The sequence below is a fragment of the Aythya ferina genome, assembly GCF_964211825.1.
Source record: "Aythya ferina genome assembly, chromosome: 16".
In the NCBI taxonomy this organism is placed as follows: Eukaryota; Metazoa; Chordata; class Aves; order Anseriformes; family Anatidae; genus Aythya; species Aythya ferina.
The window spans coordinates 2,137,448-2,418,680 of NC_140315.1; the positions used below are offsets into that span (position 1 = coordinate 2,137,448).

Genomic DNA, 281,233 nt, shown 5'->3' on the forward strand with positions numbered 1-281,233 from the left:
GACTCCGTGCCACCCTCTCTCGAACAATCCTTGAAGAGCAGGGAAGTCTTCGAGCCGGCACACGCTGTGCTTCAACAAGCCCTGCTGGCAGATGGCCCCCTCGGGGCGCTAGCCAGCTGGCGTAACTTGGAGCAGCCCATGGCCGTCTCTGAGTGATGCTGGGACTGGCATGGAACCAGCTCCGGGATTGATGAGCTGTTACTGGCTCCTCTTTGGTCGCCGTTTCCCTCCTCCCTTCCCAGTCCCAGCTGGGTGCAGCCGAGGATCTGGCCCAGCGTCTGGTTTTAGCAATAGCCTATTTGTCTTTGGTAACAAAGTCTGCTCGTTTTGTCCCGAGCAGAGAAGAGGATGGCAGGCATGGCTACGTGTGTACAGATAAGTAAGCTATAAAAATTTGTGGTGTTTAACTGCAAACGTATTTTGGCTGCTGTCTGTTCAACTGGAACGCGATTATCCAGATGTGATCTGCTGGTTACCGCTGGGATTCGAGCAGTTTCTTTAGCCAGCAGCCCAAAGAAGGGAACAGCTGCGAAACATACACTCCGAAAATTTCAATAGGTCTTTAACCTTCGAAGTCATTTGTTCTACAGAGTGACATTTGAAACAATAAACTTTGAAACGTGTGGGCACGAGGGGAAGAAATCCATGGAAAGAAGTCCCCCTCTGGCTGGCAGCTAATGGATGGCAATCCAATTATCCGTGGGCTAGTCTCCTTTCTGCATTATGCGTAGCACGTAATGAATGGGGACTTCGAGGGAAACGTAGCTGAGGGCACCAGCAAAGACAGTGCGGTAGCTGGGACGCGAACACGCTGCTGGCATGAACGGGAGGTGACCCAGTTGTTCACAGACCTGGCTGCTAATTGGGCAGCGTGGGCACGGCCGCTTTGACGAGCTTTGTTTCCCATCGTGGCTGTGCAGGGTGCTGCGTGGTGGCTGCCTGCTCGGTTCCCCTCTTCCTGCAGTAGGATGCTACACAGCAGGAATGAAGGCTGTGCTGGGACAGGCTGCAGCACTCTCCGTGTGTCTTAAGAAGCATATTTGCAGGAAAAGCATCTACATTTGCAGGGGGAAGGCTTGCTGAGCAAATGAGTTCTTGGAAATGCTGCTCCCATTGTGGTCTCTGTCGTGCACTCTCGGTCTTTCAGATGAAGAATGGATTAGTCATTTCCTCTGCCTGTGATAGTCCTATGTGCAGTCATTGAATGTACACCCACACATTCTGCATCTTCCAGGTGTGATCTCCTTCCGACTTCTTCTTTGCTGCAGTATTTAATCATCATTAAACATTTTGGAGGTGACCGAAGTCTTCTTTATGTTCTATTTATAAGTCACTTCGTCAGAAGGAAGATGGGGAGGGGAGGTATTTAAAGGTTTTGTGTTTTTTCTTTCCTTCCTAGAGGCATTCCAGTATCTTTCAGTGAAATCACCCAAACTCTTGGGTTTGTGGTTACCTCAAGTGTTTAGAAATCCTAGCTTCACTGACCTGTAGTGCCTCTTCATCTGGTTCTCACTTGAATATCTGCACTTTCCCTGACTGCTCTGCTCTCACCACGTCCCTTTCCCCATACCTGTACCAAGACCATCACTGTGCTCTTTAAGGCCACTTTCTCAGAGTGGGCTACAGCAGTAGGTTGGAGAAATCAGTATATTTTGGTGCAAGAATGCATTTATATTCTGGTTAAAGACTGAAACGGTCATGCTCTTAAGAAAGAAAAAAGCCAACATCTTTGCTGCAAGGGACTTGGTATTTAAAAATGCCATTAACAGTTCATTTAAGCTGACATGGTGCTACTGCTTTTTGGGTTTTCTGAAAATATAAATATATCTTTGCACTCTGAAACTTTCTTTTACCACTTCTGGATCAGGGTCAGGATACAGTTCAGGAGGAGGGAACGTTGTCTTTATTTGATGTGGGCAATATCTTGAATAGGTGGTGCAAAGGAAATATGTATTAGGCTAAGAGACTCCTCCTTGCTGACATGAATATCCGAGAATAGATTTAGCTCATTTGATTAGGATCAGACCCTAATCTCCATACCAGCTGCTAATAGATAATGGCTCAAATTATCTAAGATTGATGAGGTCAACAGTTTGCTGTGTAATCTTCCTACTTTAAGATGTGTTCAGGGCCAAAAGTGTGTTTTGGAGGTATTTGGTGCACCTGCCTTCTACTGCTGAAAGCTATGGGGTGCTTGGTGGCACATGGCAAAATGGTTCCAGCAAGGAAGAAACATCAGCAGACACCTTGTGCAACTCTTCCAGGCACATTGTACAGCCCAGTTTCTTCCAGACCCTGACCAGAACCGCATCTTTGGTAACTGGGCTTCCAGGGGGGCTGTGGGGAGTGCCTGTGGTGGTCCAAACCACCCAGAACTGCCTCTAACCACTTATTTTTGTATGAATGAGTCTTGCACAGTTGAACGTGTGCCTGTGAGTGCATGCTGGCTTGTGTGCATGGAAAAAGGGGGATCAACACAGCAGCAGTCAACACACCAAGCTGAATTACTGTCGAGTTCGTGCTCCAGCTGACGAAGAGGGAGCCCTTTTAAAAATCCTGACCTGTTTGTGGGTGCTGAAATTTTAAAACGTTTTTCTTCAGGAATGCCTGTGGTGATTTCTTAATTAAAACCTAGCGTGCCCATCCCTCTACTTTCAATCTGTAAGAAGTGTACAAAAGGGAACAGCAGCTTGTTCTGCAGCATGAGGCTCTCTGCGTATGCTTGCTCTTCCCTGTTTCATCCGTGATCTTACTGACTTCTTTATCAGTATTTCCATGCTGAATGTATTTTCCTTCCTCTTCACTCCTCGAAGAGTCAAATCTTGATGTCTTAAACAGTTACACCCCAAAATAGCAGAACCTTGGAGCCCCCCCAGCCCTGAGCCCCCCTGTGGTCTCCTCTCCCTAGCAGAGATGACAACGCTCAGCTGTCCTTGTAGGGATTCACAGATGAAAGCTGTCATTTATTAAAGCCATTTGGGGACTTGTGTGCAAGAGGGACATTCCTGAGCCGGGGAGCTGATGACAATGAGCCTGGAAGACTTCATTCCCATCTCAGCAAGGCTGTTTTCCCTTCCTGCCAGCACTGTAGCTGCTTGGCAGCGTGGAGGAACCTGCAGAGCTGACTCTGATGTTCTGTGGATGAGTTAGACAAACGAGCATCTTCCTGACAAGTGCTCTGGCTCTTATTAGAAGTGAGAAACTTGACTTAAAAATCATGTGTAGAATGTCCTACACACCCCAGGAAAAACTGGAAGGAACCTCAATGTCTTATCTCCCTTTGTAAAACAACCATTACTCTCGGTGTCTTTGGTGATAATGGTTGGTTGGCTGCCACTTACCCAACCGCTTCTGGGTTAAATGGCCCCAAACTGGCAGCATCATTGCTGTGCACGGTGTTTTGAACACAGAAGATACTTTAGTGAAGCAAACCCAGTAATTTCCACAGAACTGCAGTAAAATACCTCGTGTAGCTAATTATCTGGTTAGGTAACGTGGTAATATATATCTCATTCTTTAAAAGCCGAAATAGGTTAAACAGAAATGGAAGCTGCTTGTAAAAGCTGTAGATTGCTTTATATGCTAATCATTGTTAATTATTTAACACAGTGATTTCAGGAACGATTGCTCTGATCACAGCTGGGAGGATCGGAAAGATTTGAGTGTAAATACCTGTGTCCCCAGTCCCTTTGCAAATTCTCTCAGTCTTGGTAAGCCTCGGGGACGGGGCTGGGAGTTCCCACAGTCAGGAAAGGTGAGTGATTTCACTAGCAGATCCGAGATTATCCATGCATTCCACCCAGTTTCCTGCCAGAGCCGTGGTGCTTTGGCACGAGGATTTGGTGAGGTTTTCTGCAGAGGCAGGCAAGCTGCTGCTGGCTGGAGGGATCCGTGCTGAGTGGTGCGGCACAGCCGCTGTCCCAGGGCACTGGGTGCGCCCTGGTTGTGCGAAGGTAGGAAAAGGTCTGGGATCCTCTCTTATAATCCCAGACTGTCTGCTTTGAAAGCATGGGGGAGAGTTAAATCACAAGGGATTCCCCCCTGGCCCCCAGTTTTGCAGATCCCAAGGTGAAGGAAGCAGGCGGGAGGGAGGGAGCCCAGCTGCTCACGTCCACAGCAGCTGGGACAGGCTGGCACCCAAGCAGCTGCGTGGTGGGTCCCGGTGAAAAGCACACTGCTTTGTTAGGAGAAATGTCGAGTTTCCAACGCGAGTACCCTGGGAATTGGGAGAAACAAGAGTTTCTGTGTAAAAAGGGGCAAACTCTGCAGGGAGTGGGAACGCTCTCAATCACTGCACGCAAGCCAGGAATTTCCCAGTGCAGCCCTACATGGTGTTCTTTCACCAGCTAAGCTTAGGGCTAAAGCAAAGTCTGGAGGAAGATGCTGTGGATGAGCCAAAGTTGGATTTTTTTTTCTTTTTTTTTTCTTGTTTAAAATGCATTGGTAAGGATGAAGATATGGGTTGCTCTCAGACTATTGCCATTGTGTGATGGAAGGCAAACCAGAGTGACCTTTCCAAAGGAGTGCAAACCAGATGAGTTCAGAACTTGGGGTCCAGGGATTCATTTGAAGATCTTACCTGGAATTGAAAAGGGGTGAAAAATCAAGACGTTTCATTAAAACAACATGCTAAGCTTTACTATTTGCTCCTCGAGGGTGGTGGAGGGGAAAAGTTCCTGCAAGTTTGAAGTGCGTGAAACCGGACCCATTGCTCACCCAGCAATGGGAATATCAGGAGGCATCTCCATCCCTGTACTTCTCGCCAGCAGGGGAACTGCTGATGGAGGAAGTGCTGCCAAGCAGCAGTGCTGGGACCTTTGTTAGTGATGCATGATTGCTCTTGCCAGGCTCTGCAGCCCAGGCTCACTTTATTTGCTCTCACAGGTGAAAAATCCCACTCTCTAGGAGGTGAGACTTGCTTAGTGAGCTGCAGACTTCTCCAGCACCTTTCCATAGAGTAGTTTTCGGCAAGTGACCCAAAGTGAAAGCAGTCCTGGGAGTGGGGGAGCTTGTGTTTTATTTTTGCTGGCTTTTCAGAGGTGTTTTCAGTCACCCATGGTTCTGGGTTTTGCTTCTAGTTTCAGCTGGGGAAGCTGTGCTCTTATGCGTGAATGCTGGGGTGTGACAGATTGTAATTGTCTGTGTTTGTTAAAATAGTTGGATGTTTTTTCCACCAGCAGTCTGTGACCCAAGGTGGTATTTTGCACCTCACTATCCACTTCCCACTGCCTTTCACGAGCATCAGCAGCCTCAGCCTTGACTCCTGTGTGTTTCTTCCATTTGTTTGTTCCCTCCCCTATTACCTGTAGCCAGCTGCCAGGACTAATTACACTGTCCTCACAGCCCCCCAGGGAGGCAGAGTTGGTGTCTGCATGTTACAGTGCATAAATCAAGTTTGCATTTCTTCACCTTTTCTCATGGTCTAGTTTTTCCCTCATTTCCTTTTAATGAGACCATGGAGAATAGTGCGTTGTGCTATTGCCTTTGCCAATACTTAATTGTATTTGGCTTTACGGTGTCAGCCATGGCCTCGAAAGCTCTGTACAGATACCATCAAATTCACATCATCAGTGAAGAGGGATCTGTAACACCTTCCAACAAGGCGAGCAAGAAATGTTTGAAACACTTTTCAAAATGCTGAAGCTGCGTGCCTTCCTGCCCTCTAGCTCTTCAGCGTGCAAGATTTACCACTAAGAAAGAGATGAAAGTTTTCTTATTTGGTCTTCTCATGTCTTTGTTCAAAGCTGAAAAGCTACAAAAATGGGAAAAAAATAACAGGAGAGACAACTTCCACTGTCATTCTATTGCATTCAGTGATTAATGGGGTAACAAGGCAGAGATTTAATATTTCAGCTTGAGTTCAATAAAAATACTGTATATTTTCTGCCTAAAAGTAAGAATGCTTAGTGGGATTCTTTTTAACATAAAATAACCTTCTTTGCAAGCTGTTATGCTGAAGAAACATTATATCTTAAACTAAAATCAGCTCTACTTACTGGGTACCCTCCTCTCAAATACTTGCTCCAAGATCTTTCAGCCCCCTTGGATGCTCACTCTGTTTGCTTACAGCTATCTGCAGCGAATGCACTTCGTTATAGTCTTACATAGGCCACAATTCTTGTCGAAGCTCATTCTAAAAATAAGTGTTGAACACTTAGCAGTGTGTAGAATTCTTGTTTTAAGCTGTGACTCCAAATGCTCCTTGGTTTACCACCAGAATGACAGGCATTTCGGCACATTCATGTGTTTTTCCCCTCGAAGCAAGTGCCCTTAAAAGGCTGTCTTAAACAGAAATAGCTGTGTGTTCACTAAAGGTAGTATTGCAGAAAAAAAAATAATTAATTGTTGTGCTTTGGATGGAAACTAACAGCAAAAACCAGTTGTCAGTCTTCTGCAATTTGTTATAATATGCTGGACCATGCAAGGTGCCAAATCGATGCGCATTCCCTATAGAAGTGTTTCTACTTGGTTAACCAGGTTAAACCACTTAGCTCTTATTTTATTATCTCATTAGCCATCAAAACAACATGTTTTAGGGTTCCAAATCAATGTAGATACATGGACAGCCCTTGAAAATTGCCAGAATCCCCTGGACTCCACTAATTCTAATTGAAGTTGGCACAAATTTGAAATGCAGGCAGCGATAAGCTGTTCTGAGTCTTGGAGCACTGTGGAGCAGAATGTGAAATGCTTATTATATGAGGTTATTTGATCAGATTTAACCATTTTGGGACAAAGATAATTTTGCTGGGGACCTAAAAAGTGGGTCAACATGATTATGTGCATTCCTCTACAAACCAGCATGAGGTGCAAGAGCAATTGTACATGAACTTGGGGTGCCAAGAAGCAGACCTTGTGCACGGCTCATGGAATTGATCACTCGAGTCCTTTCAGCCTTTAGTTTTCTATGAAATGTAAATAAATTTTGTACATTTTGTAAATGTAGGGTTGGTTGTGCAGGCTTTTGGCAGACTTTGCAGGCAATTGTAGCCCCCCAGTCATCATCCCCACTCCTCCTCCTCTTCTTCCCCCTCTCCATCCCTGATCGTTGTCTCCATTTCTTCAGTCCTGTAGAAGTGATACAATAAACTCTTCCAGAATTCCTCCTCCCTTTGTTGCTGTTTGCTACTGCCTCATTTATATTATGAGTGTACTGATTGTGTTTTCTGCTTTCAGAGATTTACGTTTCAACCACATCAAGGAGATACGACCTGGAGCCTTCAGGAGACTGAAGAACCTCAATACTCTGTAAGTCCCACTCAGTGATCCTGCAGTGAGCTTATTTATTTATTACATTAGTGCTATCATAGTTTAAGGATGGCCTTGGTCTTAGTTATTTCAGCCGATTTGCCCATACCCAGTTAAAGCTTTAAAATTCTCTCTGTTCTACCCTGGATCACGTGTCTTACAATTTTTAATTAAATGAGCAGTTTAATAACTAATTTTGGTAGTTAACCTGTCTTTAAAAAAAGAAGAATTTTGTGCATGCTCTTACTGCCTGAGGATGTTTCAGCAGGTATGGCTGGAGCAGCCCATAATGGCCTGGATGGCAGAGGGATGCATTAAAAGTGTCTTTCTTTCCATGGCTGCCTCAAATGATTCCTGAAGTGAGCGTGTCCTTACAAATGCCAGTCTGTCACTGTGTTTTGCCATAGAATAAATACCTACCCCTACCCTACTGCAGATAGGGATGGGATTAGAAGGCAGTTCCTTGAGCCTTGCATCCCAATCAGGGCAGGCATGCTCACGTCAGTCTGCTACAATACTTTACTAATGAATTTCTTGCTCTGCTCAAAGGAAATAATGGGAGCCTTTGCTGCTTCTTGCTGCCTTAAGGCTGAGGGTTTGAAGATAGATATGAGTACATCTGCACTGTGTAGCCAAGACATTGAAAACAAACCAGCCCCCAAATCAGAAACAGAAGCTGTGTCAGCACAGCACTGTGCTGGATGTAATTGGCCTGGTGAGGCTCAGATCTGATTATTCAAGCTGTTACATGGCGCTAACAGCTATAGGATTTCTAGGTTCAAGCTCTTTGTGAGGCAAACCAGCTAGTCTGAGAGTCTGCACTGCATGACAGACGCATTCATATTTCCTGGATTCAGACATTTGTGGCCCCAAAAAGCAAGAGAAAGTCCAGATTATTTTTTCTCTGTCTGACCTTGAAAGATCTGAAGTCCCTGATCCAGTAAAGATGTCAGTGCTGAAAGAAGGCAAACCCAGAAAATAAGAAGTTCAGTCAGTTGTAAGAAGTTGTAGAAAGAGTAGCAATGCAGGAGTAATTTGTCATAGAGAGCTGTTTAAAAGCTGTATTTTAAAAATCAGCGTTTGCTAAAGTTTGTTCCACTGTGCATAGGGGACTGATTGGCCAAACCAGCAGCACAACAGCTAGTTTGAGCTGAACCTTGGGGAAACCAAGGAGCCTGGCAGGCTTGCACAGGAGAAATGCTTCACGTAATGAGTTTTGTAAGAGATGCCAGGTGCTGTCCTCACAGTGCTTAAATGTAGACAGGTCCCTGGCACGTGCAAGACTTCTGCTTCTTTCTTCCTGACTCTTGCTACTTTGCTAGATGGGGATATGCAGCCTAGCTGAGAAAGAAAGACCCATCTCTCGATAACATCTGTATGCTCCATGACTTAGTCCAGTGTTTTTGGTTACTGCTTACACGTGTTCCTGGGAAGGGACCTCCAGGGCAGGAATTCCATAAACTGATACTGAAGGAAATAGGCGTGAACATACACCTACCATCCCTAATCTCAGCATTATGGATGCCAGGGCAGTAAGAGGGACGTGTTTTGCACAGATAGTGGACAGGCTGTCATGCTTTCACTAAACAGCATCCTACAGCTGTTCTCAGAGCCAGAATACTGGGTTGGCTAAAAAACACTGCCTAAGAAAATACGGCATTTTTATATTTCAGTTCTGAAAATCAACTGTTTTTACAAATTAAACCTTTCCATTTAGATAGCTCATTTACTTTGTTTTATTTCCTGCTTTGGCCAGCAAGCTGGAAGAATCGGTTATTCTCACGCTCGCAGGAGTTACCGGGTTCCCCACAGGTGGGAGTTAACGGAATGGAAGTCAGACCTCACGTTCCTCGGGCAAGGTTCTCTCCAGGAACTTTGGTTTCTCCAATTCCCATATCAGAACCGACAAGAGCCAAAGAATTTGCTGATGTTTCCTAGACAGTAACCTTTTGGCTCAGGACTTGCATAGGTTTTCAAGTGATAAAGAGAATAAATCCTTAAAAATCCCAGAGAGAAGTGCTGGGGAAGTTTGGCCAGAGTATTTGAAGCACGTGGTTTAGAGGACAGAGCAGCTCAGGTTCCATATGCAGGAACTCTGAGATTGCCTCTATCTGCCGTAGGATTTACAGAATAAAGTTCCTTAACCAAGTAAAAGCTTTTAAATGAGCCTTTTCCTGAAATCCTTTGGCCTGGCAGAGGAAGGGCAACAGAGCCTGGTGCAGTTTCCGTTTTGCATCTCCTTTTGGGCAGGATGGCTGTAGAATATCCAAGTTTGACAGTTTATAAACCACCCTGATAAGGAAGCCTTTGTACTCTGCATTTGGAGGGAGAGGTGCAGAGAGGTGGGCTGAGAGAAGAGGAGCCTTTCCTGAACATCCCGTGGAGCTTTTAAACATCCTGGGTAAAGTTCAAACCTTCCCCTGGCTCTTCTCTCTTCTTTCCTCTCCCCGGTGCAGGAGATTTGATAAATTACAGAGCACTACTAAAATTAAAAACAGGAGCTCTGTTTGTCTGTGGAGGAGCAACAGTCATTACATGCTCCTGCCTTTGGGCTCCTGGTGCACCACAAGAGGTAATAAGCATTTATTACAAGCAAGCACTGAGAGCTTGCTTGTTGGCTGTCCACAACGTCGTGTGCACCAATTTTTTCGGGCAAAAAGTCTTAAATCTGTGAGGTTTTCTCATCCAGTCCTATCCCTTCGCATGTAGCTGCTGGTCCCAGAATCTCCTTTGTGTATTTTTAAGCCGTTACTATGTCACCGTAGTAAAAAATGTAGAGCAGCAGGGAGCAGGAAGGAAAAAAAAAAAAAAACCTCTTGTATGCCATCCACAGAGTGCCAGCAGCTTTGCAGCAGCTGTTTTGCTCGAGTTGGCCGACGCCGGCCTCATTGCTTAACCCAGCATTAGCTCACAGCAGGTGCCGGGCCCTGGCAGAGAGCAAACACGTTGCAAGCCCGTGGTGAGAGGCAGTGTCTCATTGCTTCCCGGTCTTTGCTCCTTTAGCTCATCTCTGGGTGGGGATGGATCACAACACCGCTGTGTTACGGCCCTCCTGTGTGCTCCCCAGGAGGCCAGCACCCTGCCGCGTTGACCCAACTGGGCGATTGCTGTTTTCACACCAGTGCCATCACAGCCCAGTAGTTGCTGCCATTTGTCCCTCCAGCTTATAGAAACCTTGAGTCCTGAGACCAAAGCGGTACTTATTAACTTCCCCAGTAGGTTTTTTTGTCTTCCTGTACATGTCATGGACACCCAAGGGAACAGGGGCTGAGAGGAGACCACATACTTCTGCCCGTGTCCTTGTTCTGTCCATGTCCTCGCTCACATTGTGCTTCTCTTTCCGCCTTAAGTTACCTGTTTTCACACTTGTCTGTCTCTGTGAGTGCTTTGAAAACTATTTAGGAAGCATTATGTGGAACAAAAAGCACTTCTGGTGAGCTCTGCAGCTCTCCTTTAGGTGCTGCTTTCAGGGACAGTGTGCAGGCCGCCTCGGATCCTCTGGTGGCTCCTCAGAGAACGTGTCCCTGTGAGCAGGAGGGGATGTTAGAGCCTGATGGATCCTGAAATAAAGGTTTCTCTCTCACATATGGGAAATGGCTATTCCAAATCATCCTGTCAGCAAGGGAGAACGCATGGCTGAACATTAAACTAACTTTTTCTCCCCCTTTAAATGCGCTACGTGATGACTTCTGGTAACGGCGTGAGGGGAAAAAAAGGAGCTGCTATGTCATGCCGACTGCAGCATGTCGTTTGTCAAAGGAAAGGAGGAAAGGGAACATGTTTTGGGTATGAACACCGGCCTGTCACATCATCTAATACATTCTTCAAAATAGAAAAACGACTCGGTGAATGCAACTTAAGCCTGCGCTTGGCAACCTGGAGGCAGGGTGGGGATGGAAGAGGGAGGGACAGTCAGAGAATAAATGAAACTCGGTGGGAAATGCTCTCTTAGAGGATATGGGCCAGCCTGTGTGGGGCTGGTGTTGTATCCCAAGCCTCCCAGAAGAATTTTCAGGAATAAAACCTGTACGGTTGAGTCCGCCTGTTCGTTCTGAGCCAAATTCGCCAGCTGTCCTGGAGGGGAGCACCACACCAGTTTGCTATCTGTGGGTAAGCTCCAGGAAACATACTGCTGATATTTTTAATCGAGCTCATTTTGCAACGGGGTGTGCTTGAGACATACATCAATAATGATCTTTCCAGCTTCTGTCTGCCAAAGCGTTTATTCCCAGCAGATCTGGTTAGCGGTAGGACTTAGCTTTCAATTCTCTGCAACTTAAACGGGTAATTGGGCATTTTGCTATTGATTGCAGCTGGGATCCGTATCCAGGTCATGCAAATCGTGGCCAGGATTTTGCACACTTCTTCGCTTGGGTGAACTGCACAGGAGTCAAGGAACAGACAGCTGTCCACAAGCCATCTGAAGTCTTTCTAGGATCCAGATGTGCTGTCTTGACTATGCATTTCCCTGAAAGTAGCTCTTTGGAATATGTACAGTATGAGGGACTTCATAAATTATCTCAGTTTTGAGTGTATTCCAGGACATATCCGTCTGTTACAATAGGGAATCCTGAGACAGGAAACAGAGATGGCTCCTTCCATACGCTTTTTAACCTTTAATCAGGCAATGAACAATTTAAGTATCAGGCCATGAGATGAGAGACCTGCACGGTGAGTGCTCTTTGAACTTCCAGAGTTTCTGTTGTTTGGCTTGGATCACTGATTCTGCCCCCTTTTAACTGCCCTAAACAGCAGAGACACTGAAATGGACTTGATGAATGTTTTTCAATAGCACCAAAATTCAGCCAGTCGACAAGCTGTGATTTAAAATCTCCCTGGGTTTCAGTCCAGGTCTAAACTCTCTGCATTAAAGGGTCTGTGTTAAAGGGTCAGCCAAGGATCCCAGCCCATGGTGGTGCAGGGGGGGCTCCTCAGCCCATCAGCATGCCCCTGCCCCAAGGATCTGCTTGCTGGTAGCCCTCTCTTGTCCTCTGTGAGTCGAGCAGTTGATGCCAGCCGCGTGGCAGGGGACAAGTGCCTGCATCCAGGGGAGTGATGTCCCAGCTGGCACCTGTTTATCAGCCTATCCAGCATCCTCAGAAGTGGGGCCAAGGATCAGATAGCAGAGAACAAGCCACTTCCTTTCACCCCTGGCTGAAGATGAAAGTGTGCTGATAGAGGGCAGGGAAGGAAGCGTGCGCCGCTGGTGCCTGTGTTGTCTTTGTCCTGTGGGTAAATAGACAAAAGTCCTCTCCTGCACCGCTCTCGAGCAGTCCTCGGGTGTTCGATCATCAAACAAACCTTGGGGTTGCTTTTCAGGGGCTGGATTTCCACTCAGCATATCTGGCTGTCAAAGCACGAGAGCGTGTTCCAAGGGCTTGACATCATTTTTGCATCCTTATGAGCGAAATCGGGTTTTTTAGCCTCAGTCGTGTGTGTTGAGCCATTGCTCGCAGCTGTGCAGGAACTTGCCAGCATCCTTCTGCCTTAACCTCTTCGGGCTGCTTGTCCACGCTGCTGCTATGTGCAGCTTGGAAGTGGCACCTGAATCCTTGGTGGCAGAACAGGTAATCAAAAGAGGATAGTGAGATTTTTCTCAAATCTTTATTGCTTTGGCTTCCAAAAATGTTTTTTTTGGTTTTTTTTTTTTTTTTTTTTTTTTTTTTCCTCTCCCCTTCACTCAAGTACCATCTGTGCTTTTTGCACCTTTAATGTAATTCCTCACCTGAGGACAAGCTGGTGGAGGGCTGGCGCAGCTCAGGTGCCTTGTGAAGCTGCCGTAACACATCTGTGTTTCTGAGATCTTTCATCCTTGCATCCCTGGGGCATTCGATTGTATCTTCATCTTCTTTTCCCACGTGTTTTTGCCATTTTTCCCCACCTCTTTGTCTTTTCTCTCTATCCTTTACCTGCACAGATGTTGCTCCCAGGAAGGGACCTTTGCCAGAGGCTCTCTGATGTGCTGTCTACCCGATTTTCTTCATCAAAGGGGGGGCAGAAAATTGGGCTTTCTGCTGGGAAACCACTGAACCGTCTTCCCATGTGCTGTCAGGTGGTGGATCATTTCTGAGGAACAGAGCTATCAGAAAAAAAGGAAAGAGAATGAACTTGTGAAATGAGCTCCATGGGCAGCCTGGCCTGGTTTTGTGTTGAATTTGACCTTATACTGTAGGGTCTGGCTGCTTACAAGGGGAAGAGCAGTTTTTCCTAGAAAAACAGATCTTTGACATGCAGTCACAGCTCTTCTCTGTCCACATCTCCATTTAAGAACTTAAAAATAAGCATAGCCAGCAAGATCCTTAATCCTAGCCAGCAGGCTACGAAATCCACCAGTGGCCACCGTGAGGTTTGTCGGATCCAATACCACGGGGAAAGACCCCAATAAGTGCGGTTCAACAGCCACAGAGAATAGCGAACCCTCATCCATTCAAGAGCTATTTGTAAGTGATTTATTTAGTTTTCTCAGCCTTGGGCTTGGCAGTGGTCGCAGAGCAGATTTCTGTAGGGTTCGGCCGTGTGGTCACTGCTGTTGCACCCAGCGTCGCTCTTACAAGGACGGGCTGCTCTCTGCTCCTTGGCACAGGCTCGCATTTGCATGCACAGTCATGGTAACGAAACACACAAGTCAGAGGCTGCCTGCCAATGCGATGTTGTCCATAGGTTTTGTATTAAAATCTGGCACGAGGCTCTCCAGATTGAAAGAGGCTGTTTCTGACTAGCTGTGGGACTCAGATCTATATCATTTATTTATTTTTCCTGTGTACATATTTGTATACAAAGAGATTAAAACAATGCCTTACCATTTAATGACTCTTATAACCGATGAAGTAGCGTTTTGAACTGCTTTTGTGCAGTTAAAACCTGGTTCTGCATGCCCCTGCTCACACATTAACACAACCATGCATCCCCAAAAACCTTCAGTAATTGTACAAAAATGGCAGCAATTATTTAATTTGTCTCTTCTCTCTGCTTTCGGCTGCCCGTCTCCCTTCTCCTCACTCTTTTCCTGGCCAAAATTGTAACTTTTGGGTGAAAGCCACCGTGACAAAAGGTAAGGAAATGTTTTTGAGCGTTCCTTACTGGAATGCACCTCTGGGCAAAAAATGTTCTTATTGACTTAACTGTTGTGAGCATCCTGACTTCAGGCTGATAGCCCCTTTAGATTTAAATTCTATGAAACCTGTGGATTAAGGATTTTTCAGTGGATTAAGGATTAAGGAAACCTGTGGATTAAGGATTTTCTAGTTTTCAGGAGTACAAATGCCGTGAGTCTCTCATGCTGAATTCACCAGCTCTGTTTTTTCTGTCTTGATTTGAACAGGCTGCTGAACAACAACCTGATAAAACACATTGTGAGAAGATCCTTTGAAGATCTGGAGAACCTGAAATACCTGTGAGTTGCTGTCTCAGTAGTTTCTTAACCTCTTGGAAATTGAACAGCCCACTCCCAACGTTGTCCAGTGAACTTTTTGTGCTCAGAATTTCTGGATGCTGATGTTGCAGATGTAAAACATTGCCCTTGAATCCAATCAGAAAGCTCTGCTTTGGCTTCCTGTGTCTCTTAAAATACGACTGCTGAACGGGTTGTCCTAATGCTTTTTTCTTTCTCTCCTCTTGAAAGCTACCTTTATAAAAACGAAATTCAGAGTATCCAGCAGCATGCCTTCAAAGGACTCCGCTCTCTGGAGCAGCTGTAAGTACAGACGAGTGCTCTTTGTCGCTTGAGTTTGTTGTGCAGAAGAGCCAAGCTGTTGGCTTGTCTAATCCCAAAGCTGAATTGCTGTGTACCAGCCACTTAGGAAGGAGTAGGATGAGGCTTCTGCTGTTTTGAGGTCCAACTTTGCAACACTGCACTGGCTTCACTTGGAAACAGCTGGTCCCAGTAGTGATTTGAGGTAGTTAATACCAAGGGCTCTTCCTACTGATGTCCCGTATGTTTTCTCCTGACCCTAAGCCTCTGGAGCATAAGAAGAGCCCAGCTGTGCTTTTAATTCCCTCTATGTCCAAAGAACTTCCAATGGGAGGAAACCAGGGATGTGTAGGATGGCTTGAAACAGGAGGCAGCTGGCCTGCTGTGTTTATGTCTGCTGGGACTTCTGGAGCAGTGTAGGGTCTGGCCGTTCTCCTGAACTGCCGGTGCTGGTTCAGTTTCTCTCTTATCCAAACCTTTGCTGAAAGCGAATGGATGAAGTGCAAGCTGAGAGCTGGGATGGGGTATTTATGCAAGCCACCAGGGTGGTGGTGTTTGCATGCGCTAAATCATCTGGACATTGCAATGGGGAGAAGAAAAGATGGAGGTAAACCAAGTAATGACCTTCCCTCCAGGCTGTGAGGCTCTCTGGGATGAAAGGAGCCTCATGAGTTTTCCTGGCAGCTGGAGCCTCTCACAGTGACATTCCTGCATCCTTAATTGCTCCCCTTCTGTGTATTGCAAATCCACGCTGTTTATTCTGTCAAAGAGGTTTTGTTTTTTGACCGTTCGGGCTCCATGCTAAAGGTGAGATGGCAAGACTGAGGTCTGACTCTTCTAACGGGGCTTGCTGAACTGGGGTTGGATTTTTCATGTCAGGTGTCATGATATATGACGTGCGTGTGGGTGAATTTGTGTGCACTGGAAAGAATGCGAGCATAGGTATTTGAAATACAGCAATTATTTACATCACTGGAGAACAGGGAGCAAAGGTGAAACCACTAATTCATGGATTGTCCCAAATGGCAGAGTTTATGGGGCTGGAATGCAGCTAACAATTTTGCTGTAAAAAGAATAGGATCCAGCTTGTTCTCTAGGCTGACAGCAGAAGTGGATGGGGGATAGCTGCAGGCTATAGGTACTGTAGGTATTATAGCTGTAGGGCATTACAGGCAAGCTTAACAACGGGTGTGCTGCCATCCTTGTGTATGGTATGCTTTTTCCATCAGCCAGCTCAGCAGTGATTCCTGGGAGAAAACGGGAAGCAGAGACGGGCTCAGCTGTGCTCAGGGAGATGATGCTGGCCTCGGTGATATTTTAACAATGAGCATTCCAGACTTGATGTCACAAATAAAAGAAAAAAAAAAACAAAAAACACAACAAAGCCACAAAAACAACAAACAACCCTTGGAAAGGCCCATCTGTTTCCAATCTCGGAGGCAGGCATGGTTCCAAAAGAATTAGCTTTGCTCAAATCCTACCCCGTGTTCCTGTACCCCACAAGCCAGCTTTTCAAGGAAAGTATAGCCCGATTGATGGACAATATCAGATGCTTTCCTCAAAGGCCAAAGCAGTGACAGCAGACATCTGAGACTTATTACAGCACATGCGTTTCCCTCTCCCTGCTCTTGCCCTCCACTGCAGGATCTGAGTCACCGCGCCTGTTTTGTGCTCTGATAGCGATCCATTTATTGTGAATCCTTCCATTACAAATCAAACAGCCATGCGGAGGCTTAGGCAATTATTTCTCATCCCAGGCAGCTACAATAGCAGCGAGTATTTGTAGACCCACAATTAATCAGTGTCTGCTGGAGAATGTATGCTTTTGTGTAAAAATTGGGGAAGAATTTGGGCAACTTGGAAACTGCCCTGAGATGCGTTTAAAGGTCAGGAACAGGTTGGTTATGTCAGTGCACACCACAGCTAACGGGAGCAGGGGATGTCAGGTTCCTTGCTGTGGTGCTGCAGACACCAGATTTGTTTTGCTGATGGCAAGGGGTAACTTAGGGCAGTGCAGGAGGTCTCCTGGAGCTCTGCTGATGGAGCAGCAGGTCGGTTGCATGAGCAATAGCAGGGCTGTTCACATTTATGTACCATTTAGATGATGGTGTTCCAGCTGACTGCATTATCTCTGTCTTTGGAGGCTGTTTTCCTTCCACAGAAACAGAATAGCCCGATGACAGCAGTACCTAAATGTTCCTGCTCTTGTTTCTTGTTTCTGGGAGCCCCTGCTAGCATCACAAACAAACAAAGGCTGGAAGAAGCCTCTGGATGCCTCTAGCCCAACCTCCAGCTCCAAGCAGGACCGACTTCAAAGTTTTATCAGAATGCTCAGGGCCTTTTTCTAAATATTAATTCTTGGAAAACTCATGATCCCTCTCAGAAATGTTTAAATTTCTAGGCTGGGGACAAGTGCTTCATAGTATGGCTATTTCTTCTCCGTGATCCAAGGCTGTGTAGGGGGATGTCGAGGCATTAGGAGCAAGGCAGGGAAAGTTCTTGGATAGTGGTTGGATGGGGAACAGCTGCTGCAGGCTCTTCATGAGTTTCATTCTTTCACAGTTTAAGGGAAGAGCAAATCTGATCTCCCCAGTGCGTGTTACAGTTTATTCAGAGAGAGTAAACAATTGACAGCACAGGGAGAAGCCAGTGTTGGCTACTATTTTAGCATGTGAAAATTGAAGATACTAAAGAGAATACTGAGATGTGTGGTGAGTGATTATCTTTTAAATTGTGATCCTTAACCCTGTCCCTTGTGCTTTTCTGTGTGACAGCTACCTGCACTTCAACAACCTGGAAACCCTGGAGTCAGAGACTTTTAGCGACCTGCCTAAACTTGAAAGGCTGTAAGTAAAGATGTGACTTTCCTTGTGAGTAAGTGGGGGAGAAGACAGGTAAAAAAAAAACAACCTTCATTTTGTTTAACAGTGATGTTTTTGTAGCATGAAGCAAAGTGCAGTGATCTCCAAAAAGGAAAGAAGTATGGAGAGAAGCATCCTTAAAGAATCAGATTTTGTCTACTTGAGAAACAGGATGGTTACTGAAATTATGTGGGAATTTCTCACCTTGTTTAATGTTCGCATTTCCATCTAAGTAGGAGTAAATCTAGAGAAAGTCAACCTTATTCCACTTGTAAGGTCAACTTAAGTCATTGTTGGGCAGTGTATACAAAAAAGGAGATGGAAAAGGAACAAAGTCATAAGAATGTCCGACAAGAAAAACATGCATCCTTCTTGAAAGCATTAGGAAACTAAGTCCCGTGTCCCCTGCTCCCCAGCATTGCTTGTAGTAAAAATATACCCACCAGGAAAAAGGCTCACGTGGTGGTTCCCACTCCATGGTGAAACCAACAGACCCTTCTGTGCTGCATGCAAACATGCATTACACCCGTACTTACTAGGCAAACAAAACCGAGGGATCCAAACAACACCCTTAGAAAAATTCAGACCTGGATCAGTACGCTGTGGCTGATCTCAGTCTCTGTATTTGATCCAACAAAAATTCCGAATTTAAGTTTCAGAGGAAGGTTTGTCAACATCCAGGCTGTGCAGCTAGGCTGAACCCCCCTGTACATGTGTGTCTGCAGACAGTTGCACTCAACTCACACTGCTTTTGTATTGCTTTCCTGTTCCACCATCTACTAAAATTACTTCTCTGTAGTCAGTGGTCTTTTGAGAGTATTAGACGTAACTGACATAACTAAATTTCCTCCATTAAGGGAATGGAGAGTTAATTATTCCATCCTGCTCCCCCCTGCTGTGTTTCAGTGCAGTTTTTTTTCCAAGAACTCTCTTATCTACATGCTAAGAACCTGGAAGTGAGAAGTTACTTTGGCTTCGTTCAGAGTAAACCCAGGTTTGGCTGCTGCTGTCTGAATTAGATTTACTCATGGATTTGGGTCTATAACTACACTGAGTTGTCTACTGGAGCCTTACTTCAACAGCTGCCCCTGTAAACTCCCATATCTTCTGCAGGGGGGAAAGGTCTCTTGTAAACTGGAGCTGCCCATGGCACAGAAAGCACAGGGTGGGTCCAGCCTGCAGGGATTTTGTGCCCTTTCTCCTCCCTTTGCACAGCAAAAAGCAGATTAACTTTGAGGTTCCAGTTTAAATCTGTTACATCACATCTTGAGTCACCATTTCCAGTACACACCCGCTCTCCGCTTCGGTGTATTGCATTGCGTTCTCACATGAATAAAATCCCCATAGCTCATGGAAACAAACACAGTCAATTTAGAACTCCGAGCTCCATTTTGGTGAGCAACCTTTGTACTTCAGCTGAGTTCTGACCTGGGTTGTTATCATCCGTGTAGTGCAAATACTGAATAATGTTTTGGCATGGGTTCTTCCATTGCAGATTCTTGCACAACAACAAAATTTCCAGGATTCATCCAGGGACATTCTCTCAACTGGAATCCCTCAAACGACTGTAAGTAAAAAACATTGCCTGCAAAGAGCAATTGTTTATCTTCGATCAGACGGCCAGGATCTGAGGAAAAATGTGCCTGGTTGGCAAAGCCTTTAGTTGTTGCACTTCTAAGGCCACTGTGAAGTTTATAAAACAGTTTTGGTTGGACGCAAGAGCTGATTTAACCAGTTAGGAGTTGCTTCACGCTGGTGTCTAATTAAAGTCTAACTGGAAGCTTACAGATCAATAACACTGCAGGAACGAATGTTCCTGGAAAGTCATCCCAACCCTCTGCTGTCCTACGTGCTTTAAACCATAAAAAAAATATGCAAAAATGTGGGAAGTCCATGCCATGGATAAGACCTCAATCATATCTTAGATCAGTATCCTAACACAGGAGGAAAAATTGTAGCTGTAAAAGAAAAAAAAAAAGGTCGTTTTGCTCAGTGCATGATTCTCACCCCACGAAGGAATGCCCTGCTGTGTTATTCCCATGTAACCTGTCTCTTATTCTTACTTTTTGCTTGCTTAAATCTCCTAGTGCTTAGCTTTGTTTGGTGTTTTTATGATCTTTGAAAATGATGCATTTCCAATGGGGGGGAAGGAGGAAAGCAAAACCTGAAGAATTTGGGGGTTCTGCCATGATTTTATACTGCAAGAAAATCATGCGCTTCTCCCCACAGCGCTCTGTGATTTCTGCAAGCGGGTAAAATGCTTCGTATATTTTTAACAGAGAACAACTTTTGTCTGTGTGGGTCAGAGAAAAAGGCACGGTGTCTATAAAGTGCTGTATCATGGCCTTGTGCGAAATCTCACCTTCTCAAATGTTTGTCCATTAAGCCATTAGGCCTTTCTCCCGTGTCTTTTTAGATGGCTAAGGCTCGTATACTGTAAAACTGTCAGTGGGGAAGGAGGCATAAGCTAATCTCCCTACAGCCTCCTTTATCTGTGCGCACAGCACTGTACGGCGTAATGAGGTCAGTGGAAGGAAAGGCACCAGGAGGTCACCATTGCCCCCATTCGACATGGTTCAGGCATGTCTCGCAGTAATAAAAGTCCTTACAGTTGTGCAGAAATGCTGCAACCTCTAACACCTGGTCACAGAAAAAGATCAGTCCCAAGCATGCTAAAATCAAGGGGCTCTTTGAGCTGATTTCAGTGCTCCAGCTAATGCTGAGGGAATTCCTGTGTGCTCATTTGAAAGCATCACACCTTGCACTCCATATAATCTATGTTGTGCTTTGTACTCCTGCAAATAATCTGTGGAATTAGATTTTAGCTACCCTAGGGCAGCTGTCCTGGCCAACTAGGGCAGTTAGGTGCACAGCGTCACGGTTGCAGGCCAGGAGGAATATCCGCATGTCACACAGTGATATTTGACCCAAGAGCACAGAAAGCTCTAGCAGAGGCAGTGCCACCTGACAGAGTTAACAAAGGTTGAAATCTCCATCCTCTGAGAAATTTCAATATTTCATTTTAGCTCGTTAAATAGAATAATTGTCATTTAAAACTAGGATGACTGATAGACGACTGTGTTTCAACAAAATCATTCTGACTTGGTTAAGAATTTAAGAGCTATGGGAATTCAACATTTCTGATTTTCATTTGGGATATAATCAAATGCAAGGAAGAACAGCCGAGTGGTCCTTCAGTCCAGGGCTATTCCATTCTCATGCCCAGGAGAGAGGCAGCAGGGACACAGGCGGGAGGCTGGGACTGAAATGTCTTCCCTTTGCTTTTGCAGGCGACTGGATTCCAACTCCTTGGTCTGTGACTGCGATTTGCTGTGGCTGGCCGAGCTGCTGAAGAAATACGCGGAGCAGGGCAGCATTCAGACAGCTGCAACCTGCGAGGCTCCTCGGGAGCTGCACGGCCGCTCCATCGTCACCTTGACAGCTCAGGAGTTCAACTGCGGTGAGCCCTACAGCCACAGGGCTGGGCTCTGGGCTAGGAAATGCTTCCCCCGTCTCTTTCCCTTCCTCTTTTCCATCTCGGGATCCTGCTTTCTCTCTCCTGTCGCTGCCAAACCAGAAATGTCTCGCTGGGGTCAGGCTGGTTATCAGCGTAACGCGGGGAAAGTCAACAGTCGCGTGCATGTTGAAAGCTGCTCTGTTTTGTCTGGCGGTTGTTGTCTTGGTTTTTAGAAAGCGTAGGGCCAGCACAGGATCTGCTGCAGTCAGAGGCTAAACCAGAAATTGGGAAATCTTGTCCCGCGTTAGGCTGAATGGAGTTGGGAGCGCTGCAAGAGGCTCAGTGGCTCCAAACAGCTGCAAGCCCAAGTAAACACATGGTGGATGAATGGCCGGATGCTTTGCCTGTGGCAGTGTGTTGCGTTTGTTAATCTGTTATTCTTTAAATTTAGATAATTTCTCCATGAACTAATCCATTTTGAAATGAAAGGCTTTGTTCTGAAAAATGACAAAATTAAACATTTCGTGGAGAGAGAACGACAGAACGCTGACTTTGGTGTGCAAGCATCAGCAGGGCTTTAGCTGTGGATCCCCGATACTTCCCTGCAGCAGGCTTGCTTTGAGGTGTTGCCCCTCACCAGACACCAGCAGCCCCCCAGTATGTGCCAGTCCAGCTGTTTGTGTGGCCCTGCTGGGAGCCAGATGTGTGACATCAGCTGGGGCTTGAAGAAATTGAATTCTCCCGAATTCCACATTTCTCCTACAATTTTATTTTATTTTTTTTTTCCTCTTTGACCATGTTGCAGCTCCATTTAGGGTGCAGCTGTGCAAAGGGCTGAATTGGCACAAACAGGGCCCATAACTTCGAGGGGGTGGAAGGAACAAAAAGGGTCCAAGGGCAGCAGCTGGAACACGGGCTGGGACTTGTTGCAACGTGTGTGCTGCACCACGAGCTGTCCCTGCCGTGCACCCGGTGCCGTGGTACAGCCACGATGGAAATTTGTCCCGGTTCAGGCATGGGCGCACAGCGGGATGCCTGTCAAATTAGCCAGGGCACCTGGTGGGAAGATTTTGCTGGCATTAGGCTTTTACGCTGATGTTGTGCCAGCTGGGGAAGACAAACGATGCATAATTCAGCATAAAGCCCTAATGATGCAGACAGCTGATATCTGAGTCAGTGTGGAGCCTGCTGGCATGGAGTTAACCCACCGCTTCGGAGCAGATGTGAGCCAGCAGTGCGGATTTGCACCGGGTCAGCATTTTGTATCATGGCTCGTGGTGGTTTTGGTCTCTCCCTGGAATCCTGGAGGCTGGCTACCCACTCGTGGACTTGCAGGCTAACGAATAAAGGCACCAGCCTTACACTGGAAAAGTTAGCAGGTTCTCACTTCATTTTTTTTTTGAATAATCCACCTGGTTTTGCTGGTGAGTGTAGAGATTGTTAGATGAGAAAGTATTCTGCTGAAACACGATCGAGTGCGTCAGACCATGGGCACGAATTCCTTCCTATTTTAGCACGTCCTTTCAGCCCGTTTGGCTCGCTGAGTGCTTGAGTGCATCTCAAAATGAAGCACGTAGTGAAAGGCTCAGCTGAATAGGGTTGGGACGATGAATTAGGGACATAATGAATGAAACCCTGTCAAAAGAGAAGCAGTGTGATTTGTGGAGAGCTGGCACCGTTCGGATGGAGCAGGCAGTTGCTGAGAGCAGCAGGATGCCAAGGGCAGAAAAACGACCCACGTGAGGGTGCTGCTGACTTACAGGGTCATTTGGGGGAGCCAGGAACCAAATTTTGGGGCAGCTGTAGTGATCCAGCGTGCAGGCAGGTCTGGTTTACTCCCAGTGCTGCTTTGGGCTTTGCAGGGAGCTGATCTTCCCTAGCAGCTGTTGATAATAAGAATGGCCACTGCGGTCCTCCAGGGCTTGAATAAATGATGCTCTTCTTTTCCCTGGCACCTTTAGTTTTGCTGCTCTTGATAAGAAGTCTTGGGCTGGTTTTGTGTTAAATGCCCATGTGCCTGGGGCTCTGCTGGTGCCTCGTGCCCAGGGGCTGCAGGATGGGGCTGCAGGATGGTGTTTTCCCCCATCCGTTTGGACTGGAGGTGCTTTTGTGCTGCTCTCGACCGGGTTGTGTTACAATGGTCTTTTGCAGAGAGGCCTCGCATAACCTCAGAGCCCCACGATGTTGACGTCCTCCTGGGAAACACGGTTTATTTCACGTGCAGGGCAGAAGGCAACCCGAAGCCTGCGATCATTTGGCTCCACAACAAGTAAGTCGCACGCAATGAGCCCCGGGGTAGCAAAGGTTTCTACCAGGCGCTGAGCTCCTCAGCCTGCAATTACAAAAGCTGTTTCATGCAACGTTAAAAACTAGAAATGAATATTCCATGGGTTGTATTTACCTTCCTTTTAACAGCGTTCTCTGATGACCGTGTAATCCAAGCTATCATCTGTATTTAAAACGTTTCATGTGGATTGTAGTGGATTCCAGGAGTTTATAACTTTCCCATAAACACACTCTGCAGACTGAAATTAAAAAAAAAAATAAAAAGGAGAAAGGTATTTTGTGTTGCTCTAAGCCACGATACTTGCTTTTTCTCATTGAAGGCCCAGTGTGCTGGGAGAACGCTTTTCCATCAGAGCGAAAATTACTGTGCTCCTCCGAAAGACAAGATTTTGCAAAGCAGCCTGCAGATTAATGCTATATGCAGCAACGCTGAAAAAAATATATGGCTCTGCTAGATGCCAAAGCATTTCTGGGAAATGCTACACAATAAAATATTCTGTGCTCAAGCAGTTACCCACTGAGGAAGCGAAGTTACTTAGCTGCTTTACGAGCTTCTTGTCTGTGGGAGTCTGAATAGGGCCTGGTTATTAATAAAAATGATCAATGTATGCTTCTTCAGCTAACTCCCCACCAGGCAAAGTTTCAGCACGGAGCAAAAGTTTATGGCTGAGTGAAGTCCCCTGGAAGGAAGGTCTTGTTAGGGAAATGCTGGCAGGCTCCCAAAGATAGCATTGTAAGAGGGGTAATGATAATAAATGTTCCTCAAACGAGATACGACTGCAGCGAGGAGACATCGGGGGAATTAAATAAATGCCCAGCAAGCATATTAGTTTGCATAGTGGATTCAGCTTTTGTCCTGGGGGGAGAGAGGTCCCCTCTCCCTTTTCAATCATCCGCAGCCATCCAAGATTCCTTCACGTTGGGACAAATGGGATGCCGTGGTGGGACCTTCTGCCGCGGGCTGGGCTCCAGGAGTCACAGGTCACTGCAGAAAAAGGGAAGATGCTTCATAGCTTGTAGGTCTCGGACTGGAATCCGAGCCAGGGTAGGGTCCCGTTGAGACTTACTTGGAGGTTTTTGCCCCCTCCTGAGGCCCTTGAGCCCGCTCGAATAGAAATGGCTGCACACAATAACAATATGCATTCATTAGTATATTTGCACTTGGTAAATAATGAGAACAAGCTTCGCAGGCCTCAAAGGCTGACAATAGCAGCGATGCTGTTGCTCAGGAACAGTGCGCTCTCCTGATGGGCCGTAAACGTCACACAGAATCCGTGGTGAGGGAGAAAGTCGCTCGCCCAGGGAGTGAATCAGAGCTGGAGCTGGAGTTCAGAGCTCTAAATCATAACTCTTGCTATAAACTTCATGAGGTCTCAGAGCAGTGCCAAGGAACGCCAATTTACTGCAGTGCGTGCAAAGCCCCCCTGCCCCGCTGGCAGCTCGTGGGAGGACCCCTTGGGCTTTTCCCCTTTCCAATTTTCCCTGTTTATGGCTGTTTTTCAGTAACGAGATCGACATGAAAGATGACAACCGCCTGAACCTGCTGCAGGACGGTACCTTGATGATCCAGAACACCAAGGAGTCGGACAAAGGTGTCTACCAGTGCATGGCCAAGAACATCGCCGGGGAGGTCAAGACGCAAGAAGTCGTTCTGCGCTATTTTGGCACCCCGTGTAATTGAGCCTTGTTTATTCCTTCCTGGCCCATCTCAGAGGCGTGGGGAGGGCTGGAAGGGGAGCTGAGCAGAGCTGGCACCCTCTTTTGTAGGTGCCAAGCTGGTCTTGGTGTGCTGGGGAGGAGAGTAATGGCACGGCACGGGCTGAGCTGTGGGGTGGCTCCTTCGTGGGTGTCAGAATTTGGGGGGTTAGAGACTGGGGGTGATTTGGGGTTAGGGAGGGACTTGGGAGGCTGGGAAGAACTCTGCAGCATGAGGGCATCAAGTGGGGAGGGGACATGGGAGTGGGGAAGAGGCAAAAGACAGGGCAGTAGCTGGGCTGCATGAAGGGTTCAAACAATTTCCGTCTGCAACTGAGCAGGCAGCAGGGCTCCTGGTTTCTGAAGCACTCCTTTCCTTCCAGCCAAGCCCACTTTTGTGATCCAGCCGCAGAACACTGAAGTGCTGGTTGGGGAAAGCGTCACCTTGGAGTGCGGGGTCTCTGGGCACCCCCACCCCCGCGTCAGCTGGACCCTTGGCACAGGCTCTCCTTTACCGCAGGATCCCCGTTTCGCCATCACCAGCTCTGGAGGACTCTTCATTCAGAACGTCACCTTCTCCGACCAGGGGCAGTACAACTGCAACGCCAGCAACACCGAGGGGTCCATCCAGGCGACAGCAAGAATCATAGTGCAAGGTGAGGAGCCCCAGGCTGATGCTGTTTTGGGGATGAAATGCTCAGTCCAGGTGTGTGCATTTAATCCCTGTGCGTTGTGACTCGTTAATTTTTACGCTCCTGTGAGCTGAGAATTATCCAGAGCTTGCTGGCTGAATTCTTGCCTGCTCCTCAGTCATTGCTTTCTCCTCCAGATTCTCCCAGGTTTCTCCTCGTCCCCACTGATCAGACGGTAACCGAGGGGCAAAGTGTGGATTTCCTCTGCTCAGCTGAGGGTCACCCTCCACCCGTGATTGCCTGGACAAGGGCAGGTACTGCCTCGCTTGGCTTGGGTTTTCTCTCTCTTCAATGCCACCACCCATGGGATGTGGGTGAGAAGAGCTAAGCTATAAGGTCACCCATGGGAACCCATGGAGAGCCTTGAGCTTCCTCCTCCTGGGACTTCCTACAGCCTTTGGAAAGGTGAGGTCTGGAAAATCCAGGCTGGTGGATATCACTGTGTGCCAGCTCTGTAAGTCTGCTCCTCCTGAGGAGCAGGAAGGCGCTGGCTCTCTGCTAACACACCTCTGAGGTTTCTTTTAGCTCAGGAAAAACCTCTTTGGGCCAACAGGTGGTGGGGAACTTTTAAAATCTCTACTGATTGTTAGCACTGGCTGTGCTGAACTGATCCCATCTAACACGCTCTGGGACAGAAGCCAATAACGCTTGGCCCAGAGGCCCTCCAACTTTTCCTTATGCTTCACAAGCCATAATTAATGGTTTAGTGCTGCGGAGGATTCATGGCTATTGTATTCCAGCTTCCACAGCAATAGCCCTGACTCAGAGTTAAGGACCAGCTGAAATTCCCCTCCACCTTGTTCCCCATCTCCTGTAACCTGATTTCACTGCTGTGATCTCTCGGAGAGATGTAAAAGGTCACGGTGACAAGATGTAAAGTTAAGGTGACTTTTGTAACCATTTTTGCTACGTCACTCAACAGGGCAAAAATTAACCAAGCTTTGAAGTGCTTTTACAGGAGACATGCTAAGTCCAGGACAATAGGAGGAGAAGTACTGGAGCACAGCTCCCACAGAGCTCTCATTTGGAAGAAAGCAGAATATTAAAGAAAAAGTAACTGGATAGAGAAGTTTGGGCGAGGGTTAATAAAACATTTTCATTTTGAACTTTCCACCTTAAGTAGAGAAAATATAAATGATATAGTTTCCAACCTGGAGAAAATCAAAATACTGAATTAAAGGCAGTGTTAAATATTTCCATGTATTTGACTGAACAGACAGCTTGGATAGCTGAACGCAGATTTGCTTTCCATCAGGTGTTGGTAAATCTGCAGTATTCACTAAGAAAAGGCTTGAGGAAGGAAAGCACCATCTCCTTTGTGTTGCTTAGAGAAGACAACTCAGTCATCTTCCTGGGTGTGGGAAGAGCAGCATCTGCCCACTCCTCACTCAGCATACTGAAGCTGATATTTCAGGGTGCCTGATGCCATGTCGGGAAGGAAATGAAATTTTTACTTCTCACACAGATACCTGCAGTGATGGGGAGAGAAACCTCGCAGCCAATTAACAAATTGCTCTGCTCGTTCCGTCAGGTGGGCCGCTGCCAAATGACCGGAGGCACAGCATCCTCTCCACGGGGACCCTGCGGGTGATGAGGGTCGCGCTGCACGACGAAGGCCAGTACGAGTGCCATGCCATCAGTGCCATCGGGGTGAGGACCCTCCCCGTGCAGCTCTCCGTGACCCCCCGAGGTAAGCTGCCGGGAGCTGGAGGTTTTGAGAATTAACCTGGCAAACCTTAACTTGTTAAGTTAATGTTTTGGTAGATAACAGTTTCTGACAAGGCAGGGATTTGCCCTGATGCCTGTGGGATGGGAGTTTGCTTTTGCCAGGGAGCAGACGTCTAGCCATGAGAGCTTGATCTGTTGGTGGGAAACTTTAAAGAGGTTTCCCTCGTGCCAAGATTTGCAAATTGGAAGAAGCTGCTTCGCTTTTCCTTACTTGAAAGTTTGTCTAGTTGTCTAGAAAGAGTATAATCGTGGGAATGCAATCATCTGGGGTGGCCAGTGAATGGGAGAAGGGATCGTATCAGTTGCATAAAAACTAAGGCAGGAGTCTGTGAGCAGAGGTGACCTTTAACACCCATCAGATGAGCTTTGTTATTGGACCAGTTTGGGTGAAAAATGGGGACCTTTAATGTGTTAGGGAGTTTTTATTAAGAAAGTGACTTTTGGTAAAGGAAACAAGACTTTTGTTGGAGAATTTTAAAAAATTATATTAATTAAATTCTTAGTAATTCTTTTTCTTTCTTTTTTTTTTTTAATGTTGGCTTTCCTACAGAATAAATTGTGACATTCTTTTTTTTTTTTTTTTTTAAATTAAGTATTCTGCAAAACAAAACAACAACAAAAAACTGATTACTTCTCAGTAAGATTTAACTCAGGCTCCAGATACATTTATCTTAAACATTAGCTACAAGGCCACAGGTTCAACCTAAATTTAGGTATTCTAAAATCAAACCGTTGTGAAAACAAAAGTCACACAGGAATGCTTTCGTGTTTTCATTTTCTTTTTTATTCCCATATAAATAATCTTTCAAAACAAGCAACTGCCCTTGCTCTTTCACAAGCATGACAGAATTTTGGTAATGATAAACTGCATGGAAGGAAACTAGAAGCATGAAATTAGTAATGCTGCAAAGAAAGGATTCACAGAATATTTTAAGACCACCAAGATCGATATAATTCCTTAATCTGACCTAACACTTCCCAGACAACCTCACCCAATAATCCCTGAATCAATCCACAATCAGCATTTCTAGAGCATCTCTCCTAGAAAGTCCTTTAATAAAAGACTTTAAATGACAGAGAGCCTAATGCATTCCAATATAATTGCACCAAACAAAGACACATGGGAGTAGAAAGTAAAGTAATAGATGTAAATGATGGAGGACCTGGTGTAGGGACAGAGATTGTGCATCTTCTGACACTTTTTGAAGAGCCCTTGCAACAGCAAAAGGAGCCCAGCAACTCTGTGCTCTCAACAGTGAGAAGTTCTGCACACAGACTTGTTTTTCTTTGTGTTTATTGTGCTTGTAACTTTTTTTCCCTGTGTCTCACAGTGATCCCCGTGTTCCTTCATCCGCCCCAAGACGTGGTGGCAGAGACCGGCCAGGATGTCGCGATCACCTGTGCTGCCCAGGGGGACCCACGGCCCACCATAACCTGGGTCAAAGTAAGAGGCGACACCACTCATCACTTCCTCATGGCTCAGGAAGGCTCAGCAGCTCCCTAGTTAAACTGTCCCAGCTGAACTACTTAAATTGGTTTCAGCAATGCACAGGGAAGAAGCCACATTCACTATAAGGACCAACACTTCCACTGATTTGTGCTGTTAAATGGTTTCTTGGGCTCAAAGCCTCGCAGTGCACATGCCTGCTTTCTCTTGCTCTTCCTTCCAAACGAGTAACTTGAAGCCAGTGACCTTCCAGGATGTTAGAAACGCTTGATTGACTATTCCTGGAAATAAATGAAAACTGAATTTTTCCTAAGCAGTTTGTCCTTATTTCCAGGATTCCCAGTGGTGGGACTGGATGATGCTGGTTGGCCTCAGCTTTGGTGGGGCAAAGCCATGATCCCTCAGTCATGCTGCAGTCTGGCTGTTTTTTTTGAAGAATTCATTAGATGGAGCTCTTCAGACTTTTTCCTTCTGTGCCATATCACACCTGTGACCTTCACTTGGGACCTGCCCTGGCTGTGAGCACAGCCAGGCATGGAACAAGTCACAGGGGAAAAAGCGTCAGCCTCATTTACCCCACAGAGGTCTGGTGGGAGGTGACCTGCAGCTTGCCTTGGGCTCCAGCCAGCAGTGGAGCAGAAGGAAAGAGTCTGGGAGGGCAGCACAGTGAGTTTTAGATTGGGCCAGGGCAGCAGAAAGATACTAAGAAATAAAAGAATAAAGAAATAAAGCTGGAGCCACCTGTGCCACCAGGCAGGTTGAGAGGTGGGGTTGAGCGTGCTGCCTTCTGCAGCACTGCAATCAGTGATGCCGCCCAGAGCCAGCAAAAATTGCCATCTGCAGTTCAAAGCCAACAAAAATCCCTCAGTTTCAGGCTGCCCTTAAACTGCAGACATTTAGACTTAGCTATGTAGCTCAGAACTTCTGTGCCAGGCTGTCTGTGCGCAGTGCAGGGAAACTGCTGCGTGTGTGCCCTGCAGCGAGCGCCTGGGGGCAGCTCGGGGTGAGGGAGCTGAGCAAGGAGGTCCTTGCTGTGGCTCCAGGCAGGAGCAGCTGCCCTCGGACAGCTCTCTGGTTCCTCTGGAAGAGCAATGCTAACATCTGGTGGCCGCCTTCGCTCATCGCATTCATCTGCGGGGTTGCCGAAGGTTGGGCTGATGGAAGCTTTCCACCCACTGACACCTTTTTATGTATTTTGATGGTTCAACAGGAAGGGATTCAGATCACCGAGAGCGGCAAGTTCCACATCAGCCACGACGGGACCCTTTCCATTCAAGACCTGGGGGTGGCCGACCAGGGTAGATACGAGTGCATAGCGAGAAACCCCTTCGGCTTCACCTCCAGCACCATGCAGCTCACCATCACCGGTAGCGTATCTCCTGGTGGTCCTTTGGAGCCTCCTCTTGCTCTTGTGCAAGCAGAGGCTGTAGCATGATGACGGCTGCAATTTGAAGGGAAAACACTCTTATTTCCTTAGCTTCTTTGCACACAGGTCACCCACAGGCGTGCTCGAAGCCGTGCACCTCCTCGCTGCTGCCTCAGCTGAGCTGCAGTTGCTCAACGCAGAGCACAAGGTGTTGTCCTAAACCACCGGCTTTGTCTCATGCTGCAGTGAGCTGTCAGCGTGCCTGGAGTTCCTGCCTCTGCTGAGGGGGAGAAACTTATTAAAATGTGCCAGCACGCTCACAAGTCAGCGTCTGACCGTAACCTCGCACACCAGGGGATGGGGAGTGAGAACAACACTGTCACTGCAAATACGGGGGTTGAAACATTCCCCGCGTCCCTTAGGGATGGGAAATAAGTCTCGGGTTTTCAAGCAAGTGCTCTGTGCATTAGGGAAACTGTAATGAATAAAGAAGAGCAGCACTCCTCCGCTAGTCAAAGCAGAGGTCAAGTGCGGCCATTGTGCTTCTTAGAGGGTGAGGAAGAACCGGTAAGGGAAAAAAAAATAAAAGGCCGGCAATAAGGTTAAGAATTTAAGTGGAGACCTTTTCTCAAGCACACAGGAGTGACCATCATGAATACTGAGGAGCTTATTAGGTGAACTTAATAGCATTTTCTATACAGGGTCAGTATGCACGGAACTGAGATAATCGGAAATTTCTTTTCTTGCTTGAAATTATTCGGAAGATAATTTCTGTGATTTATTCTTGACTCCTACCTCATTTTCCAGCTGCCCATTGCATACACCAGTAGTCAAATGAGAACTGGTTTGCTTTCCTGTGAAAAAGGTGCTGGCTCAAAAAAAAAAACATTCTATAGTCATCTTTCAAGGATTTTTGTTTACTTCTGAAGGTATTCAAACAACAGCTTTCATTTTTGTTTTAAAATGATGTGGTTGATGTGCTAACACTAAATTTGAACTGAATTAGAAGTGTTCCACAAACAGAAAGTGAATGTAGAAGCAATGCTTTCAAATGAATTTCATGAATTTTAGAAGTTTCCTTTGTAGGAAGTAAATGCATTTGGGGAGGGTTAGCCCACTGTGATTTGTAAATTTTCTTTTTCCACTTTAAGCACCAACCAGAACTGGCATTTATTTGCAAAGCTGTACAGGAACAGATTCTGAATGTGTGTTCCACAGCCGCCACCTGGAAAAATCACCTTTTTCAGTCAGTTAATTTCTTCTTCAGAATATCTGTTAAAAAAAAAAAAAAAAAAAAAAAAAAAAAAAGATTCATGGTATTTAAATTGCAAATGCAAATGGAATTTGACCTGCAGTGGAGTTACTGTGGTGCCTATTCTCATACGCAGATTTTTTTTGAGCTTGGACAACAAATTAATATCAAAATAAATTTAGAATTTTGTATTTTCTCTTTGTGCTTCGGAAAGCCACAGATGTCGGTCGGAGCGGCGACACGTTTGTAGCCACCTCCATACGGGAAGCTATCAGCAGCGTGGACTATGCCATCAATTCAACACGTACTGAGCTGTTCAGCAAGTAAGTGCATGAAGGGCCAAGAAGTGAGGCGTGAAGCAGAAACGAGATAAGAGGCACTGAATGAAGCTTTCTGAAATCTCATTTTATTGTTGACAATCCGCAAATGAAAGCTACAGTGCTGTTTCAGGTATTGGAGTTTGAAGCTATACCGTGTAGATGTGAGGATGTGCTAGAAGGGATTTGGGGTCCTGGAAAAATCCGATATACTAATACCACTTCTTATGTCACGTATATCTGCTACATGCATTTTGTCAGCTGGAGTTGGCTCCAGAGACAGAGGGAAAAAAAAAAAGGAACATAGTCATATTATAAATGCAATTGACTTTGTGTAGGGAGAAATACTAATATAATCCTTCTTAGAATTTCCTTAATGAAAAAAGACTTCTGAGAGAATGACAATTCCTTCCTCTTCCATCCCAACATATGTTTTGTTGAAAAAATAAACACTTTGTATTAAGCCCAAAACCTTGGGGTTTCAGCTGTTAAAAAATAAATTACTATATAGCAGGAAAAAAAACCACAGAGATACTGAGGAAATTAAATATGTGCATTTTCATGGGGGGAAATATCTTTTATTTAATAATCTGTAATACTCAGGCAAACCACATTCATATGCACTAGTTTTGGGGGTCACGCACCAGACCAGGCTTAGAGCCTGATTCCTGCAGTCTCATTGCTCCAAATACTTTGGAGCAAATACAAAAATATTTATTTTAATGTTCCTGCATCTCTTCTAATTCCTTGGAACAGACGCCCCAAGACACCCAACGACTTGCTGGCTCTTTTCCGCTACCCCCGGGACCCCTACACCATTGAAACAGCCAGGGCAGGTGAGATCTTTGAAAGGACCTTGCAGCTGATTCAGGAACACGTGCAGCAAGGCTTAATTGTGGACGTGAATGTCACAGGTAGGAGAGATTTCATTTCCCTTCTGAACCATGTGATTAATTAACATTAATTAAATTAAAAGAACAATGTGTAGGTATCTAGAAAGTTTTAAAAGTACAATGTTCTACCAAGAGTATAGATTAATTATCATTGTATCAAGAAATGTGCTGTCTGGGTCCCAATTCTTTCTAACATCTAAAGGTTTTCATAACAGCTGAGGGGTTTTCCTGTGGTTGTTGTACCAACCTGGTCCCCGTGAAAGTGGTTCAGTTCCACATTTTGCTAAAAATCTCCCAGTTGGCTATGAAGACCCTAATTTTTACAAATATTTACCCGTCTACCTTCCTCAGCCCTAGAAAAAGGGGGTCAGGCATCTGAGTGACCTTGTGGATCTGAGTTTCAGCTCCTCAGCAGCACAGGCAGAAGTGATTCCTGCCCTCCAAGTGGCAACAAGAAAAATACCGAAAACTGGAGTATTTGGGTGCTGTAACGGAGGATGGAGTTTGCTAACTGCGTCTTCCTTTGTACCCATCAGACATTCCCATCCGCCTCATGTTTCCACCTCTACGTGTTAGTCAGCAGGCAGCAGGCACGTATGTTTGGGCCCGTAAATACTTTTACTTGCCTGGATCTGCTCCAGGCTGCGAGGAGCTGCGGGGCTGGTCCGGGCTCGTCGGACCGCCAGCCTTCCTCCTCGCTCCCCGCCAGCATCCACACGGCTCAGCATTATTCAGCACTTTTGCTCTGTGCAGTCGCCCACAGCTTCCCTGCTGCTCGTCACGTAGAATTGGGCTCATCAGGGATGCTCAAGGTTGCGGCAATAACCCAGAGAGATGGGAAATAAACCCAGAAGATCGTCCCAGCAGTTTGGTCTGCCAGCCACAACGCTTCTGGTTTCCATCTCTGCACGGTTTATACTAAATTATTTTCCCTTCTTATCTGTGGGTCTGATCTAATCCTGTGCATCCAGACTTTCTGTAAATTACACGGTGACACCACGCTGAGACATGGCCTCCCCGTGCCCATCCTGAGGATCCCAGCAGCAGGTTTCAGGCCAGGAGCCTTACGTGGGACAGCAGGACCCGGCTGTGGTCTGACGTGGTGCTCTTTGCTTTCCTTCCCAGGGTATCGTTACAATGACTTGGTGTCTCCTCACTACCTGAACATGATCGCGAACCTGTCGGGCTGCTCTGCTCACCGCCGTACCCCAAACTGCTCCGACATCTGCTTCCACAAGAAGTACAGGACCCACGACGGCTCTTGCAACAACCTCCAGCACCCGATGTGGGGCGCGTCCCTCACGGCCTTCCAGCGGCTCCTCAAACCTGCCTACCAGAACGGATTTAACCTCCCCCGGGGCTTTTCCTTATCAGAAGACGCCAGGGACCTGCCCCTTCCTTTACCCCGCCTCGTCTCCACCGCCATGGTCGGCACCGAGACCATCACCCCCGACGAGCAGTTCACCCACATGCTGATGCAGTGGGGCCAATTCCTGGACCACGACATGGACCAGACGGTGGCAGCCATCAGCATGTCCCGCTTCTCGGACGGGGCTCCCTGCAGCCAGGTGTGCAGCAACGACCCGCCGTGCTTCTCCGTCCTCATCCCCGCCAACGACCCCCGCGTGAGGAACGGGCGCTGCATGTTCTTCGTCCGCTCCAGCCCCGTGTGCGGCAGCGGGATGACCTCCCTGCTGATGAACTCCGTCTACGCCAGGGAGCAGATCAACCACTTGACCTCCTACATCGATGCCTCCAACGTCTACGGCAGCACCGAGCAGGAATCGAGGGAGCTGCGGGATCTCAGCAGCCAGAAAGGGTTGCTGAAGCAAGGGCAGGTCGTGCCCGGCTCGGGGAAACCTCTCCTTCCCTTTGCTGTGGGGCCACCCACCGAGTGCATGAGGGATGAGAACGAGAGCCCCGTGCCGTGCTTCCTGGCAGGAGACCACCGTGCCAACGAGCAGCTGGGCCTCACGGCCATGCACACCCTGTGGTTCAGGGAGCACAACCGCATCGCCGCCGAGCTCTCGGCCCTCAATCCCCACTGGGATGGAGATCTCCTCTATCACGAGGCGCGGAAGATCGTGGGTGCCCAGATGCAGCATATCACCTACGCCCACTGGCTGCCGAAGATCCTCGGGGAAGCTGGGATGAAGATGCTGGGTGAGTACAAAGGCTACGACCCCAACGTCAACGCAGGGATTCTCAACGCCTTTGCCACCGCTGCCTTCCGCTTCGGGCACACTTTGATCAACCCCATCCTGTACCGGCTGAACGAAACCTTCCAGCCCATCCGCCAAGGCCACGTCCCCCTGCACAAGGCCTTCTTCTCCCCTTTCAGGATCACGCAGGAGGGTGGGATCGACCCCCTCCTCCGCGGGCTCTTTGGGGTTCCTGGGAAGATGCGGGTCCCCTCCGAACTCCTCAACATGGAGCTGACAGAGAAGCTCTTCTCCATGGCCCACTCCGTCTCACTGGACTTGGCCGCTATCAACATCCAGCGAGGACGAGACCACGGCATCCCACCGTACAACGACTTCAGGGTCTTCTGCAACCTCTCGTCTGCGCAGGAATTCGAGGACCTCAGAAATGAGATAAAGAACTTGGAGATCAGGGAAAAGCTCAGAAGGTACTGCAGCCGGGTCTCGGGAGCATCAGAATCGCTGCAAATCAGTCGGTGAAAAGAGTCTGCTCTTGCCAGAGCACCCCTTAAATAACCTCCCGGATATTACTGCCCACAGATATTAGGATAAGTTAATAGCTGTGGTTTAAGAACAGGGTAAGATAAATCAGGTCTCTCCGAGTGATCAGGCTGGTTCTGAGTGAGTTGTCATCAGGCACTGGTGTGGTATAGTTTGGGAGCAGATTGAGCCTTAGAGCTGTTTTCCAGTGAGACTAAACTGCCTCCTATCTGCACTGGCTACCATTAGCTTACTCTTTCCAGGACAGATCTTTATCCCATTTTATTTTAGATAAGACCATTAGAAATATTGTCCAGCTGAGTTCCTGGCATATGAATTCCTATGGTGGGATCAGATTTATTTTGTCTCCATTCTTTGATAGTCTTTAAATTATTTTTTTTAAATATATATCTTTTATCCCTCAGTTTATATGGAACTACCAAAAACATTGACCTGTTTCCAGCACTGATGGTGGAGGATCTTGTCCCTGGTACCAGAGTTGGACCAACGCTGATGTGCTTGTTAACAACACAGTTCAGCAGGCTGAGGCATGGAGACAGGTACAGTCATCAGAGTCAGCCTAAAGTCTTTGATGTTCTGTTTGAGGAGGTTTTTCCCCTTTGAGGAGCAAGGAGATAACAGAACGTGTCATTTTTGACTGTGGCTTGTCTTTGATACTAGGCAGGATTTCCTCTGCCCGGTATTTGAGGGAGGACTTGCCATAGTTACTGTCAATGTGTCCTTTCATGATTTAACAATTCCCTGTCCACTTCAGGACACCGGACACCACTGTGGATGTGTCCATTGTCTCCTCAAAATGCTGAAAATATCCATAGGAGCAAATTTCCCATTTGCTCCTTGTGCAAGTGAGAGCCTTCTTGGCCTGATGATGCACTTAGGGCAGGAGCATTGCAAACCCACCCATGCATCTCCCAGCCTGCTGCAGCAGAGCTCCTTGAAGCTTGGGATTCCCCTGCAAGGGGCCGTGAGGTGGTGGCACTCAGATCTGCCAGTAGCTCATGGTGTCCATGGCTTCACAGTTGTCTGACAATCAAATAAAAGCCCATTTCAGCAGTCTCAGTGCAGCCATGCAGATGTAGAGGAGCTCTTCTCCCTCTCCCAGCCTCACTCCCTGTCCTCCTCTTCTACTCCTGACTCACGCTGCGATTACCGCCCACTGCAGGTTTTGGTATGAGAATCCTGGAGTCTTCACGCCGGCACAGCTGACTCAGATCAGGCAGGCGTCCCTTGCTCGTGTCATCTGTGACAACAGTGATCACATTCAGCAGCTGCAGAGGGACGTTTTCCGGGTGGCATCGTACCCCCAGGGCATGGTCGGCTGCGAGGAGATCCCCGCGGTGGACCTGCGCTTCTGGCAGGACTGCTGCGAAGGTGGGAAGGAGGCTGATGGCCCTGGGGGGCATCACCCAGCGCCATCCCTTTGTATAAAATGCCAGGAGCTGGTTTCATGGTGCACCGTGAGAACCAAATGTCAGGCAAGGAGAATATCTGTGATGGATGTGGCCAAGGGTCCTCCGAGTTCAGTGCTTCTGTCTCTGGCAGCAGCCGATGGGTCGTGCTTAGGGGTTAGACTGAAACAGGATGTAGGCATGGTGATCTCCACCACGTATAACCAAACAAACACATTTGGGATGTGTAAAGCTCCTCCGTTAAAGCGCACATCCTGCCGTGGTCTCTCTGGACTATGTTCTGGCACAGATGTCCTCCCGAGACACGGGAATCCCCGCGCGGTTCACGCCCTGTTATGCACCTTTGCTGTCTCCTCCACTCTGCTGTAAGAGAGGCACCAAGGGTGGGTGGGGAAGGCGAGCAGCACTGACTTGTTCACACATCACTTCAGGATGAATGGTTCGTTAAAGACGGGTGCTCATCTGGGCTTTCCCTTCCTTCCCAAGACTGCCAGACACGTGGGCAATTCAGGGCGCTCTCCCAGCGCTTCCGAAGCAAGAGGTCTCCTGGATTCAGCTACCCAGAAGAAAACCCTGCCAAGCTCAAGCCTGCCTTCCCCAGGTGCAGTATTGCCACTTCTTTTGTTTCTGTTCTGAAGCATAAGAGAAGTTTTTAATAACTCATTCCATTCATGCCTTTAACATTGGCATTCTGCACTGAGGCCTGGAGAGTTTCAGTAAGTCACTGCTGAGCTTGATCAAAATCCTCCACCACTTTAGCACAGAGCATGACTCTGCTGTTTAAATATCTGGGCACATCAGGGACACTGTAAGTGGCTGTTTAACTGACCTCCCTTGGCAGGCAAAGCGGGTAGCTGGGCTCTTCTGCACCCCATTTGTGATTTGGAGGCTGGTGTTGGAGAAGGCAGAACGATTCTGCAATCCGGGAAGACAGCATTTCCGTGATCCCTTTTGTTTTTATCCCTCTCCCCAGAAATGAGGTGCCTTCTCTGAGCCCTTCTTCCAGAAAGAATCTCGAGTCCCTTGTGGGTGAACTGGAGAAGACAGTTGCTTCCCTACGGAAACAGGTAAAACTGTGCTTCAGTATTTGTCTTTTGTGGCATCTGGAGCAGGATTTAGCTATCTACAGCCTCTGTGCCCTCCAGAGCCATGAGCAAGCATCTGACCCAAGGGAGCTAACAGGTTCAGAGGAGGTAGAGCTTGGAGAGGAGAGGGAGTCGAGCTCTGTGAGCTCAGACCCCTACAACTGCAGGGTAAAATGCAGGTTTAAAGCTTGGTGAGATTGACTTGAGCTGCCACTTTTTTCTTTAATTGGAACAAGTTACAGATGGTCTGTGTAATAGTGCAGACTTCTCTTAGAGCTGCTGGTTTTTCATCCCCACCAGGTGAATGTCCTAGAGAGCCAGCTGAGGTGGCACCACAGGAACTCCAGTGCATACGGACAGGGGAAGAAGACTGGAGACAAATGGAGAAAAAGATGACAGTGCTGCCTCTTTGTACAAGGTAAGTGTGTTTGTTCTGGGCTGGGGTCCTCCAGGGGGATGTGGTGGGACACCCGAGCAGTCTTCACCTACAGAAGAGACTGCAGAAAGGGATGGAGCAATCCAGTGGTGAATGGGACAAGAGGTAATGTGCTTAAATGCAGCAGGTTAGACACCATTTCTAACAGCAATGATTAGTGACTCACTGCAATGGGTTGTCTGGGGACCTTGTGGCATATCCATTCCTGGAGGTCTTTTAAGAACTGGTTTGGCAAAGATGGGGAAAGACATAAGTATAGGATGGACGAGGTGGACTGGGTGAGGTGTCTGAGGTCTGTTCTCTGGGACTCCGGGTCGATTTCTTCTAGCAACACCACAACCCCAAATCCACCAGAGCCTCCCTTTGCGGGGAGAGCTATCAGAAAGCCTAGCGCTGGAGTAGGTGGACTGGTTCCTCCTCAGGGGAACGAGGACACCTGGGCAGATGGAGCAATCCACTATTTGCGTACATATTGACAGAGATTTCCTCCTGAGTCACTCTCAGCCCCAGCCAAGGGGGCAGGAGTGCTGGAAGCACCGCTCAGCGCGGGGACTGCTGCCGCTGCTCAGCTGTGGTCTGCAAGACCTCTGGTTCCCTGTGCCCAGGGTCACGGTGAGCACAGGCTGAGATCCTTTACCACTTCCCATAGAGATCCCTGCAGCTGTGGAAGAGAGGGTAAACAATTTGCTGGCACCTGCCAGTCTGGAGGAGGCATTTAATAGTTTTTTACATGTTGCAAATGATCACTCCAGGGACGAGAGCGGAGGAGTTATGCAGAAGCACTGCTTTGCCAGGCAGTCTGTGCGAGGAGGAGCATCCTCTGGAAGTCACATTACAGGAGAGGGCAAGCAAAGGCTGTTCTGTGCTGATAATCTCAGTGGAAAACAGAAGGAGAAGCCTGTAGGCTGGCCATGCCATTTCCAGCCTGGTTTGGTATGTGGATTCTTACAGATTTACTGGCCCAACGTTGATCCCCGTTAGAAATTTGACAGCCATGGGTTGCAGCGTTACCCATGTAAATTGGCTTTTCCTTGACATCGTTTGTAGATCCCTGAGGAGCACTGTAGGGTCTGCAGGGTCCCTGGAAAGTGCTTGTGTGGTTTTCAAGGATTATTGCTGGTTTTGTACTGCAATCATGCACAGCCCAGGCATGCCAGGCACTGTACCAATGGTGATCTCGGCCTTCAGCTTCCTCCCATGGAGTTTTTCTGTTTTTCTTTTCAATTTCAGGTGCCCAGTGACCTGCACTCCTGCTCTCCACCAGCCAGCCCACCCCACTCCCAGAGGGCTCCGAACGAGCACCCCACAAGCCCCCGCGATGCTCTGCCTCCCCTCCTGTCTCCTGCACCGCCTCCGTCCCAGCACGACCGTACTTCTGCCTGCATCGAGCCCCTGCACTCCCTGCTCCGAGCCCTCCATCTCCCGGACCTCCTCTGCTTGTCAGCCTCTGGGGACGGGCTCTGGCACTTCCCCCGTGTGATGGTGGCAGAGCAGCGGTCTGCCGAGATGCCACCTTCTGCCATGCGTCCCCAGGAAGTGGAGGATAACCGAAGCTGCTTTAGTGTCACTGTCGTGCCCTCCTCTTCCCACGCACCCCATCGTCTGCAACATCCCCTGGGCACCCGACCGAGGTTCATGATGAAGTACGACCTCTCTTAAATGCTCTGTTTCCAAGCCCTTGTGCTAGGAAGCATCTGGAGAAATCTGGGTGGGGTTTTAAAACAAACAAACAAACAACAAAACAACAACAACAAAAAGAGAAAAATTGAATAAACATGAAACCCCAAACAAATCTTCTCATGCCAGCAGAAGGAGCAAAAAGGAACCCGAGGGCTGGAAAGCACCCTTTTGGCTGGGCTTGGGTCTGCGCCACCAGCGATGAGGCAAATCCAGAGCCTGGGGAAGGCTCCTGGCAGGCTGAGCCCTTCAGGCCAGGATGGCAGAAGCAGCAGACCACCACGGCAGCCTGGGCTGCTGAGAGCAGCCACTGTCCTGTGCCATCTGTTTGGTAACAAGTGGCACATCCTGAGTTATATTACCCTGCGAGTGACCTCCCGTTACGTTCCCAGCGCTCAAAAACATTTTCCTCAACATGAACCGCATCCTCCAAGTTTCTGCCCTTCTGAGGGTTTTAATTAGATTGATGTTTCCCTCCCCTTTTTATTTTTATTTTTTTTTCCTCCCAAAAGGCTCTTCGCTGGAAGATGTGTTTTGAGTGTAAACGTAACAGGACCTGGAACAGAACCTCGGATAATTAGATGTAATGGGCGCCCTCATTAGTGGAGGGGAGCTGCTGGTTTCCGTCAATTAGTGCGGAAGAACATGATGTGCAGCGTTTGACACATGGATGAATGCAAAGTGCTGTTTGTGTTTATTGCTCCTCGGTGCTCTGCAACCAAACCAGGACTCTGTAACCAGCTCCACAGAACAGGTCTTCTGGTTTCCTTGCTCTTCGGAGGTGCTTTTTAGTGGTGCTAGAACTGAGGTCCCTGGGTGTTCGCCACAGCCACAAATCCGCGGGCAGGTTGGTTTTAATGCATCTGTGAAAGCCAACCACAGGGACCGAGAGAAAATACTTGACCCATTAGGGATCTGTGCCGTCCTTACCTTTTTCACTTTCCCTCTGTCCTCCCACCTTTCTTCCCCAGCGCAAGGATCCAAACTTTCTTACGGATGTGCTTTTTCTTTTCCTTTCTGTTTTTAGGTGTGTGATAGTACCAAAGGGATTCAAAGCAGCAGGGATGCTCCTGGAACTTAATAGAAAAATAAAAAAAAAAAAAGATACTGAAAAAGGTGGTGATTTATCAGCTGCTTCCTGGCGTGGGACTCGGAGCCGTGCGTGCGTGTGCTGTGTAGACAGAGGTTTGCAGTGATGAGTGTGTGCTATGCATGTCTGGTGAGCCCGGCTCGGAGGCAGTATTTAGTCCTCAGGGATGTTTGTCATTTTGAAGTACTCTTTCATTTAGGTGCAAATCAAGGTCCAAAGCCTTGTGTGTTATAAATCAGCTGCACTCGTCTATCGGTCGTACCACTAGAGAGTCTAATCCGGCAGAGGTCAATAAAGGTAAATCAGGCTCCAGTCTCCTTCTGCAAACCACAAGTTTACCAAGTCCCCATTCAAAACAGCGAGGCATAAACGTTTGGTGCTCGATCTGATCAGATAATCTCTCTAAATGCATAAGCAGGCAGCCCATTTCCTTCCCCGTGGAGCATGACGTGAGGAGCAGGCTTGTCAGAAGAGCTGCTGAAGGACAGCAGAAGGAGGACGGCCGCTGCTTTTTCCCCCACTGGGGTTGCAGACCCTTTTTGTGCTCCATCCTCTGTTTTTCTCAAGTGGGAAAAACACACAAATTAAATGTCTGTCTGTGCCACCGAGAAAGAAGCTGAAAAATCCCCAAAGTCATTCTGGTGGGGATTTCTAAGCTGGATGGCACAGCCCCATCTGGGCAGAGGCTGCTTCAGGGCCCGACTGAAGTCCTCAGCTCAGACCCACTACAATAAATCTTCCTTTGTTTTTTTTTTTTCCAAGTAGCTTTGAAAACCCAGCTGCATGCCCAAAACGAGCTATCTGCAGCAATTACAGCAGGGGAGGATCAAAATAACAGGCTCAGGGCCAGGAGCTGGGTCCCTGGGGGAGTAGCTTGCACCGAGCACAAACCTCCCCCTAATTAGATGAAGCAGGGAAGTGACAAAACCCACGCGGGGGCGACCTGGGGGGGGCCGCAGTTGGGATTTCTCAGCGGAGAGGAGCATTACAGACAGTTTAAAGCATGCAACCCTTACGTGAGGTGTAAATCTCCATCCTTCTGCAGCTGCTGGGGGTTGGCAGGGGCTTTGCTGTGTGGTTGTGAGCAGGGCTGTGGCACCACGGGGGTGCAAATCGGCCACGTGGGGCTGGGGGTGAGGGTTTGGCTGTGGGGCACATGCGGGGGCCTGGGGATGATGCTGGCACTGTGGCTGGTGATGTCCAGCGGGTGCTGAGGGGGACCCATCCCTGCCACAGGCTGGGCAAGATCCTGAGGGGTCTGGGAAGCGGATTCCTTGGAAATCCCCGGTAATGAGAAAGGGAAATCAATGGGAAGAGGAGAATGCTTCAGTGGGGTGATGCTCGGAGGCCACTGCAGACCCAATGGAGAAGGCTTCTGGTAAGATAAACCCCGTAATATTCCCCCACCAAACACCCAAACCACTTCAGGTCTCTTCTAGGTTATTTCCCTAATTCTTTTTTTTTAACCCTTGCGCATTTGCGGATGCAATTATTTTCCTCTAGAAAAAAATAAATTAAAAAAACACCCTCCCACAGCCCCAAACTATTAACCGGAGCCTGCCACTTCATCACAAGAGCTGCTTACAGAGCAGAGGGCTGCGCTCCGGCAACGAGCGTGAGAGCAGGCGTTAAAATAATAATTAAATAGAAAAAAAAAAAAAAAAAAAAAGAAAAAAGAAAAAGAAAGAGAGAGAGAAGCCTTTCTCCTTGCTGGTCGTACTGCAGCTCCAGCTGTGCCGGTCTGCCAGATGTGCCCGCAGGTGCGCGGCGGGGCTGCTGCCTGCAGCCGCGTCCCGCCCGCGCACCCACCCCAGCAGCCACCCCACCAGCCCGACCAGTTTCACTTTCAGAAATAGGAACTTGGCGGCGCCGGGCGCCCAGACGCACACGCGGCTCGGGACGAAGGCGGCGAGCTGCCGGCACGCGCGGGGACCCCGGGGCCGGCGGCATGAACCCCAGCGCGCCCCTTCCTCTGGCTTCCCGAAGGATATAGGATAAAGGAGAGCCGCAGCGGCGGCCAGGCACCGCGTGTCCCATCCCGTCCCGTTCCCCGGGGATGGAGCAATTTGTCCGCAAGCGTTTGACCTTCTTGACATCCTTCTGGAACAAGCTGTGGCCCCGCTCCGGCCCGGATAGCTGCTCGCTGGGGTACTTTGGTTCCGATTCTGTTTCGCTGCACTCGGAGCCCAGCTCGGTTTCCTTCATCCCCAAGTCCTCTCTCTTTATCGCTTTATACGCTTTCACAGCCCGCAGTGCGGACGAACTGAGCATAAGCGCAGGGGACAAACTGCGTGTCCTCAGAGAAGAAGGGGACTATGTCTTAGCCCGGAGGCTGCTTGGGGAACCGGCCATGGGTTACGTCCCCGCCGCCTACGTGGCCAACCTCAGCCAGGGCTCCTCTGCTCACCGGCCGTAAGTACCCGGGGCTCGGACCCCGATGCGTGTCCGTGCTGGGTGGTTCCGTGAGGAAAGGCAGCAGGAGCACAAAAATCCTCATCCCCAGCTTTTATGGGGCTGCCATGGGGAGGTTTTCCTGCTCCGGAGAGGGATATTAGTGGGGTGGGGGTGTTCAGCGCTTGGGGACAGAGATGCTGATTCCCTTTCCTGGTGCTAAACCCTGGGACCGGGTGGACCAGGAGATGTGCACGGGGTACCTGTGGTGCCCAAAGAGCGGGTCACCGCTTGCTCCAGCTCCTCTGCCTCTCTCCCTGCATTCCTGGGGAGGCAGCAGGGAGGGATGGAGCTGGGGAGGCTGCCAGGAGTTTTCTGAGCCCTGCTGGCTCCAAAAAGCCTGAGAACACGGGGAGAAGTGGTTCAGGTTGAGACCCACCGGGGAATCCTGGAGCTTTTTAGGACCAAGCCGTGCCTGGGGTGTTCTCGTGCACCCAAAACCGGGGGCTCCCTCCCTGCTGCTGCCTCTCCCACCCTCACGGAGCTGGGTTAGCCTCCCAGCCCTCTCCCAGCTGGGGAAAACCTGGGCTTGTCCTCACACGAGGCAGCCTGGTCCCGACACGCCAGGCAAAGCGCCCCGAGAGGCGGCTGCTCCCCTGCACAAGGTCCTGAGTGGCGCTGAGCAGTGGGGATGCAGGCGGAGGTCATCACCTTGCAGGTTCCTGCTGCCCCCAAAGCTTGGGGGTAAAGGAAAATAAGGCTGCAAAACTCGCAGCCAGCAGGATGGGAGAGACCCTCCCTCCCCACCCTGCCTGCGCTTTGGGGCAAATCGGTGAGATTTAGGACCACGCTGTTGAGAACTGGGGGGGAGTTCAGCTCCATGCTGCGCTCCCGTTGCACAGAGTGATTCGGCAGGCTGAGGCTGACCACGGGTCTGTGCCCACGGGTTTGGGGGTGTCTGCGGGACCCCATCCCGGGGACGGGGGCGAGGGCGATGCCGCGGGGCCGCTGAGCAGCCGCCGTGTGCGGCTTTGCAGCCGGAGCGAGCCCTGGGCACACAGACTGCCCGGAGCCGCCGGTTGCAGCTGGGTGGTAATTTGTTCAGCTGCAGTAAACCCATCAGGTATAATTTCCTGCACGGCTTCCCAGACGCCGGGGATCCCGGCTAATGACGAAACCTCGGGCTTTGCACGTCCCGGCCGCGTGAGGCTGAACGAAGCTGCCTCTTCCCCGGGCTCGCGTGCGTCACGAGGGCGTTGGGCCCCAGCTGCCAACCTGCCTTTTCTTGCCGGGGGATTTTGGGGCATGAAACGAGGGGGGAGGTCGGCTGGGTCCTCCCCTTCTTGGCTCCGTGCTGCTGCAGCCTGGAGAGGTCTGCGTGGGTTGAGACATGGGTTGGAGGGCTCTGAGAGCTCCTTGTGAGCTGCAGGTCAAGTGCTGAGGGGAGATCCTGCTCCCCTGGCAGCGCACATGGGTGCAGCCCCCAAAAAAGAGGCAGAAATGCCTAATTTTTGCTGTTTTCTGAGCTTGGAGGGAAGCTAACGCAGCCCACAGCCCTGCCTTGGTGCACGCAGAGGATAAGCTGGAAATTCATTTTACTTGGAGAGGGGTGAAAGATGCCTTCTGCCGAGCACTAAAGAAAACAAAACCAACAACAAGGAAATGGTTTGAAGTTAGGAATTTGAGGAAATTGTGCCAAAATGCAACAAGCACCCATGAAAGCAAGGAAATGAAGCAGCCCCAGGCGCAGGCTGGCCACGGTGCACGAGGGCAGAGGCGTTTACAGGCTCTGTGCCACTCGGGAGGTGGCTGCCAGGAGGATGAGCAAGCCGGGGGGGGGCTGCTCCTATCCCCTCAGCTCAGCTGGGGCTGGGTGAGGGTGCTGGAGCCCTGGGGACTGCTGCAGCCTTGGCTGTGTGAACCCTGTGCGTGCATAACCCCGCTGCATCCCACCCCAGCCCCTGGTCCTAGGGGTCAGGGACCAGATCCCTGGCCCTGGGGGGGTCCCTAGCCCTTGGGGGGGTCCCCCCAACCCGGCTCTGACCAGCCTCTGCTCTCCCCCCAGCTGGTATTTCAGCAAGATCAGCCGCAGCGAGGCCGAGCAGCTCCTCCTCTCGCCTCCCAACCAGCACGGCTCCTTCCTCGTCCGGGACAGCGAGAGCAACAAGGGCGAGTACTCTCTCTCAGGTAATTTTGGGGCAATTACCCAGAGAAAATGAGCACAGGGAAAGCAGCCAGGTCGTTCCCAGGAGCAGCTCCCGGCTCAGCCAGCACGGGGGCAGAAAAATGTGGAAATGCATTTAGGGTTTCTTGTTGAAAGGAGCTGGCTGCTTCCTAAAGGCAGGGGGAGAACTCATGGGTGCAGGCGTGGGTTGCTGGATGACCGTGGCGAAGGAAAGTGCCTCGCTCCTGCCCAGGGTATGAAAGCCACGAACAATTTACAGCGGTTTAATGACAGTTTTGCAGCCCTAACTCCCAGAATTTCATTCCAGTGGCTTTTGTCATCCGGGGATTGTCTAAAAGCACGCTGCCACTCCGGGTTGCCAGGGCCTGGGCAGGTTCAGCCCAGGCAGCGTCGTTCCCCTCCGCTCCTCTCCAAACCAAACATCTCCCCGAAATTCCTGGCAAGCCCCACGTCCCCACAGTCCCCACGCCGCGGCGTGCCTTCCGCAGGCACAGGCGCTTCTGATTCATCGACCTCGGTGAACTCAGGTGCTCTCCGAGCAGCTCGTTTGCATGGGGAATGAGTTCCTCTGCCAAAGCATCGCCTCCCCGGTCCAAAGCCACCCACTGCCAGGAGCCTGCTGAGCCGGGAGCTGGGGGAAGGACGAGGTGCAAACCCCCAGGGAGAGCTGGGTGGCTTTAGGGGGAATTCAAGAGGCTGGGATTGGGAGTGAAGGGGTTCAGTGGGATGTACAGGAGCTGAGATTTCCCCCTCCTGGGCTCCCTGCAGTGCGCAACCACGCCAAAGTCAGCCATTTCCGAATCTGCAAGAGCCCCGGGGGCAGCCTGTACATCCAGAAGGGGCACCCCTTCCCCGACATGGAGGAGCTCCTTGCCTTCTACACCGAGAACTGGAAGGTCATCCAGAGCCCCTTGCTGCAGCCCTGCAGCCCCACGGTGCGTACCGGCTCCTGCTGCTGCCATCCGCCCCCTTCCCTGGATTTTTTTTCTCATTTTGGCCGAGCTGGGTACATCTGCTGGATTTTTTTTGCTGGCAGGTGCCTGGCAGGTGTGACTTATTTAGTTACTTTTTGCCTAGAAAAGTTCCAGGATGGGAAGAGAAGAAAGGAAAAAGGAAAGGAAAAAGGAAAGGAAAAGAGAAAGGGAAAAGGGAAAGGAAAAGGAAAAGGAAAAAAAGGAAAAGGAGAAGAAAAAGGAAAAATTAAAAAGAAAAAGAAAAAGGAAAGGAAAAATGAAAAATAGAAATCCTATCCATTTGGGATTCAAGCTCTATTAAACTAAAACTTTAAGTACTCCATTAACATAGCTGTCAGCTTCACATTTATTGGCCGTGTCAAGGGTAGAGGTGTTGTTTCTGTGTATGTATAGCTGCTTTTTGGCTTTTTATCCAGCCAAAATACACAAGTTTTTCTGAAATGTTTGCTCCGTAGCAAAGATTGGAAACCATGTTGCTGCAAGCTCCTTCGATACTGAGTCAGGAAATAGCTGCGCTTCCAATTTTTTTGAGAATATAATAAAACCATAAATACACTCCTAAATCCAACTGTGATACCAATCCCAAATTACCAGTTTACATGAGATTTGAAATACGTTCACTGAGTACAGCTTAGAAATAACAATTAAACATGGGAATAATTCAAGAGTGAGATAGAAAGGCGTCCGATAAAATAAATGTTTAATGACCTGAAGTCTTGATCAGACATTGCACGCAACGATATTCATTTAGTCACTTTTATTTAGCGGTGGACAGAGAGAAAAGCCCCTTTGGGGGGTGATGAGGAGGATTCGAACACCTCAAATTCCTGATATTTACGCAGTCCCCATGCATGCCATGCCCCCTGCAGCGGCTGCCCCGCGCTTTGTGCCCCCAGGGAGCCCTTGGCCGCTATTGCACCATGCCCGGGGTGCTGCCACCGGCACCGAGAGCCGGTGCTGGCTGTGCCACAGGTCCCAGCGGGTCCGAGCGTGCCATGCCCCTTCCGCAGACCCCCCCCGAGAGGGACGGCTGGGAGCGCCCACGTTGGGAGTTCACCCTGCGGAGGAAGCTGGGCGAGGGCTACTTCGGAGAGGTGTGGGAAGGGCTGTGGAGGAACTCCGTGCCGGTGGCCATCAAGATCATCAAAGGTGCGTGGGGGAGAGGATGTCGGAGGTGGTCTACGGGGTCTTGGTCACTGACACAACGTTCAGCCCGTTGTGTTTCCGAGCTGGCAAGTAGCCACGGGTCTGTGGATCCAGCCAAGCGTGGGCTGCGCCTCTCCAAAATGGCTCAGTCCAGCGGGCTCGTGATAATTGATAAGCCAAATTAAGCTAAGTAAAGCTTGTGATATGTCCCAGTGGAAGAATGATGCTGAAAATGGGATGCAAAGCCCCGTGGGAAACATCTCACGGGTGTTTGGATCGGAGGTGCTGGGTCGGTGTCAGCCCTGAAAACAGGGGTGGGCTGCAGGGGGGGGAGGTCCTCATCCCAAATTAGAGGTGCTGAGCACCCAATGTCTGGGTGACAAAGGGGTTCATGACGGCCGTGCCGGCTTTCCCCCCCAGCTGACATGAAGGCAGAGGACTTCACCAAGGAGATCCAGAACCTGAAGCGCTTGAGGCACGAGAAGCTGATCCAGCTGCACGCTGTCTGCTCGCTGGATGAGCCCGTCTACATCATAACCGAGCTGATGAGGAAAGGCAACCTCCACAGCTACCTCAACAGTGAGTGCTGCTGTGGGGAGCAGGCCTCTGGGCCAGAAGGGCTCCAGGTGGCCCTACAAACCCAAGAGAGGACCCTAAGAGAGAACAAGCCCTGGTTTTGTCCTGTTGTCAGCCGTAACGCAGAGCAATCCGTAGGTACTTGGTGAAGGAGGGCCTGGGTGACCCCAAGACTGAAGGATGCAGTCTGGTGTCATCCCTTTGGTGTCCCACCAGCACGCAGGAACCCCTCGGTTGGGTTTGGGCAATGCCAACCTCACTGGGAGTGGTTGGGTTGGACGGTTACCTCTGGTTAGATGGGATCTCAGATTCGAGGTTCTTCACGTTCCCCTAGAACAACGGGTCCCATACTACAAGCACAGGGTCTCCTCCCAAACCAGAACACCTAAAACAGAAGATGCTAGATTGCCCCAAATGCCTGGGTCCTTTGGGTTAACAGGTCCTGAAGGGAAGTCCCTGGGCACCTCCCACCTGCTCAACATCGCCTGCCAGGTGGCGGATGGGATGAGGTACCTGGAGGAGAAGCACATTGTCCACCGGGACTTGGCGGCCAGAAACATCCTGGTGGGAGAGGAACTCACTTGCAAAATCGCCGATTTTGGGCTGGCCCGGCTCCTCAAGGTCAGTCAGTGGGATCTGCAGTGCCACCGAGCTGCCCCAGGCTGCAGCCAGCCCCTGCTGCTCCTTCCCAAACCCACGGCCCCAGCAAGACCCCAAAAGCAGCGGCTGCATTCCTCGTTCAGCCCCTCAAAACCCTTCTCCCTTTCCTTTCCAGGATGACATCTACTCCACCAGCAGCAGCACCAAAATCCCGGTGAAGTGGACGGCCCCGGAGGCAGCCAACTACCGCACCTACTCCCTCAAATCCGACGTCTGGTCCTACGGGATCCTCCTCTACGAAGTCTTCACCTACGGGCAGATCCCATACGAAGGTAGGGCTGGTGGGCCCCTCCAGCACCGCTCCATCTGCACCCTGAGAAGCTTTTCGGAGGTGGAAACACCTCCTGGGACATGAGATTGGTCACTTTGGGGATTGCTTAGGGGGATTTTCGGTGCACAACCCAGGGGGCTGGAGGGTGATGTGGGCTGGATGATCCATCCCATGCTAAACCTGTGGCTGCTGCCATTTCGTGGCAGTGCTCCTTGACATCTTGGCCCGTTGCGGGCCGGGACACACCATCGGAGTGTCCTCTGGCAACGATAGAGTGAGGGGAATCTTCTCCTTCCTTGCAGGAATGACGAACCAAGAAACTGTCCGGCAAATCACCAGGGGCTACCGCCTCCCCCGGCCCAGCTCCTGCCCCCCCGAGATCTACAGCATCATGCTGGAGTGCTGGAGCGGCAACACGGAGGAGCGGCCCACCTTCCTGGCGCTGCGGGAGAAGCTGGGCTTCATCTACAGGCGCCTGCTCAACTCCCTGTCCTGAAGCCCCTTCCCACCACCCTTCCTGCAAAGCCCCCTCCACGCCAGCTCTTGCCGAGTGGCTCCTTCCTCCTCTCTCGCCCTCCAACAGGGCTCCGAGGAAGGCACATCCCCCAAAAAAAACCCACTGCCCGTGGCCCCTCTCGGTGAGGAGGCAGGGAGGTGGCCAAGGGACGAGGCAACGAGGTGGGGAGGATTCGTTGCCGGAGCTTGGCCGTGTCTTGAGAAGCCCCGTGGCAGTGAAGGCATCACCCCAGGTTCACATCTCCGTTCAGCCAGTAGGGAGGGAGGTCCCTGACGCTCCCCAGGCCCACATGAAGGTTTGCAGTTTGTGTCCAGTCGTGGCTCTGCTTGATTTTCTTGTAGCGTGTGTCCGGTGTATTTATCAATAAATGCGTGCGCATCCATCCTTCCATTCATCCATCCATCCTTCCACCCACCCATCCACCCACCCATTCATCCACCCCTCCACCCACCCACCCTGTTTTGCTGCAGCACAGAGGCTTTAAACCCTTTGGCACGACTTCCTAGGGCTCCCCTGCAACACCAGGGCACGGCGCCCACCATGCTCTGGCTGCCTGGGGCGAGCGGAGCTGGATGGGGACATTTTTTTTGGGGGTGAGGGGACTCTTCTGGCCTTTTGTCCAAAAATCAGTGCCCGACTAAAAGTGGAGGTGCTGGAAAAGAGATGGATCTAGACTGGGATTTAAAGCCACAGTTGTTGCTGTGCTCTGGGGGTGCACGGACACCCCCTGAGGAAAGCTGGCCATGGGGACACTTATTTTTTCATCACGCCATCGGTACAAACCTCCCATCACCTCCATCACCAAACCCCTGCTCACTGTTGGGGTGTAGCACCCCAGGAGCATCCGAACCCTCCTCCCCACTGGAACTGGGGGCAGGGTTTTTCCTTTTTCCCACCCTGTGCATGCTCCCTGGGGCCGGGCTGTCCCTGGCAGCAGTGAAAGGACTCCTTGAAAGGCTGCCAAGGTGCCTTCTGCACGCAGCATCCCCCAGGACCGGGGTCAGGTGGTGGGTGAAAGGCAGCCCCGCACAGCTGGGGCTGTGTGGGTTGAGATTTCCCCCTCCTGAGCCCGTTTTGCCTGATTGCAGGAGGGGTGGTGGTCACTGGGACTGAGCTGCTGGTGGGGTTGGAGTGTATAAAGTTAATAAAGTGCAGGCAGTGCTCTCCTTGTCCAAGAAGCAGCTGTGCTGTGTGAAATAGCAGGAAAAGAGCTGGTGGGAAGCCCTGTGGATGAGGGGCCTGGGAAGGGGAGGTGGGAATGTGGTCTAGGTGTGCTGTGCGGGGGTCTGGCCACGTTTCCTTTGAAGCCCCTGGGAGCTGCGGTGCTCCTGAGATGAATCTGTGTCCTGGGAAAGCTGCAGCTCTGGGCTTGAGCGATCCCACCTGGATCAATCTGCTTGGATTTGCCACGGTGGAATGGTTTCAAGAAGCAACTTCCCTCTTGCAAAGCGTTTTGCAGCCTTATCCAACTCCTCCGTGCTGTCCCGGTCTGATGAGAAACCGAAGAGCGAAGCCGTGTCTGGCAGGTAGGGGTTCGCTGCGTGCCGGGAAGGGGCTGGGAGGTGCACGGCAGCAGGAGAAGCAAATGTGCAGGTCTCGCTGCCACGAGGTGGTGCTAAAAATGAAATAAATGAAATGAAATGAAATAAACGGGTGTGTATGGGGCTGTTGGATCTCCTGCATACACCCTCTGTGCTTCTTCCAGGCTCTCAGCCTGGGCAGGGTGCCGCAGCTCCCTCCAGGACTGGAGATGTGGTGGGGCACCAGGCTGTTCCCAAAATCTGGCCGGAGCTGCCCAGACCTTTCTGGAGCTCCCTGGGGTGGGCATTGCAAGCGGTGCTGTCGCAGGCACCCTCCTGCTCTGGTTTCAGCCTGGTGTGTGCCCTGGCGATGGATTCAGGTTGGCCGAGTGGCATTTGAAAGCAGTGCCAGGCTAAGGCAATGCATTTCAGCTGTGTCATTTGTTCCTATTTTTAACGTCCCACGTCGGCCTTTGTGGAGGGTGAGGGGGAAGCAAAGCTTCTGGAGAGGAAAAAAAAATTAAAAAATAAAAAATCCCAAAGCAGCAAAAGCAGGAAATGAAAGCGAGTATTTCTCATGCTGGGCTGCTGCAAGAGCTCTGACAACAGAGGGGTGGCACGAGGGCAGCTGCAAGGACCAAGGGCGAGCAGAAAGCACGAGCTATTTTTGCCCAAATATGTGGGTTAATCAACAGCCAAAACGCTGCAAGAGGCAGAGTAGAATAGGGGACGCCCGTCCCTGGTGGGGTGCTCGTGGCGTGTAGCAGAGAAACCCCTTTGCTTTTCTCTCTTGAGGCACCCAGGGACTCTCCTGCTGTCCTGGGTAGGTGCAAAAAGCATCAGAGGGAGTGTGGGGGGGCCAAGCTGCCATTCCCAATTCATGATATTGCTGGTGCTGGTACCTGTGCCCTCTGGCACGACCCTGCCTGGTCCTGGCAAAAACACTCAGCCTCTCCTTGGGTCACTCACAGCATCTCTAGGTGCGAAACCAGAAAGCTGCATGTGGACACGGGGCTGCTCCAAGCTCTTCTGAGAGGTTTGGCTTTATTAGTAGAGGTGAGAAGAGAATAGAAAGTTCAGTTGGAAGGGATTTTCACAAATCACCTAGTCCAACTGCCTATTTCAGGGCTGACCAAAAGTTAATGCATATTGGTTGAGGACATTATTATAATTATTATAAAACAGTGTGTGGTGCTGCCTCATTCAACCCAAGCTGAAATGGGTTTTTCAAAAGGAAACTGCAAAAACTTTGATTTCCCTGATACCTGGCCCCAGATGCAGCGTGAGGCTGGTGCTGTGGCTGCAGCTCCCAACCCGAGCAGCCTCACAGCAGGAGAGAGCTCAGCCTCGAGAGGGGCCCCTGGGTGATTTGGGGAGGGCTCGGAGGTGCTGGCTGGGCTCCAGCCTGCTCAGGCGAAATTTCCCTGTGAGGTTACGCAGGGACGGGGCTCGTGGCCTCGCTGTGCTGGGGCTGCTGCCAAGCGAAGCGAGAAGCCCTGCCCTAAAGCACTTGTCAGTAAAACGCAGCAAACATGGGCCAAAATCAGTGATTTGGTCCCCTTTGTGGATTTTTTTTTTTTTTTTTTTTGGGTCTCTTACATGGAGAAACTTTAAAATGGAGATGAGGTGGCCACACAGGGAGGGTCCAGGCAGCCAGGACCCACTGCAGCACCCGAAATAGGGATGGGAGAGCTTGAAGCCAGATGTTGGCATCACCTAGAGCTGGGTGAAGCCGGGCAGAGGTCCAGCTGCAGCCCAGGGACGGCAGGATTGGTGCCTTTGCTTTGCCACAGCCTCCCTTGGGGCACTTGGTCTGGGTTTTGGTGTCACGAGACAAACAAGCAAACACAGTGATATTGATTTGACCGGTGCATGTCCACCCTTTAATCTGCAGGTCATTAAAAGAAAAAATACTTTTTTTTTTTTTTTTTTTTTTTTTTTTCAAACTGTTAGGCTTCTCCAGGGAATTAATAGGAGATACAACCCAGTGTTCCCCATCCCAGGGGTGAGCAGCAGACACTGGGTTGCACCCCAGGGTGCTGCTTGTCCCCCTTGCCACCCCAGCAGCCACCAGCACACCTCGACTTGCCTTGCTCAAAAAGAACCCCCCCTCACCTCCTACCCCCTCTATTTTCCTGTGCTTTGAGATATTTAAAAGCTGTTGTGCTTCTCGTAGTGGGCAGCCACATGTCTTTAACAGAGCCCCCTGCCCAATCCTGACAGCCGTGGTTTGCTGTGGGCTGGCAGTGCCCCTGGTGCCCCTGCAGCACTGACACAGAGCAGGGCAGCTGCCTCTCCCTGGCCTAAAAAAAACTGCTCTGATAGCAGCAAATGGGGCACAAAACCTTGCACTTTGCCATCTGGGATGCTGGGGCACAAAGTCACCGTGGCCTCGCACAGACCTCGTGCTGGGACCAGCCTCAGCCCTGGCCACTTGCTCCCACCCCACGCACAGCAGGCACCAGCACAGAGAGAAAAAAGGCTGGGGGGAGGCTGCACGGAGCCAAATCCTGCTCACGTGCAGGGCACACACGCAGTGAGTCACGCTGGCACGGCCACAGCTGGCTCGGAGCTGCTCAACCCCTGCAAAAATCCCTCCCTGTGTTACCCGGCTGGAAACGCCGTGGTTGGAGGCTGCGCTGCTTCCTCCACCCCATCTCCATCCCCAGCCTGGCAGGACTCCCATCCCCGGCGAAAAACAACCCGTAGGGTTTTTTTTTTAAAAGGCTGCTCGAGTTTATTAGTTACCATCGAACGAGTACAAAGTACAGAATCGTGTCGCTGAGTCTGCGCAGAAAGGTGTAGTTGCGTTAAGAAATAGTAAAAAAAAGCTGGTGTAGAAAGTGCTGGGGGGCTGCTGCTTGATTTTTATCCCCCTGCAGTGCTTCCATCTCCGAGCAGCCTGCCTCCTCGAGGGGCTGTGCCCGCTGGCACGCTCAGGACGAGGGCCCGAGGCCGGGCTCGCTGGTGTGCCGCCTCCGCTCTGCTCCTGCTGCCGGCACCAGCGCGCACGCCAGCTGCCCCGATGGCACCTGCAGCGCTCCCAAGCTGTGGGACAAAGGAAAAAAAAATATTAAAAAAGGGGCCAGGCCGATGCCAGGGCGTTCTGTTGTCACCCTGTGTTTATTTCCATAGCCCAGGAGTGGTTGTGCTGGGTACAAAGACCCAAGGGATGTCGTCCATCGGGTCAGGATGCACTTTGGGGATGTCCCCAGCTGCCCCAGGTGGCTCTGTCCCCGGTCATCTCATCCCAGTGCCACGCTGGAGGAACATGCTCACCTCTCCGGGGACTCCGACACAGTTGTCATGGCCGGAGGATTCGTCTTCCCGAAGAAGAAGCTGGCCCACCACTGGCCGGGGTCAGATTTAGGAAGCCCTGGGGGAACAGCACAGGTCAGTGCACCCCAGGCAGCCCCACCACCACCCCGCTCTCACCCCCGAGAGGCTGGGTTTTGCCTCCCAGGAGATTTGCACAGCTCCATGCTTCCCCCAAACAGATTTCCAAGCGTGGGATGTTCTTGCTGAGACCTTTAGGGGATGCCCATGCAAACAGCCATGACCATGCACGTACCCGGGTGGTGCGGGATGACCTCCCCATAGTCCGAGCTGCTGCAGGAGCTGTTGCTGGATGTGGAGCTCAGGCGCCCTGCAGAAAACCCAGAGCCAGCCGTCAGCACTGACCCTTGGCACCACGAGACCCAGCGCCATGGCTCGGGATCGCCGCTGGCTCCGTCTCACTTCGGTGCTCACCCAGTTTTAGTGCCAAGCCAGTAAAAACCAGTAGGAAGGAGTTACTGCAGAGATTACATGCTGGCCAACAGCAGGTAGCAGAAAAGCATGTAAAACCCATGTAGGAAACCACTTCCATCCCCAAGGACATTTCTGAGTGGCTTTGCATTGTATGCAACACTTGGAAGCCTTTACGGATGTCTTAGGGCCAAGAGGATGCAGATTTCTGAACATAATCCGTGCAGTTTTAGCCCGACTGCTATAAACCTGTTACTACTTTCAGCTCCAGGGAAATATTTTAATCCCCTCTGGTTTAGGCAGTCCCTAAAACCAGAAAGCTGCCCCCCCAGGAGAGGCACCAGGAGCTGCCATTGCCCAGGTTGGGCAATTTCCACAGCAGTGGTGCACGGGGCGTTTAAATCCAGCCCCTTCCCCACGAGGTTAACAGCAAGGAAAGGGGGTGTCCAGCTGGAACGGGCTGCTGGGCACCCCCTTTCTTACCAAGGAGCTCTCGGGGGGCTCCCACCGAGACCCCGGCACCCCCCCTCCAGGCTCTTACTTCTGCGGTAGTTGTGGGTGGCCATGAGCGAGCCGCTGGATGGGATCGATGCCATGGTGCTTGGTCTTGGGTGCTGCACGGACCTGAAACCTGCAGGAAAAAGGGTGGCCGTCACCGCGGGGGGACCCGCTGCAGCCCCCACCCTGCCTGGGACAGCACCCAAAAAGCTGCAGGGGGTTAAATCGGGCAATTTGGTGACTGCCCTGGGGATCTGACAGCACGGTGACCCTATATGGGTTATGGGGGCTATTGCACACCCCTGTGTGTGCCCGATCCTGCATGCGAAGCCAAAATCCTTCAACCATGTGCATGCACAGCCCCTGTGCGGCCCCCCCCGGCCCCTGCTGGATGTTCTGCCTCTCTGCACAAAGTTTCTTTTGCGGTGTCAGCGTTTGGGAGTTACAAACCTCCGAGCTGAAAGCCCAGGAAGGCTTTGTGGGGGCATGGGTGGCCCCCCCAACACACAGGGCTGATCCCTGGGGGAAACTGAGGCACGGGGCTGGCAGGGCTGACCCCATGCGTGTCACCCCGAGGGGACTCGCAGCTGCTGCAGTCGGGGTGCTCAGCCCCGACCCCAAATCAGACCCCCCTCGAGCACTCCCCTCAAATTCCCCAAATCCCCACGGGCTGCCCCATTTCCCCACCAACCCCCCCCCACACTCCAACGAGCCACCCTTGAGGCCAGGTGCCCCCCCACACACCTGCAGACCCCCGAACCTCCCCGAAACACCTCTAAATCCCCTATTAGCACCCCTCATTGCCCACCGCCCCCTCCCGGATCGCCTGCAGCGCCGAGCACCCCCCCGGCCGCGGCGAACCTGGGCGGGCGGGCGCTAGGACCCTGCGGGGAGCCCGGCGGGCGGCGCTAGGACCCTGCGGGGCCGCTCGGCGGCGGCGGCGCCGCCCGAGGAGCGCTGCGAGCGCGTCCGCTCCGCACGGCCTCAGCCGCGGCGCTGCCGGCCCCGCCCCCCGGCCCGCCCTTATATCCCCTCTGGCCACGCCCCCGAGCCTCGCCGCCAATGAGACTGCGGGGAAAGCGGGAGGACACGCCCACTGGCCTCTGTAGCCCCGCCCCCCTCGAGCTGGCCACGCCCCCTGGCCGGGCCGTGCTAGGGGATCCCGGCAGCGGCCGCGTTCGGGGTTTGGGGGGAAAAGGTTTTAAAAAAATAAAGGTTTTAAATATTGCGGGCGGTGAGACCTTTGGGTAGTCAAAAGATGCAGGAAAAAAATCAGAAAATGCAGAAAAAAATTCAAAAAATGCAGAAAAAAATTCAGAAAATGCAGAAAAAAATAAAGAAAAAAATCAAAAAATGCAGAAAAAATAAAAAATGCAGAAAAAAACAACAAAAAATGCATAAAAAATGAAAAAATGCAGAAAAAAATCAAAAATGCAGAAAAAAATCAAAAAATGCAGAAAAAATGCAGAAAAAATGCAGAAAAAATCAAAAAATGCAGAAAAAAATCAAACAAAACACACTAAAAGTTACTAAATACATAAAATATGCAGGGAAAAGAGAATGTTACAGCAAATCTGTGGGATGGAAACGTGGTCGGGAACATGGCAAAGCCAAAGCAGCACCGAAGGGGTGCAAAAACCCTGCACGATGTCCACAGGGGCAGCTCCGGGTCATCTTTTAATCATTTCATCATCTTTTTTTTTCATCATTTTTGGGGAGTTTGGAGACAGAGGGAGCCCATTGCCCAGCCCCGAGTGGTTCCTGCACAAACTCTGCCGGCAGTGGGGGTTTCACCCCCACCAGCCCATCGTTTTGGTGATAAATCCAGGGTTATTTGGTTGTGCATTGTGCTGACTTGGTGCTTTCCGGGCAATGAGTTTGCCAAAGGCTGCTATGGACTTTGAATATACAAACACGAGCAGGCAGCACTCACAGCCCCGTGGCTGGTTTCGTGCCCAGCATTAGGATTTGTTTTTCTGCCTCGTGCTCTGGCAGAGGTTTGGTTTCAGGGACCCCTGGGCTGGGTGTTTTGCTCCAACCCCCCTGGCTGCAAAGCACAGAGAGCCCTGGGGAACGGTCTCAGGAGATTTATTCAGCCTAAGAGAGGAAAGATTTGGGTGCTTCAGAGTCTAGAAGTCACTTTAATTTTAGTGAAGCCTGGCATTTCTCAGGTTCCTCCCCAAATCCTTCCTGACAGACACATCTCTGCATCCTGTGCCCCTCTGACAACGTACAGAGCAATAAAAATCTGCCTAAAAATATACATAATATAAAAATATAATATAAAAATACACAGAATATATTCTGTAATGGACTATATTCTCCCCGGGGAGGACGGGATGGCTTCGTATCCCATTGAGCCCGAGTGGGCTAATTGCTTTAATTAATGACAGAGCAGAGAGAGCAGAGATGCACAAACACTTCCTATTCCCTTTGTGCTCCGACACCACTTCCACCCACGTTTGGGGCTGTTTTTTAGAGGATTTGCTCATAAAACAGCAGCGGGGCCACGACAGGCGCCTGGAGCAGTCGGGGCTGGGAGTGATGGAGCAGGGGACGAGGATCCAGGCGGGTTTCCCAGAACCAAGCCCGTGCTGGGTGTGCTGAGAGGAAGATAAATTTCATTTGTATCGATCGAGGATCAATCATTTTAAAAGCAAGCAGATGACAAGGTTTGGACAGATTTTTTTTCTTCTTTGATTTTCCACTAAAATCGAAGCCAAAACCAAAGCCTCTGACTGCGACTCTCCTTGCAGTTTGCTTTGGAGCGTGTTTTGTTTGTTCCCACCCATTTTTTATTATTTTATTTTGTAAAAAATCTGGTTCTTGGGGCTCTAGCTCCACGTTACGACTGGCAACTGGGTTTTGTTGTCTGCAGGTTTTGTGTGCCATCGGGGAGCAGCCTTTCATGTCACCCTGTTCTCGGCAGAAACATCTGGAAGGCAGCGAAGGCTTTCGGAGGCATCCAAAAGCTTTCAGAGCTGCTGGGATCCATCCACGCTTGCAGACGGGGACGGTGGATTTGGGAATTCACCCGGTGGCAACAAGCCCAGCAGCCCCTTTCCACCATCCCACCCTGCATCAGGCAGCGACCAGAGCCATCTGTAGGGCTCCAGATCCTGCCCACCAGGGATTTTTGCCCCATTTCTGCTCCGGCTACAACCCAGGGGGCAGGCACGACCCATGCACGGGTTGTGCCCATCTCTCTCATCCTGCCCTGCGTTTTTCCCAGCTGCTTTGCTCCAAGTGCAGGATTTGGGCAGCTGCTGCCACCTAGGGATAAAAACCACCCGCGATGTCCCCGGGACCCTGTCCCCCAGCTCCCTGTGCCCACCCACGAGTGTTGGAAGCTGGACGAGGGGGAGACGTGAGAAAGGATTTGCTCCAAGCTGGTGTTTGTTCAGCAAAAATCAGGCAAATGGGAAAAATCCTCTTGAAGAAACCAGCAGTGGTGCTGAGCAGGACCTGAATCTCTGCAGAAAACTCTCAGAGCAGCGTCTCCCTCTTGGGGCTGAGGGAAAATTTCACTGCCATTCAGTGAAAACCAAACAAACGGGAAAAAAAATCATTGCTAAATACACTACATTGGGCTTCGAGGGGGGTGGCCCAGCAATGAATTTGCTCGTTGAGTTTTCTGAGCCTTATTTCTCCCTCTGGATGCCCCCAAAGCCTCCGCAGTTAGCTGGCCACCCCTGTTAGCAGCCCTTCACCAGCAGATACGGGCAGCCCGGGCTGTTTTCATTCAGCGGCTGTGGTTTTAATAAGAAAAGCTGTCCCTGGGATTAACTCAGGCTTTTCCTAACTCGGAGATGTGCCCGGCTGCCAAAACAAATACATCAATCTGCTGCAGCTCGGTGTGGCCCCAGACTCTTGCTGTAAAACCCATAAAAAACCACAGGGCAGAGGCTCCTCATTGCACTGGGGTTTAACCTAAATCAGCACAAAGCTGGGTGCTGCACTAGGGTCTGTCCCCTCCTCAGCACCTGGGGATATTTATGGGATCAGGTGCTGCACCTGGGCATCAGAAGTGTCAGGGCATCCCTAAAGAGATGCCTTTTAGATGCTGCTCTTCTCCTTCCCCTGAGTTTAAAAAGATTTCAGAGCAGGGATGTGTGCAGCCTGCCTGCTTCCCGGGCTGGCAGTGGAGCAGATTGGGCTGTTTTATTCTCTTTTCTGTCAGCAGCATCCCAGAGAGCAGGAGGAAGCGGAGTAGCGATGCTAAAATGCCAATGGGGAAGGTGAGGAGGACTGAAGGAATGAAAATCTTTGGGAGAAATCCAATTTTAGGTGAGGAGCTGCTGCATTTGCCTGGGGGACATGGACCTGTAACCCATGGTGCTGCTGAGCTTAGTGGGGTGGGTCATGGGGCTGGCAGGGGTCAGCCCCTTTCTGGGCTGATTTTTGGGTGTTTTTTCCCTCCAGGACCACCATCTGTCTCTCAAGCTGGCTGAATTTTCACACCCTGAGCACATCATTGTGTTTCCTTCCTGGCTCAATGCACAGCCTTAGCAACGTCCTCCCCTCATCTGGGGTATTTTCATAAAGGATGGGAAGTTATTCAGGGTGATGGGTTACCCCCAGAGGGAGGGGTTCACCCCACAAATCTCTGCTTTCTGGCCATGATTTAAATAGATCCAAACCTGGGCACCCAGGGCCCCCAAGGCTCTCCGTGGCAGAGCTGAATTTTGGGCATGGATACACCCAAAGAATGGCTGGGGGGGAAGGAGGGGAGTCCTCCGGGGGGGATTTCCCTGTCTTGACCCCATAACCCAGCTGCTTGGTGCAGAAGGGGTTTGTGCACAGCACGCTGCTGTCCCTGCAGGGGTGTCACCAGACACCGTCCCCAGCTGGCTGGGTGGTGAGAGGGTTTGGGCATCTTGTTATCACGTCCAAAGCTTATTTTTAAACTGCTGGCTCCAATATAAAGCACTCAGCAGCATGTGCTGACTGCAGGACCTCAAAATACTCCCCCTCCCCTCCTCCTTCCCTTGTCTTTTTGCCCCATATTTCTGTCTTTTTTTGCCCCTCTCTGGGTCTGCAGCATGAGCAAGAGCTGAGAAACCTTCTTGTATGAATGATTTTATGAAATTTTGTCCTGTTTGGTGCCTGGAGTGCTCCTACACAAAGATATGGAGCCGGCCACAGTGTGTGCCATGGGGGGGGCCCAGAAGGGGGGACCCCAAAGCCAGCCCCGTGTAAAAGTGCTCCAGAAATTACTGGGAGATGCTATGGGGAATCCATCCCATTGCAGCGGGGGGTTTGGGGTGATAAATGGGAATTTTATTCTTCATGTGTGCTGTTCTGGGGGCACTCAGGACTGCTGTGGGATGCGTGTGGTGTAGAGGAGAGGATGGCCAGTGCCTCGGTGCTCTGAGCCTGGCCACATCCAGCATGTGGTAACCTGTAAATGCTGGAACACCTGGGTCCAAAGCCCAAAAAAACATTGGGGAAGGAGCTGAAACCCCAACCACAGGAGGAAGGAAACCTGAGGGCATCTACCTCATCTGTAAAACTTCCCTTTGGAGGACAACCGCTGCCCCTGCACGCTCTGAGCACCTTTTCCAGTGGCCATCACATGAGGCCCCGCAGCTCTCTCCAGATATCCCTAGTGCTCTGCAGGAGAAGAAAGAGAACAGGGTCCCCTCTGCTGCTCCTGTACCCAACAGGGCTCGGGGGGGCTGTTCCTGGGTGGGCAGCCCTGGTGGCACTGCCCCAGCCCCTGCCTCCCAAATTGCAGCAGCTCAGCTAGAAAGGAACACCCCCAGCGCCAACGCCAACCCCGGCAGGCAGCCCAGATCCATACCAATTACTGGCACTGCGGATTATTCACTCTCACACCATGCAGGGCCTCTTTGAAAAAAAAAATCTCAGTTTTTATGTCTGGGCAAAAGGGATTTTTTTTTTTTTTGCACGGTTTAATGCATCAGATCCTAACCCAGGGTTTGTGGGGTTGGAGGTAATTATAAAAGGGGTGCAGCACCTGCCAGTCCCCATAGCAATACCTAGACAGAATGGCCTTTTGGGGCTCTCAATTATCTTGAATGATCCCAAATTATTTGGAGGTGGATTTTCTGGGGGGTAGATCCAATCCTAAATAGGATCTGGGGAATAGTTTCAGCTGGGACTGAATCTGAAGCTGGAAGGATGGAGGCGAGGTGCTAAACTTCCAGCCACTGCAGGTTTTGCCTGCTCAGGTCTCTTTTATTTCAAATAGCTGAACATCTAAGGACAGATAAGCACTATTTTGTTTTTTTTTGGTCCAACCTTGCGGGGATGCACTTCCACTCAGGTGTAACGATGGGATGGCAGGCGTTGGGTGTAGCCCTGCTCCCCAGCAGGATCCATCCCGAGCTGTGGCTTTAAGTCCCTCGGCGGCTGGCTGTAAGGTGGCTGAACCTCGCCCCGATTATCCAGGTCTGGCAGCTCTCTCCTCTCCCCGTCCCCTACTATTTATAGTCCGACGGGCTGTCAGGCTCCGCTGCCACTACAGGCAGCCCCGTTTCTGTGCAGCCCACTTGCCAGCAAGGCTGCCCTTGCGTAAAAAGAGGAGATTATTTCTTGGCAAAGCCCTGAAAAGTGGGAGGGAAGAACAAGGGACTTGTACGCTCATCCCTGCAGTGCATTACCACCCGTGTCCATCCCCGGCACGTCCAGACCTGAGGCAGCACCACCGCTCCTGTCCCAAAAAAGGTCTGGATTAATTTATTTAAAATACTTAAAGCCTTCCTTTTGAAAGCTTCTTTTTACTTTTTCTGGCACTCGGTGGAACGCTGCGTAAAAGACATCTTCCCTATCACGTTTCTAAGAAAATGCCAGTGAACTCTAACATTCAGAAAAAGGGAAGTCTCCCTTTAAACATTAATGAGAGGTTAGTATCATTTTAATCTACACGATGGTTAAGTGTTTAACCCTGAGACTATGAACTAGCAGTACCTGACTTCGCTGTTAAATTCACTGAGAGATGGTCAAGGCCATGCAATTGGTCTAGACTATTACACAGCTTAATTCAAAATTAGCATTCTTTTGACCTATATTTGGCTTTGGGACACAGAAAATTTTGCATTACCTTGTAATTGCACAGCCGACACAGGTATAAATATTCTGACCACTACGTGATATTTTTTAACGCAAAGAAAACGTCCCGATAACGCTGAAAGAGGTTATTTATGGTTTCCTTGCCCTAGGACTGGAACCCCACCCCCTGTTAAATGAAACGACGTCCATAAACCGCAGATTCTTGAGCCAGAGCAATACATATCGCAAGTGCAGGGGCATATTTTGCTCTATTTGTTCCTTGCTTCTCTGTTTGCTCCTGGGCTAATGCGTTTGCACCGAGGCAGAAATGTGGGTCAGTGCCTGCAGGGCTGTGCCCAGGGATGTGTCTGCCCCACGTGTGCCCGTGCAGGGACCCCTGCCCACCCCGTGCTTGGGGTCAGCCCCCCGGCACAGCTGGCCCTAAGGGTACACAGCGAGGGCTCCTCTCCCCCACTAGTCCCATAAATTCGCCCCCAGGCTGCCACAGGGGGGTCCAAGCCCCACTCGGTTTCTATCTGCCCCACTCCTCCAGATCAGGAGCTCCCTCATTTCCCCTCTCTTCCCCAAAGCCCTTCCTTCCATCTCCCTCTATCCCTCCATCTCCCCCCCTTCCCTCCATCTCACTCACCCCTCCAGCTCTCCCATCTCTCATCCCTCCAGCTTCCTCCCATCCCATCCCATCCCTCTACCTGCCATCCCACCGGCTCCCTCCTACCCACCTTCAATCCTTCCATCTCCCCATCCTTCCATCTCCTTCTCCTCCATTTCCCCCATCCTTCTCTTCCTCCCATCCCTCCATCTCTCCTCCACCTCTCCTGCATTTCCCCATCAATTTCTCCCATCCCTCCATCTCTCCTGCATTTCCCCATCCCTCTTTCACCCATCCCTCCATCTCTCCTCCATCTCTCTTGCATTTCCCCATCCCTCCATCTCTCCTCCATCCTTTCCCCATCCCTCTCTTCCCCCCATCCCCTTCCCTTCCCAAACCCTTCTCCTCTCCCCCCTCTCCGCCTCGCCCCGCTCTCTCCTCCTCCTCCTTCTCTTCCTCCTCCTCTCCCCGGCGCGCCTCCTCCTCCTCCTCCTCCTCCTCCTCCCCCGCCCGGTACCGCATTGCCGTAGTGCGGGGGGGTCGCTGCATTGCGCTGCCGCCGTCAATAGGTGGGCCCCTCCCGGGGAGATAAAGCCGCCGGAGCCCAAGCTGGCAGCCTCTGCCGCCCCGACCGCCGCTCCGGTAAGAGCTCCTGATCCCCCCCCCGGTACCGGCATCGGGCTGCTAAGAACGGGAGGGACCGGGCTGCGGGGGGGGGGTCCGTGGCATCGGGGTGCGGGGTGCTGCGGGGAACCCCCCGGGGGAGACCCCCCGAGGGAAGGAGGGGATGGGGCCGGGCTGCTGCTGAGCCCCGCAGGTGCCTGATCCCGCAGGTGGGAGGTGACCCGCACCCCCCTCCCCTCCTGCTCCTAGGGGGGTAAAGAAAAGAATCTAGAAAAAAAAAATCTAGAAAAAAATCTAAAAAAAATTAATCAGTAAAGAATGAAAAAAAATTTATAAAAATTAAAATTATATAAGGAATAAAAAAACCTATCAGGAATAAAAAAAATATAAAGAATATATTCTATAAAGAATAAAAAAAATCTATAAAAATAATTCTATAAGGAATAAGAAACCTATAAAAAAAATCTATAAAGAATAAAAGTTCCATAAGGAATATGAAATCTATAAAGAATAATAATTCTATAAGGAATAAAGAATATATAAAATATTAAAAAAAATATTAAAATACACTATAAGAAAATAAAAATGAGGGGACCCAAGCCCTGGGTGCCGCAGGGCGCTCAGCGGGCGCTGGGGAGCTGCGCAATGGCCGCATCCAGCACTGGGGCTGCTCAAGGGCAGGGGACGGAGGGCTTGGGGGGGGGCTGGGGGGCCGTGGCCGCCCTCATGGCTGAATTTCCTGACCTGCTTCGCTTCCACGGGCGGATTCCTAAAATTGGATTTTATGAGACGTCAAAGGAAAGCTCCTAATTGTGCGGGGCTTGTGCAGCGCTGCGGCGCCATGGTAACCCCGGGAGATGCCAGAACAGCTCCCCGGCTCTATCGATTTTTCCTTTTGAGCCTCCTCCCTCCGTTTTATCTAAATTCAGGGCAGCAGAATTTAACCAAATCCCCCACTGGGGTCCAGCCCGTGCTGTCCCTTGCCCCGCTATGCCCTGCGGACGGGGGCTATTTTTGTCCGCCCCGCTTTGCGGGCACCATGCTGTCACCCGAACCACGCATGGCTTTTTTTTTTTTTTGGGGAGGGGGGGAGGTGAAGGCACCCAGCAGGGACGGGCGCCCACGGCTCCTCCCAGGACGCCCACGAAACGGAGGAGATGCCCTGGGGCTTGGAAAGACCTAGAAGGCAGCAGTGGAAGCGGGAGAGAGCCGTGCGGGAAGGATTTTCCCCGTGGGAAGGGCACCTTCGAGGCACCGGTGACGCAGCCCTGGGAACTGGGGGTCTCCGGGAGGGTGGTGGAGGGCAGACCTGAAACCGTGGTGTCTTGCTGAGGGTCGGAGGCTGGATGTGGTGGCCAGAAATAGCCCGGCCAGCCTCCTCCGGGGGTGGCTTGGATCTGTCCCAGCATGGGCAGAGCCGCCAGACGAAGCCCAGGCACCCCCCGGCCGGGTTGGAGCGCGTGGTCCAGAGGGGTGAGAGGAGGAGACCCTGCCCCCGGCGGGCTGGGGATGCTGCAGAGGGCAGGGGTCTCTGCTGACGCTTGCCTTTTTCCCCCTGCAGCCTCCCCAGAAACGCAGCTGCGCCCCCACAGCCCCCCCCGCCGCCTGCCCGCCACGCGTAGCCCGCCAGCATGGGGAAGGAGAAGACGCACATCAACATCGTCGTCATTGGGCATGTGGACTCTGGGAAATCCACCACCACCGGGCACCTCATCTACAAATGCGGGGGCATTGACAAAAGGACCATTGAGAAATTCGAGAAGGAGGCTGCCGAGGTGAGGAGCCTGTCCCCCCCCTGCGCCCCCTCCCCAGCTCTGCACCAATGCCCCAAAAATATCCCAGGGGTGATGCTCCCCTTCTCCTGGGGCTGCCCTTCTCGTACCTTCTCTTTCTCCCTTTGTTCCCATCATATTTTTCTGCATCCCCAACTCCCCTGGCTCCTCTGGCCTCGGTAAAATTGGGCCATTTGGGTGCTCGCACCCCTCCTCTCCGAGCTGAGCCCACGACCTGGGGGGCTCCCTGCTGCAAGCTGCTCCTGAAGGGGCTTGGCGAGATTTGGCAGGTGGATTAGGGATTGCAATTCCTAATTCCAGCAGCAATTGCGAGGTGTCTGGGATAGCCACAAACCCTTGTGCTTCTGGGCACGCAATTCCCTCTAAATTCTGTGCACGAGGAGGAAAACCAAAGGAAAATCTCCTTCCAGTGCCTGCTGGAGCATGCAGCACCAGCTGGACCCCTCATTTGATCCAGTTTGTTTAAAAAAACCATTCCCATTCTTCTCTAGCATGGTGTCTGGTGTGTTCCTTGATTGGTAGCCTTTAATACAGAAAAGCTTACGTGAATTAGAAGCCTTTTAGTTGAATTCTTTTGTTTAACCTCTCTAAAGGAGGCATTTATAGCAATGTAATAATTCCAGCATTTATCAGGCTGCTACACTGTAAAGCACCACCCAACACCTATAGCGTGGCAGATGCAGAGATTAAAGAGGAAAAAATAATCCTGGGGACAGAGGAAAACGTTGTGGATCGGAAACTCCGGGAAATTAATGATGGTAAATTCTAGAGAGGTGGGTGAGGCAGGGGAAACCAGGCTGTGCTAGTGATAGGGCAGGTCTGGTCTCTCACAAGATGTCTTGTCGTCATCGTTCCAGGAGCCTTTTAATGCAGACATCCCTTCATTCCCTTCATTTATTTTTATTTTGTATGGCCAAGATCCTATATTTAAAAAAAAAAAAAAAAAAAAAAGGAAAGAAAAGGGAAAAAAAAAAAAAAAGAAAGAAAAAGGAAAAAAAAAATCTCTTCAGCCCTGCCATTCCTGATCAAATGTTTTTCTGTCTCTTAACCCTTTGAATTTGCCAGTAGCAGCCGAGCTAAACCACCCATTTTCCTGCCTCATTGTCATCCTTTTTTTTTTTTTTTTTTTTTTTTTTTTCCCAGCCTCCCATAGAAGAGCTTCTTCCTTAGCATAAAATGATTTCTCTCCCCCCATTTCCAAAGGATTGCTGGTGTGCCTCGGTATATTTCCACCCCTTTACCTCCAGCTCAGGTGTGACGTGATGAGGTTGTTGTAGACACGATTGCGGCTATTTTAATTGAACAGACACTTCCCCTGACTTGCCAGAATATGCGGGGACTGGAAGCTGCTATTAATAGCCTATTGACTGAGCTTACAGACTCCATTTTCTGATGCAGGGCTGGGGAAGGGTTTTCTTCCATTAGGTGGCATTCGCAGGAAATGGAGGCCTGCGTGCACCCAAAAAGCTATCAAAAAAAAAACAAAAAAAAACAAAAAAACAGGGTCTGATATTTTTTCTTCCCCCTAAAATAAAAGCTTTTATTTTCCTTTTGACTTCAAGGGCAGGGGTAATAGTATCTCCAAAAGCGGAGTTGTTCTTTTAAAAAAAAAAAAAAAAGAAAAATCATTATTTGTGGTCTCCAAATAGAAAGCTGTCCCTCTGCTGGGGTTTGATCAAGGAAAATCAGGCAGTTTCTGGCCCTGAACAGTGAAGGTATTGTGCAAAGCTAGATAATACTGTGTTTTTTCAACAACAGCCCTGGGTAACTGAATATACCCCATGAAAGGAGGGAAGCTGTTTGCTAAATAAAGGATCTCATTTGTCTTCACGTTACGTCTCTTGGTGCATTTGCAGAATATAGACAGCTTTTTGTGGGTGTAGATGCCTCTGATTCCTGCATGGGAATCCTATTTTATAGGAGCTGGGGTGCAGGGCAGCTGGGTGCCCCCATGATCAGCTCCACCCTGGGGCATGCTCCGTGCCTCAGTTTCCCCATCCATAAGTGAAGGGAAAAGGCTGCTGATTGCTGTAAGGCTGTGGGGTCTATTGAGCTCCTGCTTGAGCACTCCACTTTATTAATGCATTGCACAAAATGAATTAATTTTCCTTAGCTCCCCCCTCAGCTCGGGCAAGAAGCGATCACTCTCGAATGACGCCCTTCATCTCCCCCAGCAAGGGAGGGAGTGGATGTGCATGCTGCAAAGGGTTAACCTCCCAGCTCCTGCTCTGCCCCCCCCCCCCCTCTTGCTATACTCGATGCTCAGGAGCAGAGATGTGATTCTGGATTGTTCCACCCCCTCCCCGACCCCCCCTCCTGCAGGCGTGAGAGCTCCTGGTTGGGTTTGTGGCATCGCCCTCTCACCCGCCGTTCCCCCCCGAGGAAGGGGAGGCTCTCCCTGGCTTTAGGATTTTGCCTGTAATCCTCCCCCGCGAGCTGCAAAGTCATCGCAGCACTCGGCTGTTACGTAAAGGGACCGGAACCATAAATTCCCCGTGCTGCCCAGCCACGGAGAGCAAAAAGGGGGGGGGACACAAGCAGGGATCAGGGCAGAGCGCTGCCCAGCACCCCGCTATGGGTGGGATGCATCCAGGTGGGATGCTGCGTTAGCCTTCCTGGTGAGGAACAGCACCTGAGCATTAGCTGCCTGCCAGCAGGAAGCTTTTCCCTCCGGAGAGGTGATTTATAATGGCCCATTAGGAATTTTATGCATTGATGCTCCAGAAGAAATCCCTGCTACAGGGAGCGCGGCTCTGGGTGAAGGGGGAGCGGGCTGTAACATCTCCGTCCTTGTGCAGCGGTTACAGCACATTACATCAGCAGCAGATGACCTATTTCTCTAGCTGAATTCTGTTTGCCATCTTAGCAAACTCCCCTCTCAGCCCCAGACCTGAAGATCGATGCCCGTTAATCCTTCGGTCCCTCTGGGCTGCCGCTGAGCACAGCGTGGCCAGGGGGGAGCTCATCCTCCCCCCATGCCCGCAGGATCCTGGCTCAGAGCTGGGGATGTCCAGCTCTCCCCCATGGCATGATGTCGAAGGACACTGAACGATAGGAGAAGCCAGTTCAGAAGTGACACCTTGGTTTTAGCAAGGCGTGTGCTTTATCACAGGACAGAGATTTATTTTATTTATTTATTTATTTATTTTTTATGGCTAATCTCGCCCAGCATGATTTGCTGCGCTACAGTGTTGGCTGTGATTTTGGCCATTTGGCAATGACAGTTGGTCTGACGGCAGCTCGCAGTAGCTTTCCGTGCGAATTCACACACTCTGTGGCAAAAATCAATCACATTTCCCTTCAGCTCCTAGCAACAGTCTTTGCATTTCATTTTCTTTTAACCCATTCCCCTGCTGCACCCCTGTCACTTAGGGGCTCCCTCGCTTTGTCGTGCCCTTTCCCTCTGAGCAGATGTCTCACAGGTTGGGATAATAGATTAAAATACAACAATAAGGAACCTTCCAGCACCGCTGGGTAATTCCACACCAGGATGATTTCACAGCAGCCTTGCAGGGCCCTGACATTTCATAGAGGAGACCTTGAGGAGGTTCCAGCTCCTCCTCATCTGGTCCCACCACAAACCCACATCACAGCTCCTCCAACTTCTCCATCCCCTTAAGGATCGTGTTGAGAACAATATCTGCCTTCACCTGTATTTATTAGTAAACAGATCACAGGAAATGCTGAATTTAGAGGGTTTTACCCTCAATGTTTGCAACGTGACCCTCTGCCTCCATGGCTCTGGGATATGGGATGGGTCCTGGTGCTTGCCACACCTTGGGCTCATGTTTTGTGTCTCACTGCTCTTGCCTTTGTGTTGGCCAGATGGGGAAAGGGTCCTTCAAATACGCCTGGGTGCTGGACAAGCTGAAGGCCGAGCGCGAGCGTGGCATCACCATCGACATCTCGCTGTGGAAGTTCGAGACCACCAAGTACTACATCACCATCATCGACGCGCCCGGCCACAGGGACTTCATCAAGAACATGATCACCGGGACCTCCCAGGTGAGGAACAGTGGCCACAAACTACTAGAGAGGAGGAGGCTGGGGCTCTCCAATGAGCCTGGGGTCATGTAGGTGCTGCTGGAGCCCTTTTGGAGGAGGTATTTGGGTGAGCAGTCAGCCAGTGGTGTTGAGCAGGGTCTATGCAAGAGGCCAGGTGGCACTTGGGGACCTTGCTGTGATCCTGCACCTCCTGGATGTCTGGGGGAAAGGGCCCCCTTTGGGGGGTTATCCACACCATTTACCCTATTTGGATAAGTTGGGGATGAATACAGCCTCCCTGAGCTACAGGCTGTTATGAGAGGGTGTCTCCCATGTTATTTTAGCCTCACACAACTCAGATGTACAAGAAACTTCATGCAGTCCCTTAGCTTCTATCGGTCCAACGAGACTCTGTGGGTCTTTTTTCTTTCCCTCAAAACATCTCTGTTCCATAAATCATGCTGCCATACTCCATAGTTGACCCTCCCAGGAGAGGACAGAGTCCCCTCACGGCACTGCAGGGCATTCCTGCCTCCCAGTGCTGCTTGTGGCCCTCCCCCAGGGATGCTACTGGAAAATCTTTGGTGAGTTTTTAGGCTCTACACTCCAGGGTGGACAAGATGAGGTCCTGGTTGGACTCACACAGCCTAAAGGACCCACCCTGATTTCCAACACAGCTTGCGAAACCACGTGTGGTTGGCAAGCATAAAATAACACAGGTCAGGTTTGAGGTAGATCAGTGGGGTTTTGGGTAGCAGCTGGCAGGGAGCCCGCCCTAGCCATGCTTTCATCCCACATCCATCTGGGGCGTACTCAAAGCTCCCCAGAGCAGCTCTCTGGGGACAGGAGCAGATCACGAGCTCTCTCCTCCCAGGCCGACTGCGCCGTGCTGATCGTTGCGGCTGGCGTCGGCGAGTTTGAAGCCGGCATCTCCAAGAACGGGCAGACCCGCGAGCACGCCCTGCTGGCTTACACCCTGGGGGTGAAGCAGCTCATCGTCGGCATCAACAAGATGGATTCCACGGAGCCCCCCTACAGCGAGAAGCGCTACGACGAGATCGTCAAGGAGGTCAGCGCCTACATCAAGAAGATCGGCTACAACCCGGCCACGGTTCCCTTCGTGCCCATCTCGGGCTGGCACGGGGACAACATGCTGGAGCCCTCCCCTAATGTAAGTGTGCGTGGTGTGTCGGATTTTTTTCCCCCCACCCTCAGCCAGGCTGAAGATGACTTTGGTGCTGTGGAAGCCACAGGCACGTTTTGTGTCCCCGTGGTGCGTAATGGCCCGTGGTGCCAACGTGGACGTGTTTGTCACGTAGCTGTGGTGGTGCTGAGCTGGGATGAATGGGTGCGCTGTGCGTGGCCACGCTTGTTGCTGTGCCGTGCCCAGATGTCCTAGTGGCTGCCCACGAGCATCTCCAGGAGGTGATCTGCACAGCCGTGCTCCTGGGATGTCAGCTGTGGGGTGTGCATCGTCAACCCCATGGTGACGTTAGAGCAGTCCACAGCGCTTGTCAGGCTCAGCAGGAACACCGGGTGTGTTTTTAGGGCATTGTTTTCCCAGGCAAACAGCATGATCCTGTCACTAGCTTGGAACAGCTCCTCCATGCCGAATATCGGGTGCCTTTTCCCACCAGTGTTATATGGCACTGTGGCAGCTGTGCCCCATGTTCCAGAGCTGGGACCCCACTCCTTAAGATGACTTTTGCCTGGGGAGGTACCAAATTTCCCACAAGAAAACTGTGATTTCCTTGAGCATCCATTTGGGGTTGCTCCTTGGCTGGTGGAATCTTAAATGGCCTCCTCCTGCATGCATCAGTGATGGGGATGGTGGAGACACGACAACAAGGTGCTTTGGGATGGGGGTTCCTTGGCAGACAAGCTGCCAATAGAAGTTGTTACTCGGCCATTTTTTTTTGGAGAAAAAAATACCCCAGCTGTATTTTTCTAAAGAAATTAGGGGCTAGGCAGTTCTGGCCCGAGGAATGTCCCTGCTCTCCCATTGGTTTCTGGTGACCTTGAGCAAGTCGCTCAGAGCAGAAACCCCCAGCAATCCCCTGGGGAACCAAAGGGAAATTCGATGCTTACGGGGGCATTAGGACTTGTGGACTAGGGGTCAGAGCTCCATGGAGAGGGAAGCAGCATGTCTGGATGAGAGGGAGGTTGGGCATTGTGGTCCTGAGCTAGAGGAGAGCTGCAATGCAAGCTCACGACCCGAAATGTTGCTCATGGGCTTGCGCAGGAAAGGCAGCTCACGGGAACTTAGGGCTGGCTAGGAACGAGCATTTTTGGGGGTGTTGGGGAGATTCCTGTCCCCTGAGGAACAGGGTTTGGATAAGGTCAGCCACGGCCGTGCCAAACGTGGCCGCATAGTTGCTGGGTGCCTCCAAATCGGGCTCCAAATGTCAGCAGCTGCTGGGCCGGGAAGATGATCCTGAGCAATTCTCCTATTAATAGGCTGCAGAGGGCGGGCATGGAGCAGGATGGGTCCTGCTGGCCCTGCTCCTCCAGACGGGTCTCAGGGCGTGATCTCAATGTGACGTGCTGCCCAGGAGGGCAGGGGCTGGGATAAGCAGCAGAGGAGGAGGCTGGGGGCATCGGGAGGGAAGGAGGGCTGGAGAGGGCGCAGGGGCTGCGTGCTCGGCAGAGCTTTGCTGGAAGGATGCGGGGACATCCCACACCGTGGTCCCCAGGGGTCCCCTTCCCCCTTCTGTGGGGACAGAGCTGGGGACAGAGCCCCCTCCCCAGCGCTTCTAGGGGAGTGTGGGTGGGAATCCGGCGTGGATCTCTCCCTTCCCATTTCTCGCTTGAAAAATCTCTGATTTTTCTCACTCACGTACTTCTGGCTGGGTTTCACTGAAGCACAAGGCGGTCGAGTGATGTGTCTGCCCACCAGGGGACTCAGCAGGGAGCCAGGATGAGAGCTGCATGGCTGCAGCAGCCCCAGCCCACCAGGGTGCAGGGATTTGGGGCCGGAGCCAGCCCCGCATGGGGGGCTGCATCCCATGGCCCCGAAGCGCAGCGCTCCAAGGCCAAACGACAGCTGGGCTGCACTCACATCCAAGTTTGACATTTACAAGCTTTTTTGGCAAGCGGGTTTTTTTGCATCCAGCCAGCTTTCTGCTGCTGCAGCTGACAGATCTGGGCCACTCGGGGTGGGTTTGGGAGGCTCTCTGGGGGATGCTGCAGCTGAGGGCACCCCGCCTGTGGTGCCAGGAGCGTGGTGGCCCCACAGCTGCAGTGGTGAGGTCGGGACATGTGGGGTGCACAGGGGTGCTCAGGAGATGCCAGGGGGGGTAAAATCAGAGAAACGTGACTGCTTTGTGAAACGAATTTGGGGCACAGTAGGAATAAGAGCTCAGCTCTGAATTAAGGCTGCTTGAGCTTGCAGCACCCAGGGCTGGCGGCACAGAGTTAACATTTACCCTTTCTGGCTGGGTTAGGGTGGACTCCCCAGCCAGGGAGTGGTGGAGTAGGGATGGCTCTTGGGAAGTATGGGGGATACATGAGCAAGGTTTTACTTGGGCAGCCCTAGGAGGCAGCACGATCCTGTTTTGGTAGATGCTCCTCATCCTCGGGCCGCACGGAGGTTTTGCAGATGGGTTTTCCCCTGGGGCGTGTCCAAGTGCTGCTTTAGCCGGCTCCGGACATCAGATATTCCCGGGAAGTCAGATGTTCTTGGGATGTCAGATATTCTCAGGATAATGCATGGAAAGGAGAAGGGACGGCCATGTGCCACGGGGCAGAGTCTGCTGGTCCTCCCTGTCCCCAGGGCGGGCAGGGGACGGGGCGCAGGGTGCACAGGGGTGGCTGTGCCCCCACCCTGGGTAGGGCTGTGGGCAGGTGGCCGCAGGGACAGCTGCTCTTATGGGCATCTGCTGGCATTTTGGGCCACGTGGCAGGGAAGCTCTGAGTCAGCGCAGGATGGATCCATCATTTCCCGTCACGCCATCTATGCACTGGTGCAGGCTGCAGGGTGGGAGAGCAAATTTGGGTGGCTGGGGCCTCTGGAGGTGGCTGTAAAACAGGGGGTGCTTCGGGGAACCCACTGCACCCCCAGTCCCATGCCACTTGTGATGGTGCCTAAGGGAAAAGCCCCATCCATAACACAGGCAGCATTTTAAATCCACGTGGAGAAATATTGTGTAAGCCCCTCTCGGTGCAGGAAGGGGAAATAGCCTTGCAGGACTCTGGTCCCTGATGTCTCAGGGTGGTTTCAGACCCAGCACCGAATTCTTCCTTGCTGCAAGCCCAGGCACGGCTGCACCTTTCAGGTGTGCAGCATCACTCCAGGAAAGTACCACGGTTCCCTGGATCAAACCATGCCCTCTGCTGAGCACATTTCCTTACATCTCTGTTCTTTTTTTTTTTTTTTTCCCCTCTTTTATTTTTTTTCCAGCCAGTTTCAGCTTCAAGGATCCAATGTAGGGCAGAACTATTTATAAAAAACAATCCTGCCCCTCAGCAGCCTTGAAGAAACTCAGTTCCCAGCCTGAAGGCCAGGCACTTTGCGCTGGGGGCGGGATGGTGTGGGGAGGCAGCACCCATGGGTTGGGAGTGGGGGCTGCAGGTTTGCTGGATTTAACCCTTTCCACCCTTTTTCTTGTGCTCAAGGACGTCTTGCTTGTTTCTCGGAGAGAGGGGAGAAGGTGGGTGGAGGTGGAGCAAGGTGTGCAGATGAACCTGCAGGGATGGGAAGATTGGAAAGAGCACCCCAGCCCCGAATAAAGCCAGGACACATCTGGGCCATGTCCTGGTGGGACACCTCAGTGGGATCATCCTGGGAAGCTGAGGATGGGCACACTCAGTGAATAATTTTTCTTCTGTTTCCAGATGCCTTGGTTCAAAGGCTGGAAGGTGGAGCGCAAGGAAGGCAACGCGAGCGGGGTGTCCCTCCTGGAGGCCCTGGACACCATCCTGCCCCCGACCCGCCCCACAGACAAGCCCCTGCGCCTGCCCCTGCAGGACGTCTACAAGATCGGAGGTGAGCAGCAGCCCCACCAGCATCCATCCCTCTTTAACCCCAGCCTTTCTTCCACAGGAATTTGGGAACGACTTTTCCAGGTATTGGGAAACTGGAGGGACTGGGCTCCTTGAACTTCAGATACGGGGGAGAAGGGCGGTGGCTGTGGGGCAAAGACCCCATTTGAGATTTGGGTTGGAGGTGCCCAAAGGTACCCGGGCAGCGGAGAGGGGCAGCAGCTTTGTGAGCTCACCCTGGAGAACACCCGGTGCCAAAATGGCTGCAAATTTGGGTGTCCCAGAGGTCACGGCTGGTGAGGCGAGGTGGAGACCTGCCAGGAATGAGGCCCAGCAGCAAAAAAGCCCTGGGGCCCGGCTGACGGATGAGGCCAGCGGGGAGGGCCACCGGTGAGGCCGCTGCGCGTGCCTCCCAAATGCCGGTGTCCGTCACCGGCACCTCCGCCTGCCCAGCTGCATCGCGACACCAGCCATGTAGGGAGACACTTCTCCGAGCTATAAATGTCCCCCGGGCTCGCTGACCTGCTGGCACCGCTGGGCAGTCCCCGTGATGGCTGCTGGGCTAGGCGAACATGGCCATTTCCAGCTCTTTTCCACAATTTTCCAAGGGCGGGTGTGCTGCAGGAACCAGGCGGGTTGAACTTTGTCCCCGTGGTCTTAAATTTTAAAGGGGGATTTTAAAGGTGAGGGTTAATGGGCAGCTCTGTGTCCTCCCCTAGCTCAGCTGGAGAAAGGCAGGTAGGGTTCTGCCATGGGATTAAAGAGGTCCTTAGGGAGCAGAGACACTGTGGGATTGGGGGAGGTGGAGGCAATAGGGCTAGTGTGGGAGACTGGATGGGTCCCAAAAGCCTCCCCTTCCTCACTTGACTCCAAAGGTGAGTTTTTCCAAATTCTGATGATGCAAGGTGCCAAAGGTCCCATTTATTTAATTAGCCACCCTCGTTCCTTACAGCTGGGACCGTGTGGCCAGCAGGGCTGTGCTGTGGCACACATGCTAGGATGTGCCTGGTCCTCTGCACAGGAGGGCCACGGCTGCTGCAAAGGAAATGTTTTCAGCATGCATGGGTTGCTCAGAGCCTTCTAGCTATGTGATACCCCTTTTTTACAAAATATTGGGTAGGAAGGGCTGGTTCTTGTTAGTTCTGAAGACCCTGTTGCTGATCTTGCAACTAACAACTGATTTTCGGTTTGGCGAGAGACAAACATAGTCTTTGGTGAAAATCACTGCAGATACCTTGCTTTTATGGCAGCCAGGCTCTGGCCATGCTGCTCGGGGATGCACCAAGCAGGTTACATTTTGTTCTACTCTGTCCTTGCTCCACAGGGATCGGCACGGTCCCCGTGGGCCGAGTGGAGACCGGCATCCTGCGGCCCGGCATGGTGGTCACCTTCGCTCCCGTGAACATCACCACCGAGGTGAAGTCGGTGGAGATGCACCACGAGGCACTGAGCGAGGCCCTGCCCGGGGACAACGTTGGCTTCAACGTGAAGAACGTCTCCGTCAAGGACATCCGCCGCGGGAACGTCTGCGGGGACAGCAAGTCGGACCCGCCGCAGGAGGCGGCACAGTTCACGTCTCAGGTCTGCCGCATAGGGTGGAATTCTATTCTATTCTATTCTATTCTATTCTATTCTATTCTATTCTATTCTATTCTATTCTATTCTATTCTATTCTATTCTATTCTATTCTATTCTATTCTATTCTACTCTACTCTACTCTACTCTACTCTACTCTACTCTACTCTACTCTACTCTACTCTACTCTACTCTACTCTACTCTACTCTACTCTACTCTACTCTACTCTACTCTACTCTACTCTACTCTACTCTATCCCATCCTACTCTATCCCAACCCTCTTCTCCTCTCCTCTCCTCTCCTCTCCTCTCCTCTCCTCTCCTCTCCTCTCCTCTCCTCTCCTCTCCTCTCCTCTCCTCTCCTCTCCTCTCCTCTCCTCTCCTCTCCTCTCCTCTCCTCTCCTCTCCTCTCCTCTCCTCTCCTCTCCTCTCCTCTCCTCTCCTCTCCTCTCCTCTCCTCTCCTCTCCTCTCCTCTCCTCTCCTCTCCTCTCCTCTCCTCTCCTCTCCTCTCCTCTCCTCTCCTCTCCTCTCCTCTCCTCTTCCGTACTCAATTCCATTCCCATGGGAGGACCCTGACCACCTCTCATAGCTGAGCTGGAGGAGATAATATGCTGGAGAGCAGTGTAACTTCCAGGGAAAGCTGAATGTTTTAGATGTGCGTGACAGCTTGCCCAGGGTTTAAGACTTGGGTTTGCAATCTGCATGCCACTGCACGTGAAAAGGGCTGCTCCCTTTCCAAAATTCACCTGGCTTTCTGGTAGAGCAGGACTTGATAACCTCCAACAACCGGGTACCTGCCCCCACATCCTTCTGCCCACTGAATAAATAAATGATAGCTTAAATGGCATTTTAAACAAAGAGAGGGTTCTGCCATTAAACCAGTTCGCTTTCCTCTGTGTGTGGCATGAGAGGGCATCAATTTCCCCACCCTGCTGGTCCCTGGCAGTGCAAGACCCTGTAAAAAAGTCCCCTTGGGCGGTGACCCTGACGCTGCTGTGTCCCCCAGGTGATCATCCTGAACCACCCCGGGCAGATCAGCGCCGGCTACTCGCCCGTCATCGACTGCCACACCGCACACATCGCCTGCAAGTTCGCCGAGCTGAAGGAGAAGATCGACCGGCGCTCTGGCAAGAAGCTGGAGGACAACCCCAAGTCCCTGAAATCGGGCGATGCGGCCATCGTGGAGATGATTCCTGGCAAGCCGATGTGTGTGGAGAGCTTCTCCCAGTACCCACCCCTCGGTAAGGGAACGGCTCCTTCGTGGTCTCCCGTGGAGGAGCGTGGAGGCTGCGTGGGTGCCGACCTCGCTCTGGCCACGCTGAGCCTCTCCCAGTATCCCCAGTGGTCAGACTGGGGAGGAAGGGGGAGCTGAGTGCATTTCATTGCTCCTCCACGTGCAAAATCTGATGCATTAATGGGGTTAGGGCAGCTGGGCTGGGACAGGCTCTCTGCTGAGATGTTTTCAAAGGCAAGGCTGGGTTTTCCCTCTGGGAATATTGGAGCTTTTCCTCCCAAATTACTGAACCCCAAAAGTGCAGGAACATTTCTCAGCTTCCTTGTCTCTGCCCTAAGAAAACTGGTCGGGAGAAGAAACAGGGAGAGGACACCTTTTAGTGCTTGCTTGGGTGACGGTGCACATCTGGCTTAGCAACGCAGAGGGCAGCTGGGATTTAAATCTAACAAATAGCCATTTAGTTATTTATTCAATAAATAGCCATTTAAACAGAGAGGGGCACCAGGGCGGTGCTCCTTGGTGGTCAGCACAGGCGCTGGAGGCTCAGGGCTGGTTCCTTCTCCCAGGACAGCGGTAACAAGGGCTACACGGGGTGGGCTCAGCTCCGAGGGGTGCACATCCCACCTGGGGGAGGGGGGTGGCGCGGCCGCGTGTCGCTCACGTCCCCCCCCTTTGCCCCCAGGCCGCTTCGCTGTCCGTGACATGCGGCAGACCGTGGCCGTGGGCGTCATCAAGAACGTGGAGAAGAAGAGCGGTGGGGCCGGCAAAGTCACCAAGTCGGCCCAGAAGGCCCAGAAGGCTGGCAAATGAATCGTGGGCTCCCAGTGCATAGCGCAGAAACCATCCCTGACACCAGGACGCTGCCACCGTCTCCCCCGGGCGCATGTGTGCACATCAGCTTGTAAGAGTTTATATGTCAACGACTGGATGCTCACCATTAAGGTCCAGTGGAAATTCTTTAAAAGGAAAAGCATGTTCCAGCGTTTGTGAGGCTTCATGTTAATTTTACCAATAAAACTGGTACAACATCCACAGTGGAAAACAAACAAGCAAACAAACAAACAAACAAACAAAAAAACAACAAACCAACCGACCCCAAAGGTGTGGAGCTCTGTGTGTGTGTGTGTGTCATTGAGAGGGGCTCGTGGGGTCCCGCTTAGGGCAGGTGATGGGCACAGACAGGGCTGGGATGGGTGGCTGGAGGATGGAGGACCCATGGGTACCCCGGTCAGGGTGGCACCCGGTGCCCAGACATTCCCCAGCTCTCACCCTTTGACCAGCGCAGGTGTACGGGCTGATCTCCCCTGCATAAAGCAGGGGCTGGTCTTGTAGCAGGGGTTTTACATTCTCCTTAACCCACTCAATCCTCTAATATCAATTATCAGGGTCTTTATTATCATTTTTTCCATGCAGATTAAGCTTGAGTAAACCCCCTAAAGTTACGTCATTTAAAGAGAGAAAATAGCACACCCCTATGTCCTTGAAGGGCTGTCAATTCTACGTTAAACAATAAAATAACCCCCAATTTTGGGAAAAGTGGCCAAAGCTGCCTCCCCTCTACACCTTTCCTTCCCTCACCCACAGCAGATCCCGCACTGTAACAAAAACCTTCCTGCCCAGAGGATGCTGTGATCCAGAGCCCAAAGATGCCCGGGGGCTGCCAAGAGCCCCAGACCTCAGGGAGCCCACTCAGGACCACATCTTGACCCCATGCAAACCCGAATGTGGGTGAGGATGCCCTGATCCATCCCCACCCAGAACAGGCTGCTCGAACGCAAAGGCTGCGGGTGCAGATGCTGAGGGGTGACCGAAGTGGCTCGGAGGGGAAAGGGTGGGATGCTGAGCATGCCACCATGCTCTGGGGACATTCCCAAGGGATAATTCCTCCTCAAAGTTGGGGTTAGCAGCTACCAAGGCACCCTGGGCTCATGGAGCACTTTTCAGAAGCAACAGCACCGGGAGCTGCAGGGCAGAGGATGCCACGTGCGGGCTCTGTGAAGGGCAGCACTGTGCCAGGTCCCTCCCAGGAGAGCTCCAGAGGCATAAGTATCATTACTGCTTGTGTTACAGGAGCTCTTAATGGTCCTAATTAACAACTGATGCTCTGCAGCACTGAGTGACCCAGGCAGAGCCCCATGCCACAGCTCACCAAGCTGCCTCCCCCAAAACTGCGCGCACAGACCACCGGGGTTCCCCCTCACACCCCCAGCACCCATCAGCTTCATCCACAGGGATTTCCAAGCTGGGCAGGAGAACATGTCCATGTGCATGTTTTCTTCTCCATCCCTCAAGCAGCAGGGACAGGAGCTCCTCTGGGGACGTCCCTGTGCGGGTACCTGCAGCTCGCCAGCCCCCAGCAGGAGCCAGTCCCTGGTGCCACAGGAATGGGGACAACTTTGGGATCAGATGGAATAGAAGAGCAGGCACAAGGCTGCACCTGGCCCTCTATCGCTATTTTAAAAGCAAAAACAAGCTCCACAAAACCCCAGCTACGTTTCCATAGAGATACGCCAGGGGAACCGTGAAGGATGCTTTGGGAGTGATGCGCAAGCGGTGTGGTAATTAATGGGGTAGCTGCAGAAAAGGAAAAACCGAAAACCCTGAGGATTTAACTCAGAATCACTTGTGGCTCACAGCAGGTTCAGGTTTTCAGACCAATTTCTGTGTGGTTGGTACCCCAAGCAATCTGCAGGGTTTGGAAGAAGAGAGGTGGCCTGAAGTGAGATGCCTGCAGTGGCAGCATCCCCTGCTCTGGGACGTTTGGGTTGGGCTCTGTAGAAAGCCAGGATAAACAGAAATGCTCCGATTTAGGCCCATTTCAAAGCACGAGGTTCAAATATATCAGGTATCCTCCATTTCTGGGAATCTCAAAATAAAATGAAGCCACGACCTGCCTCCACCCAGGCCTGGGGTTTGAAGACTCATCACCTGTTTGTGGTGACCCAGTCAGTCACCGATGTGCAGACCCCTGCCCGACCCCGCAGACGAGGGGGATGATGCCCCTTTTGGGGCTGGGGGCTAACCTGTTTGGGGCTTCTACCCACACTGAGAGCGACCCGACATCGCTCTGAACTGGGCCACAGATGGCTTTCGGCAAAACCTTGCAGCAAAGTGAAGCCGATTCAAGAGCCATCAACAAAAGCAGGCGGGTGTTGCATTGCCTGCGGCAGGTGACATGTAGGGCTGTGCTGCTGGGAGGCATCTTAAAACTCTTCTCCTCCTGTTCCTGCCACGCTCAGGGAGGCTGGGACCTCACCAAAAACTCAGGGATACTTTTTTTCTAGCAATTTTATTATTTTATTTTACTTTATTGTATTGTATTGTATTGTATTTATTTTATATTTTATTAATTTAATTTAATTTAATTTAATTTATTTATGTTATCTTATTTCAATGTTATCTTATTTTATATTTTATTTATTATTTTATAGTTTATTTTATTATTTTATTTTTTATTTTTATTTTATATTTTATTTTATCATGTTATCTTATTTTATATTTTATGTATTATTTTTTATTTTATTTTATTTATTTTATTTTATTTATTTCCTTTTATTTTATTATTTTTTCCTTTTATTTTATTATTTATTTCCAGGCGTCCTCCCTTTTCCCCCGGCAGCAGCCTCCGCGCTGCCCTCTGGTGGAAGCAGCCCCGCAGTCCTCCCGCAGCCGCTGCAGGGGCTGGGGGCGCACCCAAGGGTGCCACCTCTGCAAAACCCGGAGCAGGACACGGCCTGGGGAGCTGCAAAATGCTTGATAATTTTTTTTTTTTTTTTTTTGGGGGGGGGACTGGAATTTATAAATGTGATTATGTTACCTGAAATGGGTAAAAAAGAGGGAAAAAGCCACCCCTGTGCCACCCTATGTGCGCACCTGTGCACAGCAGGGCTTTGATGCCCCGATGGTGTTTGCAGATGGGGAAGGGGTGACCCCATGAACCCTGGCTGCTTGGCCCCATCCTTTTGGCACCCACTGGAGAAGGGGAATGAGTGACGGGCCTGGTGGCTGCCTGTGCACTGTTAATAATTTAAGGCAGGTTTTGTTAATCCACCGGAGCCGATTGGGCGGCTCAGCAGGCGTTTTGGGCTGAAAAATTCATGAGGCTGGTGCGAGGCTGCAAGTGGAACCCACGCTGCAGGTGCTGAGCGGGGTGAATTGGAGCCGCCCGCTGCCGGCACGGGCAGCGCCGCTCAGGGAGGCTCCAGCACACCCGTGTAGAGGGTTACACGGCAGCTTGGTCCCATTCCTGCTCCCTCAGAGGCCGAGGTATGTATGTACGCTTGCAGCATCCCCAGGGGACACCACCCAAACTGGCCCTGATGTTGCTCGCCGGTGGCAGAGGTGCTGAGCCACCTCCGGCAGCTGCTCTGCTCCCAGGCTCATCTCTCCACGATGCAGAAAATCCCCCCATTCCTGCTCGTGTCTCCTTTCTCCGTCCTTTTTCCACTATGCCCCACTCACGAAGTGCATCAGCCCCTCCTTGGCCGTGTCCCGTCCCAGGGAGTTACAACTCCAGGAGGAAGGAGGCAAGGGCCAGCCCTCCCAGCGTATTTTAACAAGCCCAGGAGGGCACCAGCAGGGACTTTCTGCTCATCTCCTTTAACCAACTCCCTGTGTATCCTCCCACTGTATTTAAGAACTGCATTTTCAGCATGAGCCCGGGATGCTTTGGCAGCTGGGGTAGCAGCAGCTCTCTGCCAGGGTGCTGCACCATGCCCAGTCCTCTTGGCCTGGCCTTTCAGCCCCACACAAAGATAATGCTGATCCAAAGGAGAAACCCGAGCTGTAACACAGCCCAGGGCCAAGCTCCTTCAGACACCTGCCCCCCACCTCTGGTGACCCCCCCTATGAGTGCCTTGAGACCAAAGCTCGGGTGTTTCACAGAGAGATGCTGCAGCATCTTTCAGATAAATTATTTCAGCTTCGTTCACAAACAGCCCTTCCATGTGCCAGCCCGCCTGCAAATTTCAGATGGCCTGGTTCTGCCTAGCCCAAATGATTCCTAATCTCCCCTTGTCTGGCACTGCCTTCATGCCTTCTATCTGCTAAATGCTTTTTGCAGTCCTGGCCAGCCGCAGCGAGCGCCTGCCCGCGGAGCACTTAGGAGTGATGAGCCTGGAAGCGGCCAGCCTTCAGGACAGGGCATGCCAAGGGGCTCCAGCAACAAGGGCAAAGAGGGGGGAATATAACCCCCAAATTTCACTGCTGCAGGTTTCTGAGCCCTTGTTTTGGAGCAGGGGGGTTTGCTGCCACCCCCAGCCCCTGCTCACACATCAGAGCGGTGAGCACGGTGGGGACATCCCCTCCACCGTGTGCCAGCTCCCAGGACATGCAGTTTTGGGGAGAGGCAAAGCCCCCTTCAAGGTGGCCTGGGCAGCTGAGCCCTTGCCAGCTGCCAGCTCGCTCAGGCTACAAACACAGCTCGTTTTTTACAGCCTCTCTGCCTGCTGTCTGCACACGGAGATGCTGAACGAGACATTTTGCAGGCGCAGCCAGAGCACGCAGCTGCCCAGAGGACAGGAACATCCTTCGGACCAGAGTGTGCAGGATGGAGCTGCAGGAACAAAACGGGGACTGCATGAAAATAAGGCTGGGAGGGAGGAAAAGTCATCCTGCAAACGCTGCACCAGGCTCACCTGGAGGAACCTGCCCCGTGGCACGTCCTGCCTGCCCTGCTGAGCACCCATTTGGCTCGGCACCTCTCCGGTGCTCCCCGTGTGGGATCCAAAACGAGCCCACAGATAAAAAGTTCGTGAGCAGTAGGACCAGGGGAGTCTGATTTCCTATGGCTTTGTTATGAAAAGATGTGGCTGGGTTCTCTGATGTCTAATAATGCCGCATGTCTGCATCGCCGTCTCCTTCACAGGAGAGATTTCAGGATTTCTGTCCCCTCTGATCGCATTTTTTCACTTGCAGCAACCTGAAATGTCTCCCCTACCTTTAATGAACTAAGATGAAAATTGCCCACAGGCTCCACAGTTATTAAAGGAGGGAAGAAATCGGCAGATCCAGAGCTGAGCCATGTACACCAGCTTTCCTTAGGACTCCAGGTTAAAAATAAATAAACCATAAGCCCTCGTCCCTTCATGTTCTCTTGATTTCCCAAGCGTCCCGGCTGAAAGACTGAAGCAGGCCTGCAGCAAGGCTCACAGAGCACAGAAACCACAAATTCAGTTCCTTCAGGAGTTTGTCTGTGCATCTGCCAGCTCCGTGTGCTGTGACAGGAAGACAGCCCTGGGGGCTTCCCGAGGGGATGTGTGGTTAAACCTCACTGCTGCAGGACAGGCCTCTCACCTGGCACTCGGATCAGAAATGACCCTCTTAATTAAAGCCACCAGCTAAACTTTGATTTTTAGTGTTTTTTTTTTTTTTTTTTTTTTGAAAAGGGAAAGATTAAATGGGAAATGGGAAAGCGAGTTTTTGCATTTGGAAGTTCTCTTATCTCTCAATAACGAAGAGATAAAGGATTTAGCTTTAAGTCTTTTCGCTGTTGTAGTGATGGGTTCTGGCTGTCTTACTTGTCGAACCTGGAGGTTTTGACATTTCAGCAAAAAAAAGGAGCCCCCTCTGAGATCCAGTACCTGGAGCCTCTCCCCTAAGCCCCTTACACACCCCAGCAAAACAGGAATTTTTCCTGCCCCCTCTACTAGCCTCTCTTCTCCTACCCCAAGCTCCCTTTCTTTTTTCCCTACAGCAGCTCAGCAAGGTTTGTCAGAGCCCAGCTCCGCAAGGTCACTCCCCTCTTAACCCAGGACACCTGGGATCATTTGGAGCCTATTTATTTTTGTTGTCTGGGCTGTTCTTATTCTTTCTTCACTGCAGAATGAGCGACAGAGGAGTCTGGTGTGCTCCTGCACTGCTTGTCTCAGCTAAGGCAGATATGTCAGCATTGTTAGCTATTTCAGTAGATTTTTTTTTTTTTAATATTTTTTTCTGATGACAACCTTCAGTCCCTAAATATACATGTGGGTTTCAATTCAGCTTTAAAGTCGGAGGGAGGCAGGTGTTTGAGTGGGATCAAAGCACTTTGTGGGCTCTGTGAGGCTGGGCCCTTGTGGAGGTACTGCTACAGCCCCAGGAGGTGCTTGGCTGGGAGCGGGGTTAGTCCTGAGCTGGACCCCAAACTAATGAGATTTGGTAGGACTGGAAGAGCTGTCGTGCAAGACCAAGCTCGTTTTATTGCTATGAAGTTGTAAAATGCAAAAAAGTAAGGCCCTGGTTTGGAGGAACCTGAAGGGGGCTGCCCGTGGGAAGCTTTCTAAGTGATGTCTCTATGGGGTTGTCCCACCAGGAGCTTTGTGGTGGCCTCGTGGTGGAGAGATGAGGTCCTGGAGCTGCCTTGTCTCAAGGGCTGAGCTCTCAGAGCCCAGGGGTGATGGCAGTTTGAGCCCCGTGGCCTGGTCCTATGGGTGTAGGAGGAGGCAGAAAGCCAAGGAGGCTGAGAGGAACAATGAGAGCAATGTGAGGAATGACTGAGAGCTAAATTTACAGAGTCTGGGAAAAGGAAGGCTCAGGGGCAACGTGGTCACAGGCTAAAAATACCTTCAAGGTAACGATGTAAATGAAGAAAGGGAATTGTGCGTGGTCTCAAAGGAGGCTAGGGCAAAAGCCAGAGCTGGAGGCTAATGAAGGAGACCTACGGAGGAGAAATGGGGAAGAAGACCTGGTTGGTATTGAATTTGTCAGGGGAAGGGGCTATGGGGGTCAAGCCAGGTGGCCATGAGGTGCTGGGGGAAATGAGGAGAACTTGGTCACCCTGTGTGACCAAGGGGCTTATTTTCAGCTTTGTGCATACCCTGAACCAAACCCCATTTGATTCATCAGAATTCCCCCCACCTTTCCTTTTCCCCGTTGTCTCCTCCCATGCACCTAGTCGAGCTGTCGTTCCTCCCAGCAACGGGTTTCCTTTCCAGTTAAGCCTCCACAGCACGAATGAATAGAATAGTGAAACCTCAGCAATTTTAATCACCCGTAGAAAAGAAAAACATACAAATTCTGGTTGAGAAGAGAGGGCATGTGTGTTCGGTGTGACTTAAAGATTTCTGCCCGTGCATTCAGATGCTCCCTGCTGCAGCTCAAACCCATCCCACAGAGCCTGATTTGTCCTGGCTTTGGCTGCAGCAGCCTCCGACAAGGTAGGTGCTGTCTAAGAAAAGGGCAAAGATGGATGATGGCAGAGAATTCTTGCATCCAGTAAATAGGGAACCTAAAATAAGTAGCTCTGTCGGCACCAGATGGAAGGAAACCTGGCTTTTTATCAATGCGTTGACAGCAAATTCGGACGGGAGCATTTTAGTGCCTGGGAGGGGTGGTGTCCTCATGGGCACCTTCTCTGGCATCTAGCAGAGATGAGATCACACTTCAGGATCCCCTTGGAATGGCAAGGGAGGCAGCATTAGGGAGCCTCTCCCTCTCTCCTGGCTTCTAATTGTCATGAAAACTGACGCAAACTTAATTAACCTCAAGGTTCATGACTGTCAAATTTGATTGAAACTGGACAGCCATGTGGTGCCTCTTCATTTTAGGCTGCAAAAAAAAAAAAAAAAAAAAAGTGGTGATGCTGTGGTTGAATACAAGTGCCAGGAAAGGTTTTTGCTCAGTGCCCAGTTTGGAGCTCTCTTGCTCTGGAGTTGGTCCCTCTGCACAGGTGTCCCCATCATAGCAGGAGGCTCAGGCCAAGCCACGGGGAGCTCCAGGAAAGATTTTCAGGTCAGTGAGACAAAACCACCACCCCTGAGGTTAACCTTGTGACCTTAGCAACTCCAGATTTATAACGTGCTTTTCATCCCTTCTTTGATCCCATAAGCAGGGCATGGATCTCCAAACTAATATGAGCCTATTCAGCCAAATTCTCTCACTGAAGGCCCATTTCTTTGTGGCTCAATTAACAGAAGTGATAAGCAGGCTCCCTCCAATTTACTTTAATTTGCCTCATCTAACCACTTTTTCATCATGCTACAAATTTTCTGCAGCTGTGCCCAAATCTCCCCATCCCAAGAGATGAAACCTTTACTGAGAGCCGGCTCTTATTCTAGCCAGAAGTATGCATCCCTCTTGACATGCTGATTTTTCTCCTTGGAAATCTGCAGATTTCTCCACTTAGGCATAAGAATTTATTTATTTTTTTTAAAGCATTTCCAAACCATAACAGCAGAGAAGCAGCACCTCCTAGGTTAGCGCACCTGCACCCAAGGAACCAACCTTTCCCTTAGGTTCCTGTTTGCAAAACCCAAAATAATTTGGCATGTGTTGGGAAGAATCCTCGTTAGCCAAACAGCAAAGACATCTAATCAATAACCACGGGCTCCAGAGGGCTGGCTGCTGCTTGGAGGAGTGGATGGGGTGGTGGGAGGTGACAGGGGAGGTGCTGCAGCGGAGGAGGGAGATGGGTGGATGCAAGGAGCAGAAAGGCTGCCCTGCTTGCAGCTTTGGGTTACTTCTGCTTGGGCAGTACAGCTGTCTGTAGCCCTGTACAGGGAGAGATGGAGCCATCTGCTTTAGGGTTTGGAAGCAGGCAGCAGGCTGAGGGTGACAAAGCCCAGGCCGCAGCAGCGCAGTTTGCACAAACCACCGGCGGTGGGGCGGGCGTGGAGAAAGGGCTCTGGCTCCGTGTTTCAAACAGCAGCACATCCCTGGAGTCATTCCATATATTTCACACCAGTCATTTGTTTTACTACAGCTCAAAAATTGCCAAAGGACAGAACACTGAACTTGCTGTATCTTCACAGAGCTTGATAGATTTCATCTTACCTTCAGGGTCTAAGCTATCTGCCATGGTATTCGCATTTTCGAGCCATCAGTCGTGTTGCAAGCAAAGAACTGACTCAGTAATTCTGTTTCTGTGTGGAGACATAATGTCCTTGGATCAGATAAAAGCAGTACTGGGAAGGTGCTTTTATGTACTTCATTAATTCCCATAGTGTTAGTGGCTTGTTAGTGGCTGGCTCTGTCCTTCTGCCTCCCCCCTTCATCTTTCGAAATTACCTGCTGCAGGCTCTGTGGCAGGACATTGCTGCTGATTAGTGGTTACATTCCAGTTGTTCCCAAGAGATGCTGCTCCCGTCTGTATGAGTGTGGGTTGTGGGAATGCCCTGGGAGCAGGGGAGGGTGGCGATGTGCTTGGTGGAGGGGCTGCAGCCCCGCTCACCTCCTGTCATGGGAAATGTCCCTTCCACTCGTGCTGCAACTACAACTTGATGTGTTGAGCCATGAGATCTTTGTTAAAACATCTCTAACTTTTTTTTTTTTTGAGGGCCCACAGTGAAGAGAAGGAAGAAGCAAGGCTATAGTGGGTTTTCATCCACAATTTTGGGTCTTTTCTACCTCCCAAAGACTGCTCCGTCTGTACAAGAGGAGCATCCTTGGTGCCCCTTGCTCGCAAGGCTCTGCTTGCCTTCATCTGAGGTTTCACTTCCCTTGCAAGTGGAGCAGCGAGCCCTGCCAGCTGCCACAAAAATTTCATGCCTTTTCTAGCATCTCACTCAGCCCCCCAGGGCTCGGGAAGGATGAAATCCCCCTCTCTGTTCCCCCACCCCCTGCTTTTTGGTAGTTTCAGGGGGAGACGCGTGGTACCCAAAGCTGTGCCGCAGTGTGATGCTGCGGATGACCAACTAATTAGGCAGAGAGGAGTGCGATGAATTTAGATTCTTCTTTAGGGCTCGCAGTCTATTAGTAATCTGGAATTTGTTAATTGAAAATTGCTTCCTCTGTTTGTTGCCGGCCTTTTCGTGGAGGGGGATATTTCCTGCTTTTGGACTGCGTCGCTGGATCTATAATAATGCACTTTGTACATTAGTGCCAGGCACATTTGTAATTGGCTACCCTATTAAAGAACACTAATGATCTTAGAAGTGTTCACAAATAATGAATAGAATGGCCCCTCACTGAATTGAGTAATTTATTCACTGACATACTTTCAGATCTGTTTTTCCTGTATTTAACCCAGCTTTAGTTTTCTGCCTGCCTTGTAGAGACATCTTCTCTTTTAGCCAGGTGTTGGAGAGAATATGGGTCAGAGGAAACACATCTAGGTGTAGGGCTGCTCTGTGCTGGCTCCTCTCAATGTACGTGGAGGGTTGTGGAGAGTAAACAGCAGCAATTGGAGTGCCTCTTGTGCATCACTTGTTGGGATTCTGCTAAGGTATAAGAAGAGGAAAAAAAAAAAAAGACAGGACTTGGGGAGTGGGCTCTGGAAGACTGCTAATTTTTCTTATTTAAATATGAAAGACATAAAAAGTCATAAAGACTCCCAAAAATGGAGTGGCAGCTGCTGACCCTCACAAGAGAGGGAACTGAAACGCAGCCCTGTGCAGTTCCTGCATGCCATGAAACTTTGAGCAACCATTTTGCTGCTTGCAGGAGAAGCACGGTGTGGCAAGGTGCTCTGTGCTGAAAGAAGCAGGTCACAGGAGCTTGCAATTCTATCCAAGTACAAAAATCCCTGTGCCAAAGCACTATAAGCTTACAAAAACCATGCATAACCATTTTCCATGGTGGATAATGGTGCAAGGCAGGTATACCTACCTCATCTCAGAGTTTTCCAGGCTGTCTTCTCCTGAGTCTTGTGGAGGTGCATCAGGAGGAAGCATCCCTTAGGGCAGGAGCAAACCGTGCTGTATGGGGGGAAAATATTAATGTTAGACCATAACTACTGGGGTGTCTCAGAGCTGATTTAGGTCAGCACACTTGGAGATAAATTTCCTACAATGGGAGCTTGGTCCTCTGTCTGGCTTGGTGGCTGCATCAAGGTGGAGCTGGTTCTCCCCTGTGAGCCTGGGACCAGGTCAGAGCTCTCCTTGTGGCGAGGGAACAAAACCTCCCAGGCTGTTGCCCAGCCCTTTTCGTGGGGCCTTCCAGAAGGACCACACCTGCGGTAATTTATTTTTTTTTTTATTATTTTTTGGAGGGGAGGGGGGGAAGAGACGGAGTTCGGCTTGGGGGAGTGATGCGGGGGCAGGGAAAGATGCCAGACCGCGTTTTTAGAGGAAGAAATCAGATCCTGATTTCTTGAGACGATGCCAGAGCTTTTGTGGGGGAGACCAGAACCTGCTTTTTTCTTTCTTTTTTTTTTTTTTTTTTTTTTTCCCCTTTTTTTTTTTTTTTTTTCCTTTGAGGGCGGGGACCTCCAGATCCCGATCCGGAGAAGGGGGTTGGGGATGCCGCCCCCCCCCCATGCGGACGAGGGATGCTGAGGGTTAAGGGGGCGGAGGAGCGGGCGGAGCCGCTCGCATCCCGTTGCCTTCCTGCGGCTTCTCCTGCGCCGGGCGCCGAGAGCATCGGAGGGGGAGCGCGGCCGGAGCCCCCCGGGGGAGCCCCCTGGGAGCTCCCCCCCACCCCGGGCGGCCGCCACCATGGTGCAGAAATCCCGTAACGGAGGCGTTTACCCGGGGCCCGCCGCCGAGAAGAAGCTGAAGGTGGGCTTCGTGGGTTTGGATCCCGGTGCTCCGGACTCCAGCCGGGACGGGGCGCTCCTCATCGCCGGTTCCGAGAGCACCAAACGGGGCAGCATCCTCAGCAAACCCCGCTCCGGGGTATCCGGGAGCGGCAAACCCCCCAAAAGGAATGCTTTTTACCGCAAGCTGCAGAATTTCCTCTACAACGTGTTGGAGAGACCGCGGGGCTGGGCTTTCATTTACCACGCATACGTGTGAGTAAGGAAAAAGGGTGGGGGGCGCAACCCCCGTGCGCCCCCCCCCCACCCCCGTCCCACCAATTCCCCGACCCCAAAGCTACCCTTGCATCCTATTAAATGCATGGGGAGCGGGGAGGATGCTGCGGATGCGGAGAGGGTGCAGGGAAAGGGGGGATGCTCTTTGGGGAGCCTGGGGGGGGTGCAAAAGGCTGAGACCCCCCCCGGGAGCTGCTGCTGCATCCCCGGCTGGTGCCCGAGCTCGGGTAGGGGCAAAGCCTGGGGAAGGGGTGTGTGGGGTGCTGGGGGGTGGTGGAGGCGATGCAAAAGGATGGGGAGAAGCCGTCCCTGCATTGCTGGGGGGTGGCTCCGCCGGGGAGATGCAATGCACCGGCCCCGGCCCCCCCCCCCTCCCCTCCTTCCCCGGCCGCTCCCGTTTGCGGGGGAAGGGGCTGCTCATGCGGTCGGTGCAGGGGGGGCTGGAGCAGCGGGAGTGATGGGTAGGGATTGCTCCTCCGTCTTGCTTGAAATCACCATAGCAATGCTGCGAGCAGAGGAACAAAAAGCTCTGCTCAGGCACTGTCTCTCCTTCCCTCCCCCCCCCCCCCTCAAATCTCCTTCTCCTCCAGCCCCATCTTTGCAGGGTGGTTGCAAAGGGGTTGGGGTTGGGTTTGCAGCCCCGCACCGGGTCCTGGGGGTGTTTCTTGTCCCCCCCCAACTGGGAGAAGGAGCAGGGTTGGAGATGTGTCTAGAAGGAAATGCTAATCAGTGTCTGGGGCTTCCTCAGCTCAGAGATGGAGCGGTAAACAAAGGAGCAGTCCTAGGGTGCCCGTTTTCCCCTCTGCCTCCCCGTTTTTTGGCCAGAAATGACCAGGTTTTGCCCCCATCGCTCGGCGGAGAAATGCCCAGCTCTGGAGGCACTGCTGCAGAAGGAAGGCAGATGACTTCCCATTGTTCAGAGGATTGCGAAGGGAGGGTCAAGATAAATCGCTGTGTTACTGCAACTCCCTTCCCTCTGGGACTTTCCACGGTCCCACCAGGCTCTTCTGTGGGCCTGGGCACGGGCACAGTGCAGGTTTGGGCGCTCGGCGTCCCCTTGGTGCTGATGGCTTTTTTGTCTGCGTGCTTTTCATCCTGGCTAGGGCCTCTGTCAGCCTCAGCAAAGAGGATTTTTGGGGCCTTTTGTTGTTTTTCTCTCCTTTAATTTGCTGTTAACGCTGTTCTTGGGTAAGGTGCTGGGATGCACTTCTTGGTCCTCAGCCATTTTGTGCATGGAGGCCTCCGAGGGAGGTGTTGGTTGGGACCACTCGGGGTGGGGAAATGCTGGCTGGGTGCAGGAGGGAGCTTGGTACTGCACTGCAGCGGGGCTGGGGTGCTGTCAGCGAGCTCGTCCTCCTGGGAAATGGAGAAGGAGGAGAGGGAGCCTCTGCGGAGCTCTGCTGGGGATGTGCTGGGCGCAAAGTCCAGCACCAAGAGTCCTGAGCATCCTCCATGCTCGGGGCCATGCTCTGGAGTTGTAGGTGCTTTGTGTCGCAAAATCCTCCCTAATCTGAGCTGAGCGTTCACCCGGTGAGCTGGGTGCCTGCCTGCCTGTGCCCTGAGGATGGGGGATGTTGTGTGTAACACGCACCATATGCTGTTAAATACAGGTGAAAGCCCAGCCTGGGGACACTGGGGTGACAAAAAACAGCAGTGGAAGGGGCTGGAAGCCAAATGGCAGGCAGCAGGGGTAGCCCCAGCTGCGAGGGCTCTGTGAGCATCTTTGGCTTCTTCAGCTGCTGCCTTAACTCCTGACCCACATTGCTCTCTGCAGTGCCTTTTTCTTGGGCAGTGAGCGGTCCTCATGGGGCAGGGGCATCCCAAAAAAAAAAAAAAAACTCTTTCTGCCAGGGCTTGCCTTCCCCTGGAGCCCCCATTTCCAGCACAACCACAGACTGCCAAGCTGGGGTGCCCCTTGGCTCTCCCCATGGATCCGCAGCCCTCCGCAGCCCCAGCAGCTGCATCTTCTCCTGGGCTCGTGACTCCACTGGTACCCGCTGTGCCACCACGTGGAGCCCTGCCCTCCGGTTAGAAACCGCTGGTCTGGGATGTGCTGGGAGCCGGGCTGCCTCCCTGGCTCACCTTGGGGCAGACGCTCCAGCAGCTGGGCAATATAACTGCTCCAAACCCATCCCCTGACCCCCAGCCACGCACCCGCTGGGAAATGGAGGCAGTGCCCGGGGCTGAGGTGGTAACAGCGCCGAGGTCTGTGAAGCATCGCTGATACGATTAATTTTTTAGTGTGTCGGGATGTTTTGTGGATTCCAGTCTTCTGAACTTTCCGTATGATGAGGTTAGCCTTGGCAGTTCACTAATATGTTATTTAAAGAGCTGGAGGATATGATAAACATCATCCAAAGTCACCGGGATAAAGCCCAGCTTTGCTTTATCCCCTTGTGCTGCCTGGATGAGCCTGGAACCACCCGTGCCAGCTTTGTGTGTGCTTGAATGGGGCTGGCAGGGGGGGGTTTGCACCTAAAAGTCTGTAACCCAGAGAGGACAGACAAAAAGCCAGTGGCTGCTTACTCACAGATGTGAGAGAGCGAAGGGACTGGCTCAAGGTCATGAAGTTTCTGTGGAGAGCTGGACTCCCCCTGGTGTCCCCATGGCCTGATGCTGTGCCCTACCCTCATGGGCTGTCCCATCCTGCCCCAGGCCCCATTTTGTGCCACAGCCTTGGCCACAGAAGCTCCTTTATCCTTTATTTTCCATGCTGCAGGCATGTGAGTGCTGATGGAGGCTGCGGGTGGAGAGCCCCATCCTGCTGCTGTCTCAGCCCCATCACAAGTGACCCCATCCGCCAGCACCCCCATTTCCCTGTTCATGGGGCTTCCTTGTACGAAGGCTTAGGAAATATCTCCAAGAGAAATGAGTTCATGCACTGCCTTGGGATCCAGTGCTGTATTCTAGCTCCAATCCGTCTGTTTTCTTTTCCTTCTCTCCTTTCTGTTGTTGTTCCTCCCCCTTTGCACCATTTCATGGGAAATTCAGAGCAGTTCCCACCCCTCCAGCCCCAAACTCATTAACTCTGTCTCATCTCAGATGCTGCCTCCGTAAAGGCGCTATTACCTGGGAGCAGAGGCACTGTCTTATATTTCTTACTGTGATTCATTTTTATACTTAGCTCTTCCCACACTGACACAACTGGGTGACCTGCCCATGGTACATGTATTTGTGCACAAATTATATATGTGAATAGGATGTTTTGCACAGCCCCATGAACCTTGGAGCCTGATGGGTCCCAATTTTGAGTGTGGCTGGAAATGGAGACTCCAGCTCTTGGAGGTCTGGGCCTTTCCTGTATTTCCCATCTTCTCTCAGTATTTTTTATTTTATTATTTATTTATTTTGGCAGAGCCTTAGCACTGCAGCACGTGGCCTCATTCTGTTCAAGGTTGAGCTGGAACTTGAAAAGTTGAGCCCTGTCGAAATGTCAGGCTGGGCTTTTTGAGGGATGCAGCAGCACTGAGGTCTTGTTCTCTGCACAGGGAGGCATTTGCTTGCAAAAATTGTTTGGTTTTGCTTCTCTAACTCAGATTTTTTTCTTGTTGTCCTCTTACTTTGGTCATTGCAGTCTGTCCCATGCTCAGTGGTGCTGAGTCTGAAGGGCTGTCACACTTTAGTGATTTTTGTCCCTGCCTTTTTTTGTCACTTTTAAAGCTGTATGCCCAGAGCAAATGTGGTTCTTGCATTTCCTACTTTAAATTTACAACCTTAATGTGTCTTTTAACTGTGTTTAAAAATAGTTGGGGTGCATTTTTTATCCGCATACTGTGCACCATACATTCAGTTAATTAATATTCACTAATTAAGCAAGACTTAAGTTATATTAGGGAAGAACGTTTCCTCCCTGTCTCATTCTATTAAAATTTCCTTGTGCCATCCCCATTCTGTTTCTTCTTTTCTTTTAACCCAGCCAGAAGCCACCTCTGTCTCCAGCAAGTCTTCTCTCTGCATCCTGGCACAGCTCGCGGTGGCAGCAGCTGTGGCAGTGCTGGGAGGATGGAGCCTTGGTGCAATTGTTTCCCTGAAGGTCTGGGGTTTCTTGGTGCAGAGGTGGCCTCTTTCGTGGCTCCTTCTAGGAGCTATCATGGTTATTTCATGCAGATTCTGTCTTAGATAATGCTGCTTGGCTTGGGTTTTCAGGCAGCTCACGTGTTTTGATTTGTTTTTCACACCGCTTATTTTTTTTTTTTACTTGTTTTCTGGCATTGACTAATTAGGAGTAAATTTAGTTTGGCTATCTCATTTATCCATCACTAATTTGAAGATTGTTTCCCACCAGCAAGCCCATGCTCAGGGTTTTTTCTGGCAGGTACAGAGCCCCCAGACCCAGCCCATCCACAAGTGTTGGGCAGGGACCTTCTGGGTCCCCCTCCCCACATCCCAATGTGTGTGGGATGAAGATGCCACTGTTAAATCTCCCATTTGTGTTGGGTTTAATGGACCTGCTGGGCTTTGGCCTCTGATGTTGATGCCCTCATCCATGCAGTTTGTCCTCTCTGGAGTTTTGTGATTCTGGGGGCCAGGAGACCTCTGCGCCGCGGTGCCTCACAAGCTCCTCTCCAGCTGCTTAGTCAGAGCTTGGTGGGAGCAACCTGATTTCACTCGCTTTAATGTGTCACGTTCCAGCCGTCACGTTCACCCCACACTGACATTATGGAAACGAAAAACAAGCCGATCCCCCAGATGACCTCCTTTCTGTGCTATATCGCGCCTCAACCAGATGAATCTGTTTGTCGTTAGAAGGAATAACCCCTAAAGAAGCCCCAAATCCTCAACTAAATGGAAGATGGGTGTTGCATAAACAAAAACACAGTTTGTAGAGATCAGATTTCTTTCTTTCTTTATTTATTATTATTTTTTTTGCATTTCAGCAGATGGTGGGGATATAGTGGGGTGAGAGCCTGCAATTTGTTTGGTGGGGCAGGGGGAGGAGGACATAGGGTTTGCCCATCAGTGAGGCATTAATGGGGCTTTCCAGGATAAAAAGCATAGAATTTTGGTATTTGGGATTTAAGCAGCAAATACTTAGCCCCAGTTAATCCTTGTTGAGGTAGCCCAAACTTTTAGCTGGGGACAGAAGGACAGGTTCCTCTTTAAATTTCTGGTGGCAGGGAGATGTGCCAGTTCCTTTTCCTGATATGTGACCTGTAAAGTAGACGCAGGAGAGCAGAGGAAGATGGAGAGTGATTCCTACAAAGGATTAAGCTTTGTCTATGGCATGCTTTTGTACAAACATCAGCTAGTCCCTGTTTGTGTGAAATGCCCCCCATGCATCAAAGAGATGAGTTCTTCAGCATTGAGCAGGATAAGCCCCTTCTTTCCATGAGGTTCATGTTGCAGGATAATGCAGTGGCTTTTGGGCCCCAAACGGTCAAAAAGGAATTAACTACACTTCAAAATGCAATAATTGTGGTGGTTTTAAATGAGTTTTATGAGTGCATTTAGAGGAAGGCTGTATTGCAAGGTGGTTTGAGTGGCAAGCAAAGCCAGGTTGTGCAGGAGGGCGCTGGGCACGGCTGCTCCTTCACACCATATGCTTAAACCGATGCCTGCTCTGACATCCTACAGCAAAGGATGGCCCTGCTGCCGTCGCAGGAGCAGGTATTTAAATCAGCTCCTTAGTGGATGTGCCCAGCCACCCAGGCTGAAAGAAAAATGTTGTTTTTCCCCCGCAAAGAACAGGCTGTGCAGCACCATCCGCTCACGGAGGCTCCGGGTGCCCTCAGCTTCCCACGCGCTTCTCCCAGCCGTGTTCTGGGCAGGCTGTGAGGGCAGTGGCCCATGGCACGCAGGCTGTGAAGGTGTTTGGGGAGGTCGGTGCATCTATTTTGAAGCACTGTGTTAATCACCGTGCTGTCTGTTGGAGTATCCTGAGCAGAATTCACCGTCTGGGATGCTGAGAGCTGCTTTATTGCAGCCTCCGGGCTTCTTGAGTGTCTAACCACTAATAAGTGAGGGAAATTGGAGCATTCCTCCATTTATCTGATCTGTCTTCATATCACTCTGGCCTCTGATGTGCGTTTTAAAAGTGTGTGACTCTCTGGCGTTGGTAAAAACCCCCATCTGGTGACTTCTTTTGGGTGGGTTGGCTGTCAGGCAAAGAGCGACCTTTTCTGATGTGTGGGGAATGGGAGATCTGTGACACCTTCTCACCTCTCCCTCCCTGCTGTAGGGGATGACTTAAAGCTACATCGGGGTCACTGGGGCTGCTGGGTGCAGATCCCCAGCTTTGCAAGCCCAGAGAGTGAGCAACCTCGTGATTTGTTTCATTGTACATTGCCCAGAGACTGTGGGTGGAGTGGGCTTTCAGCTCAAGTTTGGTGATGCTCGGGTGTCTCTGGGATGGAATATTTTGTTCTGGGTTCCTTGCAGGACATCCCATCCCACAGGAGCCTCAATGCAGATCAAAACTGGGCAAGTCAGCCTTCTGGAGACGCCTTTTTCTATTTCTTGAAGGGAGAGGGAATTTAAGTTCCTTTTCATAGGCTGGGTGGGGTGAGTCCAGACAACAAGACAAGAAGACAGAGCCCGACATCAGTTTGCAAACCAAAAACTGGAGTGAGCTGGGGGCAGTGCTAAGCATCTCCTACCTCCTTCCACAACCAGTGGGATATGTGATGTTCAGAGCCAGAACTATGCTGTGGACATCCCAACAGGGAAAGGTGAAGGTGAGAGATGGGTCTGACCTGCACCAAAACGGGATGACCAGCAACTATGGAGAAGTGGATTTGAGAAAGGAGCCTTTACAGCAAACCCCAGTCAACTTGTGGACCTGCAACCCAAGACCTGGGAGAAATCAGCTGATAATCCAGCCTTATTAATGCTGATTGTAGTTCTAAATATCTCTGGCTGTGTTTAGGCTCTCAGAGTGCCCAGTGGGATGGTCACTGTTCATTTGGACACTCTCCTTCCTGAGTGCCTCTCCAGCTGCAGATGCTATCCATCCATCGTGGCTGGCCTCTTTAGGGCAAGGCTGGAAGAGGTTTTGCCTTCAGACAGTCTTTCCCAGGGACTCACAGCTGCTGCATTTGTAACCAAACCCTGCCTGGAAGCCCTGCCTTCTTCTGCGTGGCTCCACCAGCCCAGGGAGGTGACAGCGACAAAATGAAATTCGGCTGAGGCGATCGTCGAGCTGCTGTCGCACGCCGCAATGGATGAGCGCAGCAGGACAGGCGATCCTAATGCAGCTGCCACAGATACAACTTCACGGAGAGTGACAGTGTTATGGTGCCCAGGGAAAAAGGGGAAAAAAAAAATCCTGACTCAAAGGTGACTCACGTACACCGCTCCTCTGTCTCCTGTGGGAACGCAGTGGCTCACGTCTGGGCACCTGCTGGGTGTGTTGGTTACAACTTCTGCTTGATACGCTCGGGGAACTAATAAGCAGTGCGAAAGAAAAAGGAAAACTTCAGTCAAATAATAGTTAAAATGAATACTGGTGGGGAAAACAATACTCTATTGATATTATAGCAGTGTGCGAGTGGCCCTAATAGAAATGAAGTCTACGAGGCTCTGTTCTGTGCATCAAGCCAGTCCCTGCCATAACAGCTTACAGTACTGAACAGGAGAGAGGTGAAAGTTGTGCAGCAGTTGCAGGGGGACCACTGGCAAGCGTTAGCTTTACTCCAGTCTTCTTTTTAATGCTGTTTACACAGTTTCTTATTTTTTTTTGGATTAATGGGTTGGTTTCTCTTTGCGCTCCTTGGGTTTGCGAAAGAAAGCAGGGGTTGGTTTGGCTGGGGCAGGCTGTCCAAGGCATGGCCAGCCTGTGGTAGGGGGAAATCTGATGAATTCAGGAGCTCAGCAGAGTTAACTTAGGCTGGGAGGAGGAAAGCATCTTCCTTGGGAGAGGCTCCCCTGTTGCGGGGCAGTTGGCTGCTCGCTGTGATCTTGCTGCTCATTACGAATGCAGCGTGCGGAGGGCTGCGAGCTGGGCTTATCGGCTTTCTCGCTGTCGGGTGTTATATGTGGCAGCGAAATGACAGCGCTGGGAGGCTTGCTGCTGCGTGTTTATGGGCTTCCACACAACTCGGAGTCTCAAAGTGGCCGTTAATTGAGTTTATGCTTGCTCGGAGGTTCGTTACCTGGCCTGAGGAACATAATAAGGGATGTAAGAGCCTTCTGTCTTTCACTCAAGAGGAGAGCAAAGGAGTTAAATATAAATACCTCTACATTATAGCTGGACAAACAGAGTGAGGCTGCATTGCCTGCTGCCACTCCAAGCCATATGGTGAAGCCTGAATGTCTCCAGAAGCAGCGGTGGAAACCAAAACCTCCCCCCAGTGCTGAGGACCACCCCTTGCCCTTGAAGCAGGCTCGCTGCGTGGAGACCTCAGGAAGGTGGTGTGGCCACTGCTTTGGTGTTGGCTTTGGTTTAATTCTGTGGCTGTTCATCCTTCCTCTTGTTACACATCTGGAAAGGCTGGAAATGCCATGTGTTGTCCAGTAACCCCCTTGCTGGGCCTTCCTCCAAGTTTCCTGAGGCTTATTAGCACTGATTTGCGCTTTAAGGACTAGTGAGATTCCTGAGTCATCTCCTTCGGCAGGGAGCTATTTATTTCAGTGTGTGTGTTACACTCCATGGGAGTGGGTGTCTCTCTTCCGCTTTTGGATCCTGCCCTGACTCTATATAAAGACTCCAGGCTTGAATGAGCAGCAAAACCAACCCTAAAACTGGCTCCATGGCTTGGAAGATGCGTGCTGCTGACCCCTTTTTCCCTGGCTGAAGGAGCATGGCTGCTTGGAGCATGGGTAGAAATTTTTTATGGGATGTTTGTCCATCTTGGGGTCTCTAGGACAGCTTGTAGGGACACAGAGCACTGTGTGCTGCTGCCCTGGAGCAGTTCTTGCTCTGCAGTGCCTCCTAACCAAGGGGGAGGCATGGTCTGTACATCCTTTTCTCCCCTGAGGTTGATTTGCTGATGCCTTTGGGTTTTTGATTGGTGTGTTTTTCTTCTTATTTAGCGGAGGTGAGACATTTCCCTGTGGCTGTAATTCTCGGTTGGTGTTACAGCAGAGACTGGAGGTGCCATGGGCAAACGCAGACGGGCTCCTCCGAGACACTGACAGAGCAGGAGCTGCCAGGCTTGGAGGAATTTCACTGTGTCATTTCTCCTGGGATGGAGAAACATCTCCCTGTTCAGACACATCCTATGCTTGCTCGGTTGGCCTCGCAGACAGCTGCCTTATGGATGAATTTGGGGTACAAACACAGCCCCTTGCCAGACAGCTCCCCAGGGAGCTGCAAATAAGCCAGCCTCTGTATGGAGGAAAGGCTAATGACAGCGCTCGTCCAAAGCTGACTTCACACCCAATTAACCATCACCCTGAGCCAGAGGGACAGCTCCTCATGTCGTCACGTCTTGAACTAAATTGCTGGCGCTTCATGAGGGCTCTGTCTCCGTCGCCGGAGGGACCAGAGCATTTAATCCGTATCGGCGCTGAAGCAGCTCTGTTAATGTGACCTCGTGGTCTGGTCCTCGTGGCTCCTGGGCGCACGTCGCTGTGGTCTGTTTCTTGCTTATGGCTATTTCTGTAAGGAAGGGAAGAGACCTTTAAAAAAAAAAAAAAAAAAAAAAGAGGTTGGGAAATTCTTTCTCTGATTTGTCAGACACAACGTGCAGCCATATCGAATTTTGCACTGAATTGTTCTTGCTTTTCACGTTTTCCCCTCCAACACATTTTTAACGCAATTCTTATTTATCTTCTCTCTTAAGATTACCAGATAACGAGGGGTAGGGAGAATACACACACTGACCTTTTGTTCCTACTGTTTTTTTTTCCTCTTCTGCAATAGAAATCTTGATATAATTTGAAACTTCTGAGCTGCCCCTCCAGGCCCTGAGCGATGAATGTTCGTGGGAGGTGGGAGCATCTCGAGTTGTGCCGGGTGGCCCAGGGCGAGCTGCTGGGGCTCAGTCTGTGAATCAGATCTCCCAGGAGGAAAAAACACAACTGTGAAAACACAAAAAACTAAATGCAGGTCTGAGACATGGTTTTAGGCCAGTGGTGGCTTAATCTGCCTCGGTATGGGAGGAATGATTTGAGTGACTATATGGTGAGGTAACGAACGTGCCTGAATAGGTCGGGTGAAAACAAGCTGCCTTCTTACCCGGCCTTGCTCTTTTGGCCCTTCTCCCCACCGGAGCAGCTGCTATTAAAAACACCCCAGGGAAATTCATTAAGCTAATGGATTGCCAGCCCCGGCTCGTGGCCGGGGATGCCCGTCCTCCCCGCAGCCACATCCCTGTGTGATGGGAGTCGGGAAGAGCGGCTGGAGCCGAGCCCAAGCCTGTGCCACGTTCCCAGCTCTGCCAGCACCCCGAGGCCCAGGGGAACAAAACCTGGGGCAGGCAGCGAGGTGGTGGCTCGGTTATTGTTCACTTGCTTGAAAGCGCAGCAGAAATTATACAAAAGTTAATTAAACCTATTTTTTTTTCCCTCCTGCTTCCTCTTGCCGTTTCTAGGGAAGACCGTAAAAATGTGCTAAAGAGGAAGCTCAGCTCTGAGCACCCTCTCACAAACGCAGAATACGGCCCCTGCGGGACTGCAGGGAAAGGCCCTGTAATTACGGGGAAGGTCCTGCGGGGCTGGGTTACACAACCAGGACGGAGAGAGCTGCTGCTCCTGCTCAGCAGCAGGCTGGTGGTGCTGTAACTCGAAATGCTACCTGGCTATTATCCATTCAGTGCTTTTCATCGCCGTTTGTGTCCTCAAAGCACGGCGCAGACCACTCGCGGGGCGCCGAGCCAAGGAGGCAAGAAGGAGTGTGTGGGGACTGTGGAAGGACCATTGGATATTTATGGTGACATAATTCCCAGGCAGCTCCAGCATGTCTCGGACGTGCTATGAAGCCACCGAGTGAAGGTGACTCCTTCCAGGCTTGGGCAGGAGCAGAGGATGCTCTGCTGGAGTGGTCGTGCTGCGGTGGCAGCTCATGGGTTAGCAGCCAAGTGAGGGGCTGGGAAAGGGCTGTAGCGTTGTAGTGAGTGCCCAGAGATGTCGTATGGGGGGGAACGTGCACCTCGGCGTGGTGTTGGGTATGCCCCGGTGTCACACGCTGCAGGACGCTGCTCCTGCCTTTGAGCAGCTGTGTGTGATGCTGTTGTTGGCTCTGCTCCGTGCAAGCCTCGGGTAGTGCTGTGTGCTGTGCAGTGTCTTTGTGCCAGGCTTTATTCCACTCCAGGAGGATTTATTAGTCACTGCTGGCCACGGTTGTGTCTCGAGTTGCATGTGGGCTTAAACACAGCAGTGCTGCTGTGTGCTGGGGGGAATCGTTATCCCCATTTTCCCCTCTGGGAGCTGAGGTGTGGAGGAATTCAGCAGCACAGGGTCCCTGCGGCATCATCCAGCATCCCCAGCCTCTCCCTCTTCCAGCAGCAATAAGCGTTTCCCACCCAGACAAGGAGACTTCAGTGTGTATCCTTGTCCCGTCAGGCCTTCCTTGGCTTTGAATTATTAAATAATGTCTCTGTTCTGCATCGCAAAGGTTGTTACAACACAGCTACTTATCAGAATAGAAAATAGTCATTTTCCCTACTTTAGGAGTTGACTTCATCTGCTTGTGGGATTTACAATAAATGCAAGTGTTATATTTTTTTTATTAAAAAACAAACATGCAGAGAGGCTGAGGTTGGAAGTAGATATGCAGAAGTACCATTTTCCAAAAGGATATCAAGTTTTCTGTCCCAGTAGTTATCCTTTATCTTCTGCCTAACCCAACATCACAGGAAAATGCATTAGCGTAAATGGGCTGGAGAGCGTTTGCCGCTGTGAATTCCGTGATGCTGGACCACGGGTTGCCCTCTGAGCTCTGGGGGTGCCCCTTCCTACCCCCCTATCCCGGACAGTGACTGTGGATGCTGCTTAAAGCCCCGAGGAGGTGCAGAGGCAGTTGCAGACCCAAGCTCAGTGATGGGTTCCTCGGGTTTCTGGCTGTTTCTCAGAGCCCTGCTTGCGGGTTGCTGCTTGTAAGAAGTTGGGTGGTACCCGGTGCTTTATCCGAGGCTGGATCTGGGCAGCAGTAGCCCAGGCTGTGGCCCTGCTGTTGGTTTTTCTCTTGCTTTAGCAGTGCCTTGCTCCATTGCAGGGCACGTCCTTGCCTGGCCAGGCACCGTATGTGCCATGCACCTGCAGCACTGCTTGATATGAACCAGGCAAGCAATCCCCTAAAATTCCCAGGGAATAAATGATGGGAACTCCCTTTTAGAGTGAACTGGATGTTGGAAATAGGGTCATGCTGCTGCCAGGCTGGGGCTGATTCCCTCTGGATGGGTGGGAGAGTCCCCGTGCCCTGCTCCAGAGCTGCTGCAGCTCTCCTGGGAGCAGCAGTCTGAGGCGGTGCCTGGGGGCTTGGAGCATGCCTGAGAAAAGCGGGTTAAAAGCAGGTTTTTCTCCAGCCTTTGCCTGCCATTTTAAATGGGAAAGATGTTTCCTTGGCAACGAGATGGATGCTTCCCAGCAGAGCATATGGCTTCCATCGACTTTGATTTACCGGCGCGTTGAAATGGCAGCGAGATAATCCCTCCTCAGCTTTCATGTGTCCCTGCGACTTGGGAGCTTTCAAAGACCATGGGTCTGGTCCCTGTGGTGCTGGACTTTCTTCCAGCCCATCCTGGAGTGGGAACTGGCAGGATCCCACATCAGGCTGGGTCTGGGGACCTTGGCAAGGAGAGACCAGAGCATCACCTGGAGCAGGGTGGGCAGGAAATCCTCCTGTCTCTGCTGCCTTTCACCAGCTGAGCATCTCCTCCTCCTCAGGGACCATAACCCACAGTCCTCTCTTCCCCTCCCTGTTTTAAATCATTTTTAGATTTTTCCACCTTTCACCACACAATCATCTGCCTCCTGCAGCTTGCTATTTATTGTTGTGTTTACTGGCACCGGGAAATAAGGAGAGGGAACAAAACCTCTCCTTTTCTGGGTGAGGAGCAGGGGGAGCCGGGCTCTGGGGCTTTGCCAAGCTCATGCATCCTTCTCCTCGTTGCTGCCCAGTGGAGAGGAAGGCTCTGCTTTGGCAAACACGATGAAATTTGGCCAACACCACCAAATGTTAGGTGGGAATGGAGGAAAGCAGCCAGACAGGGCAGTCACATGAGGCTCATTGCCTTAGGAACTAGGACGAAAATAGCGAGAGCGCTCGGTGCGCACGGCGGGGTGGTGCTGGGGCCCCTGCTGGCACGTGGCTGCTCCTGCCCAGCCCCTTCATGGCTGTGGGCCTGGGAAGGGTGGCCCTAAACAGTGCTGGTCTGTGAGCATCTGCACTGCAGGGAATGAGGGAAGATGCTCATGATCCCTCTTTTTCCCACTGATGCTACACAGGATTTTTGGGGAATCCCTTGTGCCGAACTTGAGTGCGCTGTGCACGCAGATCCTCCGGCCTTGGCCAACTTCCCTGGGTGTGTGGAGGCCTGAAGGTGCACAAAATATTGGAGTTGTTCAATTTTATGGGAGGCTTTGTGTTAAGGAAGAGGGGAATTAAGGCCTTTCTGCCTGCTGCCCTGCAAAAGCTTGGGAAATCTGGCTGCAACCCTGGGAAGCCACTCGCTGGTGTAGTGGGGAGATGGATGGAGAAGGGCTGTGAGGGGCTGCAGCTCCCGGGGGACCCAGAACAGTTTGATAGCAGAGAAGTTTCACGGAGCTTGACAGGCAGTTGCTGTGATGCTCTTCCCTCCCTTCATCCCTAAGGCGTAACTGTCTGTTTCAGCAATTTTTAGGGCTAAAGAGCACTGCCCTTGTAAGCCTGAGCCCTCTGGAGCTCTGGGTTTGTTTTATGGATGTGAAAGGCACCAGGGGCTGTATCCTGCCACCTCTGCCATGGAGGAGCACGCTGTCCTGATGATATGGGGAAGTGACATGGATCCAGAGCTCCCAAACTGGCTGCTGTCCTTTTACTTTTTCCTTTTAATGGACTATGAAGAGCTTTAATTCTGCTGGCTGTAAAAGTAGCGCAAAGTCAGAGATGGGAGAAGAAAGCTCAAGATGCTCAGAGACACAGCTTGTCCTTCGCAGGCAGGGAACCTCGGGCTCAGCTGAATAGCTGATTCTGGGACAGACCTTTGAAAAGCTGGCTACTATTCCTGTCTGCAGCAGGAACCAGCCCTGCACATTTTGAGACAATCTTCCTATCTGCAATTAGACCAGAGCCTATTTTTGTATACCCCATTCCCTCAAGGAATGTTTAGATGAGATGCAGCATTACATTTTGCAGGGACATCTTGCTTTTAACACAATTTGAGAGCACAGTTAAGTCAGGTCAAGTGACTTGCCCAGGTCAGCAAGGGGATTTTTTTTTTATGCCTGCATGCTGAAACCACGCAGTGTAGCCCTTGGCTTTTTTAATTTCCTTTTTTTTTTTTTTTTCTTTTTTTTTTTTTTTTCCTTGAGGTAGTACAGAATAGCAGGGCTTTGCTTTGTAAAAGCAGAGATAACTTAATCGTCATACACAGATAAAGGTCACGTTCGGAAGGCTCATGTTCCTGTACTCACTGCTAATAATTTCGCAGAGGTAGGGAGGAAGCAGAGACTTTTTGGGGAATACCCTGTGGAACGAAACATAGGCAGTGCTCAGATTTCAATCTGAATAATACCGGGATTGCATGAGACAGCAACTTTCCCTTGCATTAAAATCAATGAACATACTCTGAGTAAATGCCTGCGTGGACGTTTTCAGAATTACTAAAATCTTCAATACTTTATACCGTTAATTTACCTCCTAATGCACCGTAATTGTGCCGTGGTCTTTAGGATTCTGTCCCGCAAACCCTTCCTGGAGCTGCACAAATTTATTTCTCCCCACCGAGTTTTCACAGCAAGCCTCAGGCCAGCAGAGCTGCAGCAGGGACAGGCCCTGCTGGCAGGTGCATGGCCGTGATGAATATTTGGGGTTTTCCTCCAGACATCTGGCTCCTCCGAGGCTGCGTGCACAGCGCGGGGAGACGACGCAGCCCAGCATTTCCCCGTGATTTGTGTTAGAGGAGGACAAAGAGGAATGTTTGAGCTGGAAAATTGTGCGTGTTGATTGTTTTTAATGTGGCTTTTATTCTGAGCTGGGGTGCCCTGAGTCTGTTAAATAATCAGAGCCTATAAAGCAGGCTGCTGATTCCTGAAATTTTAACCCCTTTCCTGCTGCAAACCTGCAGATCTCGATCTCCATTACTCTCCTTCTCCAGCTGGCTTTGTTCTTTGAGGCTTCCATCCAGGAAAGCTCTTACAGTCAATCTTGCTTGTAGATGTGGAGATGCATAAGCCTTTGCTGGACGAGGGACAAGATGTGTCATGCAAAACCCCTTTCTGCTCAGATTCCTGCAGTGCATGGGTTCAGCTCGGGTCTCTCCCTGGCTTTGGGCTCTCGGGGCGGACGATGACGTTTCTGCTGTTTGCCTTACAAGCAGGAGGGAGAGGCTGGGGAAGCTTTTCGAGTGGCAGCTCTTCAAATGTGATGAATATTGGAGAAAAACACAAAACTCCTGCCCTTTTAGGAGTGTGAGCCCAAATCCTGCCCTTTTTCTAACTGAGAAACGTGGTGCCTTTGCAGAAGAAAAGCAGAGGAAGATAAAATTGTGTTGTGAGTTGGTCGTGCTGCGCATAGGATAAAGCTGTGGTGATGTGCAGGTGTCTTGGGGGCACCCCCCTGTCACGCAGCAAGGAGAACAGGATGCTGCATCCCTTCACGGTTGCCTGGGGACATGTCCTGGGGCTTGCAGGTGGCAGTGGTGGGACTGGGCTCACTGGGAGAGCAGTGTGAGCTGATCAGGAAGGCAACCCCTCTGCTTTTCCTTCCCAAAACATCATCTGGGGTCTCTAAGACCTGCTTCTCTGCAGCCTGATGGGTTCTGTTATCCTGCCCCACTGCCTGGGGCTCCCTTTAGGGATGCTGCTGTTCCTATTATGCTTTCTGACTTTGTACAGACAAGGTGCTGTTATCCGGGCTGTTCAGCCATCATCTCAGTGCGCCGAGAAGGCACTGGAGCTATTAACGCTGTCCCAGGGAGGCTTTTGCCTAAGATTTATTTAAAAGTGCATACACCACAAGAATGCCAGCCTTCGTGTCACCCATAAATGATGTTTTCTACCCACGTGGGTGCCCAGGGAGCAGCCAGCCTCATCCTGCGGAGAGCAAGATCTTGGCTGGGCTTGGCTGAGCCCCCACAGAGAGCTGCATTTGGAGTGGAGAGCGCTTCTGAAGGCACAGGACCGAAAGGCAGGATCCCTGCTTCTATTTTCAGCTCTGCTAGTGACAGAAGTCGCCTTGGGAGATGGTTTTGGCCGAGATTGAGGGATGTGGAAACCTGGAGCGAGGCATTTTAGCCTTGCAAATGAATAGCTGGGCTGCAAATCACGGCGGGATTGCTCATGTGAAGAATGATGATGGATGCTCCTGGTGAAGGGTGGGGGCAATGCGGCATCGGTGTTAGCCCTTGGAAAGTCACGGCACGGTCAGGGGTTTGCTTCTGGTTCACTGGAGATCCAAATTCAGCAGTACGCACTCCACGTCTGATTACAGGGCTTTCTGAGTCTTAAAAGTCGTTTTACAGACTCTGTTTATCCTCACTCTCTTCACCTTGGTTTATTGTCACTGCTGCCTTTCGTGGGCTCTGATTTACACCAGTTTTAGACGCTTGAAAGCCAGCGTTTTGCAGAGACCACAGCAAATGGATTGCTGGGATTACAGGCGGATTGCCCACGAGCATTTTGGTTTTATTTTAGCACAATTATCAATGCCTCGTTTACGTCCCCAAAGTCATTTTAGAGTATTTTAAACGTTTTAAATTATTTTCTATTGTGCGGCCTTCAGCTGCCTGTAGTAAAACACTCCCTCCCTTCCAGCTTCGCTCCTTCTAATTAACCAAATCATTAATTATTTTCCCACTTCCAGAAGAAGGCAGTGAAGCATGTAGCAAACACGGTGGCTTGTGCTGCTTCCTTGTGTCCCATCGTGTCCAGGCATCCAGCTGCTGCTGATTTATTCTGCTGGTGCTCCACCAGAGGCAGCTCAAAGTCCCTGCATGTCAGCAAATGCTACCTCAACACAAGTATTGCAGGAATAAATATATTTTTTAAATTGTTTTTAAATCTGATGTGAGTGTGTAGATTCCAAGAGGCTTTCTTTTGGAAGGCAAATTAGGTGGTTAATCTGAAAAGCCTTACAAGGATTTGGTCATACGCTTTTATGAGAGAGAGGGAAGAAAATTTCCTGTTTCAAGTCATTTTAAATGGTTGTTGTTGTGGTGGTGGTGGTTTTTTTTTTTTTGAGATCACTCATTTCTTTTTCTATTGACACGTAGTGGATATGAAACTGATATGCAGCTTTTGTGCCTGGATTTATAAGCTGTATAAGAAGCTTGCCACGGGTGTTTTAAGTCAAACCTTTGGATGCGAAGCCAGACTTTGGAGGACTTTGGGCTTATCACTATTAGTAGCAAGATTTTTCTCAGAGCCAGCCCCAGCCGTGCAGGGCCCTGCTCCTGTCTGCTCAGGAGGAGGACATCGTCTCCTCCAAAGCTCTAAGCAGAATTGGCATCTTTAACGTGGAAATCATTAGGCGGGACATAATTAACGTTCCTTATTGCACATTAACATTACCCAGAGTCAGGCTGCAGACATGATTTGCTTTGATTAGATATGTAGCTTTAAAAATTAGATTCATCCCAGCCTCTATGCTATTTATTGGCCTGTTTCCCTTTCCCTAGCTATCTATTATTATCTGGAGCCCTTTTCCTGTGCTGTCTGGGCAGATTAGGTGAAATTATAGCAGTCAGCCTTCCTGTGCCTCGCTGCTCCCCCTCCATAGGGGCTTGGAGGATGCACCCCACCTCTGGTGTGGACACAGCTCCATGCAGACCCAACCCCACAAATGCAGTTTCCTTGCAAAAATATTTCATTCTTAGGCCTCTTTTAAAGTCACCTAGAGGTGTGTGGACTGCAGGGTGGAGCAGAGCAGCTGTGCATCATCCCGGAGCTATTTTGGGATGCTTGTGCAGCTCACCCCGTGATGAACCAGTGCCTGCATCCTTTGGTGGCAGGACTGTTCCTTACCTGCTGGCTGAACATCCCTATCGGGCCTGAGGCAAAGTGCAGGGGATGGGAGAGCTGCTGGCCCACCTTAGCAAACCAGGGTGTGCAAGTCTGAAGTGCTGATATCAGCACTTTCAGCACCTCCCTGGGCATTTTATTGTGGTGTTCAGTCACAAAAATACATCCACAGTGTCCTACTTCTTCAAGCAGAATATGCAGGATTTTCCTTTTTCCTTCTATCTTTTTCCATGATGTATTTTTATTTTCCTCTTCTCTTTCTTCTTTCATTGATTATTCATTTGTTTCTCACCCCAGCATAGGAGTTTGCAACAAAATCTGGGCCAGCCCAAGAGCGGGGCTGCCTGACCCATTTGCAGCTCCCTCCCTCCGTACCAGCAGTCTACAAAAACCTCCCTGGGTGAGACAGGTGACATAGGGGCCATCAGGACTGGGATTGCAGGGGACATTTCCTTACACTCTGGGGGTTGTTTCAAGTCCTCAAGTACCAGACTGACGCAGAGAAAATCTGCAGGGAGAAATTGGGGAATTTCCTTACCTGGTATGTGCTGAATGGGGCTCGGTGCTGACAAAGCTCAGCCCTTGCGGAGATGGCTCTGAAGGTCCCTTCCCTCCCTGTTTTAGTCCTGCCTGTGGTTGGAATAAATACTGCAAATCCCCCTGCTTTCACTCATTACCGTGATGTTAATGGCCATTGCAAAGCCACAAGCATGACCTGGTGGCGTGAAACTCCTTTGCTTTACACAAAGGAGCTGCGCCCACCAGCTGAACCGTGCCTTATGAATATTTGAAATCCTGTTTGTAGGAATGCGAGACAAAGCCAGACAGATGAATTATTTAATGCTTTTAAAGAATGCAGCTCTTGGTTCCTCCCTGCGCTGGCCTACTTCATTGTATCAGCAAATCGATCGTCAGGAAATTAATTTCCCTTCTTTTGCTTTGAGTAAGCAGTGGGCAGCGTGGGCTGGTGGAAGCCTTCTCTGGCCGTGAGCAGATGCCAGGACACCTCCGGAGCTGCGGAGCTGGGCATCAAACGTCAGAAGAAGGTCGAGCTCCTGTCACTCATCCGCTGCCTTTCGTTTTTTGTGGCATGGGCAGCTCGATGGGGACAGAGCTGGGAATGGTGGCGGGGACTGGGGGTGGCACTGCTGGGGCTGCTGCTGGGACAGCCCGTGGTGGCACTGGGCTTGCAGCACATCAGTGGGAGGTTAAGTGCATTTTATTTGACATTTACGTCTGTTAAATCCTTGGTTTTGGGTAATCTATGGGCAAGAGATGCTAGGAAAGCCCCCAGCTGAATTAAATCTGAAAGGTTGCCAGCTGTTTGTGTCAGTAAAGAGTTTTTTTTTAAAAAAAAAAAAAAAAGAAAAAAGAAAAGGAGTTCTTCCCTGCTTGTCTTGTGCTTGCTGAAAGCAAGGTGCAGTAAGAGCTGACACAATGGGAAAATGATCTCAGAGGTTATCACAACCCAGTGCTGGAAGGGGAACTGGGTTGGCACTGGCGCAACTGGGACCAGTCCAGCACATCCTCCCACACAGCCCTTCTAGCTCACAGAATGAGGGACTTTATGTTGTCTTTGCACCTCGGTTCTCCCCTGCTGCCCAAGCACAAGTCCTGTGACCGATCTGCAGAGCTCGGTGCAGGCAGTGGGATCCCAGCCCTGGCTGTGGGAGGCCTGGGTGGCCTCGTTACTGCCACTTCTTGTCACCCAAAAGCCCGCGAGAAGCCTCCTTGCAAGGAGGGTCAGCGTTGTAGCAGCATGGTAAATGCTCCTGTAGGAAAACATCTAAAAGTGCAAAAAATTCCTGCTCAGAAGAGTGACATTCTCTCTCACCCTCTATTTTTATTTTTATTTTTGTAATTCTTATTATTTTTTATGTTTGTGTTCTGTAGTTTCCTACTAGTTTTCTCCTGCCTGGTGCTGTCTGTCTTTTCAACCATCGATGAGTACCAGAACAGCTCAGAAGGGGCCCTTTACATTCTGGTAAGTTGGGATTTGCGAATGAAGTGGTCCATAGCGCATTAAAACAAAGTCAAAAGCACAAAAAATGAGGTTGGGAATTTTTAACTTAGGCAAGAACTTACGCTGTCACTTGTGAGCCAGCATCTATTGGGACCCACAGCTAAAAAACATGAAAAGGAGAAATCTGCATCAGGAGACTGAGGAGTAAAATTAAATAATAAAATTAATAAAATTTCAGGATTTTTTTTAAATTTATTTTTCACTTTTTGAGGTGTTCAGCTTGTCTCACTCCCCTCCCAAGGAAATGGCAAGGGAAAACCTAGCAGAAAAAAAATGACCATCTTTCCAGGCTGGGCTCTCCATTTAATGGTCCTGGTGCAGGTAGCTCTGTGTTACCATTCCTGGGGTCTGCAGGGTTCAGGCTGTGGATTTGTCATTAATTCTGAAGCATGCTCCTCTTCACCACGCTTCATTCTAGGCTAACGGCATTGTCCTCCCCGCAGGAAATCGTCACCATCGTGGTGTTTGGGGTCGAGTACTTCGTGAGGATCTGGGCGGCTGGCTGCTGCTGCCGGTACCGGGGCTGGAGGGGGAGGTTAAAATTTGCCCGCAAGCCTTTCTGCGTCATCGGTAAGCCCTGCATGGGATTTCCTGAACTAAAAGGGTTTTTAAAAGAGCTTGTGTGTACGGTGTTCTTATTGTACGTGAGGCTGCCCTATTTTCTGTAGAGCTGGGAGCCATCCCATTGCCCTGGTACCCGAAAAAAACGCTGACAGCTGCCTGTAGCTGTTGGTGTGGGGTGGAGAGGGGATTTAGCCAGGAGAAGCTGAGTTTAGGAGCTGGAGTCCCATGGTCCAGGGTCCAATCCCAACATCAAGTCGTTCCTAAGTCATCACAACTCTCCCTGTCTCATTTTGCCTTCCCTTTTGCTGTTGAGCTGCCTCACAAGGGAATTACGAGATGTAATTAATAGAGGGAGGCTTTCGGGATCCTTGGGTTTGGGATATGTAGAGCAAGGCTTCTTTTCTTGGCCTCTTTCTTGGACTTTCTCTTTCTGGGAGCACCCTAGGATCACTACGGTGAACCTGGGGATTTTCACACCCTATTTAGACAGGGGGAGTTCGCGTCTCTGGACACCGCAGTGTAACAGGCAGCTGCATTAATATAAAATATATAAAATAAAAATATAAAAATAGAAAGGCATGTACCTTGCAGGGATTTAGCCCAATTTAGCACTGAATCATATCAAAATGCACAAACTTCTGCTGCCAGCAGCAGTAGATGTGTGCCACCCCGCTTGGTAGTGGCTCAGCAGCACTTCTTCAGCTTTCGATGCCCTCTTTTCCTGCAGACATCATGGTGCTGATTGCATCCATCGCCGTGCTGGCGGCAGGGTCCCAAGGGAACGTCTTTGCCACCTCGGCGCTCAGGAGCTTGAGGTTCCTGCAGATCCTGCGCATGATCCGCATGGACCGGCGCGGCGGCACCTGGAAGCTGCTGGGCTCCGTGGTCTACGCGCACAGCAAGGTGAGCAAGGACACTGCCACTCTTCACATTTCCCCCAGCAGGGACACTGCTTCCATTTGGTTCCCCACTCCAGATATCTCCCAGGCTTGGGAGGACACCTTACAGTGACATGGAGAGCAGTGTACAGAGACACGAGGTCTGATGCAGCCCTCTGACCAGCAGCAGAGAGATGGGAGGGGCGTTTGCAAGGAATATCTTGACCATGGTGGCCGCCTGCACATTTATCTCATTTCATAGAGTTAGTAATTAGCCAGCAGCCTCGTTAAGCACAGGTGTTGTTGCAGATGTTTAGTCTCAGATGCCCACTTCAAAGAGGATGTGCTTCTGAAAGTATGCCCTGCAAGCAGTAGCCTCTAGCAAACATAGTTATAATAGTGACAGGTTCCTCTTCCCAACATGAGGCCACGTACCAACCACAGAACCCATCCCTGGTGATGAGGATTCTTTTCTGTTTTCTCCTGATAGATTTATGACATTTCTCCTCTTTTCTGCACTTTTTTTCCTCTTAAAAAGCTTAGCCAAAATTCTGTAAAAGTCACAGGGAATCTGTGGGTCTCTTTTGTCTAGCCTTGTATTAACTTCGTCCAAAAATTACCAATCCTGTGAATTACAAATTAAAACTTCCCTGGAACTGGGGGATATTATACACAGATATTATTGGAGCAGAGCCTTGCAGCTCCTCCCCAGGTAGCAGAAGGGACATGCGCTACACAGAGTCCCCAGGAATTTGGGGCTTACATTTCAGTTTTATGCCCTCTTCTCGGTGTGGTCAGGGGAAATAATTTTTTTTGTATACTCATTTCGGTTCCAAATATTTAAATAATGGAGCAACGAATGTGCCCTTTCCCTCTCCTTTTGCTGGGTGTGTTTAGATGACGAGGCCTTCAGGGTGGGGGTCACCCTGTGTGCACTGCGGGGCCACCACCAGCACGTGGTCCCATCTCAGACCTCTCCGTTCTGCACTACATTAAAAATTGGCGCTTCAGATCTCCAGCCAAAGCCTAAACACACACAAATGCAGAGAAAGTTCAGCTCTGAGGCCAACCGCAAGCAAGTAACTCGGCTTTCGGAGATGCACACCAGGATTGCAATTATTCTATTCTGTCCCTTAATGATCTTGCAGGAGCTGATTACTGCCTGGTATATTGGCTTCCTGTGCCTCATTCTGGCCTCTTTCCTGGTATACTTGGCCGAGAAAGGAGAAAATGAGCACTTTGATACATACGCAGATGCACTCTGGTGGGGTCTGGTAAGTAATTTTCATAGAGCAGTTGCTGGTTATTAAAATAAAATGTCCATTAACCCTCCATCTTCTATCACTTATGTGAGGAATCGACTTACAGGCTGCTTAGTTAACATTTTTATTAAAAGGCTTCAGGCTACTGCGTTTAGCTAAATTCCTTAAATAACGCTGGTAGAAAATGCTATGGGATCGCGTTTCTTGAATTAGCTGCAAGGCAGGAGGCAACTCGCGCGCTTCTCAGCCACAGGCCTCAACTCCAGCACGACAATAGAGGCAGATCTAATAAAGACCCCACACTACCGGGGGCTTCAATCATCATTTTGAGAAATATCATATCGCCGCCTTTTCATTATTTATAATTGTGCTCGGGCAGCGTGCTGGTAAATGCGCCGGGCTATATTTTATGAAATTAATGCGGCCTAAGTACCAGAAAGGCTCGAGTGCCGAAAACGCTCCCTTTGCAAATCTTTGCTGACAAAAGAGGAAAGGGCAATACTTTTAGTTTGCTCTGTGTACGCGTGGGAATTATTGGATTACCCCATTAACAAAGAGAGAATTAATGACGTTCTAATCTTCTTGCATTATTGTTCCTCTGCTCCGACACTGCAGTGCTGGTTTGGCCTTGATTACAAAGCATGTAATGAAAATCCCAGATCTGATCAAATGCCAGTAACAGGCTTGGGGAGGAATCGGCTGATCAAGCAGCTCCTCTCTTTCGACAAAGGGGAAGAAACACTGTTAAGGCAGTAAATTGCTTTTCAAGCCCCTTGGTTGTGACAGAAAATAAACACAAAGCCCAATTTGACATAACTAGAAAATAAACAATGAGGGAAAATTGACAGCCCGGATCAGAGCTCAGCCTGGGGAAAGCCACGTGCAGATCTCTCCTTCCTGCTTCCCAGGCTGGGAGAGCCTCTTGGAGGGGAGTACCCCCTTCATTCCTTATTTTAGAACATGGAAGTGCACCAAACTGTGTCGATCCTGACCATCTTAGGGTGAAATTTCAGCTTCATTAAAATGAACAGGTTTTGTCATTGTCCAACTCACAGGTCCAGTATAGACAGATGCTAAGAGAAGGACAAAAAAAGTCAAATTTCACATTCAGAGGTTGTTTCCTGGTCTCACCTTGGTGGTTCCAAATCCTCGTCGTTGTTTACGTAAACTATAAAAAATTAAACCCCAACTTTGCAGCGATTAAGGAGAGAACATTGCTTCAACTCGGTGTTTCAGTGCGGAATAGCCACATAGATGCATTTTACTAAACGCTTTGTCAAAATGGCATCTAATTGATAGGGCTTTTAGTGGGTCCCATTAAACAGTGCTTTGGGATCGTACTTCCATTTGTTTGCAAGTGATTTTGCTCCAAGTTAAACGCACGAGGTTTGCAATGATACATTATCGAGGTGCAGGGGCTCTGCCATCCCTGGGGACACCTCTGTCTATGGGATGGGGACCCTCGGGGTCCTTTGGGCAGAAATCTCCAAAAAGATGGTCCCTCATCAGGCCATCCCTCCCTGCCTTGTCCTGCAGGTCTCAGGTTCTCCAAATCCTTTCTGCAGCATAAGGGGATGCCTGGAATTTTCCATTTGAGAAGCAGAAAAATCACCTTTTCCTGCAGTTTGAATCTCAGGGGATTCTTTGTCTCCATCTCGTCTCTCAGCTCCTTCCCCAAAACACACACACACCAGCTTGCCAGCCTCTCTTGGTGCATTACCAAGGAGAGGGAAAATATCCCTAAATTAGGTTGTAGGAAGCAGCCATACTTCATCCTGTTGGCTAATGTGCTGTTTTTAAATTGGAAGGGTAGGCTGGCTAATAAACACTGCTGGGAAGAAGAGGAATAAACAGCACCAGCTCTTTATGCATGCAAATATCCCTGCTGCTGTCTGCCGAGACGTGCTGGAGGCGAGCTGGCTCTGCTGCACCCCACGTTTGTCTGCACGGGGTGCACAGGGACCCCAGCCCTCACCATCCGCTCTGTTATCAGGGAATTTTGATGGCATTGTTTTATGTTCAATAAAGATCTGTGTGACTTGAGGGGTGCTCTCCTTCCCCAGATCACCCTCACCACCATCGGCTATGGGGACAAGTACCCTCAGACGTGGAATGGGCGGCTGCTGGCGGCGACCTTCACCCTCATCGGCGTCTCCTTCTTTGCCCTCCCGGCCGTGAGTAGAGGCTGCTCTTCCCCTGGGGCTGCTGGCAACCCAACTGCTCCATCCCATGGGTTAATGCACCCCCAAAACCTCCCAGCTGTTGTTTTTGAGTCAAACAGAGAAGGAGAAGTGGGGAAACCCCATCTGAAAAACCACAGCGCAGGCACCGTGCCTACGAGCAAATGAGATGGAAAATCTGGATGTGGTTCTGCACAAATGAGATGGAAAATGTTTACTGAAGTGAAACCGTATTTCTGCTGCTGTTCCTAGGGGTGGCTGTGCCATTTCAACAAATTACCCCTGTCCCTTTCGCAGTGTGTTTCAGTGGGTTGCATGGATCTGATTTTCCCCTATGAGGATAATTTGCCAGCATGGTGTGGCTGTTTCATATTCTATCAGCTGGCTGGAGGTGCTTTGGTAAAAGCAGCCATTTCAGCCAGCACCAGAAAAGTTCCCTTTTAGCGATGCTTCAGATTAGGGCTGCCCCTTCCTTCCCCCATGCATTTGAAGCAAAAAAGGGAACAAAATAAGCCTTTGGAGGGAAAGCTGGCTGCTACTTCTCAGTTAGAGCTTACCTAATGCTGCACTAACTGCACTTTTTCATTCTTTTCCCCAGGGCATTTTAGGCTCAGGGTTTGCTCTGAAGGTTCAAGAGCAGCATCGGCAAAAACACTTCGAGAAGAGGCGGAACCCAGCAGCGGGCCTGATTCAGGTTAGGACCACAGTCAGGTTGTATATTCCTGATTTTGGGGTCTTAATGGATGTTTAGAAGCAGGGGAGGAGAAAAATGGGGCTGTGTGTGTAAGGTGTGAGACAGCAGCTGGTGGCTGGTCTTGTCTGGGGATAAATGCCAGGAAGTCAGCCATGGGAAAATAGCATATGTGGTAGGCAATCTGGGGGAGAAAAGGAATGAAATCCAGCCCAGTGCAGTGAGACAAACACACTAGGACAGTCTGTTTTCACCAATTTTTTATTTTTTTTTAAAGAGAATATTTATACTGATATAAAGTTACAATTGGGAGCATTTTCTTCATGATAACAGATGTCTGCACAGAAGGCTGGCCTTGGTGTCTATCTCGGAGATTTGAAATGAGAGTCACTTTACATTCTCCTGCTCCTCTCTTCACATTTTTTTAACTTCCTAATGTGCAGCAGCACGTGTCTAGTACCCGACCTCCTCCTGACAGTGAGTGCCCGGTACCCACAGCCTTTTGAGATCAGCTGTGTCACGGTAGCACCCCAGATTTGTCACATATCAAATCAAGGAGAGAGCAAAATGTTGGACCTATCCCACAGACAAAGGGCAAAACTGGAGTTGGCTGATGTTTATCATACCAAGGGCACCTCCAGCTGTGCCAGCATCCTCCATCCCACCCATCTCCTCCACAGGCGGCTTGGAGGTTTTACGCCACCAACCTGTCCCGGACAGACCTGCACTCCACCTGGCAGTACTACGAGCGCACCGTCACCGTCCCCATGTACAGGTACCTCCTCCTCACACTGCCCACCTCCTCACGCTGCTGTCTCCATGTTTAGTTTTCGTTATCTGGATATACGGTTTGGTTTATTTATTTAAGTTTTTAAAAAAATTGATTTCAAGAGCTGGTATATGCTTTTTCTTTTGGATTTTTTTTTTTCTTTGTTTTATTTTGTGTTTCTTTTTGACTCGATTTTAATTTCCCTGTTATTTTTTTTTTCTTTCCGTCTCTGTGTGTGTGTACGTGCTCTTCTTTTCACCCTTATTTCTCCACGCCCGGGGGTAGTTGCGTTGGGTTGTGACAGTTGCCGTGCCCAGGTGTGAAGACTCCCAAGCTGCCCTGGACCTTAGGTAAACTTCTCCTTGCCCTGTGTGCAGCTCCTCGTGCCCACTCGGGCTCTCCCTGCTGTTCCAGCCAGTCTCTAATGGTCCTTCTGCCTTTCAGCACACTCTTGTCCCTTTGGGCTGGCCAGGTACATTTGGCCTTCGTCCCTCTTTCCTTTCCTTTTCCTTTTTTTTTTTCTCTCTAAGAGGAGAAAAACCAAATCAGGATTCAGTGAGTGTTTTCCTATTTCTTGCATTTCATTTATCCATCACCAAGTGTTGACGTGAGCAGGGAAGGGCGGCAGCGCCGTGATGGATGATGCTGATAAAGCACTGCAGTGTTTTACCAGCATCCATCCGGCTTGCTCCAAGGGGGGGAACTTGTTGTTGTACCCAGGCAGCTCCATCAGCTGAAAGGACCCAGGTTAGAGCATGGGCTTGGGAATTCAGAGCCTGATGGAGAGGGGCACGTTCTCGGTGTCAGCAGCATCCGGGGTTTTCCCTGGACGCTACAGTGCAAATCATGGCCCTTCATTTTCCACTTCACACCGTGCTGCAGCCCGGGCAGGGCTGTGCATCCCTTTGTGGCGTGTTTTGGGGGCTGCCCGGATCTCTCTGGGTTTGTACAGGAGTCAGCAATGTTGGTTAGATATTCCTGCAGCTTCATGGTTTTTTGGGGCTCCTTGTGGACCCCACTCCTTGCGGTGCGGAGCTGTTGTCCAGCACCAGGTTGTGCCAGTGCAGGTGTGAATCAAAATCCCTCTGTGTTTTATCTGTGCGGTGCCTTTTAGCCCTCCAGCAGACGATGTGCATACATTTCCCAGGGTAAGCATTAGCCCATATTTCAAATGCAGCGGCCAGTCTGTTAATCCATCTTAAAAGCCTGTTGGAAGTCACATTGTTGTGGTCAGTAAGTTTTCGTTGGATTCATTCCCACTGTGCGTCTGATCGGTTGTTTGTTTTTTTTCCCTAAAGAGATTTATGAACTGACTTCAAGATTTTGCTTTAAGAAAAAAACAAAAACTATCGCTACCACCCAACGAAATGGAACCAAATTGTTTCCCAATAGCATTAAGCCCACTCATCCAACTCTTCCTCTCAGTGTCTGATCTCCTTGCACTCTGTTCGGGGCACTGCTTGAGGTCAGCTTCTGGAGAGGACGAGAACCAGAGCCTGGCCCAAAGTCCACTGCAAAGCTCAGAGCACCAGGGTTGGCTTCGGTGGACTTTGTCAGGTGTTACTGCTCTCTGAAAGACTGAACTTATCACATGGCCAGACATACAGGAACACCCTTTTGCCCAAGAAAGATTGCATCCTGTGCTTCTTGAGCACAGGTTTCTCCTCTTTGAGCTTCACTCCAAAACCCCAGTTCCTGTCCGTGCACAGGCAGTAGGAATGACACCCAGGAGGGTGAGCCCCAGCTGCACTGATGCCTTCAGCTGTTAGCAGTTTTATTTTTTTTTAACCAAGAAAGGAGTGAATATCTTTTGAGTCCATTTTGGATGCATTCACATAAATGAATTGGAAATACTTTTCCTCTAATAAAAAAAAAAAAAGGGGGTAACTGTATGTTCTGGCTGCCGCTTCCATCTCTCTCACACTGTCCATCTACCCTTCCTACCCTCCTCCCTAAGCCAGCTGGCGTGTGCTGCCAGCCGTGCACATCGAGCCCCACGCCGCGTTAAGGTGATGGCTGCTGATGTGCAGCTGGGGCGCACGCCGTGCTTGGGATGTGGGTAGGGGGGACACGGTGCTCCCCTCTCCCTCCCAGCTGCTGGAGGTGAGCTGCAGTCACCGATGTCTCGGCACCTTTTCTGCTCAACATCGGGCTGCTTCTTCCTCCTGGAAGGAGCCCTGTGACTTGAACTCGTCTTCCCAAGGCACCTCTGAAAAAGCCTGGCTGCTTGGTAGCCCAAAATTGGTGCACGTGCCCTGGAGGAGTTCACGTCTCCACAGAACATCACTCGGATCACTGCGGTAGAGCTGGTCTTGCCCCTCTGGGGAAAATATGGTGGTCTCCGAGAGAAGCTCAGATTGGATCTTTCAACTCAAAATGTAGCAGAAGCAAACCTGCAACGTGTGTGTGGCTCCTGTGTATGCAGGTTCCCTTTGGGGTCATGATGCACGCACAGCTTGGTGTGCCTGCGCGTTTTAACCTGATACACATCAGCCACTGGATTTGCTCAGGAAAGAATCTGGTCTTTGTTATCACTCATGAGAACAAGGCCTTGATCTCAGCTCTGTTAATAGATTTGTTTTCACTGGAAAAAACCTACTGGAATATGACATTGGAGCCATCCATCTGGCCCAAGGAGTCCCTGCCTGATGGGACTGAGGGCCGTGGATGCTTCCCAAAAGCTCTCTGAGACCCCACATTTTCCCTGCCCTGTGGTGCCCATCTGCTTTCGGAGCAAGGTGCCAGCAGCCTGTGCCCAAGGGTGACAGTGGCGTGAGGGCTGCAGTGGGGAGCGAGCTCAGCCCACGCTCAGTGCTCACCTGCACGCCTGGTCCCAGTGCATCTGCACCAGGGGATACTCTTCGTTCATATGCTAATTTTCTTTATTCTGTTTCTTTTCTCCCCTCCACTCCCATCCCCCCCCCTTCCCCTCTGACCTGTATTTCTTTCTCTTGTCCCTTTGGTTTTCTTTGGTGAAAACACTTGAAAAGCACGCAAACGCAAACGTACGGTGCCTCCAGGTATGAAGTGCATGTGACTGAAGCTGTGTGTCATGTCACTCCTTGTTCTTCGTTTGGGACTGTAACATGCAAAGCCTTTTTTAATTAAAAAAGCGAAACCAGAAACCTCTGAAGATCAGTTTTTTTCAAAGGAATGAGTGAAAGTGCAAACCAGGCTCCTCATCCTGCTGCCTGTGAACTAACTCCATGCACCTCCATGCACATTTTAGCTATTGGTACACACAGGTGTTGGGAAACTGCCAAAATGTCGATTTAAGGAAGGAGAATGCGAGAGTGCTTGATAAGCTTGCTTTTTTTTAAGGATGATTTCTTGATGGTCTTACCAACCTCCTCCAAATCATAACAACGCTCAACAAGAAACCTTCCCTGTTCATACTTCTATTTCCCTTCTTCCATCACTCAAGTGTGTTCCTCTTCCCCCAACCCTTTTTTTCCCTATCCATCAGTGTACCATGTATCTCACTTCATGCTGTAGGAGCTGTGCCCACCAGGTTATACCACGTCTGCTGCCTTTGTTTTTGTGAGAGTTGGTGGTGGCACCGTGGGACACATCAGTGGTAGTGCAGAATTAAATCACAGCAGTGGCCGTGCCTGCTTTTGAGGAGGAGGGAGAGACTGAATGCAGGTCTGGTATGCTAACTGAAATGATCACTCAGGATTTCCCCCCAGTAATCCAGTTTGAGGTTTGATAAAGGGATATTCCATCTCAGCAGGGTTATTATGTTTTAGTTTTTCCTTCTGAGACCTGGAGCCAAGCAGTTATTTGTCCCAATTGTTCCTTCTGAGACTCAACTTTTTGGGATCTGTCCAACCAAAAAGACATGTAAATGGCTGGGTAAGATTTATTACAAATAACGTTATCTCAGGTTCTGCAGAAAAGGGTATATCAAATTATAGGCATATTTTATATGAGGTAGATATCTGAAGGTGTAGGAAAGTCAATATTTGAAGATGTGGAATAAATGCAAGCCATTAATTCCACATCTTCAAGACTGTGGGCCAAGCTCTGTTCCTAGAGCAGTTTAAATCTTCACTGGATGCATTAACACCATTAAGGCTGATGTGATTTAGTGCCCGATTTCCAAACCTGGTTCCAGTTTCCACAGATGCAAGTTTTACCGCCTTAGTGAATCGCACTTACCACTTTGTCTGTGTGCTTAATTTACAGCAAATTGCATCAGTGATTGCAAGTGTAAGATTATGAATGCACGCTACATTGTGCAGAACAGCAGCCTGCTTTGAGAATTGGGCACTTTTCTACCGCTGAAAGTAAAATAAAACCACAACTCTTCCCTTCCAGTTCTTATATTAAAATATTTTATAAGCTTCATAAATGTTCCCAGTTATGAAGAACAGCTTAGGCTGGAGACATAAAGTCATGGTGAGGGTAATAACTGGCTCCTCGTAGGAACTCCAGCACAGCATGGAGACTCATTTTAGTCCCCATCCCAGTATCCATCTCCTTGTCACCCTCTGCTTAATTGCTCATACTGGGGCTGTTCAAAAAAATCATCATTGTCTCTGTGTGCGTGTTGTGTGTGTGTCTGTGTTTGCTCCTGTGTACTGTTGTGTGCTGCTGCCCTCTTTGTGTTGTGGGGTTTTGATGATGTCCTGGCCGGAGGCATGATATCCCCCACTGTCCCCAAATGCTTGAACGTTATCTGTGCTACCAGGAATAGCAAATTCACTTTCCTTTTGGCTGGGCAAGCCTGTAACTGGAGTTAGTGTGGTGTTTCTCTGTGCAGTTCTGGGGTGGGTGACGGGAAGCAGCTATAGGTACCGCTGGGTCCCCTGCAGCAGCCGGCGATGCAGATGTGTGCTCTGGTGGGTAGCATGAACTGTGTGTGCTCCTGTGGTGTGCAGATCTTCTCACCTAACTCCCCTTTAACCAAAACTTGCTTCCCTTGCTAACAACTGACACACGGACTGGGAGGAGAGAGAGAAAACGTGAGCCACCCCAACCAGAGGTCCTTTCTCCATGCCTTTTGAGGACACGATGGTACCAGCTCCACCTGTCCCTGAGCGCACACACACCAGTGCAGGGTGCCCTCTGTTCAGTGTGTCATAGCAAGGCTCAGCTAAAATGCCTTGCAGAGCTCTTAGTTAACAGACACTGTTTTTTCTTTGAGGTTCTGGTGAATTCATGCAATGCAGTAGCAGTTTTCCAAGCTGCTCTTGTAATGGCAGGTTAGACTGAGTGCTCAGTTCAGATTAAATTTTAGGTCAAGTATGTGGCTGATTAACACACTTTTTTAATAACTGTATTTTCAGTAAAGCATTTTTTTTTTCCATCATGCATCTCCCATGCCCACCACCCTACAGCAGAAATAGCAGAAACAGGGAACTCCATGTTTGCTTGTGTGTCCCCACCTTTGCATGGAAGCATCTATGGTGGCTCAAGAGCTTGTCACCTTCATCACAGTGTGGACCTCATGTTATGGGCTAGTGCAAAGAAAGGACCCTTCTGGGGTCCTGAATCCTCCAATATAGCTAAAGGGGTCTTGAGCTCTGAGTTGCATCGAAGCCTTGCATTTGTGATCCCAGCTGGAGAAAGTAGGGCTCGTGTCCTGTGTTCTGCTGCCCATGGACTTCTCTAGGAAACTGACTGCCTGAAGAAAAATAGTTGTGCCCTCTTCATGCACATTGTGCATGATATTTTGTACCTGTACCACTTTCTCCCATCTCAGAATGAAGCTCCAAACCCTGCAGTGGGTTTGAATGGAGGTGGCAGCCCAACGCTTGCACTGCGCCAGTGCACCAAGGTCAGCTTCTTCCTGGCGTCTTGAGTGAAGAGGATCATTAATTCATCAGATCAGGATGTGCTCTTCTCTGGGTGGAAGTGAACAGAGCCGGACTGGGGAGCTGAGCCAAAATTTTCAGGCCTATTTTTATTCTTTTCTCCATACTTAGGATTGGAAATTTTTCTGATTGCCTCAATTTTGTGAACACCGAAGCTGTTCTGCTGAACAACTGCATTTTGAGTATGTGCCTTGCGCATGCAGAGGAAAGGCTTTTCCAGTTGCTTTTTTCAGTTAGAAGAAAACTGTAAAACTGTGTCTTAATGGCTGGAAAAATGTGGGTATAAATATCCTTGCCTTTATTTTATGGTTAGCAACAGCCCCATTTCTTACAGCACCACAGCCAAGACCAGTCTGCGAGGAGAGTGCAAGCACTTGCAATGCTTTCCTTCCAGTCCTCAGCTGCAGTTTTGGGGCAGTTTGAGTAGATCCTCCTTGCTTTCATTAAAACCAGCATGGTTTATTTTCCAGCAGACACAAACAGACCTTTCACGGGGGATGTGGCCCTTTGGGCTATCACCCCAGCCGCACAGCACCCCATCCAGCCTACATCCCATCCTCCTGCTCGCCTGTCGCAAGCACAACCCGAGGCAACAGCTCTGCTGACTTCACACCCCCTAGGCCAAGTCATGATGTGTAGCATATCAGCAGTTTGACATTGGCATGCTGGTGGCCCAGAAAGGATCTTGCAGCAAGCCACAGGCTGGGCCCTATAGGCCTCAACCCCAAATGCAAAGTCCCTGAGCAAGCTCTGAAGTCGATGCTGCTCTTCCCCATTGTGTGCAGTGTTCTCCACCCTTCCTCAACACCTCCAGCTCACATCAGTCCCACCTGGGGCCTGACTGAGGATACTTCAATGCAAAATGTTTATGGAGCGAGCCCCAGGCCTGAAGGCCGCAGCACGCCCTCTGCTCTGCGCAGTCAGGCTTCCTCTTCTGAACCAAAGAGAGCGAAGGTGGAAAAGGGAGTTAATTTAGTGGCTTTCAACACAAGATAAGGAAAAGAAAAACAGTGTAGTAACTTGTTTTTATTTTTTATTTTTTTAATTGTTCACCAGGATTTCCATTGTCAGTCTCTTTTTAATGAGAAAGAAAAGAAACCCTGCCTTCATCTCAGATCCAGATGGCAATAATATGTGATTATGCCTCTTTTTGGGGGCAAAACCTGACACAGACAGCAGGGAACCAGCTAATCTTCACCCAGAGCACACTTCCTTTTCTCCTGGGATGCTCCTGGCCTCAGGTCCCTGTCCCCACTGCCTCCCAGGCTGCTCCCTCTCACCCATCTCCCTGCCCTGAGAGCAGCAGGGTTGAGTTTTCTCATCTGCCCCCAGCACTGGAGCCTCTCTCCACTTGATACACAGCCAAAGCACTGACCTCCAAACAAACCACTGCCCACAGGCAGTAAAACAGCTCCTGCTAAAACACCGCTGTGCTGCTCAGAGACCCTGGCAGCCTCTTTGGGAGGTTAAAAGCCTGGTGCAGCAGACAAGTTTCTCTCTCTCTCTTGCTGTCCCTCTTTCTCTTCCCCACCTCTCTGCTGCAGGGTACTGCTGGAAGCAGCAGGCAAACCCCCTCCAGCCTTCCCCACCTGTCCCCTGTTGCAGTCGGTGGCACAAAGCTGGTTCTAATTGAAAGGATGGGGCAGCGGGTAAAGCTTCCAAGGTGGGAGGCTCTGAAATCAGCTGTGCCTGAATATTAACCACCTTTCTTCTCTCCCTCTAGACTCATCCCGCCTCTGAACCAGCTGGAGCTCCTGAGGAACCTGAAGAGCAAATCGGGACTAACATTCAGGTTAGCAGCAGAGTTAGGAGAGCTTGGAAAGCTCACACTTCACTACCTTTTTTTTTTTTTAATCTCTCTTTTTTTTTTTTTTTTTTTTTTTTTTCCTCCCCTTTCCTGCCTTTTGCATATTGACAACCTTGAAGATGTGAGAGGTTTTGGCAGCTGATCCCCATGGGTTGTTCAGCGACCTCCTCCCTATCCCTCTTCCATGCTGCACATGCATTTCTTCAGCCTAATTTGTCTCTGGAGTAATGTTACAGTGCTTGGCTGAAAATGCAAAGTTGTATTTTCAGAGGTTCAGATCAAGGTAGTGTTCCCAGTTTTCCTCTGACCTTTCTGTTCTTCACCACCCTCAGAGGAGACTCAAGCCCACGACGTGCTAATTCATTCCCTGTTCCCTCCAACCTTTCCTCGCCTCCCCCTGAGAGCAGGCAAGATGTTAGTGGTGAGAAAACGAAAAGGGACGCCCTCATAGTCTCTTGCCCCAGACCATACAGCATGTCCTGATTTCCTATGACTTCATAACCAGGTTAAAAAATCACAGGTCCCACTGAGTTGGAACGCAGCACATCGTGGTGGTGGGTCAAACAAGCAGTGTTGCTGTGAGCATCCTCTGGGAAACCATCCTGGTTTCCAGACCTGCACTGTGAATCCATCAGGCCAAGCCTGACGTTTCTGTGTGGCAGAACAGTCACCATAGCCATGCCCCATGCTCTCTGCTGATCCCACAGCATCTCTGTTGGGGGAATACCAACCAGTGTCTGCCAGAAGCATCACCGCAGTTTTGCTAAATTTGCTGTGGCGAGGTATAAATTACTGCCCCAGAAGGCCAGGCATCCTGCAGCTTAAACAAGTACTCAGGAAGGGTCATTTCTTGTGGTTCAAGCAGGCCAGGGTGCCCTGTTTGGTGAAAGGGGAGCTGCAGACCCCTGGGGACGGAGCAGAGATGCTGGCCTTGCTGCAGCAGGGCTGCTGGGCTGAGACAGGACCTGCCCCAGGGCTGCGTGTCCCACCAGGGCACGGAGATCTGGAGGCAAATGGGTCTGATGGCCAAATTTAAAGTGTGAATATCTGAGATAGTGCCTGGGGCCGGGCTTTGAAACTGGACAGAGCAATGAGTAGAGGGCAGGGGGGCGTTTTTTAGTCTCTCCAGGCCGCTGCCTTCAGCACAAGGGACAGGGTTTGGGGTCTGTGCAGATCTCAGGGTCTAAGCTTGGGGTGGAGGCAGGACCAAGGCTTGTACAGCATCACACTGCGAGGCAGTCGAGCTCCTCCTGCCCAGCTCTTCTTGCAGTCCAGTTTGTCCCCACCGGAGACAGTCTGTGCCAGGTGCCAGAGGAAGCAGACTTTTCTCTGCTGAGACACACAATCTGGTCCCTCTCTTCTGGAGTTGCAAGGGCAAAGCTGGTTCAGGGCTGGTTTTTGCAGTTTCCTGCTGTGAAGGTGTGAATAGTTGAAAGCAGAACAAGTTTTCCTCATTGCTGCAGAGAAATGCCACTAAGCTGCCTGGTCAGTGAAATGGATTTTTTTTTTTTAGTGTGGCCTTATGTTGGCTTGTGGTGCTATGTCTATCCTTTTGCAGGTGGTGATTTTTCAGGACAATCAAGTGGTTTGGGATCTCAGAAGGAGACTGACTGCAAAAGTTGTGGTTCCCTAATCCCTCCACAGTGTCTTTGCCAGCTACTTTGGCAAAGTATCTGCCAAAGGCTTTGGAGGCAGAAAGGATGCTAGGGGTGCCAGGGCCTTGGGGCCAGGGGTCTGTACCCCTTCCCACCAACACCCCCCCAGTACTATGCATTAGCACCGGGAGCGAAGCTGTGCATCAGCAGGTCTAACATTATCTCTGTCCTGATGGCCAGGAAGGATAAAGAGATACCCCAGGGTCACAGGAGATGTTCAAATCCTTCCCTACATGCAGAAACCACTCAAGGCCACGCATTTCCAAAGGAAGGGGCCGCTCTCTGAGCCCACAGAAGTCCTCCTGTGCTCACACAAATCACACAGCCGTGAGGTGTCTCAGTCCTGTGTAGGCACAAGGGTGGGTTGGGATCAGCTCTTCAGCCCTGTGCATTGTATGTGTCTTCTCTGAGGTTGTGTGAGTCTCCAGTGATCTCCTGTCCAGGCCAGAAACTCCAGGAATTAAGCGCTCCTTTCCCTCTCTTCTGTCCACAACTTTCCACTTAGCTGTATTGTTTGGTATTGTCTTTTCGTTATGTTTTAACAGTGAAGCAGCAACATGTGTTGCCACCTGACACCATGCTAATGTACTATTGCTTCTGTTTAAAGGAAAGAGCAGCAGCCCGAACCATCGCCAAGGTCTGTATCACTGCCAGCACGCCATCCCCATGCATTACCCGTAGATCTCTATGTACGTGTGTGCGTGTGTGTACCATGTCGTGGCGCCATCGAGGGAAGCATTCTAGGTATTGACGTGCTTTTTCTGTGCTGTGGCAGTCCAATGTATCTACGTGTAACGCTGGACCTTAAATCAGATCTTCCTTCCAGTCTGCCTGGGGCTGTGGCTATGAGGATAGCGAGGCTGTAGGGGGAGAGGGACAGCGGTGGGCAGCACGGGGAGAGCTGGCAGACCTTTATCCAAGGCTCTGGTTTATGCTGCTTTCTTTTCTGTCACTGCTGGAGTTGTAGCTGAAACGGTTTAAAGCAGGCTCAGGGAGTGGGTGATGCCTCGCCTGTGTCCTCGCCTGGTGTCGTGGGGATGTGGGAGCACAAAGCCATCACCGCCGAGCTGGCAGCTCCTGAATGCCTCTGGCTGCAGGGCACAGAAGGGCTCTCTGACACAGCACCACGTTGGGTGGCAGAGACACGCTGCCCTGCACGTCCCTTTGGCCTCCCACCCTGCAGGTGAAGCACAGCCCCTGCCCTGTCTTTGAGTCCACATGCTCAGCTGGGCACCTCCGAGATGTGGCGAGTACCTTCCCAGGGCAGCCACAAATCTGACCTCAGGGAGAGCTTTGGCTATTCACATGTCCCAGGGAAAGCAACGGGTCAGGTGTTTGGGATACTTTTGGGATACTTTTTGTCCTGTTAGAACTATTTAACTATTTAATTCTGGAAGTTTTCCTCTATTTTCCCACTTCTTTCAAGAAGTAATTCTAGGATTGAATCTCTTTTTTTTTTTTTTTTTTTTTTTTTTTTTTTTCTTAGGAAACAAGACACAAAACTGATGATCTGTGGAGGTCATCTGCTTGGCTTTCAGATTTTCCATTTCATATCTCAGAACTTAGCTAACAGCTTAAATATTTCGGATATTGCAGACATGTTTTTCAGAAGCATAACTACAACCTGGCATTTTGCAGATGTAACTTTCTGCTGTGCATTTTAGCTTATCAGAGGACAGAAACTAATTTTTTTTTCCTAGCACAAAATCCAACCAAAGATGTCTGGGCAGATACAGTGCCAACTAAAGGAAAGAAATTTCATCTTTCCTTCTTTGTTTCCCTCCTTCTTCCCTTCCTTCCCCATCCCCTATTCTTTTTTTTTTCTGTCTTTCATTTGAGCTTTTCTTTGCAAGCAGAACCTCCATAGCACTCCATCCACTCCCTGCCAAGTAAATCAAATCACCAAGATCATGTTTCTACTAGCCAGAATTTTTATTTATTTTTTGTTCTTATTTGGGGTATCTGCTAGCGCAGTGAGAGTGAAGGCAGCCTCCATCCATCTTTATTAAAACAGGGCAGTGCTCTCTGGGAGCAGAGCAAGGCTGAAATCTTGGCCACCTGCCCTTGGCATCAGGAGGGACAGAATTTTAACCCCAGGCCCTGGCTGCTTTACTGCCCCATCTCAGCCAGCACGTACACTGGCTGCATCAAAGGGTAAATCCACGTTCCTCGCAGCCACATGACTGCAGCAAGAAGAAATCTCTCTTCAACCCAATCAGCTCCATAGCTGGAGAAATCTGGGGACGGATGGTCCCTCATAGGGTCACACCAGCCTGCGTCCCTGCAGTTGCAGGCACTGGTCTTACTTCTGCGGGTATTTCCCTTTTTAGCTCTGCCCCATCTCACAGGGTTCATTTTCAGCACTGAGTACAATAGGTTAGATGGAATATTTCTTCACAGAAGTTGCAGGTTTTTCCTGTTCATTTTCAAAATTGCTTTCTTAATCTTCTGTCGCAGAAAGAAGTAAAAATAACCTTTCACTGCCCTTTTTCAGAGTATTTCTTACTATGTATAGCTTCTTCATCAGAGTAATATCCAAACACTGCTTTTCTGCTCCTGTATTTGTCTCTGGTGACACCGATGGTGCTGTTGCCATCCCTTGTAAGATGCTAAACCTGAATCCAGGAGTGCTTAAGCTGAGGTCTGTGGATGCTGTATATGTGACCACAGAGGACTTTCCAGATTGTTCAGCTCATCTGACAGAGCAAAGACAAAGCTTTTTCCTTCTTGTTTCATTAGGACAACATCTCTTCTACCTGCTCACGCTGCCGTTTTCTTTCTGATAATGTCTCAGACCTCAGGAAGGCATTTTGCACACATACCCCTATATAAAGAGGGGCCCCAGGCCAGCTATTTTCCTGAATAAAAGTCTCTGAATCTCTTACAGTCCCACCCACTTTGATTTCCAGCAGCCTCACAGTGATGCTCAGTGTGTCATCCTGACACAAGAAAACTCATCCCCTTTGCCAGCCCACCCAACAGGGTATCACCCAACCAGGGTCTGTTTTACGTGGTTACCTTTTCATGTAGGAAACTCCTTGGGTTGAATCATCTCTCCTTGCAGACCCCAGCACCATGCAGCACTGCTTTGGCCAGTGAAGGATTTACCACTTTCCATTTCACTGCAGTGGTGACATGTATATTTATTCTCTCATCTAGGCATAGCTGCATTTTGCTCTGATTGTGCCTATGTGTAGGGAGTGGCTGATTTCCTATATCCACAGCAGACATCCTGCAAAGTCCTTACAGCAAACAGAACAGAAATGGCTTTTCTGCTGTGCTGCTTCTTACTATATTTGAAGTCAGAGCAGAGATGCTGGCCCGGCTCGTGGGAACACACTGTGCAGAACAAGCATTGCCTTGCCTGATTCTGGAGCATCCACAGTGCCCTTCCAGCCCATGGGGTCTTGCTTGTGTGTCAGCAATGATGCTGACCTCTGACTCCAGTGCTGCCATGGCTATGCTGATTTCTGTCGAGGCAGCACTGGGAGAGCTGCTGCCTGGGCTGGGAGGACACTGGGAGGTGACCGGGTTAGCGTAGCGGAGGCTCGGGGTCACCTGGAATGACTCGGGTGGCCTTTGGTTGGGTCTTGGCGTACACTGGGGCAGCCTGTCTGGGAGACAGGTTCTGACCTTTCTCTGTCATCTCTCTTTTGTTTCCCACCGTGAGCTTGTCTGCATCCATCTCTGACCAAGTGCTGGGCAGCCGCGTGCTGACCTGCTCTGGTGGGACAGGAGCTCAGCTCCCATGACGCAGAAAAGATGCTGGCCTTTTGCTACAGACCCCTTCACCCTTTCTATTTTCCTCCCACTTTTTAAAACTGCTTACAGAAACTCTTCTATTAGCAATTGCTTTGGGCACTGCATCCACCCGGTGCTGTGCATCGGCCGGGAGGCGCAGCCGCCTGCTGCACAAAGTGAGCAATTTGGAGAGGCTGACGGGGTTTTGGTTACTCGTATGCTAATCGGGCTGAAAATTTACTGTGGCATCTTGTCTCTGTTTATTTTGTCTTCTGATTGTAATGTCAAAAAGGCAAACGGATGGTTAGCCAGGGCTACGGAGGCTCCTGTATGAAATGTGTGCTCCAGATGCTCCTTCCCAGATGGTTTGGTACACATCTGAAGGCAGCCACGACCAGATTTGTTCCTCTTGTGTTTTCCAAAATATGACTGGGCAAAAAGCTAAAAATTAACGAACCAGATGATCACAGTAATGCATTCATATCAGAAAAAAAAAAAAAAAAAAAAAAAAAGAAAAAAAAAAAAAAAGAAACATAAGGAGGAACTAGGAAGCTAAAAGTCAGATTACTTTGTCCAGCATGAGTTAAGCTCTAGAGGTAATGAGAGGAACCTCTTTAAAAGGTTGTCCTCAGCTGTGGTTTGTCCTCAACCCTAAAGAACCCAGCAAGACCTTGGCTGTTATATTGGGTGAATGCTGGACTGGGCTACTTTGTAATGTGTATGTATATCTGTGCGTATATCTCTCTATATCAGTGTATGTATATGTCTGTCTGAGATACACACGACACTAATAGCTCTGCTCAGGGGTGTGATTAAGGCTTTTGTACGCACTGGAGGATGCCTTTGGTTGGCTCATTGGGCCCCTGCTCCCCCAGCCTGGGGTGGCACCAACCCCTGCTGCCTGTGGGAGCCGGTGTCAATCCTAGGAGCCCGCAGGGCTGTGTTAGCCTGGGTTGGTGTTTGGCCTTTTAACCGATTAAACCGGTGTCAGAGACTCATGCTGGGACTGACAGTAATCTGGAAATAATCAGTTGCCTTTAGGGGAGCGGATTATTTGCACGGAAGGGACTGCATCTTTCTGTAGGGACTGCAGAGGAGGCGGGGAGCCCGGGGAACCCATCCATCCCCCCTGGGCTCTGCATGCTCAATATCTCACCCCATGCCGCGATGCCCGGACCCCAGCTCCAGGACAGCCCCAGTAGTGCCACCAGTCCTGGGGACGTGGGGTCCTGCTCTGAGCACCCGAGGAGTACCCGGGAAGGGGAGAGTGGCATCGCCTGAGCTTGCACCTAGCACAAAGCAGTAGGAATTTCTACAAATTCCTTCTGTGCATGCCCATGAGCTCTTCCAACTGCTGAATTTGAGCTGAAAACGAGACTGGGTTTTTGTGCCCTTCATCCTTTTCAGTCTGCCTGTGAATTCAGCAGGGAACACTGGTGGGCAGCTGCGTGCTGGTGCCTGGGGGGGGTGAATTGGGGCCACCCCATCACCCTGCCACACGCAGAGGGCTGCTCCGTGGCCTGGAGAACCCTCATGGGTGGCAATCTCTGGGCAGGGCTCATGGGGCCGTGGTGGGGTGTCCACAAAGCCTGAATCACCCCAAAAGTGTTAGGGGCCATTGGACAAGCACAATGAAAACCAAGCATGTGAACGCTGATGTTCAAATGCCTTCCTGTAAAGGACTGCACCACACTCCATTTTTTATATGGATTTTTTTTTTAATGCCAGGCTTAATGTAATGCTATTACCTTTATGAGTAGTGCAAATAATTCAGAGATTAACTAGCTCACTAGGTGAGATTTTTTTATTTTTTATTTTTTTTTAAGAATAAATTCAACCATTTCAGGTGTTGCTGGAGAATACAAATTAAATTTTTGGCTCTCCATACTCCAGAAAATTAAAATATGATCTTTTTTATCTATTTAGAGGAAGAAGAACATACTTTTTGTTCCCAATGCAGTTGGAAATTGTCTTCCTGTAGGACTCATTCAATTGTAGATGAACTGATGCCACCAATTCAAAGCAGGATGTGTCATTTCTAATAATGACATTTATTGACCACAGCAAGACAAGTTTCAGACACCACCTTAATTAATTTTTTTAAAATTTAATGCTCAAGCATAAAAATCCTGTCATGAACGTGACCCTCACGTCAGCTGTCTTTTAAACCTAGAGTCAGTAATCAAAAGTTTCCTGTCTGGCATTTGCTTCCAGGTCTAATTTTTACTCTCCCCTCATTTCCAGTAAAAGCAAACCGTGCAGGGAGTCACTTTGCGGATGCTGCTCAGGAAACTCTAGGTACCACGGGAAATGCGTCGCACGGAACTAATCAAAAGCTGCACGGCTCATTCTCCCTCTACCCTGCTACCACCCGTTCTGATCACTTCTCTGCTTAATAGAGGTACTAGATGAGTAAAATAAAAGTGAAAGAGCCTCCCCATTGCCCGCTCAGAAATTAGCGGCGTCCTTGTCTGCTTATCATGCAGAACTCGTTGAATCACAGAGATGAGGATGGGGAATTTGGTCTGGGCTAGCAAGCCAGTGACTGTTCAGCAACAAAGGAGGCAAGGAAACAAAGTTTAACAAATGATGGAAAATTAAAAAAATAGTAATCTTTTTGTTTTTTTAAATCAAGACCCCTTCCTCCCCATCGCTCCATCCCTCCTCAGGGTCCAGAGAATCCTTGCAAATTGAATTGCACTGCACAGAGATACGAAGTTAGTAGCACAAGAAATGCCAGCTTCCCCCTCCACTCAATCACCATCCCTTTGGCTCTCTGAACACTGCAAATTGACCTTTCCTAGTCGTGTGGCCTTTAGAAGCCACGGCTTGCCTATCTAGCACCTCTACTATGCAGCTAGAGAAGGACTAATCTTAGCCTGTCCCACCAGACGTAGGGGATACGGGTTCTCCTTAGCCTTGACATTGGCCTTGTGAATGGGTCTGTTTCTAGATCCAGTGGGGAACAGACAGCTAGAGTAGAATGTTTTGTACCAGCCGTGTTTTCATCTTTTCCATCAAGTCGACAATTGCTAGGTGGCTTCAGAGAATTCCCAGGGAGCATCCCTTAGCGCACCCATCTGATCACCACGAGGGCACACAGATACATGTGTTATTTTCCTTGTGTATAAAGATATCTACTTTCGTGCCTGCACTGGAAGAATCTTCCCCTGCCCCAGACATTGCTTTTCGGCAGCAGACATGCACCTTCTTGAACTACCAATGCCCAGAGTTTGCATGCTTTGAATGCTGGCAGGTGAACCCCATCAGCTCTTCCCCCCAGGCCAGGCAGGTGAAAGCCCAGGAGGGGCAGGGCACTGAGTGATGCAGCATGTTTGTGAAACTGGATTTTTGCATGCTCTTTCTTGGAGTCCATTTTAATTCTCAAAATCACCAGTCTCTGTCTCCGTCAGAAAGCCGATAAACTGCAGTTATATTAAAAAAAAAAATAATAAAAATAAATATGTATCTCTGATTTTCTCCATTAATTGTTCCAACTTATATCTTTTCCTTCCTTGCTATTTTTTTTCCCTTGCTGGTTACTTTTATTACGTGTCAGACTAGAGGCTAAGGCTCGTATCTGAGACTTGTGTGTACCAGAAGCTCAGAAGTAGCGTGGTAAATCCCATCTCTGAGTGGGTAACAAAGAGTCAGGGGGCATGACCTAGATTTTATGACAGCAGTTCTTGTTTGATAGTCATGATGGCAGGTTTCTGATAGGAAATTCTACTATACCTAGATAAATAGCCTGAATCTTTGAGTTAGCCTCTTGCTAGGTGTTTTGATGGTACTTTAGCACTCCTTGAAATTCATCCTTGAAAGGACTGGTTTAAATATTGGGTAATTATCAGTTGCATGGACAACATTTCAATACATTTCCAAAAAGCAAAGATTTGTTTAGTAGCCTAGTTGGAAAGTTTATCATATGTTCTGTAGTGTTTCCATTTGCCAGGTGAGGTTGTTTTATCCTTGGAGGATGAAATGTAATGCGGGCAGGGACTCCTCCCAGAGAAAGGCTCCTTTCATTGCTTAGCACTGAGGTTGGTTTGGGCAGAGTTTAAGACAAGCAGTGATGTTTGTAATGCTCTCCTCTCACCTGTCCGTGTCCAGTTCTGTTTTCTGGAAAATCAGCCACTCTGATCTTAATGTCTTCCTTGCATGTCTTTCTAGGCATGAATTTTTAATTGGTAAAGCCAGTATATTTTTCCTATGTTCTACTGAATTCCTTCCCGCTGTGGTCCTCATTTCATCTCCTCCATCTTGAGTTCTGTGAGGGAAAGGGAGGATGAAACAAATTATTATCTCAAGATCTTCTTAATTCATTGGAGACCTTGCAAAGGGGGATTATGGAGTGTGCTTCATGCTACAAAGGAGTCTTTAATTTTAGAGTAGCTACAAGGGCATCTTTGTTACTTGCATCGTGAATATAGTGTTGTACACACTGTGCATTAGTAAAACTGTAGGTCAACCCTAGAAGGACATAAAAATAATTGAAATATCTGGATTTCCTGGACCCCTGGGCTACCTGCCTGCAGTCAGCCACTGCACAGACTCTTAGGGGCAGATGCCAGCACATCAATGCATCTAAGGCTGAGTGCTAAGGAGCCTTCATCTAGGATGCATATAATGAAATCACAGTGAACAACGAGGCAATCATTGAAAACTCATTGTAGGTAAATTAATAGAGAACTTTTTAGGAGCCATGGTTTCGTAATGTACTAAACCAATGATCTCTGGTCAATAAACACAATAATGCGTGCATTTTTTAGACACCAGTGTAACTATACCAAGCCAGATTAGTAAGTCTATCATGTTCTGCTTTGTAAGAGACTTTTGAACCTGATAGCAGGAGGAAATGGCACACAGAGCAGCTTAGGAAAGGTGTTTGCAGAGCCCTTGACTGGCCTGCAGGTCTGGGTGCAGCATTTCTTAAAGTCTTGTTCAAGAAATAATCATCCAAGCTTGAAGACTTAATCTAGCTGTTTTTCTATGCTCCGGTTGAGCTGGCAAATAGCTAACGGCTGCTGGAAGACGCAGGACATGTGCAGTGTGGGTTTTGACAGTGCCCAACATCAGTTTGGGAAAACAAAAACAAAAACCAAACCAAAAAACCTCTCTGTGTTAGGAAGAGCAGGATGAGAGCATAACAGAGATGCTGCAAAATATCAAAGACCAGCATTAATGATGTGTTTGGATCTGGTGTCCCTTTGCTGGCTCCGCATCTGGCCAGACTTAGGTGGTGGCTTCAGGGACAGTGCCAGTCTTTCTAGCTATGATTTCAGTGACCTCCTTCAACCCACACCTAACACCACAATTGTGAGGAAGAGGAGAGGATTACTCACCAGGACATTGATCATTGGCTGAATTTTCTTTTTGTTTTTCTTATGCCCAGGTTGTTCTTCTTCTAGCAACTACATTTGCAGGGCTGAGTTCACCTTCGCAATGGCTTTTCTGAAATCACTGGAGGTAAATCAGGCTTGAGCCTGGTCCTCTGGTGATTTCTGCTCTAGCCATGGCGAGCCCTGCACACACAGACATACTTTCCTTGCCTTAATGTCCCCAGTAATTGCTTTCTGCCCAGTGATTCATAAAGGCTATCATTCACTCCTGGCTCTCCTGCCTGGTTTTAACAAGCTGTTCTCATGCGCCATGAGCTCAGCACAAGCTCCGGATGGAATAACAGCCTCATTTCCCAGCAAGAGATAACCTGCTTCTCCTGGCCATAGCTTTTCAGAAGAAATACTTTTACTGGCTGAGGTGGATCTGAGCCATGAAAGCCTAACTCAGTTTGGCCTACAAAATGAAAGAAGAGAATGAAGCAATTGCTCAAGTGTAGTTTAAAATCAATGGCAAGAAGTTACAGGTGATTATTTTCATTGATCCAAAATTTCTGCTAATATTATAGTCCATATTTTAAAAAGTGCTGGTTTAATACCATGGAGGACTATGGAATGAACCCCTGTACCAGAGGGGTTCAGACAAGAACTCAAGCCCCCAGCATCCTAAGGAGGCTGGGTGGCAGCTCATTTAAAGGTTAATTTTCATGCATTTTCCTGCTGAGTGCTGGGCCACTAAAGCAGTGAGCACCCTTCTGTCAGCTGCTGGGGGTAGGGATCAGTCCTTACATGCTCCTCCCTTGGGGGCTCTCGGTTTTCTGCCTGGCCACAGAAAAAAAAAAAAAAAAAAAAAAATGTCAATTCAGCTTCTTGCATCCTTTGTAAATTCAAGCCAAGATTTGAAAGTCTTGTGAACCTTCCCTGAAGTCAGACCGGAAACATTTATAATAGCTGCCAACTTAAAGTAGTTACAAAGATCCAGGAAGTAAAGCACATCCTATTACGCTGCTACGGCTTCCCATAATCTCTGATTACAAAGCCAGCGTTTATTTTCCCTTCCCTTCCCCCTGGAACAAGCAAGGTGCGTGCAGTGTGCCCACGCTGCTCTCACCATCATGACTGCAAGCTTTGATTCGTGTTGTGTGTGGCTGGATTACCGCTCTCCTCGTGTTCATGTCACCCACACGTATGATGTCCACTGAACCCAAGTCCATTTACCATTGAGTGACACCTAAACCACTTCTCTGGCACGCTCTGTGTCACTTTGCATGACTTTCTGGTTAAACGAGAACATGATCTTGGATTAGCTGACAACACACATCTCTCTGTATGTATTTGTTTCTTTTGGACTCTTGCCCGCCAGCTCCTGCAGACCCCAGCAGCATCCCCCTCTGCAGGGATTGGGCTTGCATGCGAATTCCAGGTGTCGTTTCCAGTGAGAGAATTGCATGGCAGAAGGAAAACTTCAGTGAATTGTTCATGTTGTCTCATGTTGTCCTTGTTGAAACAACAAAGTTCCATCAGGTGTTGGGTTTTTGTCTGAGGAGTGAGTGCTCAGCAACAAAACCCACCCAGACCCTAATTGTTCATCAGATTTCTACGAGAATTTTTAAAACATGAAAGTATTGCACCTCGTGCTATCAGGCTTGAAACCCTTCCCTCAGATTCCTCCCTGAGCTCAATGCTTTCTTTTTGGCCTTTTGTGGGTCTTGCAGTCATCTGCAGCACGTTTACTGTGGAAATGGAAAGGGCCCCAAAGCAAAGGCCCTGCTTTACTCAGTGATAGGCAACTGGGTTCGTGCTGAAATTGGTGATGGGAGCAACAGGGATGAGGCACAAAGAGATTGTTTTGAATTCTGAATGTTCATGTTTTGCAATTTTTTTTTGTGTGTAAAACAATTTAAAAAAGGCTGGATAGTTCAGTGCATTAATGCTACTGAAATGCAGTAGATTCCAGAATATTATTATTATTTTTTTAAAATTAACTAAAATCATGAAAAAAAATCCAAATGGTTTACTTAGGATGAAATGACAAATAGAATCTCAATCTGGCTTCTCACCCAGGAAACGCAGAGAAAGAATTGCTTTTCAACATTTGGTTGCTGTGTATGGTGCTGTTGGTAGCATCAGGGCCCAAAGCTCACATCCAGAAAGGTATTTGGGTACATGCCTGCTCCTGGATTCCTGTACGGATTTGTGCCTCCCGTCTGATTTTCAGCTGTGCTGAATGTCTGCTGGCCCCTGGCTTTCAGATGCACTTTGCAGGTGGCCACTGTGCTGGAAATTAAATCTCCAGCACCTCTCTCTGCAGTTTCACTGAATTAAAAATGCATCATTAATTGGATGCATTTTTCTACTTTTCCCTTTCTACTCGAAACTTGATCACGAGCAGATTTTATTTGCATCCTTCGGCCTGCAGTTGTTGCCCAGCCAATGCTCAGAGGCAGCCCTGTCCTGCACTGGGCAATGCCAGCAAATGCTGCCTAAGCACCTTGCTGCCCGTGTAAATGTTCCGTGTCTCGCAATGTGAAGTGACTTTGTAAAAATAGCACCTTCTTACTCAACAAATCTGCCCCCCGTGTGTCTTCAAGTCACGCCTTCTTCCTCTCCTGACAAAAACAAATGTCTGGTGCTGTCAGCGCAGCTGATGCAGCTGGGAGAAGGGAGCTGCAGTTTGCTTTGCTTCAAACAGCAGCAGCAAAGTTCTGGTTGAGGAACCTTATGCTGGGTTTGAAGGCAAAGGAGGAGTGTTTGCTTCTGAGTTTTAAGGTGGCATTGCCGAGAGACAGAAAAAAAAAACAGGCCTTTGGTTGGTGACCTGGAAAGCCGACATGGAAATCAAAATTCCAGCAGTGTTGTGCCTGCAAACTGAGGCGGAGCATGTGCAGCAGCAGGATAAGAGGCTGCTGCAATGGTGCAGGGTATTGGAAATGAAATCCTTGGGTTTGCTCCATTTTGAGTCACTTATTTACAAAATCTTAGCTCCACGCACAAGTGCCTTGCACTGGTTGTCAAACCTTTATTCGTAGATTTTAATAATTAATTGATATTCAGAGAATATCAAATTATCCGGAACCCTTTGCAGTTGGGTTCCCCCGGGGCTGTCTCTCAGAAGGTGGCCCTATCCTAAAGATTCATACTAGCTTTTTGGTTTGCAATTTTGGTGTGAAAATTTGTCATCGTCATTCGGATGGAAGTTTTTATTTACAAATTTCAGAATTTGGAAAATAATTAAAGCTGGCTCAGCTGACAGTTTCTCAGTGACCTTCTTTTCAAACCATTATTACGCATTAGTAAGGAAATTGGATTTGAATAGAAAAACATCAATAAATTGCCATATTTTGAAGCTGTAAAATTCTGCTTTGCATATTTATGGAGCCTGTAGCAGACCTGCAGCTAGGTGGTAGTTGGCTTTGAGATGGAATCTTTATAGGATATAAAGGAGTTGTGCATTTAAGTGTTCATATTTAAGTATTTAAATATATGACTCGAAAAATGCTCTTTGGAAGATCTAAAAGGGGCAGATCATATTTTAGGAGGGCGGAAGGACAAGGGCAAAGGAAGGGGGAAGGACAGGTTTGAGCACCAGAAATAAAGTATTTCCAAGTAAAGTTAAATATTTAAGGTAAAGGCTTTTTTATTGGTATTTTCTTATCAGATGTAGGGTTTTGGAAGGCAGTTGTGAAAGAAAAGCTTCCTCGCTCATGATCGGAGCCGATCAGTGATTTAAGGACTCATAACCTCATCGTTTAACGTCATTCTGTCCCGCCAGCCCTGGCATCCCACGAGGGGCTTCTGTTCAAGTCCTCATTATTTTTTCTCTCTTAATAATCATTCCCATTTCACTCATTATGGCGGAAACATTTCTACAACGCTTAAAAAAAATAATAAAATAAATATATATCTTAAAAAAAAAAAAAAAAAAAAAAAAAAAAAAGAAAGAAAAGCCAACAGCAAAGCTACATCTCACTGCTGCTTGGAAGTGCTCTTGGTTTCTAATGGCTGGTGGGGAAGGACTGCGTGGTTTCCAGAATGACTCCTCCTGCTGTCTCCTTTTTGTCTTTGTTTCAACGTGTTTCTCTGAACAGTCAGAAGGTCAGTTTGAAAGATCGTGTCTTCTCCAGTCCCCGCGGTGCTGGCACCAAAGGGAAAGGCTCTCCACAGGCTCAGGGCATCCGGAGGTCCCCCAGCGCTGACCAGAGCATCGAGGACAGCCCCAGCAAGGTGCCCAAGAGCTGGAGTTTCGGAGACCGCAGCCGAGCCCGGCAAGCTTTCCGCATCAAGGGAGCTGCGTCACGGCAAAACTCAGAAGGTGGGGGCTTGGGAAAGTGTGGGTTTGGGGTCCTGTGGGACCTTAAAACCCATGGGTAACACTGACACTCTTTTCACCATCTAGGAAGGGCAGAGCTGCAACCTGGGGGTGCTTAAATAGGTCTGTGACCCCTTCCAGCCCTTTAGCCAGGGTACAGGATTATAGTGAGAGAGGAAACCCCTTGCTGACATCCATGGTAATTTTATATTTATATAGGGCTAAAGAAGGAGGAAGGGTCAAGCCTCTAGAGGTGGATGGGTCCTGGATTGCTGGATGTCACCTTAGCGTGGCTGGGGATGCTCTCACTGGGATGCTCAGCAAAGAGCTCTCGGTGCTTCCTCCGGGATTGCTGTTTGTGACCTGGTTTCCCCTTCCTTGCCTGGCATGGGGGAATAGTAACACGCTGTCTTTTATTCCTACTTTTCCCCAACCCAGAAGCAAGCCTCCCTGGAGAAGATATTCCTGACGAGAACAAAAGCTGCAACTGTGAGTTTGTGACTGAAGATTTAACGCCGGGACTGAAAGTCAGCATCAGGGCAGTGTGGTAAGAGAGGGAGAAAATGGTCCAGAAAAAGATATGATAGGAAAAGAAAAAGAAATGTAAAGTCCATGCAGAGATAGCAAATGCTGAAATGCCTGTGCTGCAGGCTGTTTTTCCCCTGGGTGGCCTGCCCTCCTTTACAGAAAATTCTGCCAGAAAGGGCAATTTTTGCTGAGGGAAGGAATAAATGCAGAAACAGGAAAATCCCCTGCAGGGATGCATCCAAGCGATCGTTCTCACTAGCTCTGAGATTTAATGCTGACATTTATAAAAGTGGCGCAGAGAGGAGACCTGCACAGCTGATAGTCTGGAGGGCATCGGTGTCCCCTGGTGCAGACAGGACTTCAGCTACGAGCCCCATCCCCTCTCCTCTTGCTGCATCCTCCCCCAAGCTCACAGGGCTGGGATTCATTCCAGTTTCCCTCACCTCCCTGTGGGTTTTTTATTTCCCAGTGCACAGGCCAGGCTCCAGCCCAGGGACTTGATTTCCCCTTTTTTCTCCCTCTCCTGCAGCATTATGCGATTCCTCGTCTCCAAGCGCAAGTTTAAGGAGAGCCTTCGGCCCTACGACGTGATGGACGTCATCGAGCAGTACTCGGCCGGTCACCTGGACATGCTCTCCCGGATTAAAAACCTTCAGTCCAGGCAAGAGACCCCTCTGCTTGCTTCACTTTTTCCCTGCTTTTTTGTTCACCGCGGGGATGTTGCCATGGGAGAGACACTTTCCTTTGCAGCTAAAACTGAATTATTTTCTTCCTAAGAGGGAGCCTAGAGGAAACATCGCTGCTTGTGGCTGAGACCCGCGGGGATGAGCAGGACAGGGAGAGCACACAGAGCAAGTACTGGGATTATACCAATAAAACTGCCTTGTTGCCCACCCCAGGACAGCCCTGATAGCTCGTAGCAAGGTTTCTCCCTCTTCTAAAACCCACAGCATTTACAGCTCATCCCCCTGCAGGCTTTACTTTAGGAGTTTCATCCAACAACTGCTCCCATGGCCCTGATGTCCTGTGTTGAGGACCAAACCCCAGGCCCCAGCACCCCGAGCTGTGTCAGCTCAGCAGAAGGAGCCCCGGCTCTGCTGAGCACAAGGACACCCAGAACAGGAGGCAGGGCTTGGCCTCGGGCTGTCTGTGATCAAAATAGTTCACAATTTACTTTTACACTTGGATAACAAAAGTATTTCCCTTGATGGCTGCAGCAGCCAAGTTTCCCCTGGAAGTCATTGGGGAGGTTTTCCTTTAATTCCCAGCCCATTTAGGTCCTTGAAAATGTGCAAAAAATAAATGTTTTTAGGTATTCAAGTGTGTACCCCAAGAATTGGATATTTGTCATATGTAAAAGAGGAATCTTTCTTCTCCTCCTAGTCTCTCAGAGACCATTTTAATGTTGCTGCTTCCAATGTTCAGGCAGTGGAGGCAACTTTCTCAGTGTTGCTGCACACCATGCATTTCCCATTGGCAGCTCTGTTGCCAGAAGGTAAATTCTCCCTTGTGATGCAGACTAAAATATCCCGGAGAATTTCCTCTCTTTGAGCCTCTCACCCTCATTCAGTACAGATTGAGCGATTATGGATCTGCGATGTGCAGCTGAATCTGGAGGGGGAAGAGGAGGAGGAAGGGATTGATATTCCTCATTTTAACAAGCTGCAGCCTGAAGCCTCCAGGCAGCCTCTGCAGCTGGGGGCGAGCTATTGGGGTTGGCATCTCCACTGGCTCCAGGGGGTCCCCGGAGTTCTCAGCCCCCCAGGATGGTGCAGCCGACTGCCAGCTGGCCTTTACAGGTTCCTATTGACCCTTTGAGGTGGTGTGCTGCATAGACAAGGTGGTTTGGTCAGTTGTTTTTTTGGGGGGGAGGTTGGAGTAAGGAATTGAAGCTTTCGCAAGACCAAACTGAATTGTCCCCTTAGCTGCACCAGTGGGATTGTGAGGCAGAAGTCCCAGGGAGAGGACGAGGCAGGGACAGCCACCCACCCCATTGCAGGGACGTCAGGAGGACCAGGAGATGTTTGAAAGCCACATGTGAAGGACCTGGATTTGAGATCTGAAGCTAGTGGGTAGCTTCAGTGGTCTCCCTGTCTCCCAACGAGCAAGAGATCAGTGATGGTAACAGGACCAGAGCCCCTTGGGCTGACCTTTTGAAGCCTGCATCGTGGCAGCGAGATGAGCACAGATCCCCTGGCTGCTCACCAACCCAATATAATGGGAAAAGGCCCCCCTGTAGGAGAGGTGTGTGCCTGGGGTGCCCGTGGCCAGCACTGGGGTAGGACCAGCTGCTGATAAAGTGTGGTGTGCCCATCTACTGGAGTCCAGGGAGGCTGTCAGGGGCCAGCTCAGAGGAGAACATATATTTTTACTCCCTTTCATCAACCAAAGCGCTGTGCTCTCCCTGCCTGCTCAGCTCTGCGGGGCCAGCTGGGACCTCCCGCAGCCGGGGCTGCGGAGTAAAGCTGCAGCCGAGCAAATTTCTGGCGTGTTGACGTGCACTTTCCTCTAACCGTGAATGCCTCTGTCACCGTGGTGTGTCTGTAACGTGCTCTTTTCAGTGTTGTGTTCACACCGTCTCGTGCCTCATCCCGACACCTTGCCAGCCACGGATGTCTCCCATTCATTGAGTTGCACGGTCCCACAGCGTGTCTCGCCGACCCCAACGGCTCGTGCATTTCTGAACGAGCTGAGGATGTGTTATCTAGCGGTGTAACTGAAAGGAGAATGAGTATTTGTTGTTTCTTGTCCAACCATCTCAATGGGATATTGCTGCAAATATATTCCAGAGGGTAAAGCATGTTACCTATAATATCTGGGATGCGGGGGGTGTCCTAATCAGCAGTGATGTTTCCGCGGTGCCAAAAATCTCCAAATCTTACCCTGGGGTGGGTAAGATTCTGGCTTTCACCGACGACAAGTGGTAGGAAAGAAATCTCTGTTTCCAGTGGAATATATTTTCAATTTCTCTCTTTCTCTCTCTGTCGTTCTGTTTTTCAGTTGTTTCTTTCTGCAACTTTCTGACCAACTTTTCTCTACATGTTGCTTCATTATGCATTTTGCTGGTGTCTTTTTTCTTATTTACTTTGCCAGGATAGATATGATTGTGGGTCCCCCGCCCCCTTCAACTCCCCGGCATAAGAAGTATCCAACCAAAGGACCCATGTATTCTTCCAAAGAATCTCCCCAATACTCGCCTAGGTTAGGATTCACAAAAATGCCGCTTTCTCTGGATTTTTCATTTGCTTAATGTCAAACCCCTTTCATGCCAGTTATATGACGGCATTTATCACTTCGCAGCTTGCTAAATCGTGACTCAGAAGGGCTCGCTACTCTGGGTGTGCTCCGATTTACTTTCAGTAATGAGCTTTCACACCAGGCAAGCCAAAGAAAAAAAAAAAAAAGGGACATCCATACCGTCATTAATAACCATCAGTTTCTTCAGCTAGCATATTTCCAGTCTTCTTCTAGGTGCTGGTGAAATTTATCTTTAAAATCTCATAGTGTATCAGACTATCTTCAAATAGAAAAAGCGGAATATTTACCCAGAAAGCCAATAGAAACGAGACCATCTACTTTCCAAAAGAACAAATACCCTACACGCAAGTGAAGGAGGCTCTGCTTGCAGTTCTTTGGACTGTGAAATGAGTTCATCTCGGTGGGCAAAGTAAGAATGAAGTGTTTCATGCCTGAGAAATGCAGTGGTCTCATTTTGCTGATGCACCTCTAGTGACCACGGAGGTAAAAGCCATTAAAAAGTTATCACCACGAGACTCACGTTCAGAAAAAGGTCCAGATTTTACATGTAAAAAGAAAAGGAGTCCAACAAAGCCCTCAGCCATTCAGTGAGATTTTCTTATTGCCCTTATTAAGTTCTCATTTTAGATAAAACGTGCCCAAAGCTGATGACAAAGCTGAACCCCACCCCTTTTGAGACATTCTCAGGTCTGGGCAGCAGAGAGCTGAGCAGCATTTTCACCGTGTATCGAGACCACTGGATCACAGGGCAGGTGTAAATACTTGCTGAAAGTTATTTTCTGTGTACAAATAGTAGGTGATTTTAAATGCAGCAAGCTTAGCCTCAGCTATGTTTTTTTTCTTCTAAATATACTTGCCCTCCCTAACAGCTAATACATGACAAATCTCTTGATTTTTATTTAAGCGGCTCTGACTAATCTTCACTAGAGGAATGTGAGTAAAAGGAATATTGAAAGCTTACCTTTCCCACTCAGCCAGCTCAAAGATTAAATAAAATAAGTAGAGATTTTTCCAGAAGCTCCAAGCTTCAGGCTTGGGAAAAAGATGCTTTCAGAAAAGCATTTTTTCAATTTCCTTTCCCCAAATGATGATGAATCAAACAGGTCTTTAAAAAGAAATAAATTTCTTACGTGTAGCAACAATTAGAAATTAAAATTAAAATACAGATTCAGATGGATTATTATTTTTTTTATTTACTTATAAGGTTAGGTGTGCATAAGCCTTCAGCAGAGTTAAGGTTTCCATGTGAAACCTAGTGCCTTGCACACAGAAAAGGTGATGGATGGATACTAGGGGAGGAGATCCAAAATGTCCCAAGCTGAGATATTTATTTCTATTCACTCCAAGCCTGTTGCTTTATCAGCTTAATGTTAATGACTTTCCCCCCCTGCCCTTTAATTTTACAGTTTCTAATACTGACTGTTGGATTAAAAATCTAGTTGCAGTTGCCCTCTAGGCTCCTGCAACATTAAGATATTTGGTTTATAACTGCTCCCTTTTTAAAAGAATTTTCCCATTTCTTTACTGAGCTGTGGCTGAGAGGCTCCAGCAGGCAGCAGAGTACAGGAGGCTGCTGAAATCTGTTCCAGTCCATTAAAGGACTGATGCTGTCCTTAATTTCAGGCAGCTGCATCCTCCCACAGATACCAGTGGGAGTTGCGAGGTGCTCCAAGCACTTGATGGATGTGTCCCAGAGCTCTGAGCAGCCCCAGCCCCAGCCCCAAAACCCTGGGTCAGCCGCTGTGATCATCTCCATCACCTCAGTGTGACGTGGGGTCCCCAGGGGCTACAGCAGCCTCTCATTTTTAGCCTGCACATCCCTGCTTTAGCCAAATAATGCCCAGATTATACGAAAACACCCAGTGAGGGAAGAGAAACCAAACCTGGTGATGTCCCCTGAGCTATCTCAGCCCCATGGATTGCACTGTGGTGCTTTAGCGACGAGGGCTCAGTTCAGCCAAACTATTTCTGCAAATAGCTCCCAGCAAAGGCAGCTGGACCCTACTGGATGTCCATGGCTGTGGTTTGGCCGCGGGTGTTTGCTCCATGCTGTGCACCCAGAGAATTTGGATTAAATCACCCGGCCTGCTCGTGTAGCATGGACCTGCTCTGAAATAGGTGCAACCTCAGCTGGAGCTTTTAGACAAAGAGACAATGGTCAAAATACGTCTAGAGCAAACTTTATTGAAAAATGAGGAGGTAAGTAGCCAGTCACATGACATGGATGAAGGGGGTTTGGCTTCAATGCCTGGATTGTGTAACAAACTATAAAAGATAAAGAAAACAGAAAAGAACTGAATATATATCCCCAAACAATTCATTTTTTTATCTCATTTGAGCTGTTTGACCTTTTGATGTCTGCTTCTGGCCCGAGGGTGACATACTACACCTCTTTGCATGTACTGTTAGCATGAAGCATAATGAAGCATGAGAAAACCTGCACTGTGGCTGATGCAAGAATTTACATTTTTTTTGTATCATTAGAAAGAAGGAAAGATATCAAAGCTCACTTTAAGGAGCAACCCGCTTCTCTCCCCCTCCCAAGCTAAGACCCAGCAGAGCATATCGAAGGCAGCAGATGGCATGCTGTCATGCGTCGTCAGAAATCTTTGAATCCTCTTTTGCCATGAAGGGAAAAAAGCACGGGCATCTTCCAAAGCCCCAGCTGAAGGCTTCCCTCCACACGTTTGTGTTCAACACATCCCAGAGAAGTGTTGGGAAGGCGCAAGGCTCCCGACGAGATGTAGTGCAGGAGGGGGATTTGGCTTCTCTGGGAAGATTCGTGGTCCCTTGTCACGCGGTAGGAATATGCCCTATTCCTCACTGCTTGCAAAGGTGGAATACGATCTCCCTTCTTCATCTTGTGAGCTTTGCTGCCCAGTTTGGACAGGACCCCAGACTCTTTCATAATGGCTAAAGGGGCCTCCTGCTCTTTGCTGATGGCTGTGTCTTTGTGGTGCTCAGATAGGCACAGCTGGGTTGTGAGCTCATGGAGAAATTCCTCTCTTCTCTTTTATCAGGCGAGGCACGAACGAAATCTCTGCACTTGGCTGAGGGTACGAGCACTCTCCCCTGGTTTCTAGCTTCTCCCATGAAGAGCTGTGAGGTGGGAGACCTCGAGCCTGTTTTTTCCCACCCACTCACCAAGACAAGGCCTTGGTCACCTTCATCTGCCCCTCTCTGCTCTGAGACCAGTGTCCCCCAGCTGCCCACTGCACCATGCTTGGTGCAGACTCTGCCTCAAAGGTGAAATCTGGCTCTGTTTTCTCAGAGCTGCATAAGATGACCCCCTCAGGGCTGGGTTGTGTTATAGCCAGGAAGGGAATGATCCCATCAGGAGTTTTATCTAGGGCATACGGAAAAGAGCTTCTGAATGCTTTATGGGTGAGTTCTGTGAAGGGCTTCGGTCCTGCTTTTAAATCACAGCAGGTCTATGGGCAACTTGTGTCCAGCCTGAAGGTGACAGAAGTCAGTGCTTTTCTACACGATACTGTCAGTCCCTCTGTCTGTGAAGTGCACCTTGCCCACCGTGCTTCACATGGGTCATATGAGCTCAGTACGGAGAGCTCTTCTCTTAAGGACATGGAGGAGAGCAGAAGTCCTTCCTGACATTCTGCAAGGCTAGAAATAGGGTTGCAAGAGGCTCTTTCTGCTATTAGGATACCCAGTAGCATGGCTATGTTCAGTTTTCCTCTCTGTTAACAGTCTGTCCTGCCTCCCTGCTATACTCAGCAACTGTTGAAGAACATCTCATGTTCATTAGTGCACACGTTTTGGTGGTAGCGTTGTGCTAGGCGTGACAGAGCACCCTGATTTTTCTTGGCCTTCCCAATTATTCAGTAGTGATTAGGCTTTGAGCCTCTTAAAATGCATGTTCATTGCTTTACTAGTTTACTTGCTTGTGCATACAGGAGAGGAGTTCGTACAGTGGCTGTACCACGCCTTGACTTGTGATTCCAAACCAAGGTAGCCCGAGGTATCCAATTTAATACCTCTTTGCTTACATGGTAGCAACATTGTCTTAGGATTCCTTGTGCTGTATGTCATGTCAGTAATTGCATCCCTTGTGGGGAGTTCCTGTACATGTCGATAATTTGCTTCTCCCGTTACAAGAGAGAAATAAGGCATGCATATTCCTCACACTTGTAATTATAGCACTTGGTGCTCCTTGTACTCCTGTGCTTATATTGCTAAGCAAAGGATCAAACATGACTTTTCAAATTTAATAGTATTCTGTCGCATCCCTGCCCAAATGAAGTATCTTCTGGGATCAAAGCTGAACTCCAAAATAATGGTTGGCTTACATTTTCCGTCTTTGGTGTGATGTGCTCACCCACTTCATCTCTTTGAGCCAGACCTTCTGGTGCTGTAAACTGCTGTCGCTTTAATATAAGCCAAGGGAGCCACGCTGGTCTATACCCACTGATATCTGTCCCTTTATGTCAACAGCCAACATATGTATTAAGTCCCTGTCACATGTGAAGAAAACAGATGGCTCTTGTGTTGAAATAGCCTTACGTCTCATTTCTTTCCTTGGTTTTTGTTTGTTCATTTTCCCCTGTCTGTCTGTGTTCAGCTCCTTCCTTTTCCTTCTCCTGGTGCATGGACCCATGGCCCACAAGGCAGAACTGCGTAAGAAGCATTTTGAGTTTTCCACTCAAGATACCTCAACTTGGTTTCAGTCAGATTGATTAACCCTTCTTTTCCCCTGCCACCCTTACTTTTGGTGCATTATGCAAGAGTAAATTTTGCCTGGTGTAGAACTGGGTTGTAAACTGGGCTGTCATTAACAAGCTATTCCAAAACTGGGTTGCTCCTTGGATTTTGGAGGGATCAAGCCTCAATGCTTACTCTCTAGAAAATTATTCATTTGGTACCTCAAAAAAATTTGACTTCCAGCTTCGAGACTGGCTCTGCCCTCCTTCTTCCTCTGCACAGGGAGCTGTGTATCAGCTCAGGTGTTTCTAGACTGGGAAGAAGGAACTGCAAATGTAAAATGTGTAAATAACTTGGTGCCACACATCGTGCCCAGTAGTTTTAGCTGCTGATGTTGCAAGAATATCCTCTGCTGTTAGCAGCTTGGAGCCCTGCTAATAGAAAATGTCTAATGATACAGGTGTGAATTGCAATAGCATTGAGATGAAAATGGTTTGGTACTGTTTGGTGGGTTATGACTAAATTCAGCCACAACGTAATTCCACTAAAACAGTTAGCACCACGCCTGTTTGTTTGGGTCTTAGGGCAAGTGGCTCATTTTCACGGACACAGGAATTACACGCTTACATTTGCATCGAGGAGAGGAAACTGCTGCAAACACTGAACAGAATCCCATTGACATATGCTAGACAGAAAACTTGATCTTCCCCCAAGATAATAAAGCCTCAGTGCAAATAAAAACTTAATTGATTTGGAAGAAGGCCAGTTATAGAAATTCTTTGCAGTGGGTAAATTTACTGTGCATAATGTGCCAGATTTTATCTGTATAAACAGAAATGGATAATTCCAAGCTCCGCTAATACCGCTCTGAATTTTGCATCTGAATTAACACTTCAGTGCCACCGCGTGTCTGTGAGTAATTTGGAGTGCTAGTGGGGAGAGAGGCTGTTGCTTTGTCCCCCGGAGGCGCGACAAGTGGAGTCCCCCTCGCCTGCTGCCTCCGACTGACTCCAGTCCTTTTCCGGGGGTGGGGGGATTTTCTGATCCCGGTAGAGTTGACCAGATCGTTGGGAGAGGATCCTCCATGACCGACAAGGATCGGACCAAAGGGCCAGCTGAAGGAGAGATGCCCGAAGACCCCAGCATGATGGGCAGGCTCGGAAAAGTTGAAAAACAGGTATATTGGGGCAAGAGGGGCTCTTATCAGGGGGCATGGTATACATTGTGGGATTATTGGTTTTGGTTTTTTTTTTTTTTTTTTTTTTCTGGATGCTTTTCTGTTTTTGTTTGTTTGTTGTTGTTGTTGTTGTTGTTGTGGAATATTAACATCCAGAAAAGGAAAAAAAAAACAACACAAGAACAACAACCAAAAAAACACACACACACACATGCACAAAAAGAGCTAAGGATATTTTAAAGAGGAGTCAAGATGGATTTTATGAAAGGTCACCAAACGTCTTAGAAACCGCAGTACTACATTCAAAGCAGATCTAGACACTTCGGAGTCTGTTCCTTACTGACTTTCTTTTTTGATGAGTCTACCAAAAGTCTACATTATTTTTGAAAATGGCACAGCGCCACTGTGTTAGACATGTTCCAAATGAGTCCGTGAGCCTGGCTGCTGCAGCTGCCAGCCTTGCTAAAGACGAAAATCCTCCCAGAAAGAAAAAAAAAAAAGGCTCAGCAATCCCCATGACCAGCTGAGCCCAGGCAAGTGCCAGATGCAGTAAGGAGCTGAAAGCCACCAGCAGGATGTGAGTGTCCTCCAGCTCTCCTGGAATTTGGCGCATGCCAAAAAGATTACAGGAGCTTAAGGAAAACCTTGTGACAAGGTGGAGAATGAACGGTTGTTTCAGAACAGGACAATTAAATACATCTATTTATGAAAAGTGCCGGTTTGGTGTAGGTCAGTGTAGGCAGAGGTCATCTGTGAAGTCCAGGCCCACATTTGGACTGGAAGTTGTTCATGCTCAGGTTGTTAAATTGCTTCAGCCTCCATGCAGAACGTAGCACTGGATCTGTGGTGTTTTGCAGGTTCAGTCGATGGAGAAGAAGCTGGACTTCCTGGTGAACATTTACATGCAGAGGATGGGCATCCCACCAACGGAGACGGAGGCCTATTTTGGCTCCAAAGAACCCGACCCGGCGCCTCCCTACCACAGCCCCGAAGACAGCAGGGAGCACATCGACAAGAACGGCTGCATCATCAAGATCATCAGGTCCACCAGCTCCATGGGGCAGAAGAACTTCTCGGCCCCGCCGGCCCCGACCAACACATGCCCGCCCTCAACCTCGTGCCAGCAGCAGGCCTACCAGCGGCAGAGCCATGGCTCCTCGCCCGTCGGAGACCCCGGCTCGCTCGTCCGCATCCCGCCGCCGCCCTCCCACGAGCGCTCCTTGTCGGCCTACAGCGGCGGGCACAGGGCGAGCGCGGAGTACCTGCGGAACGAAGACATTACAACCAAACACCACGAGAGTGCCCTGAGAGACAGCGACACCTCCATCTCCATCCCCTCGGTGGACCACGAGGAACTGGAGCGCTCTTTCAGCGGCTTTAGCATTTCCCAGTCCAAAGAGAATTTGGACATCCTAAACAACGGGTGCTATGCAGCCGTGGCCAAAATCAGACCCTACATCGCAGAAGGGGAATCGGACACCGATTCTGACCTCTGCACACCCTGCGGGCCTCCCCCCAGGTCAGCCACGGGTGAGGGACCCTTCAGTGACATGGGCTGGTCAGCCCCCCGGCAGTGAGACCCCCTCGCAGCCGCCGAGCCACGTCCGAGCACCGGCAGCTGCCCACTCCGGCTGTCCACACGTCGAACTTCTCAAGGAGATAGACAGCTAAGGGTTTCCTCCATCTAGGACATCCTTAGCTGGCGGAGACTTTCTTGCAGCTTACTCTGGGGGGGGTTACGAGCAGGTCCAAGCCTGCAGTTGTGGAAGAGGTGACGGTGGCGAGCGAACTGGAGCCGGGAAGTCCGTATTTCTTTCATACGCTCCTTCTGAGATCATTAGGTGAAATAATTTCATGGTGCAGGATAGGCAATTTGCATTTCTTGGGAATTTTCAGAGATGCAGGGCAGGAATGAATCACCCGGTCAGGGCTTTTGGAGGTCACAGTGACTGGTGGCTGACCAGTGTTATGTGGGAATTGCCATCCCATTGCACTGGTGATGACACCTTTAGGTATTTTGGAGTCGTGGAATGAACACTTGTCTGTTTCTGGCTTAGGCTTCAGGTCGCATGAAATTTACTGGGGTGTTTTTACTCTGTGGTTCCTCACTGACCATCAGGCAGGTGGTATAATTCCAATATAATACATGGAAATGTTGTGTAGGCCCCTGGAGGAGAGGGATGGGGGCTGGAGTATTTGCATGATCAGAAGGCATGGCCTCAGAGCAGGACAGGTTCTGAACCAGAATGGTTTGGAAACTGTCCTTGTCAAACAGCTTAGGAAATGGAAAAACTCAGAAATAAGAGCTTGCATGCTCATATTTCATACATATTTCTGAGAAAACCCAGAGAGGAGCAGAGAAATGAGACAGAGGACAATGTGGCTGGGATTTTATATTTTAAACCATGTATTATATTTAATTATCTCTCCTCCTGTTGACATGACCTGGAGGTGCTTTGGAAGCAAAGGCAAATCAAAGACAACTCCTCTGGAGGGCTGCCGTGGTGTGAAACCATTCTCACATCCAGCAGGGCTGTGCTGGAGTCACAGCAGCACCAGCCCGAAGGGAGAGGGTGGATATGCAAGATGCTGTGGTCCCCGTGTTGCTGCGAGTTGCGTGCTGAACTCCATCCTTTTGAAGCCCTGTTGGCCAGAGTTAGGCCCTTTTCTTAAAGTTTGCATTGTGCCTGAACACTTTTGCACACACTAAGCCCCATGAAAATTTTCCCCTTCCTCTTCTGCCCTGCCAAGAATCGCACACCCGTGTCCTCTGGACATTGTTGGGTTGTTTGGATCCCTCAAGCGGAGTTAAGAGGTATTTCTTCATTTCTTCATGATCTTTCGGAAGCCTCTTCTCTGTGCGTGCCCACAAGTTGTGCCAATCCAAGTCTGTCCCATTTTGCTGGTTTGGTTTGTCTTGGAAAGACCATTGTGTTGCTATCAGGAACCTCAGCCGTGCATTCAGCTGGGGAAAGGCAAGGGGAAAAGTGATGTTCAGAGTTGCTTTTGGGACCAAAACAAAGCCACCAAGTGATCCTTTACATGGATAGAGATTTTTTTTTTTTAATTTTATATTTTTATTTTTTGCAAGGGGATGGATCAGACAAAGTGTGTTGTGGGATCCATCTCCAAGGCTGGGACACCATGGCCAGTGTTGTGCCTCTGAACCCTCCTGTGCACCTACAGCCCAAATCCCATGTGTGTTTTCTGCAGGAGTCAGGGCTGTATCTGTGATTTCAAACCTCATTTTCCCGTGTGTACCAAGAGCTTGTTAAGGATATTTGGGTGACAGCTTCATTTCTGCGTGGCCTTTGAGAGGCTGAACGTGTTTGGGCAGAAGGGAGAACCACAGCCTTCTCTCCTCCTGTTTGCTTGGCAGCAACCAGGGGAGACCCAGGACTATTTTGGCCCTAGGGAAGGTATGGGAGCAGTATGAGAGCTTACAGACAGGAATTAAATCCATCCTTTTGCTAGTGCTCAGGACCAACACACAGGTCTTCACATGGGATTGAGGAGTGGGGAAAGGCTCTGCACAATTTTTTCTGCCATTTTTTGTCATTCAGAAGGGAAAAACATTTTCCTTAGAGGGAACTTTGATTGCCACCTTGCTATTTCCCTCCCTTCCAACTTGATCCTTTTCTTTCTGCAGTTTTTCCCTTTCTGATTTAGTTCCCAGAGTCCCTTTGGCTCCGGATTTCTTTGTGCAAAGTGAACCCAGAGATGTCCTTGACTTCAGTACCGAAACCTTTCGTCTTTGAGAGCAAAATGGCTGTAAATTGTGCAGATTTGCCCTTGGCATGTTGCAAAATTAGATACCTTCTGGCAGAACAAGAAATGTCAGCAGGTCCCACATCAGACTCGGAGGCATGTCTTTTCTAGTGACCACAAGAATGGGAATGGCACTGGGTGAGAAAAAAATCAACATTGGTCCAGCCTGCCTGCTCGCTGTGAATTTTCTCTAAATCAGAGATTACAAACATCTGTTATTTCTTTTCTTTATTTTATTTATTTATTTTTTTAATATTTTTGCAACTACTTTTTAAGGCCTGCTGGAAATTTGGCACAGAAGTGTACAATATAAAGGCAGAAGCTGCAGATGAGGATGAGGATGATGTTGTGCCATCCTATTACCACGAAGCTAAATGCCTTGTCTTTAATATAAGAGGCAAAGTCAACAGGACATGAAGGCACAATATCTGTGGGATATAATTTTCATCATGTCCAAAATTTGAAGCTTTATTGGCTCCATTTTGAATGCGCATTGCCCAGTTCTTACTGCAAAACCCTTTTCTCTTGCCCAGCTGATGTTACACCCTTGAACGCATATAATACCAGTGTGTCCTGAGAAGCGGTTCCACTGTGTCCTCCAAATTTTCCACATGCTGAAATCTGTCAGTCTTTTGCCTCCTTTAGGGACTGCATAGGAAGAATTGTGTTTTCCCTCTTCAAGTAAGTTACTACTCTGAAGTTCATAAAGATCTCCTAACTTATAGCTTTAAAAGGTGTTAGATTTGTCCCACATGATAACAGAAAATGGGTTTTATATCTGTGCAGCACAGATTTCATCCTGCTGCTACAAATTTCACTGAGAATTGTTTGGAAGAGATAAGCAATATTGCACCCTTATCCGTGGCATAATTTCAAAGAAATTCTGACCCCCTGCTCCTCCATCCACAGCCGTGCCATAAATCACCACTTCTTATTCATCCAGGCAGAAAGGCTTGACCTGGATTTTTGGGTTAAATTATACCAGAATTAATTCAGGCCTGTGTGAATAGGAGCAGAGCCTGCTCTAACTAAAGGTTTTGCTCCTTATCAACAGAAGTCATTTTATTCCTGTTCTAAATCATAGTCCAATACTCCCTGCAAAGTCTTCACTTTCAGTCCAATTTCCCCATGCCCATATCACACACTCCTGGTGATAATCTCCCCCACAAAAGTCTTAAACACTAGCTTAGAAAAGAAAAACAGTTTGTTTATGTTTCTCTAATAAGGCAGTTCCAGTGATAAAGGCCTTTAAAGCAATGTGCAGGCCAACTTTGTCCTTCTGCTAAGCCTCTCTTGGGCTGGTCTTTGCTCCCCTATTCCTGCCGTGTCTGGTTGCCTATTTTCTGGCAGACACTGAAGGACCAAAACAAGTTTTAGACCATGCCAAGTGTGGACACAGGAGAGCTGAAGAACACGTGAAGGCCAAATTTCCAGCAGGCCATCTTGAAGTGCTCCAGGGATGCCGGTGCCCACGTGTGCACAGAGCCTACTTTTGAGATGCAGGAGGTGAAGCTGTGGCCTTGAACCAGAGCCCAGGATCTGGTCTCCAAAAAACTTCTGGACTTTTTTTTTTTTTTTTTTTTTCCAAAGTCTAGGTATGGGTAAAATACTACAGACTACCCTACCTGTGGGATGGGGCAACCCCTGAGACCGGGACCTGAAATCCCAGTCAGTTTTTGGGTGCTTCAAGTCCCAGCATGAGCTCAAGTTGTCTAAGGAGGTCGTGTCTCTGAAGAGGAGATGTGGCCGGAGATGTTGCAAGCTCTGTGCAGGTGGCCTTTCATAACGTGACCCTGAGACATGAGAACAAAGCACTAGCCATAAGTCAAATTTCCCAACATTTGGGAAGAGACTTTAATGTTACTCAAGTGCAGATTTTGTATGTGAATTTCCTTGTTGACTCATTTTCTTATTAATAATTTTTAAAACAGATATATCAAGGAACTCATTGGAAAAAAACCTCTTGTTCAGCTCAGAAAGCCATTACTTTTCTTTACACAGACTATGCGATAGATCAGGTTTTCTAAAAATGTATTTTGTTTCAAACGCTGCTTAATAAATCCAATTAAATCCTGCAGGGCCATTGCTATTTACAGATAAATAGGTCTATTTTTACACTTTTAATTGATTTTTAAGATTTTAAATTATGTGAATTTTTAGAACAAGTTTGTATAATCTACCTGAGAAGCCAGAGTATCACTGCAGATACAAGTGCTCCCCTTCCTAACGGTTACCCAAGAGAAAGGAAAAATGTATTTGCTCATATTTTTCTCAGGAGGGAGCTACTGCAAACCTCATTTCCCTTATATCCTCAGACCATTATGATCACAGCAACATTATTGCTAAAAACAAAATAAAGCAGTAAAAGAGAAACTGAAGTTTCTGTCCTGAAGAGGCCAGAGGAGGAAATCCAGGGTTTGGTTGAACCAGCAGGTACCAGGGGTGCAGCCACCCCGTCGGGGCCAGCCAGGCTCCAGCTGGGTGTTCAGATGGTGGTGTGAAGTAGGATTTTCTTGTTTCTCACCCAGAAAGGCTTCCTCTTGCCTGAACAGCAACTGCTAAGGCCTTGTGAAAAATTCATCTTACAGGAGAGCAGGAGATGATATTGGCTTGCTTCAGGACTCCCTTAATAAGAAATTCCTTAGGAATATAAATGAGTTATCCTGTATAAAGTCCAGTATTGTTGAGAATTTTATTGAGATCTCATTACAAAGCCCAGGAGCAGGCTGAGTCTTTCTCCATCCATGCTCGTGTGAGCCTTCAGGTAGAGCGAGCCACTCGCCTCCGTCCTTTCCCCCTTGTGCCAGCAGTGCTCCGAGCCTCAACTGCGTGCCCTCATCCTCCTGCACCCGCTCCCCCTTTTGGGTCAGCGTTTTCTGTTTTGGTCAGCTTCCTTTCCATGAACGAGGAACAAGGAAATCAGATACAAAAGCTCCTTCACCTGCACGTAACATTGAGGCTGCGACGTGGAGGGATGTGGCATGGGGGTGTAAAAGCAAACTCTTGCTTTTAGCACACAAACTTTTCTGCGTCACAGCGCAAAAGCTGCTTAGGGCAGGCTGTGGGTTGGTTGTTTTTTTTTTTTAAAACAATAACAATAGGGTTTTTTAAATAATAATGATAATTATAATGCATAGGAATCTTCTTTAGTATATCCTTAGTGTTTGATGCCCCAGTGACACAATACTGCTTGCCTTATATTAGTGTCTAGAGGGAGAGGGATTACACACGTTTTGATACAGTATTAATCACGCTTGTAATTTAGGTAGCAGCAAGGAGCGGCTGCTGCAGGAGGAGCAGCCGAGTCCTTTTTAATGTATGAATGTGCTTTCCAGACTATCTCACTGACTGTACTCTCAATTTTGCCTGCTACTGCATGCAGCCTGAGACGAGTAGACAGCAATACGCTCCAGCTGTATCTGCACTCCCAGATTGCTGTAGTACCTGAAGAAGTCACATTGCCAAAAGTATCACTCTGGGGAGAGGCCGTCCTCCCAGAGACCCATCCCATAGGGTGCTGCGGTGCTTCTGTAGGTAACACTGATATACCAAGTGTCTTTCATGCTGCGACCGATCATTGTCCCATCCCTCTGATACAGCATGCACAAACTCCACTTCTTCTACTTGTTAATAAGGGGTAAAAAACACAGGTTTGGAGCCTGTGGTTCATTGAAATGTGTACATGGGGAGAAAATAAGAAAATAACGTGAGTTGCCTTGGCTGTGCATATCAAGCTCCTTTCCTCCCAGATGCTTCAGAAGAAGAGCATCTCAGATACCCTTTCTCAAGAGGCTGGAGGAGCAGGCAGAGCCAGGCAGGCAATGCCAAGGGCAGAGGCCTGGCCTTCATTTATGAGATGCCATTTGATCCCACGTTTGTGGGACTTGCCATATTTCTAATTCCCATAGGGCTCTCTCGCCTGCACCCAGCTCTGGTGTATGTGTGCGTTTGTGCCCACAGCCCAGTCCAAGGGGCAGGGGGATGTGACTCCCAGCCTTTAGAAACCCTCTTTGGAGATTTTATCGATGCTTGTCTACAGCACTCGGGGATCTCGGTGACCCTGCAGCTGTGCATACTTCATGGAAGCATCTCTTCCTCTCCTTCTGGAGAGGCACTGAGCTGCCTCCCTGTTGCCATAAAAGTTTTACCACTCTTCTCCCCGCTGTGTTTGCAGACTCACAAGGCCTTCAGGGTTTGCCCACATTGCTGTTGTGGCAGTCTTTTGTGTCTCTTGTGCTGCAATCTAGTTTTGACACTGGTCCTGTGTCCTCACCTTCCTTGTCCAGACCATGTACAAGCGAACATGTAATGCCAGAACTCTGCTCTGAGGCTTTCTTTTAGCCTGGCATATCTAGCTGCCCCTGAGAGTCTTTATGTCTTGTTAGCATGATGGTTTTGCTTGTTCTTGGCAATTTATTTGCTTCCCTGTTGAGCCACCATGGCCTCAACACATCCCTGGTTTGTTCTGCTGGAGCCTCCAGCGCAGGGATGGATGGGGTCTGTTTGTCCCCTCTGTACAGTACCTTGTAAGGGTTTGTCCCTTCGGCTAGAGACAATTGCAATGAAGTAGGGATGGGGGTTGAGTTCTGGTTTTCATGCCGAGTTGAGCATCTCAGAGAAGAGCTCACAGACTAACAGTGTCGATGCTTTTGGTCCCTGAAGCAAGAGCTACCTTCCAGATCCTGGTCTCCTTTAGCAGTGCACGCGTGTGGCTTTGCCTGCCACGCTCCAGCTTGGTGAGAAGGAGACACAGAGAGCAGCTAGTCCAAGCTGTGCTATTTCCAAAGCTGCCAGTGAACCTGAGAGCATCTTCCCTTCTCCTGATTTCTGTAAATACAGCCTCAGATTAATTGTTCAAGCAGCATCTCTTTGCCTAGTCCTGAGAAACTTGAGCTAACTGCAACTACAAAGCTTTCAGAAACTCAGTGCCAAGCTCAGGCTAGATTTCACCTGCAGCTACGCCTATAATGTTAGGGCAGGGCTAATGGTTTCAGGTACAAACCATGCCAAACTCTCTGTTTGGGATGGTTCTGGCCCAAAACTAGGGCTGAATGTCATGCTGCCAGTGAAGCCTCCCCTGGAATTTCAGCTCCATTTGACACTGCTGACCGTGGACGTGGGGGTAAGCTCCCTCCTTCCCTCTGCACACAAGAAAAGGCTGGCACAAACTTTGCAAGCCCAGATGAGAAAATCCCTCCACATTTTAGCATGCCATTGGCACTTCCCATTAGTAGAAACAGCATTTCACTGTAACCCACAATGACCATGACCCAGTATTTCACATGTGCAGTGATGCTCACAAAGAGCATTTTTTACAACTGGGAATGCAGAGGGCTCATTCCTCTAACATCTCTGTAGACATTGAGTTCAGTCCTTGCTGATAGCCTGAAAAAGTCATCAAAGCTGGTGACAGGTCTCTAAAAGTCCTGCCTGGCTACCCACACTGGTCCAGCACCTTCCTGGAGCTGAAGTTGCTCCTGTCAGCAGGCAGGACGTGGACCATTCTGCACTGGTTACTGTTCCCCACTACCTGACCCCATACCCTAAAATCTGAATTAGGAATTTTCTTCATTTCTTTTTTGTTTTCCTCCAAAGAATCACATACTTGTGTAGAGAACCTTTCAGGAACAACAGAGGCAAAACAAGATACAGCTGGTAATTAATTAACTCAAGAGCAGATTTTAAACATAGTTGCAGTTGCTGCAAGCTATATCAAATGCTTTAGGAGATTCAATAAATTATTCTCATAAATGTTTTATTCTTTTATCAGAATAAGAATTCTTTTATTCCTATAGGTGGGTGCCACTGTTCTTATACAGCAATGCCCCGTACACTAAAACTATACTCCTGTTTCTCCAGTATAGCCATTGTATTTATGAAATTTATCTTGCTTGGTGTCACTTTGGCACAGTATCCACATATACTGCACACAGATTGCACATTACATGCCAAATGCTGATAGGTATCCTTACACGAATAAGCCTATGTGTGTTGAAGAGACACCAAACCAAGTGTTACCTGCCTGTTTAGTGGTGTGACTCAACATATCTGGGACAAGAAGAAAATGAAGATCCTGTTTGGTTAAGAAATGCACTGCATTTGAATGCTTCTTTAACCAGATTTGACCAGGAAGCTAAAATCAACAAGATCGTTTCTGCAATGTTACCTAAAAAATACCGGAGCAAAACAAAACCACACAGCCCTAAGATACTTAACTGCTGCATTTCTATATATTGTTCATTGCTGTTCATCTGAACTGTAAATTCTGTACAGGTTGAATGAAGTTCACAGTTTGCCATAACCTGCAAGATAAAAGGACAACACGACTTTGGCTGCAAAAGCGTGCATGCTGTTTGCACACGTGCACGTGCATATTGCTGTATGTGTAGGTGTGTACAGACACGTGCTCATACAAGCCTTAAGGCAGACAATTTTGCATCTAAGATGCACAGGGGAAAAGTTCTTTCTTTGGTGGTGGGAGAGTGGGTAAAACCAAATAAAAATCTTTTGATACATTTGTTATGAGAAAAAAAAAGATTGTGATTGCCCCTATACTGAGGTTTCATCAACCTCATCAAAATATTCTCCCTCTAGGATTTAATTTTGCCCTTATTTTCATAGATAAAAGATTGGGTAGAACTTATCTTTGGTGTTTAACCTAAATCTGACATAAGCAGGAAGAGCTAAATTTTCGGGTTAAATTCTGCTGAATGCCACTCAAAAAAATGGTAATCTGATTCTTGCTTTAGCCTGAAATTCATCTCTAGTTCCAAAGTTATCAATTACAAGAGCCATTTAAGTCCTGAACGTGTTTGTTTTTTACTAAGCAAATAGTATGCTCCCTGCAGGAGTGTGTTTCTCTAATACTATCCCAGTTTATAGCAGGATCTGGCTCATTTGGCTTTAACTGGGCTAGAAGTGGTTCGTGCCCTTGTCCTGATGATGAGCTAAGAGGTGAATTTTGGGCTGGGATGGGCTGTTCTCGCCTGGGGTGAGTGCAGGTGCTGCACGCCCTCGCCTCCCGCTCGTAAAAATCTCAGGCTCAGTTGAGCACTGAAGTTTGGTTGTCCTTTAGAAAGCAAAGGCAGCTGCTGCTTTGCTTCCTTTAATTTGCTCTGTTGCCTTGGCTTTTTTGCACTTTTGTTTCATCTCCAAAGAATCTCTCATAATGCCTTTGGTACTTATGTACGATTTTCAGACATTTTGTATGTATTGAATGGTACACACTTTCTCTTGTAATATAGCAATCGGATTTTTTTTCTTTTTTTCTTTTTTTTTGGTGAATGTGTAATTTCCTCTGTACATTTCAAACACGACTTTGTGCAATGTACATTTTATAGGGACAGATGCCAAGGGAATGACCTGTAGTTTTCTAAGGGAACAGCTAGGAGCCGAACGACACAGACAGAGATGGTTTTACGTTAGCACTGTGGAAGAGCAACATAGCCCAGACTTTTGCACAGAAGCACTGAGCACGACACAGAGTGTACCTTCACATGAGTGACTGTGGCAGCTGCAAAACTGTATATGTGTGATAGAAACAACAGCGACGGTGGCAATCAGAAAGGAAATGGAGGAAAATTAAATAATCACACTCATTAATTTAAGCCTCAAAGCATCAGAATGGAAAATTTGCATTCAGTAAAAATACTGAATTAATGATTAATGATTTAACCTTCATGACATGAAATACACATTTATTTTTCTTTGCACTTCTTCAGTTTACTTCATTTGTTTGTTTGTTTCTGGTGGTTTTTCAGTGCCTTGGTGACACATTTAATATGGGAAATATTCAGGAGGTGCGAGATGGTGGCTGAGGGTCCTGGCATTAAACCTTCACACTTCGCTCTCTTATTTCTAACGGTAGACAACACTCTTCTTTCTTTCTGATGTCTATAATCAAGCTCAGAAGTTTCAAGTACCTTCAGTGACAAGGACAATGGCCATTTGGAGTCCTCTAAAATTATCAATTTTCTTAAAGTCTGACATCAGCCATGTTCTGACAGATAAGGGATGGTTCCTGTGTCTGTTCACCCCCCATGCCAGCCTCTTATCACCATGCTCAGACTGAGACTGGTGTCATCAAAGTAGGCTCAGAGCCAACGAATGACACCTTTATCTGTCTCATGAGTTATCTTGCTTAGCCAGCATCAGTTCTAAATTAAGAAAGCGCATGCTGGATTTTGGAGGGTTCTCCCTATGGACACAGTGGATGGATTAATGGTATTTTCCACAGCAAGGTTGGCTGATGAAACAGCAGTTTCATTTTGCAAGAGAAAAAAAAAATCCATCTCTCCACGCTGATATTTTTCCAGAAAGATGAAGCAGGAGAATCAAGAGGAATGAGTGCTTGGATTTTAAAAAGCCTGCCAGTCACTTGGACGAGGCAGGGAAACGAGGTTGGCAGAACAAACAGCTGGCTTCGGGCTCGGCAGCCCCTGCTTGCAGCAGACGACTTGGCTCCAAGCCTTTAGCAGCGCCCATCCTCCCCGAAGCTATTAAAGAAACCCAGGTGTGAGCATTTCTCAGATGATATGGCAAATTAAGGTGTACTTAAATAACATCGCTATATTTTATCTCATCATGTTTCTCACCAGCGAGGATATAACAGGAAAATGTTCAGCTTGCTAGATCACGTTCCCCTGTCATCTGAACAGGCTGAACACCAGCCTCTTTCCTGATGCAGTCAAAAAAAAACCCCTTGTAATATATACTAAGCATGCTTCCTGCAGGTTTGCACAAACAGTATGTGTCCAGGGGATGTATTCCATCCCTGTAAATAATCAGAGAGCACCTACAGCTGCTCGTCACATGCACAGTTCAAAAGCCTGTGGGTTGGTGTGGGCTGGGCTCAGATGCTGCCCCCATCACAGCAAGGAGGGGGCAGCTGTGCTGGCAGCCACCTTTGGGGAAGGTGGAAAGCTCTCCCTGGGAGAGGGGGGCTGGTGGCACACGTGGTGTCAGCCTGTCCTTGCATGGGGATCTCAGCTGCCACCAGGGTGGCTCTGCTTTGCACCCGAAGCTGGTTTGCACCCCCAGCAGCAGCAGAGCTGGAGTCCTTGGAGAAGTTCCTGCATTCAGCAGGCCAACAAGGCAGAGCACGCAGGAGGAAGTGTTGCTGGTCCTTGGCTGTTGGCATCCAGCACCCTGCTCACCTGGTCCAGAGGAAAAAACAACAGGATCATTTCCCATGATGGGGTAAGTGGCACTTATTGTGGAGCAGAAATAGCAGTTGGGGTCTTAGCAGAAGTTCTCAGGAACATAAACTATTCCAATTCCTTAGGATTACAATTGTCCTGGCAATCATATGAACATGTCTGCCTGGTTTCCTCACAGCTCCAGTGACACAAAGACACTGCAGTAACTCAGGGGTGCTCCTGTGTGAGTTTACAGCCTGCTGACTTCAAAGCAGCTGTTTTGAGAAGACAAGTAAAAGTTGTTTTCCCAAATGAGCATCATTATTTAAACACCCTGCAGTTACAGGGCGTGAAATTCTACAGGATGAACTCATTGCCATGAACCCTGCCAAGGTTAAAGCCTTGTTCCTAACAAGATCCCAGTGCTGCTATCTCTGTGCCTCATTCACTGACTAATTAAACCACACACTATCCTTGACAGTTAAAGAAAGATTTATTCCTTGCTTTCTGAGCAAGCACAACTGCTCACTAGAGGAAAAATCAGACTGAGCTATGTCAGTCTTAATTTTGGGCACACAGCTTAAAGCACTTTAAGGTGAAAATGACATCTTTGCCTTTTGATCCCACTAATGTATCAGAGTCCAGCACTTTGGTTTCCAACCCTGAGTAGAAACCACTATGCTATGTGATAGACTCAATTTTCCTTTCTGAAACTGTACAATAACTCCATGGCAGAACCATGAATGAAATCTCACCAATCCATTTAGCGTTACTCCATCGCTGCTCTGGAGCACAACTTCCCTCTATCGACTTCTTGGCAGCCATCTCCTGTTTCCATCAATAGGAACATAATGGTGGTTTGGGACATAAAGCATCTTTCTGGAAAGCAAAACCTTCTTAGCAAAGGTGGCTGCTGTTTTCTTCTAGCTGCACTCCCATTTTCTATAGGGAAGTTAATAATGCATAGCTAAACAGAAAGACAGACATCAAATGGGGCGGAAGGAAGAGGGCAAGGCACACACTTTAAAAGCTAATGTAATTTGGCATGAATAAGGAATTCAGCGAACGTGATATCACACAAAACTCATCAAATCAGCAAATTTTTATCTCCTTGCCCTTGATAGATTCTTAACAAGAGGCAATTCACAGGTGAGATCTCCAGATATAACTGAATAGCCCGTGAGGCTATGCTTTAAACCAATGAATTCAGATGTTAAAGCAAACAAGGAAGTGTTTCCCATCTCTTCTTTCTTGGTTTTCAGGAATTTCTCAGCTTCACTTGAGTCAGTGCCATTCTTTACAAAACATCAGATACTCTCCCATGACCAGGCCTCTTAATTATACATTTCCTGATGTTTTATTGAGCAAATGCTTTAGCTACACTGACACACTTTGTCACTCCAACTTCTGAGTACCAAAACTGAATAGGAATACTTGTAGTTTCTTTTTCTCCCTCTGCTCAGCGCTGCTGTGAGTCTCTCGTTGCTGAAAAAAATTCTGTTCAATTCCTTTTTAATCACAAAAGCAGTGTGTAGGTTTGGGGCTGGTTCTCCCCACTAAGATACAAATGAGGTTCCTACATCTCATGTCCTAATTTCTTTTTTAGAAGACAAATGCTAAAACATGTAGCTTTTTTTTTTTCACTTGTGATTCAGCTGAAGCTTTTACTGAAATCAGAGCAAGAAGGAGCCAGTGTATATTAATCAATTAAGGCAACTTTAATTAAAAGTGGTTAAACAACATGCACCAAGTCAGTGTGAAGAAGCCAGGAAAGTGGCGTGCTGAGCAGTCCCAGCTCCCTGTCATGCACAAAAGGGGCTTTGTAAGAGCAAACCCACAGACACATGTTGTCTGTGAGTGGAAAGGGTTTGAAATAGAAATAAAAAAAAAATAAATAAAAATAAAAAAATAAATAAATAAAAATAAAATAATTGGACCCTAGAAATAACTGGACCCTAGATGGCAGAGCGAGCCCGTCCTGCTGCTGCTGCGAGGAGTCGTGGAGCAGAGCCTGCTGTTTCCCAGGGCTGACAGCAAGATGAAGCACTGCTAGTAAGCCTCTTTGCTTGTTTGTTTTAACAGCCAGAGAAATTACATTGCTGTTCTGCAGGCTGAATTTCCTCAGAGAACCCCTCAAGGCTGCTAGGAAGCAGCAGCTGAGCTCATCACCTCATTAGGAGCAGACTAATTTGCTGTCTTTTGCAGCTAAACTTCTGGGTCCGTCAGAGTCCAGAGACCCACTGATAGCTGCTTGGTAATGTTAATTAACCACCAGCTGGACAAACACAGTGGAGTTTCCGGGGAATCCCAGGAAGGACCACTTATGACCATCCACCTCAAAGCTGCTTGCTCTGGGGAGAAGCAGGAGATCACACCCAGTTTGGGCTCACCCCTGGTTTTAGGAAGTCTCCCGGCTTCGTTACTATTTGCAGAAGAAAAGCAGCATTGCTGGCAAAAATAAAGGCATTCAGTGAGACTGGGTTCCTAAATGGGGCAAAATGTATATTCTTGCACTGAAAGGAGTGGGGAAATGACCCAGAACTTGAGTGTTAACACAGAATTACAGAATTAGGGGATGCTTTGGACTGGTAGAGCCTTGTCCTGCTCCAGCCAGGTCCCTTTGCCTGTATGGGCTTCAGGTTGGTAATGCTGGCATGGGGAGGAGGTCGGGCTGGGGCTCCCATGGATGGCCCCGCACCAAAAGGGCTGCCCCAGGCTGGTGGCCAGAGATGTCCCCTCCGGAGCCCACCCTGAGCCTGTCCTCATGTGTGGCACTGCCTTCAGGGCTCACCCATCTGTAGGATGGGAATTTCTGCAGCATTCTGAAAGCGCTCCCTAAAGCCTCCTAGATGTGAATTACGTGGTAGTTAGTTGGTATTTTCTGAGTAAAACAAGTGCTTTTAGGTTCATCTCCTTTGAAAGGGTGGCATTGGTGTCAGGGCTGTGCATCCGCGACCCTCTCCCAGCAGAGGGTGCAGGAGCTTTATTTCCAGAGCCGACAGCACACGGCTTGGTTAATTTGGGATCTTCATTAGCGTGGCGGTGGTAAGCTGGCCCTGCCTACTCTCACTTGCGTTGTGTCCTGCAGAGAGTCCTGCACTCACCTCATCTGGACCCAAAGACTATGACACAGTCCTGTGAAAAGGGAACAAAGCTCCCATGTGGATTCAGTTGCGTTTCAGAGGGAGGAAAACATGTCCTGTTTTCCCCATCCTGCATTAGTGCTTGCTTGAGTAGAGCTATTTAGCTAATGGACATAGAGAGCTTCGAAGATGTATGGCACTTTGTGAAGTCCTGCTATGATTACTCTGCATTAGTCATAGGAGACAACGGTGTAATTCATCTCCCACCATAGCGCGGAAGCCTCTGGGACCAGCTGAGAGCTGATTTACTTCATCTCCTCCTGATGGAGAGAGGGTTGGGAAGCTGAGGCCAGCCCTTGAAAGGATGCTCTGCCATGGATATTGATATGGTGTTCGATATAAAAATGAGCTGGCTACAAAGCAGGAACACACAAGAAGCAGTTTTAGCACGTTAGAATTTTGTAAAGATGTAAATACCTCTTCTGCACAAAAAGGAGAACTTCACCAGCTCCTTTTTCCCACTCCTCTGTGGCTCTCAGGCTGCCTCCTCCCGCTGCAGAGCAAATCAAGAGCTTGCACCAAGGCACAGGGACAGCACAGGGATGTGGGAAGGCTCTGACCACTGCCTGGCACAGAAACTTAGCTTGCAGAAGGGAGGAATAAAAGCCAAGTGCTGGATCACTAACACAGAGATCAGCAGCATTTGGGAATTTTATCTGCCATTTGATATTCTAAGTAAATCTTAGATAGGTTCTTCACTACATTGCCTATAAAAGAAGAGACTTAAAAAAAAAAAAAAAAAGACAAGAACCTTTCCCATTCCTTTTGTTTCCAAGACTTCCAGTAATCAGAAGGCAGCCTGTTCCAGCTGATGGGATGAAAACAGTGCAGGGAGCAAACCCCTTTGAAACGTGGGAATAGATGTGCCAGGTGCTAAGCTTTATTCGCCACTCACCCTCTTGCTGCAGATGGAAGAAATAAGAGACACTGAAAGAAAGAAGCCTTCTGAAGAAGGGAAGAGATGTCAGCCTTGGTCTGCAGTGATAAACCCTGCATCTAAATAAAATACTGCTGGAGAGCATCGTGTTCTTGCCCTGCTTCCACGTAGTTAAGGTTTGCTTCCCAAAGTCTGTTTTCTCTTTCAATCTTCACAGATATTGATCTCTATAAAAATGGATTTTGCAAAGAGGAAGGGAGAAAACAACCCTGTGACCTTCACATTTATTTAACGATTGGAGGCACGTGAAAAATATCTTGATTATAGGCTAGCAATTTTCTCCGGCTCCTCTGGAGCAGGAGGGCAACACTGCTGGCAACAGAACTTGCTGTAATGTGGGGGAAGACTCATTTCAGAGGGCATGGAGGGATTTCTTTGTCCTCTTCAGTGCTTTTGCCATGGAGTTCAGATCTCTGTTTTTGTCTTAATGTGGCTCTTGGTTGTCTGCTGGCCAGTGGGTGATCTCTGCTGGAGCTGCTTGTGTTTGTAAGTGCTGATGAGTCCCTTGTTATCCCCACCCAGATCTGTGCCCCTAACCCACACCATGGGGAACACTCAGTGTCCTTCCCAAGTGTCACACAGCTGGGATGTGCTCAGGGACACTGCAACACTTGTGGGACAAGGAATACTCTCCCAAGCACTGCTCACATCCCACTAAATAAACCAGGCACCTCCTTAGCAGGCTGTGGTACATCGAGGGCATAACAAGACACGTACATGGATGGACTTGTGATCTAGTGACCATCACTGAGCATAACCATGGTTTGGAGGCTCCTGCAGTTAGGACATCTGATACAGCCAGCCTGCCAAAGGCAATGCACAGCTGCTCACACTGCTTTGGAAAAGTCTTAAAACGTTTCTGGGTAAGGAAGCTGTATTAAGGTGCAGTCACAGAAATTTCTAGGCAGCTCACAGATGTGGTTGCTGATGAGACTGATATCAGACTGCTGGAAATTCTTGTTCTTGTGAGTCCTTGAGCTTTAGCTTTTTATTTTTGTGCAAGACACTGTGCTAAGCGAGGAAAAAAAAAAAAAAAAAAAAAAACAACAAACAACTTCTGTGGAGGAAAAAAGGTTATTTTCTCTTGCCTTTGTCTAAGGTATCTATAATAATGTTGGCAAAATAAAAGAGAAAAAAAAAAAAAAAAAAGGAACACCAGAAAACAAGCTTTCTTTTTCATGGACAAGTGGGCAGACAACCAGAGGCTTGTGAAGAAGGCTCTAAAGTGCCAGTGCCCTCTCCCTCCTCAGCACAGGGACCTGCCCCTTGTCTGGGGTTGCTGATGAAGTTGCTTTCTTTGCAAAGCTTTTTGTAAAGCCTTTAATGAGTTCCCTGTGCAGAAATCGTATGCCAACATAACAGCATCGCAGCTGTGCAGGCCTGCTCTTCACCTCTGAAGAACAACATCTCCAGCACATCACCCTCTCTGGAGCAGTAAGGTGGGGCACAGAAAACAAATATCCTAAATACCTCTCAGTTCTGGCTCCCCCCAGCCACCAGCTGCATGCAGTCAAGCAAATTTTCCTTGGGGTCTTCACAGGGAGAGAACAGAAAGAAGCATTTTGTTGGAGATGCTCTCATTAATTCCCCATGTAGCCAAGACATGCACAAGCTCTAATAGCTTCTTCAGATGTCAAAGCTCCCGTTTTGTGCCCTCTGTAGAGCTGCAGATGCAAAGCCCTGCCCAGTCGCTGTCATGCTATGATTTGCCGAGTCAATTAAAAGTCTGTCCTTATCGTGGGCGCACAAAACAAATGTTATCTACGTAATTAGACTGTTAAACCACAGCACAAGCTACAATTATTCATGATAACAAAATAGTGCATTAACATAAGTCAATCAAGAGCAGATTTTAAAAATAATTGGTTTAGATTTCTAGCTAACATCTGCTTTGGTTATTAGCTCTTGGACACTTTGTTTTTAATTGGACAATTTAAAGAAAATGTTATCCAGTGCCTCCAGGCTTCCTTCAGCAGCAAACTTCTCTTTTAAAAGAGATCTGTGCAAGTTTGCCTTTCTGTAAAGAAAAGTGAGTGGCTAATACTGTGCAGTGACAACAGCTGCAGCTATTATTAATTGTAAATGTGGCCAAGGCAGAAAACTGAAAGAAAGAGGAATTGGGCAGCAGTTTTGAAAGCTTTGAATCCCCCCGCCAGACCTAAGCAGGGTGTCTGTGAGGAACCCTCCTGCGGGACCCAGCCTCTGTGCTCAGAGCATCCTGAGCTGGGGGCCTGAGGTTGGCAGGAGGAAACCCTGCACAGCCAAAAACCAGAGGGGCAGTCAGACAGAGGGAGCTGCTAGAAATGTCCCGTGAAGTTTTCTGTTACAGAAAATGGATCGCATGGACAGGACTTCAATTTAGAGAGCTGGAAGCACACACCAGATGGAAGGGACCCGTTCGTGCCAGAGCAGAACTTGGCAAGTGATGGCTGAAACTGCTGAGATAACATCAGCTTCTGATTCATTTGAAAGTGCTATTTATTTTTCCTTTTAACCTGAAATCCAGTTGCAAAAAAAAAAAAAAAAAACAAAAAAAAAACAACAAGAGATTTTAAAGCACAAGAAGAAGTGAGAGCAGGTCACAAGCTGAGACAAGACACTTGGGTCTTCCTCCTCCAAAGCCCTGTGAATGCTGGCCCACCCCTGCTGTTTGTCCTGCTGCTTTTCCAGCCACAGCCTCCCCACGTTGCCAGACACCTCCTGGTCTCCTACTGCTGCTCAGCAAGTCTGCAGCACCGCTCTCAAATCATCCTCTCGCTGTTTCCATACACTTGGAGCATCCTCTGACCACTTCTGGCACTGCAGTCCCTCCTTGGGAACCCCGTCATTCCCCCAGGTCACTGCTCCTGCAGAAGTGACCAGAGACCCTCCCAGACATCTCCCTTTCCAGCCCAGGTCTCTGGAAATAGCAGCCTGCCCACGTCTGGACACCTTGCCTGAAAGCAGGCAGATGAAGCCTGTAAAACTCTTTCTCTGACATTCAGAGCTGCTAATTTTTAATGCAAACTGTTGCCTTGGTATTTGCATTTGAAATGAATTTGCGTTTCCTTAACTGTTGCCACCCCCTCTGCAGCTATATAGACTCCGTAATTTTGCAGGAGCATACAAGATGCCAGGCTGTCCCTGGGAGCTTTGTCTGGGTCCCAAGATGAGCAGGTCTTGAAGCACCTCAGTAAAAAGATGCTGCTGCCTTCCCCTACTCTACCAAGATTCATCCCCCAAGAAAAGTTCAGTCCTCATAAACCAGTGGATAGGGAAAAGACCATTTTCTGGCACACTTTGCATTCCTAATCTCTTTTTTTCCCCTGTCTACATTTTGTGTAATCAAACCATTTTGTTTTCTCAAAAGTGCATGAGAACGGCTGGTCATTCAGCATGAATAAACGTCTATCAAGCATTAGATCCTGCAGTAAGAACAAGTTATAGCATAGCTGAACAAACAGACGTGGTCTCCTCTGCTTGGAAACAGGTCACCACAAGAATAAAGCAGAAATGGAAGATGATAGAGTGGTCTTTCTTCAGTTCAGGTTCTTCCAACAGTTAAAATTTGGAATTTTAAACAAATGAGTGAATTTAGGGAAGGTGGGTGCTACTACCAGCTCATATAAATGTATTTATGCAGAAGGGTGTCATCAGTCTTGAAAGTTTAGGTTAAATCTAGATGAGAAAACCAGGGAGTCACACACAGTTCAGCACAGGAACAACCTGGAGTGTGAAGTTTCCAAGGGACAGCTCATCTCCAGGCTTGTACATGCCAGCATTTGCTTGAAAACAGAACCCAGTTTATATATGAAAATAAGGATTTGATTGCACAAAGCCTACCATGTTTGCTCATCGTATGAAGACAGATTTACAAGATTGAAAGTTAAAGGGTATTTCGTCACTCTCTTTTGTAAGGACATTTACTGCAGTAAGTCTACCAGGGCCCTCTGTTACTACAAACCTGCACAAAAACTCACGTCAGTGTCTCAATTTCTTCGGGGGAAAAAAAGCAACATTTGCATGTGGGTGTTCGGTGCGGGTTGAAAGTGAAGTGAAAGAATTTAGTGCCAAGCATGAGCACATCTCTCATGAAAATGAATCAATTCCAATATACTCAGGGTGAAGGAGGAATTTCATGCTTTGGTAACCTTTCCTGATGTAATTTATATGGGCGCTGTCCCCGTAAGCACTGAGTTGCTGACATGGGAGCTTTTCCAGAGGAAAACACAGCTCCCTTCGCCTGCATGGCACCACACAGAGAGCCGCTGAGGCTGGCAGCACCTTTGGGTGCCTCCTGCTCAATCCTTCACCCAAGGCAAGGCCGGCTGTGATGTTAGGTCCCACTTTGAAGTTAGAAGAGGTTCCTTGAGCTGTTTTGCAAACAATTAGTGAATGTCTCCAGGGATGGAGACTTTACAGCCCTCCCTGGGCAAGGGAGCCTGCAGCTGAACAGCAGAAGGGTGGACAAAAAGCTGACTTTTATCAATGACCCCATGGTGGCCATCTTCATCTAAATAGGCAGCAGCTAGCCAGATGAGGCAGAGTAGGAAACCTTATACGTGCTTTTATCCCATCGGATGGTGAAACGTGTTTGTTTAAGCTTCTCTCATTAAGTCAATCTAATGTGCTCGTGTTAGCTGGCACCCCACACCAGTTTATCCCGAAGCGGAGGTTAGGATTATGGAAACAAATCAGCACTCTCCCCTCTGTCCTTCCCCTTTCCTCTCCACACAGAAGAAAACAAGACCAGTAATGCAAAAAAATAATGTAGTTTTGTCAGGTGTCAGGATCATGGGAGATGTCGGTGCTATTCCTTTTTACAGGATGATAAGCACTGAGTATGGCAGAAGGAGATAGCCTGTGGGAAGTAAGCAGTGATTTGGGAGCTTTAATTTACTGCTTTTTGCAAGAGATAGCACAATCCAATCCGGTATGATAGCATCTGGACACAAATAATATAATTCAGGCAGACTGCTAGGAGAAGAAGATACTTTACTGTCCTGAAAACCACAATATGGTGTGATTTCAGACTATGATAATCAGCATGCAGTTATTTTGTCACACCAAGAGTGATTGCATTCAGGCCTTGTACAGCATTACCATTGACAGATCTGGTCTCAGAGGGAATCCAAAGGAAGTGAGTCAAAGGTCAAAACCCATCCCCTGTGAGTAGAAAACAAAAACTTCTGTCAGACAAAAAATGTAACCTCGATAATATCTAACCCCAAAGAACTGAAATTTCGGCTCTACAGGCACTGGTTGCTGGGATTGCCACAGCACTGTTGAGCTGGCCAAAGGAGCCTGAAAAGCTCTCAGGTGCCTTAAACTCTGCTTTCTTAGCCCAAAGTAGGTGTTGTGACCTTTTCTGTTGACAATTCAGAATCCTAGACTTAATTTTCAAATTTAAAGATAAACCTGTAATTTTTGGCTCCATCTATGAGACTGTCCTTTGTGAACTTCTGGGGCATCCATCCATCCATCCATCCATCCATCCATAATTTTTCAGACCATTTAAACAGTATCTTTGGGTTTCAGGCTGCTGAGCTGCCTTACAATAGGTTAAGCACCAAACATACCTCTTCCATCTCAATTCTTCAATCTCAGGAAACAGGCTTATTCACCTGACTGCTCTGGTTTAAAAGCAGCAAAATTTGGAATATGCAAACTTCATTAGTGATCACTGAATTATAGCGGTGTTGGATGGAAAGGGCTCCTGGAGATCTCTAATCAAATCTCCAGCTTGAGGCAAAACTACGGCCAATACTTCATCGGGCCAGCCATGGCTTTAAATCCCTGACCTCTGTAGTTTTATCCTTGCCCTTCACACTGTCCTATTTCCCCATATTTTTCTCACTTGGTTAGCATTTGTATTATTTCTCACCCAAGAACCCCTACTGACATCATGCACCACTGTGCAAAAAAAAGATGCACAGATACATAATAGATGTGATTTGTCTGAAAACCATCTACGCTAGCAGAAGCCAGCACTATCTTCATTTTGCAGATGGAGGCACATGGAGGTACAGCTCCACGCATTCTGTGATTCATGCCAGGTGAAGGGCAGAAGGGACAGGAGAAGAAGGAAGACTGTGACAAACAAGGGACTGAGCTTGTGTCTCGGGACACAGCCTTGCTGGTGGGTGTGATGGATGGGGAGCACGCACACAAAGTGTCGAGACCTCGGTATCCTGATGCCTGGAACAAATTGCCTCATCAGGGTCTGAAGTCATCGTAGCTCTCCAAGACTCATCCACTGCGCTCTCTTGTCTTCTAGACTTCATCACAGCTTTCATTCAAACCAAGAAAATCCCACTGGCCTCCCACTCGTTTCCCACTACAACTGCATCCTCAGCCAGGGCAGTTCTTGCTGTTCTTAATTATGTCACCTTACAGCAGCCCATGGTTTTCTGCAGTGCTTTATTCACCAAAGCCCCTTCGAATGTAGAGCTCAGTGATATGGTTTAGTGGAGGACTGGTTAATGTTAGGTCAGAGGTTGGACTCGATGATCTTGAGGTCTCTTCCAACCTAGAAATTCTGTGATTCTGTGATTCTGTGATTCTGTGAATCAGTGGCTGAAGGACCTAGCTTGTAATTCACTCCGGGAAAGGAGTCCATCTTCATTAGTTCTGTGAGCAGCCGTGTGCATCCCAAGTCCTACGTTAATAATAACCAGTCCCACACTTGATTAAAATGGAGGCACAAGTCCAACACTCATTAAATGCAAGGGCCCAAATCCCATAAACATTCCTGGTGCCTTAATTACAATAGATCAGAGAACAGATAGCAGATAGTCATGTACTTTTTGACAGACAGTAGCTCTGTATTACAAGGGCATAGGGAATAGAGACCTTATTTGAATGCATCACAAAACAGCAGCCCTCAGAACAGCCTGGAGAAAATGTCTACCATATTTTAATGATTTTTTCAGCTAATTTTCCACTTAAGCAAGGAAGCAATATCAGTTTACAATCAGCTGAGACTCTGACACTAGCTCCCAGTGCTTCCTTATCACATTTACAATAGCTTTTTTGTATGGTTTTGGTGGAATTAGCATTCAGGACCAGCAGCAATGCAGGCTCCCAAGCCAAGCACCTGTACAGGATCGGAAATTAAAATCAGGAGCCAGAACTGAAAGCCAGATCTTGCATACAAGCAACCCAAATCTCCAGAGGTGTCGTGTATACTGGAAGATTTCATGCTGTGTTGAGCATGAATGCAGCCTGATTTCAATGTCCAAATCTGTTCTTATTACAGGGGTAAAAAGCAAGGATAACCCACAAGGTGATATCCAGGGCTGGGGACCAGGGCACTCTGCTCTGCTGCAGATTAATTTTGATCAATCACTTGGTTTCTCTGCCCCTCAGTTCTGTGTAAATTAAAAATGACATCTCTTCGCCATCTACTCCAATGGCTGTGAGATGCTGAGGTCTTCTGGGTGGCAGAGGGAAAAGGAAGTATAGACAGCGGAGTTGTTTGGATAAGTTATCCAGATATAAAAACAGATAAGCAAACAAAACATTTAGTGGAAAGTACAAAAATCCCACTTAGGAAAAAAAAATTTGTGAGAAAGTCACTGGCTGAGATCCCTGCTTTCTCTGTTTCTGCATGTGCATTAAGTTACCCAAATGCAAAGCCTCTGCATTTATCCTTTAAGCTGTGTCTGGCCATGCAGTGCACTCCAGCAGAGCAGTTATCTGTTGCAGGCAGGCAGCTCACAATGGCTCCCAGGTCTCTGTGCCCATTTCTCCCTCTATTTGGAGAGAACGATGCTCATCTCCATCATCAAAACTCTGGTCACCAACAGCTCCCATCAGCTCCCCAAGTGGGGCTCCACTATCTGCAGGCTCCAGCTGCAGTCGGTGCCTCTCTGTCCCTTCCACCAGCAGGGCCACCCCAGACACCTGGCTGCTGCCACGACCTTGCAGGCCTCTCCTTAGACACACGAGGAATAAAAATAAAATAAAATAAAATAAAATAAAATAAAATAAAATAAAATAAAATAAAATAAAATAAAATAAAATAAAATAAAGTAAAATAAAATAAAATAAAATAAAATAAAATAAAATAAAATAAAATAAAATAAAATAATAAAAGAGAGGCTTTATTTCACAGCCATTTTTTTCAGAATCAAAAATAATAATAAAAAAAAGAAGCCCTTTTCCACTTTGTAAACAGGTCAAAGGCAAGGAATCTGCCTCGAGGACTTCTCTTTTCACTCTGTCCTGAACCCAAGCAGGTTTTCTTTCTCTTAGTGCCACGGACCACTGGGTCCTGATGTTTTAACTGGGCACATCCCTTTGGAGAGGGGAGGATGCAGCCTTTCTCCCAGTGGGACCAATTGCTGAGTTCGCTCTGTGCTCTGAGAAAAGCCCACAGGACTTTTACAGACGATGTCTAATTTTTGCCATGATTTTTTTCTAGGCTGGGGTTGCATGCTAGAGACGTTGAAGAGGTTTTCTGCCAAATCCCAAGGAGAAGGTGCTTTGTGGATCTGGGCTGTGCAGCTGAGATGTTTGTGTCTACCACAGTGCCAAAAGCAACAGGTAAGAGAAATGGGGTGTGCTTATGGTATTTGGGGCATAGCACTTGGTCCGGACTGTCTGGGTTGGTCCAAAGGAAGCCTGTGATGAGCTGGGGGTCTGTCTTTCAAGGGTTGCAGTCAGTCATCGAATTGGAAATGTTTTGTAGCACAAAGACCCAAAGCCCACCTCGGAAAAGGCAGGCAGGACCCATTTTAGGGCTGAAAGACAAACATATTAATCTTCTTCTCACACCTTCCTGAGCGTTGCTGGAATGTTTGCCAAGTCTTAGTATATACGAGATAGATAAGAGTCTGGAAAAACAAGATTATACACACCGAACACTTCAAAGGCAAGTGGCAGTGGTTTCATGCAGCAAAACCAGCTCTGCCTTGCTTGCACGTGCAGTAGGGTGGTGAGAGCACTGTGGGAGGGGAAGCAGGATTCACTTGTCCCCATCCCTGTCCCCCTCCTGTCCCTATCCTTGTCCCTAGGACAGCCTTGCTAAACAGTCCCTGCCGTGCACTTCTTCACCTCCCCAAGCTGCAGGGGATGCAGGGCAGCAGCTCCCTCTTCCATGAACATTAAATCTGCTTTTTGCTTCTGCCTGGTGTTTTTCTTTCATTCCTGATGGCACGTGATTAGAGTCCTAATCAGCTATTAGCTTATAAACACTGCCCCTAGGTGCTGACCACCCCATAATATGAAAAAGCAAAAGGGAAGAGGAAAAAAGCACTCAGTGCATTGGCTTATTTGGGAAATGCAGGTTTGCATGAAACAATTAACCAGATTCCTTTTGATTGGTATTTTGTCGTGAACGATGCCCTTATTGACACCTGGGAATAAAAAGCATGATGAGAATGGGAGCTACAATATGAGGGGAAAACATTGAAAAGGGTTCATTCTTTTACCTTAGGCAAAGAAAATAAAGATAAAATAAAATTTTATTTGCACCCAGCCACTATTCCCACCTCCGCGAGCTCTGAGTCACTCTGATATGTACAACCTAAGGTGTGTCAAAACCTCCTTTGGTTACAGCAAGATCTCAGTAACATCCACAAGTTGTCAGAAAGCAGCTGGATTTCATCATTTTCATGGCAATGATGCTGATTTTTGTCCCTTTGATGATCTGGCCCTACCTACACCAGACGTGAGGCAGAGAGGGGTTGGAGCAGGTGATGGGGTGCTTCAAGAAAACTGGAATCCAGATAAGACAGGAAAATACCAGAAGCTAATGAGGCAATCAGGAAGGCAGAGAACAGGGAGAGCATCCTGTCCTGAAGGGATCAGAAGTAAGGAGCAGAATTACAAAGTCAGATACAAACCTGGTTTGGATACACCTCATTCGGAGGGGAGAAAAAAACATCCCATTAAAGCAAAACGGAGAAACTTGCTCAGTGCCTGAAGCAAGGAGCACCACAGATGTACACAGCACCTCCCACCACCAGGAGCAGGGCTCCTGTCCCCAAACAGTGCATTGGAGCTAAATTCAGGAGTGAGCCCCGGAGTCCTTCCAGAAATGGGAACAACCTGCCTTCAGCTGGTTTTAGGTTGGGACATGAAACGGAGAAAATACTCCTCTTTTTTCCATCACAGATTTGTCCTTTCTCCACCCCCAGCACCTTTGGGGTGTTTTCTGTCCCTGGCTGTGCTGCAGCCTTGTCCCCAGCGCCACTGCTCCGCAGACATGCTGCAAAGTAACAGCGCTGGTGCCCAACACGTCTGTGCCCAGCAAGCAGGTTCTCCTTTCTTCAGGCAGTTCTGTGAGGGTAAACACTTCCCATTACCATTATTTCCTCCTCATTACAACTCGGAAATCTATTTACTGCCACACTGTTCCCCTTCAGCCAGGCTATGCCAGGAATCACTCATCGCTGCCCTTTCCTAAGTACAAAATCTCTCCTGCTATAGTTGGAATGTCGTTAATATTCCTGTTTTAGAGGAGCTAATATAAAATTCAGCACTATCTGAGGATACTCTCTGTCTTGTTGGGTCATGTTGAAATAAAAAGAAGAAAGGATGTCAAATCTCAGGCTCCTTTTGAAAGAGATAATTGATTCATGTAACCTAGGTCCCTTGAAACACCAATAGAAACCCTTTACTATACATAGCTTAATGGTTTCTCAGGATGTCAGACAAATCAGATCTGTCTCTACAGGTAGAATGAATGTGTTCCTATGATATTTTATTCATACAAGGCTGCATGGACACAGCACTGATAGTAAGATGTCCTTCTGACAGCATCCTGGAGGGCTCAGACTTCTGCACAGCCCCTTCTGGCCAGGTGTTGCCCTCAACCCCTACCTGGGTTCACGTTTCATTTGCTACCAGAACTGTCCTATAAATAAGAGCCTAGTCTAACCCTTCAGACAGCTGATCCCGGCCTCCTTCCCAGCCTCCATAACTCTGCCTGAGCATCTCCAGATCAGAAGTTGGTATTAGCATGTCCCTGAAGGGAGTTGTGGAGCTGTTTTGCCAGGATAGAAAATTTAGAGTTAACGCTGTGAGATGTTCCATGTTTTGGACAGCCTGAGAAGCTGGTTCCCTCACTCTAAGGTGCTCATTACACGTCATTCTCATTACAGAATCTTAAATGAGAACCACCTAAGAAAAAAGCATACGACCTTAAATTTAAAAATATGTCTAATCAGAGCTAGCTGCTAAGAAGGGCATTATTACACTCTCTAAGAAACTGCCAATACAACCATCCATTTTCTCTTCTCCAGTAAGAGTGGCAGTGTCTGGTCAATGCCATTAGACTAAAGCTTCTGGAAGTCTTTGAAATGTTTTTCTTTCACAATGAAAGGGAATGAGTCAGATCAAAGTTGGTTAATGCAGGCTAAAAAGCCCCTTTTCCTCTTCCACTTCCTAATTAAGATTAGTGTGTAATCTGCATGAGGACTGAAGTTCAGCAAAACCGAGAAATGGAAGTGCTGCGAATACAGGGTGAGAACCTTTCCTTGCTAATTGAAGCTTTTCAAGTAGCCTCCACAAGCCACAAAGAGAAAAATTATCCTTTAGGACTGGTTGAATAGGACGAGGAGGATCTCTGAAGACAAAAGCAGGAGGAGGAGAAAGGGAAAATAAAATATTCTGAGTGATATTTCTTATGAGAAATTTCCAATTTACTCGTACTGCCTGTACAAACTTTCCAGCTTTTTACTTGGCCTGGGGTTGGTGACGTTCACCCTAATCATCAGCCTGAACATCCTACCCAGCCATTTCCCGGCTTTAGAGCAGCCTTTGAAGGAAATAACACTGGCTGTCCTTTTGGGGCAGTTACGTGTTTTGCACATGAATATGGCCATTTCTTCCAGAGCAAGCACAGTGCTGTGAAAATTGAGCAGCTGAAGATGCAGAAGGTGTTTGCTGCTGCCTCTTTTTGCAGGCAGAAGTTAGGGTGCAGAGGCAGTGCTGGGTGCAGAGGCAGTGCTGGGTGCTGCCAACCTACCTGCCTGAATGTTTTCTTGCTCTCTGCTTGCTTGGCAGAACAATCTGTCACATCAAACCAGAGCTGCCTAGGGGATGCTATAAACTGTGCCAGGTTCAGCCTGGGGTACAGAAAAGGAAGAAAACTGTTTATTGCAACACTTCATTGAAGTAGGGACTTAGTCCTTTTGTCCTGCTCTCTCAAATCATCTCCACTGTGCCATATTGTGTCTTTGCACAAAAACTGACCCTGACTCCTCTGATCCTAGCATCTGGTGGGTATTAAACGGTGGCCTTGTGGATGAGAGGTGGGCCAAGGGGATAAATAATTATCCTTCGGTGTGGCGAGACGGCCTGGGGGAAGGGAGGAAGAGATTAAAATAATCTTTTTGGAAAATGGATCAAAAAGCTCTTAGCAGAGATTATCCACAGCCCAAGCCAGGCCCAATGCTATACATTAAATAAATAAAAAAAATCTATTAAAATGAAAAGTTGGGAGATTGACATAAACCCCACAAAATACAGATATTCGCGGCTAGCTCCCTGTCTGGCTGTTCAGGACAACAGCAGCAGCAGAATGACAACAGCCAGCTTAGACTCAGCAGGGCACCCTGTGAATCTGTTCCACTAATCACCTCCTCCCATGGGCTTATTATTATCTCGTGTGGGTAAAATCAGCTCGTTCCCAGTATATCCCAGCACAGGGTTACCAAGAAACTCCAAAAGGGCTTTTCCCACTGGTGGTGGATTAGGGCAATCCATTTCTAAAGAAGGTCGGGAGCTCACAGGTTGCACAAAGGATGGTGAACGGGTGGTTTCATGATTTCCAAATTCATAACAACAGAGTTTTCTGATCTTTATTTATTTATTTATTTATTTTAGCATAGGAGAAAAAATCAACAGAGAAAATGTACAATTACCAGTTTCCCACCTGGTGTTGGGGAACCCCAGCAGAGCCAGGGTGAATTTTGGGGGACAGACAGAAAGTGAGAGGGTTTTTACATCACCAGGAGCATCATTAGGGGATACTCTCTCTCTTCTCACACACAGAAACGCAAGCATCTGGGGAGTGAGGCTGCACCTACCACTGCTGGTAACTCCTGAGCAGCTCTCTCATCCCAGTGCAAATGAAGGGGGAAATTCAGATATTTGGACAAGAAATGGGAATGTGTTATTGTTTCCTTTCAATTTCTAGATTCCAGAGAAGAAAAAAAAAAAAAAAGAAAAAAAAAAAAAAGAAAAGGATAAATATTTCATGACTCTGTTTGCTTAAAATAAAATACTGTGAGTCAGAGGGAAATTGGCAGCAAGTTCAAGTGGGCAATGCTGAAAGATGCAGCCACGGCTTGCTTCAAGGTAAAATGCTGTGGAATAAAGTGACTGACGAAGGATGCTGGAGTCAAGGTGACAACTGACCATTTCAGAACACACAGATGAAAACTCAGAATGCCCCAGTTTCTTTTTTTATGAAGGAAGTACGCTTCAAGTTGCATGCAGAGAATGGGCCAACCCCTAGGAACTTCTTTCCCTGAATGTTATGGGCTGGAGCAATAGAGGGGCTGTCTCCTCCAGCCTCTCCATGCATCCAGGCAGAGGAAATGAAAACAAAAAGTTCAATTTTATGTTGCCAGATCATTTTCCCTCCTCCTCATCTCCCTGACTCGCTGCTGGTTTTGCTGGCTCGCATCAGGCTGTCTTGTAGGCAGGATCCATCCAAAGCCTGGGCGGCTCATCTGCAGCCCTCTCTCACTCCAGGAGTGAATACGGCCCTTCTCCCCCGGCTGTGCTGAGTCATTATTTCGCCATAAAGGACAGTCTGTTCTGCAAAAGGAAAACGGGTCTCGGAGGGGCATTTTTCTACGCTTTGTCAGACACAGGATTTGTATAGACATGCGTGTAAACAGAAAAGGCAGCGCTGGTCCCAGCAGGGGTGAGGAGGAAGGCAGAACAAAAGCTCAGACGTCAGAAAGGATTTAGAGCGACCGGGATATGAAAGGAAGGACGATCGGAGATGGGGAGAGGGAAGGGGAGACGAAAGAGAAGGAAAAATGTGGGGGCAGAGGGGAAAAAAAAAAAGAGGGAAGGAAAGGTGGGGGAGCAGAGAGGCAAAGGAAGATGAATTTGCAGAGTGATTAAGAACAGCCAGGTGAAAGGCTGTGTTTGGGGGAGGAGAGGACCCAGTGTTTCAGTGGACAGAGCCCAATGAGTACATCTGGGTGAGGATGACCTCCGTTGAGGCCTAGCCTGACCCGGCCTGTAGGCAGAGCCAGGGCAACAACTGTTTTCTGCATTATTTCTGCTATAGGTCTATTATTTCTGCAAGATCTCTGGGGAACCCAGCCGGTCCAAAAGTGCCTCCATCCCCATCCATATGCCTCATGCAGGAGGCCAGACCTGGAGGTGGAGGAAGGCCTTATAGGAATCCCTCCTGCAAATGAGCCAGGCAGGGCTGGAAGCAAGCCCCCTGGGGCAGCTGAGCCCTGTGTGCCTCTGAGGTAGCAGCAGGCTTATTTTACACCAGAGACTTTCCCCCTGTGTGTTTTCATGGTGCCTAGCCCTGTCTTTCAGCTCTTGAGACATAAATAAATGACTAGAGTTGGTTCTCCCCTGCCTGCACGTTCCCAAGTACCCTGCAATAGGCCTGCCACCTGCCTCAGCCCTTCGTACATTATGTAGTGGCATAAAATGGTTATTTTGTACTGAATTAAAATGAGGTTCCTGGATTATGCACGAAAAGAGATCTTAAAGGCAAGAGTATGCATAAAGAACAGGAGGAAAGATGTGCAGCACTCACAAGGCGAGGAGTTAGACTCAAGGTCAGTAAATCAATCACCAGATTGATGGGAGGCAGAGAAGGAACTGGACAGCGCAGAGCCTCCCTGACACGCCGATCCTGAGCACAGCCGTCTGGCCTGGTTCCAGTGACACAAACAAAGGGTTTCATTCCCCGCGGCACCCTGGATGTTTCTCCTTTCAGCACCTGGGCATGCTTCTACCCACAGCCGGGACAGCTTTCATAATCCGTCTTTACACTTCCTTGAGCCTCTCACCCATCCATCACAGACATCAGCACCCACGGTGTCGTGGACGTTGCATTTCACATCCCTCGGACACGTCCTTCCCCTCGCACGACTGACTCGCCCTCAGGTTTCTGTCCACAGCATGTCAGCACCATAAATTATTTCTGCCAGGGGAGAATTCAGGGCTGCTGAGACAGCCCAGAGTCTCTCTTCTACCATTTACCTTCAGTACTGCACAGCTTTAACTTTCATCTACCAACTAAAAAAATAATAATGATCTGCTGCTGCCTCTTGTTTTTTTTTTTTTTTTTTTTTTTTTTGCCAAGACTAGAGCTGAAACGTTTGATTGACATGAATTCTGTCTAACATATGTGTAGTTATTTAAAACACCTGCCTGCCTGCCCTCTGCTAAGAATAGTTCCTGTTGACACCAGCCACACTAATTGTATCTGCAAATGAATCCAAAAATAAAAATAATAAAAAAAAAAATCAGCATGTAGTCTTTACAAGAATTTTTAGAGCCAGCCAGGTAAAGAACAAGGGGGATGTATTGTCCAAATGCATGTTGCTATATAAAATTGGTGCCACTCTTTCATATCCCAGGGGAACATGATTCATACGACCATATCACTGCACCAAGGCTTAAACGTGTCATACAATTAAATATGATTAACCAGCTTCCCCAAATCAATTCAGTCATCTCATTTTAGCCACTTTTCAGCATGACAGTTGGAAAAAAATAAAATAAGCCACACACACTTGTATTTTAAGGACTGGCTAACCATGGGGGAAGAGGAAGAAACATCTTCATTTATTGTCAGAACTAATTAGCTGCCCAGTAGATGGCAAAGACTCAATTGGGCATTGATGCTGTGCAACACCTGCGGTCAGGGCATGGCCAACTCTCCAACTGCTGGGACCATGTGGATTTTTGAGGGCGATGCCAACCTGTGGTGAGCATTGCTTGAAAGACTTTTCTTGTCTTGAAAAGACTTTTCTTGGCTTGAAAGCCAAGGAGGTGCTGCTCAGGCTGCCTTGGGGTCTGGTTGAGTTTTACCCTTTCCACCTCTTTCCTTACCTTGTTTTCCTTCTGTCTGCAGGAAGAACAAGCCTTGTTATCTCACTGACAAGATGACATGAGCAAGGCTTGTGCCAGTCCAGATGACAGGGGAAGACTCGTTCCAGCAGACCCCATGCTGATATGCTGTTTCAGAGCAAGAGACAAAAATTGGGCCCAAAAAATTGAAACTGTAACTGCATTTCCAGCTTTTCTAGCTTGCTCTGCTTCCCTATTTTATTTGCTCTTGATCAAAGTCAAGCTCTTTTTGAGAAAAAAATACCCTCCTGCTAAGCATTGAGACATGAGGACCTGAGAACTAGCACAGTTTTTATTTTCCAAGGTGAGTAATGATAAGTGAAGAACTTTTGACCAGGGTCAGTTTACTTCAGAATATATGTTTTTTTTTTAAGCTGTCAGTCAAAAAACGTGTTTGCAACGGGCTTACCAGTGCCCCTCTGCCATTCCCCTGCATAAACAACCAGCATGGCTCCTCTTGTGAGACCTCATTATGCCACATGGAGTAAAGGTTTCTCAGTAATCCCTACCAGAGTGGCCTTGTGCAGGCAGGCGACTCCGTGGTGTTCTGCTTGTCTTGCAAGACAGACCCACTGGATGACATCCTTCAAGGCAAACAATGCCTTCAGAGCCTTAAACAACTTGAAAAGAAACCATTACATGCATGCAAGCAGACTGCACACCTCCAAAGTGGTGCTGCAAGTCCCTGGGAAATTGCCTGGAGATATTGGCTGGAGTTTTCAGGTGTCTGTAATGTGAACTGCCTGATAATAAAAATAAATAAATAAATAAAATAAAATAAAATTTAAATATATATATATAAAAAATAAAATAAAATAAAATAAAATAAAATAAAATAAAATAAAATAAAATAAAATAAAATAAAATAAAATAAAATAAAAACAAACATGGTGAGGGAAACCCTGTACAAATTGGTACTGCTAGTTGTAAAAAATTAGCACAGGAGTGACAGGCAGATAGGGAACCAGCAGCTAGCTGAGTGTGTGAGAAATCCTATGTGCTGCTGTGCAGGAAGAGAGCTCGCTGCCCACCAGGAGCAGATGCCCACTGACACCTGCAGATGCTCAGAAGAACACGGGGGAGCTCTGGGATCTTCACACTGAAATGAAGAGCACATCTAGGGGTTTCTTCCTCATTCCTCGTGTGTATGCTTCTTCTATCCATGCCTCCCCACATGAATCCTCAAGTCTGTAGCAACCTGGCACTGCCCAAAAAATGTTAGAGAGGTTTGGGAATAGATAACCCACTGCTCCCCCTCTTCTCCCCCCTCAGCTCCCATCCTCTCCTGCACATCTTGAAAGCCAACATGGCACAAATTGCGAGCAAAAGCAGCTTGGAGAGAGTGCAAGCCACGTCTAATGACACCACTCAGCCCCTAAATGGTTGTCACTCCCTTGCAGAATCAGTCCTGACAAGGAGTCATTATCCCTGCAGTAAACACAGGCAGAGCCTGCAGCAGGCTGTCGGGGCTGAGAGAGGCTCCCAACTTTTTCCCTCTGATGGTGGTGCTCAGAAGCAAGCTGATGTTTGTCACCTTGACGAGATGCAGCGAACACGATGGTAATTTTCCATTGGTGTTAGCAACCCCTATCGTAACCTCACGCCGAGCCACAAGCATGGGGGCTAAACGTCTGTTCTTTCCTGCCATAAATTCACCCATTTCTTTCAAGTATGACCTATTTTCTTGAGTGCCGCCCATTGCTAGTAGCTGAAGTGCTCTCTCCTTGGTGCCTGTCCCTCCTCCATCCCCCAGTCTCTTTACTCTTTTCCTTTCCTTTCAGCACTTATTGGCGCCGAGCCGAGTTGGTGAGCTACCTACAAGGGTTTCAGGGAGGGGAATACAATTTCTACAGCATTAGATTTCATCTTTTCAGGTTTTCTCTGCCTTCACTCCATGCCATCAGAGCTGTTGTTCCCCATGAAAATTTTGTTCTCCAGTCTTGCCCTTCCCCCCCCCCCTTTTTTTTTTCCTTTCCCTAATGGAAAAAAATAAGAGAACAGAGGTTATTGTCATTATTATTTGTTTAAATGTCTAGATTTTAGACTTGGATCATGCTGCAAAAGCCAAGGAAATTGGTCATGCAGCTGTCAAGGGAAAAAACACTAATTTCTGGTCTCCATGTGCTCATTTCACTGACCCTGTCCTGTCTGAGTACTTCTAGCTCACAGCACATTATACCTAAAGTATCCAGATAAAATATTTTTCTCTTCTATGTGAAGAGCGCAGAAGACCTGTGCTGACAGCTGGGAAATGTTCTTTTTGGAGCCTGCTCTTGGTCACTTGTGATTTGAAATTTTAAATTTCATGAGGAGGGGAGCAGCTGAACCGGTTTCCATCCATCACCTCCTGTTTTTAGTGCTGAGCATGTGGAATGGATCAACCAATCCATCAGAGCCAGCCTTAATCTATTTCTGGCAACTGACTGAAATTTAAGGCCCGGGCTCTGACAAACTGTGGGTTAAATAATTAGATGCTTCACAAACAGCTTCAGTGTTTTGGATTGCCAAAGGAGATCAGCCAGAAATGTGGTTACTGGCTATAGGAACTACTTTTATCTGTTGCTGCCCAAACCCTCTTGAAAATTTGGGTTTGGCTTTCCTATTTTTTTCCATGCTAAATCGCAGCAAACAGATAATGGACACATGGTTTAAAGCCAAGATTTCCACAAAAATAAAACCTAATGTCTCATAGCAAGCGTGAGGCTGATGAATGGCAACAGATACGTCTGTGGATTTGTTCAAAAACCTTCCCTAAGTGAGGGATCTGGTGAGTTACATCATCCAACTTCATTTAAACAATTTTTTTGAGGCTTTCATTCAGAAAGAAAAGAATGAAACAATGAGGTTATTATCCCTATTTTGCACCTATTAAATAAGCTGGGTGGGTAAGATGGGCTTCCAACGCCAAAAACCAATTCTGACAGATCTCAGACAGATTTAACAATTATCAAGAAGAGAATTCTCTTTAAAGCTATCACAGCATGCCGGGCTTTTGGAAAGGACTGAGACACTAGCATAATACAACAAAGATCTTTTTTTTTTTCCCTGTTGTTCTTATGATTTGTTCCCCCAAATATGTTTTACAATGGTTTGCTTTCCAAAGTAGGTCTGAATATGGCCAGAAGAAATCCCGAGCACTTATCCTGACTTTGCTACTTTTCTCTGCATAGTTTGGGGCAAAGGTTTCACTCAGATCAGTGGCTCAGAGTTGACTTAGACATCAAGAGTAAGAAATTGCTCCAGTTTCCTAGCAGGAGTTTACACTCTCTAGTTCATTGGTAAGTTACTTTTTGCTCTGTGAGGTCCAATTAGTGTGCAATGATATATATTCATCATAGAGAAAGGTTAGAGGTGATAATGTGGGTTAATATCAGTAGCTGGCAGTCTTTGCTGGAAGTTTTATTCCCCGTGATCTGGTTGAAATGTTGCTACCCTACACCTAGTGGTGTGTGAGGTGACTGAGAGGGATGGGAGATCCTCCCCATTGGGGAGGGGAGGATGAGAAGATGGAAAAAAGAAATCGGATGGGAAGATGCTCGGCAAGGAGGGGGCTTACGTACAGTTGTCTGCATTTGCCAGGAAGCACCTGCTGCATGAGCAGGGAGAAGGACACACTCGTCTGGACTTTAGGAGTCCTCTCACCTACCCTCAGGCATGATCAGCTCTGCTGAAACCATCTGCTTATAGCCCTGCTCATGCAGAGCTGACAGGAGTCAAAGCTCCTGAACAGGCACAAAAAAATACCCCAGAGTCCTGCTCAAAACCATCTGATTGTTTTTTTTTTCTTTGCATGCAATAGTGGAGCCTGCAGGGAACTTTATGGACAGAACTCAGTGAGTGAAAATACCATATGCATTTTATGTGTGTGTATGTATATATATATATATATATATATATATATATTTTTTTTTTTTAAGTCAAACTTTAAAGAGTTTCTACTGCCTGCTTAAAAAGAAAAAAAAATCTTTTGGGGGAAATACAAACCCATAATTTTTTATGACAGTAAAGTTATGTTTCTTTACCTATTTCCTGTGCTGGCTTTCAAGTCCTATCCCAGAGAAAATGTTATGCCAGTGCATTATCATTTTTTTCACAACTTGGACTTAAAAAAAAAATGATCATCCATATGCTATTTCCTTAAAACTTCATAAACTTTAAATAGCATTTTTCTGCCTTCATCACTAAAGCGGTTAAACACTGGCTGACTAAATGCATGAGCAGAAATATCTCATTTTATTCGAGCTTTTAAACTCTCCTTGTCAACAAATGATCTGAGCATCTCTGCAAAGCGTAATGTCACTTTTCTGCCATCTGTCACATGTCACTCTTTTGCTCTTACTCTCCAAGGAGAAATGTCAATCGCTAATTTATATTTCAAGTTTTGCTTAAAAAAGGAAAATCCTGTTAGGACACAAATTAACTGAGTTTTGTGGCTCTTATTCAACTTTGCAAAGGATATTAATTGTTCTCTTCCAGGCACTATGTAATTCCTCTCTACTGGCATATTCTATTTGTCTCTCTCTCTCTTTTTTTTTTTTTTTTTTTTTTTCTTTTTTAGAAACCTTACCTTCTGCTCATTTTAAATTAAAAAAAAAAAAAAGGCATAAAAAATAAATACTGATTTTGTTGATACTGGTGGGAATAAGTGTCTGTAGATAAGATATTAAATTAGAGGGAGAGAAACATTATATTAATTACTCAAGCCCAGGCTGACCTCAGACTCTCAAGGTTTGCTTTTCAAAAAAAAATATTTTGTCACGGATGATTTAAAATCATTTCCAATTAGCTCTCACTTACTGTGGAGTAAGGGCTCACATATGGGTAGACCAGAACAGCTGCTGTGTTCAGACAGAGAGAGACAGAATTAAGATAACATTTCATTTTAAATCTAAGGAGGAGGGGAGGGAAGAGATCTTTGTTTTTACTGTTGTATATTGAAATCAATCCATTCAGGGCAAGGGGTAATGGCTTAAACCTGAAAGAGGGCAGATTTAAATGAGATACAAGGAAGAAATTTTTACCTCTAAGGGCGGTGAGGGCCTGGCCCAGGCTGCCCAGAGCTCTGTGGGAGGAGAGGTGACAGGGAGAGAGGGAACTTGGTGCCAGCAGGGGACATCCCAGCTGTTCCCATCCCAGCATTTATGCTTTTGAGAGAAGAAAGCTTTAACACAGCAAGAGAAGAATATAATTTGCTCATTTTAATAGTTATAATGGGGGGTGAGTTGTTGTTTTTATTTGTTTGTTTGTTCCTTTTCCATGTTCATTCAGTTGTTTCTTTGGAGAATCCTTTGTGAAGTCTGGAAGCAAATCAGCTCAGCCAGCCTTTGGTTGGCTCCAACGTGGTGTTATGATCCCCTAGGAAAGAGTCTCCCATGGTCTGTGGCCCCATGCTGCCCCTCTGTAAGTATTTTCCTGCCAAGCCAACATGGAAACTTGAAGTGAATGGAGGAACAGGATTTCTGAGCTGGCCATCTTCAATAAAAATAGCTGCAACGTTAAGCTAAATAACAGGTTAATAATTTTAACAGAAAAATGTGACACCTTGCCCAGGGGAGCCCTGATGATGTCAGCACATGGTCCCTGTGCTTGAGCTGATGTGCCATTTCCAACAAAAGGTGAAGGTCTGGTCACTCCTCCGGAATCCTGTGTCCTGCAAATTGGATCCAGATGAGGCTGACTTTGATTTAAACACCCTTGCAGAAGGCACATCAGGGAGCTGTGCCTCAGCTGATTAAACTTTCAGCCGTTCACCTTTGTGAGAGCCTAATTAGCTGAGATTGTGCCTTCTCTATATTTATCTTGTGTGTCTTCCAGAGATGCATGTAGAAAGGAGATTTGATTTTCAAGTTATGCAACCACAAGCATGCAGAAGCTTTTTGGCTCATCTCCCTGGAAGGATAGGTGCTGTGGAAAGGTCTGTGCCATCAGTTTTGGCATGGAACCTGAATATTCAGAATACCTGCATGGTTTCAGAGATAGGAATCTCATAATTTTAGCTGCAGTTGCTCAGTGAGATGTGTCAAACCTATTAATGCTGAAATCACAGCAGTGAAGCTGTTGCATGTGCAGACTGAGCATCACACATGAGCTCTGCTGGTATTTGCATCAGGAGCATGAAAGCAACTTTGGTAACTGATCTTTACTTCCAAATCACATCCACTGTGTTTAAAACAAAGTACAAAAATCACTGAAATCTCACCACATCCCTCTGCATAGCACATGCCCTGCATCATCTTTAATTCTTGCCTGGATTTGGTGATGTTGACTTTCTCCTTCCCTTAATCTCCTCCTTGCCCTTGCTATGTGTTCAGTCTTTCCAACGTGGGAATTTATGTGCTGGTTTCCAGCACAGATAGGGCAGTTACCACCTTTACTGGGGGCAGCAAATGCTGTTGGGTGGGTGGGAGAGGGACAAAAGCCATGCGTCAGGTCCTCCAAAATCCCAAAAAAAGTTTAAAATGCTGAGATATGTTTTCATGCTTGATTATCTTTTTGGTTCTAAACATCTTTTCGACTTTTGCTGCAGGATTTTCTCTGCAAATATCAGATTTACAAATTCACACTAAAAAAAAAAAAAAAAGAGAGAGAGAGAGAGAGAGAGAGAGAGAGAGAGATCCCCTGGCTCCGCTACCTGTAATTTTAGAGGAAGGGCATCTCAAAAGCAAGGCTCATGGCAAGACCGTGAGTATTGGCTGAGTCTGATATTGGACTCAGGAAGTTTTATGTATGAGAGCAGTGTTTTTTCTGCAGGTGAAATGCAGGTATCACCGAAGACCTTCAAAACCTGGCCCTGATAGCCCAGACCAAATGCCAGCAACCCAGCCTTGCCTTCTCTCTTCTGAAGGTTTCACAGCCCATATCCCAAACTTGTAGGCATCATTAAACCTGCAGCAGCTGTGACTGTGCGACGTGTGTTGCTGTGCTGACTTGCATGCTCTGGCTCCTTCCTGAGAGACTGGAGCCTGCATGATATTGCCTGCACAGCCCAGGTTACAAACACAGTTCCTCAGTGTAGGTCCAAATCCTTGTAGAAATAGCAGGTGAAACGTGGTGTCCGTTAAGCTCAGGAAAGTCAGTGTCCTTTCCTGTGGGCTGAAAAAAAAAAAAAAAAAAAAAGGAAAAAAAAAAAAGATAAGAACATCGTTTAAGTGTCGCAGCATGCTACAATTCAGGAATGAATTGCTTTAATGCTATATATCACTCTCTCCCCCTAAAAACTACCACTTGTCTTGGAGAATACCTGCAGACAGTCCCTAATAGGGCAATAAATATTCAGCAGGGCTTTGGTGAATGGCTTTGGAGGATTTCTAATTATCTTTAATTAGGCTTACAGAGACTCCCTTGTGCCCACTTATCTAACTCAGACTTTTCTGGTTATCATTTTTTCCTCCCCTAAAGGCCAGCTCCCTATGCCGTTCACACTCTGAGCTGAGCTCCATCTGGGAGGGCTGTGGCCCAACCAATGTCCCGGGTTTTCTGGGAGCCAGACCCTGGCAGTATTTTCTTCCTGCATCAGCCACCACCAGAGGCATTTCCCTGTGGCTTTCATGCAGGGCAATTAGCCTTCCCGGGCCTTCAACGTGATGCAATTAGTCAAAGCCCAACACAGTGATGGCAACGTTACCTGCCACTATGTGATTAATGAAGGGCTGACAGCCTTGGGGCAAAACAAACCAAAATAATAACAAAACTGGCTGCTAATGGAAGCAGTGCCAATGCCTGGAGCCAGGCAGGAGGCACCCTACAGAAGTCCCAGAGTCAGGTCGAGCATCTTGCTCCCAAGGGCCAGCGATGCTGCTGGCCTTGACAGGGGTGGGATCTCCGTGTCTCTCTGAGGCTTCACCACTTTTTTGAGCCAGGTTTGAATTTCTACAGTAGTCATCTTTCTCCTTGACTTTGCCTCTCGCTGAATCACTTGCATCACTGAATTTGACTTTAAAGGATGCTTTTTAAAAAGACTCAGGCTGGGAGCTTTCAAAGGAGCTAGAGGGAGTCCTGTGGATAATGCGCCAGCCTTCCTTAGCAAGAAAACCTTTTAGACATAAAATAAACCTAGGAAAGCATCTCTGGGCAAGTGCTTGTAGCCCTGTCCCTATTCCCACAGTCTCTGTTCCCAGCTCTATTTACTGCTGCGACTCCAGCCCTGCAGCCTTTGGATGAGGATCTTCAGAAGTGTTTGGTTCCCTTGCCTTGTCTCAAAGCACCACCAGCCTGATTTCATCCCAGGCTCACCTGTGCTCAGAGCTGACCTTTGAGATATGTTGACCAAATTGAGATATGTTGACCATTGATACTGTCCCGTGGTGGACACCTTGCTTCGTGCTCCCATACTGATAAAGGATAACATATACAGATAACAATGCCAGGTACTGCTCCGGGCTGCTCTGGTGGGAACTTAGCTTCAGAAAACAAAGAAAGGAGGTAGCAAAGAGCAGCACTTAAAAAGACAGGTCAAAAATGGTATTGGAAAGCTTGGCTGGGTCTCCTGAGGTGGTAAAAGGAAAGGATTTCTAAGAAAATGTCTTTTTCTGCAATTGATTTCTTCTGGCTCTGCCTCCGGTGTGCTTTCACTGCACTAGGGCCTTGGCATTTATTAGCTGCTGATGCTGCAAGCCAAGAGGAGATCGTTGCTGCCATGCAGCAGGATCTGCTGGCACAGCTCCTACCCCATCTACCATGTGAGGGATGCTCCTGGCCAGCTAAGGGCCAGCTCTAACTTTGATTGCATTAAAGAGCCAACATCTTCACTGGATGATGGTTTAAATTTTGGTGCAGTGTTTCCCTAAATGTGGCTAAAGTTTCCAAGTAGCAGCCAAAAGCAGTGATGTTGTCTGAAGGGCAAGGAGAGCCTTGCCAGGGCTGCACAGCTTGCAGTACACAGAGGAAAAGGGTCTGCCAAGCTCCAAACTCCCATGTTGGGATCAACATTGCCGACCCCCTGCTGGGGTCTCACTTAAACAGATCTTCTCAGGACCATTTCTGCAGGTGTCTGCTTGCCCAGTTAATTAATTTCATGGCTGCCAGCTTGTTTTTTTGGGTAGAGATGCCTACATCTTGGATAAACACCCAGAAGTTGAGGTGCTGATCGAGAGTGAACCATCCCCTCAAATATTTGGGGAATTGCTCTCAATAAGTAGTTGCTATGGCTGTGGACAGATTTTCCTGTATCCTAGCAATGATTGTCTTTACTGAAGCTTTGCTTGCTACAGTTGGGCTCCTGAAGGTGATACTCAGGCAGCCCCGTGCCTCTTCTCATGCTGTCTCTTCCACTATGTGATCTCCTACCCCCTCCACAAAACCGATAGCTTGCCTCAGGCAACGTCATTCCTTGCAAGCTAGCAATTTACACCTTGCTGAAATGATTGTGATATTAGAATAACATCATTTCAGCATGGGACCTGACTTGATTTTTAATAAACTGAAAGGCTGGTGTGATAGGTACTTATGAGTCACTGGTTGTAGCAGAGCCGAGCAGCTCTCTGCCTACAAACCAGTTTCAGTGAATCCCCCTTTAGAAGCCTCATTGATTTTTGCTTGTGTAAATTATACATTTTTGTTTGCCTTCAGTGAATAAAAGAGCAAACAGTGCCTGGGTCTGCTCACAGAGACAGTCCTTTGAAGCAAATATCCCTCAACGAAACACTTTCATGAATTGCAAAGCTGAGGGAGAGGAAAATAAAAAGATTGCAAATCCCAGCAACAAAACAATGCTATGTGGGTAGCTACGTGGGTTCTCAAGTCGAGAAAGTTTTCTCCTGTTCTACCAAATAATGCTCTCCAGACTGGAACAAGCCATGCTGAAACGTGATCAGAGATTTGGCTTTCTAAGTTTCTCCACCAAAAAGACACAGCAGCCTGGTGAATGGGCATGAAGAACAGATCTGCCCCTGTGAGCAGAGCTGAGCAAAGCGCTGCTGGTCCCCAGCCACAGCAGAGGGGAAAAAAAAAAAAAAAAAAAAAAAAAAAAAAAAAGAATAAAAAAAAAGCTTATGCTTCTTGTAGGATAGAGACAGATTAACATTGAAAAGAACCTCAAATACACATCTTATTCTGTGATTAGTAAGAAAACCTCCTGCTTTCTGGAGTCTGACTCATGTTTTTAGGCACTTTTGTTTCTTCATTAAGTGGTCAGGACTTTCTCATTCACAGAAAGCAAAGCTCAGCTCAATGGTTTGAGCCTTCATTAAGGTCGAAGATGTGAGATGTCTCTGGCAGAGAGAACACATGGCAGGAACCTCTTCTGCTGGAGATGTTTGAGTACAGAGAGGAAAACTGCTTTTAGCTCCTGGCGGCATGGCCTTTTAAAATTCCTATTATAGCTGATTGATTTTTCACTCTGTGCTGTGTGGAGCTGTCTGCTTTCAGTTTAAAAGCTTCTTGTTGCTCTAGGAGTTTTTGTGTGTTGTGCTATATGTACCCAGGCTATAGGATCCAACTCGACACTTGGGAACAGCTCTGCATCCATCAACATCTTCATCCCACAAAATGGACATAATTTGTAATTTCAGCATTCTCCTCTTCCAAGTGCCTGACTTGGTTCCCCTGCCAGAAGCAGGATTATGACCAAGAAGATGTAAATATTGCAAATTTTTTGTTGTGAGCACTTCCTGGAAAGGCAACGAGGTTCCCCTGTCTTTTCTTCCTTTACAAACTGTACTTCTTGATGCAGCCCACAAATTAGTCAGCTCCTCTCTGCCTGCACTGAAATGCTTTCATCGGGATTATAAGGAAAAAAAAATACAAACAAGCAAAAAAAAAAAAAAAAAAAAAAAAAAAGCAACATTAGCATTAACACAAGGCTTGCTACTAACAAGGCTTTGTTGTTGTTATTTACAGCTTGTTTATCCACAATTATCTCTGTGTGAAATAAACTGAGGAGTTTTCTGTTTTTCTCATTGTTCATAATAACAGAATTTGAAAGAATGGATGGCATTTTGCTCCTGATGGTGTGGTTAGTCCTGAGGACTTCAAAGAAATTAAGTAGGGACATGTCACTGTGGTTTTGGAGATGGTATATAAAAATGGATATTAGAGTGTACTTTCCTCCAAATCTCTATCCTTGGCTCATTCTTTAGAGTTTCTTTGAATTTCCATCATCTGTGATGACAGAAGGTACTAGATCTTGTGTACCTTGGGTGTGGATATCCCCCACAAGTGTTTCAAATTCCTGTTGTGGCTAAGGGGTTGGCTCTGTAAAGGAAACATTTGATTTTTCCATCTGGAGGTCAGAGGTGGGAATTGATTTCCATTTCCAAGTTCCGTTCAGAGCTGAATGGCTGATTGGAAACCCATTCCCAGTTGGAGGTATAGTAGAGCAGATCAAAAGAGGACTATTTTATCCCCGTAGAGAAAAAAAACTTTTATGTCTATTGCTCAGTGTAGAAAAGTCTTCTTCCTGTTGAACAGTGGAATAAAAATGACATGCCTATTTCCATTTGCCAAGAGCATTTTTAGCCTGAGCCAGCCCAAAGGCACAACTTGGTATTTTCAAGTGTCAATCAAACATGCTTTCCCTTCAGCTGGTGCAGGGTCCAACAATAGGCCATATGGGACGTTAGTCCATGCCAAATGGAGAAGAATTGCATCGGGAATTAAATACATCAAAGTATCTTTAGCCTATTTTCAAGCTCTATAGTCAACGTGATGGGAGGGGACTTACTGTCGTCATTCCAGCCTCAGCGTTTTTGTTGGCAAAATCAGGAGCAGTACAGGTATAAATATATCAACATTTCTGATATTTAGAGTGGCAGGATGAGACCTATAGACATTGAGATAAAATATTTTTGTATAGAAGTGGAAAAAAAATAACTGAGTTCTTATGTAGCAAGAGATTTCTGTGGATTGCAGACTATACTTGAATAGGCACAGTCCAGATACCCAAAGATATTCAGGCACTTGAAGTCAAGTGTTTGTGTTCCTCCACTCAGACAGAACAGTGAGTAGTGCTGGAAATAACTGCGGTGCAAAACCACACACTGTATGTGAATCTGGACGCAAGTAAAGGCCTGGGTGTTATTAATATGCAGAGCTTCTGCTTTGAAAGCGGGAAAAGAAGCTATAATTTTAGGGAAGGATAGTAAAGTTTTTGGAAATCAGTGGGAGATGGTCGCCTTTTTAAAAAAACTTCCTCCTTAATCAACAAAACCCTTGTGATCCAGAAAACAGTGGGTGTAACAGATGGCTGATGTTTCTTTTCATGTAGGCCAGTCAGCAGCAAAATAATGCATGCCTGTGTTTTAACGAGGAGAAATAAGATGTGAGCCTGAAGGTACCAGCAACGTGGGAGAGGGATGCAAATAAACCAGGTGCTACCTTCCCTGGTTATTGAAAGACTTCTTTCTCTGTTGCTCAAAAAGAGATGTGCTGGGGTCTGTAAAGGATCTTTGACCTGAATTCAGATTAATGTGGCATCTTTTTCTGGGTGATGAGCTCTTGGACTGCCTGCTTTCCCCCGCTTAGGTGCACACTGGAGGGAAGCAGCACTTGTATCTGGTGCCTGCACAACACGCGTGACCACGGCTCATCTGGCAGCCACAAAAAGATGATGAAATGTATTTACATAAATATTTCACCCTATCCATTCTAAACTCAAGAAGGGCAAAATGCTGTTGAATTCCAGGAATCACCAGAAATCTGCATTTCAGAGTTCCTTGTAAGAGGCAAAGAAGCTGCAGGAAAGCTGCCCTTATTTCCTGCCCAAGCAAGGCAGAACCCCAGTGCCAACAAACGCGAGCCAGTTGCTACTCAACTGTAATTGAGACTTAAGAGCTATCATTTCCTATTGGTTAACCAAGGAAATATTTATGGCCAGAGCTTTGTGCCAAGCACAATATTTATGACCAAGTTTGTAGCGTTTTTTAGGGCTGATTTTTGCACAGAGGACACAGATCACATCCATGCTGGTGTGATCGTGAAGCCAAAGCCTGGAGCCACCAAGGAGAGCCTGGAGCAGGGTGAAGGTCTGTCTCTGCAAAATCTCATCCTTGTCTTCACTGCAGCCTCAGTGGGAACACCTGAAGTAGACACCAAAAGACTTGAATTGCTCTGCTCTGCTCTCCATGCCTGGCTAAAATGCTCTCTGCTCATGCATGAGTGCTGTTCTAGGCTGAGTCTGTGCACCAAGACTGAAGGCTTCAGACGAAGGTGGCACCTCCTATCTCCACTAATTCCCTATTGGGGCTGGAGATGCTCCCAGCTCCTGCTCTCCAGCAGACCAGTCACTGCATGCACCCCTGACACTCATAGCCTGGGGGGGTCACACTGATTTATCCTGATTTATCTCACTTCTTGCTAAAACATCAGGCCAGGAGCTCAGGGGAGGTTGTAACTTCTTCAGCCACAGCATCTGACTAATTACGCTGTGGCTTGGATTGGGCTCTGCCTTGTTTTTAGCGTGCACTGAGGCTCTCAGACAGACTTGTACTGGTTGGGAAGATGAGATCTGTAGCTAGTGCTGATTATGGGGAGAAAAGGGAAAGGATTTGTCAATCGGTCGACTCCAGATTTCTTTAGTGGATAAATCAGGCAGTTTTTGCCCTTTGGTGAGGAAGGACAAGATCCTAATTTAGATCTACAAGGCTAGGCAGTGAAACCAAAGCTATTCTTGGAGAACAAACTTGTCCAGAGAGACATGCTTCTGTTCTCTAATTTAAAAATCCATCTCCTTGAATCTCAAGAGAAGCTAACACTGCCTATATGTTCCTTACAATGAAGTGTGGCATTTACAAATGAGATGTTGAGGTTCATCTGATCTGCTACAAGTCTCCTCTAATAGCTGGAGAGCTGGAGACCTTAATGAGGCCATGATCTGCTGTGTTGCTCCCCTTCCATTTTCGGTGGTTGGCTCACTTCGCTCGTTGGTTTGTTTTAACATAGACAGAATCACAGATCCCCTGGTTGTTTTGTTAATAATGAACTTTGGGAATTCCCAAGGTACCTCTGGGTGACTGGAGGAGGAGAACAGAAAGGACGAGAAGTCTAGATTAATGCATTTTGTTGTCACTGGTACTCACTGGTCGGAGACAAAGATCAGCAGCGTGTTACACAGCCGTGTAGGAGAGTGAGGTGGGAACCAGCCAGGAGACAAAGGTAGCAAGAAAATTCCCCCTGCTCTCCACCAGCACAGCCTGTCTAGAGGTAAATATAACCGGATGCTCCCCAGAGGTCTAGAGGTAAATACAACAGGATGCATCCCAGAGCTTTGTAAAAAGCTAATCCTGCAAGGCACTGAGCTCCAGTAACTCCCAGCTCAGTAAAACATCAGGGTTTTAAGGGAACACAAGAGGTTACTGCATTAGGGCTCGTGTGCTTGGATTCAAATCTTAATCAGCTCGCAGAGAGGAGGGAGAGAGGTTGCATTAGCAAACATGCTCTGCTGTGAAGTGTATTTATTATCTGCTGCACGCCCCATTGAGCATCTCTGCATGGCTGGGACCCTGGGGCTGCTGGGGTCAGCACTGCTGTGGGCAGGACCAGAGCCTGGGGTGGTTCCAAGCACCCAGGGCTGGGCTCCAGGGCAAGGGGCTGCCAGTTCTGTTTGCTCCCTGCACGCACTGTGTGATGGAAACACGTCTAGAAAGGAATCACGTGGGTGAGGCAGCTTTGGAGCACCTCACATCAGAGGCACTGCTCATGGAAGGCTGTTTTCTCACTCTGGTTGTTGTTGTAGAGCCGTGACACAGCCCTTGTCCCTAGAGTCTGATCGCAGCCATGAGGATGCTGGTGGAAGTCAGGATATCCAGAATTTTTGTAGGATTGGAGACAACGCACTCCACGACCAGCTTCTAAGAAAGGAAGAAAACTGGGAGAAGCCTGAGCTTCATAACCCTATTAAATGCATCGGAAATAAACATCACTACGCTTGCTTTTTCTCTGTTGTTTTTGCTCCCATGCAGGTGTCTTAGCTTGCCTGCATGGCCAAAAGTCTCCTATGCAGTAAACATGTTTGATTTAGTTCAAAATGTCTTTCAAAGTCTTCTGGCACTTCATAGCGAATCTGAAATAAATCTGGATAAATCAGAGTCACTCCTGTGAGGCCAGCAGTACCTTGCAGATTTCCCCAGAGGCAGATTGAGCCTGTTCTTCTGAGAAACAGCTTCGCACGTCTCTCTGTTCTGCTCATTTCAGTGTGCAGTTCACTGAAAAAGAAAGATCTCTCGCCCTTTTAGTGTTGAGTTTCTTTCAACTGCTTTTGTTTCAGCTGAAGCCTGTGTTTGATGACAAGCCAGTAAGGAAAGGGAGAGAGAAATCTTCTTTATTGAAGAAATGGAGACAAGGCAAATAATTCATATCAGCTTTGAATACAAAGGTGATATTTCTCAAGCATCCCATTAACTGGCTTCATCCTCTGTGTGAAGCTCAAACAAACAGGGAAGGAATAAGGAGGTATTTATTATTATTATTAAATCTCTGAACATTTAAACAAGCAGATGACATTTTACAAAATGAACAGAGGCCAAGGGCTTGCCCTGGGGAGCTGACAGTAACATCCAAGGGAGACTGGGCACATTCAAAGCAAACAGCTAGTCCTAGGATTCCCTGTTCATGCCCCTGTTCCTAGGGCAGTTGAAATTTTACTGTATTAAACCAGTGATGGCAGGAGGGGGGTCTCAGGCACAGTTTATAGGCAAATACCCAACTCACAGGGACCTCCAGCCCCCACCTTTCAGTGCATTTTACAGGCTAAAAATAGTTTTAGAAAGGGCTAAAAGGAGGGAGATATTTACAGGACTGTAGATAACAAGCTAGTGGATTCAAGAGTTATTGAGTCCTTGCAAATTCATGGAATTCTACAAAATGACCCCAACAATTGAGCTCAAGTGTCCATTACTGGTTTGTCCTTATTCCAAGGACAAGTCTGAGATTTCATTGAAAACTTTGGGGGAAACACTGCCTTAATTATGTTTAGTTAAGTCTGCAGTCTTCAGTGGCTGGGATGTTTGCATGCAGTTTTTGTGAACATCTGGATTACCCAAATTGCCCACATCTTTTTCAGACAAAGGAAGATAATAATAATGAGGAGGCTCAGAGCTGGGTGCCTGGGAATCAGGCTGGAGTTACAGCTTTCTCCCACACTAAAAAATCATTAAAACCCTTAAATGGCATCTTTTGTCCAAGTCAGACTGAGTCCCTTGCACAAGTACCAGTGGAAAACATTGCCTTCCAACTACATACAGGAGCTGATGGAAATTTTGTTATGGCCCAATGATGCAGAAAGAAACCAGCAGTGAGATTTAACAAGGTCACTTCAAGGCACAGAAACCTCTGTAAAATATGTTCTTCCTCCACATCATATAAAAGCAGAGCCAGGGAGGTGAGGGATAAACCTTTCATTTATTGGAAATGATGATTTATGATTAATTTCTGAAAGAAGAAAACTCTTTTTTAATCAAAATTATTTATAGGGTTAATCTAAAGGTGGTATTTGCTAGCCAGCTTCCTTACACACCAGCACAGAAAACAAGGCAAGGAGAAGACGGATGGGGTATGTCCATGGGATTTGAATCAGTTCTGTGCAAGAAGGCCTGTAGTCAAGGATACCTGTGTTATTTATGGTCAAGATTTTCAAAAGGGAAAAACTCATCTTGGATCCCTTGGGCTCGGTCATCCAACGTGTGACCTGTGCAGAGGACCAGCCCCTTGAAAAATGGCTTTTGCAAATCCCATCTCCCACCGGGCCCCTTTTGGGAATTTCTAAGACTTGTCTTTTCTGGTGCTTGTTGTTGGAACTAGAAGGGCTGAAAACAAGGGCACGGGACATGGTTTAGTGATGGGACTGGGAAGGTCAGGGTGATGGTTGGACTTGATGATCCTGAAGGTCTCTCCAACCTAGATGATTCTGTGATCCTGTGATTTCACCATTTAATGCTGTTGGCACAGTGTTGGACCCAGAGAGTAGCAGAGGAGCGTGGAAACTCAGGTGACATCTTTCTCCCTCCGGCTTTCATGGAGCAAAAGGATGTAAGGGAATGGGTTTTCCTGGTACTGTGTGGCTGTCTGGGAATCTGTGGTCACCCTGTGCCTCAGCCTACACCTCCTCCAGGCAGGCTCACTGCTGTTTCAAGCACTAACAACAATATTTTGGCTGAGAAATGGTCAAGGAGCCAGGGAGGACTTGTCTCCACTATCCAAACCCTGAAGCCCTTGCATGGCACATTCAGAGCTTGGGAACCACAACCTCCAGGTCGTCTTCTGCCCCTACCCACATCCCTAAAGACTGATCTGGCTGCAGAAAGCCCGTGGTGTTGGCAGGAGGGCTCCTCACTTGCTCTGTCTGCAGCCCTGGGGAGCTGCTGCAGACACAGGGTGATGCTGCTGCACTCACACGCGATGCTCGAGGCGACGTGCAGCATACGACACGAGACTGAGTGTCCTCGTTCTTACCCCAGGGAGGAGTGAGTGCCCATCTGCTCCCCCAGTGATGGATGGGGCAAAGGGGTGCTCAGTGCCACGCAGGAGCTGGCTGTCAGGATGCAACCTGCAGGGCAACTTGAAGCTCATTTGGTCTCGCATCTGCTGCTTATCGAATTAATGCTGGATAGTTCCCTGGAACGAGCTCTGTGGGTTTTGATGCCACGTCACCTCAGGTGCTGCAGTGAGGGGCAGGCCACCAAAAGGAAGGAAAGCAAACCATGCAAGAGTCTACGCACCCAGCAGAAAAAAGAAAAGGAAAAAAAAAAAAAAAAAAAATAGGTGGGGTTTTCTCATCCCAAAAGGCTGACAACTGTTGAGGAAAAGATGGGATAAGAAGGAACAAAAAAAAATGAGTTTGGTGCTATGTTGCTATTATTTATAATATCCCTACAGACTTAATTTCTCTTGTTGCTTTAATCCTCCCCACTTTCAGCCAGCAATCTATTATATTGGAAGATACTTGAGATGCTTTCAGAGTAGGGAAATTATTATACATAAAATATGTAACTCGTATCATTAGAACAGACTTTGATTAATTTTGCAGCTGGCAAAATTACCCCTGCCTGAAAAAAGAAATCCATTTACTGCCCGTGTGGAAGTAATTGTGTTAATATCAAAGCTGGTTTTACAATGAAATGAAGAGGGCTCCACTCCGTGCCTTCCGTGCGAGGAATCAGGGCTGCACGATGAAGGGCTGAGTGCTAGTTCCTTGCCAACACTTTCTTCCACAGAAAGTCTTCAAGACTTTAGCAGGGTTATTTGTGGTATATTTAAGGTACAGTCACATATACAGATAAATTCATGTAAGCTCCTGCCTCAGCCTCACCTTTGATTTGCATGTTGTTTCTGGGCAAAGACTAATGTTAGTATTTTTGCTCTGTCTTTGTCCAGCACCAGGCACAGCAGAGACCCATGGGCAGGTTCTTTGGGCTCAATAATTGTCGACAGCAAAGCTACATGCAGAGCCAGAAATACCTATCAGGCTAATTACCTTGTTAATATACAAGAGAAATTTTGAAAGGCACTTGGGCAAAATTAAATGAATAGCTATTATTAATTAAGAACTGTTTGGGGTTCAGGTGCTGTAAAGATCCCAGATGGCCCCAAGTCCACCGCTTCTGGCTGCAGCTGGGGTCTGGATCTCCCTTTTTATTTCTCATGCTGAAAGTTTTCCCTCCCTGCAGCCCGTTTGCTGGAGTGCCCAGACTCCCTCCTCCTCCTCGGCAGGAGGTGGGCAGGTCTAAGCACATTAAATATACAAACACATCGTGCTCCTTCGTTGCTTCATCGAGAGCCGGCGTTGGCATCGGTGGTCCATCAGCAGCAAAATCTGAGTGAAGGCTGCCGAAAGGGCTGGGGGAAGGGAGAAAGCAGCAGCAGCAGCAACAGCAATGAGCAAACGGAGCAGCCAAAGCGCCCTGTAGCAGAGGGGAGAGGAGAGCCCAGGCAGGCTGAGCATTTCGTGCTTCTTTACAGGAGCTCGCTGCAGCCCTCACGCATCCCTTGCGAGCACGTGTCCATCTGCATCCCGGGGAAGAGTGTCTTTCTAGGAGGGAGAGCTGGAAATCAGGCAGAAGAGAATGGGAAGGATGTAAATCAGCTATTCCTGCCTCCCGGAGAGAGGTGAGAGAGGGAGAGAAAGGAGTTCAGGGGGATGAAGCTGGAGGATCCAGAGACTGGGAGAGGAAAAGTTGCCCTGACGGGAGCCTCTGCGTGCTAGAGCCTGAGCTCTGCTCCACAATGGGATTTCTTGTGGCTAAGGGAAACTTCCTCCTCCTGCTGTGTGCCAGCACCTTCCCCGGTAAGTTTGAGAGGCTTTTCTTCCCCTGCTCTGCTCTTTAGCTCTTTTCTCCCTTAGCCCTCTCAAAGGCATGCTGCAAAGCCCGATCCCTTTCAGTGAGGAATTTCCCCCTCTCCTGCATCCCCCTGCCCCATTGTAGCAGTTCGCCTAAAAATATTGCTCTGCTGAGCAGTGCTTGGCTTTTATTTTCTGCTCTTTGCCTGAACAGATGGGAAAAGGGTTAAAGCTCAGTGTGGAAGGGGATGGGGGGAGGACACAGAGGGGCTCAGCCTCTGCTTCTTGCCTGGGCTTTCCTCCCTGGGTGAAGTGTGTTAATGTGTCTTGGGGCGATAGCTGTGGCTGGGGAGAGCGCAGCCAGCTCTCAGCTAATGCTTCCCTTTGTATAATCCAGGGCAGGCTAAACACTAAGTAGGAGCCATATTCTACAAGGGACGTGGGGAGAGACCCTGCTCCCTCTGTCCTTGGTGGAGGATGCGTGTGTACGCATCCAGCAGAGGGGCACAGCCCCCTGAAGAAGGGAGGATTTCATTTTTAGTAACCAGCAGGCACCACTGACAGCTCCTGTAGTGAACGTGCATGGCCAGGGCTGTTCCTTGCAGCATCCAACTTTTAAAGTATTATTGAGGGAAACTGCACTCCTGTGCAATTTGTGCTCTCCCCCTTCCTCTTCCTTCACCCACTGTTTTTGTGAAAAAACAGCTATGAAGCTCAGTTTGAAGAGCTGATTTTCAGCCTATCCTTTATTACTATTTTTTTTCTGATGCATTGGATGCCAGTTTTCATGTGTAAATCTGTTCCAAAGTCCCTACCCCCCAGCAGTGTTTGACTAACAAGGCTGCTTTCTCCTTTTTGTCTTACCCTCCACGTATCCCCCTTTATTGCTTGCAGATTTCACTACCAGAAGCTTACCACAAAGTGGCCGGAAAAACTAAAGCAGCTTCAGGGGAAAATGGCCCGTGTGGTGGTTTTAAAATCATTGTAGTGATGCCCCGCAGGATTTGGCCACGGTGGGTGAATGGAGGGAGAAATATATGGCAATGTCTCAGGGAACAGGCAGGCAGGTCCCCAGGGTGGCATCACCCTCCTGTGTATCCCGACTTGGGGACATCCCCGGGGTCCTTGCAGGAGGAGGCTCTGCTCCCTGCTGTGACTGGAGGTGGGCTGGGGGGATCCTGCACCTCACCCTGGGGTGCACAGCAGCTCCCGTGCCTCACCCTGCCCTGCCCGTGCCATCCCCGCAGCCTTTGGCCACGTGGAAACCCGCGCCCACGCGGAGGAGCGTCTCCTGAAGAAACTCTTCTCCGGGTATAACAAGTGGTCCCGCCCCGTCGCCAACATTTCCGACGTGGTCCTGGTTCGCTTCGGCTTGTCCATCGCCCAGCTCATCGATGTTGTAAGTGCAATCCATTCGTGCAAGGAGCAGACAGGATTAACCAGGTCGGGGCTGGGGGGAGATGCTCCTGGTGTATGTGGGTTTTGCTGGTTCAGGGTCAGGTTGGGAAGCTTGTGCTCTCGACAGGAAAGTTACCACACAGACAGCTCTGAGAGCTCTGAGACTTCTCAGAGTAGCTGGTCATCAAACTGGATCCTTTGTTCTTCATTGGCTGTAGCCAAAATCCCAAATTCCTTACCAAAACCAGTAGGACTGATCATAGCAGAGCAGTGGAGCTGCTGGTAGAACTGCCAGAGGGTCTTGGCTAACAAACAGCTGATTTAGAATTTAAGCCATAATTGTTAACACTAATTGACACAAGATAAGAAGAATTGTATTTTATTATTCTCTGGAAGATAGCTGGCCTGAGGAGCTTTCTGCAAATGCAAGTTGTTAGCTGCTCTGACAGATACTTACAACAATTATTCCTGAATGTTTGCTTAAATAGAAGTCACACGTGCAAACGGTGTGTGCTGTATACAAAACAGTGTGGTCTGCACTCTGAGCTGATATGCACTGAAATGGTATTTAGAGGATTAATCTCTTACAGTGTGTTGGGATCAAGTGTCATAAACAGAGGCGATCCCTGCAGGACGAGGGAAGCACACACACACACACATCTAGCTGTGCACGTCTTGCTCCTGTGTGCTTCTCTCAGTCCCTGTCTGCACACAGTTGGCACAATTCTGTTGGTGCCCTTGCACATCTCTTGCACAGGTGTTGGTCATGCCTTCAGAGGCTCTCTCTGTCACTTTTTACTGTATTCCTGTGGCAGATGAAAAGGTGGTGATAAAGGAAAGTATGATGGAAATGAAGGGCATTGCTGATGCAGGCTGATCACAGCAGGTGACTCTCTACACTTTGCCTTTTGAGATAAGAGTCGTGAAACTGGAGGAAAAAAAACTTTTAGAAGTTCTCTTAAAGAAGATGAGATTACATAGTATCTACATCTCATCCATGAATGGCTGAAATAGCCAAGTCAATAAACAGAAATCATAAATCATCCTCAACATCTTTTCCTTACTTAGTGCTGCTGCAGCCTGCCCATTTCCTCCTGGCCACAGGAGCCCTCCTGAGACAGTCAAAGCCTCTTTCTCAATGGTGTGGCATTACGACCTTCATTCTCAATGACTCCCAAAATATTCAGGCTGAATACTGTCATTGGTCCATAGAGCCTTTCAGCGTTGTAGTTTTATGTGAAAAACAGACAGATTTTTGCAGGGGAAAGAAGAACTTGAGGCTGCTACACCGCTATGAGAACTAGTCCAAACACAACAGGCAGCCAAGTAATAGAGCGAGTGATGAATGAAAAATGCAGCAAGCCCCTGTCTGCAGAGCTTTAGACCTTAGATGCAGAAGAAATGCAGCTAAGGAGGTGCAGGAGGTGGGAAATCAAGCCACCAGTTGCTGGAGAGCTGCATGTCCTCATGCCCAAGACACCAGCTCCCAGCTCTGCAGCACAGAAAGGGCCCTGTGGTCCTCCCTTACGTCAGCCTGAGGGATCCGGAGCTGTTTGCAGTTGCTAATGTTGAAGTTCAGTTCTCATCTGAATAATTGATAAGGGTGAAGATGAGACATTAGTGACTGTAAAGGCATGAGAGAGGCTTTCCATTATGCAGCTGCAGAATCGCGGAGGGCTGGGATCGATACACCTGCTTCTTGGTGCTTTTCCCAGCCTACCGGAGGAGAATTAATCTTCTTAAAATCATGTCAGTGGTTAGAAGGGCAACCAGCAGGCAGACTTGTGCCAGGGCTGCCGAGAGGAGAGGTCTCATCCCCTCTGATGTTGGGGACAAGTGACACCCCTGTCACCTCAGCACTTTGGCTGTCTGTGCCCCTTCCCAGCAGCGACAGTTCTGGTGCAAAACCCGGTGCAATTGTTAGATCTGGAGTGCAGCTCCCAGCAAGAAGAAGTCTGAAAGAGAAATCAGAGCTGTATTCAAATGCCAGCTCCTGCTGACAAGAGCTGGGATGGGAACAAAAATCGATGTGAAACTTGACAGCCCCACATGTCCTCAGCTCACCCCATTGCGCTGGGGGTTTTCTGAGATGAGGTGGTAGGGGCTCAAGCATGTGTCTGGGAGCAACCACTGAAAAACACACCTGGGCTCCTCAGATCATGTCCCTGTGGGGCTTTGTGTGCTGTGTTCACCTTGAGGAAAGAGGCCAGGCTGTGCAGCTCCACCATGACTGAACCCTGCAACCCCCTGGAAGAGGAACCCACAGGACTAGAGCCACCTTTTGCTGGGGTCAGGATGGCAGAGCCCTTGGGTGCAGTCTGGAGGTGGAAAAAAAGGGAATTGCCACAGGGATCAGTACTCAGCCAGTAACAGGTAGCACCTATGAGACCGGGATTCCCAGTGCAAGGAACGTGGTGGAGACCCTTGGGCACTTGGCTCGCAGTGCTAGGAGAAACAGCAGGGCACGGCAGCCCGCACAAGTGACAATCCTAATCTCCCACCCAAGGAAGTACTTGGATTTTTTTCCTTCCTTTGTTGCTCACTTGAATGTGTTTTGTATTCCTCCTTCCTCCACATGCTCCTGGTCCCCAGCCCCTGGATGAGGGTATCTCCAGTTGGGGTTTGCCCTTGGTGCCACAACCACGATGAGGAGGCTCAGTGAGGGGGAGGCACAGCCTCGTGAATCTCCCAGCTTTTAGTGTTCAAATTAATCCTGAACTGGCACAAAAGCAAGGTTAATGATGAGCAGCTTGCTTCCAAATGAGCCCTATCAACTGAGTTGGTCTTGTTGCCAGAACAAAGAGAGAGAAAAGAAACAAACACACAAATAAGCTCTGAGCTCTCGGACTAAACTCTGCCCCACGTAATTCATCCTGGTTATTTACACAGGGTTTGTAACTTGAATGCAAGGCAAGAAGCAAATAATAATTCTACTATGGTGCTGTCAGCATTGTGTCTGCCTTATGCTATTTAAAAGTGTATTTGTAGTTCCACCTTCTCATTGTATTTCTATTTAAAGGTGGAAAAAACCTACAAACTGACAGCATGGGTGTACACCAGGCTGTCCAAGGGTTACATGTCAGCAGAGTAGCTCAGTTTTGTTCGCAAACTTCAATCCATGGTGCTCTAAGGTCATGTTTTGTAGAAGAAGAAACACCACTGAGCTTCATGTTTCCAGAACTGTGCTCACTGATAATGTTACACAGAAATCCTAAGCACTACTTGCCAATGAAACCAAGAATTGTAAGCCATGTACACATGACTGAAGATAAAAATGCCCAGCATCCTCTTCCATCAGTGCTCAGGACACAGCCTCTACCAGTCCTCGTCATCCTAGGCTGAACCCATCAGCACCCAGGAAAATCCCAGTAAATTCAAGTCAGTCTGCTCGCAAGAATGCTCTGGTGCAGGCTCAGCTGTTCAGTGGTATCAGACAGCTGTGCCCTGCCCCATGTTAAATGACAGAAACATCTGCTCTTTATTTCCAAGGTGGAACTTATATGTATTGTAGAGGTGATTTAGAATTACAGAAATGAAGTACAATTAAGAGAAACGCAATTTGTTCCTTGAGGCACTTCCCCTGCTCCTGTAACCGATATCTGATCTTGCATTTCAGGATGAGAAGAACCAAATGATGACCACGAATGTGTGGGTGAAGCAGGTGGGTGCACCAAAATATGTGCTTTTCCATGTTCCATTTCAGTTTTTCAATCTGAGCTCTCCCAGGTTTGTAACTGCCCTGTTTTTGGCAGGAGTGGCATGACTACAAGCTGCGCTGGGACCCCCAGGAATATGAAAATGTCACATCCATCCGAATCCCCTCGGAGCTCATCTGGAGGCCAGACATTGTCCTCTACAACAAGTGAGTGTGAGCGCTGTGGCCAGAAGGCAAACCCATCCTTGCAAATTTTCTTTGTCCATGGCATCAAGGAGCTTCTTCCAATTGTCCCTCCTTATTTAATTCTCTTTGGTCGAGGTCTATGTTGAGTCTCATAATATCTGTCCTACATTCTCACTTTATCTGTCCCAGATGTGCCGTAAATACCATGACTAACATTCATCACAAGGGCTTTGTTCTCCTAATGATGCTTTCTCTAACAGTGAGTTATGTGGGGGATGCCAGGTACTGTTTTCTCTTCACATGTTGGAGAGACAATTAATCTGGATAGGAGCTTTCAGTCCCTTTCAGCTTCATTTCACCAAGGAGCTCTCCCCTCATTCATCACCAGCAACTGGAAAAGCCAATTACCAAGAAGGGCTTAAATAAGGCAAATATGCCCAAAAAATGTCAGACTTGCATGTCTACAAATACAGGTTTCAGGTCAGCCCAATACAATTCTAGAATTATTCCTAAATAGGTATTTTCTCCTGGTTCCAAATGCTTGAAATCTCTCTCTCGTATGGACACCTTGCAGGGAGTAAGTGGTCATTTTCTTCCTTTCTTTTGCAGCCTGCTGATATTCTTAGAAAGAGTGTCCAAGTGCCAGGACTGATTTCACCTTTGCTTATCACAGCAGAGTTCTCCATCTCCTAGGGTGCAGGATACCCCAGGCTGCCTCCCTGCATGGGCTCCAGAGAAAACACTTGCTGCGAGCATCAAATAAACCAATTTTTGTACATGGCTAACACACAGAGAAAAAGCTCAGAACAGAAGCCAGGCTCATTTCTAATAAACAGTTGCCTGGTTCTGATATAAGTTTGCTTTTGTTTTAAATAAATAAATAAATAAATAAATAAATAAAACAAGCACTGAAGGAGAAATCTGTCTGGGGTATTGCGAGCTTTGGAGACTACTGAAATTGTTATCTTTTCCGTTAGCTTGCCTCTGATCCTTAGTGGTGTGGTAATTGCAAAACTTTTGGAAATCACTAGAGATTAGACCACTGGAAATTACTAGTTCCTAGTCACTTGGACCTTCCTGTCCTACAGGAACAAATGCGAATATGGTATGAAAATTGCCTCATGTTGCAGCCAAGAAAGGTGTTCACAGTTTTCAATGGATGGAAAAAAAAAAAAAAAGAGAGAGAGAGAAAGAAAAAAAAAAATCTTTGTTCTTCTCATTGTCTAATTACTGACAACAGTATAGATTAACAAATCTCCTTGTCTGTGGGACCCTTGTGGTCTCTACCCCCTTGGCTCAGCATGCTCACTGTGGCTGATGGAGCATGGGCCGTGCAAGGGGTGACCTAGCACTACAGAAGGAAACCTCCGCATCCTGCTGCGTCCCTATGGTAGGTAACAAGTCGATGTAGTGCCCCAGACACCTAAACTGAGGCTACAACTCTCTCTTTATCCATACTTATCATCAATAACCATGCATTCTCCCGATGGTTGTCATGAGTCTATCATACATTTTTAATTGCTTTCTTTATCCATGAATTAAACATGGCTGTAGACGCCAACCACTCGCCAGTCAGTAATGGTTTTCCATTAATTCTGTAGCTCTTTACTGCTATATTTGCCCATGCTCTTTCATATAGTGTCAAACACGTCTCATGTAGCCTGCTTTCTGCCCTGGATGTACTTTTCTATCTGGCTTCTTACCAAACACATCTGAAGCTGCAGTCATCATCTTAGTTGCACTACTTTGATGACTGGCTTTCACAGTTTTTAGGGGTTGCAGGGCGAGGGCAAGGCAGGGCAAACGTGGTGCAGGCAAGGCTAAACACGTAGCCTGAGGGGACATCAGGATGAGATTCTTCTGCATGGCGCCTCACCAACTGCTTAACCCCACCATGCTTCTCTTTTTTATGTTTCTCATTTCAGCTAGAAATGTTTCAGGAAGGAAGGTTTTGCAAAGATAGTGAATAGTCATGGGTAATACAGATGAGGCTTTCCTCACATATTTTGTGTATTGTTTAGAGGCAATTTAAAGTCATACAGATAATTCTGTATGACTAACACCAACAGAAATGTCTGCATGGACCTTGGTGGAAGAGAGAGAGTGGCCACATTGGCCTTTTGTACTCTTCAAGCTTTCCAATATGAGTTATTAACTGTTTACCACGTACTCTGGCAGAATTATGATGTTTCTGTTTGGGATGATATCCTTCGGAAAAGAGATTTTCTGGACAGGAGATTACATGAATGCCTCTCCTGTTTCCATGTGGGTGAATATATAGAAATGGAGAAATTTAAATTGATTTGAGATTTACATTGTTAGGGAAACCTAACCCCTTGTTGTGAATTATTCTCATATCTAAGCTCATTATTATCAAAAACTTCCATTTATCCACTCTGGAGGCTCAAATTAAATCAGTAAACTCAGCCGGTTTGGCCTAGAGAGTGTATGTAGTTGTCAACATTCATAAGAAATCTAAAACCAAATTAATATCCTACAGGGAAATTAATATGCTGTTGGGTTTTCAGGCTTGATAAGACAAGTTCCAAGACTCTGTAAACAGACTCTACTAGATGTGACAAAACATATGTATAACAGAGGAATATGAGTTAATAGTGAAATGACAAAGCCTCTCTTCTTCTCTGCCAAGAAGGCCAGCTGTTCTCTGTCTGAGGCTGTAAAGGCTCTTCAGACGCCACCAAATCATTTACAAATTGATTATCTAATCTTCTGCATCGACTTTGTTTCCCATTCGTGAACATACTTAAAACACACTTTTGTTTTCCTGTGTAAATTTGAAGTAAAAAAATATTTTGGGGGGTCTAACCAGCCCTTGGGGCTGCATTTTGATTTTTGCACTGCTCCACCATTGTACATCATTGAAACTTCAGAGGAGAAAACCCAGAAACAGGAGGTTTGCAGCCAGTGGTCCAGCTGCTAAAGAGGAATGTAAAAACATGTCCTTGAGCCTAATGGGTAGACAGAGAACTTGAAATGTGAGCTTTACTGGCTAACTTTCAAATAGTTACACAGGACAGCATTGTAATGTTTCTTTTCTCAACCCTGGTGATTGCAAGACCTGGGAAAAGGCTATTGGAAACATTCAGACCTCATCATTTACTTTTTCTCAATACTTTCCAGTGTTAGCTGTTCCAAAAAGAAAATCCCTGCCTTAGTCTCCATAGTCACAAAAAAAAAAAAAAAAAAAAAAAAAAGAGAGAGAGAGAGAGACAGGATCATGCATGATGTGAATGCAAATAAATATTTCAATAATTAAGAGGAGGAAATATCTTGAGGAACTCACCCAGTGATAATATGGACAAAAAGGATTATTGTACCGGGTTAGAAGTTCATCTGGCAGGCGGCTTTTGAAAATCATGAGAAAGCAAAGAGTTCTTTGAACTACTCTGTAGTGGCTTGTTCTTTTGAACTGTACTATGATGTTTGCAACTAGTGAGGCTTATGGAGTAACACTGGCTCCCTGACTCATCTCAAAGCTGTTTGAAAGAAAAATGCCAAAAAGTGCCCTAGACTAACCTTACAAATGTTGGAAACATTCTTGATATTTTTCTTCATTTGTGTGCATGCTTGCCCAGATCTTGTCATTTTGCACCAGATTGTACTTATAATAGGCCCATAATTGCTGCTTCACACTTAAGCTTTCCTGATTCTCCTGGGAATTTGAAATATTTTTAGAGAGGAATTATCTCTGTAGATGTCTTTGAGATTTGCCACCAAGCTCTTTCCTGTAATACAGGAACTGATAGAAATCTCCGAGAGGAGCCTCTCTCATGGGCTGTTGCTGAGTTAGCATCTAAGGCTTTCTTCTGTCATAACATTCAGGATGGAGCCAGAGTTTTACCTCCAAAATGCTGATAAGGATGCTTGGCAAAGGGAATATTGGAAGCAAAAGCACATCTTACAGCCTTCTGAGAAACTTGAGCCTATTTCATCAGTGTAGCACAACCAGTTCTGGGACAGATGCTTATTTACTGAGGAATTATTGAAATTTCTGTTACCAATGATTTCTCAACACCTGAGGCAAGCAAATGTTGGGATGAGACCTGCAGAAGTTGGCATTGGTGCACAGACACCTCCATCTATGCACCCAAGATCTGCATTGACACATCTGTTTTGTACTTAAGGTGTCAAGAGCCTGGATATGTTCAAAATCCAACAGGACAAGGTCCTGAGCACCCTCTTGTAGCTGACCCTGCTTTGATGAAGGAATTTGATCTTCTCCAGAGGCCCTTACCAACCTGTGAGTTCAGAGCAATCATTTTGCTAGTGAAAAATAATGCTGAACATTCAAAAATTCTTTCACTTGCCTTTGGAGCATTTTAATCTGAACATTACAGATGCATCTGTTTAATATCTACAAAAAGGGTGCCGAGTTGATATTTTAATGGGGTCTTGAAACCCCTTTTTTTCTTGGTTACTGTTGTTGGATGAAAAATGCTTTAAATGAGGACATTCTAGCTATAGCCATACATGGATATAGCTAATTTTCAAGCTTTTAAAGCTCTGTTTGGATTTAAATTGTATCATCAGAAATTAAAATAAATGTGTGCCTCATTTACATGCATTCTGAAAACATTTAATTTCGTGAGACGATGTTTCTCCCAAATGCAGGGAAAATAGAAACTGGCAAAAAAAATCTCCATCAGCAGAGCTTTTTAATGAAATGCGGTTGATGGCTGCCAGTAAAACAAAACCATCCTTGAACCCTTAGAAACTCAGAAGATTTTAAAAGAGCAGCCTTTATTCCAGAAATGAGGAATCAAAGGCTGCAGAACACAGCAGCACCATTTCCATCAGAAAAGGAGCAAGCAACTCTCTTCTCTATATTGGTGTGCACTGTTGTATTTGACATGAAAATACAAGAGCTCCAGCACTTTATAACTGACAGATTTTTTTTCAAGCTGTCAGGTCAGGGTAAATGGGAGAGCCTGACTGTCTTAATTCTCAAGTTCTTGTTGTGATGTGTACCTTGCGCTCGCTCCTGCTTCCAAATGGCTTTTCATGACAACAGTCACAACACAGTGGTGTAGACTAAATGAGGAAAATGTGCTACCTCTATAAAGGAATGACTGGAGATTTTCCCTGCAGATCTCCCACCTACCTGTCTAAGGAATCACTCACGTTATGCAGTGAAACTTGGCACAGCTTGGCCAAGAATGGTGCAGCAAAGCTTTCCACAAGAAAAGAGGGTTTCCCCCATCTCATAAGTGCAGATTTCATTTACAGATAGTTTTCTCAGCTTGATACCTTGGAGTGATTGAGGAAAGGCTTTGGGAGACTGTCAACAGATGGGTGACCTTGTTTGCTCCTTCTCTCACGTCAAGGTAAGCAGAATGAGAAGCCTGCATCGGCAGCACGCCAGCAGGCACAGCTCCCAACTCAGTAAGCATATGCTTGAAGGTCCAGCGTGGGTGGCAAGTCTGGGAAAATAGGCAAATATATATATATATATATAAACACAAGGGGTTAAGACAACTGCTAACACCACCTTTGCACAATATAGCCGGCTTGGATACCCTCTATCCACAGCAGCTTCTTAAAAATTGCTCAGGTATCTCTATACTGAACTGCAGTGAGAAGCCCAAACATCCCCATTAAAACCCATCTGAGGTCAGGAATTACTTCACAGCCTTGTTAGGTGGCTCAGAAAAAAACAGGAGGACTCCAGGACATTTCATGGCCCCTCAGAGTAATTAGCTGACTCCCAGTTGCAAGGCACAATTCTCTAGGGTTCATTCCCACCATGGCACTGCAGGCAAAATCCAGCATGGACAGCAGGACCATGGTTGTCTACAACAGTGTGTGAGCTGAGGACCCAGGCTGAGCCTGGGTTGTTGGGCAGACAATGAAAAAAAAAAAAAAGTCTTCTTTATCAAAGAAACAGCTCTGGTGCTGAAATAATTGGCATACAAGCTCTGCAGCATCCCTCTGGTCAGAGCTATGCCGACTGAAGAGAGGCATGTGGGTAGGCACTGGAAGATGGCAAAATTGCCAGACACGACATTTGTGGGAATGAAACACGATGTCTGTGCAAACCAGCTACACGATACATATGGGAATTGTTATCGTTCCTGGGTGAGCTTTTAGCAAGAGGTTCATGCCCTTTTCTGACAGCCTTAAAAAGGATAAAGAGGGACCCGTGTTGTTTACCCAGCCACTTACATAGTGTGCTACCTGAGAAAGAAACCATGGTGAATGTTCATTATCCCTTTGCTGTAATATAAGTCCAATTATAAACATATTGTTCCATTAATGAACAATTTAATCATGCCTCTGAGATCTCATTAAATGCTGAATTGGATTCCAAATTCCTATTGAGATTTAGAAAGAAAACCACCAAGAACAGCAAATGCTGGAGCGTCTCTTGCTGTGCATGTTTCGTGTCTCAATCTGGCTTTACAGGGCAGGCAAAACCCAGGAGGAAACTAGATGGTTTTCAGCCAGAGAAAGCAGTCGACGAGTGTAAATTAGATATGAAAAAGAAGAGTCAAGAAAGGAGTTAGGTGCATGGTACAACATATAGAACAAAAGATAATGGTGGTTTTGCCTTGACACCTTTGGGACAGCAGTCTGGGTTTGTACATATTTATAGCTCTTCTGTCAAAGAAAATATAAAATGTTAAGGCTTTAGAAAATGTTCAATCTGAAGGTCAAAAAGCACTGGGTTCTTTTCTATTCTTTTGTTTTTCTAAAACTTGCAGCAAAAAGCAAACATTTTTTATTATAGCAGCAAGACTTGAGTTAAAAAACCTAGTTCACCATCACACAATTATTCTGGGTTTATTTTTCCATGAATTCAAGCAAACTGGAAAATTGTTTCAAGAAACAGTTATCTGGGCTGTGATCCTGGGGATCAGGGGCATTTCCATCCCTGCCTGGGTATTGAGTCAGACAGCTCGCTGAGGGCCAGATCCTGCCAATCTTTCCCCAAATGATACAGGCTGTCCCTGAGGTCCCAGTGCCAGCACCAGGACTTAGAGTTCCTTAGTCTCCCTCTTTTCTCTGTCTCTGAAGTTTTCTGATATAAAATCTTGTTTTGTTATCCATGCGTCTGATACCAGAACACAGTTCTCAGTTGAGAATCCCTGTAAAAAGACACTGAAAATGGCAGCTCTCTACCTGATGGGGAATTCAAGAGATTAACTGTTATTATTCCTACTGATATAATATTCTTACTGTTTTCCATGTAAGAGGCTGAATGATTACCCAACACTCTTATTTATAGTGGCTGTCACAATTAATTCTACCCAGCTCACAGCCACATGGCCTGGTTCTTCCCACCTCCAAAGCAAAGGAAACTCAGTCCTCTCCAGGACATTTATGGGAGACCTTCGAGGAAAACTTGTGTTTACCTTCAGGGCATGGCTTATACAAGGCAAGGCCTGACATCTGTATGCAAATCCAGTGCTTGCATAAGCCAACAGAGTTCAAAAAAGCACTGGGTAGGGTGGACGGATCCAGTGTTAGGGCATGATGTACATCTTGCATCTCCCAGGTGCCCTGAGTGCAGTTTTGGAAGCCAAGCACTAAATATCCTATTTCTTTAGAACTGAGAAGTCCCAGACAACTGTAGTCTCTTTTTTTCTTCTCTCTCTCCCCAGTGCTGATGGTGACTTTGCGGTCACCCACCTGACCAAGGCTCACCTCTTCTATGATGGGAGAATTAAATGGATGCCACCTGCTATCTATAAAAGCTCCTGCAGCATTGATGTTACCTTCTTCCCCTTTGACCAGCAGAACTGTACAATGAAATTTGGCTCCTGGACGTATGACAAAGCCAAGATAGACTTGGTGAGCATGCATAGCCATGTGGACCAGCTGGACTACTGGGAGAGTGGGGAATGGGTCATCATTAATGCTGTGGGCAATTACAACAGCAAGAAATATGAATGCTGCACAGAGATCTACCCCGATATAACTTACTCCTTCATTATCCGGAGGCTGCCACTCTTCTACACAATCAACCTGATCATCCCCTGCCTGCTTATCTCCTGCCTGACTGTCCTGGTCTTCTACCTGCCCTCTGAGTGTGGAGAAAAGATAACTTTGTGCATCTCCGTGCTGCTGTCCCTCACTGTGTTCCTGCTGCTCATCACGGAGATCATCCCTTCTACCTCCTTGGTCATCCCCCTGATTGGGGAGTACCTGCTCTTCACCATGATCTTTGTCACCTTGTCCATCATCATCACCGTCTTTGTGCTCAACGTGCACCATCGCTCCCCGCGCACCCACACGATGCCTGACTGGGTGAGGAGGATCTTCCTCGACATAGTCCCACGTCTCCTCTTCATGAAACGTCCCTCCACGGTGAAGGACAATTGCAAGAAGCTCATTGAATCTATGCACAAAATAACCAACTCACCGAGACTTTGGTCCGAGACCGACATGGAGCCCAACTTCACTACCTCATCTTCCCCCAGCCCCCAGAGCAATGAGCCGTCGCCCACATCTTCCTTCTGTGCCCACCTCGAGGAGCCAGCCAAACCCCAGCCAATCTGCAAATCTCCTTCTGGGCAGTACTCCGTGCTGCACCCAGAGCCTGTACAGGTGACCTGCTCCCCTCCACAACCCTCACGCCACCTCCTGAGCGACACCCAGACCACGTCCATCTCCAAAGGCAGGTCGCTGAGTGTTCAGCAGATGTACAGCCCCAACAAGGCAGAGGAAGGGAGCATCCGCTGTCGGTCCCGAAGCATCCAGTACTGTTACCTGCAGGAGGACTCTTCCCAAACCAATGGCCAGTCCAGTGCCTCGCCAGCATCCCAGCGCTGCCACCTAAACGAGGAGCAGCCCCAGCACAAGCCCCACCAGTGCAAGTGCAAGTGCAAAAAGAGCGAGGCGGCTGGCATGCCGGCTCAGGGAAGCAAGACTCACAGCAACAAAGGAGAACATCTCGTCTTGATGTCCCCAGCCCTGAAGCTGGCAGTGGAAGGGGTTCACTACATTGCAGACCACCTGCGAGCAGAAGATGCAGATTTCTCGGTGAGTATGCACTCCTTGGGTAAGCCAAAAATCATCTGCTAAGGAAGCCCCTCTAAACACGAGGGCTATCAAAGTGTACTCAACAAGTACAATCATCATGGTTCCTGGACACACCAGCGCTATAGATATGAACAGAGAGCTTCTCCTTGGGGTCTTGGCAGGCATGTGGGCCAAGCCATGCTCTGGGCTGCTCTAGAGCAATAAGGTTCTTCAGAAGTAAAGAGGAGTAAAGTTATTGTCAAGTAGGACTAGTTGTAAAAGAGAATAGTAATCCTCCCCCCAACCCTTCTTCTTTTCTGGGCTGTGTAGGAGGGGATTTAATTTGTTTTCTTTTTTAAGGGATCAAATGTAGCTAGAAAAAAATAAATCCTTTGGTACTCTAAAGCCTGAACCATTTTAAAACACCTCTAATTGCAGCCAAGGATGTGATTTTAATTGAGGCCAGAGGGCACCTTGCTGAGTTGGGCTCCATGCAGCAGTTCTTCTACAGGGAACAGCCAGAGGAGGTGCCAGCGTAATTTGTTGTTGTCCCATTCCTGAGAACAGTATCAGTGAGTGCACTTTTGTGTTGGTTATGACAGCATTACCCTAGCATCCCTGCCATGGTAGTTCAGCAGTTCACAGCCCTGCTCTGTGCACAGGGGGTCACATCACAGCTCTGAATTATGCTTTCAGGTTTTTTTTGCAGATAAAAGCCAAAAAACAAATAATGAGGTAGAGAGAAAACAGAATCCTCCCTGGAAGGCAGCTGTGCATGCTGATCTTTCCTGAGCTGGTCGGGTTCTGACCTGTGCCTCCACCAAGTGGGAGATGTCTCCTGCAGGACTGCAGGATGCTGAGTGCTGCTGACCTTCGTGAGAGGTCAGAGAACTCAGGACCTCACTGGAACAGCCCTTTCACATTGCACTGCATAAAAACCCACACCCACAGCTACTACCTGGGAGCAGAAAGCCCTTTATCAATAGGAAGCAGCTAAGATGGAGAGAGAGAACAGAAAAGCAGTGATCTGATGGGAACGTAGCAGGCTTCCTTATAGCTAAGCCTCTGACAGACAGAGAATTCACACTCGGTTTTCTGTTCAGCATCAACTGCGGTTACTGAGCCTGGGAAAGCAAATTCCCAAAATAGGCTTAGGCTGTGGGAAGCGCGTAGTAGCGTGGGGATGATGCAGGGTATGTTTAGCTCTGCATGCTGCCTTTCCTCATTAGTGGACTTCCATGGAGCAGTTGGCTCTGTCTGGAGGAAGGTGGGTGGGCAGATGGGCAGACAAACTTCACACTTACTCTCAGGGGGTAAATATGGCTACAAATAGAAGTAGAGGCTGAAAGAATTTATTTTAATGGAGACGGTGATGCACATACAAATGCCACATCTTATTACACCTCATAGCTCTGCCCCTACAATACTATGGATACAGCATGTGAGCTAATTATGGTCATACTGAGGGAAGCCACAAGCTTTTTCCTGAAGAAGGTATTATCTGGGTTTCTGAGAGGTATCAGGCAGCAGCAGTACACTTTCAGCTGTTCTTACAGTTCGATTGTCTCCAGATTTACAGTCGAAGCAAGTCGCAGTGCTTTTACGCAAGACTTCCTGGGCTTGAAGCGTGTCTTTATATTTGCATTTTTCACAGCACTGAGCACTTAGCAGCAGCAACAAAGGATTAAGTGCTGCTGTCCATTGCTGTGCTCCTTGGTGCCACAGTTTGAGAGGCCTCTGCTCTTTAATGTATTTCGCTCCACAACATCCCTTTGAGGAAGCGGCTGTTTATCCCTCATTTTGAGGAGTGACAGCCAAACCACAGGGATGAGATGACCTGTTCAAGGTCATAGAAGAAAATTTGTGGCAGAGAAAGGCTGTGAATCCTCTCCTTCATTACTTGACAGCCCAGCTCCCTTTTGTGGGCTAAAATATTCTGCAAGCACATTAGGACTGTGGGAATTAAACTCTGCTCTCTCCGACTGGTAATAATAACAAGTAAACCCATGGAAGTCAATTGATTTTAACTCACATATTTCCCCGTGGTGCAAATGAAAGAATAATACATCAACAATACTTCTCCTTTTGATTGATTCTCTTTCTGCTAAGCTTGTTGATATCAACAAGAACTAGGTCGATGAATATCGTGTGTTCTTTCCTTTTAATCCATCATTGCAACTTTCTTCAAAATGAAAACGGCCTCCATAGTCTTACACCTTCTACTACTCTTGCCTCTTGAACTGAGGCAATTAACCTGAGGAGAAAGCTATTAGACATAAAAAGCAGAAGAAAAGGGGCAATTCTGTAGGCTCTAAGCAGATCTCCTGCAAGGGCAGCCTGCGAGCAAAGGCACCATGAGCACCAACAGCAGTGAGTGAGGAAGGGTCACCCTGGCATGGTTGATATCCCAGGCTCCCTGGAAGAGTGGGCTCCCTGCCACAGCTTTCTGTTCTTTCCTAGCAAATGTGGTCTGCATGATAGGCAGATGTTGGATTTTCAGCTCTGGAAGAATAATTGTGGCCCTGACTTTTTTCTTTTCTGGAGGAAATATGCTCTCATGGAATTGAAAATTACTGTAGGGAGTGGAGCTGATCTAATAAAATAAGAATTTATTGAGGGAAAAAAAAAAAAAAGACTCAAAAGTTTGCTATCATCTTAAAATCAAATTGTGGCATTTCTAACAGGGACAGAGGTCTCCAAGAAACCCCTCAGCAGACACCTCTCATGCAGCTGCAGCCCTGAGACACAGCTCGCTGCTCCTTGTGTGATATTTTTGGAGACAAGTACCTTCGCAGAATGGGAACAGAGCTTCTTTAAAACTTTCTCTTTTCTAAAGCACCATTGCCACAGGGGCAGTGTTTCTAAATTAAAAGTAAATAGCTCATTTAATTAAGTGCTTCAGCAAAGAGAAAATGGGAAATGCAAGAGGCAGTTGTTTGTTACAAAAAGGTATCTGCAAACAGCACAAGCACAACAGCTTGCTGGGGGAAATGCAAGATGGAATTGTCCTAGCATATGATAGAAATGCCATTAGAAATTAATTGCAGGCTGAGAAGCAAAACAAGTTGCATGTCACACACAAGCCAAAATAAGCAGACACCGTCTGGAAAGCCTCATTGTCCTCGTGGCTGTGTGCGTCTCAGGACTACTCTAATAAGAAATCTTTGAAGACAGCTTAAAAAATAAAATAGGAGATAAAATAGCTGAGGGGGAGGGAACACAGGATAATCTCACCGGTTTATTTTTAACAAAGTACAATAAAACCCCTCGGGACTGCTCTAATCTGTGTTAGAGGCTCTGGGTCCTGAGGATCAGATGTCTTTTGGGAGTCCCCAAAGCACCTCAACCCTTCACTCATACTCCAGGACCCAGGGCCTTATCCCACTGCTTGGACCTGTAGGGGGCTGGACCAAGAAAGAGCCACAAATTCCCTGAACATGCAGGAATTTGGGGGTGGAGAAGTCAGCTGGTTCCTGCCCCTGATCCTTTCCCAAAAACAGTTTTGAGTGAGCCTCTTAAAAACTAATCAGAGCACAGCTCAGGAGCTGGGACGGCAGATGCTGGCAGCTGCAGAGATGCTGCCAGAGAGGCCTCTGCAGATCATGCTCCATGTGGGATGCTGGAGAGTTTATCACAGGGAAATGCTACAGAGCTGTCAGAACACAAAACAAAACCCAGACCATTTGCTTGTCTCTCATAAATAGCATGTCTCTGTGTCCTGAGCCAAGGAGCTAGAGCAATACCGTAATCCTTAAAGGGAGTTCACAAGGCAAGTAATGAGGGAGCAGTTACAGAGCTCACTGTTGGCATTGCTTCAGCTGAGCGCCGTCACTGCTGAGGTGTAGAGTCCTTTGCAAATACATTGGATGATTCACAACCAGTTTATGAAGGGCTCAGAAAGCCAAAATGAGGAAAATTCACATACCTTATCTGCAAAGAATACTTTTCTTAGCACAACAAATCATCACATTTGTCCCAGAAGCCAGGGCTGCGTATTCTCTCCCTCTGACCCATCGTGATTCCTCTGTACCACCCACAAGGCGTAAGATAAACTTTAGTGGTGCATCCATGACTGATGAAGAAAGGAAAGACTCGAGGTGAGTTTAGGTGAGTTTACAGAGGCTGTGATGTGCTTAGAGCTTGCTTGTTTGATGCTGGCAGATCATAATATTTCAGGACAGAAGTTGCCACTATACCTGTGAAAATATAATCTCCTGCAAATGGCTATTTCAGTGAGATTTGGACTGCTTCCTCTACTAAAATGATTATTCGGCATTATCATCAAGTCCTTTATATATATATATATATATATATATATATATACAACAAGGTCTCTTACAAAAAAAAATAAATGTTCAAGGTTACTCACTTATTAACTGGGTTTAAAACAAACTTTGAGAATGAAAAGGCCCGCACCATTAGCATTATATTATTATTGATCTGAATTTTTCATGAGTGCTACAGCCCAATACATGAAGCAGCTTTGGGCACAGCGAAGCTCTGTTTGCTCAGACAGGTGGGTTCAGTAAAGCATCGCCAGCTGAGCACATTAGAGAGAGGCTTTGCTCTCTCCTTCTCCTTACCACCACACTCCTGATTTTCTGCAGCAACGACCACTGAAGAGGTTTGAGCTAGCTCCCACTGAGCTGTTTTCCCTAAGGAGCAAGGCAACCTGCCAAACTTCAGCCCAGAGCTCAAGGCGACATCAGGGCTATTAATCACCGAGTGGTACATTGTAAGGAATTATAATGGCTACAGCCGTATCAAGTAAAGTTTAACCATCTAATCAGTCCTCTTCCTGGGAAAGAAATTAATAACAGCAATGGCATAAAAGAAGTTTTCATATGTATGTGGTTTCTTACTTGATGAAATATCCATTTACAACAGGTCTTGCCTGCTGGTATTAATAAGTACTAGATTTCCCCAGGGAGGAATTGCTGGAAAATCCTCCCACAGCAAGACAAAAGTGGAGAAAAAGAAGGATGAGGAAAACTGTTTCTTTTATTTGCTGGTTCATTTTCACTGCTTACTCAGCCAAATCTGTAAATCCCTTCACAGAATGAGTTTGGCTTCATTAATCTGTAAGCAAATCTGTTTACTAGCACGAAGAAACGAGCAATGCATTTTCCTCCCTCAGCTTGAATCTCAGCCTCATTTACACACCTAGTTACAGCTGTTGCTCATGGAAAATGGGATCGTGAGTGTGTAGACAAGCTGATTTATCCACAGGCATACGTCATCCCTGGGGAGCTCTGCAGAGGGTTTGCAATCGCACGAGCACACCCACGCAGCCTGGGAATGTCTCCCACACAGGCAATAAAGCAAACCTTTGCCATTGTACATGGCCATTGTATGTAAGCAAGACCCTTCCCTCCTATCTCAGGACTTAAATTAAAATATTGCCTTCAGGAATAAAGCACTATTAAACTTTAAATGCTATTAATCTCAATTAAGCCTCAATAATTTGCCTTTCATCTCTGTCTTGCCAGGTGAAGGAAGACTGGAAGTACGTTGCCATGGTCATTGACAGGATCTTCCTCTGGATGTTCATCATTGTGTGTTTGCTGGGAACTGTTGGGCTCTTCCTCCCGCCGTGGCTGGCAGGAATGATTTAAGCACGGCCACAGAAAGAAGAAAATCTATCCTGCCCTGTGGATTTTTGTTCACCTGGAAGGAGATGAGCAGAGAAACAGAGCCAGCCCTTTGAATAATTTACTGCGTGTCTGCGCATGAGTTGTTCCAGAGCACTCTGGGAACACTTTCCAAGGTCACATTGTTTTGCCGAGCCATTTTCATCTCCTCCATCTAATTTAGGGGAAAAGTTCTCATTAAAGATTGTACATAGCATGGTGGTATTCATTGGCATATACTCAGCACTGTAAGCCCACGAGCTTGCTCCCTAAAGCAGCACCAACAGAGGCTTCGTGTATCCAAAGCAGCCCCTGGCAGATCAGCTCCGCTCGTCTTCAGAGCTCTCCGCGTGCCCTGCCTCGTAGCCTTGCCCCGTCCAGCTGAATGGTTCAGGACCGCGTGTCCCTGTACGAGTCCTTTGATAAATAAAGCTCCAAATTCGGGATCCCTGTGCAGGATGTGTGCTGTGCGTTCAGGGGTCAGCTGGCACAGGTGGACGGTGCTTTCATGGGAAATCTCCTGGATCTCAGTTCGGGCTGCTGCTGAATAGCTGGGTATCACCCTGGGCTGTGAAATCCTTACTGTGGGTAGGGAAAGTGGTTGGTGTTACACAAGAGATGGGGAAGGCACGGCAGAAATCCGGGACAGGGTGTTAGTGTAACAAAGAAATGGGCTGTTCCTTGTGGAAACCTGAACAGGACAGGCACCGGCACTAGGGAATTCAGAATGGCACTTCACAGAAATTACAGAAATTTGGGCTTTAAAATCAGTTAGTCAGTCCAAATGTCTCCTTGACTGATCAGATTTTAACCAGCCAGTTAAATAAAACAGCATAAGGAAGCCAGCAGGCATGGGCTGACTGCTACTAACAGAGTGGCACTATTTCACCCTGTTGCTGAACTCTCCTAGCAGCTGCTTATTCCAGATCAATTTAATTTTTCAAGCCAAAAGCCCAGTGCAGCAGACCCTCTGCAGGTCCTGGTACAAGTCAGAGCCTGGGGTGGGGGGCTCATGGCACCCCAACACAGGAGGGTGTGACATGAGGCTTGCTCACACTCAGAGCTGTGCTGGCTTGGAACAGAAGCACTGGAATGGGAATAAAATGCCCTAAGGAGAGTCTTTCAAACACAAGACACTGCATGCAGTACAAGCTAGAAATCAAAGCAGCCATCAAAGTGATCAGGCTGCTTGGCCTGCTGACCCCGCATGCTTTTTTTGTGGCAGAAGCTGCAGCTGACCTCCTTGTTCACAGCCTCAGCTTGCGATCCCAACACAGCCCAGCCCTGGCGAGGGCAAGTTCCCCAGGAGCTGTGCTGGTACAGCAGCCAGCGAGCCTGCTGGCTCTTTGCTTGTTTTCAGAAAAATAAAGAGACTCGCTCTTTGTGGAGATGCTAATTTATCCCTTTTCACAGTCAGCGAGCTTGCTTATGGCAAGGAAAGGAAAACAAACAGTCAAACATCTTCAAGGTCTAGTGCATCCATGTACAAATGCAGCTGCAGCCGGCGTGGAGGCGGCGGCATGCGGAGGGGGACGCGCTGCGGTCTGTAGGCAGACAAGCTGCTCTTGCACAGGCGGCCTGAGCTCACAGTTCAAGTGCACAGATGAAATAATCAGGGAAAGTGGGAGGATTTCTGACCCCGGGCACTGCTGTGCCCACCATGGCTGCTCAGAGCTCGCTGTGCAGCCTCCTCCTCCAGCCCCCAAGCAGCAATGACAGTGGTGCAGGTGGGAGGCTTGGCTGTGCACACACACCTGTAGTATAAAACCACCCAGGCTGCCTGAGAGAGGATGGAGAGTGGCCAGCAGCTTGGGTCCCTGCTCTTGTGGATGCAGGGGTGATGGTGGCTGTATGGCAAGAGCTGTGGTAGGTCCCTGCCTAGCAGAGAGGAAGGGTTTGGGGGTAGCAGTAGAGCTGATAAAGGTTTAAGGGCAGATATAAGAGCCAAATATTTAGGGTGGCATGTTGTGAAATTCAGTGGGAGAAGGTATAAGCTGCACGTTGTTCACAGCAAAGCGGCCAGCTCAAATCACTATCTTTTCTGAAACAAACAAACACAACAAAACCTTCTTATTACCAGTGCACACCATGCAAACAGTAGCATCTCCAGGGTAGCACTGCACTATGACAGCAGAGGAGCAGGACAGCCTGGCAAAGGCACAAAAACGTAATTCAGAGCCTGGCAGAACAGCCCTGCCGCACTGGGCTGCCCACACACATCCGCTCCATTAGCACACCAGCATACCAGGTGTGATTAGGGATGCTAAGGATGGGGCTGCGTCCCTGAAGACTCAGTGCTGCTGCAGGATCACAGCATTTGGCAGAACAAGATGAGAAGTGACAGCTGAAACCAGTTACAAAGACGTTGCTGGCATTTGGGAAGAAGCTCGGATAATACAGGTCACTGGTTTCCACTGGTGTTGCTAACATCATAACACTTCTCATACACTGGCAACTCCATTTCTTCTCACCTTTAATATTCCCCCAGTTTAAAGTTCAAATAAAGTCTTGCTTTCTGCTTCTGACGTGCCTGTTAGTAACATTCAAGGAGGGAAATAAGAACCAAGCCCCAGCTCTCTCTCTTGGACAGATTATTCCATCCTGGAGGTTACTAAAGAGGATGATATTCCTCCATAGGATTCAATGATCAGAAACTGGAATAAAACTGGGACATGAATCAGACTGTAAGTGTAGAAAAATGAATAATTCTGCTATTCAAAATCCATGAAACAGAACAAGAGATTTTAACATATGAAAGGCTCCAGGGGAAAAAAAAAAAAAAAAAAAAAAAAAAAAAAAAAAAAGATAAAAATATATAAAAAAATAAAAAAGTGCATAGCCAGGCTGTTTTGTAACATTCCCAGCTCAGAACTGATCCCCAAGACTTGACTGACCAAGCTGACTTCAGGAGAGTGAGGAAGCAAGATGGATACAACAGGAACTCTAAAGCTGTCTTGGGCAAAACCTGGAGCAAAGTACCTGATTTTTAGGACCAGAAAATGCAAAACTAAAGACCCTAAAGATACCACAAAAAAACAAACACGGAGGCTGATTGCTATTGTGCTCATATCCTCACCATGGTGGTTCATGCTTTCCCACTAGTACAGCTCCACTGACCACAAGTGGAAGAAGACCAAAGGCACAAAAACCTGTCTGCAATCACCTCAGTTACAACCTTTTGTTTGTTTGTTTTTGATTTCCCTTCCATCCCCTTCCTTCTGGTTGCCAAATATTCACTTTGTCTGGGTCATCTTCCCAGCCATAAGGCACTCAGGATATTTCATCTGCAGCTGGCTGGTAGGATGAGCTATGTAATTCCCACTTCCCCAGCTGTTTTCAGGGCTGTCGTCCACGATATCACCTCATTCTCCAGTGAGCTAATTCACATAACCTATAGCACATCCCTTTTGCTTAAGCTTCTCTCCAGACATTTCTCTAGAAACTAGACTCAAAGCCAGTTGTGCAGAGACAGACAGACACACCTGTGAGATGGAAAACATCCAGTGCTAAGGAAAACCTCCTGTGACAGCCCCACCTGCCTTGATAGCCCCTATGGGCTCTGCCTTGCTGCAGTGATGCCTTTTTGTAAGGTATTTTGTCTCCACCCATAAAACCTTTTTGGTCTCCAGCCCTTTAAATTTGGGCAAGCCAAAGTCCTGAGTCCTGGAGAAAGCTTTCTTGGAGCTGCTTGTTAGCAGTGCTGCTAGTGAGTCCTCTGTGCTTATCTCATCCTACCCCTGAGGCTGGTTTAATGCCTTATTATGATGCTTGCGGCAAAATAGTCTGTCTCTGAAAGGTCCTGAGCCTCTGCCAGAATCCAGTTTCACCAGGTAGGTCAAATTCTGCAGTAAGGATAAAAAAAAATCCAAATGTATCTTAAGGCAGGAGGATGGAAGCTTTAAAGATGTAAGAAACTCTGAGGATGTGATATCACACTATACACTGTGTGGAAAAGAAAGTTTGTATAACAGATAATGTAAGGGCAGTACTAAGAATGAGCAAATCAGCACAAAATCTTTCCTTAATGACTGAACAGAAAGGTTGGTAAACAGGCACCAGTTTGCAAAGGTGAGGAAAGAGTAGGAACTGGTGGGATTTTGCAGAGACATGCTAAATTTATGTACTGAGATTAAATCAGAGTTGTCCAGAAAACAGGATTAAATCCAGAAAAACTAATATCCAAACTTTTATCTGTAGTGATAAAAGCTTTGAGAATGAAGTCCCTACTAAGGAAAAAATCTGCAAGGGAGTTTTTAGTACTTCATTGCTATGCATGGCACTGTTTTTAACTGCAGCTTGCATTAAAAGTGATAAATTGGGCCAGAAAAGTCTGAAGCATACCAAGGAACAGCACAACAGGGAAAGCAACAGGTTGTATTTAGCAAAGAGCTAAGGCAATATTAATATCCACAAACAGCTGGTTTCTGTATTCACTGGCAGAGGAGGGAAGTGCAATTTGGGCTGGGCAAGGTGTCCAGTGAGATGATGTTAGTCGCTTTCAGAGCTAATTGATCAAGCAAAATGAAGGAGCACCGTGACAAATCATCTCCAGTTAGTAGGTTTGAGCTGACAGAAATACAAGATCAGAACTGGGAGTTTGGCTGCCCTAATTTACATCAAAAGCGTAATTATCTGCAAAACACATGTTGCACACCGAACCATTTATTTTCTCCAGTTTGTGGGTGTTTTTTGGGACCAGGTTTAGGTTCTGCCATGCAGGATACCCCTTTCGCCTCCTTGCCTTTCCTGCCCATTACTTTGCTCTTCCAGTTCCACAGGTGTTAGGTCTGATATCCAGACACAAACACAGAAGCATTCTGCATGCAGCTTAATGCAGGCTTCATAGGTCTATTTTCAGAGTATCTTCATTTTTTTCAAAGAATGGGAGAAGCACAAGTCAAAAGCTCTTTGACCTGTGTAAATGGAAACACCTACAACTCCACAACAGGCACACAAGGTGTCTATCCCAATAAATGCAGCTCCTCGCAGCACTGCTTTCACAACGTGCTGTATGCTTCAGCTCCTCCAACCTCTCCTTTTTCTTCTGGCTGGAGCTTTGCCTGTGGTAAGATCTAGCATAAGCTGGGAAGATTTTTATTTTATATTTCAATGCAAGTCTGGAAAGCTCCAAAGTGAACAGAAATGTTAATTCTATCAGCGTGGTAGTTCTCTGTTTTTTCCTATATTTCCCAAAGGCACCATATGTCATAGTGAAAATATTAATTCTTGGGAGTTGCTAGAGAATTAACATAAATTAATCCAAGAACAATTACTGCATTCTGTAAGTATTTAAAGTAGTATCTTTATGTGACTTTTGTTTTAGGGTAAATCCCATACATATCTGATATATTCAAATACTTCTTTAGCAAAATTTCTAAATTCTATAGTATTTTTCCACAATGTCAAGAAGCAACATTTGGAATCAGTGTCTAAACAGCTTCATTTTCATAAGGCAAACCTCTTCAGTATTTATCTGACAATTCTGTTTCTAAATGTAAATGTGTTTAAGTTTTTGAAGGCTGGCTACTGCTATATGAATAGCCAGCTGCATGTAGCTGCAACAAACTGCACATCCAAATCAGGTGCAGAGGAATATGCATCATACTCTATATTTTGCCTCTTAGCATCTTTAAAAAAATTATGCTGATAGGTTGTGCTGTTTTAATTTTAGAAACATGAAATATTGTGTTCCAGGTGTAGATCCCAGTTCAGGAGCAGTTGTTTGGCAGCAGGAGCAGTTCACAACCGGTGTAACAGAGCACATCCTCACGCAGCGATTGCAAAGGACGTACATTTCTATCTGCATCTGTACAGTTTGTTGTGGATCCACGTTAGACTCTGGCTCATGCAAGGAAAGAGGTATAACATTGCAATTACCTCCATGTCATATAGATAGAAGTCTGACTCAGAGCTAGTCAATATTCTACCTGATAAAATGTAAAGTAGCTACTCCGATTGCGGGAGGCACAGGTGGAAAAAGCCAGTAGGTTAATCTCCAGCTCCTTGCTGTACATGGCTGTGTACAAGCAGGCCTGATCGAAAGCTTTGCTTGACAGTTATCAAGCCCCAGAGAATGAGGCTAAATGCTTGGGTTTGTCACATAACGGGAAGGTTATCACCCTGTCTGCAGTGCTCGTGCACGTAACACCACTGCAAGGAAGCCATCAGCCATTTGTCAGGAGCAGAAACAGCCCAAATGGCACTAGATTTTGTTACCTTGTCAACCAACACACAACTCAGTTTTGCTTCGGTGGATGTTTTGCATCTTCAGGCATGAGGTGCTGTTTTTCTCTGCACTGGGGACCCAGAATAACAAGTGACAAAAATAAACCACAGACAGACAAATGGGGAAAAAAATCTGTTATTTCTGAGCATTTTGTAGAATCAGAATCATTCAATACATTATTTCTTTTTCTTACAAGTCTGTCATCCTGCACCTCTGGCTGTGTTTGCCTTGCTGTTGGACATGCCATGTGAGTTTGAGCACTGCAGTCATCCAGTGTTGAAAAACAGAGCAAGATGCCTGGGACTCATCCATACGCAGGCTGGTTTGCTGGTGCAGTGTTTGATTGACATGTCCTTAAAGAAATGACAAGACATTAAAAAAAACAAACAAGGCATTTGGTGTTCAGGTTGCTGCTGCTCTTAGACCATGTGGTGCTTTCACCCAGAGGTTTCCAGGGAAGAGAACTGTCCTCAGCTGCCTCTGCATCAGCCATCAGGGGATGAAATCTGTGTGGGGAAACGAGATGAGGCCACTGAGCGAGAGAATAAATCAGTGTCACATACTGAGAAGGAATGGTGCAGAATTAATTATTTTCCCTTGTAAATCTTTCACCTAGTGCCAGTGGTTTAATTCATTTTCCAGGACTTTGTACAACTGAGCCTCCATGAAATATATTTGTAGGCACCGAGGTATTTTTTACTCTCTATCCAATATGGAAACACTGTCAGGGACATTAAGAATAGAAGACACCTCAAGATCACTCCACCTGCTCAACTACTACTGCAATTATGTGTTAATCTATGATGGATAGCCGAGGAGTAGCCGATTGAGCTGGCTTTTATCCATATTAATAGACTAATTGCACATGAATCATTCTGATTGCAAAGGAGGCTCTTGCAGGACTGACATTGCCTGAAGGATGAACAAAGGTCTCTGCCTTGTTTAAGTTAAGAGAAGTAACCAGTTCCAAAATCATAACTTTTGCATTTAGATAGTCAAGACTTACCTCTTCTATCTGCTCCGTAACATCCAGAGATATCACAACCACCTGGATATCCCGACTGGCCAGGCTGTCCCCTGACACCAGGAAAACCTTGAGGACCCGTGTTCCCAGGGTAACCCTTTGGACCTGGTTTTCCCAACACGACTTCTCCTGGTGGACCTAAAGAAGGAGAACCACAGCAAGCCATAGCACATCCACTGCTTTGGTGTAACACCCCTTCTATACTTTCCTCATCCCACTTTTCTGAATATTGTTTCCTCATTTAGGGGAAAAAGTTGGGCCTCTTCTGAATCCCAGTGACCAGAGGTCTTAACCTTGACCTTAAAGGTGCCCAGCTTGGCTGAAAACAAAGCCTGGTTATGAGAATCCAAAGAAAGCTCACTTAAGCATCAATGCAGAAAGTCACCTTAACTCCAGGATCCATCTCAGAGTCACAGTTTTTGTAACTTTATATCTCAACTACAAAAATTTAAATACAGAAGAATATGTTTGGCCACACTCTCTTATCAGTGCCTGTTTCGTTAAGTCAGTGGTAAACCCCACCTTGATTTCAAGTAACAAGGATCAGGACGGAGGAGCACACCAAATCCTAACAGATTACTTAGAAACCCTTGTGTTTCACAAGCTGAATTTTCAAAGAGATTCTATCCCTTGAACATCTGTTCTTGTATGCATAAAGGCAGTAAAAGTAAAACTCCCTGGATGTGCTTCAGGTCCTTAAAATACATCATTACATAAGAATGGGTACCAAAGGAAGGAGGCTGCCTGGAACAGTCTCGTGTCTTAGCAGAGAGGAACCAGCGAGGATGCTGCGGTGGGAAGGTTGATCAGTCCCACCACAGTGGTCCTAAGGCTGATGATGATCTAAATCTGGCAGCCAGTGAGCTCCAATGGCTCCTTGGGGTCAAGGCAGAGAGGTTGCATTTACCTGTTCTACCTCTGGGTCCTTGAATCCCTTCCTCGTTGACTCCAGACATCCCTTTTTCTCCCTTAGGTCCTGGGGCACCTAATCACAGAAAACGAAGAAGTGGCACTTCACTACATTTTGCATTTCATCCTTAGTTAATGCTCCCACGGCCTCCCCACAAGGCTCTTCCAAGAAGTTGAAGTGAAAGAAGGCCACAACCTCTTGTGTAACAGAAATACACATTTCTTTGAATTTTCTCAATGCACCTACTCTCTTTTGCAGAGCAAACAATTGTCCACGACAAACAGTACTCTATCCAGCATTGATTTGCAGCCTTAAGTAGCTGAAAAAGGAGATTTTCACAGAAAAATTCAAAACACTACTGTTACTGCACTGGGCTGAGTATGAGGTCCACTCTCATGTTATTCATGATTCATTGCTCATGAATCATCTCATTGACCACATACTAGTAAGTCAGGCTGTTTCACTGTTTTCTCATGAAATTGCTAGCAAAAGCAGTACATCTCAATAGAAAAGGTACATTTTGACAAAATACCATTATTTTGTTATTTTTAAAATGAAAATATTTTGATCAGCTCTGTCCTTAAGATTGTTTCTCAGTGCGATCTGTCTTCTGCCATCTCCTCACTCAGCAGGCTGGAAACATCTGCAGGTTGTTACTTTCCTTTTCTATTCAGCGTCATTTTGATAAGCTCCACAAATCCCAGCTATATCTGAATATTGCCATGGAGTGAAACAGTGTGTCTTTAGTTACTTAGAGGTGTTAGGTCACTGCTGAAACCAAGATTTATTTTATTTTGACAGGTAAATGTCTGCAAATCCAAACAAAATATATTTCAAACATTCACAATCTTGTGCAATAACTGGCATCCCTTCTTGAGATTATATTAATCCATTTTTTTTTAGTCCTATGCAAGGCTCTTGTTGCTCATACCGTGCTAGAAACCTTATACACACTTCTGTCCATACCTCGTTCTCCAGGATACCCATCTTTTCCTGGCTGGCCAGGGATGCCATTTTCTCCTCTTTCTCCATTGCTCCCAGGGGGACCTGGAGGACCTGGTGGTCCTGGTTCTCCTGGCTTTAATCTTTCTTCCCAAACAGGAACTGGTTTCCTTGCATGTTCATGAATGAATGAGTCAAACTTCAACACATGAGCTGAGAAGGCAAGACAGAAAATGAAAGTTTGCTTGCCTGGGGAATTCAGGAAAGAGACTAAATCTGAGGATGTTGCCTAAAAAGTTCCTAAAAACTACCATTTAGTGTGAAAACGTTATCAGCTCAAGCTGAGAAAGCCAGAAGCTGAGGAGGAGGATGGACAGCTGAGTCATTGTTTTGCTGTCTGACCTTGGGCAAACTACCACTTCTCTTTGTGCATCACAGCACAGGAGCTTTACCAAAACTGACTCATCTCAAGAGGAATCCGCACAAATCACTGGAAGAATCATTTCTTTCATAACTGAACCTCTACCTTTTGAGAGAAAAGGAACGTTTGCAAGGAAAAAAGGGGTTTTCCTAAAAAAATATTTCATGAATCTTTGCGCTAATACCACCAAATAAACCTAAGTAGCATTGAGAGCCTGTGGTGGGACATCTGCTATGCATGATGCTCAGCATGGCACAGGACACAGGAGATCCCAGGATCACTACAGCTTCGTGCCATCTTCCAGTGTGGTTTTGTTCACTGCTGCTGGAGAGGCTTTGACAAACCTGGGAGTCAGGTTGGTTATACTCACTCTGAATCATCCGCTCACAAGCCTGGGTGACGAGCTGGTAAATTGTGGCCAAGGACTGTGGTTCGCCCTAAAATGAAGCAGCATATATATATTAAAAAACAAATAAAACAAGTATTAATATATTTTATTAATATGTTTTAGAAAGGATCGATATCATAACGCAGGATAGCTTTCTGCCTATTATTTTGTCAGCTTGAGTAACAGAGATATTAATCACTATAAAATGTGCCTTTATTTATTTATCACAAAGTTCTGAAGCCATGAAATTGTGATTGGAAAGCATCAATAATTGCTTTTCTCCCACACAGGAAAGCACAGAAAAACAGACTGAATCGCTATGATAACCGAAGGTACCAAAAGAGGGAGAGTAAATTTCTCTCAAATTTCATCAAAACTGATAAGACACTAACTTAATATTCTGTGATATGTAAAACTTTAAACATGATCAGATATTACAATGTCCTATCATTGTCTAAATCTTTTATGAATATTGATTCTTACTCTTCCTGTATTCTGAATAAGTTATATCTGATGGTTTCTTTGTAAAGTTTTAGTAATGCAGGGAGAAGTAATAAAAATGTAAAAAGCTGCTTTAAAATGAACATCGACTCTATTTCTGAAAATTCATAGCTAACACATTGAAAATTTCTGGAACCATTTCTAAAATATATATCTCTGGCTGGACTGCCATGCAAATTACACAGAATTAGACAAAAGCTTGGCAAAACACCCATGGGAGGTAACAAGCAAAGTTTCACTGGGGTGGAGAAGTATAGAAAAGGAAAAGCTGGTGGGAATGGAAGGAGAATGATATTAAAATTACAGTTCTGAGGAATTAACTTGAAACAAAAGCTGTCTGTCAAAAGTAGCTTGCTCCTGCCTGAAGCTTAATTCACCTAAGTCAATCTTTGCAATGAGACTTGGTATCCTAGACAGAAACAGGATTTCTTTTTAACCATAGGTCAGGATGAGCAAAGCTTCCTCTCACAATAAAAGAAAGAAACCTTAAAAGGCAGTGTGGCTCTCCTGACCTCAAAGGCTCTGTGCTAGAGAATGCCAGGGGTTTGTGACAAATGAGCCCCCAGTACAGAAAAAAAGAAGGAAAAACAAAAACACAGTGAAATCTAGTGGTTTTGGTTTTAACATCTCAGCAAAGAATAGATTTGCAATTGGCTTTTCTTCGTTGCTACTACAATTGGCACTAAGCAGCTGTTTATTATTTATATCCCATCAGAAGAGCCAGTGCAGGTGAGTGGAAAGCCACAAGCTACAGGTATGTTAGGCTATTTGGCACTAAAAAGGTCTTTACATGCTGTAAGCACAAAGCAAATTACCACATCCACTCTTTTGAGTGTAGGATGTAGCTGTGCAGCTGCCCAGTAGCAGAAAAACTTACTTTCTCTCCTCTTTCTCCTTTTGGACCCGGCAGTCCCTACAAGGAAAGCAAAAAAGTCAATGTCTAGGAAGAGGAGAAGAAAATAAAAGATTGATGTGGGTACAGGTTACATCAGCAGGACATAAAGCACCAGACCTGTGTACCACACACTCACAATTTCCTTGACCTGATGACATTGACTAAAAGAGCTTTGAGCTTACAGGAATACTTAGGTTTCTTTTTTTAAGGAAAAGAATAACAAAGCAGTAGCTGGAGCAGTGGTGCCATGCACCATCAATGGGGATGCAGAAATCCTGTAGATAGAAACTTAGAAGAGGTTTCCTAACATAGCGGGTGGTTTTTAACTTCTGAGAATAAACGTCTGACATCTAAACACAAGGTTGCCCCTAAAAGCCCAGTGCTATTAGGGTTTAGATGCTGAATTTTGTGTAGCTGTAAACATAGTGATTGTGAATTAAAAATCTTTTTTAGACACTGAGGGAGAGCTGCCATGGGAACAGCTTGCTTGCACTTGGTGTTTTCACGACTTGGCCTCCCCTGAGACCCCCAAGCAGAAACTTACTGTTGGCCCGACGTCACCCGGAGGTCCCTTCTCACCAGTGCTGCCTCGGGAGCCTGTTACTCCTTGGAAACCCTGCAGACATTAATTACAAGATGTGGATGAAAGTCCAGACACTTCCTAAATTTCTTTTGCTTTCTCTTCAAGGCTGACATCTCCTTACAGCTCCAGGGCCACCAGCAGCTTGAGTTTGGAAGACTCCAGCAAGAGCATTGTAACCTGAAGGTTTTTGTGAATACCTCATCCAGCCATGAGGGCAATGCCAAGAGTGTATCATGTGTGAGTCATCCTCACATCATCTCCTATTAGTATTTCAACTACAGTCAAGCCAGCAAAGCTGAGTTTTACCAATAAACTGCAACGTGTTTTTTTACCCTACAGGCTTTAGCTCCTTCATTACATATTCAGATTTAGAGACAGCCTAGAGCATAACCCTTTTCTTCAGACTGCTAATACCATGCTGCTGGCTTTTTTTCTTTTTTCCTTTTTTTTTTTTTTTTTTTTTTTTTTTCCCTTTAAAACCTGTGTTTGCCTTTAAAACTTTACAACAATAACTGCAGGTTAGAGGGTGGGAAGTGAGCATCACTTGGTCCTCTCCTATTTATGAAGTTTCTGTGTCCTTTGGAGCCTTTAAAGGGAAGAAAAAAAATAAGGAGAGGAAAAAAAACACTAGATATACTTTCATTTATTTTTTTTCCAGCTGTTGTGTTTAAGCTCCTTGTTTTTGCCCTGACACCCTTGGATGGCAGCTGGACAACAGAAACCTCAAGCTCCTGCTGACGAAGAAATCCCAAACAGATCTGCATGGCTCATGTACTCACCCTTGGTCCAGGAGGTCCTGGAGGCCCAGCAGTGCCTTCTAGTCCCCTCACCCCCTGCAAAACCAAATCCAGTCAAGCATTTCCAAGAGGACTCAAAGAGACACAGTAAGCAGTGAGGTGGTTTCTCCCTGTGATGCTTTTACCAGAAGCTTGCCAGAAATGGGTGAAAAACATCTACCAAGAAGGCAGGAGTGTTGGCACCTGGTCAGTCACACAAATTTGACTAAACCTAAGATTACCCAGTATTTCTTTTTTTACTCCAATCCCTCTGGCTTGGTGCATAATCACAGAGCTGGATGTCTGAGGTACACTCAAAGCTGGACTTAGGCGCCCATGAACAAAAACTGAAAGATGAGGTATTTTACCTTTGCACCTTGAAGACCATCCCTGCCTGGAGCTCCCTGCACGCCAGGAATGCCCTGTAAATCAGAATTGCTGGGTAAAGTTGGCATCAGGTTATCATTGCCCTACTTCATCTTGTAACAAGGGAAATAAGAAAAAGATGGAAGAAGAAACAGAGTTATTCATGAAACAGAGCAGTCACGGTCACCCCACTATTAATTGCATTATCTCTAGCTTCCAGACAGGTCTTTCCTTTTCCCAGCAGCTGACTCAGTTTCCCTTGGGACAGTGCTGATGACACTCCGCAATGAAACAGTTTCCAAGCAGACAGCAGGTACAACTCTACAGCTTTTCAGCCTTGTTTTAATTAGTTAATGGAGAAAATGGGCAAATCTTTGAGATAATTAAACAGAATGGTGTCTGCCATTACCTGCACGCCAGGACTTCCAGTGTCTCCTTTCTCTCCTTTTATACCTGGTGGTCCCTTTGAATTAAAATAAAAGCATGTGGTTAAGCGTGCTGTAACATCCTTTAGGAGAAGCAGCATCCTGCTGCTACACATCCACATCCTGCATTGCTCCTGGGTGATGCTACGGGGAGCTTTGCAACCACAGCACGTTCGTGGGGATTCTGCTGTCCAAGACACGCACGCAGCAGCCTCCACCTCTGCTCCTTGCCAAGCGATGACGATCGCTGCGAAGAGAAATGCCTGAATTCTGCTCTGGGCTTGTTTTCATTAAAGGCATGCTAGGGAGAGTCTGGACAGAAGCAGGTTTTTTGCCAGAATGACTAAATCCCGGGCCTCATCAGCATGAAGGAAACGATCACCACCTCTCTCTAGCGCAGCTGTCTAGCTGTTAATAAGGATGATGTCAATACATAGGCCAGGCTTTGGGTGGGAGGAGGGGAGGATTATTGGGACACTGATTTCTGGGGCATGTTCTAACTGCAAAGAGCAGGAGACAGAAAAAGGCAGTGGAAGAGATGACATACCACAGGACCCTGAATCGTGATTCCCTGGGAGCCTGGAGAGCCTTGCTGGCCACTGGGGCCTGCTGGCCCCACTTTTCCGGGTGGGCCTGGTTCACCCTAAAGCCAAAGACATGAAATCAAAGAAAGCAAGCAATTAGCTCCTGCTCTCCACATGGGTTGTACTGCATGACCTGGGTCAGCACGAACTATCTACAGGATTCAAGATGAAGTCAGGGCAGTGAAGGAGTCCTCAGTAACCTCAGCTGCCTTTGCCTTTTAGGTGCAAGGTTTTGGTGCATCTTCCACGGAAGAAAATGAGAGAGCTGCATCTCAAGCACAGCACAAACCTGACCGTTCTCCAGCAAAGCTGCTTTCTAAGAAAATTGCTGACCACATACTTTGCATTAATTCAACACCATCAGGTCCATCACCTCAATTTCCATAGCCCAACTGAGCATTTAATTAATAATGTGATCCCGTCCTCCTCAGTGCATCACTTTCTAAGGCTCTGTGCTGCAGTGTGGCAGCTCCCAGCCCAGGGAATCAAGCTCACACCAGGACCGAGCACACCCAGCTGTGCATCCTGCCTCTGATACACCCTGCAAAGGAGGCCAGTGGTGGTGCTGAGCACCAGGACTCACCTTGGGCCCTGGCTCTCCCTGCTCCCCTTGCGGTCCTCTCCTCCCAGGGCTGCCCTGCCAGTAAAACACAAAGTTTTTGTTAACAATATCGTAATCCTTACAGCAGTGTGAACAAAAGCCTACGGGATGGGAGTTGGCGCATTTTGCTATATACAAATGATGTAAGATCATTCCTGACCCAGAGAGATCTCACAAAATGGGGGCAAGAAAAAAATAATTTGAGTCATCCAGCAAACGTGGAAGAGGGGAGGAGAAAGGACAGCACAGCCCTGGGTGCCAGGCAGTGGCTACACCGCACTCACCACCAGCAAGGAGAGCTGAAGCTTTAACCTCTTCAACCTCCTCCCTCCAATCCCCCAGCAAATCCATGCAATAAATGGAGAAGGGCTCACACGTGAAGATGGGAAGGTGCTGGGGAAGAAATCAAGAGGGGCTTGTGCCTGCAGCCTTTTGGGACTAGGAGGGTGTTTGTAACATCATCCCAAGAGACAGACGCTAAGATCAGGGACAATATCTGGCGCTGGGGAGACCCAGCTCAGCTCTGCATCCTCAGAACTGCAGGATCAGACAGGAAACTAATCTTCTGGCATGAACCATACCATGTGAACCTTAAAATAACACATGAACTTAATCTGAAAGTTTCTATTCTTGAATCTGAAAAAAACAATGGATTTGGATTAAGGAATACAAGCAGGCAGCTTTGCAAAAAGTGTTTTCAGAAGCACCCAGAAGCCCATTTCAGAAGTCAGCAGGGCCTGTTCAAAAAATAAAATAAAGGATAGCGACACACCCAAGGTGGGACACAGCCTTGCTGGCTTTGAGCAAAAAGAGTTTTAAATGTAGCAGCGAGTGCTCTTGTAACTGCAGCAAATTATCAAGGGCTTGATGGTGTGAGAATAAGGTTGTGTGTCAAAACCGTATTTTCCCTAATGCTTAAAAGAATCCTGCTCTTTAAAGAGTCGTACTGCAGAGATGTTTAAACCACAGGGCCATGCGAGATGGTAATTATGCACTTATGATATTGAAGCACACTGCGATAGCGGAGTGTGCTGAGTAATTAAACTTCCACTGGAATGAGCGTGTAATTACTGCATCGAGGAGCTGTTCTTTGCAAAGGAGCTGAAGTCACAGTGAAACCACAGCAATGTGAGGGGTGATCTAAAGCCTCACCAGGTGAGCAAGGAGGCTGTAGTTTCATGGTTGCTTTCCATGAGAAAAGCACCTGGAGTGGCCAAAATCGGGTCCCCAGGTCAGGCTGTCAGGTTCTGGCTGCTGTGCACATATAAAACGGTTTCCCTGAAACTTATAAAATGCAGATTTATATTTTTATTTTGATAACCATTTCCTAGCATCTGTTTAGACTGTTTCCTGGAACACACTGCATACTTAAAGACATCACTTTCCCAGTTTTCTCCCTGGTTTCCTTGCAGGTCATGCTCACTGTGAAGAGAGTGAGCCCTGGGGACAGGCAGGACTGCCAAGTCTCCCCTTTCTCTCTACGCTGCCCATAAGTGCAGACACTCATCAGGCTCCCACTTAACAGAGAATCCAGATAGGAAGGGTTTTTTGTTGTTGTTGTTGTTGCTTTCTGTTTTGTCTTTTTGTCTTGGCATTTACAAAGAATTTCAGAGCTGGTGATCCACGAAATCTCTGCATGCACACGCACCGAGGGTAAACTGTCCCCCTCTCCTAAGAGGATTAACGTGGCACAAGGAAATGCTCAGCCTGCTCCCAGTGCAGCTGTTACACTCCCAAAACACTGAGAAACAAAGCTCTGGGTTTGTGCTGGGCAGCAAAGAGCTGCTCTCTGTTTTAACCTGGGATGAGGACAGGAGATGGAGCATAAGGTCTCATGGAGCCCCAGGAATATTATCCTCAAGCCTGGGGTGCCTGAGCAGCATGAAACAAGTTATATGCAATATATACTGCTTTGGAGGAACATGTGGAAGGGTGAACTTACAGGGGGCCCTGGAGGTCCTGGCAAGCCTGGGCGGCCAGAAGTGCAAGAGCAGGCAGGAGCTAAGGTCGGGCAGGTCTCCTCATCTCTCTGAAAGGAAAGAAAACCGAGGTGATGTGAGCAGCTATGCAGCAGAAGTGGGATGGATGGCAGGTAACATTCTCAGTATTTCAAAAGTCAATCTTTCCAGTGGAGAAAAACACAAATTTTCTCTACCACAAAAAATTTTTTGTAAAACTTCCAGTGCCTTATTTTTCTATCAAATAGCACGTTTAGACTGTATACCTGTATGTGTATATGAACCAGCCCTGCCTGAAATTTGCATGACATTCAGAAAGATAATTTGCTCCTTGCTAAGTATTCACACGCCCCACAAAGCAGCCTTCTGTGCCAGGGATTTGAAGGGAAGAGCAGGGGATGTTGTGCCCGAGGGCTGGCAGCAAAACCTTAGGATTGTCAAGGTGCTGTCATAGATGGGCTCATGACAGGAGGGATATGCACTGCCTTGGGACTCAGTCATCTTGCTTTTTGAAGCAAACACCTTTGTTCACTCCACCAAGACACATCCTGTTGATATTCCCAAGAAATGAGGCAAAAGTGATGTATAAAAGACACTTCTTGTGTCCGCCAAAATCATTTGCAGTGTCACTCCAGTGCTACGGGAGCATTCCATCATCACCAGCCCCATCTCAGCTAGCAGAGCCACCCCTCTTGTCTTACCAGTGCAGGAAGATCACAGCATCTGTCCTCCTCTGCCCCTAAGCTGTTGCACACAATCTGCAAAGACTGCAGCTGGAACTGTGGGGGAGAAAAGAGAGGTGACAAGAAGGTAGCAGTGGCACACGGGATTCATCCCCAAACCTCATGATGTCCAAGTGCTAGAAATAACCTTCAGTGATGGTTTGACAGACTCCACCACATGGTCCCAACAGTAATTGTGCCCCAAAAGCCATACCAAAAGAAGTAGCCCTGGCCACTGAGCTACTTACCAGCCTTCAGGTCTCCGCTAAGCCAGTCACCAAGCAAAAGCCAAGTTTCTGATTTTTCACACAAACCCACAGCAGCAGGCAGGCAGGTCCCCAAGTAATTGGGTGTCAGCATTGCCAAAATGTGAAAATAAGCTTCTCTTCACTCCCTTCAGGGGAATAGATGTAAGAATACAACGGCAGCAGCTCCCAGGAGAGAGGTGCTCCCCTCCCAGGAACCCTGTCCTGTCTCTCTCACCACATCCCTCACAACTGCCACATCTTCCCATAGTGATTAACGCAGGGGCATGCACTGCAGAGAGCTAAACAACAAATAATGAGGCAGAGAGGATTTTTTAATTTCCTTAACACAATTTCTCATCTGTTTTTCCTTCCACTCCATGCATGTAACAGCGAGCAAGCTGTACAGCTGAGGGAGCGTGGCACACAGCAGACAGACAGGTGAACCCCACAGATCAGCAGCATTAAAAGATATATCTTAAATAAAACAAAGTTCCACAACAACCAGTAATGAGACACTCTGTCTTCTCAAGGGCATCAGAGCTGTGGAAGATGCGAAGCTTTGCTGGGCTTGAAAAGCACCGGGAGCAGAGATGGCATGGAGCTGTTTGTTAGTCAGCTACACCTCGCTAGCTAGCTGTTAGCCAGGGGAATTTAGGAGGGGCAGGGAGAGCACAGACTCCTGCCCCCTTGGCTGCTGTTTGACAGGCATGTGATCAGTCTAAAGCTGCTAACACTTATTTAGGAAATAAGTAAATACTGCTTGAATCCCATTGTCTCCTGTCTTGTTATATGGTTGATCCCATATCTTACAGGGAACTTGAACGTCCACTTGTTCCCTGGTACATCCTAGACCTCTGCTTCTCTCTTTGCAAGGAGGCAGGTGGGGATGCACATGGGACAAACTGTTCTTTTCTTTGAAGCAAGGGAAGTTGCAGACCAACTGACGTGCTGTTTTCCCCTAAATTCCTAGAGCTAAATGCAGAGCCAAGGAGCAAAATCTTCACAGCCATGAATAACTTCCTACAGTCCCCCCGAGCAGTTCCCCCTAATTCTGCACATCTAACATTCCTGTTTTGTGGGGTAAATACAGCAACAGACTCCCAGGCAATGGTACACATGGCTGGTTTTGCCTTTGGACAACGCATGGGGCTGTTGCAGGGCATGACAGTGAGCCCAAAACTTCCCCTTGTTCTGTCCTCTTGTAGGGAGCAGGCTCTCTGGGGGCTCTGCAATGCCATAAGAACATGCCTGCAGGCTGGCACTGAGCATTGGGGTTATTTTAATTCAAATCGCTGCTGACAAAAAGCCTCTATCCTGAAGATGGTTTTCACATCATTTGCATGCAGAGACCCAAGCCCAAGCACGACGGAGATCGAGGCCCCTCCGGACCTGTTGCCCTCAGTCACTGGCATTGCCCAGTGCCACTCAGGGGCAGATGTCACAACCTTCCCTTTCAGAAGCGATTTACTGCCCCTCCTGTCCACAGGAGCCTGCTGGGGTAGGGTTTGCACTGCTCCATCCCAGAGGATGAAGCATTGGGACCCACTGGCGCTGCTGCCTCTGCTCACAGACCTCAAACAGAGGCAGGAATGGAGAGGAAGAGAAACACTGCGCCAGGAAAGCTCATTAAATCATGGAGATCAGCAGGATCAGGACACAGTCCTGCGTCACAGCAGCCTTTGGAGGAATTCAGAGCCAGCACGACGTGAGATTGCACGCCTCTCCATCTGCCAACCCCAGCCAGCTCCAGATTTAAGCCCCCAGTTCCCACAGTGTGCCCCTCCTGGGACTCACCGATGCTGACCCACTCCTGGGCCCTCTGGTCCTTGTCACTTTTCCCAGCATGATGAAGCCGGCCGTAGAGATGCTGCCAACAGTGTTGATGGGTTTCTCTGCTATTTTCTTACAGTCCAGATAGAGTTTGATCTTAAAGCGGCTCACTGCCACGTGCACCTGGGTGGAAAGAACCAGGCTGGACTTCAGCAATGCAACACAGAGACTTTTCAACACACTAACGCCTTCTGCCCCATTCCCAGAGTTGGAAGTTTAAGCAAGAGTCCTGGTAAAAACAGTGGACCAGCCAGCCATCCCCATGGGAAGTCACAGCCTCTTCAACAGGCAGCCCTGGTGGATGGGCACTAGCCTTGGAAAAAGGAAGCATCTGCAGAGACAATAAACATTTTGTGGCCAATGAACCTGAAAATAGCAGTGACCCACGGGTCTCCAAAGAGCCCTTCATTCCCTGCTGCCTCTGGACAGAGCTCGTCACTGCCCTGGCTGCCCCCTCTCAGGCATTTCTGACACCTCTTCTACAGACTCCTTAGTAAAGCATATATTTGAAAATACATTCTATACAAATAAATACCAAAATGGCAAATGCATGCCTTTTACAAGGAATTAATTTAATATACACTGTGTATTTTATTCCTATGCCATTTTGTGTTATTACCATATATTACATGCAAAAATGATGGCCATTATGTGTGCTTATAATTAACCCATTCCCATTAGCATTTAAAAAATGAGTCAATGTGCAATGCATTTTAAGAAGCAATCAATAAAATTGCATTTTGCACATGGGATGAACCTAAACTCCCTACCATCATAAACTTGAGCACATCGAATAGGTTTGCTGGTTCCCTAGCAATCTGGATGCAAAGTGCTTATAATCACTCCTCACTTTGCACAATACACATTGATGGCATAATACTGTCAGAGGAACGAGATAGTGAGCTACATTTCTCCCTTTTTTGATAAGGACCTTATGAAAGCTCCCATAGAATATCTTCTTCACTTCCTGTTGGTCAAAGGAGACTTCCTGCAAGTCAGCCTTGTAGTCATGGTTGAAATAGGTCAAGGATTTCTTACTGGCTACAGGGAAAAATAGGACAAATAAGAACTTAGAATTAAAAGAGAATTTGATTTCACTCGCATACTGAACAATAATAAGTAAATAAACATAAACATTGTGAAAGATTTCACGTTATAATCAGATATTTCTAAACAATGGAAAATAAAGATAACAGGTAAAAATGAAAGATATATTACAAGTAGAATACAAATGAAAATAAACCTTTTAATTGCACAGGGAAGCATTTAAAATGTGATGTTGCCAGCAACAACAAAGCTTCCTGAAAACTGCTGCTGTATAAAAAATTAAAAGAAAAAAGTAACCCCCCCAAAATTTCCAAGTGAATACCCAAATGAGTTCTGCTGCCTGCAGAAAGGTATGCAAATACCTGGAGTTAACGTATTCAACATGAAACCTTACGGTCAAGGTTAACACCGAGGAGGGGCTGGAAGTCCTCGTCTGTTATTTGCCACACGGCAAAGGGCTCCTTGGGGGTCTCGGGCAGGAGGCGCAGGAGGAAGCTGATGGTGTGCTCAGGTGGGATTGCAAAGAGGTGGACGTCGCTGAAATGAGACAAGAATTAGTTCTTTAAAGCAGTAAAAGCCAATAGACAACATCCTTCAGACAGAGTTCACCTGTCACGTTTCTTCAGCAGGACAGCTTAGAAAAGCTTCAGCCATGGGACTTGAATGTGATATGCCACAAGAGAGCCTGGCCCTGTTTTGTGCATCCCCCTCAGGCTGTCAAAGCCTGAGCTGAGTGCTGGGCACACGCTGTGAGGTCCTCGAGGAGCTTCCCCTGGTGCCATGGGGAGACCCAGGTGAAGCAGTCAGTGTCAGTCCATCACTGCCAGAGCTGCCCCAGGGAGCACCAAAGACGCAGCAAGTGCAGATTTAATGCTTGTCAAAATAGAGCTTACAAAATATCAGACAACCTGTCAGGCTCCAAAACTCTTGCCCAAGCATCCCCTTCAAAAAGGAGGAAGAACGGTGATCATGTACCACTAGGTATAGTTTTAAGTCTGATCAGAAATCGATAGAAATGCCCTGGAAGGATAAGCACAGAGCCCCCAGAAAGCATCCCCTGTGTCCCCACATCCCAGCTGCAGAATTTGGGCTCAGCTCTGGAACTCATGAGCATGCAGCAAAGCCCGTCAGCAGCTGCTAGCAGGACCTGGCTTCCTCTGCAGCCGCTGCCAAGCTTGTCAGGGAGCGCTGGGCAGAACTGCAGGGAGGCGAAGAAGGTCAAATTGGTTATGCCTGAAATACATCTGTAATCTGAAACAAGATGCATTTGCATGGGCATACACAACTCATCAAGCATCTTTTCAGGACTGATTCATAAGTAATGTCAGCTTCTTATTCTCTCTCTGCTTCTGACGGTGTAATATCCTTGGAGAGGCATGCATACCAGCTGAAGAAAAGGATTTGCCCATGATTTTCCAAGTATTTACACCAAAGAGCTCTCTGGATCTCCCCCATCCTGTGTACTCTAAGAAGCTTTGCTTCTTTAACTAAGATTAGGCTGAGCCAGTGCCTCAGTAATTAGGCTTTAAACAAAGTAGCACTGAATGTCAGGAGTCAGAGCATTCCTGATTTATTATCATTAAAAATGAGTGAGGTCATGGGAGCTGCCTGGCCCCCGGGACTCTGTGGAGCGGCCTCGTACACAGCAAACAGGGTCAAGCCACAACCCTCAGTGGTTATTCCTTCTCAGCAGTAAAGATCAAGCTACTGAGAGCAGCCAGGAGACAAATATTTTCTAAAGCGAAGCTCTGCCTGCAGACCAGAGATGCTGGGAGGAGGGACTGAAGATGAAAACATGACCTCAAAATGCCATCACTGAAGTGTGCGTGGTTGTGGGCAGAATGCCTGAAGGACCGTGCAGTGCCTGTACGTGACATAAGCCTTATGTCCATCGCAGCAACTAACGCTGCAAAATAAGTGACTCTGTAAAATGGAAATTGAAAATTTTGAGCTGCACAGAAGTGAATAATGAATACCCATGTTGTGTCCTCTTAACTTCTGCAGGATGTATCCCGTACTCATCTTGAGGCAAGTCCAAGGTTAATTTCTTCATGTATTACGGAAAAACATCTGACATTCTTTCCAGACAATGAAAAGTTTAGCTCATCATCTTTACAATTTAATTTTGAAGTTGCCGGTGGGGCTTCATCACTCATACACAGATCAGTGATCTCCCCTTGCCGTGAGCACAGCTAATGTGTATGCATGAGCCCAACAGCGAGCACAATGCTGGTCGCAGCTCTGCTCCCACCTGGTCCTCTGGGTGAGCTGAGTGTCCCTGAACAGCGTGAAGGTGCGGGATCCGCTGAATATGAACGGCTCCATGGCTACACCTTTAACAGAGGAATATTCCTTCTCTACTAAGCCAAACACTTCCATCATATCAAACCCTGGGACAGAGAAAAGGAGAAAATTAAGTGGTTAGAAAAGAGTGGACAAAAAAATAAGTGTGATGGTAAAGCAGGTAGAATGAGCTTCTGGCTAGCAACAGGAGAAAAGGCCACAGCAGCAGACATCAGCAAAGCTGGACAGACTCACTAGAAACCTGGAGCACGTTCCACAAGTGGCAGCCAAGGAAAACAGTTTGTGTCTGTACCCTCTGCATACATTTGCTGTAATTGCCTCTTGGAGAAGGATGTACTAAAGATGGAGACTGCCATGATTTTGTTTTCAAATCTCCCGAATGAAAAACAAGTGAGAAATTACTCTAAAAAAAAAAATAAAAAAAATCTCCATTTCAAATAGATTCAAAAATATTATCTTCAAAAGACGTGGAACCAGTCCAGTAATTGCTGGCAGGAAGAGTGAATTATTTCTGCTCTGAAATGCTGTATATGTAAGAGTCACAGAAAAAGGAAAAGAACTTTAAAACATGAGCATTTCCATTCCTCTCTATTTTCACGAGGCACCCAGGGGTGACCTGCCTTATGCAGCCTACAGAGGTTCTCCCCTGACATCTCTGACATCGCCTCTCCAGCTCAAGCAGCTTCATCTCACTTCCCTGGCTCATCATTAAAGCTCTGAGTCATTTTCTCATTTCAGTTTTCTGTTCTGTAAGACAAGATCTTGCAATTGGGATTCTTTTTTAGTTTATCTGAGTTTGCAGCAGGGTGGGATGAAGGAGATAGCTCATTCTCTTGCAAATGGAAGGGCTACAACTTCATTACAACGTGAGCTTTTCAGTCTGGATTCCCTCACCCTTTCACTATTTACTGTCTCCTGCAGTTGCTTGGTTTGAGTTATTTTGTTTTTGGAAGTTGCTCCAGGTTGTACTTTTTTCCCCTACAACATTACGAGGGTGTTTTCTAAAATAAATGATCTACTTAATCATTACCATTACTTGATCAATAAATATCATTATTTCTGATACAGGGCTCGTGGCACTAGAGTTGCATTAAAACACGCATGAAACACAGTAGTGCAAAGATGCAAAACAAAGCTCAATGCACAATTATAACCATATTGTAACATGATCATATTATTAATATAATGTGAATCTGCCATGCAATGATTTCAGCCATTTCTTTTTGCTCTCTCCCTGTTTTGGTCCCACCCCACTGCGTACATTTAACTTTGTGTGTTCACTAGAGCAAGGAAAGGAGCAGGCTGTCCCATGCCTCAGGTACAAGCCTTAAGCAACACATTAATTCTGTCTTGCACCCAATGAATAATAATTATTCATATAAAGCCAGATTGTTCAAGCAACAAAGACAGACTTGTGAAATAATAGCCCAGACCCTGATGAGAAGAGCAATCACCCTGGATGCAGATGAGAACAAGGGTCAAGTCCCTGGCAGCTCAGCAATTTAACCCACGTCTTCCATATTCTATAAACACACTCAGCCATTCAGATTGGGGCAGGATCTGTCTCTTTCCTGGCCCTCAGCTTGAAAAGTGGTCTTCACTGTCAGCATTTGAAGGGGCTCAGGTCTCACCTGATAAAGGCTGTTTTCCTGTTTCATTCACAGACTTCTCCCCTTTCCCTCAGGACAGGAAAACCATTCCCCCCCCCCATCAGCTCTTGCATATTTCTCAAAAAGCAAGATATTGTTAGATATTGTTTGAACATTTACAGCCCAGCACTGTGTGGGCTTGGTATGACACCGTACCTCGTATGGAACCTGCAGCAGAACTGATGGTGGGGCAGGCTGTGGAAAGAAAATAAAAAGGAAAAAATTAGGGGAAAAGAGAGTAGGGGATTACTAAAGCAAAACAAATACAATTCGTCTGGGCTGAGTAATGGAAGACACAGCAAAAAACAGTGAATATCACAATATTACACGGCTTAATTCAGAGTCTGACCTTGAACCTTGTTTAGATATATGGAGACAGGTACAAAATTTATGTTTATGCAGACATATAGGTTCTTCCTTGCCTTGTTCATCACAACAAACAAAAAAAAAAAAAGGATCGTCTTTCATCATCAAACATCTTCATGATCACTTTCTCTTGACTAAAACACCTAGCACTTTGCAATATGAAATAAAAGGGAGCATTATGTTCTGCAAACTTCTTTTTAAAACAGACATCAAAACACTTAAATTTTTTAATAGTTCTTTTACTTAAACATGCATATTAGCGACGCTGTAAAATAAACATATCGTCAGTTCCAAATGTTATACCAGAAACTCAAAATACACTTTTGTGTATTTTGTGTAAAAATTCAGGCATCAACCTGCTTTTTTTTGCTTTAATAATAGCCAGGAAGGGAGGAAAGATGCAGTGCTGCACATGCACTTTGACATGGTATAAGGCACAGCTTGGTGTCATCGCACACTCCAATTACATGGATCCTTATAGTATGCCTAATTTTTTGCTCTTCTTCATGTTTGAGAAACACGAAGAGTTCTGGCAAAGTTTTGCAGGTCCCCTTTCAGAAACTCACTTGATAAATCCTCTAATATGCCACAGGGCAGAAAGCAAAATCCGAGGATGCTGGGGAGAACAGGCTGTAACGTGAGGCACCGCAGTTATGAGCACTCTCCATATAAATGGTTTGGTAAAGGAGTGTTTTAGGAACCAGTGCACGAATGCTACTTTCAGTTATCTGCTGCCATTTAAATCCCAGGCCATGGATGCCAGATGGAGCTGGGACAAAGGGAATGCTTGATGCAAAATGAGAAACATCCCTGAAAATCAAGGACACTTGACAAGATGGGTTATTTCATAAGTGATTTTCTAGGTCATCTGTATAATAGAATCTAGCTGATCATTATATTAAGGCTTCATTATAACCTTTATATTGCTATTTTTACATCCATGCCATTTCACACCTCATCAAAAATGCAAGGCTTCCAATTGTCCATACCTAATTTTGTTTAAAAGATCTAAAAATGTAAAGGTGGTGTCCCATCCTCCCCATGGCACATGAGCTTCCTAAGTCCACAGGAGGTTCAATGTAATTATTCATAATCAAGTCATAATCAAACACAAAAAGAAAGGGAAAATATAGAAATGACTTTGATGTTTGCAGGACTGCTGAATCCAAGAGTTAAAACACAAGGGCTAACAAGATCCCATGACCTCCGTTACCTGACCTAATACATAGGTTTACATACATATACCATAATTCCCATAGAATTGGGTATAAAACCATTAAAGGAATCTATAGAAACATTAAGAAATCAGTTACTGAAGCTTAAGCCTCAGAACAACCTTTTTGAACTTGAACAGCCCCTGGTTGTGGAGCAATGTCCTGCATGCAGGACAGTCCCACACGTCTACAAGCCACACACCTGCTCTTTACAGAAACCAAACAGCTTTCCAAATGCAAACCACTGCTCAGAGTTGAAGCAAGGTGAAGAAAAATAAGCTTCCCTTCAAACTCATATAAACAGGCTGTGGTCTTGCCCATTTACCAGGTATCTGCCTGCCTTGCCTGGGGGTCAGGCAGCTCCTTCTGACCCTCGCCCAGACCCCAGTGCCCATCTCGCTGGTGCCCTGGGGGTCCTCACCTCCTTCCAGCACTTGGGTTGCTCACAGCTCTTTGATCTGGCAATGCTCGGCTCAGACAAAGCACATCAGAGTCAGGGTAAAGGAACCTTGGCACTGACAGTGTGCACTTCTGCTTTGAAGATTTTTCATTGACTCCCAGCCTAGGATTCCTGCTGTCTTGTTGTTCTCTTTGTTTTTTTGTTTTTCTCCCCAAACCCCAGCCGAATGCAGTCACTGTACAACAAACATCCACCCCTGCACCAATGTCAGACCATTTCTCTCTGTAACTTGGTTATATGTCAGTGTTTGAGTCTTTTACTGCTCATCCAACAGACTTGCCAAAATTATTACATATTATCTCCAGTTCTTCAAAGAGTAATTATTTGATAAATTACACAATTTAGTCTTTCTCCTGTGATCTTTCCAGTGATCATAGCTATACATGCTGTAATAAATTTTACACCAACATTAGGGGATAATTGTTTTCTACTTGAAAGTTCACAGCATTTTCCTCTGTGATCTGAACACCTGCACAGTTCCTCAATAAGCCACTTGAAAACCAAGTCTAGTTTTCTTTTCTTTGTTGGGTGCAAACTAAAATTTACTCATCTAATCCGCTTCTTGGCTTCCCTCAGTAAGTTTTAAAGCTGCAGTTTTGTTTAGAATAATTTCAAATAGACAGGAAAAAGCATTAATGCCACAATATCTGTATTCCAGTATTTCCTTCTTAACAGCTTTTTATAACCTTGTTAATTCAACAACTAGTCCGCTTCAAAGTTTGCTTTATATCAACGAGGAGAACATATGCTTATTAAATTTAATAAGGGACTTACAAGGAACTTTAATTTAAAACATGTCATCATTCTCCTTGCTCCGTTTTGGTCTAGTTGTGCAGAAACCCTTTAAATACCCCATCAGTTTCTTTACTGGGTGAGCCTGCTTTTAAGGTTATGTGGTTCCAGCCTCTCCTTGGACAGATTCACAGTCCCTAGGGGTGTCTGTCAAGAAGTGCCATACCAGCTCCTGCCTGTCCTGAAGGACCCATGCTGTGTGATGTGTTACAGGGACATAAATAAATAAATAAAATACCGAAGCCAGCCTTTAGGGGTGACTTACCTTCTGTTTTAGATGGGACGAATCCTCGTATTGAAGGCAGTTTAGACATCACAGGAGCTGAAAGAGAAAGCAACGTACGCGTGAGCTCTCTTGTTCAGAACCGTGACACTTGGCTCAAGATCTGCATGGCCACCAGCCCTTCCTGCTCATCCTTGAATTGCAAATAAATTGCAGAAATTGGGGGAGGATTTTCCCTTTTCCAGGTTAGCAGTCCACCCTGCTGAGCAAAACCATGACCCCAGCCATAGCCCAGTGCAAGCAAGGAAATCACTGCTGCTGTAGAGGTTACCTCAGGCCTGGTAGAGGAAGGCCAATGAAGATGCATGTGCTGATGGGTTCACTCACCTGTCCGGCCCGTTGCAGATGTGCTCTCACTCTCCCCTGTGTAGTGGACAGCTGAAACAATGACCTTGTAGGCTCGGTCAGGCAGCAGCGACTGCAAGGTCACACTGCTGCTTTTCCCAGAAGCCATGATCTATAATACAGTGGAAAAAAGAGCTCAGCGTTTGGGCAGGTTTCCCATTTTAACTCTTATTCAAACCCTGGAGTTACACTGAGCGTTTCTAGCAGTGTGTCAGAACAGACATGCTCAGGGCATCATCCCCACTTTGTTCAGGCAACAGTAAAAGTAAACCAAGGAAGCTTGGCTATACATTGCCATCAGATCAGTTGTGTCCATGGGAAGAGCATTTCCCTATGTAAATATGTAAATGCCCCAATATTCTCCTTGCAGATGGGTCAAAAGATCCTTATAACACAGTAACCTGTCTGCAAATGTGCATTTTAAAAGGTTCAAGTTTAACCTCCCCAAGTCAGAGGGACAACAGACTGTTAGATCCTCTAACACTGCCTTGGAGAATTCCCCTCCCTGGTTCAGGGAGAGAAGAAAGCAGTTATTTTAGCAGTTTTGATGGACAAAAAAGGTAACAATCACAAGGAAACCTGGAAGTCTTCTTCACAAAACACCATGCCAGCAAGTAAAGGGAAGAGATTTGGGTTTGTACTCCTGCAAACCACTTATCCTTAGGGCACATCCTACTGGAATGAGCAGGGCTCCCTTGGGTGTGAAATTGTCCCCGTGTCCCTCTGCTCTGGTGCCTGTCCCCTGCAAAGGAGCTGGAGTCTTACTGTTTGCTGAGCACCGGTATCAGAAACGGGGCTGTAGGTGATCTTGTAGTGCTGTACGCGGCCCTCGGGGGGCTTCCAGTGGACCTGGAGGCTGGTGGGGCTCTCGGAGTCGATGAAGAGGTTGGTGGGTGGGCTCCGGGAATCTGTGCCAGGGATTAAAGGTGAGCAGTGTGAAAGTCTGGTAGCGGTGCATGTAAATGGAACCAGCCTCGCGTGCTTCCAGGTCCCTTCCTAAATGTTTCACTGCTCTGCTGCTGACCAGGGCTCGAAGCAGAAGCAGTCACCTCGGGGACCAGGCAGGGGAAGAAACGGAGCCTGGAGGGATGAGGATTGCCCGAGTACAACATGGTACAACTCAAGCATTCAGAAATTCAAAGCCTGGGACCAGAAAAAGAAAATAAATAAATAAATCTTTGATGGGGAGAAGAGTTCCAGAAACACAAGGAAAAGAGATCCTTTGTATGTATCGTGGGCAAACACCAAAGAACAGCCTCCACAAAGACCAAACTGTACTTGTATTTCAGCAAAGATCTGGAAATAGTGTAAAAATAGCTTGATTGCTGGTTAAGCCTGGATCAAAGCTCGTGTATCATCATTTCTACTATTTCTCGGCTTTTCCTTTGTTTTAAAATAATTCTTAAAAAAAAAAAAAAAAAAAAAAAAAAAAAAAAAAAAAAAATCCAGCACACAGCACTTTTGCCTAGCTCTTCTCACACCACCACCCACAGCCTCAGGGAGGGGACCCGTGTACAAAGCCTGAGCTACTCCCCTTTTCCTGGCCCTGCATCACAACATGTGGATGTATCCCAAATGGGTGATGGGCTGAGACATGGTCAGCAAGAACAGGGTTTGCCAGAGATGAAAGCTGAGCAGCTTTTAATTATGTAAAGGCATTTTTTTCCCTGGGGTCCCACTGTGTAGTGAACTGGATCTGGCAACAGAGGCTGTTATGCTGGAGGGATTTCTCTGGGCAGGGGCTGGGGGTCAGTAAAGGAAAGACAGAGGGGGCTAAATCCATCCACTGCTCAAACATGGGACACAAGAGCGTGGGGTCACCTAATCCAGGAGTTTGTTTCCAAGCAGTTTCTTGGTCTGTACGAACTTCTGGCCTTAAACCCACACTGATATGAAGACAAAGAAGTCTTGAAAAGAGAAAAATGAACTTTTTTTTCCCCAGAAGAGACTAAAAATGATGAGTGAGCCCTAAAGACATCCAAGGACACACATCCAGGCTATGAAGTTTCTATTCTGCAGTTTTACCTGCAGTGCAAACAAGCTCTTCTGCCCACCCAGCAAAGTCTGAGGTGACCTTAGAGCACACGTTGAACAAAGATTATTTGCATCTTCATTGATCCTCCTTCCCTTTTTGTGGACAAAATGAGCCTACTTTTCCTGAAGCTGAACCAAGTTTTGCTGGGAGCTGAATCAGGCTGGAGGCTGTTGCTGTGCATCACCGCAAGGTAAAGCGGAGAAGAAAACAAGTGTGGGAGGAAAAGTCACTTCAACGGGGCTATTATTAGTGCTATGCTATACCTCTGCATCTCTGCTGCCTGCATTGGTTATTTCATTCAGCTGACGTAAGTGGAGGCTCTGTTTAAGTGAACAAAAGGAAAGTTAAGTAAACTCTTACAAGTCGGATTTATTCTGGAAAGCCCGCAGGCCCTGCAGAATCTGATGGCATGGATCTGACAGCCAGGGGAAAGGTCAGCTCCTGAAGCTGCCCAGGAGGAAGGAAGCACCTCTGGCACAGAGGACACCATCTGTGCTTTTCACTTGCCTCCTGAGCCTCTGCACCCTGCTCCTCCACAGGAGGAATCCCAGGTCCAAGCAAGGACTGCTTGCCCAAATGCACCTAGAAGAGCACCATCACATGGCATTTGCAGTGGGCTGAGGAAGCTCCTTTAACATTTTGCAATTTGTGCTTTAAATAGTCATTCGCTTTTCTGAAGCCTCTAAACAGCTCTAATATTCCCTTTTTTCTTATAGAGCTGTGGGATGCTTTCGTTATTATTTTTTTCTTGTTGACATGCAGCTCCCAGGTACTTGCCTGAGGTTAGCTTTCTGTAAACAAATGCTATTGTTATTCATTATTAATAAAACCTGAGCTTCTTATTCCAGGATTGCCATTTACTCTGAGCTTCATCAGCTCAACACCAGCCTAAAAGACTATTCTGCAAAAGAGGTTGAGAGCTGAGAGAAGGAGGAGAGAACTGCTGCTGCTGAATGAATTGTATTCCATTCACTGCCAACAAAGCCATTATACAGGCAATATTAATTAAGAGGACCTCTGGGAATACCACTTTTTAAACCTCATATCCAGCCAGTACAAAATGAGATTTAGATAATGCTTCCATGCTGAGTCTGCCTACAGGATTCTCTCTCATTTTTTAAGTGCCCTCAGATGATGCATAGCTCAGCAATGATGTAGTTAAAGAAGTCCTCACCCTCCTTAGCAGATAATATTTTACTAACAGGAAACATTCATTAGGCAACACATTCAGCTGAGCACCCTACAGAAAGCCAATGCATTTTCATCAATACACCATACAGAAGGGGAAAGAAATGGATCAGCCAGCTCATGCTTGCCCAGCTTATTTTTCTCAGGAGAAATTCAGAATGCTCAGATGGGAACCTAAATATCTGTAGCCACTTTTAGACATTCAGGTTTGGGTTTTAAGAGCTGCAGAAGAACAGATCTGAGCTGCTGGTCTGTGCTTGGGTCTGCGGGATCCCATGCCCTCGTTGTCATCCCAGGGCTTTGGATACCAAGCATCAATCACTTACTGGTCCTGTGCTGAATAGAGACCGTGTCACTTCGAGCACCATCTTTGTAGTAGGCCCAGATGGATATTTTGTAGTCTGTGTTCTTCTGCAAGCCTGGCAGGATGGCAGTTGCCACATTTCCAGCGATGGAGAGCTACGGCAGGGCAAGAAATGAGTCAGTTGAATCCCCAGGCTTCCCCAAGCTAGTTCGTGCCATCCAAAGGTCTGGCTCACAGACTGCCTTCAGGCACAAACGAGTTAGCACAGGGCTTTGGGGACAAAGTCAACTCTTGTGGGTTGTACAAATCTAAGCAAAGGCAAAGTTCCAGCCCTAACTAATGCAGGGTAGATGCCCATGCATTGCTGGCCAGTTATATTTAAAAGCTATATCAATACCATGGGACAGTGCTCTAACAAACGGTAGTCAACCTGCCATGAGCATGAAATCCATCTGCTCAGTTTCCATCCTTCAGCTGTACTGGGGACAGAAGCCCCAGTATACCCCTGTTCCAGCCCAAATGTGAAGCCTTTTATGGGAGACTCATGCATATTTGATCCACTTCAACTGCTGTTTGCACTCATACTGAAAATAAGGGCTTGAGATGAAAGAGGCCACCTGGTCCATCCCTTCCCCTGCTGCATCAGCTCTGGGTCTGGTCGTTCTCCTCTGTATGCTCCTCAGATGTCCTCATCCTTCTTGAGGAGCAGTATCCCCAAAGCAGTCACTGCTTATCACCACCATAAATACTTGAGTATTATCTTTGTCTTCTCCACAACAACTTGACATTGTGGGCTGGTAATATTCTGCAACCCCAGATCTTTTCCTACAGAACTGCTTCTTAGCGGTTTATTCGACATCCTGTATACCTGTAGTTAATTATTCCTGCCTAAGCTTAATACTTTCTGCTTGTCCCTATTGAATTTCATCCTTGAGGTTTTTTCCAGAACACTTCTGCAATCTTCAAAGAGCCTGGAGGACTCTGACCCTGCCGCTCCTGCTTCCAGCACTCAAGGTGACGACTGCAATGTGCAGAGCAGGGCCCAGGCCAGACCCCATCTTTACTGCATAGGCAGTGGTGGTGACCTGCTGAATTTCCTGAGCCCATTAACCCCAAAAGATTTGCATCTCTCCCTGCCACTCCTGCAGGTGAGCACGGAGCCATCAAGCAGACCCAAATCCAACCCATCCTCCCCAGCTGTTTGCGGGTCCGTACCTCCTGAGGCTTCTCTCCAGCGGCTGTGCTCCATTTGATCTGATAGACAACCACGTCAGAGGCAGCAACAGCTTCCCACTGCAGCCTCAGGCTGTTCCCGGAGAGCTCGGTCACCTTCAGTGCCCGCGGCGGGGGGACCTTTACTGAGGGACACAGAAGGAAACGGAGCTGAAGCGCTGACAGCGCCTCGTCAGAGCCAAGGTGGGGAGCAGATGGTCGGGGAGCAACACACCAACCGAGCAGATGTCCGAGCCCAGCCTGTCTTTCGCTTCTTCAGGCCCAAATGACAACAGCCATCAGGACAGAGAGGGGTAAATCACTTTTAAAACCCTAATTAAGGAGGATTATTTTATTTGTGGAGAGGACATGTGTCGTTCTGGTACTGTAAAGAGGATAACGCTCCCAAGGATGCAGAGGTTAGCAACACACAGTGCTTTTCCCTCATCTGCTTCCTTCCTTTATTCCTTCCACCCCATTTTAAACATAACAGAGCTGGGCATGTACCACACAAATAATCACAGACATTTGGGTTTTGTGCAAGGCTTTGGGTCATAACCTGCTGGGACCAGTCTTCAAAGCATCCCAGTTTAGACACACTAGCCAATTGTGCCACCTGTAAACAGGACAAAACCCATTTCCATTCCCTACTTACAGGTGGTAACGTTGCCGGTAATCGGGAAGGAGTCGCCTTCATCATACGTGGACCTGACACTGATGAAGTACTGGGTAAGGGAGGACAAAGGCCTCAGGATGGTGGATGTTGCAGTGCCAGGAACCTCAACCTGTGAAGGAGAAGGAGGATGAGTTAGGAGAGAAGCGTGGAGGCAGCTGCAGAGGGCACAAGGCTGACAACTGCCTCAAAAACGCCCGTTTTGGAGTTAAAATCCTGCCAGCAGACTGCTCCCTGAGAAGAGGGCAGTGTCTGGCATCCCATAGTGGGCACTCACCTCCCCGGTGTTGCTCCCTCCGCTCGCCTCGTAGGTGACGTGGTGAGCCTTCACCGCCTGAGATGCAGCCTCCCAGCTGACACGGACGGACGCGTGGCTGAGCTCGGAGAAGCTCAGGTATCGGGGGGGACTCAAGGGCACTGCAAAAAACTCATTCACCATGGAGGAAAATATTCTCTTCATGCCACTGCTGTAGGTGCCTCTGGTGTGTCATGAAAGGTTTTAGGTGGAGAAATGGTAAAGTAATTCCCCTTTTCTCCCCCCAACAAAAAGACCTCGGGGAACAGCTCTTTCAGGAGTCCTCTTTTACCAGGGGAAAATCATGCCTTTTCACAGCTCACCAAGGGATTAGAGGTCCCTTCAGGGACTGATATTTGCATAATATAAGGCAGGGTTTACGAGCCACATGCCCAATATGAGAAGTACCTCCTGTAACAAATCCATCCTACCTGAAGGGTTTAATAACATCTTAATAAGCAGCAGCACTTACAGGTGGTTTCCTGGATGCTGGCTGGATCACTTGCATCTTCCCCATACATCGCATACACAGCGACAGAGTACTCTGTGCTGGGCGACAGCCCTTCCAGCAGGACCTCAGGCTGGGCCACCTTCACCTGCCAACAGAGAGCCACTTTGGGGCACCCTTCAGCTCTGGGGGCACCCTCTGACACCATCAGGAGAGCAAAACCTTACAAAAAGGGACCTTGACCTGTGCCTCTGTATCACTAGTGACGCTTGCACACTCGGAGAGGTGCTTCATAGTGCTCAGGGCATCTCTGCTTCCCTTCCCAAGGGACACCAAGCACATCTGGGGGTCACATCACTTTCTCCCACCATCGTTTGCTGAGGTATCAATGTCTTGTACAGAGATGTTACTGTTTTGGTGGATCTGGAGTTATCTGAAGTGAGCAGGAAGTGATTTGTTGCTTCTAAGGACAAATCTCACTGTGATTTTCCTGGGAAATTCAATAAATCAGAACAAACTGGAAAGTAGAGAGCAGAACAGCTTTCATCACTGAAAATATTAAGTTTGGAGTATCCCAAACCCCTATTCTTAGTGAAAGTCTCCCCCAGAAGGAAGGCAACATAGCAGGAAACTAGCATAGATCTCTGCAGACATCCTGCAGTGACACCCCCCAGGACAAAGCCCAGCTCTGGGGACATTGGGACACCAACATCCCTGAGTCACACAGCGAGAGAGGATGGAAGCAGAGCAAAGAACTTGAGGGTTTAAGTGAGAGATGAGAATCCTATTTTCCTCGGGGGCCTGGGAAGCCAGGCTTGCAGAGGAGCTGCCTGCTGCAAGCAGGGCGATAGCGGCTGGGTTGCTGCCACCTGCCGCTAACACCGCACAGCCACAGCCTGCTCGCTGCAGAAATCCACCTTGGGGACTTAACAGAAGTCTGCACAGATTTATAAAAGGCTGGGAACATTTTAATGCTGGTTTATCAGACATCCCATAGGTAGGCAACCGGAAAAATGCTCTATATGCTCAAATAAAAATGTAAATGTTGTTTTCTTTTCAAATGTTCTGAATGTTTCAAAAAAAAAATGTAATTGTACACTTAAAGCAGAGTACAAGCCTTAATTGCAGCTATTGCTGTGCCATCAGGAGCGGAATCTGAGTCAAAGAGGTGATGCACATTTGCACAGGTACTCCAGACAACTTATTAAAATGCAATGTGACAAAAGGGACCTTAGAAGTTTTTAAACAATTTTCCACTCTCTGAGCATTGTTTTGCTTTTATATGGTGTCATAGTTCGCTCTCTAAAGGTCAGTGAAAATTGCCCTAACAAATTTTTAATTAATATTTTAAGATAAACAAAACAAAGGCATTTCTCTACAGCCTCAAGGATACAGAAATTACTCTGGGAACTGCACAGATATGAGCTCTGTCCCTGGAGTCCCAAAGATTTCTGTGTTTCAGGTCTGCTCTCTATATAAAATGGTCACTACTTAAATCCCACATGGAGAGGCAGGGTTTCATTTTGGCCTAAAGTAACTGAGAAGAGTCCAGACAGAGCAAAACCAATATTGTTGTTATTCTCATGAGCCCTACCTCCATCGTATAGTCCTCTGCTCCGTCAGGGGCTGCAGAGCAGAGCACCAGGTACTGCGTGGCTCCCGGGGCTGCCTTCCAGCTCAGCCTCATGCTGTTGTGGCTCAGCTCGGAGACGCGCAGGGAGCGGGGGGAAGACAGAGGCACTGGGGGAAGAGAAAGGGCAGCTTCAGTGTGCGAGGTCTGAGCTCAAACCCTGCAAGGGAGTTGGGTTTACAGCAGCTACTGCAAGCTGGTGGACATCCATCCCATGTCTAACACAGTGGGATGATCACTTTGCAAGGAATAGGGTTATTTCATTTGCAGCCCAGTGATGGCAAAGGAGCAAGATGTTTTTAGCATGATGTGTTACTGCCATGACAGGGTGAGCTGAGCACAGTGGTGGTGAATGGTGGTGCAGAATGACATGGGTGGAAAGGGACCCCTGAAGGTCTGTGGGCCCAACTCTGCTGCTCAAAGCAGGGCCAGATTACAGAAGGATGCTCAGGGCTTTGTCCAGTCAAACACTGAACATCTCCAAGGATGGAGATAGCTGTAGATGGACCATCTGAACTACAGGGAGGGGGGAAATACAATGCCAGGCTCCAGACTGAGGTGGTTGCAAAGACAGAGCTTTGCTCGCCTACCACAACCATGCATTGGAGTGATCCTCCCTACTCACGACCTACGTGTGGAGGTGACGCCTCTCAGCCCATCCCCAACAGCGGTGTCATAAATAGGAAACACCGACACCAGATACTCCGTGTGCGAGGTCAAGTTGGAAAGCCTCAGAGAGGAGACTGCTCCATCTAAAATCACCTGAAAGCACAAAGGAGGGCTGTCAGGACAGGGCGGTGTCAGCTGCCCTCTAGCAGCAGAACAGCCTTCCTGGGCTAGCAGGCTTATTTGTAGCACATCTGCGCCCAGAAACATGAAGTCTGATTGCCCTCTGAATTTTCTGACAGCTCGTATCTCTGGGGAAGCTCTCTTGCCCTCCCCAAAATGAGGAGATTGGAGGCTGTGAACTTTTCTGTCCTCTAAGGAGTGGATCTGTACAAACACCAAGCACAAGCCCCTAAACATGCTCAGAAATGAATGGAGCAGTTCAGTTGGAAGGGACCTACAAATCTAATCAAGACCAATTGTCTTATCACATCAGGCCTAAACAAAAATTAAAGTATATTACTAAGGGCAATCCATCAAGTATTTGGATTTGCTTTTCCAAATTTTTATATCCTTCACAGATCAGCGTCCTTGGACAAATCTGTGTTCCCATGTATCCTGAGTCAAAACAGATGCTTTAGGGAGGGGATAATGCTGTGCAAGAGAAAACTTTGCATCGGCATGGCTTGCAGTAATTCTAGCAACATGATGTTCATCCCTTTTCCTCCTCTGTCTTGCCATTCTCTCAGCTTTTTACTTATGCATTCAGTGCTTGTTTAATTTCATCTGTTTTTCACTGATGCCCTATGATAACTGCACTCCTACCCTCATCTCTCCATCTACTTGAGCCTACCAAAACCCCCAGCCACTGCCTGGAAGGCACCACAGCCTCAGATGGCCAAAAAGGCCCCTCACCTCCTTGGGGGTGCCACCCTTCGATGGGTAATACACAATCCGGTATTTCTTTGGTGGTCTCAGAGGAGGGCTCCAGGTCAAGTGCATGCTCTTAGAGGTCACAGCTGATATTTTAAGGTCAGTGGGGCTCAGCTGGAGACCCATATCTGTGGGGATATCTTTCACAGTGCTACCTAGTAATTAAAAACACAATTACTTTCTCATATTCAGACTTCTCATACCAAGCATACTTCCTAGCTCATAAATACGAGTAACATTTTTCAAACCAAGTTGCAGTCCCCTTTCCTAAAGAGCACAGAAACAGTTCCAAACTGCTGTTAAATAAATATTTTAAAACTGGGCACCCGGAACATAAATACTCCGCAGAGAACAGGCTGTGCATTTTGCTGGGAGCTGGGAATATTTTTTCAACAGAAATCTGTATTTTTGCATGTATTCAAAAGACGATTTTTCAATTATAAAGGTCTGTTAAAATTAAATATAAGACTATCATGATTTTTTTTTTTTAATGCAACACATCTTTCTTTAGGCTAACCTGCATCTGTGAAAATATGCCAAAACGTATTTTCAAAAAAACATCTAACAAGTACAAATTAATAAGAACGAACGTAATTATTTTTATTAATCTCCAGAGTGTTAAAATAAAAGTCTGCTTGAAAGTTTGGCTTTCTTGCTCTCCTTAGGCAAATCTTAGAGCAGAGAGAGATGGAAATATGTACATGATATTCCTCCTGAGGAATCTAAGCTAACATCTGGAGTAGCTCTTCACTCCCCTGTTCATCACACAAGCTGCCCTCCAGAAAAAAAAAGAAATAATAATAAAATAATAATAGACTGGTTTTAACTTGAAGATTCCTTGGAGATTACTTAAAGGGTGGGAAAAATATAGTTAGATATTTTGCTATCTCCTCTTCCTATTTCTTCCACACACTCTCCCTAATATTAGCCCCTTTGCTTTTTCTTCCTTTTGTTAGTTGGAAGAAACTTGGGGAAGAACGTGGTCACAATATATTTATCACACAGTAGGATAATTGGGACTGAATAGAAGCCCCCTCTTCCCTACAGTGCTAATTATTGCTAGTTATTGGAAGAGCTGCGTCCAGAGGGTCTTGTAAAAGACAATGGCCAACATGCTGACATGGCAAGGAACATTTTCAGGCAGCAATAGGGCAGAGAAGGGGGATCAGCATGGGAGGAGAAGAGCTAGATGGTGCTGAGAAGGTGGTGGAGCTCATGGATGGATAGGTGTGAGAGGATCGAGCAAGGAATGAGGCTGGCAACAGGGAGAAAGCTCAGCCCTCGCTGAGAGGTTTCACTTCACCTGCATTTTCCTTGCTCTTCTCCTTGATCCTGGCACACAGGACCCGGGTGAGCCTGCCGACCAGGTTGCTGAGCAGGGGGAAATCCAGCACGTTGTACACCGTGAGCTCCAGCGGCTCCGAGGCCACCTGCTTCAGCTCGGCCTCGTCCGCGTTCTTCACCCCTGCAAGCGGAGCACAGCACCACGCTGAGCACAGGCCTTGGCCGGGAGCACCTCCTGCCCCTGGCCTGCAGCATACAGCTGAGTTTGCTTTCCACTTATAGTGTCAAGGTCATCTGAGCATTGCCCAGGGATCCACCTGCTTGTCCGAGTCCAAACCTTAACAGCTCTGATCATCCCCTTCCCCCCTTTGATCCTGAGTTATCTCAAAAGCACTGCAAGTCCTGATGTCTAAGGACAAAACAATGTTTTTTCCTCTAGCCAGAGAGGAAAAGCACAGAACCCAGACAGGACCAGACCTCCAAAAGAGATTTCAGCTGTTAATCCATCATGCTGCCCGACACAGCTGAGGCTCAGCAGCTAAACTCAGTCCATGAAAGAAATCCCAGTGCCAGCCATTTAGGTATATAGCCCCATGTAATAAACCCTTGCTTCTGTGTTCCCAACATAAATGAGCACGTAAAGTATTGGGGATTGCAATTTTAGGAGAGTTTTCTATGTAAGTTTATTGTCTACATATTACTCTTTAGCAGACTTTAGTCTTCAAGGACAGAGCTGCTCAAAGACCATTTTCTGTCTCATTATTACCGCCAGCTAGTGAAGAGCAGATAACATTATTATTCAGAGAAATGGGAAGTCTGAGAGGCAGTAATTACAAAGGAGCTCTCCTGTCCTCCCCAATACAATGTTCTCTTGCCCAATTCCACAGCTGAGAACATTGTTCTCATGGCACAGGTTTCTGAGACTGGCAGAAGTCCTTACAGATTGGAGGTGAAAAATCTCTCATGTGAACAACTTTGTTTTCTTGTTTTCTTAACTAAAGTCCCTTTGAAGACACTGCCTGTGCTGAATAAACGGCTTAATTTTCTTCTCTCAGACACAATGTAACATGGTCCTACTTACTACCTTCACAACTTCAGGATTCTCTTATCCAAGCTGAAGGAACATAGCCCTCAGCAAGAAGAAGAGTGGAAGTGGGTTGGTTCTGTCCCACGGCCGATCAATGGCTGTGATCTTACCGATGGCAAATATCTCTATGCCCATGTTTTTCAAGGTCTGAGCAGCCAGGTTGGCATCATCCTGGGATTTTCCATCAGTCAGGAGGATTACCAGTTTCTCGGCCTCCAGCCGGGCGCCAGCATCTGGTTTCAGGTTTTGTTCCAGGACGTGGGTCAGCGCCAGGCCTGGGGAGGAGGACAGAGGGATGGGGTGCCACAGCCTGACAGACAACTCCCAGCCCTTATTCTTCTCCCTGCCCTCAGTTGCCTTGTTCCCCATGAAAGATGCCATCCCATCTAGCAGAGATCTGGGAGATGGGGTTACCTGTAAAGGTGTTGCCACCCTTGTACCGCAAATTCCTCACTGCCTCCAGCACTTGCTCCCTCGTGGTGTAAGCATCCAGGTCCCACTCCGTGCGGGGATCACTGCTGTACTGGGAGAGCCCTGGGGAAGGAAAGAGCTATTGGCATCATGCAAGACAAGATAAGCTCCTGTTTTGGGTAGGAGGAGTCAGTTTGGCATGGTAGGGTGACACAATATAAAAATTGGACTGGGGTGAGCAGACCTGGCTACTAGTTCCACGTCTCTCCATGGTGGTACTTAACCCTCATGGTGCTGCTCTGAAGCATTTGATAAGGCTTCAGTGTTATTCAGGGTCAAACTAGCCAGCAGGAAGGATTTGCACTGCCCAGTTTCACACACAGCCTGGGCAGTGCCATCCTCTGGGTTTAGCATCCCTCAGAACCGGAAGCGGCACCATTCCCAGCTGAGCCCACAGCATCTCCACTGTGGCATTGCCACCACATCCTTCTGTGCCGTGCTCTGTAGGCTGAGCATCCCATCAGAGACAGGCAGCAGACCCCAAATGTATCTCAGCATCAAGCCCTCCCTCAGCACCCAACCGGGTGCTGCCCATGCAGCATTTCTTCTGCTCACTGCACAGCTGTTTCTTGCATGCTACAGGGTGGGAAAGTGTCAAGAGAAGCATGCAGGACCCCAGCCTAAAGGTATAAAAGCTCCTCAGGGCAGCATGATAACACAGGAATGGAAAGAAAGCTCCCTTCAAACACAGACTATTTCTGGAGGGATTTCCCAAGGTCAGGAAACAGGGAAGTGTCCTACCTACTCTTATCTTGTCTTGGGCAATGCTGAATGGGGAAATTAAAGTGCTCAGGAACTCCTTAATGAGCTTGAAGTTGCTGCGTCCGATGCTCCACGATCCATCCACAAGCAGGACGATGTCAGTCATTGCAGATGTGTCACACTGAAATTGGGAACCTGCAGGGGAATAACATATGACATTGAGAGAAGAATTGTAAAGGAGGAAAAACACTTCAGTTTTAAGATACGAAGCAAACCTGCAGCGTAAGACCTTGTCTGGACAGCAGATTGGACCATCTGCCAGCCTGACACACCCCAGCACCTTCGAAAAAACCCTTGGCTAAGGGCAACCACCTCAGTACCAAGAAGTAGAGTGGTGAGCAGCTCCATTTCCACAAAGAAAGGGTTAAGCCTGCCAGGAAGAGCGTGCCTTGCCCAAGCTCTGCTCTCTGCAAGCTGTCAGCTCCATTACATCTCAGCCCCAGCCCTTGCTTCCTTTCTATCTAGACTAAGTCTCCAAGAACTGCAGGTGATTGCTTAATTCCATTCCATCGTGAGATCCCCTGTGGGCTGTAATTATTTTGTGGCTTTATATTAAATCCCATCTCTCCGTAAAAACCCGCTGGCATCACAGCTCCTCCAGCCCTGCCTTTCTCCCCACCCCAGGCCTGCAGCTTAACAGAGGATAAGATAGGGCATGTTGCTGATCGACTGCATCTTCCCTGAGTATTTTTCAGATTTTTTTTTTCCATCTTTGGTAGAGAGAAATGGATAACTGCAACCTGCTGCATCTGGATGGCAAGGGGTTACTCTCCTCTCATCTCATGGCCATGAATTCCTGCTGCTCTCAAGGGACCAAATGGGGATGCTCTGCTCAATGCCATATCCACCACTTCAAAAGTGCTGTGAGCCATCTGCCCTGCCACATCCTCAGCTGGTGCATCTGAAGGTTCAGCATGGATTGGTTAGCTGGGAAATGTGAAGGAGGAAACCAGGAGGTGGAGTGGGTTGGGTAAGGAGCACCTCCACGTGCTTCTCCCTGCCGAAGGCATGAAAGGGGCCATGGCTTGGGGTCTGTTGGAGAACAAAAACTTGCATGGGTCTGTCTGTCTGAAGAAGGGAGAGGTGGCAATGTGAATAGGGCAAATAGAGGAAAATAAGTTAAACCCTCTCAGAGGAATTTTTCTCCTAGCTCCAGTTTGCCTTTAAATCTGTGATGTTTTGCAGAACTCCAAACTTCTGCAGCAATCCCTGGCAGTTCCCCGATGTATGGCTTAGCAAATCGGAGTGGTAGCAGCAGCACCTGTACTCCTAAAATCTCGGTGACAGAGAGAGGGCTGGAGGTTGGGGGCTCGCATTTAACAATCATTGGAGAAAACAGTGAGAAAGAAGGAGCAGGACATGTCTGAAACCCCTCTCACCTCTCCTCAGTGAATCCTTTGTGGGTTTTTCTTTTCCTAGAGACTCTCGCTCTGAGCTTGCAGGAGTGCGCTGGGATGATTTTGGGGCTGGTGGTGGTGTTTGTGTCACACCGGCCTCCACATGGGGCTGGCTTCTCGTGGCTTCTCCTGAGCCCTTGGGCTGAGCCCCCTTCTGCCTTTTCTTTTCAGCTCTGTCCTTTGCTGTGCTCCAAATAGAAGAAAAAAAATATATATTTTTTTTTTTTTCCCTTGTGTTATCCCCATACAACCTGTGTCTTACTGAAAGAATGTCCCTGGCAGAGCAAAACCCCTGAAAGCTTCCATATCTCCTGCTCACTGGCAGCATGGTAAAGGCTCAAAATCCATCCTCTGTGACTGCAGGACGGTCTGGGCACCCACCTGGCTGCACCAAGACAGTGTTTGGGGGTGGAGGGGTGGGCTCTGCGCCCCCGCTGTGCTCAGCTGCTGGGCTCCCCATGGAGGTGAGATTCTTTCCCAACGCAGCTCCCGCGTTCCTTCGGTTGTTTCTAGCCTGGGATGCATTTTTGAGGTCCTCTACTGTGGGAAGAACAAAAATAAGAAGTCATTCCAGTCAGCTCCGTGAACCATGGTTCATCCCTCATCCCCTGGGTCTCCACCATCCCCCTGTCCAAGCTTGCAACCAAAATACCAAAAGGCTCCATTTTGTGGCATATTCTACACGGCACATGCCAGAGCCATACCTCCAAGAGCTCTCTGAATGGTAAAACGTCGCTCTTCCTACTTACTCACAAATTTCCTCTTGGCAAACAAGGCTTCCTGGGAGCCGTTGAGCACGTAGACCTGCAGCGTGTATTCCTTGGTAGGGCTCAGCCCCCCCACGGTGGCTTTGGGAGTCTTGGTTTTCAGCATGACTTCTTGCTCCGAGTCCCCTGAGGTGGGATGAAGCCACAGCTCAGAAATTGCTAGAGCTTAAATTTAAGCTGACAGTAGAAAAAGCGCCGCTAAAATGCCGAGAATGTCTGGCTGGGGACCTCAGTCAACTCTAATTTATTTTTTAATTCTGCGGATTTCTGATTTTGAATATTTTTTCCCCCATCCAGAGCTGAGAAAAACTTTTTTAAATCCCTGCTACGTGCCCAAAATGGAAAACCAGTTCCCACCCAGCATTAGCGTAACTCCCACTGACTTCTCAAGGAGGTGCTGCCTGAAAACCCAGTCTTCGGAGGGCAAAGGTTGGGCTGCCACCACCTAGGAAAACATCCAGCCAAGAGATGTGCTTGATGTCATGTGTGGCAGGGTGAGGAAGTGGCCTGACATCTCTGGAGCTCCGAAGTGGCACCTGGGACTTGTTTTTACTTATTGCAGCTGCTCTTGCTGTGCTCTCTCTGTAAGTCCCATGTCTCCCTAAAAGAAGCTGTCCTCTGTGAGGAGAGGGATCATTTTTGGGACCAGCACTACCTCCAGACCCCTCCTGCTGCAGGGGGTCTTCCAGCCATGCCTCATGGCTGTGAGCCTTGTCCTGGGGCTGCGATGCAGCTGGAAACTGGGACATTTCTGCCTTGGCATGGCAGCGAGCAGATGGAGCGAGGCAGCTCTGCAGAGCAGCAGCCAAACGTTGCACTACGTCTGCGGGGAATCTTTGGGACCACAGCAACAAAACAAAGCGAGGGAGGGCAAAGCAGCTCCCTAAAACCCTGTTCAAGAAAGATCTACAAGCCTTTAATCGTGCAGATGGATGCATTTCTGACCCCACCGTCCCCAGGGCTGGAAACGGAGCTCCCCAGCCCACGCAGAGGGAAAGCCTCAGGCATGTGCAGTCTGGGGGATTCCCCACGTTCCCGGGATGCTCATCGCTCCCCGCCACCGTGCTGAGGCCCGAGGAGGAGCAGGGCAGGGAAGGAATGAGAAACCTCCAGCTCCGGCTGGGCAAACAGGTGGGGGCTGAGCTAAAAGCAGGCGGCTGAGCACGAGCATTGCTGGCCCTGCTCTCCCCACCCAGCTGGGGAAGTGTCTGTGAGTGGAAAATAAATGCCAGACGAGGCTAGGGTTGCCTCCAGACACCAAGGGACGTGGTGTCCTTCCAGCACCACTGCCAGAAGCCGGGGGGAGCAGGAGCTTGCTGGGGGCAGGGAGCCAGAAGGCTGAGCAGCCCCTCTATGGGGTCAAGGACATCCTATCCTTGGTGGAGAGCAGGGAGCCCCCTAATAAGGCCAGCAAGACCCTGATGAGGGCAGACACTGCAGCAGTGCCAGTTATAACCATAGCACCATGAATCTTTCTGTTTTCTGCTCCACTTTCCCCCAGGGGGAACGGGGCTGAATTTCACCTCTCTTTGAACAAGCACTACAGATTGAGTCCGTGGTGGCCAGAAAGGCTCCTTGTCCACCCTGCACGAGCAGGTAATCAGCACTTAAAGCCAAACCAGCCAACAGGTAATTCCCTCTGCCTTATCTCACCCCAAGCACCAGCACGATTTAGACCCCCCCCAGTTCTACTGTCTCGGTCTCTTATGCCCAGATCAATTGTCTGGGTCCGACATCCCACGTGCTCGCACATACCTGCCATGGGTTTCACCCGCACTTTGTAGCCGTTGATGTTCCCCTCGGTCTCTTTCCATTTCATCTGGAGCCTGTCTTCCGAGAGGACCGTGAGTTTCAGGCGGCCTGACCCTGGGGAGGAGGAGCCCCTGGGTGTCCGTGCTGTTAGGGATGTGATTCCTCCCTCTGCACACACCCGCACAAAACACCCTGCACGCTGCCTTCTCTGAGGATTTGGGGTCTGCTGCCATTCAGAGGGGACCTTCACCATCCCATCTGAGTGCTCAGCATCCCCTGACACCCCTCTGCCAGGAAACCCACCAGGGGCCACCACGTGAGACCTCACTGAGCTCTGCTGCCACCAGGAAAAGCAGCCCAGCAGGAGGTGAGGGCTTCTATGCACCTCTCTCACCCTGGAAGACACCACTGGGAGCTTTCATGCAGTGTGTTTGGTTTCAGAGAGTGTGTTAGTGCAGATGTCTGAAATGGAAGGGCAGGAAATAGATAAAAGGGACAAACGAGGCTCCTCAATGGGCTCAGGCTGCTAAAAAAATACAGGAATTCCCCAGGTGATGGATCCCATCCTGCAAAAAGATTATTTCAGGGGCAGCTCCAGTCTAGAAAGAGGGAATGGTAGAGAGGAATTAAAAAAAAAAAAAAAAAAAAAAAGGCAGGAGAAAGGAACAAAGAAAACTTGATAAAGTGCAAATAACAGCTCCTGGCAGGACCATAACTCACAGGCACCAGCTTGTGCCAATTTGTAGGAAGCAGCAAACTAAAATGGCAAATTCTGATGAAAAAAATAGTACAGGACAAGGAGGTAAAACAAAGAAAGAGCGTATTCTGTTATCAGCTCCAGGTTTGGCAGAGATCTGTTAAAGCCCAGCTAAACGTCTCAGCCCATGTGTCACTTTGAGTCAGTGATTCCTTGGTGAAATGCAGCCGTGCTGTCACACAAATGTCGCCATATGAAGCTTTTTCACTTGACTGGCTATAGGATGGCAACTCAGCAAATTTACCTCCCTTCCTCCCTGGTCCTGTGTCTACATCTGCCTTTCCAGCAGGCTGCCCTAATGTGCCATGAGTGAGCACATCCTTTGCCTGCATGGTTGAAACATCTGCACTCAATTGCCCACCTCGTCTGCAGTTGTTACCAATCTCTTTCCCTTTATCATTACTCATAAATAAAAAATAAAATAAAAAATAAGTAAAATAAAAAATGCTTAAGGTGACCCAGAGCATCCTGCTCAGTACTGGCAAACCGTTTGTGCTGCACAGGACTCCTCAGGTCCGTAATCTGGTTTTGCATGATGCCAGCCATCTCCTGACAGCATTGCCATGAATTCAGAGCCCAGGAAAGCAGTGAGAGCTGGCAGCGAGGACTTGCTTGTCCCAGCCCTGTGTCTGTGCCCTAATATTTCCTTGTGGAGACTTCCTGCGGGCTGCCCAACAAGCACACAACTATCCGGGGGGAACAAAGCTCAGATTCACACGTCACCCCAGGCGAATATGAAGGGGAAGAAAGAAAACATGGGGAAGAGGGAAGAGGGGCAAAACCAAATCCCAGAGTCACGCTTAAGAGAAGTGGTAAAAGATCAGGGAACAATGAGGGGGATTCATAGTCAGATGAAACATGGAGCTGTCTCCTTCTGGATGAGCGTGGTCCAGCTCCTCGGCCGTTGCTCTAGAAGCCCAGCAAAAAGGCAAGAATGTCCCCAGACAGATGTGAAAGGACAGCATCCTCTGAGGCGCCATTATGTGCTGGATGCAAATGAACCCCGGTGCCATGAAAGCTCCACTGTTTCTCTGCCCCGTGTTGGATGTGAGCTGTTTGATGCTGTAACCTTGCTCTCCAGCGGACAGGGAACTAAGCCCAGACACATCTGGGAGATGCATGGCGTGGAGATATGTCTGTCCTGGCTTTGATGTGCACTCACCACCTTGTGCTGATCCCTTCCACAGAGGTTTATATGAAATATAAAGGTGGACAGGATATGGTGAGATGCTATAGGTATTTTCTGCTCATTTATGGCACTGTGGGAGCGCTGCATGGTACAGGAGGATTGCACCTTGCATGCTCTCTTACCTAAATGTTGCACCAGGTGTCACCATACAGCTCCACAGCAATAGTTTCAGAGAGCAGGACAGATGTGGCAGCTAACAAACCACCACTCTTTCTCCCCAGTTCTCAAGCTCCAATTGCAGATCGCATAAGCATCCCTCACTCCTTACTCAGGCTGAAATGCATCCCCGGTGCAAGGGAGCGGCGCGCTGAACTGCTGCCAGCAATGAGAACAGGCACTGCAGGGTGGGTGGGATGGGGATCCTCCCCCAGAGGGCCCCCTGATCTCCCATCGCTCTTTATACATAGGAATGGGCTGCTTGGAGCTCCACCACACAAGGGCTGGGGCTGAGCTTCACCCAGGGGGTAGCCGGACCCCACGGGATGCCCCCAGCGCTCCCCCCAGAGCGAGGGCAGACGACTCCTTACCTTGGCCCCCTCGTCCCCAGACATGGCTCGCCACGGGCAGGCAGGCAAAAAGAAAACAAGTGCGAATCAGCATGGTGACCAGGACCTGCGAGATGGCAAAGGTCAGGAAGGAGGAGAGCAAGGGACATTTCACCACATCAAACCTCACCTGCATGAATTCTTCCACCCTGGAATCCCCTCTGCTTACCTATCCCCCATGTAGTAACCACCTGGGCTTTCCTATGGCCCTGGGAACTGAAGCATGTTGCTGTGATTTTTATTTTTATTTATTTATTTATTTATTTATTATTATTCTTTTATTTTGGGGCAGGAGTGTCTATTTTCTCTTGCAGTCCCCAGTGAAGGGCCCACAATCTGAGGCATACAGCACTGACAGCACTAAGAGGGTGGATAAAGAAGGACATACTGAATTTTGCTGCTGGTTATGGACATTATCACGTCAGAGGATCAGTTTGCCTTAGAAATAACCTCTGCAGTGCTCCCAGAGCTGGCTGGCTGAGGACAGCCACTCCTCAGCACTCACCCTACAGCTCATGGACCTCAAGGACCTTGTCTTTGCTGGCCTGGATATAGGGTTTGTTCAGTATGGGTCAGTAAAGTCAGACCAGCACAAAACCACCCTAACATATGGACAAGGAGACTCTCCCTGGCCTCAGCCTCAATATATACCAGATTTAAAACACGTTGGCCTTTTGCAGTGCATTGTTGGCATCTGTCATTTTCGTGCTGCACAATTCAGCCTCAATGCTTTTGGCACAATCAGACCACACACACAAGTTTCCCCCACTGCCATCTGCAGTGACTTTTCACTTCTCTTCATTCTGACGGACAGGTATTTACAGGCTCCTGGCAAATGCCTATTTCTCCTCCAATACGTCAGCTTTTTAGGGATTTCAAGGAAAAATGAATATGCACATGGGTGACCTAGCCATGATCTCCTGCATTTTAAATCAGTTCTAAATTGTAAGAATGAATGGAAAAATATGCAAGTTGTAACAGAGAGATGTTAACCACCCTCCCCCTGCACACACGCTCATGCATGATACTCAGTCTGTGATATGTATATATATTTTTTTTGATTGAAGATCAGGTTATATGGAACAACTGCCATGTAACTGAAGCCCTTAGCCATGGGAAATACTCTTTTTTTTTTTTTCCCCAGCTAATAAAGTGAAGTCATTGCTCAAAGAGAAGCAGATTACAGGTGGCTTTCAGGAATCTGGCTGTGTTTTTCTGGAGAGCAAAGCCTGCCCTTGCTGCAGAGGTACGTGCACCAGGCAGGAGAGACCGCACAAATGAGCCTTTCAGTCAGGGTGTTTGTCAAAAATGCAGACATCTTGCAATGCCACCAAACTGCTCTTCACTTCCATGCCACTTCCCTGTGGCTCTGCTGGCAAACAGGGAGCCAGCCCCCAGCAAAAGCAGTGGGCTGGGCAGGATTTTTGTGCTAACCAGGGCTATACGAGATCCAAAGGGCAGCGAAATAAGCATGTGTGCATCTGCAACATGCACTGAGCTGGGCTCCTGCAAGGTCACAGCCAGCCAGGAGCTTCCACCCTGCTGTGCCAGTAAGGATGAATTCTGTATTAACACAGAACTTCAAAACCATCCGTGCTTTGCCTCTTCTTCAAGTTCCATTTTCCTACCAGTAAATCAGGTATAACAAATAACCTGTTTGAGATGGTAGAAGATGAGAAAAGGATTTTCATTGCCCAGCAGGGTTGCTTGCTGGGCACCAAGACCCCACCTGCATCCTGTAGCCCCTTCCCATTCATTCCTGCCCTTGCTGGTGCCACCACCACCCAAGCCAAGCTGTGGTCCCCAGAAAGGGGGGGGGGACCACGGTGATCTCAGCCTGGTGGAGTGCAGGGAGCCTCCGGCACGCTGATGCCTCTCTCCTCTTACTCGCTCAGGGAAGGAATTTGGAGACAGCAACACATGGAGCATGTGGTGAGTATTTCCAGGGCCTGGAAAATGGGAGGGGGACACGCACCACTTCCCGTTTGTCCCAGCTGCGTGCTCGGAGGGGATTTGGAAGTTAAGGCAGTCTGAGGTCCCCTTATTTGTACAGAAAATTTTTTAAATAGTCACTTTAATTAAAGAAAAAATAATAATTTCTAAGCAAAAACATCCCTGCTGTGTTTTTAAATCAGCACAGCTGGAAGTGGAAACTTTGGGGTGCTGCAAATTATTTGTGTTCTCCACAGCCCCAGAAGCTGGCTAATGGTTTAGGGACAATTCTGCCCTTCCTTATCCCAGAGGATGTCACCTCACAGCCCACGCACAGGGGCAGCAGCAGGGACTGTCCTGCAGCAGACAGGCACCTGCCCACTGCAGGGAGCAAACCTGTCCCATGCTCCCTAGGAACTTTGCTAATTCAAGGACCTAAAACAGACTAAGAAGCCCACCATTCATCAAACCCCTTCTGTTCTCTCCTGGAAATCTGCATTTCAGTTCCACTAGTGAACAAAAGCCCTCAGTTACCCCAGCACCAGTCCCAAAGTGTAAGGGACGATGCCTGCTTCAAGGCAGAGCCTTGCAGGTCCCCACAGCCCAGGTAGGCTTAGAAACTTTGGCTTGGTGCAAACCCACACCGTGCCCACAGGTGGGAGAAATGCACCTAGAGCTGCCATTGCCAGCAAACCCTTCCAAGCACTGTCCTTTTGGCAAAAAATTCCTGCAAGCTTTACATCACAACCCACAAAAAGGGAAAAAAAAAAAAAAAAAAAGACAAATTGACTGCATGTCTCACACTCTAAAAGAACCAAGTGCTCTCTATAAAGCAGTCCTGGTGATATTCAGACCTGGCCTGCAGCAAACAGGAGACCTGAGGTCATCAGGGCTGCTGCCATCCCTCAGGGCAGCCGTGCTGCATTGCTCCAACCTTCCCACAGCTGGAAACCCTGCTGAAGTTCCCTGCTCCACCAATACCGACCCCAAAACAAGGCAGCCTCTCTTGCACCCCCATCCCCACACACGGAGCGAGCCACAGACCTGTGCGCGGCAGCGCGGCTCTCCTGCAGGCAGCCGCAGGCGGGACGGATCCTGCTACATCCTCAGGTCCTGGGAGAAGCAGCCCTGGTGCTTTGGCTGCTTCTCGGCATGGTGAGGGAGATCTCAGCCCCAGACGTCAGGCCAGCAAGGGAAGAAGGAAAGGGGAGGGAGTGGGGTAGCGATTCCCCCACCTCCCTGCACCACGCGGCAGAGCAGCGGCCCGGACACGCAGCTAAATAAAGCACGCCCGGGAAGCAAGAGCCTGTTTCTGCGAAAATCAGCAAACGGCTCGCAGTGTTTTTGCTAACTACATTCTAAATCTCCATCTAGGAAGCCGCGCACTGATTTCCTAGAGCTCAGCAACAAGTCGGGGCTCCCACCCACTGTCATGCTCGCGGGGATGAAGTCAGCCCAGCCACATTCACATCCCATTAAATACTTCTGAGAGCCCGGCCTTTGCACTGAAGGCTAATTGTCTGGCGTTTGGCTGAGGAAATTAAGCACATCTGGAGGCTTTGCAAGCCCAGGGCCTGAATCACGAGCTGGCGCTCCAGCTGTGCTCACAGCCCTGACCTCCGGCAGCACGCGCGCTCCTGCCCCAGGAGAGCCGCCCAGCTCCGTGCCAAGGCTTGGTCCAAAAAGATTTTCTCCCCGCTGCCAGGAACGGAACAACTGACAGTGGTGTTTCTCCTTACGACTGGAGACCAGATTTACAGCTGGGTCCCTGGGGACTGACAGCATCGGCCTCACACTGCAGCAGTGCGCTGCAGGAGACGTGTATCACCCGTTCTCCTGGAAACTCAGGCAGCTTTGAAAGTGTCAGATGGAAAAAAATCACCGTTTTAAGATATTTTTATACATTAAACAATTACTTAGTACTTCGTTTAAGTTTGGTTTTATAACATAAAATAAATAAATTTAAATTTAAAATACTTACTAAATAGTTTAAAGCATCAGAATATAGAAGACAAAGGGTTCTATAAAAGACACTAAACTTTTAACTCTTCTTTTAAACACTAAAAAAAATAAAAAAAGCACTTAAGACTTTTTAAAACAAAACATAGAGCACCTGGTACAGGAGCCTGTGAACACAGAACTGGCACAGCCCTACATGTAAATACCACGAATTACCTCTGCTGTGATTCCTACCGGATTTCAGCAGCTGCTCAGACTGGTGACAGTTTACTACAAAGCTAGAAGGAGGTGAGAAAGGAAAGAGCACACACCTCCTGCACTTCACTTTCAGGGAAATTCAAACCTAGAGCCAAAATTTATGCTGTTTATGACAGCGGAAAACTAAAGCTGCTTCCCGTGCTTACATTTGTGGTGTTCTTTTCTAGCCTCCTTTTCCAAGGTGCCCATGCAATGCCAGAGTCTTCTGGCTTTGTCTTCCTTTACTTCAAGCCCTGTCACTCTGGATAAAACCTTGGGGCCATCACAAGCGCCCAGCACCTCTTTAAACAGCAGTACAAAACCTAATTTAAAAAATTAAAAGGCAGAGGGACGCTGCTTTGTGCACAGTATGGCTAGGTGGAACAACTCAGAGCACGTTGACAAAAGGCTTAAAAGACTGCTTTTGGCTATGGTCTGGAGAGACACCTTGCTTGGACCATGTTCCAGGAAGACTGAGCTGCAAGTAGTCCTATTCCTCCCCACCAGCAGTAAGGAAGCACACATCCCTTTAAACCAAAGAGAAAAAAGCCAGCCAGCAGTACTGCAACACATGGCTGGCACCAGATTTTCCAAGAAAGTCAGCTTCCATTCAAAGACAAATTAGAGTGATCAATAACCAAGTGTTTTTGCTTTTTGTTTGGTTGTTTGGTTTGGGTGGAGGTCAGATCTGCACTGAGGGACCTGCCCTAAGCAGGACTGCTGGAAATCATCCATACGAGCAGGATGCTCTGTGAACTGGAAAACAAGAAACTTGCCCAGATTCTTGTTATTACCTGTTAGTCTACGTTTGGTTCACTTTCCCAGTAGGCAGCATATGAATATTCCACATTGTCTACAAGTGAAGTCATCCTGGGAGCAGCAGGGCTCAGGGGCCATGGATTTTGGTGGCTTTCACTCATTTCCCTTCCCTCTGAGAGCTGGGAGCAGGCTGACCCCACTCCAGGTCTCTCCTCTCTCCCTTCGCCTCCTGTCACCAGGTTGGTGGCAGCCTAAGACCTCTGGGACCTCTGCCCTGCTCCATGCCAAGACGACACTGGTTAATTAATTTAAGCATCACCGGGAATTAGGGGCACAGAAAGAGCTCCTGCAGAAGTCTCACCTTTACAAGAAACCCATCTGGGAAGAGCAACCAGTCCTGGCTGCGTGCCTACACCAAAAGTGTTGCAGGGCTCTTGGTCTTCCTTTACGAGGCAGTGCACATCACTGCAGTGTTTCCTTATTTTCTGAACACAGATGATGGCACAGCTTATGGGGCCATCTGGAAAGCACGTTATGCTCTTGGTAAACTCGCCTCGCAGCTCACTGTGTGGATGGCTTGGTCGAAGGCTTGGCTTCGTGGTGTGCTGAGCTCTCCCACTAGCGTCAGAAAGGGGCTGCAGGAGCTCAGACCCTCTCAAGAGCAGGCAGAGCCACATATTTCAACATCAACCAAATCCAAGACTTGTCCTTTACAATGTATTTATTTGAAAATATGTTAGAACACCTAACATTTCAGGCTGAAAGGTCAAGCTTGGTCCCTCCCCACAGTCCATCCTCGCTTTGCAAAGTGTCCTTCTTCTCCACCCGGCAGTGGCACGAGGCTCCTTTGCTCATTCAACAGCTTCCATGACTTCCATGACGAGCGTTCGTGGTCCTGTCATGATGAGGCTGCTGATGGTCTGATAGTCCAGGTGCAAAACATACATGCCATTCACTGAGAACACAAACTGGCACACCTGCAGGGAAAGGAAGGGCTGGTTACCTGCAGCCACTGCAGTCACAGAAACTTCTGCTCGTGCCTGGCTGGAGCCAGGGGCTGCGCTGCAAATAACTTGCTACAAAATGCTTCAAACCCTGAAGCATTGTCACTCTGTAAGCCACGCTGATAATCACTGGGCCATAATCACTGTATCATGAAAAAGGGGCCAAAGGGATTTAGACTGAGCTAACAGAGAGAGAAGAGACTCATTTGTGAGCAGTGGTTCATTTCACAAATGGAAATGAGGCACAGTAATAACATTTAGTAATTTGGTAGCAAATGAGATTAGGTGAGGAGAAATGAACTGGGCTCTGGAGCAAATGAAATGTATTCAGCCACCTCCTTCCAACCCTGCCTGAAGCAAACAAGGAGTCACACACTGCCTCTGAAGAATCCCATTATTTCCAATATCCACATGGCTGTAGAGTTGTACCAGCCTGCAGAAACTGCTCCCTCACTGCCGGGGTTCTTGTAGTGGAATTCTGAAACTCATTTCTCTCATTCATTCCTAAAACCAGGCCTCCGCACAAAACCCACTCATGCTTGAATAGCAGGTCTAAGATGATTTTCAGGACCTCAGATCGTTTCACCTGAGCTGCAAATACTGGGAATTACCTGACAAATCAAATCAAGGTATCAGTCTAAAGTTATTCATCTTTCACGAACACAGAAAATAGTTCGATGCAGAACTGTGGTGTTAACAGCAGACAGACACAAAGAGCAGTACATCTCAGGAGCTGTGAGAGCAGTGGGTGAGTCAAAATAAATCTTTACTCCTTCCTTGCTCACTTTGGCTGCGTGCAGCAAGGTGCTGCGCTCTGCCTGTGGACAGCATCCTTCCCAAGGCCTCTCACAGCATGGCCAGAGCACTCTGCAGGCTCCATCTCCACTTCAGGAGGTGAGAACATCACAGAGGGTGCATTCAGCCTGACAGTCTCTAGCAGGACGTAAATCCTGCCTCGTGCCAAGTCACCAATAGCAAATTACCTTCATGCCCGCAGCAGCAGCGGGTCCTCCCGGGTCCACCGCCTGGATGTGGCAAGGTCTTCCTCCTCGGACCACAAACCCCCAGCCCACAGCATCACCCACAATCTACAAGCAGAATGAAAAGGTTTTAAATACAAAGGAATGGGCTCGATAGAGGAGATGTTAAACTTCCAACTGATGCAGAAAGCTCTGCTCATGATCCTCGTCTCTATTGTGGGTAGGGAAGGAAAGCAGGGTTTGCCCCAAGGCTCCTCTGACACCAGTAAGAAAAAACCTTCATTACTTCAAACCACTAAGAAAGACCTTCATTTTTTTGTCTTCAGTTACATTAGCAATATTTGTTGTCACCTGATGACTTTTTCTCAGCCTCCCGGATGGGAGGAGGACATCCTTGGGCACCAGGGAGTTTTCCGTATCAGTTAAGAATTTCCTCCATCTCCCTGGATGGCAGCTGGGGACTAATTGCTCTTGGAAAGATTGGTGTCAAGGGCAGCCTGTTTCTCTCTCTGCTTTAATTCTGGCGGACCTTTTCATTCACCTGTGCTCAGTGTACAAGTGTCTCTCAGCACACACTTGGCAATGACACATCCCTTCCATTCTCCCCATTCCCCCCATGCTCAGAGATTAGCTTCAGGTTTCCACTCTAAATTTATGAAAGGGTTTTGAACAGGCATCACCTGAAAGTCCAGCATGCCAGAGGTCCCTGCCCTCCCGGACTATTTATTTCTCTGTCTGTAGGTATAGTTAATGACAGCATGAAGCCAGGACAAGGTGTGAACCAGGAGCACACTGAGGGCACTTCCAAAGTGTGTGCATGCTGTGCCCGTTTGCTGGCACCAAAAAGCATTTCCAGGACGGAAGCAGCCGCCCTTTTAACTGTTCCCACTCTGATCTCAGCCTGTCAAAGCGGTGTGCTCTAATGCTGTGGCCATTTGATGTGACTAAAGGGGAAAAGGAATTCTCAAAGGACTTTGCACATTAACCATATAAATAAATAACAGCAACTGCACAGCTAAGCAGAAGGAAACGAGCCATGAAAGGCCCCGGCTGGCAGAGTTGAAGGGCAGGGCAAGAACATTCAGGAGGAGAATAAATGGCATGTCCTCATACATGCCACACTAATCACCTGCTTTATTTTCCTTTTTCCTTCCCACCAGTTTCTACAGCTCAGTTAGCTTGGGGACCAGATCCTCAGCCCTTCTGTAAGCCCACTTGCATCAAACCAGTACGGGAAGAGCCAGCACGCTTCCTAGCTGCCCACCACAGGTTCCCCTTGTGGAGGTGAGCAGGGAAGGGCTGATATTTACCCCAAAATAACAGCACATTAGGATCCCTGTACAAGAGCTGTGGCATTCACAGCCAGCACTCAAGGCAGAGCTGCCTTGGCCAGCTGCAGCCATCTGGTCCTACAGCTTCAGAAATAATTTGAAAAGCAAAAGCCCCAAACTCTGGCTGTCTGCGGAATCACAGAGATTTGGTGGTGTGCTCATTTTGTCCATGAAAAAAGACAATCATAATAAGGGAACGGTGGTCCCTGAATGCTCCCTGTTCAATTCTTCTCCATCAGCAGGTGACGGAGTGCCTTGGTGTATCTGTTCTGGACCAGGAACCCGAAGTGAGTTAAATAAAGCAGTGCATAAAGGTGACATTTCTGTGGCAGACAGGATGAGCGTCAACATCTCGGCTGTCACAAGACTTGACTGAATCTACAGTTTGCATGGAGCTGGATGAAACAAATCTGATTTTTCCTGTCCAGGAAACGTTCTCTTTCCCCTTTGATATGCATTAAAGCCGAGGCTGCAGCAGTCACCGCCACTTTCAGCCAGAAGAACACCTGAAGACATCAACCCGCCGGGAAGCACCAGGAAGGAGAGCTGGGATGAAGTGACATGCAATCAAAGTTTTAGCATGCAGAGGTCATAGCAGCAGGCAGAAAGTGATCAAAGAGCAGCTGGGGAGCTCAATACCATCAGATTAGTGACACCATTCACTACAGTCACTTACAGTTAGCGTCTTCTTGACATAGGGAGCCCCGGGGGACAGGAGCTCTTCGTTGGTGACAGGTCTCTTTAACACTAGGGCAGAAGGTGACAGATCCTATCAGAATTCTGGGGTTCATGCAGCAAAGCACAACATAAGGCAGCTTGGGGTTCATGGGCTGGAGAAGAGATATCAGAATCTGAACCCAGAAATTTCCGCATTTGTATTAATATTTTTCAAAATAACCTCACAACTTCTCAAATCAGGCCTTGGAGGTGAGGCTGACCCTCTCCTCCTGCAAGTCACCGAGCACCAGGTGGAGGGTTTGAGACCTGAGGACTGATCTAGCTCGTGCCCAGAGGGAAGAGGCGCACCCTGAGCAGCAAGAGGGCAGTGCAGAAGCCCCGACCTGATTTGGGGTTGCACTCAGCCACGGGAGGGAACACCAGCGTGGGAGTAACGCTGAAGTAGGGGTTGGAGTTTCCAGCGAGGGAGGTGATGCTGCTCCTTCGAACGGCTGAGACAATTTTGATCTCCTTGTTGGGCTGCACTGAAAAAAAGGCAAAGATAATAATTATCCAAGGAAATAAAAGACCAGTTTGGCAAAGTTCCCACACCAGCCTGACCCATGTCTGAAGGGTACACATGCACCAGATATGACATTTGAGTTTAGACAGAACAAAACTAGCTTTAAAGAAGGACCAAAAGCTGAGCTGAGCTGCTGATAATTTTCCTGGGATGGCGAGCTGTGATACAGACTGCTTCTGCACCCTGACCTCCACCACAAAGCAGCCCATGGGATGGGCAGTCCCTTTATAGGATCCCTAATGCTCTGCTGGAGCTAATCCCTCAGCTCGGAGATACTCTGGCAATGGAAGCCTTGGTTTCACCCCCCTCTGCCAACACAAGCACAGTTACCAGAGAGAAAGCTGGTGTTGCCTGGGTCCGGGTTGAGCTTGCGGAGGCAGAAGGGGCTGTCTGGGCTCTCGGACAAGGTGCGGGAAGAGTTCTCGTTTAGCAGCTCGGTGAGACGCCGCCTGCGTCGGAAGTTGATCCAGAACTGGTAGAGGAGGTCACCATCAAAGAAGTGATGCCTGTTGGAGACTGGAGAGAAAAATGGAGGAGGAAGAGGCTGAGGGGGTGTGAAAAATGTATGGAAAATGTACTGAGGGACCCAGGATACTTGCTTTTGGTGCTTCTGTTTTATATTTCAGATTTTCTGACTGCTGGAAAAAGTTACCTGCAGGGAAAGAGGAACAGCAGGGCCACCTCTCCATAAAATGTCATCGTCCAGAAGCACAGCACTGAGGCACAGCCCCCACCTGCCCCTGTCCCAGACACTTGGAGGCCTCCCTGCCCTCCAAATGGAAAATTTAAATCCCGCAGATGGGTGTGATCTCCGACCGAGTGGAGCTGAACATTGCATCCTCAGCACCAGCCCTCAGAACTCAGGGTGGATCCCAGGCCTGCAGGCCGAGGCTTTGAAGAACCGCAGAAATATGGGCTCGGATTCCAGCTCAAAGCCCCGGCGGGTGGTGGCGGCTTGCTCGGGCTTCAAAGGTCACCAGCTCCAAACATAGAACTGAAAGGGCCCATTGGTATCTCCGAGCGGGCACTTGACCAGCACTTGTTGCGTGCCATGAAAGGGGATTTGTTCCTGGCACGACAGCTATGCTCATCGCTTGCTTCCCGTCCCCTCGCTCACCGTGCTGAATGATCCCGTGCTCCAGCAGTGCCTGGCCCAGCTCCACCGCCTCCTTTCGGCTCTCCGCTTCCCCCTCCTGAACCAGCCAGTCGACCATCTCGCAGCCCAGGAACGTCCTCTGGTACTTGACCGAGTTCTCCTCCCTCACCTTCAGGATGGAGCCCTCAGCACCGACCAGCCTGGCAGAGGTGGGACAAGGCACCGTGACGCCGCGCGGCCCTGTCGCCGCACACAGCCGGCCGAGGCAGGGATGAGAGCAACGGGCAATGCGCTCCAGCCAAAAACATCGCTGCTGGGGGGTGTCAGGAAGGGAAGGGGAAAGGCAGAGCTGCAGTCAGGTAATTTTGTAAATCCTCAGCGCGGAGGTGGAGGCAGATTCAAGGAGATCAGTTCGGCTGAGGCTTCGGCTAAAGCCTACGGGGAAAGCTGAGCAAGCAACCCAAGGCGTGCACGAAGAGCTGGTGCCAAGCTGGTGAAGAAGATGAGTTTTGGTAAGGCCATATTCATTTTGCAGCATGGCAGAGCTACATCCAGTGCCTCCACGAGAGGGTGCAGCAGCCTCAGCTGTGAGACGCAGGATGCTCGCCCTGGCTGCTGCTGGGAGCAAAGCAAACCACAAGCAATGCCCGATGGCCAGAGGGGATAGGGACAGCAGAAAACCCCCTGTTCTCTGAAGGACACCTCCCTCTGTGCCACTTCATGCAGCTGATTGCTTTGAGGATCAAGAAAATAGAAAGAGATTGTTAAAGAAAAGGGGTCCAGAGGGTGGTACGAGGCTGCACCCAGTCTGACAAAAGGATTCCTTGGGTGTCAGGAAGACAATTCAGATTGGGAACCAGACACAATCAACTCCCAGAAAACTGAACACTTGGAGGTGGAGGGAGTTGCCTTTGCTGTTTGAGAACTAGCTTTTCCAGGAGAAACATTGCACACAGGCTAAGTGAAGCACAAGAAGCCAGGTCCAGAAAGGCCTTGAAATTCCTGGGCCCTGCTGATTTTGCTGGGACAGAGCCGAGCAGGGCTGGTGGATGTGAGTGGCCTGAGGCTGTGGGGGCACTGGGAACAGCCACTGGATGTGTCCCTGCTGGGGGTGCTCATACTGCAGCCTGGCTCCTGGTGCTCCCTGCTACCAACCCCGAGAACCACATCAAAGCAGCTGTGAACTGAGAGCCCAGCACCCCTGCGAGCCCAAATCGTCCTGTGGCAGAGCTCAGAAAACATCATTTCCCAACACCACAGCACGGGGAACAGGAAAGAAAGAGCAAAGCTTGCTGTGGCTGCGGGTCCCAGCCACAAAGCAACAGCAGCAGTGAGCGCAGCCGCGGGACGGGGAAGGACTCACGCACTTCTCGTACAGGCTCTGCCCCCTGACGAACACCTTCACGTCCTTGTTGAGGGGGAAGGTCCCATCGTCCTTGCGGAAGCGGTACAGCAGCTTGGCATCCTTGTAGTCCGAGTGCTCGTCACACACTGGAAGGAGGAGGGCAGGGCAGGGAGGTGAGCATTGTGGATGTCAGTCCATACGGGACAGACGGACAGCGGCACCGGGAACAGGCTGAGCTTTATCCCCAGGTTAGAAGTTCCAGGGGCTGTGCAGTGCCCTGCCCTCATCCTCTTGACCATGCTGCAGTAACCAGCATTCGAGCTCTCAGTCCCCAAAATGAGGGGATTGCAAATGGCTGTGGGAGAGGTCAGCCCCATGGAAGAGGCCTTGGGAAAGGCTGGCTCTGAGGCCACGCTTTGACCCGGTCATTAAATTGCTTCGTTAGAATGGGGATATTGTTGATTTTATTTTAAATGCTGGTGTTTAGGTTTTAGACTAAAAGAAAACAAACAGAATTGTCTCAATAATTTATTTTTTTTTCCTAAAGAAAGCTACTGCGGTGTTTATGGAGACTTGGAATAGGGGAGGAAAAAAACCCTACATCACCGCATCCAAAATCCCAGACCACCTACTTGCAAATTACAAGGTATAATGGCAAAAACTTTTCCACACCATTTTCTGCCAGCCCTGCCCAATTCACTTGTTGGCAAGCTAACCTCAAGGGAGGTTTTTTCTGTTTCTTTTTTTCCTCCAAAGCTAGGTGCACACAACTGGAATAAACCAATCACTATGAAAAGTCCCAGCTTCATATTTACCTTGTGGCTGAGAACACAGTCTGTAAACGTATGGTTATTAAATTCATGTGACATTCAGCAGGCAAATATTTGGGATACAGTTCTGAGATAAACTTGCCTACAACAAACACCTAGATTACAACTAAAAAAAGATAATAATAAAAAAAATCACAATTCAGTTCTCAAATAAATCAGCCTGCCTTGCTTCAGGTCCATTTTCTGAAGGAAGAAGGGAAAGGCTTCACTGATAAAAACAGTGTAAAGAATATACTTGGAAAACA

At 47.9% G+C, this 281,233-nt stretch overlaps 8 protein-coding genes and 2 long non-coding RNA genes across 23 annotated transcripts in view; 6 read left to right on the forward strand and 4 right to left on the reverse strand.

The window, feature by feature from the left end:
- Positions 1–3,714: 3,714 nt before the first annotated feature.
- Positions 3,715–41,338, forward strand: LOC311445983 (peroxidasin homolog). The gene is made up of 23 exons (XM_084538603.1): positions 3,715–3,754; positions 7,177–7,248; positions 14,570–14,641; positions 14,870–14,941; positions 17,713–17,784; positions 19,295–19,366; positions 21,090–21,259; positions 23,408–23,525; positions 25,046–25,215; positions 25,621–25,893; positions 26,067–26,183; positions 27,461–27,619; positions 28,989–29,101; positions 30,315–30,471; positions 31,937–32,045; positions 32,796–32,953; positions 34,058–35,561; positions 36,039–36,173; positions 36,797–37,005; positions 37,530–37,644; positions 38,017–38,110; positions 38,429–38,546; positions 39,795–41,338. Exons 9-22 carry the CDS (start codon positions 25,059–25,061, stop codon positions 38,522–38,524), a joined length of 3,396 nt encoding a protein of 1,131 aa, XP_084394729.1. The 5' UTR covers positions 3,715–3,754; positions 7,177–7,248; positions 14,570–14,641; positions 14,870–14,941; positions 17,713–17,784; positions 19,295–19,366; positions 21,090–21,259; positions 23,408–23,525; positions 25,046–25,058; the 3' UTR covers positions 38,525–38,546; positions 39,795–41,338.
- A 1,899-nt stretch (positions 41,339–43,237) lies between these two features.
- On the forward strand, positions 43,238–50,441 carry LOC311445613 (tyrosine-protein kinase Srms-like). Its single transcript, XM_084537906.1, has 8 exons — positions 43,238–43,743; positions 45,788–45,909; positions 46,676–46,842; positions 47,892–48,030; positions 48,448–48,606; positions 49,043–49,224; positions 49,379–49,535; positions 49,837–50,441. The coding sequence occupies exons 1-8, from the start codon at positions 43,388–43,390 to the stop codon at positions 50,028–50,030; spliced, it is 1,476 nt and encodes a 491-aa protein (XP_084394032.1). The 5' UTR covers positions 43,238–43,387; the 3' UTR covers positions 50,031–50,441.
- Positions 50,442–51,164: 723 nt separating this feature from the next.
- On the forward strand, positions 51,165–60,969 carry LOC311445442. Its single transcript, XR_014698408.1, has 3 exons — positions 51,165–51,577; positions 58,695–60,171; positions 60,239–60,969. It is a non-coding gene; the product is annotated as an uncharacterized lncRNA (long non-coding RNA).
- On the reverse strand, positions 54,283–56,828 carry PPDPF (pancreatic progenitor cell differentiation and proliferation factor). The gene is made up of 5 exons (XM_084537943.1): positions 56,678–56,828; positions 55,860–55,949; positions 55,143–55,217; positions 54,851–54,947; positions 54,283–54,619 (listed from the first exon to the last, which is right to left on the reverse strand). The coding sequence occupies exons 2-5, from the start codon at positions 55,912–55,914 to the stop codon at positions 54,508–54,510; spliced, it is 339 nt and encodes a 112-aa protein (XP_084394069.1). The 5' UTR covers positions 55,915–55,949; positions 56,678–56,828; the 3' UTR covers positions 54,283–54,507.
- Positions 60,970–63,979: 3,010 nt separating the features above from the next.
- EEF1A2 (eukaryotic translation elongation factor 1 alpha 2) lies at positions 63,980–78,661 on the forward strand. The gene is made up of 8 exons (XM_084537549.1): positions 63,980–64,082; positions 65,626–65,839; positions 69,683–69,862; positions 70,716–71,012; positions 74,675–74,825; positions 76,146–76,402; positions 77,404–77,638; positions 78,314–78,661. The coding sequence occupies exons 2-8, from the start codon at positions 65,696–65,698 to the stop codon at positions 78,439–78,441; spliced, it is 1,392 nt and encodes a 463-aa protein (XP_084393675.1). The 5' UTR covers positions 63,980–64,082; positions 65,626–65,695; the 3' UTR covers positions 78,442–78,661.
- Positions 78,662–87,903: 9,242 nt separating this feature from the next.
- Positions 87,904–89,448, reverse strand: LOC311445446. Its single transcript, XR_014698411.1, has 3 exons — positions 89,336–89,448; positions 89,155–89,243; positions 87,904–88,763 (listed from the first exon to the last, which is right to left on the reverse strand). It is a non-coding gene; the product is annotated as an uncharacterized lncRNA (long non-coding RNA).
- Positions 89,449–89,927: 479 nt separating this feature from the next.
- On the forward strand, positions 89,928–160,470 carry KCNQ2 (potassium voltage-gated channel subfamily Q member 2). 11 transcript variants are annotated; one of them, XM_084537551.1, is made up of 18 exons: positions 89,928–90,277; positions 110,231–110,321; positions 110,804–110,930; positions 111,652–111,827; positions 112,951–113,076; positions 115,128–115,238; positions 115,843–115,938; positions 116,616–116,710; positions 119,695–119,724; positions 124,247–124,315; positions 126,593–126,622; positions 131,971–132,024; positions 139,151–139,374; positions 139,810–139,918; positions 140,429–140,560; positions 142,993–143,100; positions 148,867–148,990; positions 149,848–160,470. In XM_084537551.1, the coding sequence occupies exons 1-18, from the start codon at positions 89,982–89,984 to the stop codon at positions 150,565–150,567; spliced, it is 2,718 nt and encodes a 905-aa protein (XP_084393677.1). In that variant the 5' UTR covers positions 89,928–89,981; the 3' UTR covers positions 150,568–160,470. The 11 variants fall into 11 exon arrangements, with proteins under 11 accessions (XP_084393677.1, XP_084393676.1, XP_084393679.1 ...); XM_084537550.1 differs by lacking the exon at positions 142,993–143,100 and having other exon boundaries at positions 139,187–139,374; XM_084537553.1 differs by lacking the exons at positions 131,971–132,024; positions 142,993–143,100.
- Positions 160,471–200,731: 40,261 nt separating this feature from the next.
- CHRNA4 (cholinergic receptor nicotinic alpha 4 subunit) lies at positions 200,732–221,526 on the forward strand. The gene is made up of 6 exons (XM_084537702.1): positions 200,732–201,235; positions 202,477–202,628; positions 206,244–206,288; positions 206,380–206,489; positions 214,091–215,471; positions 220,940–221,526. The coding sequence occupies exons 1-6, from the start codon at positions 201,175–201,177 to the stop codon at positions 221,063–221,065; spliced, it is 1,875 nt and encodes a 624-aa protein (XP_084393828.1). The 5' UTR covers positions 200,732–201,174; the 3' UTR covers positions 221,066–221,526.
- Positions 221,527–227,226: 5,700 nt separating this feature from the next.
- COL20A1 (collagen type XX alpha 1 chain) lies at positions 227,227–271,656 on the reverse strand. 4 transcript variants are annotated; one of them, XM_084538409.1, is made up of 40 exons: positions 271,252–271,656; positions 268,258–268,342; positions 265,788–265,898; positions 264,015–264,158; positions 263,647–263,805; positions 263,248–263,448; positions 261,848–262,003; positions 261,050–261,169; positions 260,746–260,910; positions 259,568–259,729; positions 258,247–258,419; positions 257,358–257,487; positions 256,690–256,835; positions 255,120–255,243; positions 254,630–254,769; positions 254,335–254,464; positions 253,683–253,825; positions 252,490–252,622; positions 249,706–249,848; positions 248,923–249,052; positions 248,578–248,634; positions 245,637–245,675; positions 243,779–243,917; positions 241,922–242,064; positions 241,412–241,521; positions 240,445–240,603; positions 238,382–238,459; positions 237,665–237,751; positions 235,705–235,758; positions 235,085–235,180; positions 234,522–234,575; positions 234,115–234,168; positions 233,750–233,803; positions 232,932–233,003; positions 232,370–232,405; positions 230,974–231,040; positions 230,207–230,395; positions 229,238–229,315; positions 228,313–228,468; positions 227,227–227,812 (listed from the first exon to the last, which is right to left on the reverse strand). In XM_084538409.1, exons 2-40 carry the CDS (start codon positions 268,328–268,330, stop codon positions 227,799–227,801), a joined length of 4,419 nt encoding a protein of 1,472 aa, XP_084394535.1. In that variant the 5' UTR covers positions 268,331–268,342; positions 271,252–271,656; the 3' UTR covers positions 227,227–227,798. The 4 variants fall into 4 exon arrangements, with proteins under 4 accessions (XP_084394535.1, XP_084394536.1, XP_084394537.1 ...); XM_084538410.1 differs by lacking the exon at positions 235,085–235,180; XM_084538411.1 differs by lacking the exon at positions 271,252–271,656 and having other exon boundaries at positions 264,019–264,158; positions 268,258–268,336.
- Positions 271,657–273,865: 2,209 nt separating this feature from the next.
- Positions 273,866–281,233, reverse strand: part of LOC311445571 (DEP domain-containing mTOR-interacting protein-like) — a 15,811-nt gene continuing 8,443 nt past the window's right edge. The window contains exons 3-9 of the mRNA XM_084537815.1: positions 280,181–280,304; positions 278,835–279,013; positions 278,048–278,233; positions 277,539–277,679; positions 277,154–277,224; positions 275,150–275,254; positions 273,866–274,139 (exon numbers count right to left, since the gene is read on the reverse strand). Coding sequence (XP_084393941.1) covers positions 274,014–274,139; positions 275,150–275,254; positions 277,154–277,224; positions 277,539–277,679; positions 278,048–278,233; positions 278,835–279,013; positions 280,181–280,304 — 932 coding nt within the window. The 3' untranslated portion in view covers positions 273,866–274,013. The remainder of the gene's footprint in view (positions 274,140–275,149; positions 275,255–277,153; positions 277,225–277,538; positions 277,680–278,047; positions 278,234–278,834; positions 279,014–280,180; positions 280,305–281,233) is intronic.

Coding starts and splice junctions, on each gene's coding strand:
- LOC311445983 (XM_084538603.1), top strand. CDS start 25,059: ATGAAAGATGACAACCGCCTGAACCTGCTGCAGGACGGTACCTTGATG. Junction 29,102..30,314: donor CCACCATAACCTGGGTCAAA/GTAAGAGGCGAC, acceptor ATGGTTCAACAG/GAAGGGATTCAGATCACCGA. Junction 32,954..34,057: donor TGTGGACGTGAATGTCACAG/GTAGGAGAGATT, acceptor TTTCCTTCCCAG/GGTATCGTTACAATGACTTG.
- LOC311445613 (XM_084537906.1), top strand. CDS start 43,388: ATGGAGCAATTTGTCCGCAAGCGTTTGACCTTCTTGACATCCTTCTGG. Junction 45,910..46,675: donor GGGCGAGTACTCTCTCTCAG/GTAATTTTGGGG, acceptor GGCTCCCTGCAG/TGCGCAACCACGCCAAAGTC. Junction 48,031..48,447: donor GGCCATCAAGATCATCAAAG/GTGCGTGGGGGA, acceptor TTTCCCCCCCAG/CTGACATGAAGGCAGAGGAC.
- PPDPF (XM_084537943.1), bottom strand. CDS start 55,914: ATGGCATCGATCCCATCCAGCGGCTCGCTCATGGCCACCCACAACTAC. Junction 54,948..55,142: donor GGTCATCCCGCACCACCCGG/GTACGTGCATGG, acceptor CTGTTCCCCCAG/GGCTTCCTAAATCTGACCCC. Junction 54,620..54,850: donor GTGTCGGAGTCCCCGGAGAG/GTGAGCATGTTC, acceptor TTTGTCCCACAG/CTTGGGAGCGCTGCAGGTGC.
- EEF1A2 (XM_084537549.1), top strand. CDS start 65,696: ATGGGGAAGGAGAAGACGCACATCAACATCGTCGTCATTGGGCATGTG. Junction 74,826..76,145: donor GGACGTCTACAAGATCGGAG/GTGAGCAGCAGC, acceptor CTTGCTCCACAG/GGATCGGCACGGTCCCCGTG. Junction 77,639..78,313: donor CTCCCAGTACCCACCCCTCG/GTAAGGGAACGG, acceptor CTTTGCCCCCAG/GCCGCTTCGCTGTCCGTGAC.
- KCNQ2 (XM_084537551.1), top strand. CDS start 89,982: ATGGTGCAGAAATCCCGTAACGGAGGCGTTTACCCGGGGCCCGCCGCC. Junction 119,725..124,246: donor CAAACGTACGGTGCCTCCAG/GTATGAAGTGCA, acceptor CTCTCCCTCTAG/ACTCATCCCGCCTCTGAACC. Junction 126,623..131,970: donor CAGCCCGAACCATCGCCAAG/GTCTGTATCACT, acceptor CCTCATTTCCAG/TAAAAGCAAACCGTGCAGGG.
- CHRNA4 (XM_084537702.1), top strand. CDS start 201,175: ATGGGATTTCTTGTGGCTAAGGGAAACTTCCTCCTCCTGCTGTGTGCC. Junction 206,289..206,379: donor CGAATGTGTGGGTGAAGCAG/GTGGGTGCACCA, acceptor TGTTTTTGGCAG/GAGTGGCATGACTACAAGCT. Junction 215,472..220,939: donor CAGAAGATGCAGATTTCTCG/GTGAGTATGCAC, acceptor CTGTCTTGCCAG/GTGAAGGAAGACTGGAAGTA.
- COL20A1 (XM_084538409.1), bottom strand. CDS start 268,330: ATGCTGATTCGCACTTGTTTTCTTTTTGCCTGCCTGCCCGTGGCGAGC. Junction 253,826..254,334: donor TACCGGCAACGTTACCACCT/GTAAGTAGGGAA, acceptor TGTGTCCCTCAG/TAAAGGTCCCCCCGCCGCGG. Junction 228,469..229,237: donor AGGACCCAGAGGTAGAACAG/GTAAATGCAACC, acceptor CTCCTTCTTTAG/GTCCACCAGGAGAAGTCGTG.